This window comes from Taudactylus pleione, unplaced genomic scaffold, assembly GCF_031769625.1.
Source record: "Taudactylus pleione unplaced genomic scaffold, aTauple2 ptg000145l, whole genome shotgun sequence".
In the NCBI taxonomy this organism is placed as follows: Eukaryota; Metazoa; Chordata; class Amphibia; order Anura; family Myobatrachidae; genus Taudactylus; species Taudactylus pleione.
In genome coordinates, this window is record NW_028284547.1 from 3,540,162 (window position 1) to 3,822,217 (window position 282,056).

At 44.3% G+C, this 282,056-nt stretch overlaps 1 protein-coding gene and 1 pseudogene across 2 annotated transcripts; one reads left to right on the forward strand and one right to left on the reverse strand.

Moving 5' to 3' along the window:
• Window positions 1–19,259: 19,259 nt before the first annotated feature.
• Window positions 19,260–203,769, reverse strand: LOC148522632 (uncharacterized; annotated as a pseudogene). The gene is made up of 6 exons (XR_015878524.1): window positions 203,144–203,769; window positions 199,625–199,666; window positions 177,870–178,837; window positions 177,751–177,783; window positions 45,144–45,567; window positions 19,260–19,787 (listed from the first exon to the last, which is right to left on the reverse strand). The product of XR_015878524.1 is annotated as an uncharacterized LOC148522632 (transcript).
• LOC148522633 (uncharacterized) lies at window positions 62,152–242,555 on the forward strand. Its single transcript, XM_088473984.1, has 3 exons — window positions 62,152–62,381; window positions 91,808–92,743; window positions 242,141–242,555. Exons 2-3 carry the CDS (start codon window positions 91,980–91,982, stop codon window positions 242,553–242,555), a joined length of 1,179 nt encoding a protein of 392 aa, XP_088330110.1. The 5' UTR covers window positions 62,152–62,381; window positions 91,808–91,979.
• The last annotated feature ends 39,501 nt before the right edge of the window (window positions 242,556–282,056 follow it).

Below are 282,056 nucleotides of genomic sequence, written 5' to 3' on the forward strand. Positions count from 1 at the left end.
TCCATACTGAAATGTATATTCAGATAGTTCAATGTTATCGATGGAGATTGAAGTTAAAAATGAGTAATTAGAAATATTGTGGCTAGTTATAGGAATATGAATGATTGTGACATACTAACATGATTATTAGGGTCAATTTAGGATGAATCAGCAATTGGTTCAGGTCTTGTTTTTACCGATCAATCACTGTTCTTAAATGTGCTGGGTTTGGGTGGATTCCAGGGTTAAGGTTATGGAACTGACTCAGATGGATTCTCACGTTGGTTCTCATGATAAGCACATTAGAGTAGTTCATTCCCTCATTCAGGAAATTCCAGGTGATACTAAGACAATAAGTTTTGCTTCTCAGTAACTCTTCATTGATGTTACCTCCTCTTAGGCCTAATCTCATACTGGGTGTGATTCTTAGTTGGACACAGTGATGATTTTTCTTGTGCGCCTGAGTTACACGGTGCATGCGGAGGCGGAGTAGCAATTGAGGTGCACGGTCTCAGAAATGTTTTGGGTGACGTCTTAGAAGACACACGGAAATGGTCCATCTGTAGGCGTTGTGACACAGTTAGGTTAGGGGGTCCCTCTCCTGGGTAGAGGACTCCTTCCTTACACACACACACAGCAGCAGGGAAGCAGCACACCAGTCTGGATGCAAGTACAAGCTGGTCGGCGCCAGTCTTTATTGTACAATGTCAGAAATATAAAGAAAACATAAATATAAATCCTAGCCCTGTCGGGGCACTAACTTCACAGGTAGTTCCCTCACTACCAGAACCTGGCAGGGCCTAATGCCCTCGCCAGCAACAAAAGCACAGCACAGTACTCACAGATAGGTTTCCAAGTGTCTCTGAGCAAACTCCCTGCCTGCTCTCCCAGGTGAGACACTCAGCCCTAAACACTTATGGCTTATATTGGCCACTCTCAGGTGGAAACCCTAACAAACCTGTTACCAGGCTGCGAGAACCAAAACCTGGAGTGGCCGTGGGTGGAGCCCTCAGTCTCCTCTCACCCACAACCCCCAGGTCCCAAACCGGCTTTTCAAAAAGCCGAGACTCAAGGCTGCTACACTGCAGACTTTCTCCTGGGGGTTTAGAACACATAAGACAGGAATCTGGGACAAATGTACCTGCCACAGACCACTTTACCAGTGATCCTATCACAGCGTGTTATGGGAGTAACGTTGAAAGCGGTTGCATAGAGACACATAGCCGCTCTCACAGGACTCCGTATTCACATGGAGATACGGAACCTGCCACGGGGCAGGTGCAAGTTTTGATGGTGCATCTTTAGGTGCATTACAGCGTATATGGATGCGGACAGTGGGCATCTCAGTTCTTGCACAGTTGGATGCACGACTTTACACCAGAGACGAGCTTCGTAGTGGAAATTGAATAAAGACACAAATGCGTGAACGGCGAAAGACACATACACGGGCGCGGCTCCATGGTATTAAAAACAAAAAAAAAAGTCTTACCACCGGTCGCTTGGTCATGCCTACATACAGACTTGGACAGATTAGAGAATAAATGGCTCCAATTGTGACGCAGTTGATATAATCTGATTTCCCGTTTTTTGGGCGTATCGGTCTTTGTAATATTTTTCTATCATAACAATACAAGCTCACCCATGCCCACAAGCGTGAGATCCCTTTATCCTGTTTCCATGTGGTCTCTTCATAAGGGAATGGCTATGGATCAGGTGATCTATTTGAACGTTTTGTTCTCCCCCCAACTCCTGTTGATGGTTTGGCCCTGTCTGGATGCTATATCTGTTCCTGGGGAGCCTGCCTGGTTCCATGCCATTGTCTGCAGACAGCTGCATTAAATCTAATAGCGTCCTTCTGCGTTGAGGGTTTTTGGGTTTAGGAATGATGGGCGAGACCCTGCTTCTCAATATGGTGGTGCTACGGGCATCCTGAATGCACTTATTATATCCCCTTGATTTGAGTTGTTGTTGTTTCAATTCTTTGGTTCTTTTATCAAGTGTCTTTAGTGGAGCAGTTCCTATTGATCCTAAGGAATCAGGGAAGACGCAACCACAGTCCGTTTGGCAGGAAAAAAAAAAAATCATCCTTATAGACAGTGGCGTAGCTAGAACTTTGTGGATCCCATAACAAGAATTTGAAGGCCCTCCTCCCTAACTAGGTACAATTAGCACCCCCCTTCCCTTATTGGAGCACACCTAGCCCCTTTCTTCACCCTTGCCAGGCAGACTTAACACATATTCCCTACTGGGCAGATATTCTGGTGTCTGATATTCCCAAAATACTGGTGTTGGTAGATGTGGATGAGATTACTTATGAATGTGCATGTTGGAATTCTTCACAAAGGCATCTAATTCTAGGGGGGGGTGTGTGGCCTTAAATAAAGTGCAGGTATTTAGAAGTGAAGATGTTGCCCATAGCATCCAGAGTCTAGCTATTATCTTCTAGGTGCTAGATAAATGTTAAATAGAATCTGATTGGTTGCTATGGGCAACATCTCCACTTCTAAAACCCTGCACTTTAGTAAATCTACCCCTAGGGCTAGCATAGTTACAATGTCATGCTCTTCTTCTGGATTGGAGTTCTGGTAAAGTGAAAGCCTGGGGAAGGCCACCTTCTACTGTGTCTCGCTCTTCCACACACATTCAGGAGCATCCAATTCAACAAAAAAAAAAAATTATATATATATATATATATATATATATATATATGTATATATATATTCTGATGTTTTTGACCAGGGACAAGCAGAGAAACTTCATTCCCATCATGATTGGGAATGTGCCAACAACCTCAAAATTGCTCCTAGGGGGCATATGTACCCCCCGACACTACAGAGATGGAAATCATGGATAAATACATGAAAGAAAACCTAGAGCCAGTTTCTTCTTTGTTGAGAAAAATAAAAGGATGTGGGTTTCCACCCTTGTATCAATTAAAGGGGATTAGACACCATCAAAGTTAAGAACAAATCTCCCATAGCTTTGATCTCTAAACTTTTCGATGGGATTTCGGGTGCCACAATATTCATTAATCTGTATCTACATGGCAGCTATCATTTCATCTGCATTAAACATGTAGATGAGTGGAAGGTGTTTAACACTAGAGATGGGCATTTTGAACATCAGTGATGCAATACCCCAGCAGTTTCCAGTCCATTATGAATGCAATTTTCTGTAATGTCTCGTACAACGAAGATACCTAGGTAGACTTGTTAGCTTGGGTGGCGTCTGCACATAGTTTACTACTCATGGAAGTACAACTAAGGGGTCTATTTACTAAGCAATGTTAGGAGACAGAGTGAAAAGTGATAAGGTGCCAGCCAATCAGCTCCCAACTGTCATTTTTCAAACACAGCCTGTGAGATGACAGGTAGGAGCTGATTGGCTGGTACCTGATCTCATTTCACTCTGTCTCCTAACACTGCTTAGTAAATAGACCCCTAAGTCTCAAGTCTTTATCCTCTATGCGTACCATCCACTGGTTGTGTCTTCTGTCTCAGTTTCGGAGCCTCCTGAAGCGAATTCTGTTTTATACAAGCTTTCCGAAATTCAGGTTATAAAATAGTTGCAAAAAAACTTGTAGACCAGGGGTGTCAAACATGCGGCCGTACAGCAGGTGTGGATCTACATTTCCCAGCATACCCAGCAACGGTTTTAGCATGCCCTAATGGCAAAACTGTGGCAGTACATGCTGGTATGTATAGTTCCACTACAGCTGGAGGGCCGCAAGTTTGACACCTCTGTTGTAGACTATGGTCTTCATTCAGAGCCGCTCGTAAGCGGCCGCTCGTTCGTTCTGACCGATGTTCGCACATCTGCGCATGTGTACGGATTGTAATACGCATGCGCGAACCAGTCAGTGCGGCCGAAAATCGTTTGTTCGCTATATAGCGAATGTCTGCTACTTTGAGTGACAGAACGAGGCGTATGTGGGTGGTAACAGGGGAAGGTGCTTGAAAACGGGGAGTGGAGAACAGAACGCAGGCGTGCTTAAAGGTCAAAACGGGCGTTTTAAGGGAGTGCATAATTAATCCAGCAGCGTCATTGACCACGTCACTTGGTTATTTTATAGGCAGAACTGCTCGCAAAATAGCGGTTGAAAAAACCAACCACAAGAATAGCGAGCAGTTCATACGCTGTACGATGTACTCGATTAATCTAATAAATAGCGGACATGACGTATGGTGCGAGCGGCCAGGGGGCGTATTTTTCAATATTACAACCGCAAGTTTTGCTCGCTCGTTCAGACTTAGAGGCGTGAACAGACCGCAAAGTGCGAACGGTTCATTTGAATAGCCACCCCTTTTTATAAACCGCAAATAGCGAGCGGCTCTGAATCAGGCCCTATGTAAAGTATCTACGGTCATGATTATCTCCTGGTGATACGATGACAGATAGAAAACCATATCCTAAGAGTTCCATCCATGGAATTTGGCCCTAGGCCCATAGGACTGTTCCTAAATGCTCCATCAAATCCAGCAGTGTCAAAGTTGGACTTATCTATGTCTTGGATACACAACTCCTTTCATGCTAACATTGCTGAGACCCTTAATTATTACACAGATATTGTGGCATCTCGTCATCCTCCTTCTCCGGTAGTGGTCCAACAACAGGAGTATGAAGCAGATACTTAATTCTTGTATCTTTAGGGGAGTTTTGCAGTTTTAATAGACTGGAAAGGATTGTGGTCCTGAAGATCTTTTTGGATGAAAGTTTTGGACATATATGCACCAAGGGCCCTAAAATGTTCCATAAAAAGTAACCAGTAAAACCTTTTATCAGCTGTTCAGAGCCCACACATTAGTTGAGAAGGGGTTGGAGGTCTTCAAGGTAGAATCTCATCTGAACGTTCTAGAAATAAACCTGTCACCCCTCACCAGAGCATCAGTTATACCCCTTTCACACAGAAAGCACTTTTACCTGGTAATTTGCTGATTATTGCTGACGCGGTGAAGGGGTCAACCCGGGATGTAATTCCCGGGTTTCCGACCATGGTTTTTTGCATGGTCGGAGACCCGGGAATTACGTCCCAGATTTGACCATTTCACACAGAAAAAACCCCTGTGTTGTTCAGCAAATTACCGGGTAAAAGTGCTTCAAATGCTGGATAAAAGCCGTGTTTTTTGCTAGTTTCAGTGTGAAAGGTGTATTACTGTCCTCAGGGTGTGCTGCTCTGTGCTCCGGTTTGTGGTCCTTGCATCCTGCAAGATTTCTGACTATTGCTCCAGTTTGTTCCCTGTTTTCATGCATTTGGAACCTGTCTTGCGCTGACTGACCCCTGGCTGCTTGTGACGATTCATCTGTTTGATTCTGTAATGACACCGCTGAATACTGCTGACCTTGGCTTGTCTGACCATTCTACCTGCTGACATTACTCTGTAAGCGTTCCACCCCACCATACTTAGGGCCAGATCGGTAAGCTGCGATCTGGTTGCTACATGCGGAATTATCCAGCCTTCCTTGTGGGGGGCTCCGGTGAATACCTGTAGTAAGACTGCATACCACTGTTCTCTAGCACTGGCAAACCAGGCCTGATACTATTCAACACTGGCTTGCCTCCTATGCCAACAATAGAGCTAATTACCGCCAGGTCATAAACAGCCAAACGTAAGGCCCGTACACACTGAACGATATCGATGAATGATAACAATATTGTTCAACGATATATATTGTCCATATCGTCCAGTGTGTATGCCCTCACTGACGAATGATGCTCCTGTGGGTCGGTAACGATATCCCCAGTCGGCTGTACATGCAGCAGCCAAATCTGGGGATATGGTTAACGATGCCGTGCTGCCGAATGCAGTGGGTCAGCTCCTGCCGATATCGGCTCATGCACACATCGTCTAGTGTGTATGAGCCTTAACAAAGATTATTTGTTACTTTTTTTTATGTGACTGCGGCTGTTGATGATCTGGTGGAGATTAGATAAACATTGTTACGTGTGTGCGCTGGGGGGAGAATTTGGCACTGTGCAGCTGCAGGGAGAAAGCTGTAGGTGTACATTGGGGATAGACAGCAGAGCTCCATAGACCCGGCTGTGACTGGTGCACATAGGATGGGGCAGATACATTTAAGGGGTTCTCTTTCCCTACATGATGGCGGAAGGGTAGGACAGATGTGGGTAAAAAAAAGAAAAAAAAAAAGCTGATTGGCAGCATTACAAGACCCCCTAAATATCTACTCTGGTTCTAACATGTAAAATGTAGAAGAATGTACAAAATTACTTTATATTAATACAATATACCAGTTCTGCAGTTTTAAACAGAATCTCCACATTTATCCAGATCAGTTGTTAATTACCGTCCAGCGTTACAGGAAACAGCTGCCAGTAATGTAAATGGTAATTACAGGAATTGTTTGCACATGGTCATTCAGTCTATACACACAGGGCAATCCTGTCTGACATGGATCACTATGTGCTATATCATTGTTAGTGATGGGTATACTATAACTGTCCTACTAATGTAAAACAATTTATTATAAAACATCTTTATTAGTAACCTGGTAAACAATATGCCCTCCTTGGGACTTATTTCATGATGTGATACCCCGAAAAGTTAGGGGACCCCACTATGGGGAAACCAAGAAGTGTGCCAGTATGTGAAGTATTGCATAGTCTGTAGTGTAAGGAAAATAGGTTAGAGACACTAGTGACTGAAATATGCCTGCCTGAACTACCCCTAAATGGGGGAAGAACTTGGTACTGTCCAGTTGGAATACCCTGAGAACTATGGGGGGGCACGAGGATAGGAAGCTACCAAGGGGCATTGAGCAGGGAGGAAGATGCTCCGTTTGTACTGTGAGGAGTGCAGGGGCAGCGCGTGTACTTGGGAAGGCCCGTTGAGAGGAGCACGAGGGGGGCTCGCACGCATGAGCAGTTGCGCAGTTGGAGAGAGGCAACGGTGGTTAGAAGAGACTAAAAAAACCGCAGCTGTTACCTGAGGTGGCTGAGGTCTGTTCGGGGACCAGCTAGGAGCATGACATTACAGTCGGGAGACATCGCGGTGAGCAGAGCTGGCTGGCTGCAGGAAGCAGATGCTCCGTCTGAAGAAAAGAGGCGCGGCCAAGGCGGAGCTTCGTAGCTAATAGTGGAGGCGGAGACCAGTTCAATCCGTCCGGCTGCAAAGAGTGACAGGCTCTGTAGAGTCAAGAGAGAAAGCAAGGGAAGAGGTCCGGGGGGTAAGCGATTGCTCCCCATCTCCACTGCACCTATTCACAGATAGTCATTAACAGTAATTGGTCCCTACAGCATCGATTAAAGACCTGTCTCATCGCAGTCTATCTGAACAATCGGATACATAGTTGCCTTTACTCACATAAGCCTTGATACAAAAGAGAGTGACAGCAGCCCACCCGTTGCGCATCATCCCTGTTTGCCACATTACACAGCCTATTTAAATAAAGGAAGGCTTCCTTACTTAGAACAGACTTGGCTTAGAGACCTTGTAGTACAGAAGAAATACAGTACCAAAACTGTCAGCTGTGCTAGGACTAGATCTGATCTAGAATAATTACAACCCATAATCCTAGGAAAAGGAATTAAAGTAATAGACTGTGATTCGTCCTAGGGAAAGTCTTAAGGATTGCTGCAGTTGTAACCTAAAGCATATAGACAAGTTGTTACATCTGACCAGAACAGAAAGTGATACAGTGGCCATATAAAAAAAACTACGTTACTGGAAACTAAGAGAATAGCTGAGATTGGCAGCCGGGACTTAGTGAGAGGAAGTTGCTGTGAGACAAAAGCCTATCTCATACAGGAACCTCAGTGGAGGCATATAAGCAAGGACAGCTATAGTCAGTAGTGACTAGCATTCACCCGGGCAACGTTGTGCACACTATAGGGACGTGGTATTACCGGTATTTGGGGTCTACTAGTTTTCTGGCCAGAAAAGTTTAGGAATTGTTAATATATTGATAGAGTGTTGATAGGCTGTAATTCATTGTCATTGATAATTAGTATAGTATTTAAGATAAGCTGTGTTTATACCGTATTGCATGTCATAATCTTTGCATCAACAGGAGCAGCGTTATACTGACCGTTGGCAAGATGGCTGTGTTCCTGAAATAATAAAACTTGTTTCATTGTGCGATTCTTGTGAATTGTAACTGTAGTTGAAATTGTATTTGAACTTGTAATTCTCATCTTGTAAATGCAAAGTGAAATGTTGTGACTTCTTTTACTGTAATAAATTACATGATACATTTCCCTAAATCTATTGCATACTTACCTCTTTACCGCTCTGTAAATAAGAAGAGAACTTAGAAATCCCATTCTTGCGTATGAATTGAAAAGGGGTGTTACATCATTTGGCGTCACGAACAGGATATAGTTTTAGCTGATTCCGATGGATCACTATAGTGCGATTCCCATCTTCTTTCTGTACTTTATATACATCTTTCTCTCTATATGCCGATTCCAGTATAAGGTAAGGTGTTGGTTCCCACCATGGGTCAAGTTTACTGTGCCTTTGGTTATTCTTTTTTAAAACTCGATCTCCTACTTTCAGTGGTTCAGCACAAGTGGATAGATCATAATTCTCTTTTTGTCTTTCGCGAGCAACGTCCATGTGTCGTTTTACAATTTCTTGAGTTGCTTTAAGTCCTTGTTGATGTTCTGTTACCCAATCAGAGGTTGGAGCAGATTTTGGCCATTGAGCGAATGGTAATTGAAGACGAATATCTTCGGATAGCTGTCCTAATCTTCCCGAACAACAGATAATATGGCGTGTACCCTGTTGAGTCATGAGCGGTGTTATTGTATATATATATTAGTTCAGCCACCCACATAGGCCATTCCTGTCTTTCTTGCATGGACAATGCTCTGAGCATATGGATTAGAGTTTGGTTGGTCCGTTCACACAACCCATTCCCTTGAGGATGGTAGGCGGTTGTCTGCAGCTTTTGACACCCATATAAGGTGCACATCTCTTTGAACAGCTTCGCAGTAAACGCCGGTCCTTGATCCGTTAATATTTTCATTGGGTACCCGTAAGGGCGTACGAAAGCTCTCCAGAAGAGTTCAGCAGTGGTTTTCGCTGCTAAGTCTTTTACCGGTAGTACCACTGCAAACTTGGTATAATGGTCAACAATAGTGAGTGCATATTCGAATCCGGTACGGCTTCTTTCCAATTTTACATGGTCTAACGTGACCATTTCCAATGGACTTGTACTGTTGATGGGATGGAGTGGGGCCTTTTGAGTACCCAGCGATGGTTTCCTCAAGCTACAATTAACACAGTTCTGGCACCACTCTTCTACATCCGAGCGTAGACCGACCCAATAGAACTGCTGTCTTCCGTTTTTTTGTAACCGAAATGTTCTGACCGGTCATGGTATGCTTGCAACAACTCTGCAGACTTCTCCCTAGGAATTAGAATTTGACTATGGGTCCGGTGCGTCTTTGGATTTACACTTTGTCTTAGGATGATGCCCTCCTGCACAGTCAATCGATCCCTTTGCCGCCAGAGTTTTGTTAACTCTTCTGGTAACTGTTGCTTCTTTTGTCTCTTCCCTTGTTATAACATGGTTTTCAGTTGTTTAATCATAAGGGACTCCTGCTGCCACTTTTGCCACTCCCCTGAAGACCCCATGTCGATGGCTTCATAATTAATAAAACTACATGCGGAGACCACTTTCTTTTTCTCCGGTATGAAGTTCTTGATGAAAGCGGGGATGTCTATGGTCTCCCTTTGGTCTACTTGTTCTGGTTCTTCCTGACTTGGTAAGTGGGATAGCACATCTGCATTGCTGTTACTTCTACCAGTCCGATAGGCGATAGTAAATCTGAAATTGGCTAGACGGGAATACCAGCGTTGCTCTAAAGCTCCTAATTGCACTGTCTGTAAGTGGGCTAGCGGGTTACAATCAGTGTAAGCCGTGAAAGCTGCCATAGTTAAATAGTCTTTGAATTTTTCAGTAACAGCCCACACTAATGCCAAGAATTCTAATTTGAAGGCACTATAGTTAGAGTCATTCTGTTCCGTCTTCCTTAATCCCCTACTAGTGTAGGCTATAACTCTCTCGTCCCCATCTTGTTTCTGCACCAGCACTGCTCCTAACCCTTGTTTGCTCGCATCTGTATACAGGGAGAAAGGACGACTGTAATCGGGGTAGGCCAGGATGGGAGCCTGCATTAGTTCTTGTCTCAGTCGCTCTAATGCCTCTTGCTGACGAGCAGTCCATTCTACTTCATTGGACACTTTCCTTCCTGGTTTGGATACTCCCCTAAGCAGTTCATGCAACGGGCAGGCAACTTTGGCAAAGTTTTTGATAAATTGTCGATAATAACCGACAAACCCCAAGAAACGCCTCACATCCTTAACGGTCTGGGGCACGGGCCATTCCTGAATTACTTGGACTTTGTCTGTATCGGGCCTCACCCCTTTTGAACTTACTATGTGTCCCAGATATTTCACCTCAGGTTTTAGCAGATGACACTTTGCAGGGTTAAGTTTGAGTCCATATTTGGTCAGGCGTTGAAACACCTCCTGCAGATGTTTTAGATGCTCTTCGTAAGTTCGGGAGAATATAATGATGTCATCTAAATATAAGAGTACTAACTCATAGTTCAGATGTCCCAAGCAATGCTCCATGACTCTTTGAAATGTTGTGGGGGCATTGCACAATCCGAAGGGCATCCTCAAGAATTCATGTAAGCCCATTGGGGTTGTAAAAGCGGTCTTCTCCTGATCTTCCGGTGCCATCTGGATTTGCCAGTACCCACTGGTCAGGTCCAATGTAGAGAAATACTGGGCAGATTTTAAGGCCGTCAGGGACACCTCTATCCGGGGCAATGGATAGGCATCTCGATGCGTAACGTGGTTGAGTTTCCTATAAACGCAGAGTCACAGTTGACCATTTTTCTTTTTCACCAGCACTATGGGCGCCGCCCAAGGGCTATGGCTCTCTTTGATCACTCCTGCAGCCTTCATTTCTTCCAACATTCGACGCACGGGTTGATATAAGGTTGGTGATAAAGTACGATGTCTTTCCTTTATTCGTGGCACTCCTCCAGTCACAATGTGGTGCAGAATGTGAGTTACTGTCCCAAAATCATCCGGATGCTTACTAAAAGCTTCACCATTTTTTCTCGCCACACTTAGAGCTCCTTCCTTCTGAGCTGGTGTCGTTTCTTCGCCGCCGATGTGTAACTCTTCCCACCAATGCAGCTCTTCTGATGCGATCTCTTCCGCATTTTCAACCATTCTTTTAGTTTCCATTCCCAGACTATAGACATCCTGGAACGACGTCCAAACAAGTTTGGCCACTGGTTGATGTCGATACAATTTCACCATCTTGTTATGGGGGTTCATTACCCTAATAAGTACCTGCCCTTGGTCCACGGTGACAACGGCATGGGCCACTGCCACTTCCCCCTGGTTCAACATCATGCATGGTTCCACCATGGCTTCGTACTTTTCCCCATTGGGTCCGCTGGGTCCTTTTCCCCATAGGAGAACTTCCGAGTTGGACGGGATTTTGACGGGTTTGCTATCGCTGATCCGAACCCATCCTACTTCTCCTTTTGCATTTACAAGGTGCTGATGTCCCTGAAGCACCTTAATAGTCTTCTTCAGAATCTGTTGTTCCGCCACCAGGGCTTGCGTCAATTCTTTTCTTAAAGCTGCAATCCATACATCGGTGCATTTTTGGAGAATATTCATGCCAAGGATGATGGGTATCGACTTGGGATCTTCCGAATGAGTGCTCAGACATCCTTGTTTAGATAGTGAACTGTTGCCAATTTTAATATCTGCCTCCCAATATCCAAGACAATTAATGCCTAACCCATTGCTGGCTATTAATTGCAACCAGGATGGTGGAGGTAAAATGACTTGGTCCTCGGCCCAATGTTGTTGAAATAGAGTAAATTGAATTGTGGTAATCTGTGACCCAGTGTCAATCATAGCAGGAGTTTTAATTCCATTAATATCAATGGTGAGCATGGGACACTTTCCCACATAACGAGGCCACCATTCCCCCATACTAGGGTCTGTTACTATTGTTCCCCCCCGAGGTTCGTTCTCTCTCCCCGGGGCCTGGGAGTTTAAACTCTCCGCGTGAGGACAATTCCTTTCGATATGACCTAGTCTCTGGCATTGCCGACAAATGGGACGTCCCTGGGCATCGAATTGATCGGTAGCCCGTCGACCCATTCTCCTAGGAGGGGCCCACCAATCTTCTGTGTTCTGCTCTCTATCATTCCTCCACCTTGACATATGAGAATTCATAGGTTTGTTTTTCTTCGAAGTCCGCATTTCGTGACGAATTTCAGCCATCCTCAGCGTTAATTCCTTCAATTGCTTCTGTACAGTTTCAAAAAGATCAGTAGATGGTAACTGAGTACTTTGTTTCACAAGATCCTTTTTGGGCAAGGGATTTCCTTCTCCCATATGTCTTGTCTTGGTCCCACTATGACCCTCCTGAAAGTCTGGCATTTCTGGAAAGCATAACTCGGGTCCACTTTGGGAACCCACTATTTTTATAGCCATTTCTTTGAAATCCAGAAAAGAATGTTCTGGCCTCTGCATTCTTAACAATTTCAGTTGAGACTTGATGCCTTCTCCATTAGAGCCCTCAATGAATTGGGCTATGAGTACTTCATCAGTATCTCCCACTTCTTAATTTCCAATAGTCCGGATATCCCGAAGCGCCTCTTGTAGACTTAAAGCATAATCTCTTAGCGTCTCCACCGGGAACTGTTTACGACCATAGAACAACGTCTTAAGTTCTGATACTGTCCTGGTTTCAAAAGTAGCGGCCAGTTGCTGGAAGATCTGGTCTACGTCACGTCTTTCCTCTGCTGGCCATGATGTCACCTCCCATAGGGCCACCCCTTTCAACTGGCCAATAAGTATTTCCACTTGTTGACGTTCGTTTAACGAGTATAGTCTAAACATCGATCTTATTTTATTTCAAAATTCCGTTAGGTTACTTCCCTCACCTCCATATCTATCTCCACTAAAAGTAGGCAGCCAGGGAGCACCGAAGTAATAAGCAAGGTGTTAATATTAAAAAGAACCTCTATATACCCCTGCCTGTACCTTCTAAAATCCTTCCTATAAACCTCTAAGGATGACGTTAATTTGCGTACGCAGTCATACAATAAATAGAGACTCCAGACTCAGAACATGTGGTTCTGAAGCACAAAGTATTATTCAAGTAAAAGTACAGTCAGTTACACGCTATGATCTGTGTACAATAAGCGCAAATAAATACAATGAGAGAGACAGAGAGAGACAGAGAGAGACACACAGAGAGAGAGAGAGGCACAGAGAGAGAGAGAGAGAGAGAGGCACACACAGAGAGAGAGAGGCACACACACAGAGAGAGAGGCACACACAGAGAGAGAGAGAGGCACACACAGAGAGAGAGAGGCACACAGAGAGAGAGAGAGGCACACACACAGAGAGAGAGGCACACAGAGAGAGAGGCACACACACAGAGAGGCACACACAGAGAGAGGCACACACAGAGAGAGAGAGGCACACACACACAGAGAGAGAGGCACACAGAGAGAGACAGAGAGAGACACACAATTTAGGCGCAAAAGGAAATTATACAGACCCCAAGTACAGTATACATACGCAGGCGCTTCCGGACCCGGAGATAGGCATCAGCGAGAGACCCTTAGTCATACAGCGTTCAGCATGAAGACCAGCATTCATGCACTCATATTTATACCCCCCCAGAATAAACAGGACAATGGGGAAGTTTCTTGCTGATGTCATTGGTTCCCAGAGGAGAAGCATATGTTACAGCACATTTAACAGGCTGGTTCAAATAGACTCTCCCTGCCTTTAACAGCTGGAGATCTTTCTAATCACGCCCTCTGTGACATCCTAAAAATTGTTCATGAAATAAAACATTTTGTTGCTTGTAGGTTCTGTGATCCATAACTTGCGAATGCATGATGCGATCTCCACACCGATAGTACCAGAATTGTTGAAAGAGTACACATCATTACGGACCCAAACACTGCTTTCTTATCATGTACAGAACCTAAGTTATCAAATATCTTTATTTCACAGAATTTAAACTAACTGAACCAACTTAAATCATATACTTTAAAGCTTATTGAACCTTATGTGTGAATATGTAGTGTGTGGGTATTCGGGGTTTGGTATGAGGACGCTAGTTATTAATGGGTGAGATTTAAGTGCATAATATCTCATACACTAAGTGAACATCCAGCAGTGTGGATTGCTGAGGGTTGTAGTTCCACCTGCCCTCTGTCAGCAGGCCCCCACCTGTTGTGTGTTCAAAGGAAAACAAACCTCTTTTGTTCTCACAGATTCTTGTGTGAAATGCAAATGTATTACCACCTCAAGCTGTGGAGTTTGGGGCCATCCTGTCTAGGATTCAGACAAATCCAATTGTGTAGATCAATGCCTGGATTACATTACAATTGCCACAACTATACTTTATCTGCATCCAGGGATTCCCAATTTGTATGTAAAAATACCCATTGTCTATTCTTATTTACTTTTACTCTGAAAGCTTGTTTTTCCAGTTGCCCTTGGTAGATTAACAAAAACATTGCCATCTGTTCTTAGCACCTGGATTGTAACTTGAAATGGCGTCTTGCAGATTCTTGTTTCTAAAATGGAGTCTAGCTGCCATTTGCAAGATGGCGTCGCGTACGCTTCAATTTTAAACTGATCTTGTCTCAGCCAATAATCCAGTTTTGACAAAGGGTTATGGGGTTGATTTGCGGAATACCATTTCCACTCGCTCCAGCCAAATCCCCCATTGCTCTTTGCTCCTGTGACATTGTAGACTTTTCTAATGACCTTTCACTTATGCTCTTCACTTTGGACTCTGTATCCTGTGCTTAGTGACGCCAAATGATGTAACACCCCTTTTCAGTTCATACACAAGAATGGGATTTCTAAGTTCTCTTCTTATTTACAGAGCGGTAAAGAGGTAAGTATGCAATAGATTTAGGGAAAGGTATCATGTAATTTATTACAGTAAAAGAAGTCACAACATTTCACTTTGCATTTACAAGATGAGAATTACAAGTTCAAATACAATTTCAACTACAGTTACAATTCAAAGGAAGGGGAACAATGTGAGACTATTAAGGTGCACACTAAGACACAAGGAAATAGTTACTTAGCAAAATAATAAAACTTAACTTTTATTTCATATATAAAACATATATATATTTATTGACATTTTGTTTCTTTAAAATAGAAGTAGAGAAAGAAGTGTTGATAGTTTGAAAAGGTGTTTTAAAATCAGTCAGGTCGTTCCATTGAGTCACAGTGGGATAATATTATTGGCTCTTATATTTATAATAGCTATTCAGTGCATGTCACAAAATAGTTCTGTATGGTTACCAAATATGGTGAAAATATGTTTATTTCTATTAGTTAAACAGTGGTATGTAATGGTAACATATGAAGTGTCTTAAAGGCACAAAATAATCTGTTTGTAGTTAGAAAGAGCAACTGCAACAGTGTAAGCTAGTTATTGCTTCACTGTTGCTTGGGTCCACAGTTTATGTTTGTTACAAAATATTGTTAGAATAAATTTCAATCATCTAGAATTCCTATTTTAGGAGCTCATATTAGTGTTGGTAAAGGGTACGTTCCAAAACTTTTATAATTTATTTAAATATTTTACACAGAAGTACTTGGTCTATTGTACGCTATTACAGCGTGAAAATGTATAGGAATTCTTATGTAGATATTTATTCTTAGTATAAGCACACTGACAGCATCGGCGCCGTAGTGGTCAGACGCGCTGATACTATATACTGGGTTCTGACCACGGAGTCACAGTTTGGGTGGTCCACAGTGTTAGCGCGCCTGTAAATCCTGGCGTCTATGCCAACGAGTGATCAGAGTATCTTATGTGAATAACATGAAATAACGAGGCTGTGGCTCACCCCACTCCCAGTCTCCAGTATATAGTATCAGCGCGTCTGACCACTACGGCGCCGATGCTGTCAGTGTGCTTATACTAAGAATAAATATCTACATAAGAATTCCTATACATTTTCACGCTGTAATAGCGTACAATAGACCAAGTACTTCTGTGTAAAATATTTAAATAAATTATAAAAGTTTTGGAACGTACCCTTTACCAACACTAATATGAGTTCCTAAAATAGGAATTCTAGATGATTGTTAATAGGAATATGGAGATGCTGTAGAAATTTATTCTAACAATATTTTGTAACAAACATAAACTGTGGACCCAAGCAACAGTGAAGCAATAACTAGCTTACACTGTTGCAGTTGCTCTTTCTAACTACAAACAGATTATTTTGTGCCTTTAAGACACTTCATATGTTACCATTACATACCACTGTTTAACTGATAGAAATAAACATATTTTCACCATATTTGGTAACCATACAGAACTATTTTGTGACATGCACTGAATAGCTATTATAAATATAAGAGCCAATAATATTATCCCACTGTGACTCAATGGAACGACCTGACTGATTTTAAAACACCTTTTCAAACTATCAACACTTCTTTCTCTACTTCTATTTTAAAGAAACAAAATGTCAATAAATATATATATGTTTTATATATGAAATAAAAGTTAAGTTTTATTATTTTGCTAAGTAACTATTTCCTTGTGTCTTAGTGTGCACCTTAATAGTCTCACATTGTTCCCCTTCTTTTGATTATATATCATACCTATTTAGTGAGCAAGGTGGCACCACTTCCCCCACACCTTAATATGTGATAAACAATACATAGATCGTATCATTGAGGTAATATCAACGAAAATATATCAATAGGGGGTTTAAGACTAATATTTAAGTTCTGTGCGGGAATTCATATAAACTTTCCTTTGAAACAGTTACAATTCACAAGAATCGCTCAATGAAACAAGTTTTATTATGTCAGGAACACAGCCGTCTTGCCAACGGTCAGTATAACGCTGCTCCTGTTGATGCAAAGATTATGACATGCAATACGGTATAAACACAGCTTATCTTAAATACTATACTAATTATCAATGACAATGAATTACAGCCTATCAACACTCTATCAATATATTAACAATTCCTAAACTTTTCTGGCCAGAAAACTAGTAGTCCCCAAATACCGGTAATACCAAGTCCCGGCTGCCAATCTCAGCTATTCTGTTAGTTTCCAGTAACGTAGTTTTTTTTTATATGGCCACTGTATCACTTTCTGTTCTGGTCAGATGTAACAACTTGTCTATATGCTTTAGGTTACAACTGCAGCAATCCTTAAGACTTTCCCTAGGACGAATCACAGTCTATTACTTTAGTTCCTTTTCCTAGGATTATGGGTTGTAATTATTCTAGATCAGATCTAGTCCTAGCACAGCTGACAGTTTTGGTACTGTATTTCTCCTGTACTACAAGGTCTCTAAGCCAAGTCTGTTCTAAGTAAGGAAGCCTTCCTTTATTTAAATAGGCTGTGTAATGTGGCAAACAGGGATGATGCGCAACAGACGGGCTGCTGTCACTCTCTTTTGTATTAAGGCTTATGTGAGTAAAGGCAACTATGTATCCGATTGTTCAGATAGACTGCGATGAGACAGGTCTTTAATCGATGCTGTAGGGACCTATTACTGTCAATGACTATCGGTGAATAGGTGCAGTGGAGATGCGGAGCAATCGCTTACCCCCCGGACCTCTTCCCTTGCTTTCTCTCTTGACTCTGCAGAGCCTGTCACTCTTTGCAGCCGGACGGATTGAACTGGTCTCCGCCTCCACTATTAGCTACGAAGCTCCGCCTTGGCCGCGCCTCCTTCCTTCAGATGGAGCATCCGCTTCCTGCAGCCAGCCAGCTCTGCTCACCACGATGTCTCCCGACTGTAATGTCGTGCTCCTGGCTGGTCCCCGAACAGACCCCAGCTACCTCAGGTAACAGCAGCGTTTTTTTAATCTCTTCTAACCACCGTTGCCTCTCTCCAACTGCGCAACTGCTCACACGTGCGGGCCCTTGTTAAAGCCGATCAGCTCGCGCTCCTCTCAACGGGCCTTCCAAGTGCACGCGCTGCCCCTGCACTCCTCACAGTACAAACGGGGCATCTACCTCCCTGCTCAATGCCCCTTGGTTGCTTCCTATCCTCGTGCCCCCCCATAGTTCTCAGGGTATTCCAACTGGACAGTACCAAGTTCTTCCCCCATTTAGGAGTAGTTCAGGCAGGCATATTTCAGTAACTAGTGTCTCTAACCTATTTTCCTTACACTACAGACTATGCAATACTTCACATACTGGCACACTTCTTGGTTTCCCCATAGTGGGGTCCCCTAACTTTTCGGGGTATCACAATAATATGGGGTGAAAATCAAGTATGTGCTGTAACCCATAGCAACCATATATCAGCCATTAGCGGTCTAGTGCCACCACACTAACAAGTGTTATTAGATTGGTTTCTATGGGACACAGACAACCAGTGTTTTACTTGTATCATTTTACTAAATAATACACAGTAGCCATAACAGAATATAAAAAGGTATAAGGGGAAGAATAACGAGGTATAAAAGAGACCAGTGAAGAGACTTGTAGGGGTATGTTTAGTATTTACTAAAGATTTGTATTTCAAAGCCACCAAATGTCAATGTCTTTGAGCGCTGATTTAAATGGCAAGAGTACTACATACAAAACAAGCCTGACACTGTGTAACTACTGCCCTTTAATATTGAGCACTCAAATACATGGAGAATCGGCGTCTTCGAAAAACTGATGTTTAGTAAATATAACCCACAGGGTGATAAAGGGCAGTGTGCAGGGTTCCTGTAGACATATCCAGTACTTATAGCTCTGCCTGTCATAGAAGGAATCCCAGTACTGAGAGGAGCTGCTGGGACTCTCTGCTGGATAGAAAGCTCTTTCTTCTACTAATGCCAGCACCTGCATGAGCAGAGCACAGCTGTATATTAAGGCCCCCATAAATCAGCAATTGATTGCAGCAATTGTGCAATCGATTGAAAAATGGAAATAATTTTTATACACAATCGATTGTGGCAATTCTGCAATCGATTGTGTATAAAAATCATTCCCTTTTACAATCGACTGCAGAATTGCCACAATCGATTGTGTATAAAAATTCTTTCCCTTTTTCAATCGATTGCACAATTGCTGCTGTATGGGGGCCTTAACACAGCTCAGTAATGGCAGCACCATCACCATTGTCTGTTCTTATCTTGCAGCTCTAGTTACTAACAGAGAGACCGTCCCAGGGGGAAAGTGCTCCAAAAAACCTCTTGTCAGACCTCTCTAGTATTTGCCAATGGGTTGAGTTCATATAAAACACTTGCAACAGTAAGAAATAAATATTGCAGCATGGTTTGACCAGGTGTAAAGTTACCGGCTTTCTCATGCTATTCTCCCAACTCAGAACCAGGACTATTATCATGACACAAGTTAACTTGATTATGAAACACGGGCTACATTCAGAACCTCAGAGTGACTCCTCATGTGAGTAATAAGTCTTCTCCTTTCAATAAAACACTTGTAGCCTTCAGAAAATGTAAATGGTTTCTCTCCTGTGTGACTCATCTGATGTCTAACAAGAACTGACTTAGAGGAAAAGCAACTGCTACATTCCGAACACTTAAATGGTCTCTCTCCTGTGTGAATCCTCTGATGACAGACAAATTATTGCTTCCTGATAAAACACTTGCTGCATTCAGAACATGGAAATGGCTTCTCCCCTGTGTGGTTCTTCTGATGATGTATAAGCTCCTGCTTCTCGATGAAACACTTGCTGCATTCAGAACAAGGAAATGGCTTCTCTCCCATGTGAATCCTCTGATGTTTAATTAGAACTGACTTCCGGGAAAAAAAAAATGGCTGCATTCACAGCACTTAAATGGTCCCTCTCCTGTGTGACTCCTCTGATGTCTAACAAGAGATGCCTTCTGGGAAAAATGATTGCTGCACTCAGGGCACGTATATGGTTTCACTCCTGTCTGACTCCTCTGATGTAGAAGAAGCTCCGATTTCCATGTAAAGCTTTTGTCACACTCTCCTCTGTGACTCATTTCTTCAATAAGTAGGACTAACGACTTAAAGGTTTCTTCTACCTTGCAAAGTAATTGCTTTGGTGAACCCACCAGAGGCGTAAAAAGAAATGATGTCTTTAGTTGGATTGATCAGGGAACAAGTTCCCTCTCCACAGCTTTCGTTTTCCATTCTTAGTGGGACTCCAGCTCATTAATTCACCTGCAAAAAACATATAGGTTGTTATATTTAAAATCCTGAAAATTACCAGGGGAAATCCACTTTTACAGCAGTAGTGGTATATTGTATTAAGAACAGGATATTTATTTATATTCCATAGCAAATTTTAACAGTCACTGACCATTGTTTTTATATTTATGTATGTTTCCAAATTGCCAGGGCCCCCCATTTCCAGCCAGATGTGCAGCACGGAGATCTTTACCCTCCTGCAACAGATACAATCTACAGTATATAATAAAATCGACTGATGATAAAAAAATGTCATCACGTTGGAATGTAATGACAGTTGGTATAAACTCTGACTCCTCCCACCAGTGTTAGATGCACAGGAGAAGAGTGAGGGGGTGGTGACAGAGAGAGACACAGTCTCCATTATAAGGGGATAGAACGGGCTGTGATTTGACCCCTAATGGAGGATAGCCGAAGTCTCTCACCCAAGCCAACCTCTAAAAAAGAAAGTAGATGCAGATCACTGATCTGGGGTTCAGAGACTCCCCTGTGTTCACACCACATAATGTATGTCTTCCACACCAAGCGATAGATCCTAGTAGTTGTAGGCTTTTGAGCACTAAGCATAGTCTGACTGACCTAAAAAGACCCCTTAAGGATATTGGCCCTCATTCAGAGCCACTCGCTAGCGGCAGTACGCTCGTTCCGAGCGATGTTCGCACATCTGCGCATGCGTACGGATCGTTATACGCATGCGCGAACCAGTCAGTGCGGCCGAAATTCATGTGCTCGCAATATAGCGAATGCCTGCTATTTTGAGTGACAGAATGAGGCGTATGTGGGTGGTAACAGGGGAAGGTGCTTGAAAACGGGGAGTGGAGATCAGAACGCAGGCGTGCTTAAAGGTCAAAACGGGCGTTTTATGGGTGTGCATAATTAATACAGCAGCGTCATTGACCACGTCACTGGGTTATTTTATAGCCAGAACTGCTCGCAAGATTGTGGTAGCAAAAACCAACCACAAGAATAGCGAGCAGTTCATACGCTGGTCGATGTACTCGATTAATCTAATAAATAGCGGACATGACGTATGGTGCGAGCGGCCAGGGGGCGTTTTTAACAAATAAACGAGCGTATGTTTTGCTCGCTCGTTCAGACTTAGAGGTGTGAACAGACTGCAATTTGCGAACGGATCATTTGAATAGCCACCCCTTGTTTTTGAACGAACGACCGCAAATAGCGAACGGCTCTGAATCAGGCCCATTGTCTTCAAGTGTCATACTATCAAAACCAAATGACTCAAACCATGTTAAAGAATTGGTCCTAGAAGGTGTATTCTATGTCAACGATTTTCCCTGAACTCCCCGAAACTAACTATATAGTGCATACACACTGTGCAATTTTACTAACGACCAAACGATATATCGTTCGTCATTAAAGTTATAAATTAAAGATCTCTGCTTAAATTTAAATAATGGGCTGTATAATGACACAGATGCATGCACAGATCAGCGAGATCCATGCATGCATCCCCCCCCCAAAAGCACAACCAGCCCCGACTTTTCATTGCCAGTCCTGGTTGTGAAAGTAGAGGGGGCAAAAGATGTAGGGGTCCCCTGTATTTAGCACAACCAACACTGGCTCAGTGAGCCGGTCCAGGTTTTTGAATTACAGGGGACAAAATGAGCAGGGGTCCCCTGTATTTTCCATAACCAGTATCGGACTCTTTCTAGCAGGGGTGTAATGCCACAGCCAGGGGAACCCTTTCACCTGACCACTAGTCAGCCCATGCCGGGGATCCCTGAGAAGGTGGGGACCCCCCAAATAAAGGGGTCCCCATCTCCAGGGCACACCAGGCCTGGGCTGATAGCCCAGAGCTATCCCCGGCAGCCCTGGCCAGTGGGTGCCAGGTTGATTGTGTAAAGTGTGTGTAAATACTAGATTAACTAATATTGTCTTTTGCTGGAGAACTACAGATCTGAGCACGCGGGGCATTAAGGGCCAGCTGATAACTATGGTCCATCTGCAAAAGAAATATTAAAATAAACACAAGACACACACATCGTGACGGTACAACATTTTTACACTCCCACATGGTTGCCTACAATCCCTGGACACGTCCTCCTCTCCATGTAGGCATCCCTCGTCTTCTTAAAATAAAAAGTCCTGACTCAGTACCTTCCTCTAAAGACGGTACTTCCGAGATGACAGCTCACCTGCAGCATTTCTCTATTGAAATGCCTGGTCTGAGCGTTCATTGGCTGATCAATGGTGAGAACCGCTGGGTTACTAAAGTTTATCTAGCGGTTCTCACCATTGAAGTCAATGGCGGGAATGGTTCATTGGCTGAGAGGGATGGAGGCTTAGCTCTCTCAGCCAATGAATGCTCAGCCCAGGCATTTCTAAGGGCAATACTATGTTCGTGCGTCAGGACTATTCATTTTATTTTTGTTTTAAGAAGACGGTGGATGTCTACATGGACCGAAGAGGGCGTGAACTACGCAAGCAATAGGTGAGTATGGATATATATATTTTTTTAAAGGTGTAGTGGATTTCTACTGGACAAAGGGACGTGAAAGTCTACAGAGATGTGTGAATGTGAGTGTGCACGTATGCTTTAATAAAATGTTACCCTCCCGATGTGTTATTCTTTATATTAATATTTATTTTGCAGGTGAACTACAGGTACCAGTGGGCCCTTAATGCCCCACATTCTTGTACTTGTGGTTCTTCAAATACCAGCATCTGGGGGAGGCAAGCTGGCTCAGTCACTGTGGGGCAGATATATGAAGCTCTGGGTAGTGATACAGTGGAGAGTTCTAAACGACCAAACAATCAGCTCCCAACTGTCATTTTTCAAACACAGCCTGTAACATGACAGTTGGGAGCTGAGTGGCTGGTCGCTTTCCAGAGATTCATACATCTGCCCCCCCTATGTCCTCTATGCTGTGCTCTGTATCCTCCTCGGCCACCCAGTGACGTTATCCTCAATGCCTCTGTCATCTTATACTGCGCTCAAGGCTGAAGTTGGCTTCTTAGTCGCTGCTTATTCATTCTCCAGCTTCTAATTCAGAAATTGTTCTATTAAAACAATTACATCAAGTTCGATTACTGAGTTAACATTGTATAAACATAATATTTTGTCTCTTACACAAATTTCAATTGTATTCTACCTGGCACAACAAGGTTTTGGGCATAAAAAGGACGGTAAAGCGGGCACAGGCATCACATTTTGTCATTTTGAGTGAGTAGTTGTGTAAGGGTTAAATAGCCTTGGTAAAAAAAAAATTGACACTTGGGGGGTCTATTCATGATGTTAATTAACACTCTAACTCAAAGCAAGCGCCGGAGCGATTCATCATTGCTCCGGTGAGACAGCTGATCTGAATATTAGCTGTCTCCCTGAAGTGTTTCCCTGCTGCTTTTGGAGGTCAGGCATGAGCACAAGAGTCCCGATGACCGGCAGAAGGATCCAAATGGATCCCTCTTTGCGACCCGGGACTCTGGTGCCGGAGCACTCGCTCCCGCAATAAAGCTCCAAATATATTATTATATTTTTGGAGCTTGAGGAATTCTGGACCTCATTCAGAGTCGGTCGTTGCGGCCGCACGATCGTACGCCACCGATGTTCGCTAAACTGCGCATGCGTAAAATTTGCAATGCGCGTGCGCAAACTAGCTATTACGATCAGAAATTGCTCTCTCCTTCAACTTGGCCAGGTCGTTAGTTTGAGTGACAGGATGAGGAGTTTGTGGGTAGTAATAGGGTAAGGTGCTTGTGAACGGGGGAGTGGAGATCCGAACGCAGGCGTGCCCGACTATGCAAACGGCGTTTTATGGGAGTGCATAATTAACTAAGTAGTGTCATGGCACATGTGACATGGGAGGTTTTTACACTGACTTGATCGTAGTGCTTAAGAGAGTGTATGGTCAACCTTAAGGTCTACGACCAGCTCCGATGGTTCCCGATGGTCTCGATTAATCCTTATATGCCCGGAGATGACGTGTAATGGGAACGAGAAGGGGGTGTATTTTTAGTCTTACGGCCGCATCCTCCCCTCGCTCGTCCAGCTAATGATCCCATCTTAACGACGCAACTTGCGAGCGCTTCATTTGCATATCCAGCCCCTTTTACCTTACAACCGTGCGGCCGCAACAACCGACTCTGAATGAGGTCCTCTGTTCACATACTAGTGTATGGGGACAGCGGGCCATTCCGCAAGAGGAAGGTAAGTAGGAGATATCTGTGATACTAGTGTATGGGGACAGCGGGCCATTCCGCAAGAGGAAGGTAAGTAGGAGATATCTGTGATACTAGTGTATGGGGACAGCGGGCCATTCCACCAGAGGAAGGTAAGCAGGAGAGATCTGTCATACTAGTGTATGGGAACAGCGGGCCATTCCACCGGAGGAAGGTAAGCAGAAGAGATCTGTCATACTAGTGTATGGGGACAGCGGGCCATTCCGCCAGAGTAAGGTAAGTAGGAGATATCTGTGATACTAGTGTATGGGGACAGCGGGCCATTCTGCCAGAGAAAGGTAAGTAGGAGATATCTGTGATACTAGTGTATGGGGACAGCGGGCCATTCCGCAAGAGGAAGGTAAGTAGGAGATATCTGTGATACTAGTTTATGGGGACAGTGGGCCATTCCGCCAGAGGAAGGTAAGTAGGAGATATCTGTGATACTAGTGTATGGGGTGTATATCTGTGATATCTCATGAATGCTTTACCTTGATGAATGGCCGATAACCTTTTTACCTGCAATTGTAGAAATTAAGTTACTTACATATGACCAACTTGCTATGTACCATGGTCAACAAAGATTTGGGCATGAAATATTGTGGTAAAGCTGGCGACAGCACCAGCTTTTGTCATTTTGACTAAATAGCTGTGCAAGGGTTAAATGTGATACACTTGCAAATTGCAAGAGGGTCGCATGTAATTGACCACCCTCAATGTGTTCCAAGGGTCACATTTGTTGATCAAGGCTATTTAACCTCTTGCACAACTAATTATTCATCATGAGAAAATCTGGTGCTTGTGCCCACTTTACCCACCCTGTTTCATGTTCAAAACCTTGTTGTACCAGGTAAAATACAATTGAAAATTTGTGTAATACCGCTTTTAAATCTAAATTCTAGGTCTGACCCGGAGGTTGGAACAGGTGCCCTGATTGAGAGCCGGACGCTCTGACAGAGCGCTCGCTCTGAATCAGGGCCGGCCTTCTGAATTTAAGAGCGGCCTCCTGGGTAACCACCCACAGCTATAGCGAGCGGCCAAAATGATGGTCGCAATGGTCAAGACCATCGGGCATGCGACGAGACCCTTGCGGTAGGGTCTCGTTGCCGCAAGCCCTGGAGTGCTTTTGGCTCTATCAGAGCCAAAAGCACTCCCACTGACATTACTTGTGATGTCAGTGGGGCCGGCCCCAGACAGTAGGCGTTCCCATAGGAACGCCTCCGTAAGGGCAGCCACGCCCGCGGCACGCCCACCAAAGGGGCATGCTGTCACTCACCATCGACAGCACGCCCCCTTTGGTGCGAGACCCATAACGACGGCTTGGCCGTCGTTATTCGGGTCTCGTGCATGTGCACGACGGAGCCGCCTCCGTCGTGTGCATACGCACTTGGCCAACATCGACCCGCTTGCAAGCGCTCAGCGCTCGCGAGCAGGTCTGAATTAGGCCCTGGGTTCCATTCCCGATCAGACCCGGAATTTAGCCGGCGCCGACCCAGGATATTCCCGAGTCGGCGCCGTTCACACCGGAGCTGTGTCTGCTGAGACCCGACTCTTCTGGCATGGAAGTGGATGCTTGGAGATTACGTCCTCTCCAAGCGCCACTGAAGCCGACCAATCGGCTGGCATGCGGCACGGTCCAGGTCACCGTGATCCGGATTGCGCCGGTTACACTGTGGGGTTTCACGGGTCATTCCCGTGTTAGACCCTGCAAGTTACTGTATATATATATATATATATATATATATATACAGGGCTGGTGCTGCCATTGGGTATCTGCCTAGGGGCGCCGGCCACTGGAGGACGCCACACACCGCCGATGCATGGGCTGCCGGCGACAGGCCAAAGTCTGGTAACTAGCAGCCAAAGACCCACTCACTGAAATCACAATGTTAAACTTCCACTTGCCCACCCACCGACGGTTCAAGTACCGCCGGGCAATATACTTGTGGAGCACAGTTATAAGGCTCCTTCTGCGTGCCATGTGACGTCACTGGAGCACCACTACTCCTACCATGATGCCCAATGCCAGCAACTATCACAGCTCCATGAAGGTGGTGAACGGCTGCTGGTGTCCGTGATTGTGACCGAGTTGTGCAGCAGCTACTGCTGCTATTTGGGGACAGGCTGCTGCTGTTTAGGAATCTGGTGTCTGTGTCCTGGAGCCTGAGTGCAATACCTCTAAAAGGTATGCTCCGTCTGCGAGTTCTCTGATACTTACCAAAGATTTTAAAAGTTGTATTGGGATATATAGATGCATATTTTGCAGCTACAGCAGCTATACTTGTCAACGTTTCAGTTATCTACTGTTTAGGATATATCAGGTTATATAAATAACTGGAACGTTGACTATTATAGCTGTTATAGCTGTGTAAGTTATTTCCTAGACCATTGAAATATGGCCCTCATTCAGACCCACTCGCGAGCGGCAGTATGCTCGCAAGTGGGTCGATGGTCTGCACTGCGCATGCGCACGACGGAGGGAGCTCTGTCGTGCGCATGCGCGAGACCCGGCGAGCCAAGGACTTTCCATCGCTCCGGGTCTCGCACCAAAGGGGGCGTGCTGTCGATGTTGATTGACAGCACGCCCCCTTTGGTGGGCATGCCGGGGGCGTGCCTGCCAGATGGAGGCGTTCCCATGGGAACGCCTACCATTTGAAGCCAGCCCCACTGACATCACTAGTGATGTCAGTGGGAGTGATTTTGGCTCTGATAGAGCCAAAATCACTCCTGGCCTTGTGGTCGAGAAACCCGACCACAGGGTTTCTCTCGCAATTCCGATGGTCACGATGGTCAAGACCATCGCGACCATCTTTTTGCACGCTCGTATATGCTGTGGGTGGTGACCCACAGCTATACGAGCGTCCTGGAGGACGCTCCATATTAATGGAGGAGGGCCCTGATTCAGAGCGAGCGCTCTGGTCAGAGCCAATATGGAGGGCCAATATATACATACATACACCATTGTCAGCGGCACTCAGGTAATAAAACCACTCTAGACACAGAAGTATTCCAAAGTATCGATATTTACTACCTGTGTCAAGTGCTGTTTTATTACCCGAGTGCCGCAGGCAGTGGTGTATATGGTGGATTCCGCATGACGGGGTTCTCTCGGAAGGCATCGGGCTATTGAAATCCATGTTGTGCAGTAAGTGCCGCCCGACAGCAGTTTGTGTGTGTATATATATATATATATATATAATATATATTGTTATATTTATGTGTGTGTATATTCCCCTACATCACTAGCCATCCCACCTCCTCCGCTGCTGTGCTGGTCACATCCCCTGTGACGTCACACAAAAGGCCTCGCATCAATTTCAGCTCCAGGCCCATGTGGACCTTAATCTGGCACTAGTGCAGGGCGTCAACAAAGGCAGTGTGTGACTGCAGCCATTGTGTCGAACAAAAACATCTAAATATCATGTTTCTATTGTCGCCAGCTTGAGAGTTGATGTACCTCTCCCACACACTGACATTTTTTTTTAACACGGGCCTCCTTCCGAAGAGAAGCCTCTGTCCAGTCCTTTTTAAAAATGAAAAACAGCTTCTCCTCAAATAATTTAAGGGAAGATGAGTGTGAAGAAATCCATTGTTGCAGGATACTCTTACGAGCTACATTCGAAATTATGGTGAGGAATTTCCTGTTATCTAGAGGTGGGTGATGATCCGAATTTAAAAAGCCCAACACAGCCCATTAAGGAGTCAGTATAAACGATTGGGTAACATGGAGATTTATATAGTTGATGATTTGTGACCAAAATAACTGGATTGGGGCACAGGGCCTAATTCAGACCCGCTCGCGAGCGCTGAGCGCTCACAAGCGGGTCGATGTTGGCCCACTGCGCATGCGCATGTCGGACCCGGCTCCGTCGTGTGCATGCGCGAGACCCGGATAGCCACGGGCAAGCCGTCGCTATGGGTCTCGCTACAAAGGGGGCGTGCTGTCGATGGTGAGTTACAGCATGCCCCGTTTGGTGGGCGTGGCTGCCCAGATGGAGGCATTCCCATGGGAACGCCTACTGTCTGGGGCCGGCCCCAATGACATCACAAGTGATGTCAGTGGGAGTGCTCTCGGCTCAGATAGAGCCGAAAACACTCCAGGGCTTGCGGCAGCGAGACCCTACCACAAGGGTCTCGTCGCAAGCCCAATGGTCGCGATGGTCTTGACCGTCGCTACCATCTTCCTAGCCGCTCGCTATAGTTGTGGGTGGTCACCACAGCTATACGAGCGGCCAGGAGGCCGCTCTAAAAATGAAGAAGGACGCCCCTGATTCAGAGCGAGCGCTCTGTCAGAGCGTCCGGCTCTGAATCAGGGCTACAGTTCCAGAGACAGTGAAAAAGTGTAGCGGGAGATTGTCCACATTTGGGACAGGAGGATCAATCCGACAGACCCGCTACCCTCGCTCGAGAGATAACCTCTGTAAAATATTTTGTATATCATTTCCTTATATGTGGTTGCCGGCAAAGTATTCAATGAATAGGAGAGAGGGGCTATAATATCTGTTGTTTGAAGGTGTGGAAATTGTTCCTGCGATGTCGATATGCCTGTGCGGTTTAGAGGAGCAAGGCCAACGAGCCAGTGAATAGAAATGAGATATCATTTTGGATGGCTGTTCTATTCTATGAAATGACGGGTCAAATTTGTTAGTCCAGTCATCACTTGATAGGTTATGTAAATTCGTATTTGCATAATGCAATTGAAAATATGCAAAAGTGTGATTTTTAAGGAAACCAAATTTTCTATTACTTTTTGAAAGGAGAGGAAAGCCCTGATCTAGGCCAGGCACAGAAGGGATAATTGGAACTACCGTTTTGAAAAGCTGGGTTCCCACATATTGGCAAGAACAGGGATTGAAAGGGATTCAGATTCCAAGATTTCCTTAACTTAAACCACACTGTTCTAGTGGAGATTAGCAATGGATTTTCTGTCACTGTAAGTGGGATGTCTTTTTTTTTTTTTCATATGTAGAAAGGCTACAAGATTAAAGTCTGGAATGAGCTGTTGTTCCAATTCACATCTCCACTTATAAAAACCTGCACTTTAGTAAATATGCCCCTATGTGGTGCTTTCTCTGCAAGCACCACATAACCACGGGATAAATATGGGGTGCGAAAAACAAAATATAAAAACATGGGGCACCCAAGTGAGAAAACTTCTTTGAAGAGACTCCATAAAATAAAAAAATTCTAAAATATATTTAGCAATATCATAGTTCCTAAAGCCTCTAGGGGCCTGAGCGGCCCTCAGCCATTTAGTTTCAACTTTCCTATACAAAACGTGTATCTGTGTGAGCATGTGGTAAAGTTTTACCTTGCTCTCGTGTTTCCCTTATTAGTTTCCAATGTGTGTGTGTGTATCAAAACCAATATTAGTACATAGACAGAGGGCCTGATTTAGACCCGGTCGCTAAGCTGCGGATGCTCGCTGTGGCCAATAGTCGCCCGCCTGCGCATGCGTATAAGTAGCAATGCGCGTGTGCAAGCCAGTCATTGCGATCGGGAATCGTGCGCTCGTAGTACACAGACTGGACGCCACTTTGAGTGACAGAATGAGCAGTTTGTGGGTGGTAACATGGGAAGGTGCTTGTGAATGGGGGGAGTGGTGCTGCGAACGCAGGTGTGTCTGGGCGTCGTAACAGTGTTTTGTGGGTGTGCATAATTAGCATGGAGGCGTCATTGTACACGTCACTTGGCTGTATTTTACACTGAAGTGCTCGCAGTGCTTGTGGCGAGGTAGGGTCAACCACAAGTGCTGCGTTCGCTTCCGATGGTCCTCGATGTACGGATGGGTGCAGACACTTCCTGGAGATGACGTGCGCTAGTGGGCGTCTTAAGACACGCTGATGGGCGTCTACATACACAAAGTGATCGCACGCCAAGACATAGTGGGCATGCTTATGCCTTACAATCGCATCTAGCGACTGGGTCTGAATCAGGCCCAGAATTTTAAAGAACAAATTTTAAGCGGTGACATTTTTTTTTATTTCCTTGGGCACCATCAAAACTAGTTGTGCCTATGGGCCTGTCGAAGCTGGTTTAGTGGCTGAGACAGAATCAGTGTAAAATTAGCTTGGAGCGACGCCATCTTGCGAATGGCAACCAGACTCCATCTTAAAAAATATGAGATATGGTAAGAACTTACCCTTGTTATCTCTATTTCTACGAAGTCCATAGGGTTCCACAGGATACCTTGGGGTATAGGTGTGACGTCAGTCGCAGGGCACCAAAGAGTTAAGCTTTCAGCCTCCCAGGATGCACTAGGTCCCCCTCCTATACCCCGCCCCCGGGCCAAGGCACCTCAGTTAGTTACCAAGCCATAGGCCGGAGGAGGAGAAGGAAGAGAGAGAACAAAGATCTGGACACATACAAGAATCCCATTCTCACCAGAGGGAGACGGAAAACCGGTGACCAGAGCAAAGCCCATCTGCAGCACAGGTGCGACAGGGCGGGAGTCCTGTGGAACCCTATGGACTTCGTAGAAATAGAGATAACAAGGGTAAGTTCTTACCATATCTCATATTTTCTACTTCAGGGTCCATAGGGTATCCACAGGATACCTTGGGGATGTCCCAAAGCAGTATCCTTTAAGGGTGGGGACGCTCCTGTGCAGAAAGGAGAATCCGCCGCCCGAAGGAAGCATCCTGAGAGGCGAAGGTGTCAAACCTGTAATACCTCAGGTATGGACAGAAGACCACGTAGCAGCCTTGCAGATCTGAACTGCCGAGGCACCACGTCGAGCTGCCCACGAAGGACCCACAGACCTAGTGGAATGAGCCTTCAGAGAAGGAGGGACCGGTAGGCCTTCATGAAGATAAGCTTCAGAAATAGCCATACGGATCCAGGCTGCCAAAGTTTGCTTTGAAGCAGGCCAACCCTTTTTACAGAAGCCATAGAGGACAACAAAGCGTCCGACTTCCTAAACAAAGAAGTGCGGTCAACATAAGTCCTTAAGGCCCGCACAACATCCAAAGAGGCCTCACCCACGGAAAGACCCGGTGAGTTAAAGGCCGGAACAACTATTTCCTCGTTAACATGAAACTGGGAAACAACTTTGGGAAGAAACTCGGGCCGAGTGCGGAGCACTGCCCTGTTCCCATGAAAAAACCAAGAAAGGGGGTCTACAAGAAAGAGCCCCTAACTCAGAAACACGTCTGGCTGAAGCAACGGCCAGAAGGAAAACAGTCTTAGCTGTTAGCCATTTAATATCCACTGAGCCCAGTGGTTCAAACGGCGGTCCTTGGAGAGCCCTCAGGACCACAGCCAAATCCCAAGGCGCCACAGGTGGAACAAAGGGCGGCTGAATACGGAGAACACCTTGCATAAAGGTGCGCACATCCGGGATTGTAGCAATCCTACGGTGAAACCAGACAGATAGGGCCGAAACCTGTACCTTCAAAGAAGCAAGGCGAAGCCCATGATCTAGTCCCGCTTGCAGGAAGGTGAGAATCCGAGACAGACGAAACTCCCGCGGTGCATAACCTCTCGGTCGACACCACTGGAAGAACGTATGCCACACGCGATGGTATATCCTCGCGGAAGACGGTTTCCGAGCTCGTAACATGGTACGCACCACAGAGCTGGAAAACCCCCAGGACCTCAGCATGGCCGTCTCAACAGCCACTCCGCCAAAGACAGCCGAGTCAGGTCCGGGTGAAGACAAGGACCCTGAGACAGAAGGTCCGGTCGTAGCGGCAACCGCAGAGGACTGTCCACGGACAGACCCTGAAGGTCTGAGAACCAGTGCCGTCTGGGCCACGCGGGAGCTATCAACAGGAGCGTCCCTCCTTCCTGTTTGAATTTCCGGATTACCCGTGGAAGAAGGGAGACCGGAGGGAACAGGTATGCGAACCTGAACGTCCACCGGACGGACAGAGCATCCACCAGAGACGCCCCTTCGTCTCTTGTGCGAGACCCGTACACCGGCAACTTGTTGTTGTGCCGGGACGCCATGAGGTCGATTTCTGGAAGACCCCACCTGTCCACCAGTAGTTGAAAAACGTCCGGGTGCAGGGACCATTCCCCTGGATGAACGTCCTGGCGACTTAGAAAGTCCGCCTCCCAATTTAGCACTCCCGGGATGAAGACCGCTGATATGGCCGGAAGATTGCGCTCCGCCCAAACCAGGATCCGAGAGACCTCTACGAGAGCCGCCCGACTTCGAGTTCCTCCTTGCCTGTTTATGTAGGCCACGGTGGTAGCATTGTCCGACTGGACCTGCACCGGGTGACCCTGGAGAAACCGCTGTGCCTGCAGGAGAGCATTGAAGACCGCACGGAGTTCCAAGATATTTATTGGAAGCTCCGCTTCTGTCGGTGTCCACCTGCCCTGGAACAAGTGTGGACCCGAAACTGCTCCCCAGCCCCGAAGACTGGCGTCCGTTGTCAACAGGACCCAATTTGGAACCCAGAACGGACGTCCCTTGTTGAGGTGGGTCGTCTTTAACCACCACGCAAGGGACAGGCGAACCTCCGGGGTGAGCACAATCGTCTGGAACTTCAGAGACTGAGGCAGCCCGTTCCACTTGGACAGGATCAGGTGCTGCAGAGGTCTGGAGTGAAACTGGGCGTATTCCACCATGTCGAACACCGACACCATGGAGCCCAGTAACCTCATCGCCGAGTGTAAGGACACCCGGCGGCTGTGCAGACAACTGCGCACCCTTGACTGTAAAGCAGAGATCTTGTCCTCCGTCACGAAGATCCTTTGCTGTCCCGAGTCCAATAAGGCTCCAAGATGCAGAATCCTCCGAGACGGGATTAGAGTGGACTTCTGCCAGTTGATTAGCCAGCCGTGCCGTTGCAGCAGTGCAATGGTCAGGTCCAAGTGGTGTAACAGGAGCTCTGGAGATCCTGCCACCAATAACAGGTCGTCCAAGTACGGCAACATGCGGACTCCTTGCAGCCGCAGAGAAGCCGCCATGACCGCCATAGCGTCCTGTATGTCCAATGACACCATGTAGTCCCCAGGTTCCAGCGCCAGAATGATGGACCGTAGGGTCTCCATCCGAAACTTCGGGACCCGCAAAGACTTGTTGAGTGCTTTGAGGTTGAGAATCAGACGATATGACCCATTGGGTTTCTGTACCAAAAATAGATTTGAATAGAAACCCTGGCCCCTCTGGGAGAATGGAACAGGCACTATAACTCCAGCCTGGAGCATAGTGTGCAATACCTTCCGCAGCTCCGTAGCCTTGTTCCGGTCTGATGGTAGACCCGTGGTGAAGAATCGAGCCGGGGGTCTGTGCCGGAAGGAGAGGGCGTACCCGTGAGAGACCACCTCCAGAACCCAAGTGTCTGTCGTAGTGAACGACCAACACCGGGAGAACTGCAGCAGGCGGCCTCCCACCCTGGGATCCCCCAAGGGGAGACCCGGACCGTCAGGCCGCAGGCTTGTCATCTGGCTTGGGGGCCGGACGTCTGGTACTCCATGCCTGTTTCCGGGGCTTGACCGATTTCTTAGGGCCAGCCTGTCGAGGAAACGACTGTGGTTTGGGCCTGCCCTGGGCCCTAGATGACCGAAAGGACGATGGTCCAGAACCAGAAGGAGCAGCGGCCGACGGGAGACAAGCAGATTTGGCTGCCGCCAGCGTGGCCACAATCTTATCCAGATCCGGACCGAAGAGAACTTCTCCGGTAAACGGCAACGCTTCCAGACCTTTCTTGGATCTGCGTCCGCCTTCCAGGATCGCAGCCACAAGGTGCGACGAGCAGCTACCGCTGCTGAAGAAATTCTAGACACCAGAGTACTAATGTCTAGAGCCGCCTCGTTGATGTAGGTGGCCGAATCACGGAGATTGCCAATCAACTCCGCCTGTTCGGCCGGACAGTCGGATTCAAAAGAAGCCTCTAATGAATCCGCCCAGCGCTCCATCGCTCTGGCAACCCAGCAAATGGCCATAGCCGGCCGTGCTGCCCCCCCTGCAAGGGAATAAGCGGACTTCAGGCAGATTTCTACCTTGCGGTCCGTAGCATCCTTAAGGGAGGACATGGATGGCATCGGCAATGTGGCACTACGGACAAGACGGGTCACGTGAGAATCCACCTGTGGAGGGGATTCACACTTAGCAAAATAATTATCCGCGAACGGATAAGCCACCGCCAGGCGTCTCTGCGGCTGGTATCTTTTGCCAGGTTGTTTCCACGCCTCCTCTAAATGGTCCACCAACTGACCCGAAAGAGGAAAGACTGTGGCATCGCCCTTCACATCTTTGAAAAAGGCATACTTAGATTTAGCCGCTGGGGGAACTTCGTCCTCAATCACCAAGGCTGTGCGGACCGCCCGAATAAGTCCAGGAATATATACTTTGGACTTAGCATCAGCGTCCTTAGTATGGAAAGGTTCCTGATCGTAAGGATCCAGAATCTCCCCATCATCAGACGTCCCTTTGTCATCCTCATAAGGAGCGGACAGAGACGCCACCGGCCTTTTATGAGGCTGCATCACAGACTCCCCTTGCAACACATCCGACAAGTGCTGTACAGAACTCGTCAGGGAGTTAACCCACGCTGGCTCCTGAGAACCCGGGAGCGGGGAAATAGGGAGACTGTGGGGTACCACCAATTGTCGTGGGAACCCCTGCATGGGTGACGACACCACAGACTGCTGGGACAAACCCATCGGAGTAAACGCGGGCTGCGGAGCTAACTGGCCCACTAAAGCTGTTAACGCCTGAGCGAAACAAGCCCAGGGCGGCTCCTGTACCGGTGCTGTAACCGTAATAGGCCGCGCCATGGACAAACACTGCCGGCAAAGGCCCTCCGCGCTACCCTCCCCCTCCGCTAACGGTACTTTGCACGTGGTACACTGTAGCCGGAGGGGAAAATCACTTTCAGACATGATGGCACCACGTATGTGACCTCTCTCACCAATTAAGTATTAAATAGGCGAGAGACCACCCTGCAGCACCGCACCGCAAGGGCTTTAGCAGAAAGAACAGGGACAGTAATAAAGCTGACAGTTTAGAGAAGAAAAGTTACAGGCAGCGCTAGCACAGTCACATACAATGCAGAGAAATAACAATTCCTGCACTAACAGCGCTGATCACTCAACTACACAGACACAGGGCCTGGTAGGACACAGCGCTTCATACACAGACCTGAGCCACAGCGGAGGAGAGGTATGCGGGGGGACCCAGACCACGATGCTTCCTTCCAGACTTCCAGCAGCGTTCACCATGCGTTGCAGAGAAGATGGCCGCCGAGGAGCAGAGAGAAGCTGGCCTGGGGGAGGAGCGCTGACACAGGACCAGTCAGCACAGTGCAGAGAGGGCTGTGTGCAGCGGGGGAGGCGCCGGCTGTGAGACAGGGAAGGCGCGCTCCCCTGGCATGCATTTAACCCCTGGGACGCTGCAGCGCTACCGCTCTGCTGCGGTCCGCTGTCCCAGGGGGTAGTGGAAGCGCAGGTTGGTCGCCTGGCTCCGCGCTGCAGCCAGTCCCCAGGGAGCCCCCTGCCTGGGGACTTAGGACCATGTGATCAGCGGGGACCCACCGCGGGACCCCGCTGCTTACCTCTGTCCCCCTTGAATCCGGCCATGGTCCGGAGCATCTGGGGTCACCGCTAGCTGTGACCCCAGACGCCCACCAGCATCCCCGGATCAGTACCGGCGTTCTGGTACCGGCGGGGTGTAGGGAAGACAGCATGGACGTCAGGACTGACTGTCCATGCTGTTCATCCAGATGTGCAGCCACAGCTGCATGAAGAAAAAGCTTCAGGGGCTCTTCTAGCCCCCACTCCAACAGGTGCACCCGACTCCGGCCGGGCACCAAACTAAACTGAGGTGCCTTGGCCCGGGGGCGGGGTATAGGAGGGGGACCTAGTGCATCCTGGGAGGCTGAAAGCTTAACTCTTTGGTGCCCTGCGACTGACGTCACACCTATACCCCAAGGTATCCTGTGGAACCCTATGGACCCTGAAGTAGAAATAAGTATCTGCACGACGCCATCTTGCGAATGGTGACAAGACTCCATCTTAGAAATAGGTCACACAGCGCCATTTTGTCCAAACTACATAGTACACAAAACACAACGCTAAATTGCTAATAAGTAGCACGGCCAGCTTTTTAACAATCTTCCCCAAACACATACCGACGGTGTTTAACATACATAAAAATGACTTTCCAACACATTAAAATCACCATGAACTTAAATAATGAACAGTGCAAAATAGTAGCAAATTAGTGCTGTTTTCCCTGCATTCACATTAACACATACACGCGATGTTAAACAGTGCACAATGCAAAATAGCTAATTATTAGCACGTTCAGCTTTTTAACGATCCCTACACAACCAATACCGATTTAGTCCCATACACCCAGAGATACCTTTCCAGCTTAGTGCTGCTCGCTAAGTACCCCACAGACACCCAGACGCACAATGCTATTTAGTGTCGTTCTCCCTTGCATACATACACTTAAAGCAATAGTTCCGTAGCGCAAAAGGGTTATTATTACATGATTCATTCACAATGCCAGCGTGTAAAGAAATGACTGTTTACTGCATCTAAGGTTTAATACGTGATAAGTAAGCCGTGCTTGGTGTTATACTGATCTGCACTTTCTCAACAGCTTTCCGAGATCATCGGTGTGAAGATCGCAACATGCATTCTCAACTTATGGACTGTAGAGACTTAAAGCACCAAAATGTACTTTGTAAAACCAACAGCCTAGATTTGCATGAGGCGGGAAAACGGAGGCAACAAGCTGTTAGAGGCTGTTCTGTGTCCATTTGAATCAACCTGTTAAATGTCCTGTAACAAACGCACCGTGATGGAGAACCAATGGGATTGCAACAAACCTCTCTATTGTGTTGTCTGTTTCTGTAAGGGTATAAATGTGTGTGTTGTGACCCCAGTCTGGAGTCTTCTTGCTGATTGCTGAGTGACGGAGGTTTCTTGCTGATGCCGGTATCTGGTCCAGAGCGCGTGCGTATGTATAACTGTATCTTGGGTCTGTATAATTTCTTTGCGCTAAATTGTAGTTAGATCACAGCGTGTAACTGACTGTGCTTTACTTGAATAATACTTTGTGCTTTGGAAACACATGTTCCAGGTCTAAAGTCTTTATTTTATTGTATGACTGTGTACGCAAACAGCGTCAATATCAGAAGGTACAGGCAGGCTTTTAGAAGGTATAGACAGGAGCGCATAGAGGTTTTAATTCAGTATCCTTAGGCCGGATTCACTACGGATCGCTACTACGATCGTAGCTGCGATTACGCACGCAGTCTCACTGCGAATTTATGCTAATCACTGCGATCGCAATGCAATCTTAGCAAAACATAAGGATGCCCACTTCCCCTTACTCACATCCGTAATACTTAGCAAGGCTGCGAACGCATTGGTAACATCGGATCCCCACGCACAATTGCACAAGGTCAGACCTTACTTACAAATTGCTAAGCCCGTCGCACGCTATGGGCCTGATTCAGCAAACATGGCAACTGCGATTCCGTATGCAATCGGCCGATTGTTGCGTTCTATACATGCGTATGCATCACAGTGCGCATAGTTCTCACTGCGACCGCAGTCACCATGCAGACTCATCACAGTGTGATTGACTGGAAGATAGTTTGGGGAGTGGTAACGTGGGGGTTTTGGTTGGCGAAACGCAGGCATACCTGTGTTTTAATGCTGTTACGGGGGTGTGCATCAATTATCCACTGTGATGCCATTTGCAGCTTGGGCTTTCACTTTGGACAACGAGCGTAGCAATTTCTGAGTAAGGAATTATGGGATTGTGACAGGTGATACAAACAAAATGGCTGTTGCACTCTTTTGTTGATAAACTGTTTAGAGTACAGGTTGAGTCTCCCATATCCAAAATGCTTGGGACCAGGGGTATTTTGGATATTGGAATATTCCATATTTTGGAATATTTGCATAATATAATTAAATATCTTGGGAAAGGGACCCAAATCTAAGCACAGTATGCTTTTGTGTTCTATATAAACCTTATACACACAGCCTGCAGGTCATTTTATACAATATTTTCAATAATTTTGTGGCTCAAACAAAGTTTGTGTACATACATGCAATTCATTTATGTTTTATATACACCTTATACACAAAGCCTGAAGTTAATTGTATACAAAATATTTAATAATGTGTGCTTTAATGGAGGTTATTGTACTTTGAACCATCAAAAAGCAAAGGTTTCACTATCTCAGTCATGCAAAAAAAATTCCGTATTTCGGAATATTCTGTATTTTGGAATATTTGGATATGGAAGACTCAACCTGTACTTTTAGTCTATATACTGTATATGTGATTGTTTTAATGTATATTGAATGTTTTTCTACTAATATAGCTATGCGGTTTGATACTCATTCAACTATGTTAATTACTATTTTATTAGAAGGTGTCCTTTGATATGATTCTGAAAGGAATTTCTTGTAGTTATAGGTTATAGCAATAAATGGGGAAAAGGGGAAAAGGGAGACCCTAAGCACTGGTACCAATATTACTTCAATATGTTATATTGAAAGCAGAAAAAACTCCATAATCAGATAATCAAAATTGGGTAATGATGCCCAATACCAATCGAAAGTTGGAGGTGCACCCAAAAGAGTAAGTTAAATAGCAAAAAAGAAAAGAGGAAAGTACTCTCTATTATAGGGGCACAAATCTCTGCTTGTGGTAGAATAAAACTTAACATTTATTAGAAAATATCAATAAAATATGCCTCAGGACAGACAAAATGGACAGACATCATGTAAACAAATATGCAGGATACTAAATAGGGATAAACTAGATAAATCGGAAAGTAATATTACCATCCGATGGTAACCTGCAAGCAAAGCATAAACGTATAAGTATGTACAAAGGATCTCATTCATCAAGAGACGAGACCATCCAATGAAGTAAGTATGGATCTCATACAAGAGTATTCAAACAATAGAGATCATAGGAAATTAAAATTAATCACAGTTAATAACTGATAATACTCTTGGTACGCAGTAGATCTCTATAGCGTCCTGGTGGTCTCTAATAATAACATCACATCATAAATTAATACATACTCATTAATAATAGCCTAGGTGAAAAAATCTAAGCCTGGATGAGACAAATCTCATATAGGTACAGTTATGTGAATATCAGAATGATATATATCAAATTAAGATGCTGAAACAAAACGCTGCTACAGCTATACACTGAGGTAGAATGTATCTACCAGCCAGATTCCCTCTGTGTGCCAAAATGTTCAGAAACATTTGTTGCCCAAAGCAATTGTAACATACTATATCCTAACACATCATAAAGTATCAGAGTAAATGATCTGTGCACACAATAATTTGTCAGAAAACCACATAACATAAAATATCAGAGTATTATAAATATGAAAAACACTCTAGTGGTTTGAGACAGAAAAGAAAAATATGGGGTATCAGGTATTAAATTAAAGAAGATAAAATAATGAAAAAAAAAATAAACCGCTCACTTAACAGTAAGGGGTAGGTGGCTGCTGTGTTCCATGTACAGGATGTAGTGATTGGAACATGAGCGGACCTACCACATATACCATGAGGGTGAAATATAGTTTAGTAGGTATCCAGAAACTCCCTTGTCTAATCCAGAAATAGCCTGGTATGTAAAATGCAGGCTACTAAGTGGGACAGTGAGGGAGTGTGAAAACCTGAGCAGAGATCTAGTAACCAATGGTAATGGCAGAGTAATGTGGTACTCCTGGTGTCAGAATCATGAGAGGAATCTCCCCGTTATAAGCTCACCAGTACCAAAAACTCCTGCATATACCAAAGAAATAGAAGAAAAAGGAGGAAAAACAGCACCGGGTCTGCAAATGACATGACTCACCCCTCTGATGTGAAATCACAGTGCAGGGGGAACATTGTATGAGGCGGTGCAGCCCGGGTATCCCTCGAAATCATAGATACCTGATACAGTGAATAGCGGTATGGCAGCAGTAATGTCCAGACAGCGGGAGTCTCCACGTGCACTCCGGAGACTACCCGGTAGCAAGACGCGCGTTTCACCTGACTCGGCTTCGTCATTAGGCTCCGTGACGTCACGGAGGCTGGCCATCTATATAGGTAATGACGGCCAATCAGATGCACATCAGTGTGTGCAGTAAACCAATCCTAACCTATAGTAGGCGGGTTCAAGATTGCCTAGGTGATCGGTCTCTAGTATAGTAAAGAGGAACTGTAATGTCACCAAACCTAGTAAGAAGAATAGTGGAATAGGAATTACTAATAGTATATTTTAACATAAATAGGAAAAGCGGTATTAACGCAAATAAATTAAATAAAGTAGACATTATATTTGGATGAAACATCATAATTAATATAATTAAAATAAATATGAAATAGAGTTGGAGAAAAGTTTATTAAAAAAATATAGTGTTTGATAATATATTAAATGTATAGTGCTAGTGAGTAAGTGAAAGTGCAAATTGATAAGGTGAAAGAAGAATATAAATGATTAAAGTTATTTATTATATTATTGTGAACAAAGGGTCTTGAATATACAAAATTGTTAGATGTAATTTGATAAGACTCAAGTGTGATAAAGTATAATGATATACAAAGTACATTGACAATATAGGTGTCATGAAATATAGAAATGTAGATATGAAAAATTACAGAAATAAAATAATGTGAGATCTAGAAATAAACAAAAAATAAGAAGAGGAATAAAAATAGGAATAAACACAATAATGTCAAATGAATAGAAGGCAAATATAAATATAAGATAGTAAAGAAACAAAATGTGTTCCTGATGAAAATATAATATAAGAAAATGAAACATGAAAACATTTACATCCTAATGGAAGTGCCAAAAAGGATCTTAGATGCAGAAATAAGGTTGGTTATCCAAGGAAAGCTGTATAGTTGATGTATTCATTAAGACCAAAAGGGTTCACAGTTTGAAGTCTAAAAGTCCACTGACTCTCCTTCTGTAGGAGAACCCTGGTCAGGTCTCCTCCTCTAATCCCCAATCTCCCATGTTCTAGGCCGAAGGCATTGAGATTCATAGGGGAACCCCCATGTTTCTCCAAAAAGTGCCTGGCCACTGATGTGAGTTTCTTCATTTTTTGAATCCCCTGAAGAGTTTCTGATGTTGCCCACATGTTCATGTTTGAATTGTCATCATACAATGTTCCCCCTGCACTGTGATTTCACATCAGAGGGGTGAGTCATGTCATTTGCAGAGCCGGTGCTGTTTTTCCTCCTTTTTCTTTGGTATATGCAGGAGTTTTTGGTACTGGTCAGCTTATAACGGGGAGATTCCTCTCATGATTCTGACACCAGGAGTACCACATTACTCTGCCATTACCATTGGTTACTAGATCTCTGCTCAGGTTTTCAAACTCCCTCACTGTCCCACTTAGTAGCCTGCATTTTACATACCAGGCTATTTCTGGATTAGACAAGGGAGTTTCTGGATACCTACTAAACTATATTTCTTACCCTCATGGTATATGTGGTAGGTCCGCTCATGTTCCAATCACTACATCCTGTACATGGAACACAGCAGCCACCTACCCCTTACTGTTAAGTGAGTGGTTACTTTATTTTCATTATTTTATCTACTTTAATACCTGATTTACCATGTTTCTTTTCTGTCTCAAACCACTACAGAGTTTTTCATATTCATATTTATAATACTCTGATATTTTATGTTATGTGGTTTTCTGACAAACTATTGTGTGCACAGATCATTTACTCTGATACTTTATGATGTTAGGATATAGTATGTTACAATTGCTTTGGGCAACAAATGTTTCTGAACATTTTGGCACACAGAGGGAATCTGGCTGGTAGATACATTCTACCTCAGTGTATAGCTGTAGCAGCATTTTGTTTCAGCATCTTTATTTGATATATATCATTCTGATTTTCACATAACTGTACCTATATGAGATTTCTCTCATCCAGGCTTAGATTTTTTCACCTAGGCTATTATTAATATGAGTATGTATTAATTTATGATGTGATATTATTAGAGACCACCAGGACGCTATAGAGATCTACTGCGTACCAAGAGTATTATCAGTTATTAACTGTGATTAATTTTGATTTCCTATGATCTCTACCGTTTGAATACTCTTGTATGAGATCCATACTTACTTCATTGGATGGTCTCGTCTCTTGATGAATGAGATCCTTTGTACATACTTATACGTTTATGCTTTGCTTGCAGGTTACCATCGGATAGTAATATTACTTTCCGATTTATCTAGTTTATCCCTATTTAGTATCCTGCATATTTGTTTACATGGTGTCTGTCCATTTTGTATGTCCTGAGGCATATTTTATTGATATTTTCTAATAAATGTTAAGTTTTATTCTTCCACAAGCAGAGATTTGTGTCCCTATAATAGAGGGTACTTTCCTCTTTTCTTTTTAGTTATAGGTTATGTCTAGTGGAATTGCTTATGGTAATTGGCCTTGAACATATAAATGTCAGTCATTTGTTATAATATTGCGCTATTAATTATATTTGAAGCAATACTGCCCCCTTTTGTTAATATTTGCTTTAATATTATGACTATATAAGGTATATAGCACCGGTCTTTGTTAGGAGCCCTATAATTAGATGTGAAATACGGAAGTCTGGAGCCTTAAATCCCATCTCCCAGACTGACTGCAGAAAGTGCTGGGCTCGGTGTCCCATCTGTGATAGGGCGAGGCTCCCGGGTATGAATTGTGCTGTATTAGACCATTATCTGAATTAATTAGAAAACAAAGCTAAGTATTAATAAATCATCTTAATTAACAAACTGTGTGTGTGTGTTGTTATTTATATCACTCTTTTACTGTCTTTTGAGCCCTCCTTTTCCACAGGAAACAGGGATCCAGCAATGTCTCCTTCCTCTGGCTTTCAAGAAGGATTAAAAAAAATATATCAAGAAGAGGACCACACTGATTGTACACACCCCAGGGCAGGGAATTCAGCTAATGCACTGGCAGATGAAAAATCAAAAGTGGAAATCCCATAGGCATTGTTTCATGTGGGGTAGGGGAGAATTGGGCACTGTGAGGAGCACTGCACTGGGCTGTGTTACGGCCATACTAGACAGCCTTCTCCCCTGCAGCTGCACATGTGCAGTGGTAGCAGAATCCAGCCAGCAGATGGCGTGATGAGAAATATACGTAATATGGGAGCGATACATACAAAAGCATCTCTCTCCCTACATGATGGTGGAAGGATATGACCGTGGTGGGTAAAATAAGCTGGAGGAATATTTTATTACTGGATGCTATATATTGAGTAGGAAAAGGACTCATTTATATAAGCAGTTTCTCAAGCTGATAATGCAACATGATACAGGGAAATGAGATAGCAAAGAAATTGATCTCTATACTGCACTGCCCTCTGCTGACCACAAGGGCGGCAGTGATACACTCATGTGTCAGTGAGACATCTGATTAGGAACAATGACATAAGCTGGCTAAGCTGTTTGGGGCAGGGGGATAGTTTAGTCTGAGTTATTCCTCTGTAGGACAGGAGATTTGGAAAGGCAGCAGCCAGCAGGGAACACTAAGTCTTTCCTTATACCAAGCAATCCCTGATTGGCAGGAGGACCCTGTGTTTACATTTCACCACCAAATATAAAAAGACAAATAATCCATTTACTGAATGTCACTAATGATACATAATTATATGGGGGTTATATATTATTTGCCAGTATGTCACCATTACATGATCACTTAAGTATATTTCCTGGTTCTATCAATATATAGACGAATGTACAAAATTATGAATGAAATAATTTAGTTCTACAATCATAAACAATCACATTTATTCATGAAGTGTTATGGGAACAGCTGCTAGTAACAAATGTTTATTACAGACATGACGTGTACACGTCCTTCAGTCTACATGCAGGAAAGATCTGTCTGGGTTACATCACTATGGGGTATATTTACTAAGCAGTGTTAGGAGACAAAGTGAAAGGAGATAAGGTACCAGCCAATCAGCTCCCAACTGTCAATTTTCAAACACAGCCTGTGACATTGCAGCTGGGAGCTGATTGGCTGATACCTTATCTCATTCCACTTTGCTTAGTAAATAGACCCCTATGTCTTAATTACTATCTGTATACTTTTACTGCGATACTAGATAATAAAGGATCTCTAGAATTAGCCTGATATACAATGGGCTCTCCTTGGGACTTATTTAATAACATGGTGTGAAAAGCAAAGATGTGCTGTAACTCATAGGAACCAGATATCAGCTGTCTTATGTCAGCAATCTAACAGGTGACCAGTGTCCTAGTTGCACCACTTTACAATATAATACATAGACTCCAAAATAGGATTAAGTTAGCAATAGAAAAGGTATGAGGGAAAGAATAAGGAGGTATAAAAGAGACCAATGAGGAGACCTGTAGGGTGATACAAGACAGCGTGCAAGGTCCCTGTAGTAATATCTAGTACTCATAGCTCTGCCTGTCATAGAAGGAATCCCAGTACTGAGGAGCTGCTGGTACTCTCTACTGGATAGAAAGCTCTTTCTTGTACTAATCCCAGCACCTGCATGAGCAGAGCATCTATATATTACACAGCTCAGTAATGGCAGCACCATCACCATTGTCTGTTATCCTGCAGCTCTAGTTCCTAACAGAGAGACCGTCCCAGGGGAAAAGTGCCCCCAAATTCACTTATCAGAACCTCTCGTGTCTTTATCAAGACTGATTTATATAAAACACATCACATTCATCAAATAAAATTTGGCTCCCTTGAATACATATTGTTGTGATACAAGTTAACGTACTTATGAAACTCATGATACATTCAGGCCCTCAGAGTGACTCCTCACGCAACAATTGCTGCATTCACAGTATTAAAAAGGTTTCTCTCCTGTGTGTCTCCTCTGATGTATAACAAGAGCTGACTTATGGGAAAAAGATTTGTTACATTCAGAACATGTAAATGGTTTCTCTCCTGTGTGAATTCTCTGATGACTAACAAGATATGACTTCTGGGAAAAACACTTGCTGCATTCAGAACATGTAAATGGTTTCTCTCCTGTGTGAATCCTCTGATGTATAACAAGATTTGCCTTACGGGAAAAACACTTGCTACATTCAGAGCATGTAAATGGTTTCTCTCCTGTGTGAACCCTCTGATGAAGAACTAGCATTGACTTTCGAGAAAAACATTTGCTGCATTCAGGACATGTAAATGGTTTCTCTCCTGTGTGAATCCTCTGATGTGAGATAAGATGTGATTTATATATAAAGCTTTTGTCACACTCAGAGCACAGATGCGGTTTCTCTCCTGTGAGACTCATCATGTATTGCATAAGAAACAAATCAGTTGTTTAATGTTTCTTCTATCCTGAAAATGAGAAGTGTTTGTGAATCCTCCAGAGGTGTAAGAAGAAATTACATCTGTAGTTGGTTTGATCACTGAACAATGTCCTTTTCCACAACGTCTTCTAATATTCTTAAATCTTAATCCTGCTCAATTTTCCTGAAAGAAAGTTATGTAAAAGCATAAAGGTTACCGGGGTAATTCTACTTTTGTGGTAGAGAAGTTATATTGTATAAGGAACATGATGTATATTTATATACAATAGCAATTATCACTACATCACTGACCATTGTTTTTATATGTGTGTATGTGCTATATCCCCATTTCCAGTCCAATGTGCAGCACAGGGACCTCTACCCTCCTGTAGCTGATACCAATTACTATAAAGTATATAGTACACACGAAAGAAGTAAAAAAGTTGAATTCAGGTGCAATACACTATACGCGCTATAGCGCAATTTTATGCGCTATAGACAGTCGGGGACCCAATTTTAAAAACTAAGCGGGTCCTCTAGGATGCGCTGTGTGGCTTTGAAAGCGCCACAGCAGCCAATCGCCGGTGCCGGCATCTAATCAACCAATAGCCAGTCAGTGTCGACGTCTGCTTAACTTGTCCCCACAGCACGACGTCTCCTCACCCAATCAGCAGGCAGCTTCCTTTCTTCCAGACACCGGCCAGCCCACCATGCTCCGTCCCGGGACCACAAGCCCCTACCCACTGCCCGGAAGCAGTATCTCCCCCCCGCCGGACCCCCTGCAACATCTGCATGCGACTACTCACCGTTGGAACAGGAGAAAGCCGGGAGTGAAGTGCAGCACCCGGGAGCAGAAGCAGCAGCACCTCAAAAGGCCCCGGCGGTAGAACGTCCCCAGCGGCAGGATGGCCCCGGCATCAGGATAGGACCTGGCGACAGGATGGCTCCAGCAGCAGGAGGTTCCCTACACACGGACGACGGCAGGTTGGCTCCGGCAGCAGGACATCACCGGCACCTCGACAGGGGGGGTGGCAGAGGATAACTACCTGCGGCTGCTGCAGTGCTGATGTGGCGGGTTGGGTGTAAAGCCAGGGCAGGTGGCACCAAATTAATTAATGAGTTCATGCCACCTGGTGTACAACAGTTTTAGCATTTTGGGGTCTTCAACCTTTGGCCCTCCAGCTGCTGTGGAACTACAGATCCCAGGATGCCCTGCCACAGTTTTAACATGCTGTTATTTCAAAACGGTGCCACGGCATGCTGGAATGTGTATTTGCACAGCAGCTGGAGGGCCAAAGATTGAAGACCCCATCTCATATATAATAGCGGTGATCGCAAATAAGGGTGGGGGAGGGCAGCTGCTACTTCCACTACTTTAAGCTTCTCTATTATCTACCCTTACCTCATTCCCAGCGCTGCGTCCCCAAAATTCTCCTTGACCCTCAAGTACTGTCCCAGCTGTTGTTTACCAATGCCCCCTCCCTACACCCAGTACTGCCTGAACTAAACCCACTCCTTGCCCCCCAGTACTACCCCAGCTGTCCACTCCCCTTGCTCTCTCCCTACCCCCAGCACTGCCTGCCCCTAAACTCTCCATGCCCCCAGTACTGCCCCAGTTGATATTCACCCTTGCCCCCTCTACCCCAGCTTCTCCCTGCCTTTACCCCAATTGCTGCCTTTCCCCACCCCCCCATAAAATGTAATGGGACCCAGAAACAGTGGTGTAGGACCCCAATTTTTTTAAGTGAGGGGTCCCCAGGACTCACAATTTCTTCATTCTGCGCTATCACATAGCCCAATCCCACTCCTTAATTCCTGCCCAATCAGGTATAAAGACAAATGCATACAATAGTGTAAGAAGATGATCAAAGGCGACACACACACAAATCAATTAAATGGAGATATATATGTGAACACACACACACAGTAGCAAAGCCCCGGCACTCCCAGTCCAATAAATGGTAACCTACTCTGGTGCCCTCCTAGAGGGACGGCGCCCTCGCAGTATAGCAACGTGTGGAGAGAGGCGGCACTCAGAGACTTTCTAATCAAACAGTGATCCCCATGCCAGGGTACTTTATTTGGTCAACGTTATGGGGACAGGAATCCCCTTCCTCAGGACAACATCAATAACAGAACAGATAAAAAAAACGGTGTTAAATACACAAATTAAACGTCACTTACCCCTATCTCCCAATGAAAAACACTGCAGTCAGCTCCCGTCGGCTGTCATCTGTCCTCTGGCAGCGGCGTCTGCGTCACGCCAGAAGTGATGTCATCGGACACAGCCCCAGGACCATAGTGACTGCAGTGTTCGCAAATACATGCTATAGCGCGTATTTTACCCGATATTTAGCACTGGGGACTCACTTTTATAAAGTAGTTGGGTCCCCAGGGATGCGCTATGCTGTGGCCAATTCCTGACAGCTGGCTGCAGCACAGGGCGTCCCCCTGGGAAAGGGCAACGCTGTATGTTATAGCAGCCGATGAGCGTCAGATAGACTCTCAATGGCTGCTGCTGTGGAAAGCCGTGCTGGGATCAAGTGTCTGATCCCAGCATCGGCCCAGCATCCGTGCCCGACGCTGGGACAGTGCCGGGTAAGCCACCGCAGCAGGTACCTGGTGAAGGGACCGCCTGGTCCCTTCCACCAGTGGTGGCGGGAGAAGGGTTGGGTCCGGGTGCAAGCTAAGCGGAGCTCGCTGCCCGGAAGCGGCGGTTGTTTGGCACTGGCCACGAGCAGTTTGGCTCACGATCCAAAAGCCAAATGGAGGCATACGCGATGAGCCAATCATGGCTCATTGCGTCATAGCCCCGCCCACTCATGGCGTCTTGATTTAGACGCCGCTGAGTGGGAAACTTCAGCCCGGCGGCGGAGGGGAGGACTGAAGACCTCCTGAAGACAAGAGAAGAGCGGCGCGGCAACAGTTCCGGCGGCCGCGTAAAAGGGCAAGTAGACGGTGTGATCAAGGAGAAAGAAAGGAAGAGGCGGCGCCGCTGGCCAGCGGCAGAAGAATGAAGCTGAGGACCGAAGAGGACTGCGGGGGTGGAAAGAAAAAGAGCTACCAAAGCTCCCCCAGCAGCCTCTTCCACCGTACAGGTAGGCGTCCTTGGGCCACCATTATTTAACACCTCCCTAGACCACCAGGGTTGTCGGGCACTAGGCCCGTGGGATAAATTTCAGGCAATAGGTCTGTGGGTATATAGGTGGGCACAAGGCCTGGGCTACATAGGGGGCATTAGGCCCAATTGAAGGTGTGAGTGACCTGGGCATTAGGCCCAGGTCACTAAAGGGAAAAAAGGTGGGGCAATGCATAGGGGGTAAACTACAGATGGCAATGCATAGGGGGACTACTACTGGGGGCAATGCATAGGGGGACTACTGCTGGGGGCAATGCATAGGGGGACTTCTGCTGGGGCAATGCATAGGGGGACTAAAGGGCATTAATGTGCGACTACAAAATATAACTCAAGCTCAACGCTTAATTAAGAACTTTAGGTCTTACTGTATCTAACCAGAAGAGGCACAACGATGCCAATATCGCCCGATATTTATTAATACTCACTACAGAAAATGAAGATGGATGTGTTTGCATTTCCACAAATACACCCCTCACTACCCTGGTATTAATCATGACCATTATTATGACTATTATTTTTACTATTTCTTTATTTATAATTATATTTATTTTTATTTCATATTTTATTTTTTTAATTTAATTTAATTTTTATTTCTATTTATACTATTATTATTTTTATTTTTTGACATATTTTTCTTTATGAAGATTTTCATTCTTTGCTTGCTGTATGAATCTGTATTTCATCAACCTCTACGGTCCGCAATTTATGTTAAACCAAGTACCAAGGTCCATATCCCAAAGTCCTTATTCCAGACTTTTCCATTAAAATCACTGAGACCCTCCCACTGGGCTATGACCTATTACAAGAGGACCTTCCTCTATTTAAACACAGGATCAATGACACCATTTACTCCTTGAAAAAGGCCTGAATAGGCAGAAACGTGTTGGAGACATTGTGATTCTGTCAATTTTATTGGAGATCTGTTACACAAGACTGCTCACATTGAGACTCACTAAGCCGCGGCTTGATCATCATCACGTGACCACAACAACCCGGAAGTAAGGAGACGGAGGAGAAGATTGTATACGCGCGCACCCCAGCCATCGCTGCCACGCGAGAAGGACGCGAAACTGCAAGCAAGCACCGGCCGGAGGAAGGAGCGGACAACGGCGAGAGACAGGAAGGTAAGTCTCCAAGTGCGGAGGGGATATATGGTCACCGGCTCCAAAAGCTCGAGCCATAATATCCCTCCCCACTAACACAGTGGTCACTCCGTTAGCGGTGCTGGCGAACGCCTGGGACCAGACGTTCCGCTGACAGTCGCCATAGGAGTGCCTACTGGTCGAGATACACCCCTTACTTACCGGATAGTCCGTACTCCCTCCTCAAAGAAGTCTATCCCGGGCATCTCTGTACATAACACCAGGACTTAACATCAAGTATCAGCGGGACGCCGCTGGTACCATCACCGTTTAACATACCGGATTTTTCCCCTACATTCTCCTTTCAATCACCCACCAGGACAATTCTCTTTGTGATCTATTCCAGAAATTGACATATACAGCTATTGACCTACCGGGGGTCTTTTCCATTCATGATCAGCAGATCCTGTAACTGATCTCCCCTACATAATTGATCTTTATTCACACCAATCAGAGGATTGGGAACTTTTACTATTTAATTCCTATGTACTATTTATACTGTGTGTTTCATATGTTGATATATCCAATTATGTTTGAGTTTACTTCTGTTCCATTTTTCATTAAATTATTTATCCATGTACCAGCATACTCAGTGATTTTTAGTAGCCCAACAAGTCAGTATCAGTTTATATGGTAGGTTTTTCCTACAATTTCTGGTCACTGAACTATTCCATTAATACAGAGATCATTAAAATGTATAGTGTCATTTTGTCTAGATACTGACCCATAGTATCTATATCTATATATAAACACCCTCCACGTTCTATAACCACGTCTAGTTGAGCGCAGTTTATTCTTCATTTGTAACCAGAAGATCCACCTACATTCTAACTGGAGAAGTTTACGTGACCTATCCCCTCTACGTAACATAGGTGGTACATGGTTGATAGTTTGATTACGCAGTATGGCCATATTCTATCTGACCTCTGCGAAATGCCTGGCCACTGCCTGTTAGCTGGTGCCGGACAGAAGCACTGCAAGGCCGACCTACGCTGCGCCATCCTCTCTTTAAACTGACAATCCTTCTTGCCCACATAGTGTAACCCACATGGGCAAGACAGAGGGTAAATTACATATTTGGATGTGTAGGTCATCGGATATTTGATGGAAATCAGTTTGCCAGTGGGAAAACCTGTATCCCAAAACTAAATAAAGAACAAGTGGCACAGCCAGTGCATCTATAACTATTATTTTTCTTAACCACTCCCTTCATCTCTTTAACACCTAACTGGCGGCGTCGCATCGGATGCGACCAGTCAGCAGGGCTTCAGCTTGCAAGGTCGTATTACGGGGTAAACTCACTAAGGTGTCGAGTTCTATTCTGTGTCATCCAAGATCAATTTCGGATGACATCGTCTGGATTCATGTGTTTCAATTTTCGAACAGGTTACTGAATTTACTAAGTTGCTGAGTTCCTGTCACTTGTATTGTTCGATGGTGTAATCATTCGTTGTCATTCGTAAAATTATTCATTTCTTTTTTTTTTTACGTAATCTGTTTTTATTGAAAACTAAAACAGCACAGTACATATATGGCCTACAACGGCCTACATAAACACCAAATAAGTACAAACAACAATACAAATTCAATGGACAGATATAATCACGAAACATGAAGTAAAAGAGCAAAAAAGAAGAAGTGCTAGGTCGCTTAGTATTGATTGTGCTTTCAAACATTGCTAGTTAAAATAAAATATAAGAGCAAAAACCAACATAACTAATAAAATGATACACAAAAATTAAGAAAGAAAAGAATATATAAAAAGAGAACAACAATGGGCAAAAATAAGAAAGGATGTCGCTATACCCTAAGAGGCATTTGAGTATTTATTTTATACTCAGCAGTCTCTTTAAAATTCAGCCAGCAATGCCAAATGTCTGTAAAATCTGAGGAAAATGATTTAGACAATGAGAGGTCTTCCATACACATATACTGATCTATTCTCTGGAACCATCGAGAGATGGGAGGACAAGTTGAAGACCTCCAATAACATGGTACAGTAGGCCTCGCAGCATTCACCAGATGACGCAACAAAGATTTTTTATATATGGATATCGGAAGGTCAGATAAATTTAGCAACCAAAATTCAGGTTTATCAGATAAAGGAAGACCAGTGATCAATTCCAATAATTGTCGAAGCTTCCCCCAAAAGTCAGCTATTATTGGGCATTGCCACCAAATATGGAAAGGAGTGCCCACCGCCTGTTGACAACGCCAGCATAGATCAGATAAATTTGGGAACTTCCGGTGAATGTGAACAGGGCACCTATACCACCTAGCCAGGATCTTATATTGGGTTTCCAGAACTTGGAGTGAAGAGGAACTAGCAAAAGTAAAATCAAATATTTGTGACCACTGATCTTCAGTTAGTTCCCTTCCTAGTTCACTATGCCAAGCAAAGACAAAAGAAGGTAAAGATGGGTTAGAGCACTCAAGACATAGTCGATATATGGAAGAAATAAGGTGCCTTGGTGGGTCTTCTGCCATACATAAAACTTCAAACTTAGTTGGGGTCCAACGAGGATCACTAGCCATAAGAGAATTAACGTAGTGTCTTAATTGGAGATATACCCAAAATGCACGGGATGGGAGATTATATAATTGCTGGAGATCTGTAAAGGATCGTATTCCACTAGATGTAACTAGATGGGATATACGTGTAATACCCTTTGTGGACCAACCAGATAAATTAGACGCCATAAGACCTGGGGGAAAATCCGGATTATCTACCAGCGGAGTAGGCAATGAAGTGCATGGGCTAAACGAGGGGGAGTTCCTAAATTTGTTCCAACAACAGAGAGTGGGACCTAGTGTCGGGTGAGATAAAGACGGACATTTAACAATCCAAGGGAGAACATGGGGTGGTTTGCCGACTGTGTAACCCACTACACGTGTCCATTGTTTAACTGCAGATAGCCTAGACATTTCAACAATCCTAGACAAGTGGACTGCATAGTAATAAGTAAGGAAGTGGGGTAGCTGTAGACCACCTTTTAAATGACTTTGGGTTAATACAGCTTGTGACAGTCTGGATCTACCTGAGCCCCAAACAAAATGACCCACCAAACTTTGTAATTCCCTAAAAAAGGAAACTGGTATGGTAATAGGCAACACTTGCATCAAATATAAGACCTTAGGTAAAATAGAAATCTTAACCGTATTCATTTTACCTAACCAGGATAACTTCAATAGAGACCATCTTTGAAAGTCTTTCTTAAATTTTTGAATAAGAGGGGGAAAATTTAGTTAGTACAAATTACTATTTGAAGGGGATAGAAGAACACCCAAATATTTAAGACTAGAAGTGAAAACAAAGGGAAATGCACCTTTAAGACCTGTCACAGTGCTGTCAGGGGCTGATATATTCATGGCAACAGATTTGGAATAACTGATTTTAAAATTAGAGATCCCACTGAATCTATCAAGCTCATGCATGAGGGCAGGGAGAGAGGTCACCGGTAAAGAGATGGTAGCAAGGAGATCGGCAAATAGTGCCAATATGTACTCATGGTCTCCAATCTGCACACCTTTAATATCCCCATTGCACCGGATAGCCCTCGCCAATGCCTCCATGCAAAGTACAAATATAAGAGGAGACAGTGGGCATCCTTGACGTGTGCCGTTATTGATCGGGAAAGGCTCTGAAAGGGCCCCATTGACCCGCACTGGCCGTGGGAAATTTATAAAGGGCTAAAATACGATGAAGACAGTGAGAGCCTAACCCCATATATCGAAGAAGGCCTTCCATGAACTGCCAATCAATCCTGTCAAAGGCCTTCTCTGCATCTGTTGAGAGAAGGATAACAGGGGACCCAGTACCTTTAACAAAATGGATTATATCAATAATCTTAGAGGTATTGTGATTAGCCTCCCTACCTCGAACAAATCCCACTTGGTCTTCGTGTATCAAGCCAGGGAGAAGAGAACTCAACCTATTTGCCAGCATTTTAGCATATAATTTAATGTCATTATTTAATAAAGAGATAGGCCTATAGCTTGCACATTGGGCAGGGTCCTTTCCTTCTTTGGGGATTATTGAAATATGGGCTTCAAGTGTCTGAGGGGAAAAACCTACCTTATCTGACACTTCATTACAAGCCTTCAAAAAAAGTGGCAACAGCATAGATCGAAACGTCTTATAGTAACTCACAGGAAAACCATCGGGGACAGGGCTTTTCCCAAGTGGGGTATTTGACAGAGCAACATCTAGTGCCTCGTGAGTAAACGGATGATTGAGAGAAGTCAGATCACTCTCGTCAATTTGTGGGAAGTTAACCGAGGAGAAATAATTTCTAATCGCTTCCTGGTGTGTTAAGGAGTGAGTAGGTGATTGTTCCTTTCGTAAATTATAAAGTTTCATATAATAATTTTGAAAGGCGGCTGCAATCTGGGGAAAGGTGTGGACAATGTTCCCCCCGGAGTCCCGAACATTAGAGACATAAGATTTTAGCCTCTGAGTTTTTAGGGCTCTAGCAAGCATTTTGCCAGGCTTGTTTCCCCATTGATAAAAAAACCTAATTTAGTTTTATCTTGAAGAAGCTTATTAAGAGCCTGTCTTGCTGCAGCAAGTTCTCACAATGTAGATTTATGGGATGTTTCCAGGGACTTAATACGGGCTAGAAGTTGTTGCCGTTGAGCCATCTTCTCCTTTTTTAGTCTGGAACCTAACTGAATACAATGTCCTCTAATCACACGTTTGTGTGCCTCCCACACCATTATTTTAGATACATCTGGAACATCATTAATATCGACATATTCAGTGATGGCTTTGAGAAGGTCATTTTTAGTACGAGGGTCACTAATTAAGAGCTCATTAAAGCGTCATGTCCATGGTCTGGGAGTGGAGTTAGGAAAACATATATTTGCGAAGATTGGGGCATGGTCAGACCATGTGATATGACCTATTTGACTATGGGAAAAATATTGAAGGTTTCTATGATCTACAAGAAAGTAATCAATACGCGAGTACAGAATGTGGGTTAGAGTAAAACGTTGGGTGTTGAGTCCGCCATAAATCTATCAATTGATATTCAGAAAAGAGTTGGCGTACTCTACGATGGTCTTGCAAGGAGACTCGGGGCGATCCCAAAGAACAATCTAATACAGGGTCTAAGGACCAATTAAAGTCCCCACCTAGTATTACACACCCCTCCCTCAATGGCTCCAAAAGTTTTAAGACCTTGTTAAAAAATTGTCTCTGTTTCTTATTAGGAGAACAAACATTCACAATAGTATATACTTGATTATATATCTTACATTTCAATATCTGACATCTGCCTTCCACTAGAATATGATGAGATATCTGTAACGGCAAGCCTATGAGAAAGAAGTATAGCCACTCCCAGGGACTTACTCTGGGAATTATTACTGCAAAACACATGAGGATAATAATAATTCCCAAGCTTAGGAGCAACTAATTGCTTAAAGTGTGTTTCTTGCACAAAAGCCACATCTACCCTCTCTAGATGAAGTTCTCTTAGTAAGGTGGAACGTTTCTCAGGAATATTAAGACCTTTAACATTAAAGGAGCATCATTTTATATTTTCTGGCTTAAGGGGGGCCATGAGAGTGGCTATGGGAAAAGTTAATCATATATAGAGAGTAAGGCATTATATGACTCTTATAAAGATGTACAGGGGCAATAGAGACAAAGCAACTAGAAAGGGAAAAAATAAAAACAAAAAAATTAAAATAAAAACAATAAAAACAAGAAATAAATTAGTAAAAAAAAAAAAAGTCTTGTTAGAATAAACAGAAAAATATATCCATGATAAAAGATTACTGCTGTTGGAGCAGGCAGAAGACAATATTCGGCCCATGCTCCAAGGTCAAAATGCGGAACAACCCAACTGGGGTAAGGCAGCTATAACCACCCCCCCGGGAATAAAGAAATAACATATATCCTGCAAATGGCAATATCAAAAAATCATCCAGATAATAAGAATAATAATACCATCTACATTGTTATCATAAATGTATGAGGCATATCTATAGAGCAATTCTAGAAAAATTTCGTAAATAAAAAAAACCTTACAAAAACATACACAACCTTACAAAATCTGCTGTGTGTTTAGAACAATAAACATAAATAATTTTTTTCCTTTTATGTAAATGACAAATATAAAGCATTAAACTGTTAGGCAAGAACAAAGACAATTATAAGAATCTATAATCATCAAATGATCAGTGAGCGAGCTGACCCCTAACAATATGAAAAGGATACATTTCTGGACAAGTATCCTGTCTGAGCTCAAAATAGAAGCAAAAAGTCACATTTAAATATCGCAGGTGATCAGGTGCCAGAGGCTATCCGTTCAACTCGTGGAGAAGTCGAATTATGTCTCTGCCCCCTCACTGTTATCCAAGCAGCTTTTGCAGCCGGTGGAACGGGTGGATCTAGACGTGAGAACAAGTGGATCCAATCTTGGAGAGGAGGTATAGAAATAGAGAGGGCGTCACAAAACTTATCCAAGTCCTCCGGTGTCTGTAAGACGAGTTGGCGACCATCATGCATGACTTGGATACTCAGAGGAAATCCCCAACGAAAACGGACACCTTTCTGTTTGAGAATGTCAGTAAGAGGCTTAAGAAGGCGTCTTTAATGGAGTGTATTCCAGGAGAGATCAGGGAAAATTTGAACTTTATTGCCATTAAATTCAATACCATCCAGTTTGCGTGCTTCGCTAAGGATCTATTCCTTAAGATGATGGTAGTGGAGTCGACATATAATGTCTCTGGGAACCTCAGATTGGAGACCCTTTGGACATAGGGCCCGGTGAGCACGGTCAAAAAGAATTGTATTATCTGGTTCTGCATCAGTAAGTTCATTGAACATTTTGGTAAGTGCATCAATGATACCAGGACCTTGGACGTCTTCCGGGATTCCACGGATATGTAAATTGTTGCGGCGACCTCTATTATCGAGATCGTCTAATCTCCGCTGCATCATTCTCATCTCTTGTGCATGCGTAGAGACAATGTCCCGAACTTTTTGTTGAAAAGAACTAACTTCCTCCATGTGTGTCTCCATGTCAGACACCCGGTGTGCAACATGAGAAGTATCTTTTTGAAGAGTAGCAATTTCCGCTTTGACTTGGCCCCAATTTTCTTATCAAGGTCTAGAAAGTCTTGTTTTGTGGGGAGAGAGCGTAAGTGCGCTAGGACCTCAGCCATAGTGGTGTCTGACATATCTCTGGAACCAGTATGAATTGGGGACGCCATAAGTCCAGTATTATCAGACGACGTAGATGGGTTAGAATCAGAACGTGCGTTATCTTCAAAAGCACCACCGTCAGGGGTAAGGTAGCGGAATAAATTGGGTTGCAACGATGTATCCGCAGTCTTCTTAGCACTAGGTGTCCGCACTGTCCTCTTAGTTTTTCCCATCAGAGAGATAGAGACAGGAGAGACAAAAAGAAAACACACACATAGAGAAAGGAAAAAGAGCAAGCACAGCAGATGTGTAGGTCAAAAATATTAATACATGTATAGCCTCAGGAGGTACATTCCTGGGATGCGGTCACCACGTACCTCTCCCCATAGTATACGGGTGAATCAGGGGGTCATGGCCATCTCGCAGCGTACGTGTCAGCCCATAGAAATCAACATCTATCTCCACAGCAATATATAGGAGATATAATAGTAATATTAAGCAATACAAGATATTATAGACACCTGCTGTGAGATCAAGTAAAGTGACTTTTAGAAATAGGGAAGTGTGAAGTTACAAGCGTGGCCACACGGGGGAGCTCCAAGCCCAAATATGTTATAATATCAATATATACTCATAGGAATGAAGGGAAACATACTGGAAGAAAAGAAAAACACATATGAGTTGGTCAGCAGGAGGAATATATCTGTTATCAGGTCGATTGGCACAATACTTTTCGGGTGTTGTCCACTGGCTATCTTCCCTTGTGGTGGTCAATCGCAGTCCCTGTAATGTAGCAGCGGAGGTGCCGATATCCCCTCACGGTGGGGTAATGCAGTCAGCAGTCTCAGTGACCAAACGTAGGATTGGTAGACTCCTGCAAGGGCCTCAGTGGTCAGAATAAAGGAGCATATGTGAAGAGGGGGTGCCACATAGAGCTTCCTCATATATGGAAGCAGAACAGGGTCTCCACAGGCAAAGCAGCACCTCCCATAGAAATAGCTTCACCGTCCGGCAAGAGGCCGGGGGAGAGAGAAAAGGGAGCCAGAGCACCAGTAGCGGGGATGTATACAGGTGACCTCCACCCGATCACCGCCGAGTCTCGCGGTATAATAACAGGGGGTCCGGAGCACCTGCGGCAGGTGCGCAACTAGGAGCTGCCGGAAGGCCGCCTGTCTCCAACCAGCGTGCGGTGTGAATCGGCAGGCACTTAGGGACTTCCAGGAGCTACTAGACAGGAGGGAGGCTGTACCTTGAAGTGTATAACGTAGGCTCCGTCGGGCGGCTCATTAACTCCAGGTCTCGGCTTCTTGGCGCGGACTAGGCCTCAAACCACCGGGGGCCAGCAGACTGCCTCCGGGGGCAGCAACTACCCCACGGGCAGCACAGCAGGGTCCTGAGAGCAGGAACAGGCGCCAGATATATAAGAGCCCGATAATACCTCCGGTGAGGGCTTTTAGGGCTGATTTTACAGGAGCTCCCTGGAGATGCGACTGCTCAGCTCCCAAAATTATTCATTTCTATTTACCGTTCGGTTTTCACTAACTCGAATGAACAGATGCATGCGTGGATCAAGGAGATCCGTGATACATGCACCTGTGTGTAAATAAACAGAGAAGCACGGACGGGATCAGCGAGATGCGTCTGTGCTTCTATGTTAAAAAAAAAAGAAAACCAGTTTGAAATCAGAAAAAAACAAAAAAAAAACCCCAGCGTGGCCCTTTGCGGTTCTCACCATTGAAGTAAATGATGGGAGCCGTTCATTAGCTGAGAGGCGGAAGGCTTGCCTCTGTCAGCCAATGAAAGCTCAGCAACGGGATTTCTATACTGATATCCCGCGGCGGTGCGCTCATTTGGGTAGTTCTGTCCTTAGAGGAAAGTACTAAGTTCGTGGGTCTGTGATTTTTAGTGTTTTTGTTTTGCCAAACCTGTGGATGCCTACATGGACAGTGGAGGACATGAACCACGCATAGGAGGAGGTGAGTACGGCTTTTTTATTACAGGTACCCTATGGATTATCTACTTGGAAAAGTGGACGTAATGGCTTCAGGGATACATAGGAGAGTATGTGAGATATGGAGTGTGAGTGTACACGTGTGCGCATGTATTAAACTTGTACAGTCAGGGTGTGTGTTCTGTGGTTTTTTTTTATATTTATTTTGCTATGGAACTACAGGTACCAGCAGGCCCGTAATGCCCCACATGCTGGTACTTGTGATTCTCCAAGTACCAGCATGCTGGGACCTGTAGTTCCACAGCAAAATACTATTATCTCATCTATTTATTTTATACACCACACTGCACTATCAACCCGGCACCACCGGCCAGGAGTGCCGAGGATAGCCCCGGGCTATAAGCCTAGGCCTTTATGGGGGGTCCCCAGCTCCCCAGGACCTGGGCTGACTAGCGGTCAGGGGTAACACTTTGGCTGTTTTATGGCCAAAGTGCGCAACTTGCGAAAAATTTTTGTGGTAATTTATCATTGGGAGGGGGTGTCCAAACGGTTCTGAAAGAAAGCCCCACATTTTTTGCCAAAAATAGGGATTTTGCATTTTTTTTTCTCCTGGTCTGGGATGAAGAAAGTTTTTCTCCAGTTTCTTTTTCCCTCCAATTGCGTTTTCGTCCGTTTTTTTTGCGAAAATATCAGTTTATTTGTTGAAAAAAAGCCCGTTTTCACTGCTAATTGAATACTTCCCTAATTTTTTTTGTTATTAAATAATAAAGCCATATGACCATTTCTGAGAGATTTTCTGAAAAAAAAACAAAAAACGTCAGTGGTTAAAAATGTGCACACTGTATGTGTGATTTTATAATTTGTTTTTGTGAATTAAAACTGTTTGGAAGGTATATTCACCATTGTGCGCCCCTTTTTACACAACTTTACAGATTAAAAGCCCAGGATATAGATATATACACACACACATACATACACAGAGGGGCGTATCTATAATGGGTGCAGGATTCGTGGGGCACACGGGTCCCTGGGTCCAGGGGGGCCCCGCACCACACACCCTGCACCCATAGTATTACTTACCTCTCCGGAGTCCCATGTCGGCGCGGGGGTCCGGCGCTGCGCAAACAGCTGGAAAATGGCCGCCGCCCATTTTAGCGTTGTTTGCGCATTTGCAGGACAGGTAAAATGGCCACCATGGTCATTTTCCCGGTGACCTGTGCATACTCTATAGACTCTGGGCACACTCTAGTGCCCAGAGTCTATAACTCCGGCGCTGGCAGCACACAGCTCAGTGCGCTGCCGGCCGCCTGACAGAGGAGGGGGCTTGTGTCGGAGACTGCACACGGGCCCCCTCCTCTCTAGAAACGCCCCTGCACACACAGATGTTGACCGTCACGCCTTCCTGGAATAGCCTGCATGGCCCGGGGCCCATCCTGATAACAGCCGTAGCTGAAATGTAACATGTGAAGTAATGGGGATGGTGCTCTCAGCACTTATTATATATACACAGAAACTCCAGGTATGATTCCAACGTTACTGGACTTTTTTAAACATTTATCCTCAGTGATACAAATTACACATGAAAATGACCTTTATACGCCCAAGTGAGGCAAAGCGGCGTCTTCCCCGCGTGCCGGCAAATGACCAGGCGCGGCCCATAGACGTCAGCTAAGTGCGGCCGCCACCAATGGCGCAGGACAAGGAAGTGAGGATAAGCAGTGGCAAACGCAGGATTTCCAGAGGGGGGTTTCCAAATGCTTCATTTTAGAGTGAGTGTGGCCAGTCCATGAAGAGGGCAGAATTAGTACTTAACCTGCTTTAATAAGCGTCATACAAAGTGTATTTATTATGTGCAATAATTCCAGCATATACAGGACCAGCGATCACAGTAAGCCATTGGATGCGTCAGTAGGCCATCTTGCCTGAGCTGAATGTATTTATTCTGGATGTGGGCACCATTCCAGGTTATTGGAGCAAGTCTGGGAGCCTGGAGGAGCAGCAGAAGAACCTAGCACTGCCCTGGACACATATGTACATATTGGGCTCTATAGCAGTGCATCTCTAACAGTGCATGTTTTCCAGATCTTCTAGTTGGTGCACAGGTTATTTATTACTGGCTGATACATGTTAAAAGATCCACAGGTGGTGCTAATTATTTCATTTGTGATACTGAGAAGAACATGCAGCACTAGTAACAATCTATTATATTACTATTTCTATTGTGGACATGGTGTGGGCTGGGGAGGGGGCTTTCCAGGCATACGGAACCCCCACCTGCATTTGCCTATGAGGATAAGGGATCTCAGCTCATAGCAATTAACCAATCAGGGGGCCTATTCATAAAGAAAACTGAATTGTTACTTAACACTATATATCGCGTTGGTTCGATGCCATATATAGTTTTGTTAAGTAGCAATTAATGTATACGTACCATTCCAGCAATGTGATACCATATCCAGGGGTCCGACGGTCCCGTCTTCAGCTGCGGCCCATATACAGGTTGTGTGCGGGGCGGCTGTTACTTCTATAGGTGCGTCCTACACTCTGCCCTGTGCTATATACAGGATATAAACGATTTACAATTGTAAAGCGCAACGGAATATGCTGCGCTATATAAGAAACTGTTAATAAATAAATAAACTCTCTCTCTATATATACAGATACACCACCATGCTATAGAATATGGACAATGCTATTATTACCCAGCAGCAGACCCGAACATCCCCCTCCACTCACCCACCCCCCCATCCATGTGCGGGATACATGTGCGTCTCTCCCGCCTCCACAGTATGTGCCTGAGCTCTGGTCGGGACAGTTAGCAGGGGGGAGGAGACTGAGAGGGGGACACATGAAAAAGGGGAGGGGACTGGGCGGGAACACGGAGGAGACTGGGCGGGGGCACAGTGAGGAGGAAGAGGAGATGGGGGCGGGCATTCAGGGGGAAAACTCGGCAGAGCGTCCCGGGGACGAGACTGGGCGGGGACATAGAGGAGGGGGAGGAGACTGGGTGGGCACATGGCAGGAGAGGCGCAGAGAATCTCACCGCTTTTTTAAAACTCATGACTCGCGCTCAGGAATCTGCCAATAGGAACAAGAGAAGCGGTCACGTGGTGCAACGCGGAAACTAAAGAGCCACACTGATAGACAGACTTGTTATGGGCGTGGCGATCGGGTTGCATGACGCAAGTTGTCGGGAAATATAGCACGGACGCCTCGAGGCCACCGCCTCTCCGACTCCCACCTTTGCTGTTGGCCCCGCCCTCAGCTCCGCCCAGCGCCAGACGTCGAAAAGACACTTCTGCGTCCACGGTCACCGTCTACTTACTTCCCGGTACCCAACACGAGGTTGACAGACACCTGATCTGCCGGCTCTCTATACAGGTGAGTTACCCTGTATACTCCTCAGGCACCCTATACTGTCCTCTGTCTGTCTTCTGCTCAGTCACCCTATACTGTTCTCTGTGTACCCCTCAGTCACCCTATGTCCCCCTCGACTACCCTGTGCCGCGCCCTGTGCCCCCCTCGGCCCCCCTATGCCGCGCCCTGTGTGCCCCTCGGCCCCCCTGTGCCGCGCCCTGTGTGCCCCTCGGCCCCCCTGTGCCGCGCCCTGTGTGCCCCTCGGCCCCCCTGTGCCGCGCCCTGTGCCCCCCTCGGCCACCCTGTGCCGCGCCCTGTGCCCCCCTCGGCCACCCTGTGCCGCGCCCTGTGCCCCCCTCGGCCACCCTGTGCCGCGCCCTGTGCCCCCCTCGGCCACCCTGTGCCCCCCTCGGCCACCCTGTGCCGCGCCCTGTGCCCCCCTCGGCCACCCTGTGCCGCGCCCTGTGTCCTCCTCCCCCCCCCCCCCTCAGGCCGCGCCCTGTGTCCCTCCCCCCCCTCAGGCCGCGCCCTGTGTCTCCCCTCGGCCGCGCCCTGTGTCTCCCCTCGGCCGCGCCCTGTGTCTCCCCTCGGCCGCGCCCTGTGTCTCCCCTCGGCCGCGCCCTGTGTCTCCCCTCGGCCGCGCCCTGTGTCTCCCCTCGGCCGCGCCCTGTGTCCCCCTCGGCCGCCCTGTGCCGCGCCCTGTGTCCCCCTCGGCCGCGCCCTGTGTCCCCCTCGGCCACCCTGTGCCGCGCCCTGTGTCCCCCTCGGCCACCCTATATGCCTCTCAGTCATCCTATACTGCAGTTGGCCTCTTAGTCGCTGCTTATTCATGCTGAAGCTTCTAATTCAGAAATTGTTGCATTGAAACAATTACATCAAATTCGATTACTAAGTTAACATTGTATAAACATAAACTTGTGTCTTACACAAATTTCAATTGTATTCTACCTGACACATCAAGGTTTTGGGTATAAATAGGATGGTAAAGCGGGCACAGGCATCACATTTTGAATAAGTTGTTGTGTAAGAGTTAAATAGCCTTGGTCAAAAAAATTGATACTTGGGGGGTCTATTCATGATAATTATTGGACCCCGATAATTAACAGTCTAACTGGATGTGAGCGCTGGAGCAATTCATCATTGCTCTGGTGCGGAGACAGCTGACCTGAAAATGTCTGTTTCCCTGCTCCTTTCAGAGCAGTGAATCTTTTCACTGCTCTGACACTAGTGCATATGTGTGACCTACAGGTCACACATACGCAGAAGCCCACCGACGTCCGGCGAAAGGAACCGGACATTTGCGCTTTCGGATCCCTCTTCGCGACCCGGGACTCCGCAGCGGGTAGTGGGAGCTTGATGAATTCTGTCCCCATACTAGTGCAGTGTTCTCCCTAGAATTTTTTTACAGCCGAGTGGCATCCAAAAGTAGCCGGGTAGGGGCCTTCGCAATTATGCACGCACAGGGAAAAGGGGTATCTCCCTTACCAATCCAGCCCGACAGGTCTCAGGCTGCTCCCCCACTGGCTCTCAGTCAAAAGTGCCCATTATGCATTGCCCCCTGTATTTGTACCCTTTATACATTGCCCCCTGTAGTTTGCCCCTTTATGCATTGCCCCCTGTAGTTTAGCTTTGCCCTTATGCAGTGCCCCCTGTCTGAAGTAGTGCCCCCAGACTGGTCCCTTATGTAGTGCCCCCAGGCTTAATAGTGTCTCTTATGCAGTGCCCACAGGCTGGCCCCTTATGCACTGCCCCCAGCCTGGTCCCTAATGCAGTGCCCCCAGACTTAAATAGTGCCCCTTAGGCAGTGCCCCCAGACTGGTTCTGGCCACAGCCCCAGCCCAGCACTTACCTTTACTTGCTCGCCGCTCGCTCTCCCACTCCCGTTGCCTCGCACTGACTGGATCTAACTAGATCCAGCAGGCGTGCGGGGCATGCTCCTCACGACACGGGTGAGGTCATGACATCACCCGCGCAGTGCATCACTGGGAACGCTTGCCTCTGAAGTGTTCGGAGGCTTCTTTAGCCTCCGGTCACTTCAGAGGCCAGCGTTCCACAGCAGGGGTCGGCGGGGGAAAGTGCCGGGCGGTAGGCTGTTTCTACCGGGCGATGCGCCCGCAGAAAACAGCCTGGGGAGAACACTGTAGTGTATGGGGACAGCGGGTCATTCCGCGAGAGAAAGGTAAGCAGGACATATGTGATATCTCCTGCTTTACCTTCTTGATGAATGGCCTGTTAACCTCCTTTGTAAAAATTAAGTGATGATGAATAGACCCCTTGGAGCCGATAGAGGGGGGGGGTCACTTACATATGACCCACTTTCTATTTTCCATGACTAACAAGGATTTGGGCATGAAAAAGGGTGGTATAGTGGACGACTGCACCATGTTTTGTCATTTAGAATAAGTAGTTGTGAAAGGGTTAAATGTGATACACTTGCAAATTGCAAGAGGGTCGCATGTAACTGACCACCCTCGATGTGTTCCAAGGGTCACATTTGTTGATCAAGGCTATTTAAACCCTTGTACAACTAATTATTCAACATGAGAAAATCTGGTGCCTGTGCCCGCATCACCCACCCTGTGTCATGTTCAAAACTTTGTTGTACCAGGTAAAATACAATTGAAATTTGTGTAAGAGATGCAATATTATGTTTATACAATGATAACTTAATGATCTAAATTGATTTTATTATTTTAATATAACATGTTCTGAATAGGAAGTTGTATTTAGGAGTGAATAAGAAGCTAACTTTGGCCTTGTATGCTGTGCCCTGTGTCGCCCCCTCGGTCACCCTATGCTGTGCCCTGTGTCGCCCCCTCGGTCACCCTATGCTGTGCCCTGTGTCGCCCCCTCGGTCACCCTTTGCTGTGCCCTGTGTCGCCCCCTCGGTCACCCTTTGCTGTGCCCTGTGTCGCCCCCTCGGTCACCCTTTGCTGTGCCCTGTGTCGCCCCCTCGGTCACCCTATGCTGTGCCCTGTGTCACCCCCTCGGTCACCCTATGCTGTGCCCTGTGTTGCTCCCTCGGTCACCCCTCCCCCTCTGCGCACTCTAAACCTAACCTCCCCCTCTGCGCACTCTAAACCTAACCTCCCCCTCTGCGCACTCTAAACCTAACCTCCCCCTCTGCGCACTCTAAACCTAACCCTCTCTTCTTAATGCCTAACCCTAAACTCCCCCAACTCCCGCTACTTACCGTCTGATTCCGGAGCCGGGATCCCGACGCTGGTATATTGACCGTCGGCATCCCGCACACCGGAATGCTGACTACATCCCATATGAAGATTATTAGTTCTTAATTATCTGCTTTTATAATAGAGAATCACTGGAGGGTTCTGCTTACAACACACAATACTTATTGACCCTAAACACACATATTAAAACTTCTAATAAAACACCTAAACATACATTTTCACTACCAATATGGGAATATATTCAATTCAATTGATCTCTTGCTGCATCAGCCTTTAAATATGCTTAAGCTCATATCACTAAGTTCATCTAATGGAAATATTATAGTTCATTCACTGTCCTTTCCTTAGTTACTGCCGGTGGGTATGACCTGCAGATAATTTACCACCAAGTGCAGGATCCGTAATTAGTAGGAGACTCCTATGTTTAGGAACGGTGTCACCCCCCCCCAATATGTTAGCGGGTCCCTGTAATCACCCAGCTGTGTCCCTGTCCATCGGCTTTGTTACTGCAGAAGTCATGGCCAGTGGGCGGCTTCCCAAGTGCATTTTAGACCTTCCGGTTCACACAGACATGTCTTGAAAAAGTTCTGCGAATGACCGAAACGTGTTAAAAAGGAAGCGTTCATCTGCTATAGAGCAATTTCATAAACTTTTGGAAACACTGTCCCCAGTCGGACATGGGCTCTACGTACCCTGCTTTGTCCCACTGTAGATGTATAGACTGCAAACTACCTTGCCGCCAAGTGAGCTTTCCATCTAATCCCTGTTTGGATCTAGTGGGAGCTGCCAAGTACACAGACCAGAAAGGCTGTGTGTATTGTGACCTGTGTGCGCAGCGGAGGTCTAACCTGCACTTGGGAAGCCGCCCGCACGCCTCAACTCCTGTAGTGATATAACGCTGATGGACAGTGAGACAGCTGGGTGATAACATATTTTGGGTGATCCTCCTCCTGGGCAATTCCATGCAAATTTGGACATGGAGCCTAAAACATAAGTCAGCACAGGTACAAGATATTGGCATTTATTTATCAGCTGACGTGCTTTATTGTGCTTATAGAGAAAAATACATTTGATTTGTGATCTAGTACTTCATATTAGGGCTCTTTAAACTCTCCGTTATAATTATAATAATTGTGCCATGGTAATCTTGACATTGTTATTTTCCTCATTGCTTTTTCAAGTTGTTATTGTTAGTGTTCACTCTAGGTCTGGTGGGAGGCAGAGCGCCAGACCTACAGCGCGGGCACGGTGAATGGATGCCGGGTGCATGCGGTGACCGCTGCGCTGCCGTTTTCAACACCCGTGGGACACTGCGACACGCGGGTGCAGACAGAACCCGCAGGCTGTCTCAACGGGGCGCCGCGCAGAAGGGCAGGGGTGCTTTCTGTCCTTCAGAAATAAGGCAGGGCGCGGCGCCCCGCTGAAACAGCCTAGCAAGAACAATAATTGTTTTATCCTTCTCTGCTTTGTTCCAATCATGAGTCTATAGCCCAAAGCTGTGTCACTACATTATATCAGAAGATATTGAGCATGGGTGCCAGTAATGCTGCCCATATTTGTATCTATATATTCATTATTTCTCTTTCATCCACTAGGGGACACTGGAGATTGCTTACGCTGGGGTATAGAGGCGTGGATAGTCGGAGCTGGCACTTTAAATAATTTGGAAGTGTGAAGCTCCTCCCCCTCTATGCCTCATCAGCCCTCAGTTTTAGAAAATGTGCCATCGGAGCTGGTCACAATCTGCTGTGATCCAGCAACACATATGTTTTTTTATTTTCTTTCATTTAGGATTTATTTTATTTCCTACATCTTTTACATATATTTAGGTACCCTTCGCCAGCTCTCTAAAGGTGGGGTCCGGGTACCTGGCACCCTGTTCTTAGAAGAACAGGAAGGAGTGTGCAGCGCTTATCAAGAAAAGCACTGCAGCTGAGAGAGAGAGCCGCCGGGGAGCGCAGTGAGTATGGCTGAGCGCACCCCCTCCGGCGCCTGCCCGCCCTGTGTGTAAGCAGCGCTACAGAGCTGCTTCACTTCTTCAGTCGCGGCGAGCAGCGGCTGAATAGAAGGAGACTATGAGCGCTGGGCTCCGCCGTTAGAGGGGGGCATCCATGTTAGCGCGGCAAGCCAGCATGAAGACGGGGGCGGAGCTTACAGCGCGGGATCTCTCCCTCTGTCTACTCACACACAGTACGCGGCAGGGAGCTGTCCCTAACAGCGTGTTGCCGGTGTTTGACTGCATATCTCCCTCCTCAGAGGCACAGAACTGCGGCATATTGAGAAGGCTCCTGACAACATCCCTGGGAACTAGGGTGTTAGTACAGGAACATAATCTGTGGGTGGGGAGTGGGGTGTACTCCTGCTCTGTGTGCCACTCCAGCCTTCTGTTTATTTTTCATATACTTCTGTCAAACTCTGCTATGTGTGTGGTGATTGTATGTATCCATGTCAAAACTAAGGCTTCTCAAAAGTTGTTTGTCTGTTCACAGTGTAACTGCAAACAAACAAAGCCACATGCCACTGGGTCCCCGTTATGTGATTCTTGTATAGCAAGGGATCCATCTATGGATATTACTAATTCATCGGCTCCGCCATGGGCCGCTGACATGGTAGGTGCTATGACGGACTTAACGTCAGAGGTAGCTGAGGCTCGTAAGTCTCAACCTCCATGGGTGACGGGGTTAACAAAGTCTCTAGACACCCTAGTACAGGTTATGGGTACAGCGGTGTCTGCACTCTCTACTTCCTATTTAAAAACAAAAAGAATTTTCACCAAGCTCATGTCCGTTATGATTGCCCTACTTCGGTCTCTGGGAGTGATCATAATTCCTTATTTGGATGACCTGTTACTCAAGGCTTCTTCTGTATCCCTTTTATCGCATCATGTCTTGCTGACCTATCACACCCTAATCCAACACGGTTGGATACTCAACTTCAAGAAATCAAATCCCAATCCATCTCAAAGACTCCTGGTTTTTGGGCATGATCTTGGATACAGCATCACAGAAGGTTTTTCTTCAAATGGACAAGGCCCGGGACATCAGATTGTTAGTTCAGATGGTCCTCAGACCAAACAATGTGTCCCTACTTCTTTGTCTGCATCTCTTAGGGAAGATGGTAGCTGCTTTCGAGGCACTACAGTTTGAAGTTTTTAAACTGGACCTGCTGTCACAGGGGTCGGGTTCGCATCTGCTTCTACATCGACAGATCCGTCTGAGTCCAGTTACCAGAGTGACCCTCCTCTGGTGGACACAATCCAGCAATCTTCTAGCGGGCAGAAGATTCGGACTGTGGGACTGGATCATTGTAACGACAGATGCCAGCCTTCGAGGATGGGGAGCAGTATTCCTCGATTATCACTTTCAGGTTCGATGGTCCCCTCTGGAACGAAAGTGGTCCATAAATGTGTTGGAACTCAGAGCGATTTACAATGCTCTGACAGAAGCAACAGAGTTTCTGACAGCTTGTCCGGTAAGAGTTCAGTCCGACAACGCGACGGCCGTCGCCTACATCAACCCGACAAGGTGGGACTCTAAGTCGAATGGACATGCGAGAAGTAACTCTGATTATTCGGTGGGCCGAGAACCAGTCAGTAATCCTGTCTGCAGGATTCATCCCGGGGTGGACAACTGGGAAGCAGATTACTTAAATCGTTAGAACATCCATCACGTGGAATGGAAGCTTCATCCAGACGTGTTCTGCGCACTGGTACATCGATGGGGTTGTCCTCAGGTGGACCTCATGGCATTGAGATTGTATCATCAGCTCCCTGTATACGTGTCAAGAATTTGAGATCCGCAGGCGGAGGCAGTAGACGCTTTAACAGCTCCGTGGATCTACGACTTTGTCTACCTGTTTCCTCCAATTCCACTTCTTCCTCGTCTGCAACAGGGTCCTTTCATCCACCCCAACTTAACACAGCTGCGTTTAACGGGGTGGCTCTTGAAACCGAGATCTTGAGACGTAGTGGTATCCCAGACTCAGTTTTTCCCACTATGCTACGTACCAGGATGCCTGTTCGGCTGCGCATTATCATCGCATCTGGCGCTCATATCTCGTGGGGTTCCGATTTGGGTCTTCCGTCTATGACTTTTCGGTTGTCCCGGTTTCTGTTTTTTCTCCAGACGGGGTTGGATTCTGGCCTTCGCCTTGGAACTTTAAAGGTACAGGTTCTGCACTTTCCAATTTCTTTCAACGGCAATTGGCACTCATTCCTGAGGTGCAGACATTTCTTCAGGGGGTTTTGCGTGTGCAGACTCCTATTGTACCTCCGATAGCTCTCTGGGATTTGAACTTAGTGATTCTGTTTCTTCAGTCGCCCATGTTTGAACCTTTGGATGAGGTGGACATTAAGTTTTTGTCTTGGAAGACGGTCCTCCTCCTGGCTTTAGCATCGACTCGTAGAGTTTTGGAATTGGGTGCTTTGTCCTACAAACCACCTTACGTTGTGTTTCATTCTTATAGGGCAGAACTCCGGATGGTAGCCTCCTTCCTTCCCAAGATTGTGTCGGCTTTCCATATAAATCAGCCTTTTGTGGTACCATCTTTGGTGGAGGACTCTGGTGGTTCTTCTACCCTGGATGTAGTTAGATCTCTCTGTATCTATGTTGCCAGGACCGCGTCACTCCATAAGTCGGAGTCACTTTTTTGTCCTCTATGATGCTGTTCAGAGGGGTTTGCCAGCGTCTAAGCAAACGTTGGCATGATGGTTAAGGCTGATTATTAATCAGGCTTATGTTGGTGTCGAAAGTCGAACTCCTTCGTCCATTTCGGCTCATTCCACCTGTTCGGTGGGTGAGTCCTGGGCGGCCGGTAGGGGGCGCTTCAACGTCAGATTGTGCTGTGCGGCCACTTGGTCTTCTGTTCATACATTTGTGAAATTTTACAGATTTCATACGATTACTACTCCGGCATCACATTTTGGCCATCTTGTTCTGCAAGTTCCGCAGAGCGCTCCCGTCCGTGGAGGAAAACTTTGGGACGTCCCCAGCGTAAGCAATCTCCAGTGTCCCCTAGTGGATGAAAGAGAAAATGGGATTTTGGTACCTACCGGTAAATCCTTTTCACTGATTTCACAGGGGACACTGGACGCCCACCTCTGCGCTCTTAGCCTGCCTGTTCAGTTTGTTCACTAAGTTGTATGCTTTGGTTATTGTGTGTTCTTCTCTTCCGTTTTACTCCGTTTGTTCTCCATCTCCTCTCGGTCTTCATTTTCTAAAACTGAGGGCTGATGGGGCACACATGGGGAGGAGCTTCACACTTCTAAATTATTTAAAGTGCCAGCTCCGACTATCCACTCCTCTATACCCCAGCGTAAGCAATTTCCAGTGTCCCCTGTGGAATCAGATAAAAGGATTTACCGGTAGGTACCAAAATCCCATTATCATTGGGTAAGACAGGATACAATTACTGGTATATTGGAAAACTTGTTTCATCCCTATTTTTATTTTCCTAAAATTATAAATTATTATTTTTTTTTAGACAGTGAAAGTTTTTAGTCATTTGTACAATGCGATCACTTAAGTGTCTGCTGTTGTCCCAGGGGAGTTTGACCCCCTTCAGTTTGCCTATAGGCCCAATCGTTCGACGGATGATGCTAGCGTTCCCGCTAGGCTGTGGTGGTGCCCCCACCACCAGCACTGTCATCAGTGTTAACTGATCCAGAAAAAACAGCTCTGGGACAAGCAATTAATTTTATTATGGCTCTAGCTGTATAAGGAATTAATATTCATTTATATACATATTGATTGATTATATATGGTGATTTTAATACATACACTGTTACAGTATATATAAAGAGTTATCTAGGTGGCAGCTCCATCATAGTGTCTTACATATTACTATGTGCATCAGGTTAGTATATACAAAGGTCTAACTAAGTCTTGGAGGATGTTTTGGTACCATTTTTTTTCTACTTCATAGAGGATACCTTGGGGTATAGGTGATTGCAGACATTGGGCACCTCAGAGTTAAATTTTCAGCCTCCCAGGATGCACTGGGGTCCCTCTCCTATACCCCGAGCCAAGGCATCTCAGTTTCGTAGGTGCCCAGCTCTGAGTCGGATCACCTTTTTCAGAGGGGGGCTGTTAGACAGCCCCTGAAGTTTTTTTTTTTTTTCTCAAAGCAGCTTTGCTGCGCTGATATGAGCAGGCAGCAAGGACAAGCTAATTAGAGCTCCATCACCCCGCCGGGCCAGGACGCCAGTACTGATCCGGGGATCCTGGTGGGTACCAGGGGTCTCAGCTAGCGGGGACCCCAGTATATCCTAACTGTGGCCGGATTCAAGGGGATTCAGACTCAGATCTTCGGAGTCTCTCCATCGACACTCCGATGCTGTTGCCGTCCGGACCTGTTGTCTCAAAGTCCTTGCCATTATCCGGTCCTGGGTCGTCTGTCTTTGACGGCGTGGCTCTTGAGATAGCCCCTCTTTAGTCTAGGGTTTTTTCCAGCTCAGAGCTCGGAAGCCGGCTTCTGCAAGAATTTGCCACAGAGTGTGGCATACTTTCTTTGAATGGTGTCGCCCTAGAGGCTATGATCCCAAGGTGTTTAGGATGTCCAGGGTTTTGGCTTTCCTACTGGTGGGCTTAGAGCACAGTCTTCGCCTTGCTTCCTAGAAGTTGCAAGTTTCCGCTCTGTCAGTGTGGTTTCAGCGTGGGATTGCTACTCTTCCTAATGTCCGCACCTTTATGCAAGGTGTACTTCACATTCCGCCTCCCTTTGTCCCACCAGTGGCTCCTTGGGATTTGGCTGTGGTCCTGAGGGCTCTCCAAGGACCGCCATTTGAATCCCTGTGCTCAGTGGATTAAAATGGCTTATAGCTAAAACTTTGTTTCTTCTGGCTATTGCTTCGGCCAGAAGGGTGTCAGATTTGGGGGCTCTCTCGTTGCCCCCCCTTTCTGATTTTTAATAGGGACAGGGCAGTGCTTCGGACTCGGCCTGGTTTCCTATCTAAGGTGGTATCTAGTTTCCACATTAATGAGGAAATTGTAGTGCCGGCCTTTAATTCCCCAGACCTCTCAGCTGGTGAGGCCTCATTGGATGTGGTATCTTCTCTCAGGATTTATGTTGACCGTACCAATTAATTTCGGAAGTCGGACTCCTTGTTTGCCCTCTATGGTTTCTGTAAGAAGGGATGGCCTGCCACTAAGCACACTTCTGGCAGGATGGATTCTCATGGCGATTTCTGAGGCTTACACTCATGAGAGCTTTCCTGCACCGCCCTCTGTTAAGGCTCATTCTACTCGGTCTGTGGGTCCTTTGTGGGCAGCTCACCGTGGCCTCTGCTGTTCAGCTTTAAAAGGCGACCATGTGGTCTTCTGTCCATACCTTGTGAGGTATTATGCATTTGATATAATATACGTGTGGTGGTTCAGCGCGCTCTTAACACAAAGCTTTAAAAATTGTAAAATGGTGACCATGTAGTTACAATGAATATCCTAATGCTGCCTCAAAATAACAGTGGCTACCCTATGCCACTCAAGACTAAATTGATAAATGATAAGCGTATAGGGCGCAAATCGGAACAAGTGTTTTATTATTGTAGAATAAAATATGAAAATATAAAATAAAGTAGTTATATCATTTACTCAGCAATGCATTAATAAACCCGTCTGGCGTGGCCACGCCCTCTCACGGACCTCTACCAGGAAGAAGGGATCCGGCGGTGACACCGGTGTGCACGCTCACCGCCGGCTACCCCTCACTCCCCACAGCCGAGGAGAGTGACGATCCGATCGATACCTAGGGGATACCAACTGGACCCACGCCAGACGGGTCCCCCACATTGCCATCATAGACCCGGGAAGCAACGTGACGGAGGCAGCAGCATACATAGCAGACGGCAACACTGAAGACGGAGGTAGGAGGTGCGCGCACCAACTTACTCTTTGCACAGACTATATATTTTTCTATCTATTTTTTTCTGCACGTTTCATTGCATTCAAGCAGAAGAAAAATTGGTTAAAGACTCAAGCCACCAAGCTTTTCTTCATCAACCACGCAATATATTAACTCTTAATTATTCAAGACTTATTAACTGATAATTACTGAAGGATTTCAGCAACCACTTCACTGTTATTTTTAAAACATCCAAGTGCATTTTTTTGCTCAGTCTGGCTTTTGTGAACAATTTTTATCATTTTAATGCTACTATGTTATTTATGGTATGCAAGGAGGTGTATTAATGCATTGCTGAGTAAATGATATAACTACTTTATTTTATTTTCTATTTTCATATTTTATTCTACAATAATAAAACACTTGTTCTTATTTGCGCCCTATACGCTTATCATTTATCAATTCTGCATTTGATACCTTCGCCTCTCGGGATGTTTCCTTCGGGCGGCGGATTCTCCTTTCTGCACAGGAGCGTCCCCACCCTTGAAGGATACTGCTTTGGGACATCCCCAAGGTATCCTGTGGTTACTCTATGGACCCTGAAGTAGAAAATATGAGATAGGGTAAGAACTTACCCTTGCTATCTCTAGTTCTACGAAGTCCATAGGGAACCACAGGACTCCTGCCCTGTCGCACCTGTACTGCAGATAGGTTTTTCCGTCTCTTCCTGGTGAGAATGTGATTCTTGTGTGTTCCAGACTTTCTTCTCTCTCTTCTCCTCCATACGATACAAAGGAACATAAACATCTGCACACTTATCATAATGCTAGAAATATTAACCCCGTATTCCTTATTCCTTAATTCATATACATGTAGATCGGGGGTGCTGCCAACAGACAAAAAGGAATTGAGATATCACAAAGGGAAAAAAAGGGCAAAGATTTGTCCTCCTATGTGGCGCACTTGTAGATAATTAAATAAAATATAACGTCTTTATTAGATATGCATTAAAACATTCCAAACGGAATAAAATTACAGCGAAATAAGATAAAAAAAGAAAATGTGAAACTATTGGTAAAAAAAATGTGAGATTAAAATAAAGAAAAGAATCCTGCCGTGTGAGTTTTATTTCATATTTATATTGTCATTAATTTCCATGCTGTATAAACATAAATGATTTATTTGCAGAGCTTCTATGTTAATTAATGTAAAAAGCGTTTTATTACATTTATGAGAGCGTTACTAGAAACATCTTCACATCCAATCAATATTTATGTGAATAAGGGGTAACAGTATATCTTCACCTCCAATCAATATTCATGCGGATAAGATGTAACAGTATATACCAACGTCATAAATAGTTCCAATATAGCTCTATCTGAACGCTATTATATGTTTATAATTTATTAAAATGTGTATCTTATTCAAGACATATTATTTTAATACAGCTTTATATTGCTGCAACCTTAATTCATCATTTAAGATATTGATTGCCAATATCAGTTAGTTCCAGATATTTATAATGATAGTTCTCAATTGTAGGGAGCCAGAAATTTAGCTATATTTATATACAAATTTCTCACTGTGTTGTTGCTGTTTAAATTAAAATAACCATGTTACTAAATGCTATTAGAATTCACATATATAAAGAGTACACATTGTCCTATAACTGGACATTTACCACATATACATAGATGTCCTGTAAATGGACATATAACACAGAAATATTGTAGCGCCCAGTTAACTGAGTAGATAGTATATTCTTACTTATGTTTCATTATAATGGTGAGTTGTTTCTAACATATGAGAGCGCCGTACAGCCGCTCAAGTATATTTGCAACAGTGTTGCCAATCACCATCAGCTCAAATGACATGAGATACACAAAATTTTACTATTAAGTTGTCCTGTAACTGGACAAGGCTACAATGCTGCAGTATTATTGCACGGAATACACACGGCGGGCATACCGCCGACGCGCGTTTCGCTGATTAGCTTTGTCAAGGCAAGACGATTGCATCTAACGCCCCAAACTATATTCACATAGGGGGACCAATGAGATCGTCCCCCTTGATCACGTGGTCTATTTGACCAATCCAACATCTGCTTATGAAGTCACTCCAAGTTCCGAGTCTCAGCCAGTAGGGAACATTATTTCATATATCTCATAGCAGAGGTGTGTCCCCGACCTCCAATCAGGTTGTAGGTATCTCCGGTCTTGATTATAGATCCACCGTATTTATATTTACATAGCGGAGTTATGGGGGTGTGTTCATCTCCTCCAATCAGAGGTCCTGTATGGTGTCTCTGATATTAGCTGTAAATTCATCATGTTTATGTTTACATGACGGAATAACGGAGGTATATTTTTCTCCTCCAATTAGAAATCCCTTAGTATTGGAGATATAATTACCTGTATATCATTTATCAATGATTGGACATTGTTTTCTCATTATACTAATTAAATTTTGTCAAACTACATTGACACAATGTTCCAAGACATTAATAGGGATACTCATCAAACATGATGAGATCATCCTGGAACAGTTGAATCAAGAAATAATAAAATTGGGGGAGAAATTGAGACCTTATGAATCATTGTATAAATTCCAGCAGAGGTATGAGAAGTATAAGAAGGAAGTTGAAAAATTTGAGGATGACATAGTAGAGAGGAAAAGAAGGAAATTTCAACGGGATCGAGAAGACTATCTCCAAAATAGAGTATACAAGTGGAATATACCGAAACAGCATAGAAGAAATGTCAATTCCCCCAATTATAGCACATCAGAGATGGACTCCTCAGAAGGTGAAAGCACCAATAGTATGTCCCTTGCCAACAACTACAGAAGGGATTTTTTAGGTCCAGTCCCCAAAGTAGTGCGAACCAAAATGGATATAGATGGTGGAAGACAAGGAGGAGTAAGAGGAGAAAGGAGAAAAAGAGAAATCCTAGATTGGAGAGAGGAACCCAGAGAACAGCGGCGACATCGGAAATAGAGGCAATTACTACTCCCAATGATCTATTAAGGGTCATAAATTTAACAGAGATAGTTCTAGACAATGACCAGATCTCTATATTAAGTAAAGGGCTCTCATTTTCCCCTATTCAAAGATTTGACAGGTTTGACATTGAAAAAGATTTACATATCTTTACCAGAAAAATACTCCAGTCAACAAAAAGATCAATACACAGTATCCAACTATAGGAATGATATATTACAAATAGAAGATCAACCTATAATGGAGATTCTGGAAGATTTGGAGGAGGGTAATGATCCCTTATGTTATAATCCTCAAATACCATTCGATGGTTCAAAATGAAAGAAGAAATCAACATTTTTTCCTGACAGTAAAATCTGTCCAGCAGCTCAGGTATTTCAAGAACTAGTCTCCAAAGATTTAGACCAACTATTTATCCGGAATAAACCATATAGGGATAACATCACTAAGGGAGAAAGAAAAGCACTGGCCCAAATCTCTAAATGGCAAAATGTTTTGATAAAGCCTTCAGACAAGGGGGGTAACATTGTTTTGTGGCCTAAGCAGATGTATGTTGAGGAATTAAATAAGCAACTAAATGACAGAAGTTGTTACCAACAACTTATTTTTAACCCAACTTCAAATTTCCTCAGACAATACACAAGCTTAATTACCACAGCCTTTAACAATGGGATTATTAAGAGATGTGATTTTGAATTTTTAAAAAGTGACAAACCAAAAACTTCTACACTATATCTTCTCCCTAAAGTCCATAAAAATGAAAAAATTCCCCCCGGGAGACCTATAGTATCAGGAGTAGGCAATCTTACTGAGAAGGCGAGCATTTTTGTAGACCAACATGTACGCAAGCATGTATTAACATTACCATCTTATGTGAGAGACACGATGGATGTCCTTAATAAATTGCAAGATTTAAGTGTCAACTCTGGAATATGGTTAGATTCCTGCGACGTAGAAAGCTTGTACACAAGCATAGAGCATGACAATGGCATTCTAGCAGTTAAATATTTCCTGAACATGGGAGTATTAAATGATTTCAATGAATTCATAATCACACTACTCCCATTTTGTACTGACCAGGAACTATTTCGTCTGTAACGAATGCCACTACCTCCAGGTTAGAGGGACAGCAATGGGGACAGCGTGTGCCCCCACATATGCCAACCTCTACCTGGGGTGGTGGGAGAAGGAGATAGTTTTTCATGAACAAAATGATAACTACACTGAAAACATTCTATTATATCTTCGTTACATTGATGATATTTTGATTCTATGGGAAGGTGATCAGACAAAACTAGAAGAATTCATTAGGATTTTGAATAATAACAACCTCAACTTGAGGTTAACCTATACCATGAGCCAAAAAGAAATTTAGTTTCCTAGACCTCAAAATAAAGATCAATGAAGTAGGTCTTATTACTACAGATATGTTCAGGAAGGATACTGCTACCAACAGTATTTTACACTCAACCAGTTCCCATCTGCCAGCAACTATCCGTGCAATTCAGAAAGGAGAAATGCTGCGGACAAAAAGATACTGCTCTACCCCAGATGTGTTTAATTTCCGGAAAAAACAGCTAAGTGATAGATTAAAAAATCGGGGATACAGTAATAGATTAATTAAAAGAACTTATCAAAGAGACCGAGAAAATACCAAGAGAAACATTACTGAAACCAAAAGCTAAACAATATAGAGAAGAACCAATTCGATTCGTAGGTACCTTCAATGCCCAGTGGAAGGAAATTAACATCCTCCAAAAACATTGGCCAATACTTCAGACGGATAATGATCTAGCATCAATCTTACCTTCAACGATTCAAATGAGTTGGAGGAGATCACATAACATAAAAGATAAATTGGTACATAGCCATCTGACTTCTAGTAAAAAAACATTCTTTAATAAACAGGGTTCATACAAATGTGGACAATGCAAAGCCTGCAAAACTATGGTTCCTAGGAAGTGTTTTTTTGATAGATATAATTTTGGATTGTCCATTTTCTATTATATCACATGCACCACAGTAGGGACGATATATCATCTAGAATGTCCCTGTGGAAAGGCATATGTAGGCAAAACATCAAGGCCCCTCAAAGTGAGGATATTAGAACATATTGGAACAATTCGAAATGCTAATCAAGATTTAGCAAAATTTAAACCTCTCACAACAGTGGCTAGACACTTCCACAAATACCACAATAGTAATCCCAATGATTTAAAGGCATTTGGAATGAAACATGTCAAATTTTGAATTCGAGGAGGTAACCTTGATGAAGAACTTTTGAAAGAAGAGACTAAACTCATCTTTTTAATGAACAGTATTCACCCACATGGTCTGAATGAAAATAACAGCTATACACCATTTCTTTAAAGAACTATAGATCATCCAAAATATCAAAATGTCCATTTCAATTATTTAAATGGAGGAGTCTATCAAACAATTTGTGGAGACCATAGAAGAAATTCATAATGGAATTTAGGGACACTATACATATACATTAAGGCATTATTGTTAATAATCATATATTGACATGTATATACCCTTTATTAACATGTTGGTCTTGAAGGCAATACATTTATATCAATAAAGAATTGGATAATGAAGATATGAATCAATACTCTCTTCAATGAGATCATGAAAGTAAGGGAATTAGGATAAATAAAATCTAACAGGGGTGTAGATACTATATCACACACACCCCCTTCTTTTAGTATGGAATTGGATATTGTTTTCATTCTGTACACTATTGGCTAATTTTTTCTCGTTAATTTTACTAATATACAAATTTATTTATTAAATATCAATTCTCCTTTTCATATTAATCACAATCTAATTCTATATACACATTCTCTAAACACTAGATTTCACAAACATAATTACCGGATTGATGTGATGTATGTATATTCATATGTATATAATTGTATGTATGTGTGTACATACATTTATCTTCCGGTAACCTATTACACTATTTGCTTGACATGCACTTTTTATATATATTTGTTTTATTACAACTTTTTTTTAAACAATTTTTCTATATTTTTATTGCTCACTATTTTTAATGATTTATCACTCCTTTTTTCTTACATTTTCTTTTTTCCTTCTTTAAATCTATTGTTATTGACATATAGATTATATTAAGATTTATAGGACTCCTTACAATATCTGTATCTATATTATTATTTCTATTTACATCAATATATTATTAACTGGATATGAATTAATAAACTAATAATTGGAATTGTGGTTTACTAACATTTAGTATGTTGATGAAATAATTATTTTTATTAATTTTATAGGCTTTTTTGTGTAATTCTATTTATATTAATATATTATTAATCATGGATATGAGTCAGTATACTGATACATAGAATTGTAGTTCACTAATATTGACTATGTTGATGAAATAATTAAAAGAATATTACTTTTCACTAATTTTGTAGGTCTTTGTGTGTAATAATAAATTTCACTAAATGCAGTAATCTTTTTATTTATTTTTCCTTTATTCATCACTGTTAATTCATTAATTCCCCACCTATATAGGAAACCACCAATTTATAGGAATGAAGGGTTAAATTTTCCAAGTCCGGACAGATTTATAGTTTTTCTATATCTGTAATTTTGACTCTAATATATTTTTTATAAAATTTAATTAGTATAATGAGAAAACAATGTCCAAACATTGATAAATGATATACAGGTAATTATATCTCCAATACTAAGGGATTTCTAATTGGAGGAGAAAAATATACCTCCGTTATTCCGTCATGTAAACATAAACATGATGAATTTACAGCTAATATCAGAGATACCATACAGGACCTCTGATTGGAGGAGATGAACACACCCCCGTAACTCCGCTATGTAAATATAAATACGGTGGATCTATAATCAAGACCGGAGATGCCTACAACCTGATTGGAGGTCGGGGACACCCCTCCGCTATGAGATATATGAAATAATGTTCCCTACTGGCTGAGACTCGGAACTTGGAGTGACTTCATAAGCGGATGTTGGATTGTATAATGAGAAAACAATGTCCAATCATTGATAAATGATATACAGGTAATTATATCTTCAATACTAAGGGATTTCTAATTGGAGGAGAAAAATATACCTCCGTTATTCCGTCATGTAAACATAAACATGATGAATTTACAGCTAATATCAGAGACACCATACAGGACCTCTGATTGGAGGAGATGAACACACCCCCATAACTCCGCTATGTAAATATAAATACGGTGGATCTATAATCAAGACCGGAGATACCTACAACCTGATTGGAGGTCGGGGACACACCTCCGCTATGAGATATATGAAATAATGTTCCCTACTGGCTGAGACTCGGAACTTGGAGTGACTTCATAAGCAGATGTTGGATTGGTCAAATAGACCACGTGATCAAGGAGGACGATCTCATTGGTCTCCCTATGTGAATATAGTTTGGGGCGGTAGATGCAATCGTCTTGCCTTGACAAAGCTAATCAGCGAAACGCGCGTCGGCGGTATGCCCGCCGTGTGTATTCCGTGCAATAATACTGCAGCATTGTAGCATTGTAGCCTTGTCCAGTTACAGGACAACTTAATAGTAAAATTTTGTGTATCTCATGTCATTTGAGCTGATGGTGATTGGCAACACTGTTGCAAATATACTTGAGCGGCTCTACGGCGCTCTCATATGTTAGAAACAACTCACCATTATAATGAAACATAAGTAAGAATATACTATCTACTCAGTTAACTGGGCGCTACAATATTTCTGTGTTATATGTCCATTTACAGGACATCTATGTATATGTGGTAAATGTCCAGTTATAGGACAATGTGTACTCTTTATATATGTGAATTCTAATAGCATTTAGTAACATGGTTATTTTAATTTAAACAGCAACAATACAGTGAGAAATTTGTATATAAATATAGCTAAATTTCTGGCTCCCTACAATTGAGAACTATCATTATAAATATCTGGAACTAACTGATATTGGCAATCAATATCTTAAATGATGAATTAAGGTTGCAGCAATATAAAGCTGTATTAAAATAACATGTCTTGAATAAGATACACATTTTAATAAATTATAAACATATAATAGCGTTCAGATAGAGCTATATTGGAACTATTTATGACGTTGGTATATACAGTTACATCTTATCTGCATGAATATTGATTGGAGGTGAAGATATACTGTTACCCCTTATTCACATAAATATTGATTGGAGGTGAAGATGTTTCTAGTAACGCTCTCATAAATGTAATAAAACGCTTTTTACATTAATTAACACAGAAGCTCTGCAAATAAATCATTTATGTTTATACAGCATGGAAATTAATGACAATATAAATATGAAATAAAACTCACACGGCAGGATTCTTTTCTTTATTTTAATATCACATTTTTCTTACCAATAGTTTCACATTTTCTTTTTTTATCTTATTTCGCTGTAATTTTATTCCGTTTGGAATGTTTTAATGCATATCTAATAAAGACGTTATATTTTATTTAATTATCTACAAGTGCGCCACATAGGAGGACAAATCTTTGCCCTTTTTTTCCCCCTTTTTTTCTCTTTGTGATATCTCTCTTCTCCTCCTCCAGCCTATGGCTTATTACATAACTGAGATGCCTTGGCTCAGGGGCGGGGAATAGAAGAGGTACCCCAGTGCATCCTGGGAGGCTGAAAATTTAACTCTGAGGTGCCCGATGTCTGCCGCAATCACCTATACCCCAAGGTATCCGGTGGAACCCTATGGAGTTTCATAGAAATAGAGATAACAAGGGTAAGTTCTTACCATATCTCATATTATTCTCTTAACCATCCAAGAACAATGCCTTTTCCTGCATGATGGAGCACCTTGCCATAAGGCAAGAGTGAAAACTAAGTAGTTCGGGGAACAAAACATCAAAATTTTGGTTACATGGCCAGGAAATTCCCCAGACCTTAATCCCATTGAGAACTTGTGGTCAATCCTCAAGAGGCGGGTGGACAAACAAAAACCCACAAATTCTGACAAATCCAAGCATTGATTAGGCAAGAATGGGTAGCCATCAGTCAGTATGTGGCCCAGAAGTTGAGTGACAGCATGCCAGGGCGAATTGCAGGGGTCTTGAAAAAGAAGGGTCAAGACTGCAAATATTGACTCTGCATAAACTTAATGTAATTGTCAATAAAAGCCTTTGAACTTCTGAAATGCTTGTAATTTTACTTCAGTATACCATAGTAACATTTGACACAAAGGTCTAAAAACACTGAAGCAGCAAACCTTGTGAAAACCAATAATTTTGTCATTCTCAAAACTTTTGACCATGGCTGTACAGTCAGACTGAGAGGAACACACCAGCACTGTCACACTCCCAATATAAATGATTTTGTAATTTTTCTTTAAATTTTTCTCATCTACCCTTTTCCCTAGCACCGAACCTACTCCTGTCTATTACATAGAAATGTCTAATTTATAATTTATTTATTTTTTAAATAAATTTAATATCTCCTACGACAATGATCACTGATTCCTCTGCAAACATCACACTGAGCAGAGTGACTGTGAGATCTTCACATTATCCCCATTCCCATGGTGTGTGCAGAGATAATGATGGCATCCTGGTGCATCAGCTGACAGTAGGTGTGACAGGATCGGTGCGTGTGTTACCCATCTATGGTCAGTGCTGGGGGTGAGTAATGTATAATCTGCAAATTCTGAGGTCACAGTATGAGGGTTATACAATTAGCATAGAAATATTAAGACCGTGTGTACTATATAAGTATTGGTATCTGTTGCAGTAGGGTAGAGGTCTCTCTGCTGCACATTTGCCTGGAAATGGACATATAGCAATTTGGTAACATACTGATAACGCGATGTGTTCTAGATTACTTACAAACCTTACTTGTTATAAAAAGAAAAAAATGAAATAATCCACACAAATACAGATTCTAAAATAAATGACCAATGCTTTTACTTAAAGACAGCTTAATTATACATTGTGTGCAGACTCACAACAAAAACATAATAGTAGCAGTAGGGAATACTTGTAAAATAAATTTGTGACACCCAGTGCAGCATACCAGTCACCCAATTTCATACATACGTACAGCAACAGCACCCCAAGACCCTCGTTGTGTGCCCTCTCCTTTGTCCTCCGACTGCTCCCCCTCCCTCTCTCTGCCAAATTTTATACTATCATTTGTCCATACCCCCAATACATCCAAAATGGCGAATATTAATTTATTTAATATTCATACGTGCTAGACCTTAATTGGTTATATGTCCTAACCATAATATTGACAATCTAATATGTTATCTTTTTCTATTCCTGTGTAGCCTTCAGCTCCTGCTTCTTGCAGACCAAGGCTATCTTGATGTAACTCTATTTATAAAATCTGAGACTTGCTGTCTACTTATCTGCACACGTTGAAACTGACACACATTTTAAACATACAATTCTTATTGCTAAAACATTAAACAAGTTGGCTGCTGCATCAGACACAGGATTTGCTTACTTTAGAGAAAAGGGAGGGCCTTATCCTCTCTAGGCCTGAGGCCATGCAACAAATGCGGTCTTTTGCAACTCACCCAACTAATTTATATATTCTCAATTATTTCTATATACTCTAAATTGCAATAAAAGTAATACTGAAATACATAAACATGCATATATTCGTGAATTGCTGACGGAACGTGTACAGACCACATATTCCTGTGTTATCAGCTCCATCCTCTGATCTTCGTCAAAACTCTGAAGAAAGTTCATATCTCTCATAAATTGCATCGTCTGATTTCTTCTCAATGCACTGGGACATCTTCTTGAAGCACTTCACTAATCTATAGAAAATCAACAACATTATCATGACAAAAAATATTAACCTTCCCAATGTGTGCATAATGTTGCTTAACTAATTTTCAACCCATGCGAACCAGGTACTGGGGTTCAACCAGGTGAACCAGCTGTCGGGAATCACACCATCACGTTTATTTGTTATGTATGTACAACACTTTAACCCATATACTGTTTGTAATATGACACAAAGGGCCTGATTCAGACCCACTCGCGAGCGGCTGTCCGCTCGCAAGTGGGTCGATGTTATGCACTGAGCATGCGCACGACGGAGGGAGCTCCGTCGTGCGCATGCGCCAGACGCGACGAGCGAAGGAAAGTCCTTCGCTCGTTGTGTCCGATCAAAGGGGGTGTGCTGTCAATGTTGATTGACAGCACGCCCCCTTTGGTGGGCGTGCCTCCCTGACGGGGGCGTTCCCACGGGAACGCCTCCCGTCAGAAGCCGGCCCACTGACATCACTAGTGATGTCAGTGGGAGTGATTTTGGCTCTGATAGAGCCAAAATCACTCCGGAGCTTGCGGTTGAAAACCTCAACCGCAGGCTCCGGCTCGCAATTTCCATGGTCGCGATGGTCTCGACCATCGCGGCCATCAAAAAGCACGCTCGTATAGCCTGTGGGTGGTGACCCACAGCTATACGAGCGTCCAGGAGGACGCTCCATGAAAATGGAGCCCGGCCCTCATTCAGAACGTGCGCTCTGCTCAGAGCGTACGGCTCTGAATGAGGGCCAATATCCTGAAGTTGCAGCTGTAAGGTAGTGTGTGCTGCACCAATTCAGTGCTTTATTGCTTGAAGCTCTCTTACCACAATGTCCATGACATTGTTTATTAATTCTCCAAATTCCGATTTGTAGTTATTCCCTATGTACCAAATGTTATGTTACCAAATCCCAAACCAACTTTATAACCTTGGGACAGTGTAAAGAGGTGCTTGTACTTTTCATATACCATTTATATCTTTATTTTTTATGTTACTTTTAGATTTTACTATTGTTACCTTTGCATTAGGTAGCAATGTTCTTATAAGACCCATTCCGAAAGAATTCACCGGTAACCATTTATAAGCCCTATGCCCGCACACATGATGTAATATAACCCCTGTGGTAGTGTCATGGTTTATTACACAGTGTTTAGAAAAAATCATCATAAGGAACATTACAACGGGCACCCTTTTCATCCACGCTTTCTTTTTTGCTTGTCACATTCTTCATTACGATGACTGTATGTTTTATTGTACCCCTATATTCCTTCTGTTATTACACCATTTATTTAATAATTTCTAGAAGATCCCCAAACAAGTTTAATTCTGAAAGGTCCTCTTGTGTTACAAATACTGGTTCCCAAATAAGTATCTTCAACTCCTGTACCATTTTGTTAATACACGACATCCCGATCATACCTTGTTAATTTTAAACGTAGGGGACATGTGACATTATAAGGTTTAAGTGTGTGAGTTCCAAATAGTGAATGGAGTGTTGTTTGATTTCAGTGCAATGAGATAAACATTAGCACATACTGAATAACATGGTGACTACATACCCAACAATCAACCTTATTGTTCTTCCTATGAGCTCATTATAAGTGTCCAGGGAAGAAGTGTCAGTTTGTATAGAGGTGCTGTCTTTGCACCATTGTATACCCCTTTTCTCTGATTTAAACCACAATATTCCCATATACACCTTGGAATTGTGAGGCAAAGCTTCACACCTTTGCCTCACTGTAATGTCTCTTCTGATATTTCACCAGATGTCTTATACCTAGCACCAATATGAGTCCTTATTCACCTGTATTTTGTTACGTTTATATTTCTTTCTTTTTTTAACTTTCATATATGAAAAGAGAGAAAATGTGTGTGTGTGTGTATGTATATATGTATGTGTATGTATATATGTGTGTGTGTGTGTATATATATATATATATAATAATAATAATAAAACTGCGCTAGTAAAAATAAGCCACAATATGTGAGATGGTAGAAGAATCACAGCAACCACTAGCTGTATAAAAACTGTTCAGGACTCGATCATTAGATATAATACATATTTTAATCATACACATAAAAAGTCTTCATACTTAATAAAATATCACAAGATACATATAATGGATTCTAGCTTAAAATAACCTAAATGTCAATTAGGAATAACTAAAGTACTATAAACCACAGCACCTGGTGTTTGTAATGAGATTAAATGTCTCTCGGTTTACTTGGTGATAATCACTTCAATTGGAGTATCCTGGTATAGTCCATATATACTCAAAAAGTAACAATAATTGGAAAAACCAATTACCAGTATAGTGATTCCTTCGTGGGGCACTCTTTTGTACATAAATGATTTGTTAGTATAATTAAAAATTAGCTTTTAATATATTTCCAATAAAATAATAGGGATTTGTTGTGCTCATTTATAAAATATCTAATCAAGCTCCCTTAGCAATTAATCTCATGAATTTATAAAAATATATCTATTATAAGAAATAGCATAAAGTATGTGGTGACTATGCTTGTTTGAATTCATATGCTCATATAGCTCCTGATGGGTACATAATATATTATAATAGGGTCAGGTACAGTTCGATTGACTTAAAATTGTAAATATTAATTGGAAATAACTCAAATTAGAACTGTATGTAATGATAACTACTCGGTCATTTGAGATAAATCTATACATTGAGTGTGATAATAGCGTGTCTGCTGAGTATCATCCCAAGTTCATATACCATGTGTAGCCAAACACAAATGCAAATGGTCCCCGGCTTGCAACAAATTATTTTCTGTTAGCAGAACCTGGAACCGGCCTTGCCATCGATCTATGAGACAACCAAAACATAAGATATTTCTCACGATTACATAGTCTCTAGGCTGGACTCCATGACAAGATCCCTCTGGGAGTCTCTTCATAAGCTTTCCTTGCTTTTCTTGTAACGTCTTCAGATGCTGTGAGAATTGTATAACATAGTCCGTAGTTAAATCATATGACAGTGACAAGTCTGCTGCTGGACTTACAATGATGTTAGGCAGTTTTCCAAAAAGTAGCTCATAAGGCACAGGTTAAGTGGCTGCTTTGGAGTGGTGTGAATGCTATACAAAACCAGAGGTAAAGCTCCCAGCCAACGCATGGCAGTCCCCACACCCACCTTAGCTAACTTTGTACTTAATGTTAGCTAGTGTTTACACATTTAATTTTGCTTTTTATATATACCCATATATTGACACATTGCGTGGAATACCTTCCCTGTAAAATATGTACCTCTGTCACCTTTAACACATGGGATACTATATCCGGATACAAATTCCTGCACTGCGAATGATGTTGCACATGATGCAGGATTTCTGTAACATTCGGGTGCTCACAAACAAATGGTTAGATGAATGCAAGGTATCCAGGGCACATTGAGCCTGCTAATAGTGAGATTAGTTGCAGGAAGGACACGGATATCAGTGAGGTTCATAAATTGAATCCGCTAAATCAGATCTAACAGTTCACTTCTGGGGAATGCTCATAAACAAATTATTGATTAAAATAAACAAACATAACTATAACAGTAAGCTTAGACATTAAATCAGTGTCTTCAGAGACAGCAGTCTCTGAGGTTCAAATCTTGAATAAAACAGAATAAAGAAAACGGGGAGATGAAAGGTAAGGGGGTTTGGGGAAGGAGGGTAGGGGGAGGAAGGAGGAGAGCTTATGAGGGCAGGGGGTGCTGTTGGCTGACTGCAATCCCACACTGTAGGTGTCATTGTCTAGCTTCTTAATGCTACACTGTGAGAAATTACAAATGTTTGATGAAATTTGGCCAATTTGGATAAAATTAATTGTTGCTTTAAAAGTTTCTTAAACAGATTAAATGTGCTAAACACTGGTTCTCGTGACCATTCTGGATATATTCATATCATTCATAAAAAAAATTCACACTCTCATCATCATACAAGCCCTTCATAATTGCATATGCATTCATCATACAAGCCCTTCATTCCTAATCACATATGCATTTTTTTATTATTATCCCTAGATCCCGCATTACGCTAACTTCATTCCCCATCCTCTGTTTCTGAGCTCTAAATATTTTTTTCTTAAATGACTACTCTTAACTCTTGGCAACTCACTCGATACAATATTAAAATTTTTTTTTTTTTTTTCCCCTGCTGCAAAATAAAAATAAAACTCCTTTCAAACAGTAATCTCTTGACCTTGAAATGGGAACACGCTCTCTCTAGTCTCAAATAAGCCTTACACATGCAATGAGAAACATAATATTATTTTTTTAAGCGTGTTAGTGGGATACAATACAATTTGAGGTAAACTACCCTGGTTTCATTAACTGTTTTACCAAACCAATTCTTTCTCGCCTTCATTCAAACAACCATTACCATCCAGGTGCTTCACACGCCCTACCCCTGTAGTGCAGGCTACAATCAACCTCTGCACATTCAAATCACTTGCTCATACACTCTATCACTTACATGAACTCCCTTCAATCCCATACAAATACTTAGATAGTGTTGCCCCTTAAAAAACAAATGAGATTAATCTTTCACTTTAAAATTGTGACACGTCTGTCAAAAAAACTACCCTATCTGCCTTTTGTTAGCCGAATAACACACCTTTTTATGTCTTCGTTATCAGATTTAGTACCTCAGTTACACCACCTGTAACTACATGTTTACTTTGTGCCCTTCTGTCTTCATTATCAGATTTTAGCACCTTCACATCAATATTATCTCGTTATCAGATATCTGCAGATCGATTTTACACTATCTAGCCATGTGGACTTCTCTTCTTTGTTTATAATATTACCCCTGCAACTCCCACATAAACAGATTCACATCTCGATTCACACCTTTCAGAAAAGACAATAACAAAATCCAAAAATAACCACCTATGTCACCAATGCCAATCACCTCAACCCCTAAATAATTACTTAATAACAACCAATAACCTAAATGTGTATCTGACAAAAAACAAATCTTAAACAATATTTCAAAGTCTGGAATAAACACCAAGTTTCCATTATATCATAACAATCCAGCAGAAACTGATCTATGTTAATCAAAATGTCTGCTAAATCTAACACTGCAAAATACAAACAATTGAAACGCATCTACCTTAACCATCCAATCAAGGTTTTTTTCCTATCTCAGAGTGAGCAGAAAAAGAAATAGAAGATATCAATGCAATTCCTTGATACTTACAAGTTCAAGACATTCTATTCTCAAGAAATAACATAAAAGTCTGACAGATAACACAATCCCTTAAAACAACAATCCAGTAATAATTTCAGAATCAATATATCACCAAAAATAAAATAATGCAAAGAAAATTACTCCATTTACAAATTTAAAGACTATCAATATTTTACATTTAACATTGCAGTGGAAAGTGCTCCGTTGAACTGCATAATTTTTTCTTATCTATTGGTACACTGCCCTGACTGTGAAGGGGGAGAACTAAGGCTGCAAAACTACATTTATTATAATCACATTATTAAACTAACAGGAAAAAAAAGCTTCTAACAAGAATAAACAAATTCAGAACTTTCAGTGAATACAGCACAGTTTAACTTACCACTAAATCAGAGACCGAGGGAGGAAGAGGAGGGAAAAAACAATACCTCACTTAAAAAAAATGAATTAATGAGCAAAACAACTTACTGCCCATGTCCTCTCTCCTTCCCTCAATCACCAACCCATAGCGGGCATTAACTGGTGTATCTTGCTGCTGGGGCTCCAAAATTGATAATGCGATGTGTTCTAGATTATTTACAAACCTTACTTGTTATAAAAAGAAAAAAATGAAATAATCCACACAAATACAGATTCTAAAATAAATGACCAATGCTTTTACTTAAAGACAGCTTAATTATACATGTATTTTGCCAGTGCAGACTCACAACAAAAACATAACAGTAGCAGTAGGGAATACTTGTAAAATAAATTTGTGACACCCAGTGCAGCATACCAGTCAAAAATTTCATACATACGTACGGCAACAGCACCCTCAGACTCTCGTTGTGTGCCCTCTCTCCTTTGTCCTCCGACTGCTCCCCCTCCCTCTCTGCCAAGTTTTATACTATCATTTGTCCATACCCCCAATACATCCAAAATGGCGACTATTAATTTATTTAATATTCATACGTGCTAGACCTTAATTGGTTATATGTCCTAACCATAATATTTACAATATAATATGTTATTATCTTTTTCTATTCCTGTGTAGCCTTCAGCTCCTGCTTCTTGCAGACCAAGGCTATCTTGATTTAACTCTATTTATAAAATCTGAGACTTGCTGTCTACTAATCTGCACATGCTGAAACTGACACACATTTTAAACCTATAATTCTTATTGCTATAACATCAAGATGGCTGCTGTATCAGACACAGGATTTGCTTACGGGCCTTATCCTCTCTAGGGCTGAGGCCATGCAACAAATTCGGTCTTCTGCAACTCACAACATTTATATATTCTCAATTTATTTCTATATACTCTAATAGGGGTATTCAATATGGGTGCGATAACATCGTTTTTTGCATTAATATCGCACTTTTTAACTTTTTTGCGTTAATATCACTGGTTTTAGTTTTACATCGTATTCAATTTCAAAGACTTATCGCAGTTTTGAAAAGTCTTTGATAAAAAACGGTGATAACTTTTCACCATTGAATAGGTGTCAAAAAAAAGTGCAGAATGGGGTTTAGGGGTGCAGGCTTAAAAAAAAATAGCCTGCACCCCTGAGATTGACATTTAAAAAAGAACTGTGTCAAAAAAAGTAAAAAAAAAAAATAGGGACACCCCAAAAAAATAATTTAAAAATTGGGGTGCAAAAAAAAAAAAAGGGAAAAAATTGTTTAAAACTAGGGAAATAGGTTCAGGGCTATTCTGCAAGTATGCGGCAGGTGTTTTGTAGAATAGAATTATAGCGGCAGGTGCACAATTGAATTTTTAAAAACTTACTTTAGGGACATCAAAATATGCTAGTACCCATTTTCATGTACCCCAAATTTGATAGGTTATTTTTTTCATTTTTTTAAGTGGACCCAAGTGCTCTTCTGCAACACTTCTTCAATGTCGGGAAAAAAGCACCTGCCGCAGCTGTTTAAATCCCCGACTTTCATTTGCAGGCTAAAACAGGGGTACCCATAGTGATCCCCCATGTTTTTACAGCTTTAGGGGGGTCCTACAATTTTTTCCAGGAAAAATTCATTTTTTTACGCAAATCCCACTTCGCCAGGTTTGGAGGTTTTATATTGAATACGGGGATAAAGCGGGCGCGCGCCCGATACTTTATCCCTGAAAATTCTCCGATGTGGAGCGAAAAGTCCAGCATGGACTTTTCGCTCCCATATTGAATACCCCTATTTATTGCAATAAAAGTAATAGTGAAATACATAAGCATGTATATATTCGTGAATTTCTGACGGAACTTGTACAGTCCACATATTCCTGTGTTATAAAAAAACTATGGTCAATGACTTAGTGATAATTGTTATTGTATCTAAATATACATCATGTTCCTTATACAATATAACTTCTCTACCATAAAAGTAGAATTACCCTGGTAACCTTTTTCTTTTTACATAACTTTTTCTTTCAGAATAGTTGAGCAGGTTTCCCAATTAGAAGACACTGTGGAAAGGAACATTGTCCTCTGATCAAACCAAATACAGACATCATCTCTTCTTACACCTCTGGAGGATTCGCAAAAACTATTCTCATTTTCAGAATACAAGAAACATTCAACAACTAATTTGTTTCTCATCTAATACATGATGAGTCTCACAGGAGAGAAACCGCATCTGTGCTCTGAGTGTGACAAAAGCTTTACATGTAAATCACTGCTTCTCATACATCAGATGAGTCACACAGGAGAGAAACCATTTACATGTTCTGAATGTAACAAGTGTTTCACCAATAAGCAATATCTTGTCAGACATCAGAGGAGTCACACAGGAGAGAAACCATTTACATGCTCAGAATGCAGCAAATGTTTTGCCTCCAAAATACAGCTTGTTAGACATCAGAGGCGTCACACAGGAGAGAAGCCATATAAATGCACTGAATGTAGCAAGTGTTTTTCTCATAGGCAACATTTGGTTAATCATGAGAGGACTCACACAGGAGAGAAGCCATATAAATGCTCTGAATGCAGCAAATGTTTTGCTGTGAATGTAGAACTTTTTAGACATCAGAGGAGTCACACAGGAGTGAAGCCATTTAAATGCTCTGAATGCAGTATGTGTTTTTCCCATAAGTCTACTTTCATTAGCCATCAAATGCGTCACACAGGAGAGAAACCATATAAGTGCTCTGAATGCAGCAAGTGTTTTTCTATGAATTCCGATCTAATTCTACATCAGAGGAATCACACAGGAGAGAAGGCACATAAATGTTCTGAATGCAGCAAATGTTTTTCCGAGAGGTCATATCTTGTTAGACACCAGAGGATTCACACGGGAGAGAAACCATTTAAATGTTCTGAATGCAGCAAATGTTTTTCCAGTGAGTCAAATTGTATTACACATCGGAGGAGTCACAGAGAAACTATATAAATGCTGTGAAGTGGTTTACTAGAAAGAAAATACTTAATCACATGAGGATTCACCCTGAGGTCCTGAATAAAATGTATTTCTTAAGTTAGCTTGTATCCTCCTACTCAAGGGAGGCAATTGGTATTTTCTAAATGTGATGTGTTTTATATAAATCAGTCTTGATAAAGACATGAGAGGTTCTGATAAGTGAATTTGGGAGCACTTTTCCACTGGGACGGTCTCTCTGTTAGGAACTAGAGCTGCAGTAGAACAGACAATGGTGATGGTGCAGCCATTACTGAGCTGTGTAATATATAGATGCTCTGCTCATGCAGGTGCTGGGACTAGTAGAAGAAAGATTTCTATCCAGCAGAGAGTCCCAGCAGCTCCTCTCAGTACTGGGATTCCTTCTATGACAGGCAGAGCTATGAGTACTGGATATTACTACAGGAACCCTGCACACTGCCCTGTATCACCCTACAGGTCTCCTCTCTGGTCTCTCTTATACCTCCTTATTCTAATCCCTCATACCTTTCTATTGCTGCCTTATCTCCCTCTATTATGAATACTATGGGTTTTATTTATGGAACTGTAGGGTAATTTTAAAGAGGCACTTACAGAGTATAACTCACCCATATTTACACTGACTGCGAGTGCTGATTTATATCTTCCCCCTCCTACCCGCCAGGAATCAGCTGCTTACAAAAGCTGCAGCTTTATAAATAATGCCCTATGTGTAATGTTTTAACATGGTGCAATTAAGACACTGGTCACATGTATCCCATAGTAACCAATCATTACAACGTGTTAGCTTGCTGACACTTGATATCTGGTTGCTATGGGTTAGAGCACATTCTTGCTCTTTACACCATTTTATTAAATAAGACCCAAGGAGAGCACATTGTGTAGCAGGCTAATAATAAAGAGCATAATAACTAGTATCAGAGTAATGGTATAGATCATAGTAGCTATGACATACATAGTGATGGAACTCAGACAGACCTGTCCTGCATGTAGACTGAAGGATATGTACAAATAATATCTGTGATAACCATTTATGTTACTAGCGGCTGTCCCTGTAAAGTTGTAATTTTGTTTGTGTTTCCTGCCTGATTTTAATCTCAGATCGAAGCAAATATTCTGTTTTTAACTAATGACTAATTGTACACCATTAATAGCTTACTTGCAAGATTTTACCCAGGAAATATACCTTTAACTCAGGTTCATTTTTATTCAAGAAAGAGTACACACCTATATGAAATAAAATACAATTATATTATTATTAATAATTAACTTCACAAATATACAAAACAGTATTTTCACATTGTCAAATTACAATCCAATATTATAATCTGATTATATATGTGTGTGTGTAAGCTATACAGACTGGAGTGGGGGAGCTCTGGGAATGTGAGGGGGATGGGAGGACTGAATCCTTTGTTCAGGACATATTACCGCATGTTGGCAGCCATTTTGTTTCACAGATTGACAAACTACATCATTTAATTTTATCACTTAATCATTTCTCATAATGAATGACTAATTATATACCATTAATAGCTTACTCGCAAGGCTTTACATAGGAAATATACCTTTAAATCATTAGGTTAATTCTTATTCAAGAAAAAGGGGTATAAAGCACATGGAGGTGGCCATCCTTGATTCTTATAAATCCACACGGTAGTAAGATTGTATAAACTACAATACCTAATTGGATTCCACTATACACCACACACACCCAATTATCTGCATCAAATACAGCTAAAGCAACAATATATATATAGCTGATACTATTACTACAGCCAGCCAGATATAAACAAATATGGTACTACATCACATAATAATCATTACTCTTAAAGCTAACCAAAGCATTACAGCATTATAACCTTGTGATATATGAACAAAGACTCCACTAAATCACTATACTGTATGCTGCCCATATCACAAAAAAACACAGAACTACAATATGCAGTTAATATTCAGACTACTACATAATGTCTACAGACGGTCTACCACATAAGTACAATATTTTTAACCATTATCCATGTAAGCCATCTATCTCACATATTTAACTATGTACTATGCCAGTAATCCATGTTCCCTTTTCTAGCCATGTGTCGGTTATGCAGCAGTAGTAAAAGACATATTTGATATTTATCCATGCAGGGTTGTTTGCTAGGTTTCTCAGCGCCCAGAGCCGCCCTGTATTGAGAGATGTGTGAGATTGCGTATGCTTGTTCTAATGCTAATAGACCAACCAAACTGTCTATGTGACAACTATAACAAATAAGGAAAGCTATACTAAAATGTAATTACTGTAACATATCCTGTAACAGTCCCCATAACGCTTGTTGAATAAAATCTAGTCTGAATGATTGTGATTCTGTTTTTGATTGTAAAATTATTTCAATAGTAATTTATTTGGTACGTTCTACATTTTAGAAAATAGAAGCAGGAGAGACACTTGGGTGATCATGTAATGGTGACAATCTGACAAACTAATAAAAACCTCAAAGAAACATTTATCATTAGTAACTACTTGGCCTAAACCAATCCTCCTGCCCCTAACAGCTTAGCCAGTTTATGTCATTGTTCCTAATCCTATGTCTCACTGACGGGTAAGTATTACTGCAGCACAGGGCGGTGCCGTATAGAGATCAATGGATTTATTTGCTAACCCATTTCCCTGTATCACTTTGCATTAACAGCTTGAAAAGCTGCTTATATAGAGGAGTCCTTACATTACAATACAGCTGTATCCTCTCAAACCCTGGGAGAGATCATACCTGAGACCTGTGAGGCCATCACTGAAGTTCTGCTGGAGCAATAAATAAGGGTAATTACAAATTAATAAAACTAGTTACAATAATTTTTTCATTAAATTAACAAATAACCCAATTCTTTTAGGTACACTTGCACAAATTCAGAGATTTTTGTCAGATTATAGTCAGGTGTATGATTAACCAATCATACCAAACAGGTGATAATGATCATCATTTTCATATGTAGGTTGAAACAGTCATTAACTGAAACAGAAACAGCTGTGTAGGAGGCTTAAAACTGGGTGAGGAACAGCCAAACTCTGTTACAAAGGTGAGGTTGGGGAAGACAGTTTCCTATTGCAGGTCATACACCATGGCAAGACTGAGCACAGCAACAAGACACAAGATACTTATACTACATCAGAAAGGTCTCTTCCCAGGCAAAGATTTCAAAGCAGACTGGCGTTTCAAGATATGCTGTTCAAGATCTTTGGAAGAAGCACAAAGAAACGGGCAAAAGTGAGGGCTGTAGACACAGTGATCGGCCAAAGAAACTTAGTGCTTCAGATGAAAAACATCATGCTTCCCCTTGAAATTGGAAGATGTCCAGCAGTGCCATCAGCACTGGCAGAAACCAGTGGGACCCAGGTACACCCATCTATTTTGAGAAGTCTGGCCAGAAGTGTTCTTCATGGAAGAATTGTGGCAAAAAAAGCCATACCTTTGATGTGGAAACAAGGCCAAGAGACTAACTATGCATGAAAACATAGAAACTGGGGTGCAGAAAAATGGCAGCAGGTGCTCTGGACTGATGAGTCAAAATTTGAAATATCTGGCTGTAACAAAAGGCAGTTTGTTAGCTGAAGGGCTGCAGAGCCGTACAATAATTAGTGTTTGCCGGCAACAGTGAAGCATGGTGGAGGTTCCTTGCAAGTTTGGGGCTGCATTTCAGCAATGGAGTTGGGGATTTGGTCAGAATTAATAGTGTCCTCAATGCTGAGAAATACAGGCAGATACTTATCCATCATGCAATACCATCAGGGAGGTGTCTTATTGGCTCCAAATCTATTCAGGACTACAACCCCAAACATACAGCCAATGTCATTAAGAACTATCTTAAGTGTAAAGAAGAACAAGGTCCTGGAAGTGATGATATGGAGAGCCCTGATCTCAACATCATCAAGTCTGTCTGGGATTACATGAAGAGTCTTTGAAGGCTGAGAGTACAGATAGTCTTTCCCCTCTGTGTCTTTTGTTAAGGCTAGAAACCGTCCCTCAACATGAAGAATCCAACAAAGGCTGAGCCCAAGAATGAAAAGAGGCATCAGGAACCTGATTTTTAATCTGTCTAGTCCATAGGTTCTCAAACTCGGTCCTCAAGACCTCAAACAGTGCATGTTTGCCAGGTCTCGCAGAATCACAAGTGAATAATTAGCTCCACCTGTGGATGTATTAAAACATGTCAGTGAGTAATGAATATACCTGTACACCTACTGGGTGACCTTAAAAGCGCAAACTGTGTGGGGTCCTGAGGACCGAGTTTGGTCTAATCATATCTTAACAGAAGCTTAGGAATGTCTACTCTCTAAGGGTATGAGTTTTGTCCCTGTTAGTTTGACTAGTTTAAGTGGTTGATTGAGCAATATTAAATGGGGAGAAAACTCCAATTAGAAGATTTTTGTTTTGTGAACAAATGGAGCAAAAAGTGAAGTTTAAAAGCTCAAGCAAGTTTGACACACATTCTTATAAGGAAAGCATTAAGACCTTTCTGATGATAGTTGACTCAGAGGTATGCCTGGGTGCCCTAAACAACATAAGGCGATTTGATAACCTGACAGTTGTTGAAAGCTTTAAATAATTTATATAGAGATGACTTGATTGTTATAAGAATAGCTGACAAGGGTGGGGCTATTGTTTTGCTGGATGTGGCGTGCAATGATTATGTGAGCCTCAAACAATTGTCAGATACAACCACATAGGTTCCTTTCAACCCTTTACTGAGAGTCAAACATGAGGTTGACCAGATAATTGCCCTAGCATTCAGCAGTTAATGGATCAATAAGACATTGAGTGAATTCTTGAAGATGAAACACCCAATTTGCACTGTGATCTATATGCTACCAAAGATACACAAGTCACTCAGTGACCCCCCCAGGACGTCCTATCATCTCAGCCCGGGGATCTATGTTACGACTTTTGGCACTGGTATTGGATTTCTATATACAGCCATGTGTGTGCAAGGTAAGCAGTTATATTAGAGACATAGGTGACTTCTTTACTGGTATTGATAATTTGCTTGATCTCCCTGAGAAATGTTTTCTAGCAAGTATGGATGTCTCATCCCTTTATACATACCCCATGATGATGGCATTAAGGCCGCCTGTTTGGCTCTCCTTAAAGGGTCATACTCAGGCCCACTGACTGAATTTACCCTTTTGAATCTTAGGAAGGTTCTTGAATTATATAATTTTTTATATCAGGATGATTATTAAGTGTCAGGGACAGCCATGGGTTCCAACCTGGTGCTGGCCTATGCCAATATTTTCATAGACAAATATGAATCAACATTTATTTTTCCAAGATTTGCGCAGGACATTATCTACTACAAACTATATTGATGATGTCTTCATTGTGTGGAGAAAAGAAGCGGCTGTTTTCCACAATATGATACGCTAATTGCCTTTGACAGTCCAGTTCGCTTTACAGCTGACATCCAGAGGGGAATAACATCTGTGATACATGTAGTGCTGAAATTTAAACTAAAACACTGGCACTGGAGGAGCGCGACCTGACAGCCCTGTGCAGTGCCTTGTGTGCTTGGCGCAGCATTTGACATCATGATGCCGATTACATCATCGCATTAGTGCTGTGACACACAGCAGGCACACGCAAATTACTTCATACTCGTGGCACCCAGCGGCCAGATGGAGGTTGCACCTATCACCTAACACATGCTGGTATAGAAGTATGTATGTTTACCATTGTACTTGTGTTCTTGATAAAAGTCATACAGACTGAAATGTTGAACAAGGCAGACACAGTTGTCAGAGTGATTCTTGATCTATAAGACCCGTGCTGCCTTTTTTCCTTTGTTGTGCATTTGGTTCATATTTGAATTTCTAGGAGGGCATCAGGGCATTTACTAATGGTTAAATGTGGAGTGCCGACTCATTTGTATTTGTGTGTGTGTGTATGTATGTGTATATATATATATATATATATACACACACACAGGCGTCACTAGGGTTGGTGTTACCCATGCACACACAAACCGCCACCACAAAAAAAAAATCAAATACGGGCAGGACCTGTCCAAGCCTCATTTCTTTTGTAAGCAAAGGCAGATTTTGGCATCCATTGAAGGCGTGGTTTTGTGGGAAAAAACCATACCCATGAGCCACGCCCCCATTTTTGTCACACTGGGTGCATGCCTAGCGCTCTGGGAGCTGCTAACCATGCCCCCAGTTCCTCTATATTATACATACACACACAGGTAAATGTTTATCATTGGAATTTCTTGAACCCTTATCACCGGGCCAGCTCGGTGGTAGTGCTACGCTGGGCCAGCTCAGTGGTAGTGCTACACCGGGCCAGCTCGGTGGTAGTGCTACACCAGGCCAGATTCTGCAGCTGTGCAGTATCAATTACATTTATGAAATTAAAAAAGTATTAAAATAAATAGAAACCTTAGACATTAAAATAATGCATTTTTCATCTATTATTGCCAAACTTCACATAGTGGTACTACCAGTGGCTTCAGTATAACTGCTATATTTAGCTGAGACTACATATTAAGAACATATATAAAAGCATATTTACAAAATATGCATTTGTGGGCTATTTAGTAAGTTCTAATGGTAGCAAACTGACAAGGACAGAGTACCCCTGCTGACAGATGTAAGAGCCAGAAATAGATTACTAATGAAGCCATCTGTGCCAGGATGGTTATCACGGGGAGCTGCTTACCCACCCACAGTGACCATGGTCACCCGGAGTCTTTAGATTACCAGGAGTGAAAATGGTGTTCCATACACAAGGATAGAAAACAACATTGCTCTCAGGGTCTCATTCAGACCCACTCGCAAGCGCCTATGCGCTCTCAAGTTGGTCGTTGTTCAGCCCCTGTACAAGCCCTGGAGCGAGAGAGAAATTCTCTTGCTCCGCTGCTCACTACAAAAGGGGCGGCTGTTGATGGTGATCGACAGCTCGCACCGTTTTGTAGGTGGGGTGGCTGGCCAAATGAAAGCTTTCCCGATGGAACACCTGCCATTTGGGGGTGGCCCCACTGACATCACGAGTGATGTCAGTGGTGAGCTTCTGGCTCTAATAGAGCCAAAAGCTCACTGGGGCTTGTGTTAGACGAGACTCTACCACAAGGGTCTCGTCGCAAGCCCCGATGGTCGTGATGGTCTTGACCATCGCGACCATCAACCTGGCCACTTGCTAAAGCTGTGGGTGGTCACCCACAGCGTAGGCAGTGGCCAGGAGGCCGGCTCTGAACATAGAAGCGGCCGCCCTCATTCAGAGCGAGCGCTCGCATTTTGCGAGCGGCTCTGAATGAGGTCCTCGGGGCCTGATTCAGACCCGCTCGCAAGTGCTATGCACTCGCGAGCAGGTCGATGTTTGGCCACTGCGCACGCCATAGCCGGCTCCGACATGCGCATGTGCTAGTCTCGTCTAGTGACGGGCGCTCCATCGCTCTGGGTCTCGCACCAAAAGGGGACAGCTCTCGATTTTGATCAACAGCTTGTACCGTTTTGGAGGCGGGCAGAGGGGGTGGCTGGCCAAATGGATTCGTTCCCGACGGAACGCCTGCCATTTGGGGATGGCCCCACTGACATCACGAGTGATGTCAGTGGTGAGCTTCCGGCTCTATTAAAAGCCAGAAGCTCACTGGGGCTTGCGGGAACAAGACCCTACCGCAAGGGTCTCGTCGCAAGCCCCGATGGTCGTGATGATCGAGACCATCGCGACCATCACCTGGCCGCTAGCAGGTCACCCACAGCTATGTGAGCGGCCCAGAGGCCGCACCAAAAAAAAACAAAAACACCCTGATTCAGAGCGGCTCTGAATCAGGCCCTCAGTGTGCTGTATATGCCTTGCATGCATTCCTCAAATATGTCAGTTGATTATTTTGTATTATGACAGAGGGTCTACATCAGGGGCGTTAGACAGCAGAGATGGTGTAGTTAGCATTACGGCCTCACAGCACTGAGGTCCCACTTTGACCCTAACTTGTGGAGTTTTTATATTCCCCCTGTGCTTCCTCCCACGCCACAAAAATATACTGGTAGGTTAATTGGCTCTGTGACCGGATGGCCTCTTGCCGACTCCTGATCACAGGTTGGGAGTTTCAATACCCACTGGACTTTGGGTATCAGGGATTCCCGCTTACCGTCAGTGACTGCCTGTCACTGACTCCACCCACTGTGCATTGGGCGTAACAATGCTGCCACCACCAAACTCTACCATTGGCGTTTGGAACCGCTTCTTAGTTACACTCAGGCTTCTACCGCCGGCACCTGGAACCGCTCTGCTGCGTATGCATCGACTGGCTGTGGCCACATCTCCTGTTTGGTGTCGGCTGTTCCTGCCTGATCCCTAGCAATGGACCAAGCTCCTGCTGGGTAGCTGGCAGGGAACTTGAGCTTCGGAGATGCTTGGTTCAACCCAGAACAGTAGGAGAACTGAATATCGTTTGGCGCAATTCTGTTGGTCGCAGGGTACAGATGCAGTCGAATAGGCAAAGGTGTTTATTGCTCAAAGTCTTAAAAAAGACCCTCCCTTCGGATTGAAGGGGAATATCAGCATATAAAAGATGTTACAGCAATTCTTCTCCACACAGGATTTACAAGGATGTACAATTTTTACCAGGCACGAAGCCTTCTTTTATGCTACTCCAATACACATTACCATAGGGGGTAAGTCCGCCCCGGGTTCCTCTTAGCCAATCAGGCTATCTCACAAAACATAAATAAATACATCTTACATTTCACAGAAATTAAATCAATATCCTTGATACCACCCAAAAACATTTGGTTTCCTAAGCACAAACTGAGTTAGCATATACTGTTTCTGAAAAGGTGAATATAATGCAAATTTCTATTGCATTCATCTTTGCACATGTCTATGACTAAACCAGTTTGGGCTTTCTGAGTCTTATCACCTTCTAAGTTCTTACACAAAATAGAAGTTTCGTAAACACAAACAACCATGAGCATACTAGTTGTTACATAATAAAATGCATACATAACATAAAACTAATTATGTAGTTCCAATTAACTTTCACCAGAGGTCAAGACTGATATTGGACTTGCATACATTAACATCCTTCAATGGGACTGCATAAAGGGTGTAGATAGTGGCACAGGCTATATGAAACCACATTCAGATGGCACTTACCTGTATCCAGCAGGATCACTTGCCACTAGTTGGTAACTAGGCTTACACGCCAGGGGGAACAGAAGTACTCCAGTCACTAGGAGTTTCACAAAGAACCTCAGTAAATAATTGTATGTTCTGTATTATTACCCTATACATGCCACTACTGTAAGTTTCTAAGAATGCTTCTCAGTACATAGCCTTTCTTATGCCTGTCCAATGACCAGCACTCATTTTATATGTATATATATATATATATATATACACATACATACATACGTACACACACACACATATACACAGTAGCCTCTTAAGCTATCCATGTTGGGTCTTGCACACAGAATTGCATCACATCCCCTGGCAGAAAAGCAAAGTATAGATACTCCAACAAGTCCAACATAGTATGCCCATGACACAAGGCCGGGTTTGGTCCAAGTTCATCTCTCACTCACAGTACCTCTTAATAATCATCCCCCTAATCTCACTCACCGGAGCACGAAGGAGACACGCATGAAACATGGACGGCACTGATCACATTGTAAGAGCTGTGCCAAGTAGGCAGAAGCACATCCATGTCACCCACCCTGCACAGACAATGAGCAGTCACGCACTCAAGTAACAGACTTACCATGCCAGCTAGCCCAAGAGGCACTAACTTGATTACTGTTAAAGAAACAGGAAGCCCAGGCAGGCGGTTCTACCGCCTCAGCCAATAGCAGGAATATGGCCACCGATCCGTCTCAAATGCGGACCGCAGCTCCCAGTCCTGTTTGCGTTTTGCCACTTGACATCAAGACGTCAGAACGCTCCTTCCAAGCAAAGGGGCCGCCCCTTGTAAGTGCAGTGCAGCTTTGTCACAGTGATACAGTCTGCCAGTGGCCCACCCAGAGCTCAGCTTCCTGTCTGTGTATTGAAATAATAAATTAGCATGGTCACGGCCAGGGCACCCTCCACTATATGGCGCTCTACTCAGCTCCGCACCATGCATAATTATAGAACCGGCCCAGGACAAACGTAGGATTTTTATGAAGGGGGGTTTACACACACACACACACACACACACATACATGTCACACATACCTTACACACACACACACATACTGTATGTCACACATATATTACAAACTTACCTTGCATCTGCTGGGGACAGGACCTGGCAGGCTGGCATCACCATGTAGTTAGGCCGCTCCCCTCAAGGCCTTGGATGGCTAGATGGGAATGACCGTGAAGCGGTGGCCAGCTTAACAAATTATTGCAATATTTTGGAACCAACATTCCCTATGTTCAAAGGAGTTGCAGTTTGAAAAGCATGTGAGTGCCGAGTTTGTATGATATTTTTTATGTAGATGGTGTGGTCACATACCAAGGGCACCCCAGATGGTCGAGTGCCGTGGATTGAGCCTGTCGTTTATTTAAATTTTGTGGTCACACTTGCTAGGGCACCCTGTTTTTCAATTGTAAGACAAACTTTTTTCTTTTTCCAGGTGCTTATTAACTGATAGCCCTGGGTGTGGTCCTGTCTCTTTAAGGCAGGACCCAGTTTTCTGTTTAAAATGTATGCAAGCTTGAGGCCAAGATGGCAGATCAAGTTCATTTATCTGAGAATCAGTGTAGGGACTGGCTAGATGGGAATGACCGTGAAGCGGTGGCCAGCTTAACAAATTATTGCAATATTTTGGAACCAACATTCCCTATGTTCAAAGGAGTTGCAGTTTGAAAAGCATGTGAGTGCCGAGTTTGTATGATATTTTTTATGTAGATATATATATACACACACAATCGTAAATATATAGGTGGTGGCACTCTCCGAATTTTGTGTTGGAGAAAAACACCAGGAAGTTGGTATCTGTCAACGTTTCAATTTATCATAATAAATGTATCAGGACATTGTCTCAGAACTTGAACAATCTATAACATACTGCAGACACGCAGATCTAGATAATCCAACATGTCAATTCTTTATGAATTGCTGACAAAAATTCAGAGTGCTGCCGCTGTTTGGAGGATATATATATACTGTATAAACATTTACATGGGGAGGAGGGGTGGAGCTAAATTGGGTACCCATTGTCTTTTGGGGTGAGGGTGGGGGCTCTCCACACAGGAACATATTACCACTAGAGGGGGTTAATATTGCTGGGGACTTTTTTACACTGGCCAAGCTTTTTTTGAAGGGGGGTGGGATATAAAATTTCTTTAGGGGCCTATGTGTGTTGGGGGGGTTGCATAATGTTTCCTTGGTATATATTTTTAAATAAAAAATTTAAATATATTTTTAAAATACTATTTCAACTTAACTAAAAAACCTTTGATGGCAAATGAGCGCATGCATCGCGCCATACTTGCCGTGCACGCGTGCGCAACAGTATGCCAGGCTGCTGCAGTGTTCACACCATGCAGTCCTATGAGTCACAGGTGCGAATGCACTGTGTGTACCCAGTTGCGAGTGTGCGACTCCCACTACACGCAGCGCGATTTGCCGCATCAGCAAGGAGACACACATATATATATATATATATATTGTAATACAACTATAAAAGGAATTTAAGCTAGAGTAGGTATTAGTATGCTGTGCTGTGTATATGTAAGCAGCTTAGTACTATTAGATTGAGTCAGGGTATTTAGAGACAACTAAGCGCTGAGTGTATATGCTAATTGGTTCCTGCTGAATAGCAGGGTACCTGTTCAATGTAAAAAATAATGAAATAAATAAAAAGTATGAATAAAACAATAAAAACAACAAAAAAAATAAAACAATAAAAACAAATAAAACCCATAAGGAGAATTAGAGGGAAAAAGATAAAGAACGGGGGAGGGAGGGGTGAAATGAGACTTCAAATGTTTATGCTCTTTTAAAAACAATGTATTGGAGCAGGAGGTGGACAGAATGCAATGTCCGGATGGGTTAGGAGAGCTTGTGATGTTATGGCTGCTGTCCCTATCTGCTCCTACCTGTGGGTTGTTGTGGGAATCTTACAGCATGTTTTCTTCTCTTCCTTGCCCCTGTTGTTTAGGGGTGGTTTGACTGGAGCGTGCTGCAGTGGCTGGAGATGCCACTTGCCGTTGGCTTGCTTCTTACACGGTCCCGATTGTTCTTCCACCCTTCTCTCAACTTCTGTTTCGTGAAAAAGGTTGACACTTTATTTTTTAACCCTTATCCTCACCTTAACCCTCCTCTTGGTGCCTAACCCTAACCATCGGAATTGGTGTCTAACCCTAACCCTCCCTCCTGGTGCCTAACCCTAACCATCGGGGTAAGTGCCTAACCCTTCGGTAAATGCCTAACCCTAAAAAACACATGTCGACCTTTTGAACCTGTTGACCATTTGTCAAACTTTAATGTGTCTGCCTTTTGTCCCTGCCGACCTATTGACTGTCTAACATCTGGTATCTATCTATCTAGATATTGTCTACCTTTTTACTGTAGATCTTTAGACCGGATCTTGCTGTGTATATCCCCCCGTTGTGTTGTGTGCCTGTACTATATAAAAGGCTATAAGAACCTAGCTGGGTATAATCCTCTGCTGTATTGTGCGCCTGTACTGTATAAAAGGCTGTAAGAACCTAGCTGGGTATAACCCTCTGCTGTATTGTGCGCCTGTACTGTATAAAAGGCTGTAAGAACCTAGCTGGGTATAACCCTCTGCTGTATTGTGCGCCTGTACTGTATAAAAGGCTATAAGAACCTAGCTGGGTATAACCCTCTGCTGTATTGTGCGCCTGTACTGTATAAAAGACTCAGACCTTAGCTATGTATAACCCCCTGCTATATTATGTGTCTGTACTGTATAAACCTAGCTGTGTATAACCCCTACTGTATTGTGGGCCTGTACTGTATAAATTTGGTACTTACCGATAAATCCCTTTCTCCGATTCCACAGGGGACACTGAAGTCTCAGTACAATGGGGTATAGAAGTGGGTTAACTGGGAGCTGGCACCTTTAAAAAATTTGAATGGTAGCTAGCTCCTCCCCCTCTATACTTCTTCCCCCACAGGTCAGTCTAAATAAACTGTGCCCGAGGGGAGCTGGAAAGTAAGGAGAAAGGAGACAGAAAAGCTATAGCATTCATGTACAAAGAAATTCATGTACAGTTGTATAAAAGAAAAACAACATTCCAATCAGACTATAGAAACACAAACAACCGTCTGAACCTGGAAAACAATAACTAATACAGGTAGAGCAGCGCAGGGTGGGCGTCCAGTGTCCCCTGTGGAATCGGAGAAAGGGATTTATTGGTAAGTACCAAAATCCTAATTTCTCCTTCATCCACTAGGGGACACTGGAGTCTGAGTACAATGGGGACATCCCAGAGCTCACATCCCAGGTGGGAGAGCACTGAGAACCCTGCAAAACTGCACAGCCAAACTCTGAAGCAGAGGCCACAAAAGTATCAAAGTATGCTTGCCTGACCAAGTGGCTGCTCGACAAAGCTGGTTTAAAGAAACTCCACGAGCAGCCGCCCATGAAGGGCCTACCGAGAGCATTGAATGCGCCGTAATGGAAACCGGTGGTTGTCTTGAAGCCACCACAAGCCTGTCTGATAGTCAGACGAATCCATCTTGAAATGGTTTGTTGGAAGCCGGCCAACCTGGACGCGCCAAATCAAACCGAACAAACAAAGCATCGGACTTTCGGAGAGAAGCAGTTCTGTCGACATAAATCCAGAGTGCTCTGACGACATCTAAGGACCTAGAGGCTGGAAACTAATCCTTAAACACAAGGACCACAATTGGTTGGTTTATATGAAAGGCAGATACTACTTTTGGAAGGAAGGACTTTTGTGTGCGCAACTCCACCCTATCTTCGTGGAAAATGAGATAAGGAGGGCGACATGATAAAGCACCTAGTTCAGACACATGCCTCGCTGAGGCAAGCGCCAAAAGGAGAACCACCTTCCAAGTTAAGTATTTTATCTCCACCCTCTGTAACGGCTCAAAGGTGTCAGACTGGAGAAAAGACAATACCAACTCTAAGTCCCATGGTGCCGTTGGAGGCACAAAAGGAGGCTGAATTCTGACCACACCCTGGAGAAAGGTTTGTATATCTGGCAATAAGGCTAATTTCCTCTGAAAGAAAATATACAGCGCTGATACCTGTACCTTTAAGGAACCAAGACGAAGGCCTGCTGTTAAACCAGCCTGAAGGAAAAGAAGGAAACGTGATACCTTAAATACTGACGGAGAATTGCGTCTTTCACACAAAGCTGCATACGTCTTCCATATATACGATAGTAATGTTGAGACGTGACTTCTTTAAAAAGCCCGATTCATGGTGGGAATCACACTTGACGGGATACCTTTTTTCCTGAGGACGACCCCTTCAATAGCCACACCGTCAAACGAAGCCGCCTTAAGTCTTGATAAATAAACAGCCTCTGAAGAAGGAGGTCATCTTGTAGAGGGAGCGGCCACGGCTCGTCTATCAACAGATTCCGTATCTGTGAGTACCACGCTCGTCTGGGTCAATCTGGAGCTACTAGTAGCACCCTGACATTTTCGTGCTTGATTCTTTGAAGCAATCGGGGGATGAGCGGGAAAGGAGGGAATAGGTATATGTAGTGAAACGTCCATGGTGTTGCCAGTGCATCCACTGCTGCTGCCTGTGGGTCCCTTGTCCGGGAACAGTAAATTGGTAATTGGTGGTTCATCCTCGATGCCATGAGGTCGTCCTGTGTTCGGCCCCACCGTAGGGTCAGTTGGTGAAATACCTGAGGATTGAGCGACCATTCCCCCGGGTGAATGTCCTGCTGACTGAGGTAGTTGGCCTCCCAATTTTCCACTCCTGGGTTGAAGATTGCAGAAATCGCCACTGCAAATTCCTCTGCCCAAAGCAGAATTCTGTTTACTTCTCTCATGGCGGCCCTGCTTTTAGTGCTGCCCTGTCTGTTTATATATGCCACCGCTGTGGCATTGTCCGACTGTACTCTGATTGCCCGACCCTGCAACAGAGGATGCGCCAGCTGGAGCGCGTAAAACACTGCTCTTAATTCTAGAATATTTATGGGCAGTCCTGCCTCCCGCTGAGTCCAGTGTCCCTGTAAATGTTTCCCCAGAGTCACTGCTCCCCACCCTCTCAGATTTGCATCTGTGGTGAGGCGAATCCAATCCCACACTGCAAACTATCTTCCTGCCAGCAGGTAAGAGGGACTAAACCACCAAATGAGAGATGCTCAGGTTTGGGGAGACAATAGGACTTGCTGATGGAGAAAGAGGTCCAACTGAAATGGCCGGGCATGAAATCTCACATATTGAATCACCTCGAATGTCGCCATCATCTTCCCAGGCAGATGCAGAGATGTACAGACACTCTGCGTTGCCGCAGAATCAGACGCACCATGTGCTGAATGGAGGAGACCTTGTCCTGAGGTAGAAATACCTTTTTGTTCCACCGTGTCCAATATCATGCCCAGGAATAGCAGGCGTTGTGTTGGAATCAGAGAGGATTTTTGGAAATTTAGAATCCACCCATGTTGTAAGAGAAGACTCTGGGTTAATTGAGTGTCCAGTAACAAGTGAGGTACTGACGGGGCCTTGATCAGGAGATCGTCCAAGTATGGAACAATGACGACCCCCTGAAGATGCAGCAGAGCCATCATAACGGCCATGACCTTCGTGAACACTCTTGGTAATGATGAAAGACCGAAAGGTAGGGACTGAAATTGCAAATGTAAGTCTAGGACCACAAATCGAAGAAATGCCTGATGAGGAGGCCAGATGGGGATGTGGAGATAGGCATCTTTTATGTCTAGGGACACAAGAAACTCGTCCTTCTCTAGTCCTGCTATAACGACTGGAGAGACTCCATCTTCAATTTGAAGGCTCGAAGATAAGGGTTTAGATCCTTGAGGTTGAGAATGGGTCTCATTGAGCCGTCCGGCTTGGGCACCACAAACAAGCTGGAATAAAAACCCTGACCACTTTGATGGGTTGGAACATTTACTACCACCTGCGACAATAACAGCTTCTGTATTGCTTCCTGAATTACCACTCGCTTTTCTGATGCCAGAGGTAAACCGGTAGTGAAAAAATTAGAAGGCGGTTGGATTTTGAAGTAAAACTTGAGGCCGTAACTAATAATGTCCCGGACCCAGGCGTCCTGACAAGACTTGATCCACACTTCTTTGAAGTGCAGAAGACGAGCTCCCACCCTGGAATCCCCCAAATGAGAAGGGAGAGCGTCATGTGGAAGGCTTTGTTGCAGCCTTGTCCTGCCGGGACCCGGATGCAGAGGCTGTCGAATCTCTACCACAGCCTCTAGCACTGCAGGAGAAGGCCGGAGCTCCTCTGGAACATCCTCTAAACCTTCCAGGGGCACAAAAGGAAGGTCCTGCTGTAGGTCATCTAGGGGGAGGAGCAGCAGATGGTAGGTAAGTGGATTTATCACCTGTAACTTGTGAAATCCACTTATCCAACTCCGTACCGAAAAGGACGTCCCCCGTAAAGGGAAGAGCCTCTACTGCTGTCTTAGACTCCGCATCTGCTTTCCATTGATGCAGCCAAAGAGCTCTCCTAGCGGATTTAGCTAAAGCTGAAGATCTAGCAGAAAGACCACATATGTCCTTAGAAGCTTCCCCAAGGAAACCAGCAGATTCTGCAATCTGTTCAGCCAGTTGAATGAGATCTTCAGTTTGCATTCCGGTCTTAAGACCTTCTGTAAGCTGCATAGCCCAGGCTTCTACCGCCTTATTTACCCAACAGCTAACCAGCGCTGGATGCAGTGATACCCCTGCCACTGTATATATAGATTTTAACGTGTTTTCCATCTTCCTGTCAGAGAATTCTTTTAAGGAAACAGCCCCAGGCACAGGGAGTACTGTCTTTTTGGAAAGACGGGACACTGAGGGATCCACTGCTGGAGGAGTTTTGCATAATTTCCTACTTTCAGGCAGAAATGGGTAATAAGACAAAAGCTTCTTTGAAATTTTAAACTTCTTATTTGGGTGTTTCCATGCTGAGGTTAGGATATCATCCAACTCCTCTGATGCTGGAAAAGTGACAGTCTGTCTGAATCTTTTACCAAAGATAGACGTTTTAGTAGTCACCTCTAAATCTTCTATATGTAAAACCTGGCGTACTGCAGTGATTAATGCATCTACGCCCTGAGATGTAGGTTCGGACACTTCAGGAATCTGAACCTCCTCTTCCTGAACCTCACCCTCTTCTGGCTCCTGCACCTCTTCCTCATCTGAATCATCCCAGCGTAAGGGATTTTGAATCAGTCTCTTATTAGGGACATTATTAGATGAGGCTGCAGGAGGAAACTAGGTCTAATGAAGTTCCTATGCATGAAGAGGTTACTGAAGTGACTGAGGATGGGTTAGTAACCTGGGCACTGCTGAGAGCGACCAGGAAGTCATAAGCGAATGTTGGTAGCACAGGCTTGGTGCAGCTGATTAGCCGTGAGGTGAATGATGGTAGCCCAGGCTACTTGGTGCGGCTGATTAGCCGTGAGGTGAATGGAGGTAGCGTGGGAGCTACTTATCACAGCTTGGGAGCCATAGGTTATTGGTGGTAGCGTGGAAGCTACTTATCGTGGCTAGAGAGCCGTAGGTGGTTGGTGTTAGCGTGGAAGCTACTTGTCATGGCTAGGGAGCCTTAGATGGTTGGTGGTAGTGTGGAAGCTACTTGTCACGGCTGTCAGCAGAGAAGTCAGCAAACACTTCAGAGTGCAGTGTGGAGGCTCACTTAGACAAGGGGACTTGTTCCACTGGCAACTAGTGAGAGCAGTGAAGATCCTTTTAAAGGGAGTGCTGGGTGTTGACTGGCTGGAAGAGAGGGAGAGGCAAGTCTATTGGAGGAGATCACATCACATGGGCAATCCAAGATGGCTGCGCCCATGGACCAGAGACCCATCGGTGGACCCACATGTGAGATGCCAGATCAGAGGCTGAGGACAGGATACAGAAGCCGCCGGGGAGCAGAGGGAGAGATTGCCTGCAGGAACAGACCAGTGGGGAAGCAGAGAGCTGTGCCGCAGCATCCTGAGAGGTAAGTGCCTGGGTCTGAATCTGGGGTCTCTGTGGTGAGTTGTGACAGTACCCCCCTCTTGACGAGTGGCCTCTGGACACTTTTTGGGTTTATGAGGGAACTTCTCATGGAAGATCTTGACCAGGCGAGGCGCATGCACATCAGAAGAATTAACCCAGATTTTCTCCTCTGGACCATAACCCTTTCAGTCGATGAGATATTGAAGACGATTGTATTGAAAATGAGTCTAGGATACTGTCAACCTCAAATTCCTGTCCTTGTCTAGTTTGAACAAGGACAGGTTCCTTCTGGAATCTGTTGAGGACCAATGGTTTCAGGAGAGAGATATGGAAGGAATTAGGGATGTGGAGGTATGGAGGTAGTCTTAGCTTGTAAGCTACTGGATTCAGGACCTTGGCAATTGGAAATGGACTAATATAACTTGGTGCAAATTTCATTGAGGGAACCCGGAGTCTGATTTTTCGAGTGGAGAGCCAGACCATATCTCCAGATTGAAGGCTAGGCACCGCTAGTCTCTTGCGATCAGCAAATCTTTTATATTGAGCACGGAGCGAACCTTCTACCAAATATCAGAAAACTGCTGGAGAGAAATCTTGGCAGCTGGCACATCCAGTGTCGGAAGAAGTGGAAAATCTGGAACTCGAGGTTGATGACCGAACACTGTAAGAAAAGGAGTGGAATTGGTGGATGTGTGGTAATGATTGTTGTGAGCGAATTCGGCCCATGGGAGGAGCTCCACCTTGGAATCTTGGAAAGGGGAGATGAAGGTGCGAAGAAACTGCTCCAGGTCTTGGTTGACCCTTTCAGTTTGTCCATTGGTCTGGGGATGATAAGCGGTAGAGAAGTTAAGTTTCACCCGAAGTGCTGAACAGAGTAACCTCCAAAACTTAGCTACAAACTGTACTCCTCTGTCAGAGACGATTTCTTGTGGAAGACCATGAAATCTGAAGATCTCCTTAACGAAATTTTGAGCGAATAATGGAGCCGATGGAAGTCCAGTAAGAGACACGAAATGGGCCATTTTGGAGAATCTGTCCACGATAACCCAGACTGTGTTGTGGCCTTGAGATGGAGGGAGGTCAGTGATGAAATCCATAGATAAGTGTGTCCATGGCTGTGAAGGAATGGCTAATGGCTGAAGTTGCCCGGATGAAGCTTGCTGAGGTACTTTGTGCTGAGCAAACTTAACACATGAGGAGACGTAGGAGACAACATCTGTTTTCATTGAAGGCCACCAATAAGATCATCGGATAAATTCAATCGTTTTCTCAATGCCATAGTGTCCTTAGAAATGAGATGCATGAGCCCATTGTAACAACTTCTTATGGAGGTGGGGTTCCACAAATGTCTTTCCAATGGGAGGTGTCATAGCGATGTTGGCAGTGGCAAACAAAGTTGGATCCAAGATGGGATGAACTTGTTCAGTGAGCTGTTTAGGGCCACTCTCCATGGAACGGGAAAGAGTGTTGGCTTTACAATTTTGTGAACCAGGGTGATAGGAGAGCTTGTAGTTGAAACGAGAAGAGAACATCGCCCATCTAGCTTGCCGCGGGTTCAAACAATTAGCAGATTTCAAATAAAGTAAGTTTTTGTGGTCTGTGTAGATGGTAATGGGATACTGAGCCCCCTCTAGAAGATATCACCATTCTTCGAGAGCCAATTTTATGGCGAGTAACTCCTGGTCTCCAATGGAGTAATTCCTCTCAGCTGGCAAAAACGTCCGGGAATAGAATCCACAGGGATGAAGTTTCTCGTCCTCAAAGCGTTGAGAGAGAACTGCTCCAATTCCCTCAGACGAGGCATCGACTTCCAGAGTGAAGGGTCGTGTTAAATCTGATTGTTTCAACATGGGCAGAGATGAATTCCTGTTTTAGGAGTTGAAAAGCAGAAGTAGCCTCCACGGACCAAGTGGTTGGATCCGCCCCCTTGCAGGTGAGGGCTGTCACAGGAGCTACCAGGGTGGAGAAACCTTTAATAAATTTGCGGTAGTAGTTAGCAAAACCTAAAAACCGTTGAATGGACTTCAGGGATGTAGGGATAGTCCAATCAAGGACAGATTGAAGTTTTGCAGGATCCATTTGAAGATTAGACCCGGAGATGATGTACCCCAGAAATGGTACACTAGATACTTCGAAAACACATTTTTCCAACTTGCAGTAAAGTTGATTGGAGCGCAACCTTTGAAGAACCTCCTTCACCTGATTCTGATGGCTTGCCACATCTTGAGAGAAGATCAAAATATGATCTAAGTAGATGACCATACTTTTATACAGAAGATCCCAGAAGATTTAGTTGACAAAGAATTGGAATACAGCTGGGGCATTACAGAGACCGAAGGGCATGATGAGATACTTGTTATGCCCATCTCTGGTGTTGAAAGCTGTTTTCCATTCATCACCGGGACGGATACAAATTAAGTTGTAGGCTCCTCCTTAAATCAAGCTTTGTGAAGATTGTGGCTCCTTTGACTGTTGAACAACTCAGTTATGAGAGGTAGAGGATACAGATTTTTTTATACTTACATCATTGAGTCCGCGATAGTCAATACAAAGACGTAACCCTCCATCTTTCTTTTTGACAAAGAAAAATCCAGCCCCTGCTGGAGAAGAAGAAGGCTGAATGAAACTTTTTTTTAGGTTTTCCGCAATGTATTCGGACACAGCTTGAGTTTCAGGGAGTGAGAGCGGATAAGTGCGTCCCCTAGGAGGGTTCTTCCCAGGAATTAGATCTATGGGACAGTCCCAATGGGGAGGTTGCAGATCCGCCTTTTGCTTACTGAACACATCTGAGAAATCTGAATAGGATTCTGGCAGGCCCGTAGGAAGTTGTAGATCAGAGAAATGAACTGGAACCACCCGATGTAGACAATCCTTGAAGCAATTGGTACTCCAAGAGATAATTTGCATGGTTGACCAGTCAATTTGTGGAGAATAGTCCTCGGCCTACCCTGGCTACAGAGACAGAGAATGAGAGGCTTTGGGAATCACTAGGAAGGATAGTTCCTCAGAGTGGAAAACCCCGATGGTAAGTTTAAGTGGTTTGGTGCATTGAATAATGGTTCCATTATTAATTTGACTACCATCGATGGCGGTTAAAGTCACCACTCGAGTTAGGGCTTCAACAGGAATCCGATATTTTTGAACAAAGTCCGTAGTCATAAAATTTTCTGCAGCTCCAGAATCTAGAAGGGCTAGAATGGCAGTAGGACCCTGCGGAAGTGTCAATTGAGCTTGAATGGTGGAATCTGACTTCCTAGGTGATTCAATGGCTACTCCTAACTTAACCTCTCTGCAATAAGTTAGGAGGAGGCGTTCCCGGACGGATGAGATAAACCTTAATTAAATGTTGAGGTGATCCGCAATACATGCAAAGATTCTGTCTCTGCCTTTTCTGTCGCTCTTCCGTAGATAAGCAGGAACGATTGACCTGCATGGGTTCCTCTCCCACAGGTGGTGAATGGAATCAGAGAGCAGGTTGAGGTTTACCCCGGTCGATTTTGCCTCTCTCCAAAGCGCATTCTCTATGCCAGAGGTCCACTTTATTACAAAGGGAAATTCATCCAATTTGGGAGGAAGATCCCGAGAAGCTAAGTCGCCTTTAAGCCTTTCAGAAAGCCCGCTCCAGAAGGTTGCAATGAGAGCATCCTCATTCCAATTAAGTTCAGAAGACAAGGTTCAGAATTGGATAACATACTGTCCGACCCTTTTACTGCCTTGTCGAAGACGAAGAATATCTGTCGAGGCAGAAGACTCTTCCAGGTTCGTCGAAGATTCTACGAAACATGGCAATAAATTCAGAGTAGTTAGAGAGTAGCAGATCAGATTTTTCCCAGAGTGGAGAAACCCAGTTGAGGGCTGGTCCGGAAAGTAATGAGACTATATAAGTTACTCAAGTTCTGGCAGTTGGGAAGTTAGCTGGTTGTAGTTCAAAATTAATTTCGCACTGATATAGAAAACCCCTGCATAGCTTGGGGTTGCCGTCAAACTTGCTGGGTAATGCAAGTTGGAGACAAGGAATAGGTGGTACTGAAGGTGAAGGCACCATGGAGGAGGGACTTAAGGCTTGGACACTGACTGGCACAGGATCCGATAACAGAGACTGAATGCTGTCCAAGCGTGAAGACATATCCTGAATGAATTGGATGAGTTGGACTTAAGAAGTCTCCTGTCTTTCCACATGAGTAAGGACATTTTGAGAAGAATCTGTACTAGATCCCTGACCACTTGCCGAGTACATCTGGCCAGTGCAAACTGTCACTGATGTGGTTTCTTTTAGTTGTGTTCCCAGGCTCGGGTTAGAAAGGCTCTATTCAACTCAGTTGCCCTCTTGAGGAAACTAGGTCTAATGAAGTTCCTATGCATGAAGAGGTTACTGGAGTGACTGAGGATGGGTTAGTAACCTGGGTGCTGCTGAGAGCGACCAGGAAGTCATAAGTGAATAGTGGTAGCACAGGCTGCTTGGTGCAGCTGATTAGCTGTGAGGTGAATGGTGATAGCACAGGCTACTTGGTGCGGCTGATTAGCCATGAGGTGAATGATGGTAGCGCAGGCTACTTGGTGCGGCTGATTAGCCATGAGGTGAATGGAGGTAGCGTGGGAGCTACTTGTCACGGCTTGGTAGCCGTAGGTGATTGGTGGTAGCATGGAAGCTACTTGCCATGGCTTGGGAGCCGTAGATGGTTGGTAGCGTGGAAGCTACTTGTCGTGGCTGTCAGCAGAGAAGTCAGCAGACACTTCAGAGCGCAGTGTGGAGGCTCACTTAGACAGGCTAAGGGGACTTGTTCCACTGGCAACTAGTGAGAGCAGTGAAGATCCTTTAAAAGGGAGAGCTGGATGCTGACTGGCTGGAAGAGAGGGAGAAGCAAGTCTATTGGAGGAGATCGCATCACATGGGCAATCCAATATAGCCGCACCCATGGACCGGAGACCCGCGGTGGACCCACGTGTGAGACGCCGGACCAGATGCTGAGGACAGGATGCAGAAGCCGGCGGGGAGCAGAGGGAGAGATCGCCTGCAGGAACAGACCAGTGGGGAAGTCATACATACACACATCTCTCACACAAAATAGAAAAACTGGTTTGCACAATTTTTTTTTATCTCAGAATGAGCAGAAAAAGAAACAGGAGATCTCAATGCAATTATTTGATACTTATAAGATCAAAACACTCTACTCTCAAGAAATTATTATAGCATAAAAGTCTGTCCAATATCTGACAGATAACGCAATCCCTCAACCACAACATAACCATCCACTAATAATTTAAAAAATCAACGTATCAACAAAAGAATAATGCAAAGACAATCACTCCATTAGCAAATTTAAAGAATACCAAGATTTTTACACTTAACATATTTTCAGTGGAAGGAGGAGAAAAAACCCACAGGACAGAATAACTTTTCTTATCTACTGGCACACTGCCCACACTGAGAAGGGGAGGGAGGGACAAAAAAAAACAGAGCTCACAGCACAGATCTTCTGACAAACTGCAAAATGACACTTATTATTCATACTATTAAAATAAAGAGGAAAAACTTCTAACAAGAATGAACAAATCCAGAACACTCAATTAATACAAGTGAAGTTTGACTTACCGCTCCATCAGAGACCGAGGGAGAAGAGGGGAGGAAAAAAAAACAATACTTCACTTAAGAAAAAAATAAATTATGAGTAAAACAGCTGACCGCCCATGCAGACTCTCTCTTCCCTACTTCCTCAATCACCGACATAGAGCAGGCATCTACTGGTTGTACCTCGCTGGGGCTTCCATGATTGATAACGCGATAGTTCTTCTGGATTACTTACAAACCTTACTTTTTATGAAAGTACTGAAATAATTCATACAAATACAGACCCTGGTATCTTCTTTCTACATCTTTAACGTATTGGTGGAACCGTTCACCCTGTTCTTCACTGTAGTCTCTGAGATTATTTGAGAAATGCTCAATATGGGAATTCAAAAAAATTACCTTTAAAGTGATAATGCGATAGTTCTTCTGGATTACTTACAAACCTTACTTGTTCTAAAAGTACTGAAATAATTCACACAAATACATTCTAAAATAAATGACAATGCTTTTACTTAAAGACAGCTTAGTTATACATACTGTATATTTTGCCAGTGCAGACTAACAACATAAAAAAAATTGGTTATACCAGCAGCAACGGATATACTTTGCAATGACTAGCACAGAATAAATTTGTGACACCCAGTACAGAACAGCAGGATAGCAGTCAGCCAATACTTCATACATATATAACGGCACCGGCACCCCCGAACCCCGTCCTGTGCTCTCTCCTCTGTTCTCCGACTGTTACCCCCTCCCCTCTGTCGAAGTCAAATAATTGGTTATGATCGTTTGCAATCATTATCTGATGATCTAGTCGTCTGTTGTCTGTTAAAGAGTGAATCAGACGCTACTTTGCGTTGGTGCAATCCAGTGTGCAGAACTGCGAACCCACCACACACACACTGATTCACATAACAAACACACATAGACTTATATGCTTACACCCAGACGCTTGTATGTGTATCCACATGCGTACACATAGACACCCACGTGCAACTGCACATATATACATACGAACATTTCCTACATCAATGCACAGACGCACATAAGCGAACGCATATGTATATAATGGTTCCTATTTACAATAAAGAGAGTTATTAAAGGTATTTTGAACAAGTAATAATGATGTAATATGTACTGAAAAGACAACTAAGGTTTAAAACGTAGTAGACATGTCATGTTTGGTATGATATTAAATCCCTGTTTATTTGCAGATCTCCGGTTCTATTGACAAGGAGATTGCATCATGTGTCCGCAAGTTATGCATTATAGGGAATTAGTGGTTAGAATGTATATCTGTATGTAGTGTCTTTTGACTAGTTTAGACCAGTTCTTCGGCGGGAAAACCACACAAAGCAACATCTGAGGAATTGGGACAGACCCCTAGTGACACTTTATGAACTAACCAATGAACGGAGTGACCTGAAGCAAGAACCAATGAGCATCTGTTATTCTGTGCTTTTGTTGTCTCTGTAATCTGTACTGAATATAGGCTTGTGAGGTGGGGTAGTAGTCAGTAATTTCTCCATATCCTTGGGTGACTGTGACCGCAGATTCAGGATTGAAATACTGCATACTGGACCAGTGCGCACGCATATGTATCGGGCTGTACCTTTGTATTTACTTGCTTCTCTGCGCTAATTGTCTAGATCAAAGCGCGTTATACTTTTTCTTTGAATAATATAACTTTTTTGTGCTTTGGAACCACACGATTGGACTGGAAAGCAATTATTTCTTAAGCGATTAGCAGCGCTAAATTGCAATAATTGGGTATAGCGATTAAAAGGTATCAATACCGCTTTCTCTGGCGAGTTTTATACTACAATTTGTCTATACCTCCTATGAATCCAATTAGTACAATTAATTTAATTATTATTAGTACATACTAGGCCCTCATTGGTCATCTGTGCTTTAGCCATAATATTGACACTATTCTGTGTTATCTTTTTGTTCCCATGTAGAATTCTAACATAATTGCTCATTTAACCTTCATTTCTGGTTATTGCAATTAAATGCTATCTTCAGTTAGGTCATTTGTTTATATAATTACTGAGACTTGCTGTCAGCTGTTCTGGACATGTTAAAATTATACACTTTAAACCTATAATTCTTAATGCTAGAACAATGTATATAGCAGTTTAACCTACATATCTCTGCAGTTAATCACACCTGCAGAGAAATAAAACACTAATCTCTACATACTTTTTAATATATCATTTAACATACTTTTAGCTAAAATATAAAACAAAATGGCTGCCACAACAGACACACACTTGCTTACTATAGAGAGGAAAGGGAAGGCCTTTTCCTCTCTAGGCCTGGGGCCATTCGACAAGTGTGGCCTTCCGCAACTCACACAACAAATATATATATTCTCAATCATTTCTATATGCTCTAAATTGCAGTGCAAGAAAATAGGGTAACATAAGCATGCAGGGGCAGATTGGGAACTAAAAGTGTCCCTGAAAAAAATTCTCGAAGTGGCCTCACGTGGGTGGCACCAAATCAACTGTAGGTGGAACCAACATCAAATTAGGAGGGATTAGTGCATCACTATACCTGGAGACATCGGTGATAGCTAAGGCTAAATCTGACCATACACCAAATCAATTTTCTTCCAACTGTCCAACTAAAACGATGCTACACACACACACACACACACAACCAACTTTTTCATCTGACCAGCCAACTTGTGAAGTCACAGAAGTTAGGCGGAGAATGTCATAGTTATGCCGCGTATCCACTAGACAATATCATTCAATCATTCATTATATCGTCCAGTGGATATGCCGTCAATGACCAGCGATGCGTGCTCCCGCTGGTCATTGAGGACGTCGCTCATCACCCGCACCTGCTGTCCAACCTGACGATATCGTCAGGTTGTGCAGGTTTGGGGATGAGGGAGGGTGCCGGCACTGAACGATATATCATTCAGTGTGTGTGCTTAATGACATTAAGGACATTGAGCACACCACTGCCGGAGACACACTGCACGATATCGCTCATGGAGCCAATCGTGTAGTGGATATGCGCCTTTAGATAATATGACAGGTGATAGATAGATAGATAGATAGATAGATACAGAAAAATATGTTTAATACTTGTATATTTTACAATTTACAGCATTTTTATTTGGCTGCAGAAAATGGTGTTATGGTGCAGGTTAAAGGGGGAGACTGTACCAGAAGCCCAGACTAAAATAATTCCCCTACACTTCCCTAGACTTCTGCCACAGATGTAAAAATTCTCACTCCCCTGGGCTTATCAACATCTCCAATTACTTAAGTTTTTTTTGTGATTTATTTGTCAAATATTCAGGAGATCTTGAGTGATGCTGACATTATCTGGACATGGACATTAGACAGTATCTGACTTTAGCAATGTTATAGACACACTACAGAAGCCAGTGACCTGTACAAATATTTCTGGCATTACAACTGTGTTGATGGCTCAGTCTACCCAAGAGGACATTAAGCAAATGGAAAAAAAATAAAGATATCAACAGCTAATGCTTCTGAGCTGTATAATTAAAGAAATCATCTCCCCACATATAGATCATTTTGGATGTGGCTTGAAACTTATTTCATCTGTCTAATTAGGAGATCAAAACACCCCAAGGTAATTGTACATACATGATTGTGTGTATGAGATCCCCAGGCCATGGCTCTAACTAGCTGTGCTCCCCTCCACTATTTCCCTAAGGCCGGCCATACACGGTGCGATGAGACGACCAGGGATCTGACGTCCGACATATCGGGGCGGTCCACACCCACGGTGCGATTGGGCTCCCCCCTCCCTCACCCGCATAGTAATACATGGGATCGGACATCGCATCCCCTGATTGCATGGCTAACGAGCGGGTCTGAACCAGGCCCAGAATTCCCTGGATTTTTGCACTGCTGCTCAAAGATAAAAGAGAGAGTTCATCTGGCAGCCCTAAATCAGTTATCTACCTATAACACAATCTCCCCCCTGCAGCACTGGGTGCAACTGCCTGCAATCAGTACTAATTATCTCTCAGACTCTGAGGAGCAGGACATTTAAAATGGAGTTAAGCAATGCAGGGTAAAAAAAATGGGAGATGCATGCCTACCTGGGAAATACATTGCAGCAAGCTGGGCTCTCATTTCAATCCGGACCCCATAACAATGGCATCTTTTAAAGTTATGCATTGCCCCTGCCACTTCAAGAGTTCCGGCTCCTCTCTGCTCCACCTGCCACCATACTCGCCAGTCAGCCCAACCTCTCATCCCCGCCGGCTGAACGATACAGTCCGGCCCCTTCAGCTCAACCTACTGCCATTCTAGCCAGTCAGCCTGACCTTCCACACCAGCAGGCTGACTGACACAGTCTGGCTCCGGCTCCCCGACAAAGTCAAGCAGGTTCCCCTTAGCTCTGCACGCAGTATGGCCTTTTCAGCTCCGCCCACCGCCAGCCTCATTAGTCAGCCGGCTCCAGCTCCACTCAGCTCTGCTGACTGACAGACACTATCTGGCCCATTCAGCTCCGCCCACCGCCAGCCTCATTAGTCAGCCGGCTCCAGCTCCACTCAGCTCTGCCGACTGACAGACACTATCTGGCCCATTCAGCTCCGCCCACCGCCAGCCTCATTAGTCAGCCTGCTGCGCTGTCCCTCAGTCCTGCCGGCTGATTAACCTAGTTAATTCATGCCTTCACAAAATCAAAAGTAACCCGGACGGCAGGCGGCCTCACAGACAGGTTGGCCCATCGATGAATTTTATGACCAATCCGCCCGTTAGCGTGCATATATTTGTGAATTACTGAAGGACTATTTACGTCCACATATTCCTGTTTTATCAAAACTCATATTGCAGCCAAGTTTTCTGTAACTATTAAGCATTTCCCTGACAATTTCTTTGTAGTTTGGATCCTTGACATTGCCTAAAAATGTTGAAATTGGGGGTGTTACACTTGAACAAAGTGTAACACCCCAAATTTGATGGGATGTCAGTGAGTGGACTGTACCTGCTGTTCTTCTGGAACCTGCTTGGGCGTGGATCAGTGCAGTTCCTCTTTTAGGCTCCTCCTATCACAGCAGAGAGACTGGAGATCCCCCAGAACCCAGCACAGTACTTACACACTTTGAAAGTGACATTAATTTTATTATGCTAAGACACTTAGTCACGCTTGCACTGTTCGGAGTAAAGGTAAAGTATGCAAGGATACGACAATACCAAAAATATATACAGTTACTTGAATTAACTTATGATCACTTTCCAAAGCTCACTAGAACTTGATCAATATGACATTTATAATACCTGTTTCACATTTGCTATTACTAACTGGCAATGAATAATTCTAGTTTAACTTATTAGTAACACTAAGCGCATTACAATACAATGTCTCTGAGTATAATTATACCCAACTGTTCTGGTGTAAGGTCTTACTGCAAATTGCCAATAAGGAGCACAATGTCCCTCTCTGTGTGTCCTTGAGGTATTGTTACTTAATCCTCGCTGTAAAGGCTCTCGTCGGTGCACATAAATACAAAGCAGGTGATCGCTGTATACTGAGATGCAGGGGTGCTGTCCCTGTAACTGTGGTCACTCATAACAAATACTATGGTACACTGGTGTTAGCAGTATGATTATGTCTCCCTCACTGCAATGGGTACAATATAGCTTGCTGCTGTACCTGGATAGCTGTCACTGATGCAGCAGGTACACTGACACACTGGAATAGTTCTGTCCTGCACTTGTGTGCACTGGGATTGTCCTTGTTGCAGAAACAATCAGTTCTGGAGCTCTCTTCTCTATGTGGTCACTCAGTATCAGTTCTTGCATTGGATACTCACTGTGTCCCTCTGCAGCAATAGCCGGCTCTCTGGTGCTGACAGTTACAAATGTCAGACTCTGCAGGAGGCTCTTTCCTCTGTCAGCTCTCAGCATGGGCCGGTCTGTCTCTGGGGATCCTCACAGGCAGTGCAGCTCCTATCACTACTGCAGCTCTCGGCATGGCCCGGTTTGTCTCTGGGGATCCTCACAGGCAGTGCAACTCCTATCACTACTGCAGCTCTCGGCATGGGCCGGTCTGTCTCTGGGGATCCACAAAAGCAGGGCAGCTCATATCACTACTGCAGCTCTCGGCATGGGCCGGTCTGTCTCTGGGGATCCTCACAGGCAGTGCAGCTCCTATCACTACTGCAGCTCTCGACATGGGCCGGTCTGTCTCTGGGGATCCTCACAGGCAGTGCAACTCCTATCACTACTGCAGAAGTGGGTTAACTGGGAGCTGGCACCTTTAAAAAATTTGAATGGTAGCTAGCTCCTCCCCCTCTATACTTCTTCCCCCACAGGTCAGTCTAAATAAACTGTGCCCGAGGGGAGCTGGAAAGTAAGGAGAAAGGAGACAGAAAAGCTATAGCATTCATGTACAAAGAAATTCATGTACAGTTGTATAAAAGAAAAACAACATTCCAATCAGACTATAGAAACACAAACAACCGTCTGAACCTGGAAAACAATAACTAATACAGGTAGAGCAGCGCAGGGTGGGCGTCCAGTGTCCCCTGTGGAATCGGAGAAAGGGATTTATTGGTAAGTACCAAAATCCTAATTTCTCCTTCATCCACTAGGGGACACTGGAGTCTGAGTACAATGGGGACATCCCAGAGCTCACATCCCGGGTGGGAGAGCACTGAGAACCCTGCAAAACTGCACAGCCAAACTCTGAAGCAGAGGCCACAAAAGTATCAAAGTATGCTTGCCTGACCAAGTGGCTGCTCGACAAAGCTGGTTTAAAGAAACTCCACGAGCAGCCGCCCATGAAGGGCCTACCGAGAGCGTTGAATGCGCCGTAATGGAAACCGGTGGTTGTCTTGAAGCCACCACAAGCCTGTCTGATAGTCAGACGAATCCATCTTGAAATGGTTTGTTGGAAGCCGGCCAACCTGGACGCGCCAAATCAAACCGAACAAACAAAGCATAGGACTTTCGGAGAGAAGCAGTTCTGTCGACATAAATCCAGAGTGCTCTGACGACATCTAAGGACCTAGAGGCTGGAAACTAATCCTTAAACACAAGGACCACAATTTGTTGGTTTATATGAAAGGCAGATACTACTTTTGGAAGGAAGGACTTTTGTGTGCGCAACTCCACCCTATCTTCGTGGAAAATGAGATAAGGAGGGCGACATGATAAAGCACCTAGTTCAGACACATGCCTCGCTGAGGCAAGCACCAAAAGGAGAACCACCTTCCAAGTTAAGTATTTTATCTCCACCCTCTGTAACGGCTCAAAGGTGTCAGACTGGAGAAAAGACAATACCAACTCTAAGTCCCATGGTGCTGTTGGAGGCACAAAAGGAGGCTGAATTCTGACCACACCCTGGAGAAAGGTTTGTATATCTGGCAATAAGGCTAATTTCCTCTGAAAGAAAATATACAGCGCTGATACCTGTACCTTTAAGGAACCAAGACGAAGGCCTGCTGTTAAACCAGCCTGAAGGAAAAGAAGGAAACGTGATACCTTAAATACTGACGGAGAATTGCGTCTTTCACACAAAGCTGCATACGTCTTCCATATATACGATAGTAATGTTGAGACGTGACTTCTTTAAAAAGCCCGATTCATGGTGGGAATCACACTTGACGGGATACCTTTTTTCCTGAGGACGACCCCTTCAATAGCCACACCGTCAAACGAAGCCACCTTAAGTCTTGATAAATAAACAGCCTCTGAAGAAGGAGGTCATCTTGTAGAGGGAGCGGCCACGGCTCGTCTATCAACAGATTCCGTATCTGTGAGTACCACGCTCGTCTGGGTCAATCTGGAGCTACTAGTAGCACCCTGACATTTTCGTGCTTGATTCTTTGAAGCAATCGGGGGATGAGCGGGAAAGGAGGGAATAGGTATATGTAGTGAAACGTCCATGGTGTTGCCAGTGCATCCACTGCTGCTGCCTGTGGGTCCCTTGTCCGGGAACAGTAAATTGGTAATTGGTGGTTCATCCTCGATGCCATGAGGTCGTCCTGTGTTCGGCCCCACCGTAGGGTCAGTTGGTGAAATACCTGAGGATTGAGCGACCATTCCCCCGGGTGAATGTCCTGCTGACTGAGGTAGTTGGCCTCCCAATTTTCCACTCCTGGGTTGAAGATTGCAGAAATCGACACTGCAAATTCCTCTGCCCAAAGCAGAATTCTGTTTACTTCTCTCATGGCGGCCCTGCTTTTAGTGCTGCCCTGTCTGTTTATATATGCCACCGCTGTGGCATTGTCCGACTGTACTCTGATTGCCCGACCCTGCAACAGAGGATGCGCCAGCTGGAGCGCGTAAAACACTGCTCTTAATTCTAGAATATTTATGGGCAGTCCTGCCTCCCGCTGAGTCCAGTGTCCCTGTAAATGTTTCCCCAGAGTCACTGCTCCCCACCCTCTCAGATTTGCATCTGTGGTGAGGCGAATCCAATCCCACACTGCAAACTATCTTCCTGCCAGCAGGTAAGAGGGACTAAACCACCAAATGAGAGATGCTCAGGTTTGGGGAGACAATAGGACTTGCTGATGGAGAAAGAGGTCCAACTGAAATGGCCGGGCATGAAATCTCACATATTGAATCACCTCGAATGTCGCCACCAGCTTCCCAGGCAGATACAGAGATGTACAGACACTCTGCGATGCCGCAGAATCAGACGCACCATGTGCTGAATGGAGGAGACCTTGTCCTGAGGTAGAAATACTTTTTTGTTCCACCGTGTCCAATATCATGCCCAGGAATAGCAGGCGTTGTGTTGGAATCAGAGAGGATTTTTGGAAATTTAGAATCCACCCATGTTGTAAGAGAAGACTCTGGGTTAATTGAGTGTCCAGTAACAAGTGAGGTACTGACGGGGCCTTGATCAGGAGATCGTCCAAGTATGGAACAATGACGACCCCCTGAAGATGCAGCAGAGCCATCATAACGGCCATGACCTTCGTGAACACTCTTGGTAATGACGAAAGACCGAAAGGTAGGGCCTGAAATTGCAAATGTAAGTCTAGGACCACAAATCGAAGAAATGCCTGATGAGGAGGCCAGATGGGGATGTGGAGATAGGCATCTTTTATGTCTAGGGACACAAGAAACTCGTCCTTCTCTAGTCCTGCTATAACGACTGGAGAGACTCCATCTTCAATTTGAAGGCTCGAAGATAAGGGATTAGATCCTTGAGGTTGAGAATGGGTCTCATTGAGCCGTCCGGCTTGGGCACCACAAACAAGCTGGAATAAAAACCCTGACCACTTTGATGGGTTGGAACATTTACTACCACCTGCGACAATAACAGCTTCTGTATTGCTTCCTGAATTACCACTCGCTTTTCTGATGCCAGAGGTAAACCGGTAGTGAAAAAATTAGAAGGCGGTTGGATTTTGAAGTAAAACTTGAGGCCGTAACTAATAATGTCCCGGACCCAGGCGTCCTGACAAGACTTGATCCACACTTCTTTGAAGTGCAGAAGACGAGCTCCCACCCTGGAATCCCCCAAATGAAAAGGGAGAGCGTCATGTGGAAGGCTTTGTTGCAGCCTTGTCCTGCCGGGACCCGGATGCAGAGGCTGTCGAATCTCTACCACAGCCTCTAGCACTGCAGGAGAAGGCCGGAGCTCCTCTGGAACATCCTCTAAACCTTCCAGGGGCACAAAAGGAAGGTCCTGCTGTAGGTCATCTAGGGGGAGGAGCAGCAGATGGTAGGTAAGTGGATTTATCACCTGTAACTTGTGAAATCCACTTATCCAACTCCGTACCGAAAAGGACGTCCCCCGTAAAGGGAAGAGCCTCTACTGCTGTCTTAGACTCCGCATCTGCTTTCCATTGATGCAGCCAAAGAGCTCTCCTAGCGGATTTAGCTAAAGCTGAAGATCTAGCAGAAAGACCACATATGTCCTTAGAAGCTTCCCCAAGGAAACCAGCAGATTCTGCAATCTGTTCAGCCAGTTGAATGAGATCTTCAGTTTGCATTCCGGTCTTAAGACCTTCTGTAAGCTGCATAGCCCAGGCTTCTACCGCCTTATTTACCCAATAGCTAACCAGCGCTGGACGCAGTGATACCCCTGCCACTGTATATATAGATTTTAACGTGTTTTCCATCTTCCTGTCAGAGAATTCTTTTAAGGAAACAGCCCCAGGCACAGGGAGTACTGTCTTTTTGGAAAGACGGGACACTGAGGGATCCACTGCTGGAGGAGTTTTGCATAATTTCCTACTTTCAGGCAGAAATGGGTAATAAGACAAAAGCTTCTTTGAAATTTTAAACTTCTTATTTGGGTGTTTCCATGCTGAGGTTAGGATATCATCCAACTCCTCTGATGCTGGAAAAGTGACAGTCTGTCTGAATCTTTTACCAAAGATAGACGTTTTAGTAGTCACCTCTAAATCTTCTATATGTAAAACCTGGCGTACTGCAGTGATTAATGCATCTACGCCCTGAGATGTAGGTTTGGACACTTCAGGAATCTGAACCTCCTCTTCCTGAACCTCGCCCTCTTCTGGCTCCTGCACCTCTTCCTCATCTGAATCATCCCAGCGTAAGGGATTTTGAATCAGTCTCTTATTAGGGACATTATTAGATGAGGCTGCAGGAGGAAACTAGGTCTAATGAAGTTCCTATGCATGAAGAGGTTACTGAAGTGACTGAGGATGGGTTAGTAACCTGGGCACTGCTGAGAGCGACCAGGAAGTCATAAGCGAATGTTGGTAGCACAGGCTTGGTGCAGCTGATTAGCCGTGAGGTGAATGATGGTAGTCCAGGCTACTTGGTGCGGCTGATTAGCCGTGAGGTGAATGGAGGTAGCGTGGGAGCTACTTATCACAGCTTGGGAGCCATAGGTTATTGGTGGTAGCGTGGAAGCTACTTATCGTGGCTAGAGAGCCGTAGGTGGTTGGTGGTAGCGTGGAAGCTACTTGTCATGGCTAGGGAGCCTTAGATGGTTGGTGGTAGTGTGGAAGCTACTTGTCACGGCTGTCAGCAGAGAAGTCAGCAAACACTTCAGAGTGCAGTGTGGAGGCTCACTTAGACAAGGGGACTTGTTCCACTGGCAACTAGTGAGAGCAGTGAAGATCCTTTTATAGGGAGTTCTGGGTGTTGACTGGCTGGAAGAGAGGGAGAGGCAAGTCTATTGGAGGAGATCACATCACATGGGCAATCCAAGATGGCTGCGCCCATGGACCAGAGACCCATCGGTGGACCCACATGTGAGATGCCAGATCAGAGGCTGAGGACAGGATACAGAAGCCGCCGGGGAGCAGAGGGAGAGATTGCCTGCAGGAACAGACCAGTGGGGAAGCAGAGAGCTGTGCCGCAGCATCCTGAGAGGTAAGTGCCTGGGTCTGAATCTGGGGTCTCTGTGGTGAGTTGTGACAGTACCCCCCTCTTGACGAGTGGCCTCTGGACACTTTTTGGGTTTATGAGGGAACTTCTCATGGAAGATCTTGACCAGGCGAGGCGCATGCACATCAGAAGAATTAACCCAGATTTTCTCCTCTGGACCATAACCCTTTCAGTCGATGAGATATTGAAGACGATTGTATTGAAAATGAGTCTAGGATACTGTCAACCTCAAATTCCTGTCCTTGTCTAGTTTGAACAAGGACAGGTTCCTTCTGGAATCTGTTGAGGACCAATGGTTTCAGGAGAGAGATATGGAAGGAATTAGGGATGTGGAGGTATGGAGGTAGTCTTAGCTTGTAAGCTACTGGATTCAGGACCTTGGCAATTGGAAATGGACTAATATAACTTGGTGCAAATTTCATTGAGGGAACCCGGAGTCTGATGTTTCGAGTGGAGAGCCAGACCATATCTCCAGATTGAAGGCTAGGCACCGCTAGTCTCTTGCGATCAGCAAATCTTTTATATTGAGCACGGAGCGAACCTTCTACCAAATATCAGAAAACTGCTGGAGAGAAATCTTGGCAGCTGGCACATCCAGTGTCGGAAGAAGTGGAAAATCTGGAACTCGAGGTTGATGACCGAACACTGTAAGAAAAGGAGTGGAATTGGTGGATGTGTGGTAATGATTGTTGTGAGCGAATTCGGCCCATGGGAGGAGCTCCACCTTGGAATCTTGGAAAGGGGAGATGAAGGTGCGAAGAAACTGCTCCAGGTCTTGGTTGACCCTTTCAGTTTGTCCATTGGTCTGGGGATGATAAGCGGTAGAGAAGTTAAGTTTCACCCGAAGTGCTGAACAGAGTAACCTCCAAAACTTAGCTACAAACTGTACTCCTCTGTCAGAGACGATTTCTTGTGGAAGACCATGAAATCTGAAGATCTCCTTAACGAAATTTTGAGCGAATAATGGAGCCGATGGAAGTCCAGTAAGAGACACGAAATGGGCCATTTTGGAGAATCTGTCCACGATAACCCAGACTGTGTTGTGGCCTTGAGATGGAGGGAGGTCAGTGATGAAATCCATAGATAAGTGTGTCCATGGCTGTGAAGGAATGGCTAATGGCTGAAGTTGCCCGGATGAAGCTTGCTGAGGTACTTTGTGCTGAGCAAACTTAACACATGAGGAGACGTAGGAGACAACATCTGTTTTCATTGAAGGCCACCAATAAGATCATCGGATAAATTCAATCGTTTTCTCAATGCCATAGTGTCCTTAGAAATGAGATGCATGAGCCCATTGTAACAACTTCTTATGGAGGTGGGGTTCCACAAATGTCTTTCCAATGGGAGGTGTCATAGCGATGTTGGCAGTGGCAAACAAAGTTGGATCCAAGATGGGATGAACTTGTTCAGTGAGCTGTTTAGGGCCACTCTCCATGGAACGGGAAAGAGTGTTGGCTTTACAATTTTGTGAACCAGGGTGATAGGAGAGCTTGTAGTTGAAACGAGAAGAGAACATCGCCCATCTAGCTTGCCGCGGGTTCAAACAATTAGCAGATTTCAAATAAAGTAAGTTTTTGTGGTCTGTGTAGATGGTAATGGGATACTGAGCCCCCTCTAGAAGATATCACCATTCTTCGAGAGCCAATTTTATGGCGAGTAACTCCTGGTCTCCAATGGAGTAATTCCTCTCAGCTGGCAAAAACGTCCGGGAATAGAATCCACAGGGATGAAGTTTCTCGTCCTCAAAGCGTTGAGAGAGAACTGCTCCAATTCCCTCAGACGAGGCATCGACTTCCAGAGTGAAGGGTCGTGTTAAATCTGATTGTTTCAACATGGGCAGAGATGAATTCCTGTTTTAGGAGTTGAAAAGCAGAAGTAGCCTCCACGGACCAAGTGGTTGGATCCGCCCCCTTGCAGGTGAGGGCTGTCACAGGAGCTACCAGGGTGGAGAAACCTTTAATAAATTTGCGGTAGTAGTTAGCAAAACCTAAAAACCGTTGAATGGACTTCAGGGATGTAGGGATAGTCCAATCAAGGACAGATTGAAGTTTTGCAGGATCCATTTGAAGATTAGACCCGGAGATGATGTACCCCAGAAATGGTACACTAGATACTTCGAAAACACATTTTTCCAACTTGCAGTAAAGTTGATTGGAGCGCAACCTTTGAAGAACCTCCTTCACCTGATTCTGATGGCTTGCCACATCTTGAGAGAAGATCAAAATATGATCTAAGTAGATGACCATACTTTTATACAGAAGATCCCAGAAGATTTAGTTGACAAAGAATTGGAATACAGCTGGGGCATTACAGAGACCGAAGGGCATGATGAGATACTTGTTATGCCCATCTCTGGTGTTGAAAGCTGTTTTCCATTCATCACCGGGACGGATACAAATTAAGTTGTAGGCTCCTCCTTAAATCAAGCTTTGTGAAGATTGTGGCTCCTTTGACTGTTGAACAACTCAGTTATGAGAGGTAGAGGATACAGATTTTTTTATACTTACATCATTGAGTCCGCGATAGTCAATACAAAGACGTAACCCTCCATCTTTCTTTTTGACAAAGAAAAATCCAGCCCCTGCTGGAGAAGAAGAAGGCTGAATGAAACTTTTTTTTAGGTTTTCCGCAATGTATTCGGACACAGCTTGAGTTTCAGGGAGTGAGAGCGGATAAGTGCGTCCCCTAGGAGGGTTCTTCCCAGGAATTAGATCTATGGGACAGTCCCAATGGGGAGGTTGCAGATCCGCCTTTTGCTTACTGAACACATCTGAGAAATCTGAATAGGATTCTGGCAGGCCCGTAGGAAGTTGTAGATCAGAGAAATGAACTGGAACCACCCGATGTAGACAATCCTTGAAGCAATTGGTACTCCAAGAGATAATTTGCATGGTTGACCAGTCAATTTGTGGAGAATAGTCCTCGGCCTACCCTGGCTACAGAGACAGAGAATGAGAGGCTTTGGGAATCACTAGGAAGGATAGTTCCTCAGAGTGGAAAACCCCGATGGTAAGTTTAAGTGGTTTGGTGCATTGAATAATGGTTCCATTATTAATTTGACTACCATCGATGGCGGTTAAAGTCACCACTCGAGTTAGGGCTTCAACAGGAATCCGATATTTTTGAACAAAGTCCGTAGTCATAAAATTTTCTGCAGCTCCAGAATCTAGAAGGGCTAGAATGGCAGTAGGACCCTGCGGAAGTGTCAATTGAGCTTGAATGGTGGAATCTGACTTCCTAGGTGATTCAATGGCTACTCCTAACTTAACCTCTCTGCAATAAGTTAGGAGGAGGCGTTCCCGGACGGATGAGATAAACCTTAATTAAATGTTGAGGTGATCCGCAATACATGCAAAGATTCTGTCTCTGCCTTTTCTGTCGCTCTTCCGTAGATAAGCAGGAACGATTGACCTGCATGGGTTCCTCTCCCACAGGTGGTGAATGGAATCAGAGAGCAGGTTGAGGTTTACCCCGGTCGATTTTGCCTCTCTCCAAAGCGCATTCTCTATGCCAGAGGTCCACTTTATTACAAAGGGAAATTCATCCAATTTGGGAGGAAGATCCCGAGAAGCTAAGTCGCCTTTAAGCCTTTCAGAAAGCCCGCTCCAGAAGGTTGCAATGAGAGCATCCTCATTCCAATTAAGTTCAGAAGACAAGGTTCAGAATTGGATAACATACTGTCCGACCCTTTTACTGCCTTGTCGAAGACGAAGAATATCTGTCGAGGCAGAAGACTCTTCCAGGTTCGTCGAAGATTCTACGAAACATGGCAATAAATTCAGAGTAGTTAGAGAGTAGCAGATCAGATTTTTCCCAGAGTGGAGAAACCCAGTTGAGGGCTGGTCCGGAAAGTAATGAGACTATATAAGTTACTCAAGTTCTGGCAGTTGGGAAGTTAGCTGGTTGTAGTTCAAAATTAATTTCGCACTGATATAGAAAACCCCTGCATAGCTTGGGGTTGCCGTCAAACTTGCTGGGTAATGCAAGTTGGAGACAAGGAATAGGTGGTACTGAAGGTGAAGGCACCATGGAGGAGGGACTTAAGGCTTGGACACTGACTGGCACAGGATCCGATAACAGAGACTGAATGCTGTCCAAGCGTGAAGACATATCCTGAATGAATTGGATGAGTTGGACTTAAGAAGTCTCCTGTCTTTCCACATGAGTAAGGACATTTTGAGAAGAATCTGTACTAGATCCCTGACCACTTGCCGAGTACATCTGGCCAGTGCAAACTGTCACTGATGTGGTTTCTTTTAGTTGTGTTCCCAGGCTCGGGTTAGAAAGGCTCTATTCAACTCAGTTGCCCTCTTGAGGAAACTAGGTCTAATGAAGTTCCTATGCATGAAGAGGTTACTGGAGTGACTGAGGATGGGTTAGTAACCTGGGTGCTGCTGAGAGCGACCAGGAAGTCATAAGTGAATAGTGGTAGCACAGGCTGCTTGGTGCAGCTGATTAGCTGTGAGGTGAATGGTGATAGCACAGGCTACTTGGTGCGGCTGATTAGCCATGAGGTGAATGATGGTAGCGCAGGCTACTTGGTGCGGCTGATTAGCCATGAGGTGAATGGAGGTAGCGTGGGAGCTACTTGTCACGGCTTGGTAGCCGTAGGTGATTGGTGGTAGCATGGAAGCTACTTGCCATGGCTTGGGAGCCGTAGATGGTTGGTAGCGTGGAAGCTACTTGTCGTGGCTGTCAGCAGAGAAGTCAGCAGACACTTCAGAGCGCAGTGTGGAGGCTCACTTAGACAGGCTAAGGGGACTTGTTCCACTGGCAACTAGTGAGAGCAGTGAAGATCCTTTAAAAGGGAGAGCTGGATGCTGACTGGCTGGAAGAGAGGGAGAAGCAAGTCTATTGGAGGAGATCGCATCACATGGGCAATCCAATATAGCCGCACCCATGGACCGGAGACCCGCGGTGGACCCACGTGTGAGACGCCGGACCAGATGCTGAGGACAGGATGCAGAAGCCGGCGGGGAGCAGAGGGAGAGATCGCCTGCAGGAACAGACCAGTGGGGAAGTCATACATACACACATCTCTCACACAAAATAGAAAAACTGGTTTGCACAATTTTTTTTTATCTCAGAATGAGCAGAAAAAGAAACAGGAGATCTCAATGCAATTATTTGATACTTATAAGATCAAAACACTCTACTCTCAAGAAATTATTATAGCATAAAAGTCTGTCCAATATCTGACAGATAACGCAATCCCTCAACCACAACATAACCATCCACTAATAATTTAAAAAATCAACGTATCAACAAAAGAATAATGCAAAGACAATCACTCCATTAGCAAATTTAAAGAATACCAAGATTTTTACACTTAACATATTTTCAGTGGAAGGAGGAGAAAAAACCCACAGGACAGAATAACTTTTCTTATCTACTGGCACACTGCCCACACTGAGAAGGGGAGGGAGGGACAAAAAAAAACAGAGCTCACAGCACAGATCTTCTGACAAACTGCAAAATGACACTTATTATTCATACTATTAAAATAAAGAGGAAAAACTTCTAACAAGAATGAACAAATCCAGAACACTCAATTAATACAAGTGAAGTTTGACTTACCGCTCCATCAGAGACCGAGGGAGAAGAGGGGAGGAAAAAAAAACAATACTTCACTTAAGAAAAAAATAAATTATGAGTAAAACAGCTGACCGCCCATGCAGACTCTCTCTTCCCTACTTCCTCAATCACCGACATAGAGCAGGCATCTACTGGTTGTACCTCGCTGGGGCTTCCATGATTGATAACGCGATAGTTCTTCTGGATTACTTACAAACCTTACTTTTTATGAAAGTACTGAAATAATTCATACAAATACAGACCCTGGTATCTTCTTTCTACATCTTTAACGTATTGGTGGAACCGTTCACCCTGTTCTTCACTGTAGTCTCTGAGATTATTTGAGAAATGCTCAATATGGGAATTCAAAAAAATTACCTTTAAAGTGATAATGCGATAGTTCTTCTGGATTACTTACAAACCTTACTTGTTCTAAAAGTACTGAAATAATTCACACAAATACATTCTAAAATAAATGACAATGCTTTTACTTAAAGACAGCTTAGTTATACATACTGTATATTTTGCCAGTGCAGACTAACAACATAAAAAAAATTGGTTATACCAGCAGCAACGGATATACTTTGCAATGACTAGCACAGAATAAATTTGTGACACCCAGTACAGAACAGCAGGATAGCAGTCAGCCAATACTTCATACATATATAACGGCACCGGCACCCCCGAACCCCGTCCTGTGCTCTCTCCTCTGTTCTCCGACTGTTACCCCCTCCCCTCTGTCGAAGTCAAATAATTGGTTATGATCGTTTGCAATCATTATCTGATGATCTAGTCGTCTGTTGTCTGTTAAAGAGTGAATCAGACGCTACTTTGCGTTGGTGCAATCCAGTGTGCAGAACTGCGAACCCACCACACACACACTGATTCACATAACAAACACACATAGACTTATATGCTTACACCCAGACGCTTGTATGTGTATCCACATGCGTACACATAGACACCCACGTGCAACTGCACATATATACATACGAACATTTCCTACATCAATGCACAGACGCACATAAGCGAACGCATATGTATATAATGGTTCCTATTTACAATAAAGAGAGTTATTAAAGGTATTTTGAACAAGTAATAATGATGTAATATGTACTGAAAAGACAACTAAGGTTTAAAACGTAGTAGACATGTCATGTTTGGTATGATATTAAATCCCTGTTTATTTGCAGATCTCCGGTTCTATTGACAAGGAGATTGCATCATGTGTCCGCAAGTTATGCATTATAGGGAATTAGTGGTTAGAATGTATATCTGTATGTAGTGTCTTTTGACTAGTTTAGACCAGTTCTTCGGCGGGAAAACCACACAAAGCAACATCTGAGGAATTGGGACAGACCCCTAGTGACACTTTATGAACTAACCAATGAACGGAGTGACCTGAAGCAAGAACCAATGAGCATCTGTTATTCTGTGCTTTTGTTGTCTCTGTAATCTGTACTGAATATAGGCTTGTGAGGTGGGGTAGTAGTCAGTAATTTCTCCATATCCTTGGGTGACTGTGACCGCAGATTCAGGATTGAAATACTGCATACTGGACCAGTGCGCACGCATATGTATCGGGCTGTACCTTTGTATTTACTTGCTTCTCTGCGCTAATTGTCTAGATCAAAGCGCGTTATGCTTTTTCTTTGAATAATATAACTTTTTTGTGCTTTGGAACCACACGATTGGACTGGAAAGCAATTATTTCTTAAGCGATTAGCAGCGCTAAATTGCAATAATTGGGTATAGCGATTAAAAGGTATCAATACCGCTTTCTCTGGCGAGTTTTATACTACAATTTGTCTATACCTCCTATGAATCCAATTAGTACAATTAATTTAATTATTATTAGTACATACTAGGCCCTCATTGGTCATCTGTGCTTTAGCCATAATATTGACACTATTCTGTGTTATCTTTTTGTTCCCATGTAGAATTCTAACATAATTGCTCATTTAACCTTCATTTCTGGTTATTGCAATTAAATGCTATCTTCAGTTAGGTCATTTGTTTATATAATTACTGAGACTTGCTGTCAGCTGTTCTGGACATGTTAAAATTATACACTTTAAACCTATAATTCTTAATGCTAGAACAATGTATATAGCAGTTTAACCTACATATCTCTGCAGTTAATCACACCTGCAGAGAAATAAAACACTAATCTCTACATACTTTTTAATATATCATTTAACATACTTTTAGCTAAAATATAAAACAAAATGGCTGCCACAACAGACACACACTTGCTTACTATAGAGAGGAAAGGGAAGGCCTTTTCCTCTCTAGGCCTGGGGCCATTCGACAAGTGTGGCCTTCCGCAACTCACACAACAAATATATATATTCTCAATCATTTCTATATGCTCTAAATTGCAGTGCAAGAAAATAGGGTAACATAAGCATGCAGGGGCAGATTGGGAACTAAAAGTGTCCCTGAAAAAAATTCTCGAAGTGGCCTCACGTGGGTGGCACCAAATCAACTGTAGGTGGAACCAACATCAAATTAGGAGGGATTAGTGCATCACTATACCTGGAGACATCGGTGATAGCTAAGGCTAAATCTGACCATACACCAAATCAATTTTCTTCCAACTGTCCAACTAAAACGATGTTACACACACACACACACACACACACAACCAACTTTTTCATCTGACCAGCCAACTTGTGAAGTCACAGAAGTTAGGCGGAGAATGTCATAGTTATGTCGCGTATCCACTAGACAATATCATTCAATCATTCATTATATCGTCCAGTGGATATGCCGTCAATGACCAGCGATGCGTGCTCCCGCTGGTCATTGAGGACGTCGCTCATCACCCGCACCTGCTGTCCAACCTGACGATATCGTCAGGTTGTGCAGGTTTGGGGATGAGGGAGGGTGCCGGCACTGAACGATATATCATTCAGTGTGTGTGCTTAATGACATTAAGGACATTGAGCACACCACTGCCGGAGACACACTGCACGATATCGCTCATGGAGCCAATCGTGTAGTGGATATGCGCCTTTAGATAATATGACAGGTGATAGATAGATAGATAGATAGATACAGAAAAATATGTTTAATACTTGTATATTTTACAATTTACAGCATTTTTATTTGGCTGCAGAAAATGGTGTTATGGTGCAGGTTAAAGGGGGAGACTGTACCAGAAGCCCAGACTAAAATAATTCCCCTACACTTCCCTAGACTTCTGCCACAGATGTAAAAATTCTCACTCCCCTGGGCTTATCAACATCTCCAATTACTTAAGTTTTTTTTGTGATTTATTTGTCAAATATTCAGGAGATCTTGAGTGATGCTGACATTATCTGGACATGGACATTAGACAGTATCTGACTTTAGCAATGTTATAGACACACTACAGAAGCCAGTGACCTGTACAAATATTTCTGGCATTACAACTGTGTTGATGGCTCAGTCTACCCAAGAGGACATTAAGCAAATGGAAAAAAAATAAAGATATCAACAGCTAATGCTTCTGAGCTGTATAATTAAAGAAATCATCTCCCCACATATAGATCATTTTGGATGTGGCTTGAAACTTATTTCATCTGTCTAATTAGGAGATCAAAACACCCCAAGGTAATTGTACATACATGATTGTGTGTATGAGATCCCCAGGCCATGGCTCTAACTAGCTGTGCTCCCCTCCACTATTTCCCTAAGGCCGGCCATACACGGTGCGATGAGACGACCAGGGATCTGACGTCCGACATATCGGGGCGGTCCACACCCACGGTGCGATTGGGCTCCCCCCTCCCTCACCCGCATAGTAATACATGGGATCGGACATCGCATCCCCTGATTGCATGGCTAACGAGCGGGTCTGAACCAGGCCCAGAATTCCCTGGATTTTTGCACTGCTGCTCAAAGATAAAAGAGAGAGTTCATCTGGCAGCCCTAAATCAGTTATCTACCTATAACACAATCTCCCCCCTGCAGCACTGGGTGCAACTGCCTGCAATCAGTACTAATTATCTCTCAGACTCTGAGGAGCAGGACATTTAAAATGGAGTTAAGCAATGCAGGGTAAAAAAAATGGGAGATGCATGCCTACCTGGGAAATACATTGCAGCAAGCTGGGCTCTCATTTCAATCCGGACCCCATAACAATGGCATCTTTTAAAGTTATGCATTGCCCCTGCCACTTCAAGAGTTCCGGCTCCTCTCTGCTCCACCTGCCACCATACTCGCCAGTCAGCCCAACCTCTCATCCCCGCCGGCTGAACGATACAGTCCGGCCCCTTCAGCTCAACCTACTGCCATTCTAGCCAGTCAGCCTGACCTTCCACACCAGCAGGCTGACTGACACAGTCTGGCTCCGGCTCCCCGACAAAGTCAAGCAGGTTCCCCTTAGCTCTGCACGCAGTATGGCCTTTTCAGCTCCGCCCACCGCCAGCCTCATTAGTCAGCCGGCTCCAGCTCCACTCAGCTCTGCTGACTGACAGACACTATCTGGCCCATTCAGCTCCGCCCACCGCCAGCCTCATTAGTCAGCCGGCTCCAGCTCCACTCAGCTCTGCCGACTGACAGACACTATCTGGCCCATTCAGCTCCGCCCACCGCCAGCCTCATTAGTCAGCCTGCTGCGCTGTCCCTCAGTCCTGCCGGCTGATTAACCTAGTTAATTCATGCCTTCACAAAATCAAAAGTAACCCGGACGGCAGGCGGCCTCACAGACAGGTTGGCCCATCGATGAATTTTATGACCAATCCGCCCGTTAGCGTGCATATATTTGTGAATTACTGAAGGACTATTTACGTCCACATATTCCTGTTTTATCAAAACTCATATTGCAGCCAAGTTTTCTGTAACTATTAAGCATTTCCCTGACAATTTCTTTGTAGTTTGGATCCTTGACATTGCCTAAAAATGTTGAAATTGGGGGTGTTACACTTGAACAAAGTGTAACACCCCAAATTTGATGGGATGTCAGTGAGTGGACTGTACCTGCTGTTCTTCTGGAACCTGCTTGGGCGTGGATCAGTGCAGTTCCTCTTTTAGGCTCCTCCTATCACAGCAGAGAGACTGGAGATCCCCCAGAACCCAGCACAGTACTTACACACTTTGAAAGTGACATTAATTTTATTATGCTAAGACACTTAGTCACGCTTGCACTGTTCGGAGTAAAGGTAAAGTATGCAAGGATACGACAATACCAAAAATATATACAGTTACTTGAATTAACTTATGATCACTTTCCAAAGCTCACTAGAACTTGATCAATATGACATTTATAATACCTGTTTCACATTTGCTATTACTAACTGGCAATGAATAATTCTAGTTTAACTTATTAGTAACACTAAGCGCATTACAATACAATGTCTCTGAGTATAATTATACCCAACTGTTCTGGTGTAAGGTCTTACTGCAAATTGCCAATAAGGAGCACAATGTCCCTCTCTGTGTGTCCTTGAGGTATTGTTACTTAATCCTCGCTGTAAAGGCTCTCATCGGTGCACATAAATACAAAGCAGGTGATCGCTGTATACTGAGATGCAGGGGTGCTGTCCCTGTAACTGTGGTCACTCATAACAAATACTATGGTACACTGGTGTTAGCAGTATGATTATGTCTCCCTCACTGCAATGGGTACAATATAGCTTGCTGCTGTACCTGGATAGCTGTCACTGATGCAGCAGGTACACTGACACACTGGAATAGTTCTGTCCTGCACTTGTGTGCACTGGGATTGTCCTTGTTGCAGAAACAATCAGTTCTGGAGCTCTCTTCTCTATGTGGTCACTCAGTATCAGTTCTTGCATTGGATACTCACTGTGTCCCTCTGCAGCAATAGCCGGCTCTCTGGTGCTGACAGTTACAAATGTCAGACTCTGCAGGAGGCTCTTTCCTCTGTCAGCTCTCAGCATGGGCCGGTCTGTCTCTGGGGATCCTCACAGGCAGTGCAGCTCCTATCACTACTGCAGCTCTCGGCATGGCCCGGTTTGTCTCTGGGGATCCTCACAGGCAGTGCAACTCCTATCACTACTGCAGCTCTCGGCATGGGCCGGTCTGTCTCTGGGGATCCACAAAAGCAGGGCAGCTCATATCACTACTGCAGCTCTCGGCATGGGCCGGTCTGTCTCTGGGGATCCTCACAGGCAGTGCAGCTCCTATCACTACTGCAGCTCTCGACATGGGCCGGTCTGTCTCTGGGGATCCTCACAGGCAGTGCAACTCCTATCACTACTGCAGAAGTGGGTTAACTGGGAGCTGGCACCTTTAAAAAATTTGAATGGTAGCTAGCTCCTCCCCCTCTATACTTCTTCCCCCACAGGTCAGTCTAAATAAACTGTGCCCGAGGGGAGCTGGAAAGTAAGGAGAAAGGAGACAGAAAAGCTATAGCATTCATGTACAAAGAAATTCATGTACAGTTGTATAAAAGAAAAACAACATTCCAATCAGACTATAGAAACACAAACAACCGTCTGAACCTGGAAAACAATAACTAATACAGGTAGAGCAGCGCAGGGTGGGCGTCCAGTGTCCCCTGTGGAATCGGAGAAAGGGATTTATTGGTAAGTACCAAAATCCTAATTTCTCCTTCATCCACTAGGGGACACTGGAGTCTGAGTACAATGGGGACATCCCAGAGCTCACATCCCGGGTGGGAGAGCACTGAGAACCCTGCAAAACTGCACAGCCAAACTCTGAAGCAGAGGCCACAAAAGTATCAAAGTATGCTTGCCTGACCAAGTGGCTGCTCGACAAAGCTGGTTTAAAGAAACTCCACGAGCAGCCGCCCATGAAGGGCCTACCGAGAGCGTTGAATGTGCCGTAATGGAAACCGGTGGTTGTCTTGAAGCCACCACAAGCCTGTCTGATAGTCAGACGAATCCATCTTGAAATGGTTTGTTGGAAGCCGGCCAACCTGGACGCGCCAAATCAAACCGAACAAACAAAGCATAGGACTTTCGGAGAGAAGCAGTTCTGTCGACATAAATCCAGAGTGCTCTGACGACATCTAAGGACCTAGAGGCTGGAAACTAATCCTTAAACACAAGGACCACAATTGGTTGGTTTATATGAAAGGCAGATACTACTTTTGGAAGGAAGGACTTTTGTGTGCGCAACTCCACCCTATCTTCGTGGAAAATGAGATAAGGAGGGCGACATGATAAAGCACCTAGTTCAGACACATGCCTCGCTGAGGCAAGCGCCAAAAGGAGAACCACCTTCCAAGTTAAGTATTTTATCTCCACCCTCTGTAACGGCTCAAAGGTGTCAGACTGGAGAAAAGACAATACCAACTCTAAGTCCCATGGTGCTGTTGGAGGCACAAAAGGAGGCTGAATTCTGACCACACCCTGGAGAAAGGTTTGTATATCTGGCAATAAGGCTAATTTCCTCTGAAAGAAAATATACAGCGCTGATACCTGTACCTTTAAGGAACCAAGACGAAGGCCTGCTGTTAAACCAGCCTGAAGGAAAAGAAGGAAACGTGATACCTTAAATACTGACGGAGAATTGCGTCTTTCACACAAAGCTGCATACATCTTCCATATATACGATAGTAATGTTGAGACGTGACTTCTTTAAAAAGCCCGATTCATGGTGGGAATCACACTTGACGGGATACCTTTTTTCCTGAGGACGACCCCTTCAATAGCCACACCGTCAAACGAAGCCACCTTAAGTCTTGATAAATAAACAGCCTCTGAAGAAGGAGGTCATCTTGTAGAGGGAGCGGCCACGGCTCGTCTATCAACAGATTCCGTATCTGTGAGTACCACGCTCGTCTGGGTCAATCTGGAGCTACTAGTAGCACCCTGACATTTTCGTGCTTGATTCTTTGAAGCAATCGGGGGATGAGCGGGAAAGGAGGGAATAGGTATATGTAGTGAAACGTCCATGGTGTTGCCAGTGCATCCACTGCTGCTGCCTGTGGGTCCCTTGTCCGGGAACAGTAAATTGGTAATTGGTGGTTCATCCTCGATGCCATGAGGTCGTCCTGTGTTCGGCCCCACCGTAGGGTCAGTTGGTGAAATACCTGAGGATTGAGCGACCATTCCCCCTGGTGAATGTCCTGCTGACTGAGGTAGTTGGCCTCCCAATTTTCCACTCCTGGGTTGAAGATTGCAGAAATCGCCACTGCAAATTCCTCTGCCCAAAGCAGAATTCTGTTTACTTCTCTCATGGCGGCCCTGCTTTTAGTGCTGCCCTGTCTGTTTATATATGCCACCGCTGTGGCATTGTCCGACTGTACTCTGATTGCCCGACCCTGCAACAGAGGATGCGCCAGCTGGAGCGCGTAAAACACTGCTCTTAATTCTAGAATATTTATGGGCAGTCCTGCCTCCCGCTGAGTCCAGTGTCCCTGTAAATGTTTCCCCAGAGTCACTGCTCCCCACCCTCTCAGATTTGCATCTGTGGTGAGGCGAATCCAATCCCACACTGCAAACTATCTTCCTGCCAGCAGGTAAGAGGGACTAAACCACCAAATGAGAGATGCTCAGGTTTGGGGAGACAATAGGACTTGCTGATGGAGAAAGAGGTCCAACTGAAATGGCCGGGCATGAAATCTCACATATTGAATCACCTCGAATGTCGCCACCATCTTCCCAGGCAGATACAGAGATGTACAGACACTCTGCGATGCCGCAGAATCAGACGCACCATGTGCTGAATGGAGGAGACCTTGTCCTGAGGTAGAAATACCTTTTTGTTCCACCGTGTCCAATATCATGCCCAGGAATAGCAGGCGTTGTGTTGGAATCAGAGAGGATTTTTGGAAATTTAGAATCCACCCATGTTGTAAGAGAAGACTCTGGGTTAATTGAGTGTCCAGTAACAAGTGAGGTACTGACGGGGCCTTGATCAGGAGATCATCCAAGTATGGAACAATGACGACCCCCTGAAGATGCAGCAGAGCCATCATAACGGCCATGACCTTCGTGAACACTCTTGGTAATGACGAAAGACCGAAAGGTAGGGCCTGAAATTGCAAATGTAAGTCTAGGACCACAAATCGAAGAAATGCCTGATGAGGAGGCCAGATGGGGATGTGGAGATAGGCATCTTTTATGTCTAGGGACACAAGAAACTTGTCCTTCTCTAGTCCTGCTATAACGACTGGAGAGACTCCATCTTCAATTTGAAGGCTCGAAGATAAGGGATTAGATCCTTGAGGTTGAGAATGGGTCTCATTGAGCCGTCCGGCTTGGGCACCACAAACAAGCTGGAATAAAAACCCTGACCACTTTGATGGGTTGGAACATTTACTACCACCTGCGACAATAACAGCTTCTGTATTGCTTCCTGAATTACCACTCGCTTTTCTGATGCCAGAGGTAAACCGGTAGTGAAAAAATTAGAAGGCGGTTGGATTTTGAAGTAAAACTTGAGGCCGTAACTAATAATGTCCCGGACCCAGGCGTCCTGACAAGACTTGATCCACACTTCTTTGAAGTGCAGAAGACGAGCTCCCACCCTGGAATCCCCCAAATGAGAAGGGAGAGCGTCATGTGGAAGGCTTTGTTGCAGCCTTGTCCTGCCGGGACCCGGATGCAGAGGCTGTCGAATCTCTACCACAGCCTCTAGCACTGCAGGAGAAGGCCGGAGCTCCTCTGGAACATCCTCTAAACCTTCCAGGGGCACAAAAGGAAGGTCCTGCTGTAGGTCATCTAGGGGGAGGAGCAGCAGATGGTAGGTAAGTGGATTTATCACCTGTAACTTGTGAAATCCACTTATCCAACTCCGTACCGAAAAGGACGTCCCCCGTAAAGGGAAGAGCCTCTACTGCTGTCTTAGACTCCGCATCTGCTTTCCATTGATGCAGCCAAAGAGCTCTCCTAGCGGATTTAGCTAAAGCTGAAGATCTAGCAGAAAGACCACATATGTCCTTAGAAGCTTCCCCAAGGAAACCAGCAGATTCTGCAATCTGTTCAGCCAGTTGAATGAGATCTTCAGTTTGCATTCCGGTCTTAAGACCTTCTGTAAGCTGCATAGCCCAGGCTTCTACCGCCTTATTTACCCAACAGCTAACCAGCGCTGGACGCAGTGATACCCCTGCCACTGTATATATAGATTTTAACGTGTTTTCCATCTTCCTGTCAGAGAATTCTTTTAAGGAAACAGCCCCAGGCACAGGGAGTACTGTCTTTTTGGAAAGACGGGACACTGAGGGATCCACTGCTGGAGGAGTTTTGCATAATTTCCTACTTTCAGGCAGAAATGGGTAATAAGACAAAAGCTTCTTTGAAATTTTAAACTTCTTATTTGGGTGTTTCCATGCTGAGGTTAGGATATCATCCAACTCCTCTGATGCTGGAAAAGTGACAGTCTGTCTGAATCTTTTACCAAAGATAGACGTTTTAGTAGTCACCTCTAAATCTTCTATATGTAAAACCTGGCGTACTGCAGTGATTAATGCATCTACGCCCTGAGATGTAGGTTCGGACACTTCAGGAATCTGAACCTCCTCTTCCTGAACCTCGCCCTCTTCTGGCTCCTGCACCTCTTCCTCATCTGAATCATCCCAGCGTAAGGGATTTTGAATCAGTCTCTTATTAGGGACATTATTAGATGAGGCTGCAGGAGGAAACTAGGTCTAATGAAGTTCCTATGCATGAAGAGGTTACTGAAGTGACTGAGGATGGGTTAGTAACCTGGGCACTGCTGAGAGCGACCAGGAAGTCATAAGCGAATGTTGGTAGCACAGGCTTGGTGCAGCTGATTAGCCGTGAGGTGAATGATGGTAGCCCAGGCTACTTGGTGCGGCTGATTAGCCGTGAGGTGAATGGAGGTAGCGTGGGAGCTACTTATCACAGCTTGGGAGCCATAGGTTATTGGTGGTAGCGTGGAAGCTACTTATCGTGGCTAGAGAGCCGTAGGTGGTTGGTGGTAGCGTGGAAGCTACTTGTCATGGCTAGGGAGCCTTAGATGGTTGGTGGTAGTGTGGAAGATAATTGTCACGGCTGTCAGCAGAGAAGTCAGCAAACACTTCAGAGTGCAGTGTGGAGGCTCACTTAGACAAGGGGACTTGTTCCACTGGCAACTAGTGAGAGCAGTGAAGATCCTTTTAAAGGGAGTGCTGGGTGTTGACTGGCTGGAAGAGAGGGAGAGGCAAGTCTATTGGAGGAGATCACATGGGCAATCCAAGATGGCTGCGCCCATGGACCAGAGACCCGCGGTGGACCCACATGTGAGATGCCAGATCAGAGGCTGAGGACAGGATACAGAAGCCGCCGGGGAGCAGAGGGAGAGATTGCCTGCAGGAACAGACCAGTGGGGAAGCAGAGAGCTGTGCCGCAGCATCCTGAGAGGTAAGTGCCTGGGTCTGAATCTGGGGTCTCTGTGGTGAGTTGTGACAGTACCCCCCTCTTGATGAGTGGCCTCTGGACACTTTTTGGGTTTATGAGGGAACTTCTCATGGAAGATCTTGACCAGGCGAGGCGCATGCACATCAGAAGAATTAACCCAGATTTTCTCCTCTGGACCATAACCCTTTCAGTCGATGAGATATTGAAGACGATTGTATTGAAAATGAGTCTAGGATACTGTCAACCTCAAATTCCTGTCCTTGTCTAGTTTGAACAAGGACAGGTTCCTTCTGGAATCTGTTGAGGACCAATGGTTTCAGGAGAGAGATATGGAAGGAATTAGGGATGTGGAGGTATGGAGGTAGTCTTAGCTTGTAAGCTACTGGATTCAGGACCTTGGCAATTGGAAATGGACTAATATAACTTGGTGCAAATTTCATTGAGGGAACCCGGAGTCTGATGTTTCGAGTGGAGAGCCAGACCATATCTCCAGATTGAAGGCTAGGCACCGCTAGTCTCTTGCGATCAGCAAATCTTTTATATTGAGCACGGAGCGAACCTTCTACCAAATATCAGAAAACTGCTGGAGAGAAATCTTGGCAGCTGGCACATCCAGTGTCGGAAGAAGTGGAAAATCTGGAACTCGAGGTTGATGACCGAACACTGTAAGAAAAGGAGTGGAATTGGTGGATGTGTGGTAATGATTGTTGTGAGCGAATTCGGCCCATGGGAGGAGCTCCACCTTGGAATCTTGGAAAGGGGAGATGAAGGTGCGAAGAAACTGCTCCAGGTCTTGGTTGACCCTTTCAGTTTGTCCATTGGTCTGGGGATGATAAGCGGTAGAGAAGTTAAGTTTCACCCGAAGTGCTGAACAGAGTAACCTCCAAAACTTAGCTACAAACTGTACTCCTCTGTCAGAGACGATTTCTTGTGGAAGACCATGAAATCTGAAGATCTCCTTAACGAAATTTTGACCGAATAATGGAGCCGATGGAAGTCCAGTAAGAGACACGAAATGGGCCATTTTGGAGAATCTGTCCACGATAACCCAGACTGTGTTGTGGCCTTGAGATGGAGGGAGGTCAGTGATGAAATCCATAGATAAGTGTGTCCATGGCTGTGAAGGAATGGCTAATGGCTGAAGTTGCCCGGATGAAGCTTGCTGAGGTACTTTGTGCTGAGCAAACTTAACACATGAGGAGACGTAGGAGACAACATCTGTTTTCATTGAAGGCCACCAATAAGATCATCGGATAAATTCAATCGTTTTCTCAATGCCATAGTGTCCTTAGAAATGAGATGCATGAGCCCATTGTAACAACTTCTTATGGAGGTGGGGTTCCACAAATGTCTTTCCAATGGGAGGTGTCATAGCGATGTTGGCAGTGGCAAACAAAGTTGGATCCAAGATGGGATGAACTTGTTCAGTGAGCTGTTTAGGGCCACTCTCCATGGAACGGGAAAGAGTGTTGGCTTTACAATTTTGTGAACCAGGGTGATAGGAGAGCTTGTAGTTGAAATGAGAAGAGAACATCGCCCATCTAGCTTGCCGCGGGTTCAAACAATTAGCAGATTTCAAATAAAGTAAGTTTTTGTGGTCTGTGTAGATGGTAATGGGATACTGAGCCCCCTCTAGAAGATATCACCATTCTTCGAGAGCCAATTTTATGGCGAGTAACTCCTGGTCTCCAATGGAGTAATTCCTCTCAGCTGGCAAAAACGTCCGGGAATAGAATCCACAGGGATGAAGTTTCTCGTCCTCAAAGCGTTGAGAGAGAACTGCTCCAATTCCCTCAGACGAGGCATCGACTTCCAGAGTGAAGGGTCGTGTTAAATCTGATTGTTTCAACATGGGCAGAGATGAATTCCTGTTTTAGGAGTTGAAAAGCAGAAGTAGCCTCCACGGACCAAGTGGTTGGATCCGCCCCCTTGCAGGTGAGGGCTGTCACAGGAGCTACCAGGGTGGAGAAACCTTTAATAAATTTGCGGTAGTAGTTAGCAAAACCTAAAAACCGTTGAATGGACTTCAGGGATGTAGGGATAGTCCAATCAAGGACAGATTGAAGTTTTGCAGGATCCATTTGAAGATTAGACCCGGAGATGATGTACCCCAGAAATGGTACACTAGATACTTCGAAAACACATTTTTCCAACTTGCAGTAAAGTTGATTGGAGCGCAACCTTTGAAGAACCTCCTTCACCTGATTCTGATGGCTTGCCACATCTTGAGAGAAGATCAAAATATGATCTAAGTAGATGACCATACTTTTATACAGAAGATCCCGGAAGATTTAGTTGACAAAGAATTGGAATACAGCTGGGGCATTACAGAGACCGAAGGGCATGATGAGATACTTGTTATGCCCATCTCTGGTGTTGAAAGCTGTTTTCCATTCATCACCGGGACGGATACAAATTAAGTTGTAGGCTCCTCCTTAAATCAAGCTTTGTGAAGATTGTGGCTCCTTTGACTGTTGAACAACTCAGTTATGAGAGGTAGAGGATACAGATTTTTTTATACTTACGTCATTGAGTCCGCGATAGTCAATACAAAGACGTAACCCTCCATCTTTCTTTTCGACAAAGAAAAATCCAGCCCCTGCTGGAGAAGAAGGCTGAATGAAACTTTTTTTTAGGTTTTCCGCAATGTATTCGGACACAGCTTGAGTTTCAGGGAGTGAGAGCGGATAAGTGCGTCCCCTAGGAGGGTTCTTCCCAGGAATTAGATCTATGGGACAGTCCCAATGGGGAGGTTGCAGATCCGCCTTTTGCTTACTGAACACATCTGAGAAATCTGAATAGGATTCTGGCAGGCCCGTAGGAAGTTGTAGATCAGAGAAATGAACTGGAACCACCCGATGTAGACAATCCTTGAAGCAATTGGTACTCCAAGAGATAATTTGCATGGTTGACCAGTCAATTTGTGGAGAATAGTCCTCGGCCTACCCTGGCTACAGAGACAGAGAATGAGAGGCTTTGGGAATCACTAGGAAGGATAGTTCCTCAGAGTGGAAAACCCCGATGGTAAGTTTAAGTGGTTTGGTGCATTGAATAATGGTTCCACTATTAATTTGACTACCATCGATGGCGGTTAAAGTCACCACTCGAGTTAGGGCTTCAACAGGAATCCGATATTTTTGAACAAAGTCCGTAGTCATAAAATTTTCTGCAGCTCCAGAATCTAGAAGGGCTAGAATGGCAGTAGGACCCTGCGGAAGTATCAATTGAGCTTGAATGGTGGAATCTGACTTCCTAGGTGATTCAATGGCTACTCCTAACTTAACCTCTCTGCAATAAGTTAGGAGGAGGCGTTCCCGGACGGATGAGATAAACCTTAATTAAATGTTGAGGTGATCCGCAATACATGCAAAGATTCTGTCTCTGCCTTTTCTGTCGCTCTTCCGTAGATAAGCAGGAACGATTGACCTGCATGGGTTCCTCTCCCACAGGTGGTGAATGGAATCAGAGAGCAGGTTGAGGTTTACCCCGGTCGATTTTGCCTCTCTCCAAAGCGCATTCTCTATGCCAGAGGTCCACTTTATTACAAAGGGAAATTCATCCAATTTGGGAGGAAGATCCCGAGAAGCTAAGTCGCCTTTAAGCCTTTCAGAAAGCCCGCTCCAGAAGGTTGCAATGAGAGCATCCTCATTCCAATTAAGTTCAGAAGACAAGGTTCAGAATTGGATAACATACTGTCCGACCCTTTTACTGCCTTGTCGAAGACGAAGAATATCTGTCGAGGCAGAAGACTCTTCCAGGTTCGTCGAAGATTCTACGAAACATGGCAATAAATTCAGAGTAGTTAGAGAGTAGCAGATCAGATTTTTCCCAGAGTGGAGAAACCCAGTTGAGGGCTGGTCCGGAAAGTAATGAGACTATATAAGTTACTCAAGTTCTGGCAGTTGGGAAGTTAGCTGGTTGTAGTTCAAAATTAATTCGCACTGATATAGAAAACCCCTGCATAGCTTGGGGTTGCCGTCAAACTTGCTGGGTAATGCAAGTTGGAGACAAGGAATAGGTGGTACTGAAGGTGAAGGCACCATGGAGGAGGGACTTAAGGCTTGGACACTGACTGGCACAGGATCCGATAACAGAGACTGAATGCTGTCCAAGCGTGAAGACATATCCTGAATGAATTGGATGAGTTGGACTTAAGAAGTCTCCTGTCTTTCCACATGAGTAAGGACATTTTGAGAAGAATCTGTACTAGATCCCTGACCACTTGCCGAGTACATCTGGCCAGTGCAAACTGTCACTGATGTGGTTTCTTTTAGTTGTGTTCCCAGGCTCGGGTTAGAAAGGCTCTATTCAACTCAGTTGCCCTCTTGAGGAAACTAGGTCTAATGAAGTTCCTATGCATGAAGAGGTTACTGGAGTGACTGAGGATGGGTTAGTAACCTGGGTGCTGCTGAGAGCAACCAGGAAGTCATAAGTGAATAGTGGTAGCACAGGCTGCTTGGTGCAGCTGATTAGCTGTGAGGTGAATGGTGATAGCACAGGCTACTTGGTGCGGCTGATTAGCCATGAGGTGAATGATGGTAGCGCAGGCTACTTGGTGCGGCTGATTAGCCATGAGGTGAATGGAGGTAGCGTGGGAGCTACTTGTCACGGCTTGGTAGCCGTAGGTGATTGGTGGTAGCATGGAAGCTACTTGCCATGGCTTGGGAGCCGTAGATGGTTGGTAGCGTGGAAGCTACTTGTCGTGGCTGTCAGCAGAGAAGTCAGCAGACACTTCAGAGCGCAGTGTGGAGGCTCACTTAGACAGGCTAAGGGGACTTGTTCCACTGGCAACTAGTGAGAGCAGTGAAGATCCTTTAAAAGGGAGAGCTGGATGCTGACTGGCTGGAAGAGAGGGAGAAGCAAGTCTATTGGAGGAGATCGCATCACATGGGCAATCCAATATAGCCGCACCCATGGACCGGAGACCCGCGGTGGACCCACGTGTGAGACGCCGGACCAGATGCTGAGGACAGGATGCAGAAGCCGGCGGGGAGCAGAGGGAGAGATCGCCTGCAGGAACAGACCAGTGGGGAAGTCATACATACACACATCTCTCACACAAAATAGAAAAACTGGTTTGCACAATTTTTTTTTATCTCAGAATGAGCAGAAAAAGAAACAGGAGATCTCAATGCAATTATTTGATACTTATAAGATCAAAACACTCTACTCTCAAGAAATTATTATAGCATAAAAGTCTGTCCAATATCTGACAGATAACGCAATCCCTCAACCACAACATAACCATCCACTAATAATTTAAAAAATCAACGTATCAACAAAAGAATAATGCAAAGACAATCACTCCATTAGCAAATTTAAAGAATACCAAGATTTTTACACTTAACATATTTTCAGTGGAAGGAGGAGAAAAAACCCACAGGACAGAATAACTTTTCTTATCTACTGGCACACTGCCCACACTGAGAAGGGGAGGGAGGGACAAAAAAAAACAGAGCTCACAGCACAGATCTTCTGACAAACTGCAAAATGACACTTATTATTCATACTATTAAAATAAAGAGGAAAAACTTCTAACAAGAATGAACAAATCCAGAACACTCAATTAATACAAGTGAAGTTTGACTTACCGCTCCATCAGAGACCGAGGGAGAAGAGGGGAGGAAAAAAAACAATACTTCACTTAAGAAAAAAATAAATTATGAGTAAAACAGCTGACCGCCCATGCAGACTCTCTCTTCCCTACTTCCTCAATCACCGACATAGAGCAGGCATCTACTGGTTGTACCTCGCTGGGGCTTCCATGATTGATAACGCGATAGTTCTTCTGGATTACTTACAAACCTTACTTTTTATGAAAGTACTGAAATAATTCATACAAATACAGACCCTGGTATCTTCTTTCTACATCTTTAACGTATTGGTGGAACCGTTCACCCTGTTCTTCACTGTAGTCTCTGAGATTATTTGAGAAATGCTCAATATGGGAATTCAAAACAATTACCTTTAAAGTGATAATGCGATAGTTCTTCTGGATTACTTACAAACCTTACTTGTTCTAAAAGTACTGAAATAATTCACACAAATACATTCTAAAATAAATGACAATGCTTTTACTTAAAGACAGCTTAGTTATACATACTGTATATTTTGCCAGTGCAGACTAACAACATAAAAAAAATTGGTTATACCAGCAGCAACGGATATACTTTGCAATGACTAGCACAGAATAAATTTGTGACACCCAGTACAGAACAGCAGGATAGCAGTCAGCCAATACTTCATACATATATAACGGCACCGGCACCCCCGAACCCCGTCCTGTGCTCTCTCCTCTGTTCTCCGACTGTTACCCCCTCCCCTCTGTCGAAGTCAAATAATTGGTTATGATCGTTTGCAATCATTATCTGATGATCTAGTCATCTGTTGTCTGTTAAAGAGTGAATCAGACGCTACTTTGCGTTGGTGCAATCCAGTGTGCAGAACTGCGAACCCACCACACACACACTGATTCACATAACAAACACACATAGACTTATATGCTTACACCCAGACGCTTGTATGTGTATCCACATGCGTACACATAGACACCCACGTGCAACTGCACATATATACATACGAACATTTCCTACATCAATGCACAGACGCACATAAGCGAACGCATATGTATATAATGGTTCCTATTTACAATAAAGAGAGTTATTAAAGGTATTTTGAACAAGTAATAATGATGTAATATGTACTGAAAAGACAACTAAGGTTTAAAACGTAGTAGACATGTCATGTTTGGTATGATATTAAATCCCTGTTTATTTGCAGATCTCCGGTTCTATTGACAAGGAGATCGCATCATGTGTCCGCAAGTTATGCATTATAGGGAATTAGTGGTTAGAATGTATATCTGTATGTAGTGTCTTTTGACTAGTTTAGACCAGTTCTTCGGCGGGAAAACCACACAAAGCAACATCTGAGGAATTGGGACAGACCCCTAGTGACACTTTATGAACTAACCAATGAACGGAGTGACCTGAAGCAAGAACTGAATATAGGCTTGTGAGGTGGGGTAGTAGTCAGTAATTTCTCCATATCCTTGGGTGACTGTGACCGCAGATTCAGGATTGAAATACTGCATACTGGACCAGTGCGCACGCATATGTATCGGGCTGTACCTTTGTATTTACTTGCTTCTCTGCGCTAATTGTCTAGATCAAAGCGCGTTATACTTTTTCTTTGAATAATATAACTTTTTTGTGCTTTGGAACCACACGATTGGACTGGAAAGCAATTATTTCTTAAGCGATTAGCAGCGCTAAATTGCAATAATTGGGTATAGCGATTAAAAGGTATCAATACCGCTTTCTCTCGCGAGTTTTATACTACAATTTGTCTATACCTCCTATGAATCCAATTAGTACAATTAATTTAATTATTATTAGTACATACTAGGCCCTCATTGGTCATCTGTGCTTTAGCCATAATATTGACACTATTCTGTGTTATCTTTTTGTTCCCATGTAGAATTCTAACATAATTGCTCATTTAACCTTCATTTCTGGTTATTGCAATTAAATGCTATCTTCAGTTAGGTCATTTGTTTATATAATTACTGAGACTTGCTGTCAGCTGTTCTGGACATGTTAAAATTATACACTTTAAACCTATAATTCTTAATGCTAGAACAATGTATATAGCAGTTTAACCTACATATCTCTGCAGTTAATCACACCTGCAGAGAAATAAAACACTAATCTCTACATACTTTTTAATATATCATTTAACATACTTTTAGCTAAAATATAAAACAAAATGGCTGCCACAACAGACACACACTTGCTTACTATAGAGAGGAAAGGGAAGGCCTTTTCCTCTCTAGGCCTGGGGCCATTCGACAAGTGTGGCCTTCCGCAACTCACACAACAAATATATATATTCTCAATCATTTCTATATGCTCTAAATTGCAGTGCAAGAAAATAGGGTAACATAAGCATGCAGGGGCAGATTGGGAACTAAAAGTGTCCCTGAAAAAAATTCTCGAAGTGGCCTCACGTGGGTGGCACCAAATCAACTGTAGGTGGAACCAACATCAAATTAGGAGGGATTAGTGCATCACTATACCTGGAGACATCGGTGATAGCTAAGGCTAAATCTGACCATACACCAAATCAATTTTCTTCCAACTGTCCAACTAAAACGATGCTACACACACACACACACACACAACCAACTTTTTCATCTGACCAGCCAACTTGTGAAGTCACAGAAGTTAGGCGGAGAATGTCATAGTTATGCCGCGTATCCACTAGACAATATCATTCAATCATTCATTATATCGTCCAGTGGATATGCCGTCAATGACCAGCGATGCGTGCTCCCGCTGGTCATTGAGGACGTCGCTCATCACCCGCACCTGCTGTCCAACCTGACGATATCGTCAGGTTGTGCAGGTTTGGGGATGAGGGAGGGTGCCGGCACTGAACGATATATCATTCAGTGTGTGTGCTTAATGACATTAAGGACATTGAGCACACCACTGCCGGAGACACACTGCACGATATCGCTCATGGAGCCAATCGTGTAGTGGATATGCGCCTTTAGATAATATGACAGGTGATAGATAGATAGATAGATAGATACAGAAAAATATGTTTAATACTTGTATATTTTACAATTTACAGCATTTTTATTTGGCTGCAGAAAATGGTGTTATGGTGCAGGTTAAAGGGGGAGACTGTACCAGAAGCCCAGACTAAAATAATTCCCCTACACTTCCCTAGACTTCTGCCACAGATGTAAAAATTCTCACTCCCCTGGGCTTATCAACATCTCCAATTAAGTTTTTTTTGTGATTTATTTGTCAAATATTCAGGAGATCTTGAGTGATGCTGACATTATCTGGACATGGACATTAGACAGTATCTGACTTTAGCAATGTTATAGACACACTACAGAAGCCAGTGACCTGTACAAATATTTCTGGCATTTCAACTGTGTTGATGGCTCATTCTACCCAAGAGGACATTAAGCAAATGGAAAAAAAATAAAGATATCAACAGCTAATGCTTCTGAGCTGTATAATTAAAGAAATCATCTCCCCACATATAGATCATTTTGGATGTGGCTTGAAACTTATTTCATCTGTCTAATTAGGAGATCAAAACACCCCAAGGTAATTGTACATACATGATTGTGTGTGTGAGATCCCCAGGCCATGGCTCTAACTAGCTGTGCTCCCCTCCACTATTTCCCTAAGGCCGGCCATACACGGTGCGATGAGACGACCAGGGATCTGACGTCCGACATATCGGGGCGGTCCACACCCACGGTGCAATTGGGCTCCCCCCTCCCTCACCCGCATAGTAATACATGGGATCGGACATCGCATCCCCTGATTGCATGGCTCACGAGCGGGTCTGAACCAGGCCCAGAATTCCCTGGATTTTTGCACTGCTGCTCAGAGATAGAGAGAGAGTTCATCTGGCAGCCCTAAATCAGTTATCTACCTATAACACAATCTCCCCCCTGCAGCACTGGGTGCAACTGCCTGCAATCAGTACTAATTATCTCTCAGACTCTGAGGAGCAGGACATTTAAAATGGAGTTAAGCAATGCAGGGTAAAAAAAATGGGAGATGCATGCCTACCTGGGAAAGACATTGCAGCAAGCTGGGCTCTCATTTCAATCCGGACCCCATAACAATGGCATCTTTTAAAGTTATGCGTTGCCCCTGCCACTTCAAGAGTTCCGGCTCCTCTCTGCTCCACCTGCCACCATACTCGCCAGTCAGCCCAACCTCTCATCCCCGCCGGCTGAACGATACAGTCTGGCCCCTTCAGCTCAACCTACTGCCATTCTAGCCAGTCAGCCTGACCTTCCACACCAGCAGGCTGACTGACACAGTCTGGCTCCGGCTCCCCGACAAAGTCAAGCAGGCTCCCCTTAGCTCTGCACGCAGTCTGGCCTTTTCAGCTCCGCCCACCGCCAGCCTCATTAGTCAGCCGGCTCCAGCTCCACTCAGCTCTGCTGACTGACAGACACTATCTGGCCCATTCAGCTCCGCCCACCGCCAGCCTCATTAGTCAGCCGGCTCCAGCTCCACTCAGCTCTGCCGACTGACAGACACTATCTGGCCCATTCAGCTCCGCCCACCGCCAGCCTCATTAGTCAGCCTGCTGCGCTGTCCCTCAGTCCTGCCGGCTGATTAACCTAGTTAATTCATGCCTTCACAAAATCAAAAGTAACCCGGACGGCAGGCGGCCTCACAGACAGGTTGGCCCATCGATGAATTTTATGACCAATCCGCCCGTTAGCGTGCATATATTTGTGAATTACTGAAGGACTATTTACGTCCACATATTCCTGTTTTATCAAAACTCATATTGCAGCCAAGTTTTCTGTAACTATTAAGCATTTCCCTGACAATTTCTTTGTAGTTTGGATCCTTGACATTGCCTAAAAATGTTGAAATTGGGGGTGTTACACTTGAACAAAGTGTAACACCCCAAATTTGATGGGATGTCAGTGAGTGGACTGTACCTGCTGTTCTTCTGGAACCTGCTTGGGCGTGGATCAGTGCAGTTCCTCTTTTAGGCTCCTCCTATCACAGCAGAGAGACAGGAGATCCCCCAGAACCCAGCACAGTACTTACACACTTTGAAAGTGACATTAATTTTATTATGCTAAGACACTTAGTCACGCTTGCACTGTTCGGAGTAAAGGTAAAGTATGCAAGGATACGACAATACCAAAAATATATACAGTTACTTGAATTAACTTATGATCACTTTCCAAAGCTCACTAGAACTTGATCAATATGACATTTATAATACCTGTTTCACATTTGCTATTACTAACTGGCAATGAATAATTCTAGTTTAACTTATTAGTAGCACTAAGCGCATTACAATACAATGTCTCTGAGTATAATTATACCCAACTGTTCTGGTATAAGGTCTTACTGCAAATTGCCAATAAGGAGCACAATGTCCCTCTCTGTGTGTCCTTGAGGTATTGTTACTTAATCCTCGCTGTAAAGGCTCTCGTCGGTGCACATAAATACAAAGCAGGTGATCGCTGTATACTGAGATGCAGGGGTGCTGTCCCTGTAACTGTGGTCACTCATAACAAATACTATGGTACACTGGTGTTAGCAGTATGATTATGTCTCCCTCACTGCAATGGGTACAATATAGCTTGCTGCTGTACCTGGATAGCTGTCACTGATGCAGCAGGTACACTGACACACTGGAATAGTTCTGTCCTGCACTTGTGTGCACTGGGATTGTCCTTGTTGCAGAAACAATCAGTTCTGGAGCTCTCTTCTCTATGTGGTCACTCAGTATCAGTTCTTGCATTGGATACTCACTGTGTCCCTCTGCAGCAATAGCCGGCTCTCTGGTGCTGACAGTTACAAATGTCAGACTCTGCAGGAGGCTCTTTCCTCTGTCAGCTCTCAGCATGGGCCGGTCTGTCTCTGGGGATCCTCACAGGCAGTGCAGCTCCTATCACTACTGCAGCTCTCGGCATGGCCCGGTCTGTCTCTGGGGAACCTCACAGGCAGTGCAGCTCCTATCACTACTGCAGCTCTCGGCATGGGCCGGTCTGTCTCTGGGGATCCTCACAGGCAGTGCAGCTCCTATCACTACTGCAGCTCTCGGCATGGGCCGGTCTGTCTCTGGGGATCCTCACAGGCAGTGCAGCTCCTATCACTACTGCAGCTCTCGGCATGGGCCGGTCTGTCTCTGGGGATCCTCACAGGCAGTGCAGCTCCTATCACTACTGCGGCTCTCGGCATGGGCCGGTCTGTCTCTGGGGATCCTCACAGGCAGTGCAGCTCCTATCACTACTGCGGCTCTCGGCATGGGCCGGTCTGTCTCTGGGGATCCTCACAGGCAGTGCAGCTCCTATCACTACTGCGGCTCTCGGCATGGGCCGGTCTGTCTCTGGGGATCCTCACAGGCAGTGCAGCTCCTATCACTACTGCGGCTCTCGGCATGGGCCGGTCTGTCTCTGGGGATCCTCACAGGCAGTGCAGCTCCTATCACTACTGCGGCTCTCGGCATGGGCCGGTCTGTCTCTGGGGATCCTCACAGGCAGTGCAGCTCCTATCACTACTGCGGCTCTCGGCATGGGCCGGTCTGTCTCTGGGGATCCTCACAGGCAGTGCAGCTCCTATCACTACTGCGGCTCTCGGCATGGGCCGGTCTGTCTCTGGGGATCCTCACAGGCAGGGCAGCTCCTATCACTACTGCGGCTCTCGGCATGGGCCGGTCTGTCTCTGGGGATACTCACAGGCAGGGCAGCTCCTATCACTACTGCGGCTCTCGGCATGGGCCAGTCTGTCTCTGGGGATCCTCACAGGCAGGGCAGCTCCTATCACTACTCCGGCTCTCGGCATGGGCCGGTCTGTCTCTGGGGATCCTCACAGGCAGGGCAGCTCCTATCACTACTCCGGCTCTCGGCATGGGCCGGTCTGTCTCTGGGGATCCACACAGGCAGGGCAGCTCCTATCACTACTGCGGCTCTCGGCATGGGCCGGTCTGTCTCTGGGGATCCTCACAGGCAGTGCAGCTCCTATCACTACCGCAGCTCTCGGCATGGGCCGGTCTGTCTCTGGGGATCCTCACAGGCAGTGCAGCTCCTATCACTACCGCAGCTCTCGGCATGGGCCGGTCTGTCTCTGGGGATCCTCACAGGCAGTGCAGCTCCTATCACTACCGCAGCTCTCGGCATGGGCCGGTCTGTCTCTGGGGATCCTCACAGGCAGTGCAGCTCCTATCACTACCGCAGCTCTCGGCATGGGCCGGTCTGTCTCTGGGGATCCTCACAGGCAGTGCAGCTCCTATCACTACCGCAGCTCTCGGCATGGGCCGGTCTGTCTCTGGGGATCCTCACAGGCAGTGCAGCTCCTATCACTACCGCAGCTCTCGGCATGGGCCGGTCTGTCTCTGGGGATCCTCACAGGCAGTGCAGCTCCTATCACTACCGCAGCTCTCGGCATGGGCCGGTCTGTCTCTGGGGATCCTCACAGGCAGTGCAGCTCCTATCACTACCGCAGCTCTCGGCATGGGCCGGTCTGTCTCTGGCGATCCTCACAGGCAGTGCAGCTCCTATCACTACCGCAGCTCTCGGCATGGGCCGGTCTGTCTCTGGGGATCCTCACAGGCAGTGCAGCTCCTATCACTACCGCAGCTCTCGGCATGGGCCGGTCTGTCTCTGGGGATCCTCACAGGCAGTGCAGCTCCTATCACTACCGCAGCTCTCGGCATGGGCCGGTCTGTCTCTGGGGATCCTCACAGGCAGGGCAGCTCCTATCACTACCGCAGCTCTCGGCATGGGCCGGTCTGTCTCTGGGGATCCTCACAGGCAGGGCAGCTCCTATCACTACCGCAGCTCTCGGCATGGGCCGGTCTGTCTCTGGGGATCCTCACAGGCAGTGCAGCTCCTATCACTACCGCAGCTCTCGGCATGGGCCGGTCTGTCTCTGGGGATCCTCACAGGCAGTGCAGCTCCTATCACTACCGCAGCTCTCGGCATGGGCCGGTCTGTCTCTGGGGATCCTCACAGGCAGTGCAGCTCCTATCACTACCGCAGCTCTCGGCATGGGCCGGTCTGTCTCTGGGGATCCTCACAGGCAGTGCAGCTCCTATCACTACCGCAGCTCTCGGCATGGGCCGGTCTGTCTCTGGGGATCCTCACAGGCAGTGCAGCTCCTATCACTACCGCAGCTCTCGGCATGGGCCGGTCTGTCTCTGGGGATCCTCACAGGCAGTGCAGCTCCTATCACTACCGCAGCTCTCGGCATGGGCCGGTCTGTCTCTGGGGATCCTCACAGGCAGTGCAGCTCCTATCACTACCGCAGCTCTCGGCATGGGCCGGTCTGTCTCTGGGGATCCTCACAGGCAGTGCAGCTCCTATCACTACCGCAGCTCTCGGCATGGGCCGGTCTGTCTCTGGGGATCCTCACAGGCAGTGCAGCTCCTATCACTACCGCAGCTCTCGGCATGGGCCGGTCTGTCTCTGGGGATCCTCACAGGCAGTGCAGCTCCTATCACTACCGCAGCTCTCGGCATGGGCCGGTCTGTCTCTGGGGATCCTCACAGGCAGTGCAGCTCCTATCACTACCGCAGCTCTCGGCATGGGCCGGTCTGTCTCTGGGGATCCTCACAGGCAGTGCAGCTCCTATCACTACCGCAGCTCTCGGCATGGGCCGGTCTGTCTCTGGGGATCCTCACAGGCAGTGCAGCTCCTATCACTACCGCAGCTCTCGGCATGGGCCGGTCTGTCTCTGGGGATCCTCACAGGCAGTGCAGCTCCTATCACTACCGCAGCTCTCGGCATGGGCCGGTCTGTCTCTGGGGATCCTCACAGGCAGTGCAGCTCCTATCACTACCGCAGCTCTCGGCATGGGCCGGTCTGTCTCTGGGGATCCTCACAGGCAGTGCAGCTCCTATCACTACCGCAGCTCTCGGCATGGGCCGGTCTGTCTCTGGGGATCCTCACAGGCAGTGCAGCTCCTATCACTACCGCAGCTCTCGGCATGGGCCGGTCTGTCTCTGGGGATCCTCACAGGCAGTGCAGCTCCTATCACTACCGCAGCTCTCGGCATGGGCCGGTCCGTCTCTGGGGATCCTCACAGGCAGTGCAGCTCCTATCACTACCGCAGCTCTCGGCATGGGCCGGTCCGTCTCTGGGGATCCTCACAGGCAGTGCAGCTCCTATCACTACCGCAGCTCTCGGCATGGGCCGGTCCGTCTCTGGGGATCCTCACAGGCAGTGCAGCTCCTATCACTACCGCAGCTCTCGGCATGGGCCGGTCCGTCTCTGGGGATCCTCACAGGCAGTGCAGCTCCTATCACTACCGCAGCTCTCGGCATGGGCCGGTCCGTCTCTGGGGATCCTCACAGGCAGTGCAGCTCCTATCACTACCGCAGCTCTCGGCATGGGCCGGTCCGTCTCTGGGGATCCTCACAGGCAGTGCAGCTCCTATCACTACCGCAGCTCTCGGCATGGGCCGGTCTGTCTCTGGGGATCCTCACAGGCAGTGCAGCTCCTATCACTACCGCAGCTCTCGGCATGGGCCGGTCTGTCTCTGGGGATCCTCACAGGCAGTGCAGCTCCTATCACTACCGCAGCTCTCGGCATGGGCCGGTCTGTCTCTGGGGATCCTCACAGGCAGTGCAGCTCCTATCACTACCGCAGCTCTCGGCATGGGCCGGTCTGTCTCTGGGGATCCTCACAGGCAGTGCAGCTCCTATCACTACCGCAGCTCTCGGCATGGGCCGGTCTGTCTCTGGGGATCCCCACAGGCAGTGCAGCTCCTATCACTACCGCAGCTCTCGGCATGGGCCGGTCTGTCTCTGGGGATCCTCACAGGCAGTGCAGCTCCTATCACTACCGCAGCTCTCGGCATGGGCCGGTCTGTCTCTGGGGATCCCCACAGGCAGTGCAGCTCCTATCACTACCGCAGCTCTCGGCATGGGCCGGTCTGTCTCTGGGGATCCTCACAGGCAGTGCAGCTCCTATCACTACCGCAGCTCTCGGCATGGGCCGGTCTGTCTCTGGGGATCCTCACAGGCAGTGCAGCTCCTATCACTACCGCAGCTCTCGGCATGGGCCGGTCTTTCTCTGGGGATCCTCACAGGCAGGGCAGCTCCTATCACTACCGCAGCTCTCGGCTTGGGCCGGTCTGTCTCTGGGGATCCTCACAGGCAGGGCAGCTCCTATCACTACCGCAGCTCTCGGCATGGGCCGGTCTGTCTCTGGGGATCCTCACAGGCAGTGCAGCTCCTATCACTACCGCAGCTCTCGGCATGGGCCGGTCTGTCTCTGGGGATCCTCACAGGCAGTGCAGCTCCTATCACTACCGCAGCTCTCGGCATGGGCCGGTCTGTCTCTGGGGATCCTCACAGGCAGTGCAGCTCCTATCACTACCGCAGCTCTCGGCATGGGCCGGTCTGTCTCTGGGGATCCTCACAGGCAGTGCAGCTCCTATCACTACCGCAGCTCTCGGCTTGGGCCGGTCTGTCTCTGGGGATCCTCACAGGCAGTGCAGCTCCTATCACTACCGCAGCTCTCGGCATGGGCCGGTCTGTCTCTGGGGATCCTCACAGGCAGTGCAGCTCCTATCACTACCGCAGCTCTCGGCATGGGCCGGTCTGTCTCTGGGGATCCTCACAGGCAGTGCAGCTCCTATCACTACCGCAGCTCTCGGCATGGGCCGGTCTGTCTCTGGGGATCCTCACAGGCAGTGCAGCTCCTATCACTACCGCAGCTCTCGGCATGGGCCGGTCTGTCTCTGGGGATCCTCACAGGCAGTGCAGCTCCTATCACTACCGCAGCTCTCGGCATGGGCCGGTCTGTCTCTGGGGATCCTCACAGGCAGTGCAGCTCCTATCACTACCGCAGCTCTCGGCATGGGCCGGTCTGTCTCTGGGGATCCCCACAGGCAGTGCAGCTCCTATCACTACCGCAGCTCTCGGCATGGGCCGGTCTGTCTCTGGGGATCCCCACAGGCAGTGCAGCTCCTATCACTACCGCAGCTCTCGGCATGGGCCGGTCTGTCTCTGGGGATCCTCACAGGCAGTGCAGCTCCTATCACTACCGCAGCTCTCGGCATGGGCCGGTCTGTCTCTGGGGATCCTCACAGGCAGTGCAGCTCCTATCACTACCGCAGCTCTCGGCATGGGCCGGTCTGTCTCTGGGGATCCTCACAGGCAGTGCAGCTCCTATCACTACCGCAGCTCTCGGCATGGGCCGGTCTTTCTCTGGGGATCCTCACAGGCAGGGCAGCTCCTATCACTACCGCAGCTCTCGGCTTGGGCCGGTCTGTCTCTGGGGATCCTCACAGGCAGGGCAGCTCCTATCACTACCGCAGCTCTCGGCATGGGCCGGTCTGTCTCTGGGGATCCTCACAGGCAGTGCAGCTCCTATCACTACCGCAGCTCTCGGCATGGGCCGGTCTGTCTCTGGGGATCCTCACAGGCAGTGCAGCTCCTATCACTACCGCAGCTCTCGGCATGGGCCGGTCTGTCTCTGGGGATCCTCACAGGCAGTGCAGCTCCTATCACTACCGCAGCTCTCGGCATGGGCCGGTCTGTCTCTGGGGATCCTCACAGGCAGTGCAGCTCCTATCACTACCGCAGCTCTCGGCATGGGCCGGTCTGTCTCTGGGGATCCTCACAGGCAGTGCAGCTCCTATCACTACCGCAGCTCTCGGCATGGGCCGGTCTGTCTCTGGGGATCCTCACAGGCAGTGCAGCTCCTATCACTACCGCAGCTCTCGGCATGGGCCGGTCTGTCTCTGGGGATCCTCACAGGCAGTGCAGCTCCTATCACTACCGCAGCTCTCGGCATGGGCCGGTCTGTCTCTGGGGATCCTCACAGGCAGTGCAGCTCCTATCACTACCGCAGCTCTCGGCATGGGCCGGTCTGTCTCTGGGGATCCTCACAGGCAGTGCAGCTCCTATCACTACCGCAGCTCTCGGCATGGGCCGGTCTGTCTCTGGGGATCCTCACAGGCAGTGCAGCTCCTATCACTACCGCAGCTCTCGGCATGGGCCGGTCTGTCTCTGGGGATCCTCACAGGCAGTGCAGCTCCTATCACTACCGCAGCTCTCGGCATGGGCCGGTCTGTCTCTGGGGATCCTCACAGGCAGTGCAGCTCCTATCACTACCGCAGCTCTCGGCATGGGCCGGTCTGTCTCTGGGGATCCTCACAGGCAGTGCAGCTCCTATCACTACCGCAGCTCTCGGCATGGGCCGGTCTGTCTCTGGGGATCCTCACAGGCAGTGCAGCTCCTATCACTACCGCAGCTCTCGGCATGGGCCGGTCTGTCTCTGGGGATCCTCACAGGCAGTGCAGCTCCTATCACTACCGCAGCTCTCGGCATGGGCCGGTCTGTCTCTGGGGATCCTCACAGGCAGTGCAGCTCCTATCACTACCGCAGCTCTCGGCATGGGCCGGTCTGTCTCTGGGGATCCTCACAGGCAGTGCAGCTCCTATCACTACCGCAGCTCTCGGCATGGGCCGGTCTTTCTCTGGGGATCCTCACAGGCAGGGCAGCTCCTATCACTACCGCAGCTCTCGGCTTGGGCCGGTCTGTCTCTGGGGATCCTCACAGGCAGTGCAGCTCCTATCACTACCGCAGCTCTCGGCATGGGCCGGTCTGTCTCTGGGGATCCTCACAGGCAGTGCAGCTCCTATCACTACCGCAGCTCTCGGCATGGGCCGGTCTGTCTCTGGGGATCCTCACAGGCAGTGCAGCTCCTATCACTACCGCAGCTCTCGGCATGGGCCGGTCTGTCTCTGGGGATCCTCACAGGCAGTGCAGCTCCTATCACTACCGCAGCTCTCGGCATGGGCCGGTCTGTCTCTGGGGATCCTCACAGGCAGTGCAGCTCCTATCACTACCGCAGCTCTCGGCATGGGCCGGTCTGTCTCTGGGGATCCTCACAGGCAGTGCAGCTCCTATCACTACCGCAGCTCTCGGCATGGGCCGGTCTGTCTCTGGGGATCCTCACAGGCAGTGCAGCTCCTATCACTACCGCAGCTCTCGGCATGGGCCGGTCCGTCTCTGGGGATCCTCACAGGCAGTGCAGCTCCTATCACTACCGCAGCTCTCGGCATGGGCCGGTCCGTCTCTGGGGATCCTCACAGGCAGTGCAGCTCCTATCACTACCGCAGCTCTCGGCATGGGCCGGTCCGTCTCTGGGGATCCTCACAGGCAGTGCAGCTCCTATCACTACCGCAGCTCTCGGCATGGGCCGGTCCGTCTCTGGGGATCCTCACAGGCAGTGCAGCTCCTATCACTACCGCAGCTCTCGGCATGGGCCGGTCCGTCTCTGGGGATCCTCACAGGCAGTGCAGCTCCTATCACTACCGCAGCTCTCGGCATGGGCCGGTCTGTCTCTGGGGATCCTCACAGGCAGTGCAGCTCCTATCACTACCGCAGCTCTCGGCATGGGCCGGTCTGTCTCTGGGGATCCTCACAGGCAGTGCAGCTCCTATCACTACTGCAGCTCTCCTCAGGCACCACGTGTGCCCAGAAACTCAGCCTCTGCTCACAGTATGCTGCTCCTCTCCCAGTCTTGAGCAGGACTCACTGGGCTTCTCTAGCTCCACTCCCAACAGCCTCTCTCTAGTTTCCCTCCTCAAGGCTGGCAGAACCATCTCCAGGGGATCAGCAGGGTCCTAACTCCTGGCCATTAACCCCTTCCATGCTGGTGAAAACACTGCTAGTTTGGGGGTATCACAAAAGTCCACGCCAAAAATTCTACAATATTCATTACACACCCGAAATGTTCATCTTTTATTAACTCTCTAATGTCAGGGCCTGTAAAAATGTCTTCCTTCATCGCATCGCATAGGTTAAGGAATTTGGTGCAAAGATATTTGAAAGTTTCTCCATCTTTAGGCAGTGCTTTTACAAATAGTTTAATCAGTCCTAATTTTATATGTAGAGGTGGAAGTACAACTTTACTTGGATCTACTAAACTGGATTTGATAACTTTTTTTTTAGGCAGGGGTTAAAATGAGCCGGCACAGGGCAAAACTGTTGCATCTGTTGTATTTGGTTCCACCTTCTCCAGCTCAGTTTGTAGTTGTAGTTGTAGTTGTTGTGTGTGTGCAATGTTCATTTAGACCAGGGGTCTTCAAACTTGGCCCTCCAGCTGCTGTGGAACTACACATCCCAGCATGCACTGCCACCTTTTTGATATAACAGCATGCTAAAACTATGTGCAGTGCATGCTGGGATGTGTAGTTCCACAGCATCTGGAGGGCCAAGTTTGAAGACCCCTGATTTAGACAATATGGGGTTTAGGCCCTTTGTAAATTTCAGCTCCAGGACCATGTGGACCTTAATCTGGCACTGGGCGGGGGGGAAGTTTTATGACAAGAACTGAATTGCAGCGTTCTATACTACCGACTGAATTCATTTAAGACAATGTTTTATAATAAACGTAGGCAAAATACATTTATTACTTTAAAGAACATGAAAAAAATGACTTACTCATAAATACATGTTTTGCAGAAAAGCGTGATGTGATATGCTAAATCGGGAGTCATCTTCGTGTTCAGAATCCAAAAATCTATAAGTATCACATAAACTGTTAAAAAAGCTTTTTCATCGCAGACCTGTGTTATTAATTAGTATTAAATTATTTGGTACATTCTACATTTTAGAAGATAGAAGCAGGAGAGGCACTCGTGTGATCATATAATGGTGACAATCTGGCAAACAATAATAAAAACCTCAAAGAATAATTTATCATTGTAACATTCAGCAAATTGATTATTTATGTCCTTTTATAGCTGGTGCTGAAATGTAAACACAGGGTCTTCCGCCCAATCAGGGATTGTTTAGTAGCAGGACAGATACATAGAGGGGTATTCAATATGGGAGCGAAAAGTCCGTGCTGGACTTTTCGCTCCACTTCGGAGATTTTTCTGGGATAAAGTATCGGGCGCGCGCCCGCTTTATCCCCGTATTCAATATAAAACCTCAGAAAACAGGACCTGGCGAAGTGGGATTTGCGTTAAAAAATTAAATTAACCTTGAAAAAATTGTAGGACCCCTCTAAAGTTGTAAAAGCATGGGGGATCACTATGGGTACCCCCGTTTTAGCCTGCAAATGAAAGTCGGGGATTTAAATAGCTGTGGCAGGTGCTTTTTTCCCGACATTGAAGAAGTGATGCAGAAGAGCACTTAGGTTATTTTTTTTATTTTTTTAAGTGGTCCCATCAAATTTGGGGTACATGAAAATGGGTACTAGCATATTTTTATGTCCCTAAAGTAAGTTTTTAAAAATTCTGTAATTGTGCACCTGCCGCTATAAATCTATTCTAGAATACACCTGCCGCATCCTTGCAGAATAGCCCTGAACCTATTTCCCTAGTTTTGAACAATTTTTTCCCATTTTTTTTTTCACCTCAATTTTTAAATTAATTTTTTGGGGTGTCCCTATTATTTTTTTTTTGAACTTTTTTTGACACAGTTATTTTTAAAATGACATTCCCAGGGGTGCAGGCTATTTTTTTTTAAGCCTGCACCCCTAAACCCCAATTCTGCACTTTTCAATGGTGAAAAGTTATCCCCGTTTTTTATCAAAGACTTTTCGAACCTGCGAAAAGTCTTTGAAATTGAATACGGTGTAAAACTAAAACCTGTGATAATGACGTCATAGGTGCGAAATTAACGCAAAAACTGAGTTTCGCTCCCATATTGATTTCCCCTAATAGTGTTCCCTGATGGCTGCTGTCTTCCCTTGTCTCCTGTCCTCCAGAGGAACAACTTAGCCTAAACCAAACCCCCTGCCCCAAACTTGGCCAGCTTATGTCATTGTTCCTAATAGTATGTCTCACTGACAGACAACGTATTACTGCAGCACAGGAGGTGTGGTATAGAGATCAATGGATTCCTTTGCTACCCCAATTTGCATTAACAGTTTCAGAAACTGCTTATATAAATGAGTCGTTGCTTTCCCTACACAATATATAGCGCCCAGTAATAAATATTTCTCCAGCTTATACCCACCATGATTATACCCTTCCCCCATCATGTAGGTAAAGAACCTCTCATATGTATCTGTCTCATATTATGTATATTTCTAATCACCATCCGCTGCTCGGAGCTCTATATTCTGCTACCACTGCACACATACAGCCTTCTCCCCTGCAGCTGCGTAGTATGGCCAGGACACAGCACCGTGCAGTGCTCCTCACAGTGCCCAATTCTTCATCCACACAGGAAACAATGTCTACAGCATTTACAGCAGACAGGGCAGCCCTCATCTATTGTGCTGCCTGTTACACAGTGGGGCGGGCTCTCTGTGGGACTCCTCTGAGTAGAGTCCTTCTATAGCGCCAATCACTGTGCATTTCCTCCCCATTCTAGCCCTCTTTACTCACTTCATATAAATGTAAATGCAGAAGATGTATAAGGGTACTGATATGTGTGACCTATGATGCCCATGTACACAGGGGCATTTTAAGAGAGGAGGGGGGCCATGTGCAGCCTCCGTTTGGGCCCCCTCCTCTCTCTTTCATGCCAGAATCTACAGCACATGTGCTGGTTTCACGGAAAATGGCGCCTGTGCCTACTTTCCCGGGGACATCTTTTCTGCGCATGCACAGATTACTGGGAAAATGGCCACCACCATTTTCCCAGTGTTTGTTTGCTGCTCTGCAGTGCCACTTCAGGAATCGGCGGAGAGGTAAGTATGACTACCTGTGGGTGCAGGGTGTGCGGTGTGGGCCCCCTGGACCCAAAGTCATGTGTGCATGGCACATCTTGCTGGGTATAAAGTGGTTTATGTTGTATGATGTGTGATATTCTGATGTGTGTTGGTAAATGGCAGCTGTGTCACTTATGGAGATGATGTCTCCAACCATAATGCAGAAAGAGAACAGACACCCATATTGTGCAAGACCTAACAATAATCACCACTTTACATGGAAGATCTGGGAAATGTCATTATATATTGAATTCAGAAAAAAATAGCAACCAGATGCACCATTCAACCATTAATAATGCATAATATGCGAGGGTGTGCAGTCCAGGCCCTTTCCACAAATATTCAATATATTATGTGTATCTAAATATACACACATGAAGGCCGAGACTCCTTCTTCTGGACTAGCACCCGCCCACCTGCCTCTGATGCTATTAATTAGGGACCCATCATGTACTGACTGCAAAGCTACAGGTAAGACCTACATTTATTTAGTACTATGTTGCTAGTCAGTTATGGGGTGAATTTTGGGGCGTGGAGCAGGGGCTGGCTGGAAACTTTTAGCCTGGGGGGCAAATACATGCAGGCAGCCCTGGCAGAGTAGCGTGTAGCCCAGGTGCCCGAAGAACGTGCGTGCTAAGGCGCCCCCCCACCCCCTCAAGTGTTCCAGGGAGGAGGCGGGTCCATATGGGATTAATGTAAAGTAATAATAAAGCTTAGGGGCAGCCCCGTCATGGTGCCCATATGCAGTGCCCCCCTGTGCCCCAGGAGAGGACCCCCTTATGCAGGCCTCCAGTAGTGATCCCCCCTATGCAGTGCCCCTTATACAGTGCCCCCAGTAGTGGTCCCCCTGTGCAATGCCCCTTATATAGTGCCCCCAGTAGTGGTACCCCCTATGCAGTGCCCCTCATATAGTGCCCCCAGTAGCAGTCTACCCCCCATGTAGTGCCCCCAATTGTGGTAATCCTTATGCAGTGCCCCTTAAATAGTGGCCCCAGTTGTAGTCTCGCCCCTATGCAGTACGCCCAGTATTGCCCTTTTTATAGAGCCCCCAGTAGTGGTCCTTCGATGCAGTGCCCCCAGTGGTAGTCCCCCCCCTATGTAGTGCCCCTTGTAGCAGTCCCCTCCCCCCTATGCAGTGCCCCTAGTAGTTGTCCCCTCCCCTTGTAGTGCCCCTAGTAGTAGTCCCCCCTTGTAGTGCCCCTAGTAGTCCCCCCTTGTAGTGCCCCCAGTAGTAGTTCCCCCTTGTAGTAGTAGACCCCCCTCCTTGTAGTGCCCCCAGTTGTAGTCCTCCCCTTGAAGTGCCCCCAGTAATAATCACCAGTAGTGGTATCTACCTTGCAGTGCCCCCAGTAGTGATCTCCCCCTTGTAGTGCCCCCAGTAGTGGTCTCCCTCTTGTAGTGCCCCAGTAACAGTCCCTCCCTCTTGTAGTGCCCCCAGTAGTGGTTCCCCCTTTGTAGTGCCCTCAGTAGTAGTCCCCCCCCTTGTATTGCCCCCAGTAGTTGTAGTCCCCCCCTTGCAGTGCCTCCAGTAGTGGTTCCCCCCTTGTAGTGCCCCCAGTAGTAGTAGTCCCCCCCTTGTAGTGCCCCCAGTAGTAGTCCACCCCTTGTAGTGCCCCCAGTAGTAGTAGTCCCCCCTTGTATTGCCCCCAGTAGTAGTAGTCCCCCCCTTGTAGTGCCTCCAGTAGTGGTCTCTCCCTTGTAGTGCCTGCCCCTCCCCCAGTAGACACACGTAATAAAAAAAAAAAAAACTTACCTGAATACTCGCTCCCGCCGTCACCATCCGCTCCTCCATCTGTCCTTCCTGGGACGGGCTGCTCTGCATTATGGGAGAGACTTTATGATGCTTCTCCCATTACCCACTGTGGGAGCTGGAAGATGGAGCGGCTCCCGCAGTGGGCGCAGCAGCAGCTAATGAGAGTCTGACATGCTCTCATTGGCTGCTGATCAAAACAAACACACAGCTGCCAGAGCCGGCGGCTGTGTGTTTGTCACTTGTGTAGCGCTGACCGAACTCCGTCCGGTCAGCGCTACACACGCGGTGCAGTCTGTCACAGTGACACAGACTGCCCGCGGCCCACATGACCGGGGGGCACATGGCGCCCTGCCCCCCGGCCCAGCCCACCACTGGCGTGGAGCCCCTTGAACTGTTCTGGCTGGACCTCTTTGGGGCATCATCACTTAACACCTATTTTTAACACTTTATATCACTGTTTGTTTTTTGTTACATTTTCAACACCGATTTGTCACCTAACACTAACAATTCACTGCTATTTTTATTTTATTTTGTGTGGTACCCTGGGGTGGTTTGGGTGTGCCTCACGACCCGGACATGAACCCCCATAGTGTTAGGGACTTACCCGATGAGGTTTACCTTGACGACGGTGGGTAAGCTCATATATTTGGACAAATTTATGCCAAAAAAAACTAGCATATTATGCATTATTAATTATGTATGGTATATCTGGTTGCTCTTTTTTCTATGTTGTAATAAGTCTCAGCTAGGTAGTACATCCCATTAGAAAGAGCTAGGGTGTGCAGTCCAGGCCCCCTTTCCACAAATATTCTATATATTGAATTTGTAAATACCTACTTCAGCACTTTCTTGCGTATGGGTGACCCTACCTTCCAGGAGCTTCTCCAGCTTGTCACCCCCACTCATTAGAAAAGGAGGATCCCTATTTTAGGAGGCCTGCTGAGCAGAGACTGGGGGCTATCTGGCTACTGGAAGGACACTGGCTCATCTCTGGCATAGTACAGCTATATCCTCTCAAGCCCTGGGAGAGATCATACCTGAGACCTGTGAGGCCATCACTGAAGTAATTACTAATTATCAAAACTGTAGTTGAAATAAATTTTTTATTAAATTAACAAGTAACCCATAATATATATCTCTCTTGAAAAATAAGAGTGCACTCACTTGGGACTTTTCAGTATGAAATGTATTGATCACAATTCAGTGATAGTCGACGTTTAGGCTACAGCTGGCCTTTGTCAAAACAGGACCACCACCTAGAGAACAGATGAATTGAATACACCCCAGTGCACATTACAAAGCTTTATACCTGGACCTGGTCACCTGGTGTCCCAGCATGCATCAGATGCAGGAAATATAATTAATGTGTTTCTAGTCAGCAAATTGCTGAAGTAATAAGAATAGATAGTAAAGCTATTAAGGCAGGATAATACCTGCCACAGTTTGAATAACTCACTGAGGACTGTTAAACTGCTAGGGTTCATATGTCCGCGGCACTTCTGGTGTTCGGCAACCTGAAACGGAGTGATGTCAGACACTACACGGGACTAATGAAAACAAAGGGAAAATATAACTTAGGGGCTGCTACAGGTTGTGATAGGTTTTCCTATTGGTAGGGACCATTAGAAAGGAACCAGCATAATCCTCAGTTCCGATTGGCGCCACCGATCAGTGTATAGCCAAAATCAGAAGTGGTGTGAGTATCATACTTTCGGTTTGCGGTCCAGCTGGAAATGCAAACCCAGAAGAGTAACAAATAAGGAAGGCAGCATAAAGAGCAGAAAAAGCTCTAGCTTGTATATCGTATATACACTGCTCAAAAAATAAAGGGAACACTAAAATAACACATCCTAGATCTGAATGAATGAAATATTCTTATTAAATACTTTGTTTTTTACATAGTTGAATCTGCTGACACCAAAATCACACAAAAATTATAATTGGATATCAAATTTATTAACCCATGGAGGTCTGGTTTTGGAGCCACACTCAAAATGAAAGTGGAAAAACACACTACAGGCTGCTCCAACTTTGATGTAATGTCCTTAAAACAAGTCAAACTGAGGCTCACTAGTGTGTGTGGCCTCCACGTGCCTGTATGACTTCCCTACAACGCCTGGGTATGCTCCTGATGAGGTGGCGGATGGACTCCTAAGGGATCTCCTCCCAGACCCAGACTAAAGCATCTGCCAACTCCTGGACAGTCTGTGGTGCAACGTGGCGTTGGTGGATGGAGCGAGACATGACGTCCCAGATGTGCTCAATTGGATTCAGGTTTGGGGAACGGGCGGGCCAGTCCATAGCATCAATGCCTTCATCTTGCAGGAACTGCTCACAACCTCGAGCCACATGAGGTCTAGCATTGTCTTGCATTAGGAGGAACCCAGGGCCAGCCGCACCAGCATATGGTCTCACAAGGGGTCTGAGGATCTCATCTCGGTACCTACTGGCAGTCAGGCTACCTCTAGCAAGCACATGGAGGGCTGTGCGGCCCCCCAAAGAAATGCCACCCCACACCATTACTGACCCACTGCCAAACCGGTCATGCTGGAGGATGTTGCAGGCAGCAGAACGTTCTCCTTGACGTCTCCAGACTCTGTCACATGTGCTCAGTGTGAACCTGCTTTCATCTGTGAAGAGCACAGGGTGCCAGTGACGAATTTGCCAATCTTGGTGTCTCTGGCAAATGCCAAACGTCCTGCACGGTGTTGGGCTGTAAGCACAGCCCCCACCTGTTGACGTCGGGCCCTCATACCACCCTCATGGAGTCTGTTTCTGACTGTTTGAGCAGACACATGCACATTTGTGGCCTGCTGGAGGTCATTTTGCAGGGCTCTGGCAGTGCTCCTCCTTGCACAAAGGCGGAGGTAGCAGTCCTGCTGCTGGGTTGATGCCCTCCTACGGCCTCCTCCACGTCTCCTGATGTACTGGCCTGTCTCTTGGTAGCGCCTCCATGCTCTGGACACTACGCTGACAGACACAGCAAACCTTCTTGCCACAGCTCCCATTGATGTGCCATCCTGGATGAGTTGCACTACCTGAGCCACTTGTGTGGGATGTAGACTCGGTCCCATGCTACCACTAGAGTGAAAGCACCGCCAGCATTCAAAAGTGACCAAAACATCAGCCAAAAAGCATAGGAACTGAGAAGTGGTCTGTGGTCACCACCTGCAGAACCACTCCTTTATTGGGGGTGTCTTGCTAATTGCCTATAATTTCCACCTCTTATCTATTCCATTTGCACAACAGCATGAGAAATTGATAGTCAATCAATGTTGCTTCGTAAGTGGACAATTTGATTTCACAGAAGTGTGAATGACTTGGAGTTACATTGTGTTGTTTAAGTGTTCCCTTTATTTTTTTGAGCAGTGTATTTCAGACTAACCCTTCAAAATGTATCACCTAAATAATGAGGGTAAAAAAAATGTTCAAACAAAAAATATACTATCAAAAATATTTACGGACCAGTTTGGTGCACTGAACTGTGTACTACAGCTGTAACCGGAAATAATGTGTGTTTCAAAATTCCGGTTGCACACCAACCGGAGTGCAAACCTGGGAGCGTCACACAAATTGTACACCATGTAAGACAGGAAGATAACCTATAAAAAACTCAGACATTCTCCTCACAGTCTTCTTTGGAGGCTGAGAGTACAGATAGTCTTCCCCTCTCTGTCTTTTTTAAGGCTAGAAACCGACACTCAACATGAAGAAACCAACAAAGGCTAAAACCAAGAAAGAAAAGAGGGGCATAAAGAACTTGATTTTTAATCTGTCTAGTCCATAGGTTCTCAAACTTTGTCCTCAAGACCCCAAACAGTGCATGTTTTCCAGGTCTCACAGAATCACAAGTGAATAATTAGTTCCACCTGTGGATCTATTAAAACATCTCAGTGAGTAATGAATACACCTGTACACCTGCTGGGTGACCTTAAAAAGGTGACCTGTGTGGGGTCCTGAAGACCGAGTTTGAGAACCCATGGAGTAGTCATAACTTAACAGAAGCTGAAGAATGCCTACTATCTAAGGCAGCGTTTTTCAACTAGTGTGCCGCGAGCGGATTTCAAGTGTGCCGCAGTGGTCAGCTCAGGGCACTTACACTGTAGTGTTTTGTTCCTATGGACGCCAAAGTAGTGTGTTTTATTCCTGTGGACGCCGTTGTGTGTAGTGTGCCTTGAGTTGAAAAGGTTGAAATCCACTGATCTAAGGGTTTGAGTTTTGTCCCTACCTGTCGGTTTAACTATAATATAATAAGAAGATCAAAGGCGATACACACAGGTCAATCTAATGGGGGGCATCCACTAGACGATTTTAGCAGGCGATTGAACGATAACGATATTGTTATCGTTCAATCATTTAAAAATTGTTTGCAAATCATTCAGTAATTGTTTCTAACGATGAACGATGCGCGCTCCTGCTGCTCGTTTGATCGTCTCCTCCATTGACTGAACATGCATGTCAATTTCACTTGATCGCTTTCATATTGCTTGGAGATCGCTTAAAAATCGTTTACACATCGTTCATGCTGAATGATCAAACGATGAACCACTATAGTTGAAATCTGTCAATCACAGATTGAAACGACATTGTTTATCGTTAGTTCGTTTGCAAATCGTTCAGAGTGGAAGATCAAATTTCAAGGGAAAATCGTTTAGAGGTTGGACAGGGATAAATCGTCTAGTGGATGCCCCCATAACAGGTGGATGATAACAAACCAGACAAATAGTCCCAAAACAAAGGGAATGTTTCCAAAATCAGTCAAAGCAACTCCTTCCTCTCCCTCCAATGTGACTCCATGTTGTGGAATAGACTATATGCAAAAATAACAAGAATATGCATATTTAACAGTGCTATACATAAAAAATTTGAAATACTATGAAGTGCAAAAATATTCATCCAACCGTCAAGATGGAATGCAGGTGAAATGCAGAACTTTCGCTTCATGTCCCCTTGATTACCGGAACTTAAATCACATTGATTGGTTGCACAGGGAACCCAATCCTCTACACATCCCAGCAAGATGGAACACAAGTGGAACGCAGAACTTCCGGTTTACTTCCCCTTGGCGGTCACAATGATTGTTCAGGTCCTGTTTTTAGTGCCCAACCATAGGTCCCTTGGTGGATGTTTATTAGGCACACTGGACTTAATATTGTCATACACATAAGTTGTTTATTTTTTTTAGGATTAAGAGATATGTTGTATATCTATCCAGAATACATTGTGGAACTATTTAATTAAATCATTTCCGGTCACAAGGTATAAATATCTTTAGAAGCCCACTATTAATCACACCTTGATAAAGATCCAGTCAGGATCGAAATGACATTGGTGCTGTGATCAGTGGGCATCCATAAGGACGATTACAGAGACCTGGACTTGTTTGGAGGTATGCAGTAGTTCCCATTCGGCTTGAAGTCCGAACCTTTCTTCTTGTAATGTGTGACTAGTGCATATTTTCCATTTCCTCCACATCTGATCCTGGACTCTATTTGAATTATAACATTCAAATTTTTTTCCAAAGACTATCTTAATATATATTTTCTATACTCTTTACTTGGTAATAAAATATTGTTGTTTTTGATGAATAACCGTGTGTGACATGCGACAAAGTGTTTAAAAGTATAAAGAAACCTTTAAGTGTGGATCCCAACCATCTGAGATGTGAGTTGAGGGTACGCTTCATATCATTTACTTTGTGTGACTTTATGTGGTGAATCCTTTCCAAAGAAACCATTATGTGTTTTTTTTACGTACCACTCATGTTTTTGGGACGCCAAAATTTGGAAGATATTGGTGGCGAGGACCTTTCTGTTTGGTGTATACCTTGGACTACAGAGGCACTACTCCCACTATCACTTCCTTTTTTTCAAAGACAAGGGGACATATTTATTTGTTTTAATAGTACTTTGTGTTTTTTTTCTCATATTTTGCACATATTCTATTCCACAACATGGAGTTACCTTGACGGGAGAGGAAGGAGCTGCTTTGACTGATTTTGGAAACGTTCCCTTGGTTTTCAACTTTTTGTCTGGTTTGTTATCATCCACCTGTTAGATTGACCTGTGTGTATCGCCTTTGATCTTCTCCTTATTATAATATAGTATATTATCGTTTCACCTGATTGGGCAGTACTTTAGGAGTGGGATTGGGCTGAAGCTGTGTGTGCGCCAGAGTTCAACTTATCCATTCCATTTAGTGAACCTGTCGGTTTGACTAGTTTAAGTGGTCGATTGAGAAATATAAAATGGGGAGAAAACTCAAATTATGAGAATTTGCTTCACAGCAATACAAAAGAGACGTTTAAAAGACCAAGCCAGTTTGACCCATAGTCTAATAAGGCAAGCATTAAGACCTTCCTGAGGATGGATGACTCAGAGATACACCTGGGTGCCCCCCAAAAATGGCAATTTGATAACCTGACAGTTGTTGAGAGAAAAGCTTTAAATAATTGACATAGAAATGACTTGATTGTAAGAATAGCTGACAAGGGTGGGACTGTTGTTTTGCTGGATGTGGCACACTATGATCACGAGATCCGCAAACAATTGTCAGATACAACCACATATTTCAGGGTTCCTTTCAACCCTCTACTGAGAATCAAATGTGAGGTTGACCAGATAATTGCCCTAGCATTCAGCAATCAATGAATCGATGAGACTTTGAGTGAATTCTTGAAGAAACATCCAATTTGCCCTGTGATCTATATGCTACCAAAGATACACAAGTCACTCAGTGACCCTCCAAAACATCCTATCATCTCAGCCCTTAGTCTTTGTTACAACCTTTGACACTGGTATTGGAGTTCTATATACAGCCATATATGTGTAAGATAAGATATATTAGAGACAAAGGTGACTTCTTAACTGATATTGATAAACTGTTATATCTCTCTGAGAAATGTTTTCTAGCAAGTATGGATGTTTCTCCCTCTATACAATCATACACCATGATGACTGCATTGAGGCGGTCCGTTAGGCCTTCCTTAAAGGGCCATACTCAGACCCACCGAATAATTTACCCTTTTGAATCAGAAGGTTCTTGAATTAAATAATTTTTTATATCAGGATGATTATTATATTCATGTTTCAGGGACAGCCATGGGTCCCAACCTGGAGCCAGCCTTTGCCAATATTTTCATGGACAACTATAAATTGACAATTATATTTCCAAGATTTGCAGATGACCTGGTCTCTATAAACTATATTGATGATGTCTTCATCGTGTTGAGAAATTAGAAGGCTTCTTTCCACAATAAGATACGCTAAACACCCTTGACAGTCCAGTTTGCTTTACAGCTGAGATCAGTAATACAAGCATCCAATTTTCTCTTTGTTACAATCTTTTGAGAAGGGACAAGATTGGCCCATACACTCTACAGGAATCCCACGGATCGCAGCACATTGCTCTACTCTACCAGTCATCACCCAGATATTTTAAAAAGCAGTCTCCTGGTCTCGCAATTCCAGCGAGTCTTACAGAACTCTGAGATCCACCTTGCAGAGACACAAATTGATGAGGTGAAGTTATGTTTCCTGGAATGAGGGCAGAGTGTAGACAATCAATAGATGCCTCACACCTGGGCAAGCAAACCACATGCATGTCCACACAAGAGATAAGACTCAGCAGGATAGTTATTTTGGATATCAAATGTGACACCAATTTAAGGTTCACTCAGATCTATCAGGAAACACTGACCTCTCCTCCAGACTGATCAACTCTTGAAACATTTGGGCCACCACCCACCATTGATAAGTTTTAGGAGAGCTCAAAGATTTATTGTACAGGAATGGCAGAAGGAGAACTAGCTACAAATTGGCTCTCCACACAGAAAGGTGGCCACAAGTGCTTGGGATGCACAATCTGTAGAGCAATTATTCCTGGTAAATTCTTTGCTCACCCACAGTGGAAAAAATAATTTTATTAGACATCATCTTACGTGCCAAATGGACTATGGGCCTGATTCAGTACCGATCGCAAGTGCAACTACGGTTCCACAGCAAGTGATTTTTTGTAATGGCGCATGCATTTAAATCACATTGGGTGTGCGTAGCGAGTGCACTGTGTCTACGGATGCACAGAAGAGTCCATCTCAAATTGAGTGACAGGCTGTCAGCATTTAGGGTGGTGATGGTTTTTTTTCAGAAGAATGCAGGTGCATCTGTCCATTTGATTGCCATTTCGTAGGCATGCATAAATTAGCCACTGCGATCTTGTACATAGCATGAGAGCCCTCTGCGTGCAAGGGAATTTGCAGTGTCAGTGGCTGGTCAAACCTGTTGTACATGTACACGTCCTTCAGTCTACATGCAGGACAGATCTATCTGAGTTACATCACTATATCATAACTACTATCTGTATACTTTTACTGTGATACTATATTATTTATTATAAAGGATCTCTATAATCAGCCTGGTACACAATATGCACTCCATGGGACTTATTTAACATGGTGTGAAAAGCAAGTATGTGCTGTAACCCATAGCAACCAGATATCAGCAGTCTAACAGGTTACTATGGGATACAGGTGACCAGTGTCTTAGTTGCACCACTTTACATTATAATACATAGTATTCAAAATAAGAGGTAAGTAAGCAATAGATCGGTATGAGGGATAGAATAAGGAGTATAAGAGAGACCAGAGAGGAGACCTGTAGGGTGATACAGGGCAGTGTGCAGGGTTCCTGTAGTAATATCCAGTACTCATAGCTCTGCCTGTCATAGAAGGAATCCCAGTACTGAGAGTAGCTGCTGGGATTCTCTGCTGGATAGAAAGCTCTTTCTTCTACTAGTCCCAGCACCTGCATGAGCAGAGCATCTATATATTACACAGCTCAGTAATGGCAGCACCATCACCATTGTCTGTTCTACTGCAGCTCTAGTTCCTAACAGAGAGACCGTCCCAGTGGAAAAGTGCCCACAAATCCATGTCAGACCTCTCCTGTCTTTATCAAGACTGATTTATATAAAACACTTGTCACATTCATCAAATAAAAATTGGCTCTCTTGAATACATACTGTTGTGATACAAGTTAACGTACTCGTGAAACACATGCTACATTCAAGATCTCAGAAAGCATCCTCATGCGATTTACTACAAAGATATCTATTAAACAACTGCTACAGTCAGAGAATTCAAATGGTTTCGCTCCTGTGAAGACACCGATGACGAAGAAGCATTGACTTTTGAGAAAAACATTTGCTGCATTCAGAACATCTTAAAAGGTTTCTCTCCTGTGTGACAACTCCTCTGATGTCTGACAAGTTGTTGCTGGAAACTAAAACACTTGCTGCATTCAAAACATGTAAAAAGGTTTTTCCCCTGTGTGACTCCTCTGATGACTAACCAGATGTGACTTATGGGAAAAACACTTGCTGCATTCAGAACATGTAAATGGTTTCTCTCCTGTGTGACTCCTCTGATGTACAACAAGATGTGACTTATGGGAAAAACACTTGCTGCATTCAGAACATGTAAAAGGTTTTTCCCCTGTGTGAATCTTCTGATGACTAACAAGAGATGACTTATTGGAAAAACACTTGCTGCATTCAGAACATGTAAATGGTTTCTCTCCTGTGTGACTCCTCTGATGTACAACAAGATGTGACTGGTAGGAAAAACACTTGCTGCATTCAGAACATGTAAATGGTTTCTCTCCTGTGTGACTCCTCTGATGACTAACAAGATTTGACTGGTGGGAAAAACACTTGCTGCATTCTGAACATGTAAATGGTTTCTCTCCTGTGTGACTCCTATGATGTGTAACAAGATCTGACTGGTGGGAAAAACACTTGCTGCATTCAGAACATGCAAATGGTTTCTCTCCTGTGTGACTCCTCTGATGACTAACAAGACGTGACTGGTAGGAAAAACACTTGCTGCATTCAGAACATGTAAATGGTTTCTCTCCTGTGTGACTCCTATGATGTCTAACAAGATGTGACTGGTGGGAAAAACACTTGCTGCATTCAGAGCAAGTAAATGGTTTCTCTCCTGTGTGACTCCTCTGATGTGAGATAAGATGTGATTTATATGTAAAGCTTTTGTCACACTCAGAGCACAGATGCGGTTTATCTCCTGTGAGACGCATCATGTATTAGATGAGAAACAAATTAGTTGAATGTTTCTTGTATCAAGAAAATGAGAAGAGTGTTTGTGAATCCTCCAGAGGTGTAAGAAGAAATGACGTCTGTAATTGTCTTGATCAGAGAATAATGTCCCTTTCCACAGTGTCTTCTAATATTCTTAGTGGGAATCCTGCTCAATTTACCTGAAAGAAAGTTATGTAAAAAAATAAAGGTTACTGGGGTAATTCTACTTTTATGGTAGAGATGTTATATCGCATAAGGAACATGATCAATATTTATATACAATAAAAATTATCACTACATCACTGGACCATTGTTTTTAGATTTGTGTAGGTTACCCACTTGCTATATGTCCATTTCCAGTCAGATGTGCAGCACAGAGACCTCTACCCTCCTGCAGCAGATACCGATACTTATATCGGTACAGCCATGGCCAAAAGTTTTGAAAATGACACAATTATTGGTTTTCACATTTTTCCTGCTTTAGTGTTTTTAGACCTTTTTGTCAGATGTTACTATGGTATAATGAAGTAAAATGTGATGCTTATAAAAAGCTTCTAAGGTTTTTATTGACAATTACATTAAGTTTATGCAAAGATTCAATATTTGCAGTGTTGACCCTTCTTTTTCCAAGACCTCTGCAAATCACCCTGGCATGCTGTCAATCAACTTCGGGGCCACAAACTGACTGATGGCTGCCCATTCTTGCCTAATCAATGCTTGGAGTTTATCAGAATTTGTGGGTTTTTGCTTGTCCATCTGCCTCTTGTGGATTGACCACAAGTTCTCAATGGGATTAAGGTTTGGGGTGTTTCCTGGTCATGGACTCAAAATTTCGATGTTTTGTTCCCCGAGCCACTTAGTTATCACTTTTGCCAGACCTTAATTACTTTTGGCCAGGAAACTCCCCAGACCTTAATTCCATTGAGAACTTGTAATCAATCCTCAAGAGGCGGGTGGACAAAAAAAAACTCCACAAATTCTGACAAACTATGAGCATTGATTAGGCAAGAATAGGCGGCCATCAGTCAGTATGTGGCCCAGAAGTTGATTGACAGAATTGCAGAGGTCTTGAAAAAGAAGAGTCAACTCTGCAAATATTGACTCTTCGCATAAACTTAATGTAATTTTCAATAAAAAGCTTTGATGCTTATAAAATGCTTGTAATTTTACTTCATTATACCAAAGTAACATGGTTTCTATGCAAATTATATATTAAAGTTTCTATGCAAATTCTATAATACTCATTCTCTGACAATATGCAGATTATATATTGCTCACTCCCTGCACTGACCATAGATGGGTAACACATGCTACCGATCCTGTCACTCCTACTGTCAGTTGATGCACCAGGATGCCGCCATTATCTCTGCACACACCATGGGAATAATGGATCATCTCACAGTCACTCTGCTCAGCGTTATGTGTGCATAGGTATAAGGGTTGATTGTCATACGAGACACCAGGATTTGAAAGGCTAAATAGGAATTTAATATGAAAAAGACGTTGACAGGTTTGAAAGAAAGTTATATTTAAAAATAAAAAAAATAAAAGAAATCAGTTATATATATATATATATAAATTTTTTTTTTACATATACATATATATAATTAATTGGTCTGTTCGCTTCAAACAGACACTCTTGCACAGATTGGGATGAAACCAATGTGAGGTGGTCAGTTGGATCCTGGGCAGGTTTTAAGGGGGGGGGGGTTAAGGTCCCAGCTGGCTCTCCTGTAGGTATACGTTGGGCAGCACTTTGACCTGGGAGTCTGTTCTAAGTCTTTCACGGAATGGATTTGTATGAAAATTTCAGAGTGGCAACATTGAATCCCAGAAGACATACTAGGGGATTGAGGTCTGGGTCAGACCTCCCGTTTGTGGATATGCTCTACAGAACTTTGACCCGGAGACTCTGGATAGAACTGTGATCCGGGGAGCCTATTCTGGGCCTTTCACTGAATGGATTTTGATGAAATCTTCACAGAGATGTGGCAATTGGACTGGGACACCTAATGGAGTGGTTGGAGTCCCCGCCAGACCTTACAACGAAGTGCGCCGGGCAGTACGTTGACCTAAGAGACCTATTCTAGAACTTCCACTGGATGGATTTGGACGACATCACATAATGGGGAGATGTATGAATCCTAGAAGCGGCATCAGCGCACGTTATGTGCGCTGATACCACTTCTCCCCGATGTACGATCGGGGATTTGGCCGGTAAATGACAGGGGCACTATGCGCCCCTGTCATTATCGGCGCTGCTATCTACAAGACAGCAGCGCCAAGCGGCAGGGCCATGTACGAATGGTCATACCGCATGACCGGCTGTAGCTATCGTTATCGACAGCTACAGCCTGGTGCTAGCCTATACCCACAGCAGGGACAACACTGTCGTTGCTAGGGTTGCTGCCGGCTCCAGGGCTGCACGCAGGGATCTCGCAATACTTGCGAGATCCCGCACATGCTCAGTGGAGCTGGCCGGGACAGAGACACAGAGTATCAGCAGTAGGCTGATGCGCTGTGCTCTCTAGCGGGTAGCGCAAGAGGGGGGAGTTATCGCTCCCCCTCTCCGGGCGATGAGATGTTCTTACATCTCACCGGTAATGCTTCCTGCTTCGCCTCGGTAAAGAGGCAAAGCAGTATAGTGGCACGTTAAGTGCCGCTATCATACATCTAACCCAATAAAAAACTTCATCGTTTATACCCATACAATGCCGGGTACTTCAGCCAGTATGAAATAAATATGCAGAAGTTTGAGTGTATCAGGACTGTATATAAAAATGGAAAAAAAAATTAAACTGATGCAGAGTAATATTTCAGATAGTATGAAGGAGCTCCACCTAGATATCCCTTTATATACACTAACCTGATGCACAGGGTAATATATAAGATACTATGATGGAGCTGCCACCTACTGTAGATACCCCTTTACATACACTAACCTGATGTACAAAGTAATTTGTAAAATACTATGGATGGATATAAAACGTAGACAGCCCTTTATATACATTTATATAAAAAAATTAAAAAAAAAGTTTAATTTCAAATGCAGTATGTTTTTTTTTAACCATAATTTTTATTAAAAAAAATTAGAATACAAAAAATATAGACAACAAGCTACTAGAAATCCAGAGAACAATAAAATTTAAGTCATATCCAGAATAATATATACTTATAAATTATTCACCCTATTTTTCATAATAGTATTAAATTAAGGCAATAAAAAGATGAAAGGAAAAAAAAAAAGGGGGGGGGGGGGGGGAAAGCCGCAAACATGAGTAGACATGCAATCAACCTTTAAAAAAAAAAAAAAGAATATAAACACCTTAATGTCTTGGCAAATGGATGAATGGAAGGCCTGGCACCAATCATTAACATATTCAGTAATCGCGCTGAGCCCAAAAAAATATGGGTCCCTGGGACTGCATCGGGAGGCGGCATGCAGCTACATGACGTCATGTCGCCACATCAACGTTTCTGGGTCACGACAGGATCGGGCTGCATCTGAATCACATGGAAAAGTCCAGCGCTGCCAGGCTATAAGGACGCAGCACTTGTGGGTACAGGCAGGCTTACATCAGAATAGGTGATGCCAGAATAAATTAAAACAAGTAGGGCTCCCCAATGCGAGGAACACAGATAGGAGGAAGCGGGCAGATGCTCACAAAAGCTGGATGGACAGAGGAAAGTGTATAGATCCCCTTCAGTTTTGGTACCCCGACATCAGCTACTGTCCAACATCATTCCCTACCATCCACGTGGGCACAGAGGGGGAATATAACCTTGTGGCAAGCGCAGTGAGCCACCGAGCCAGAAGCGTGACGAGCCCGTGAGGGGCCAAGTTTCTTTTTTTGGTGGACTGTATGGGCAGGGAATCGCTCTTCCACCATCCACATCACTTCCAGGTACAGAAACTGAAGGGGAAATATACCTTTCCATTGGCAGAGGCAAATATATATATTTTTAATATATATATATATATATATAATACACACACACAACTGACCGACTGGCGGCACTCGCAGTTTTATGACAAAAGCCCAATCAATATTTCAATGTTTCGGTATATTGCAACCTTCGTCAAGGCGAAGGTCCCTTGAAAATGGAGTAGTAAATTACTCCGAAACATTGGAGCATATTAACCTGCCTGTGACTACATTCTTTTGCACCAGAGTGCCGCCGTTTGCGATATTTATTATTGGGACCTCAGCTGCGGTCCTTATAAGGATGGTAACGGGGAACTGTGACTTCGATTCTTGGAGTGCCGCCCTGTGGGACATATATATATATATATTTTATACTGAGTGTGTTGGGGGCAGCTCGCCATACTCCCCAGTAGCAGTGACATCAGATTAGCTGCCTGTCATTACAGTGCGCTGGCTGCGGGGAGCTCAGTTGGCTCTGCAAAACTTTGTATATCAGTGTGGTGAACAATCTCTGGATCTTCCCTGCTCACCACACTACACTGAGCTCCGCATAGCCGCCGCACTGAAGTGACAGGCAGCCAATCCGATTATCTGCTAGGCTGCCTGTCACAGAAGACAATCCATGCTGCCGAGCCGGTGAGTATGGACAGCTGCCCAGCAGTAGTCGAGCACCACCCCCGCCCCTGGTAAAGATAAAGACAAGCACCTCTAAACAATCCTGGGGGCAGATCCCGGAGGCCACCATGCAGCACGCACTATAGTCACAACAGTCACAATTAAACCCCCACCCGCTTATCCGAAGATGTCTTCACTCGGTGCATGAGCTGCCGTCCGAGACAAGGTATCAAGACCAAGGAATAGAAGTAACAAAATAATTAAACCATGGGTCCCAAATCTTATAAAAAATGTATCCGATTGGTCCCAAAGAGCGAAGGTGAGTTTTTCCCATACTAGGAATGAACCAAATGTTGGAATGTACTAAATTTAACGCGGGGGCAGAAGGTTGTTTCCAAAATTTGGCCAGAGTACACCTTGCAGCCTGTAGAATTTGAAGGACAAGTTTATTTGAGGAGGAGTTCATCCCAGATACAGGAAGCCCTAGCAGGGCAGTCCATGGACTCAGGGGAACAAAGGTTTGAAATACATCATCCAATAGAGATTTTACTGCATTCCAATAGAGAATAATTTTGGGACTAGACCACCAAATATGAGTAAAGTCACCCTGCTGACCACAATTCCACCAGCATTGTGGGGAAGAGAAGGGGAAAAGTTTATGTAATCTAGTGGGAACTAAATACCATCTCATATAACTTTTATAGGAATTTTCTTTTATCAAAGTAGAAATGGAGGATTTTTCCACATTGCCTCTACTAATAATACCCCAGGACTCCTCACTAGGTGGAGGACCCAAATCAGCCTCCCAAGTCACTTCATGGGAAAGTGTATTTGCAAAAACTGAGGAATGGAGTAAATTATATAAAATAGAGATAATACCTTGTCTCAGTGTGTAGTAGCAAAGTCTCTCCAAAGGAGTGAATGGCCTAAAAATAGAATCTTTAGGGAAATAGTGAAGAAATTACCTAAGTTGTAGGTATTCATAGAGAATTGGATGGGAGATTTGGTACTTTTGTGCCAGATCCTCTAATGAATACTAGGAAGCGCCCTGTATAAAATCACAGACAAACCTAAGGCAGGACGGTAACTTAAGGCGAGTACACACCAAGCAGATATATCTAGATGATGGTTGTTCATACACACTGAACAACCATCATCTTCCTTCTGTCCCGCTGCAACGCCCACGCCGTGGCTGCAAGTGCAGGTGGTCGGCTGATCGCCCGTACATACACCACAGTACATATACCTGCAGATATAGCTGCCATCGGGTGTGCAGCACAGCTGAGGCGATATGCCTGAACGATTTTGTTCATGCATATCGCTGGTACACACTGGTCGACGGGCATATGATATGTTGGCCGATTACCCAGCATTAAACAATGAATGAGAACGATAAATAAATAATCCAGGGAGAAATCTGGGTTATCCCAGAGAGGAGTCAGGGGGGATGGATAGGATGAGATCAAATCGCCTGGTGCAGAAAAGCCAAATAGAACGAGTTTGTTTAGTGGCCTGACCAAGCCTCATAGTACTATGTTTAGGTATAGAGGGAATAAGAATGGAAGACAAAGAGTACAATGAGGATTCAGCTGTTTCAATTTGGACCCATGGTAAATTGAGTGTAGGTGCAAACCAGGTGACTGCCTGACCTAAATGAGTAGCGTAGTAATACTTCCTCACATCAGGAGGACCCCGTCCACCCTCCAGTGAACGCCTTATGAGAGTGGAAAATTTCACTCTAGGCTTGTCCAGCCAGATAAAAATTAATAATTGCCTCCTGCACCTGGCGTAACACCACAATAGGAATTCTTACAGATAAAGTTGGCATAAAATAAAGAATTCTGGGCAACACATTCACTTTAACTGCAGTCATCCTGCCAAACCAAGACATTATCTGCCCCCTCCATGCCCTAAGATCAGACTATACTGTAGCAAAGAGAGAAGGAAAATTCTCCTTATATAGGAAACTATAAGAACCAGTGATATAAATGCCAAGATATTTTATCTTTTTGGAATGCAGAGTAAATTTTGAGCACACAAAAAAAGTATGGTGGTCGCTCACATCAGCTTAATGACATAATACAGGTGCTTGTAAAGGGTGGGGTTTACACTGAACTACAGAAAAAAAAGATTTTCCCTCCAACACACTGCAGCAATGTCAACAAAAGTACTTGAATCCTACATATTAATAGAAATTCAGAGGTATTAGTTACATACATTTGCAAATATATGAATAAGTGCCAGGCCAGCGTCAAGGCTCCTCTATACTGGCATCCCTAACATTAAGGGGTTCACGTCCAATACATTAGAGCAGGGCTTGACAAATTTTTCTACACTCTAGGAGCCAGGATGAAAGTGTAGGAGCCAGACCATCCTTCAAAAGAAAAAAAAAAAAAAAGTTTATAATTTACTACATTAGCCCTGCCGTGCTGGGACACTGGGAGCCGAGCTCCCAGTCCCCAGCATAGGGCATTCAGCTCTGCAGCCTGGGACCATGCCCTAGCTGTAGCAGCTGTACCTTTACTCCCAGCAGCGCTCAGCTGCTGTTCCCCTTCTTAGTGCTGGGGTACAGGGAGCTGGCTTTCCCTGTCCACCCAGCATGCAGTCACCTAGCCCCTGCCTCACCACACAGGGAGCAGGCTTGTCTGGTCTTCCCTGTGTGCGGCGCTCAGTCCTGCTGTGCTGGGACACTTGTGCCAGCAGCAGCTGTTTCTTGCCGCAAACATAAAAAGGCCATAAGATCCTGTCTAACGCCTTTTCAGCATCCAAGATAGTAGCAGAGGTGGTGTCTATCTTATTTATGAGATGGGTAAGATCAATTGTTCTCCTTGTCTTATCTCTTGCTTGGCGGCCTGAGATGAAACCCACCTGATCAGGGCGAACAAGCTGTGAAAGTTCCCCACCACTAAACTGCGTCGCTAAAATTTTACAGGAGCAGCTTATTATTGAGGAGAGATATGGGGCTGTAACTAGCGCAAACATTAGGATCCTTCACTGATTTATGTATTACAATATGGCCTCTAGAATACGAAGAGACAAAGTATCGCCTTTAAGGATTCCATTAAAAAGTCTGCACAAGTGAGGTAATAGCATATTATAAGAAGTTTAAATCTGTTCTAAGGAGAAACCATGGGGCGCAGGGGCTTTACCGGATTTTTGGAATTTTAACGTATCCTCCAACTCCTCTAAAGAGATTTCGGAGCCAAGCTGAACAACCTTGGATCAGCTTAATTTCAGGAGATGGCACAGAGTTAAAAAGGAATCAATATCCTTCTCTAAAGGGGCAGATGGAACAGAGTTGTACGTCGCATTATAAAGAGTTTGATAAAAAGTCTTGAATTCCTTCACAATCCTCTCAGGATCATGTGTCAGATTCCCCAAGCTGGTTTTAATCGACAAAATATTCTTGGATGAAACTTTGGCTCGCAATTTCCGAGCCAATAATGTATCCATATATAATCTTGCTAATATTGAAGAAAAAGCATATGTGTATAATTACGTATACATGCATTCTACTTAAAATTGGTAGCTGATGTAGGTATTAAATTAATTCCGTATTTAAAATTAATTTAAGGAGAGGTTATATATTGATGCGTTATTTATTTATGAGGTAAAATGTGTATATTTGGGCGATGTATGTTGTTATATGTATTTAATGTGAGGTTTACATTTATACTATGAGGTAGAAGCCACAGTAGGGTAAATAGCACCCAAGATAGAGGTTAGGGTTTGTTATAGACAGGACAGATAGTGGCTCATGAGCACTCAGAACATGCTAGAAGTAGCACGAGTCACCTCAGTTAGGCTCGTGCTTCAGGCGGTAAGGAGGGAGCTTGTGGCTAGTCTAGGAGGGGTATATAAGGAGGAAGCGCCGGCACTAGCTCCAGTCTGCAGTTCCCCTCACCAGTGTTCCCTTCCTAGGACTTATTGGCGCTGTCATTTAGTAGAGTGTGAGCGGCGGCCGGGCGTCTCTGGAGTCGGAGCCCGTGAGAGATAGTCCAGGACCTGAGCAGTGGTCAAAGCAGCCAGTCTGTGGCAGCCTGCGGGGAGACGGAGGCACAGCACAGCACCTGGGTGGACGGAAGCTGTGAGCAGCAAGGACGCCAGCAGCGCCGGCAGAGTCTGGACTGTCAGTTTGAGCACCTGACGTCCGTATACAATCAGCTGTTCTAGTAAATGAAGGGCAGGGAGTGACTGAGCGTCTCTAGCTCCAACAGCCGGAATGAAGGCAGCGGCAGCTGATTTACAGTGAAGGGTCGTCCAGCAGAGCTGTGAGTACACCAAATCATCACACTCCCATTAGTGCTGCCTCAGCTCCTCAGCTAGTAGATCCTAGGACACATCACGCGTTTTGCTGTTAAAGCAGCATGCACGAGGAAATAGATATATAGGAGGACTTAACATTTTCAGTGAGAGAATTCACTTTAGATAAGAGGACGCATGGTTAGAAGTTGGGGGAGTGCAATACTAGAGGAATTCTTTAGAAAGAAAGACATCAGGCAGCGCTAGCAGGCTGACTGATAGTAGTGTAACACCTTGCTGATAAGGAAGGCAGCTGTGGTCTATAAACCTCTTTAAAAAAAAAGGGATCTGCAGTGCAGCAACTGTTTGGGGGAGAGGAAACTATATTACTGTTCCAGGTGGAGAAGATACTTTGCGATAAAACAGGAGACACAAAGTATTGAAAGTATCCAATGTAGCAACTTTTGAGGATTTAGGGGAGTTTTTAGCAAATCTACTAGAACACACAAACCCCTACTACTCTGCCTTCTGCTTTGTAATCTTCCTTATTATACTAATAAGTACAACTCATAGTGAATATTAAAAGTAAAGACTGTATGAGCTTAAACTTTAATAGAAAAGCAGTGGCCTAGAGGATATCCACGGCATCCGAATACTTAATAGAGGAATACAGTCATAGTAAACAAGGATAATCTCTAAACTAATACCTAAGGAGCTACAAGAGTAAAACTATTACAAAGGGACTATAGAAAAGAACAAGCAGATCAACTTCCTTTTATTCGCAATATAGCAAAAAGGCATATTCACATAACTTATGGAAAGGACACTAAGTTACAGAGGACTGTTTTAAAGACAAACTGCGCTATATTTGCAGATTCTACAAATAGAATAGATGGGAAGTAATATTAACTACTATGTTCCTTAAATATTGTATGTATATGCATGTAAAGAAGTGGTTAATGTGAACCTAGAATGTATATGCAATGTTATGTAAACTAATGCATGCCATCTAATATAAAACTAAAGAAAAGGGAGGGACCTGTCGTACTTATGGCGAAGAACTGTATTAAAATCCTCCACCAAAATAACCTCCCTCTTACGGGAAAAGTCGGAATCCGTGGAAAAGTATTGCGGACGACGTCATTTCGCCAGGCGGAAACTTATCTCCGTATTCAATCCCAAAGACTTTTCGCGTATGCGGAAAGTCAATGCAATGTAATAGGCAGAAAAGATTCGCCTATGAAAGCAGGCGAAAAAGTGCAGAATTGGGGTTTTGGGGTGCAAATGTCAGGAAACCAATCAGAACCCTTGGGACAGCCCCCAAAGGATAACTGCGTCAAAAAATTCCCCCCCCCCCCCAAAAAAGGTGAGGGGCACCCCAAAAAATTACTCAGAAAGGGAACAAAAAAGTTCAAACTTGGGGTGCAATTATAAATAGTAGTGAAATTTACTTTTTGGGGGTCTCCAGGTATGGGATGTGTTTTTAGAATTGCAGGACCTTGCAGCATGTGCGGTTTTCACGTTTCTTAAAACTTCACTTTAGGGACTTCAAAATATGCTTGCACCCATTTTCAAGTACTCCAAATTTGACAGGACTACTTATTTTCACCAAAAATAACTGCTTAATGCTATTCTTCACCACTAGTGCAAATACGCTATTTAGAAGCAATTGACAGCACTCAAGTACCCCAAATAGCTTCAGTAAGGCTATTCGGGGACTTCTATATTGATCCCCTATGTTAGTGCATCCTTTGGGGGGTGTCAGGCTGATTTCCCCATTTTTTACAGCACTTTCCGCCTGTTACAGTATTGCCAGGACACGTTTTTGTGCCCATTGGAATTGAATATGGCGACTAGCGGGGGTGCGCCCGAAAACTTTTTGCGTGTGAAACACAGGATGTAGGCAGAAAGTCGGACAGGCGAAACCTTTCAGACTTTTCGCGGCTAATTGAATACGGCCCTATACTGTGAAACCTACCCCTCTTATTTCTATTCACCGTTTCCAGTTCCAACTGTAAATGACTAGCAACTGAACTGTGACCGATCACAGGCATGGAGGACAACAGGATACCTTGATGAACTAAGTTCAGGGTGAGAAGAACCACAAAAGTGCGTTTCCTGAAGAAAGACCATGTCACCCGACACCCAATAAAGAAATAACTTGGTCTGCTTTTGTGGACTATTCAAACCCCTAACATTATAAGTTACAATACGGTTTACCATTTATATAGTAGTAATAGTAACCCAACAAAAGAAAAAAAATTAACCCCAAATTCCATGCTGGCTCCCCCAAAAGTAGAACAAAAGCAGAGCCCGAGAAGAGAAAGAAAAAAAATATATAATAATCATAATAATGTAGACTCAGAGAGGGAAGAGTCTGACATAGTAAGTACCCAGAAGGGAAAAGGCAGGGGAAAAAAATCCACTTGTAGCACAGGAAAGGTCATATTGACCCGGGGGAGGGGATAAGGCACTGGCCTCACACCGACTGGCGGCAACCAAGAGGGAACCTCACTCAATACAGATTGTAAACACACAATTATAATATACAACCAATAACATAGAAATGAATCATAGAAAGTAAGAACTGAGGCCACACTGCTAACTTGACCAATGAAACTTGCATACAATGCATTACAAAAAAAAACATGAGGATACTTATGAAAAAAAGAAAAGCAAAAAACCCAAACCTGCAAAAAAGCAGACATAACATGAATACGATAACCTAATAAAGGAGATAGCAAAATAAAGCAAACCGATAAGGAGAGATAGCAGCTACAACTTAGCATGGGTTAGCAAATAATTGAAATAAATCCAACAAGCATAATAGAGGAGCCAGTCTCAAGGTGGGTCGCGTGGAGATGAAGATTTAGAAGACAACGTTGACCATACATGTTTTGGAGCTCTTGGAAGCAGTGGAGAGCTAGAGGACTGCCTGCAGGCTGGACTTATTTGAGAAGCCTGAGCTGCCACTGTACCAGGAGGAGACAGGTTAAGCTTTGACAACAATCGAAGGACATACTCTCTGGATTTGGCTGACAGTTGTCTTCTGTCTGTTGAAACAATCTGAGACTGGAAAACCCCATCTATACTTAATGTGATTGCCCCGGAGAACCCGAGTACAATCCTGAAGATCAAAGCACCTTTTAAGTGTTGCAGGAGAAAGATCCTGAAACACCGATAGGTGATGCAAATCGAAGACACAATTGCCCTGTTCCCGTGTCGTGGCCAATAGCCTCTCCTTTGTCTTGAAATAAGGGCATCGTAGCACATCGCGTAGGGGAGCAGAAGATACTGATTTCGCAATGCGATGAACCCTGTATAGGAGCAATTGATCCACTGGAATGTCAGGTAGAAGGTGTTGAAAGAAGAGAGTTAGAAAGTGCTCCAATTGGGCTGGTTCAATGGATTCAGCAATATTCTTCCTCCGAGCCCTGTTCTCGATATCCTCCTGTTGATCACGAAGTGAATATCTACAGCAGTCAGAGTGTTTCACCTCCTGCTGGAATTGGATAACAATGTCCATTTTATGTTCCATCTCATCAGTGCGAGCACCAAGCTCTGACACCTTGAGACCGGAGACTGCTTTTTGAATCTCAGAATGGAATGCACTTTTAAGGGATTTCATCTCAGAAAGAATGGAGGCAATGCTATCCCTCATAGACACAGCAGGGGGGGGGGGGGGGTCTGTCTCCTCTTCTGATTCTCAAATATGAGCAGAGAGTGAGGGAGCCACTGGTTTATGAGAGGGAGTCTGCATTTTATTAATAAAGGAGGTCAGCAGGGAGGAGCAGATTTGTGACGTTTAGGCATAATGAAAAATCTGCAAGTCCGGAATTAGGTCATGAAGCAGTGTGAGGCAGTCACTGATATGACATCTCTATGCAGGATATCTGTACAATCAAAGCCTGAGCAGAATCCCTATGAACAGTGATGCTACATCTGCTGCTGCATTAAATTGGTTATAAGGTAGTAGCAGTTAAAACTTGGGTGAAGGTGCAGCCCAGATAGAGAAGACCAGAAGCCCCTAGAGGTGTGTAATGGCCCCTAGGAATCCACTGAATAGCTCCAGGCACTCACAATGTATGTAGAGAAAGTACTCTCACTGCTCGCTGGAAATGCCACGATGGGAAGGTTGCAGATCCACTGGTGGACACAGACAGGTATATATCTGTTCTTATATAGGTAAGGACCCTGCCTCCATTCTCCACGGCAGGCTTGAGACAGGTGTGACCGGCATCACTCGCAATGTCCACGGTGGCTCAGCGGGAACCACGCAGGGCCCGGCTCAAAGCATACACCAGGATGACAGAAGGGCTCCAGAGCTCGGTTCAAGATGTATCTGATTGGAGACAGGTAAGGACCCTGCCTCTGCCCTCCGAGGAAAGCCGGAGACAGGCGCGGCCAGCGTCACTCCAAACAGGCCGCAGCGTCTGGTGGCTCGGCGGAAGTACACGGCACCTGGCTCAAAGTGAGCACCGAGGTTACAGGAGGGCTCCGGTGTCCGGACCGAACCGTAAATCCAGCCCCTGATGCGATGGTGGAAGGAGAATTGCGCCCATAACTGGAGCTTAAGGAAGGCTCAACCAGCTAGTATGACCACCAGACCACGGCCCTATGTTGTTATGTTTTTTAATTATATTAACAAAAATAAGGTTGGAATACTTTTAATCATTTAATTAATGTTATTTAATGTTCATTCTAGGTCCGGAGTCGGACCTAGGGAAAGGGCAGTCTGGCACACATGAAGTGGGCATGTCTTTTAAGATGCGACACCTTTTCATCACTCTTGGGGGCATGTCTGGCACTTATGGACATGTCGGGCTACCCCTTTTGAATAGCTCGGCATCCATTTACCAGCGGTGACCACTGCATCGCTCTTTTTCCCACACGCGGGACACTGCAGCCTGCGGATGGGGACAGCACCCGACAGGCTGTTTTAGCGTGGCACTGCCAAAAAGGGACAGGGCGCATTCTGCACTTTTGAAATTGGGCAGGGCGCGGCGCCCCACTAAAACAGTCTAGCAGGAACGCTAGTTACTAGTATATTAGCAATTTCAAGTCTACAGACTAATGACTCAGAGTGAGTCTTAATGCTTGAAGAGCCAAATGAATGTCCTACGGGACCACCAGAGGAAATCAAGGAGGTTGTTCATGAAAAATCCATGCGAGAAGGTTTGAAGTTGGGATTAAAGTCAGTCTTCCCAGAAGGAAAACGGACAAAACTGATCTCTCCAAGCCACAAAAGTATCAATACCTCCCTGTGAAAACAAGAGTAACCTTGCTAGCCTAAAGTTAGTACTTGAAAAATTTTCACGATCACATAAGATTTCCAAGCCTGATTATACTCTTTGCCCAATACTGGCTTCCTCAGGTTAATCAAACTCAGAACTTCCATGTCTGAAAACCCCTTGACTTTTAAAATCACAGTTCCAGTAGCTATGCCGTAAAAGCCAGCCGAGACCTCACTGATTGACTGAAAAGGCCCTGCCTTAACAGCTCTGGATGCTGAGGAAGATGCCACGGAGAAGCATCAAAACCCCCAGCAGATCTGAGTACCAGGTAATCCTTAGCCAATCTAGAGTCACTAGAATGACCTGTGCTACCTCTCTTATATAGAACTTGATAGCATGGCTACTGTTGATAAAAAGCAAATGAGATGGAAATCCGAAGGAATGACCATTGCAACAACTAAACTTGCTTGTGTATCCCTTGTGCTGGCACAGTATTCCCTTACCTTGAAGTTCAGCCTGGATGCCAATAATGTCTACATCCAGCGGACCCCATCTTTCCATGAACTGTGGGAACACATTTAGATTGAGTAACCTTCCAGATGTGTCTTAAGTTTGCTAAGGCTGTCCACGCCTGGAATAAACACTGCAGTGAATGCATGAACATTATTTTCTGCCCATCATGGCCAGGGCACTCCCGCTACCCATTGATGATTTAAATATGCTACTTTGGTAGCATTTTCTAGCCAGACCTTTGTTTGACCATCCAGGCAAACCTGGGCTGCTTTCAGTATATTGTGCACTCCTCCTGAGTCTAATCTGCTCATCCGTACTGGAGGACCACGCTCCAGAAACCAAGACTGATGTCCTTTGTATTAGGATCCGCTCCCAGACAGCAGACTACCACTGTCTAGTTTGCTGGTCAGCAACCACCAGAGGAGCAACTAACAAACACCAGTCAATAAAGTGATGAACTGGGAGGACAAATGAAGAAGGGACTTGTTCCACTTCCTTAAAATCCTCTATCTGAAAAACCAGAGTGTGTATGAAGTGGCCAAACTGGATCGCTTTGAAAGTAGAAACCATTTTCAACAGCATGCTCATGCAAAAATGCACTGACCCCTTCATTTTCAGCAGTATGTTTACCAGTTTCTGTAATGGTCGTGTAGGAGAAACACCCTCAGTAATCTGGTGTGAAACAGCAAGCCAAGCAAGTCTCCTGAATGAGGACCAGATTAGATTTGGAGTTATTTAAAAATCCAACCATGAGATTCTAGCAGTTTCTTACATGTTCTAACAGAACTTTAGGAGAGATTGCTTTTATTGAAAGGTTGTCTAAATAAAAGGTATAACTTACTCCTTTTGGCCAGAGAAGAGCGGTCATCATTTTGGTAAATACTCTTGGGAGTGGTAGAGATACCAAAAGGAAAAGCCATAAATTAGTAGCGCAAACCCGAGAAGTGACTGATGTCCCTCCCATGATTGGAACATGTAGGTAGGAATCCTTGATGTCCATGAAGTTAACATAATAAATTCCCCCATTTCATACATGGGACTATAGATCCGAGTGATTCCACTTTAAAATGGTCCAAATGAAGATGAACATTGAGAGACTTTAAATTTAGAATGGGCCTGAAATATCTTTCCAGCTTCTGAAACAAGAATAGATTGGCGCGTAAAACTCCAAATCTCTGTAGCTGACTGGTAACGGGACAACAACCCCTGTCGAAAGCAACTTTTTAATTGCTTTCTGTAAAGCCAGATGCTTTCTTGGATCTACTGGTAATTGTGTTGAAAAAAAAAAATTGTTACAAGTGAGACACGCTAGGACCATTATGTAACCCCTGATAACAATTCTCCTCACCAAAGCATCCAAAGTGGATTTTAACCATCTATCCTAGCAAGTATTCTTGAGACCTTAAAAATCTTAGGGTCATATTTTCTGTGAGAACATCAAAGAAAAAAGGGAATGCCAAATTCTGTGATAGATGCGGGTGGAAGCAGGCTTCCCTTGCCCTCAGCATCGTCTGAATCACAGAGGCTGAAAAACCTTTGGCCTTCAAGACGGAAGACTCAATAGTCATGCCGTCAAAGCCAGCAGAGGTAAATCCTGATATAGGCAGGGACCCTGCACTAGCAGATACGGCCATAGAGGCAGTGGAAGTGGACTGTCTATGGATAGACATGGGCAATTCGTATTATCCTGCCGCCTTCCTGCTTGAACTGACGACTCTTGGGAGGAGGGATATTGGAGGAACAGGTATGCCAACCTGAAGTCCCACCTAACCACCAGAGCGTCCACGAAGGCAACTGAGGGGTCCCTTGTTCTGGACTGTACCTGGGGACTTTGTTGTTGTGACACGACTCCATGAGGTCCACGTTTGGTAATCCCCATTTGTCCACCAGAAGTTGAAAGAAATCCGGATGAAGAGCCCATTCTCCGGTGTGTATGTCCTGGCGACCTAGGAAGTCTGCTTCCCAGTTGAGAACACATGGGATGAATATTGCCGGAAGATGGCTTTCTGCCCATAGCAGAATTTCCGTCACTTCCTTCATGGCTGCCAGACTTCGTGTGCCTCCCTGATGGTTGATGTAGGCCACTGCTGTCGCACGGTCAACATGGACAGGCCTGCCTTGTAGGAGGTCCTGCGCCAGTATGAGCGCTCTGTGCACAGCATAAAGCTCCAAGATATTTACTGGTAGGAGACTTTCCTGAACTGTCCATCTTACCTGAAAGGTGTGATGGCCTGTCACTACTCCCCATCCTCGCAGGCTTGCATCTGTGGTGAGGAGTACCCAATCCAGGACCCATAACGGACGACCCATGTGTCATCTCCAGCCACCAAGCGAAGGAGAGCCAAACCTCTGGCGAGATGTGGATCATCTGAGACTTTATCTGATGATACGGACCATCTCAATGAGCCAGAATCCAATTCTGCAGGGACCTGGAGTGGAACCGGGCATAAGCCATCATGTCAAATGTGGATACAATGGAGCCCAGCACCTGCATTGCCAAGTGTACTGACACTCTCCAGAGAAGTCATTAAGTCATTCAGCTCTGGTCCAAATAGTTCCTTCCCCACAAAAGGCAAAGATTCAAGAGCCTTCTTGGACCCTGCATCCGCCTTCCAGGTTTTTAGCCAAAGGGATCTTCGAACAGCAACCGAAGTTGCTGAGACCCTAGAAGCTAACATACCTGCGTCAATGACTGCTTCCCCCATACACACAGCTGCTTCTCACATCTGACAGAGAAAAGACTGCTGTTCTCTGGTAGCATCAGGCATAGTACCTTCCAGAGATGTTGTCCATTCTTCCATAGCTTTAGCTACCCAGGATACAGCCATAGCTGGTCTGGTAATCGCTTCAGAGAATGAAAACATTGATATCAAATGATTGTCAAGTTTTCTATCTGTAACCTCTTTTAATGATGATGCTGCAGGAATGGGTAACGTAGCACCCCTAATCAACCTGGTCACATGAGCATCTATTCGTTGGGGGAACTTCCCATTTGTTACACTCACCAAGTGCAAATGGATACTCATTGCCTCAAACATGAGATCCATCAGTTGCTCAGACTGAGGGAAATAATCCTTAGCCACCTTTTGATGCCTAAAGACAGGAGCCTCCTCTACCTCTATACTGAGAACAGATCTAAACGCTCTCACCAGAGAGGGGACATCCACAAGGGACTGATTGTCTTCTTCTACCGAGTAAGACCCAGAACTCTTAGAGTATCAGAGTCTGATGAGAAGGCCGAGCCCTCGTGAGGCAACAACTGATGGGAGCCTCTTATACCCCTACTTTGCCACCACCTATCTGCCTGCTGAGGAGCTATAGATGGCAGCTTACTCTGTCTAGAGTGAGCAGTAGAATTAACCCAACAGGAATCCATGAGGGCATACATATAGAAGGATGCAAAAGATGTGAACACCCCATAGCATGAAGCAATACTGCAGCAGGAGCCCGCGCTTCTGAGACTTTGTCCACTAAGTGTGAAAAAACCACCAAGGTGGCTCTAGCGCTGGTGTAGATGTACCGGATAGAACAGGTAGCTGTTTACAACAGTTACTACACCCTGGTTAACATCCTGCTCAGACAGGCCTGCTCTTACTGGCGGTTCATCCTTCTGACCCTTACCTTTAGACATGACAAGTGTATAAATGGTATAAGGTGTACAGTACGAGGTAAGTCTATAAGATAACGAGACTGTGATTCCACCTAGTAAACAAAGCAGTCAGAACCGGTTCTAACTGCATACGTAGTAACCTTGAACTTGTCTGAACCTGCATGACAAGCAGCAACACTATGACGTTCAGTTGATTGTGAGTCGCCATTTAATTTGGTTGCGTTTTCTGTTAGAGTGCTGAAAAAATGCTAAGTTTAAAAGTTGAACAACGTGTCAATTTTAAATTTTTTGTAAAATTGCACAATTTGACGCAGATCCAAACCTGTTTCATAAAGTAATCACTTGTGATGAGACCTGGATCTTCCAGTACAATGCACTGGAAAACACAGTCATCACCAAGAATGAAAAAAATCTTGTCAAAGCAAGTCATAATTCAAAGCAACGCTCACTGTTTTTTTTCGGTATCAAGGGTGTAATTTTGCAATAATGGGATCCAGAAGGCACAACCATTAACCAGCATTATTATAAGGAAGTTTTGACAAAGCGTGTCCAAAGGGTTCAGCACAGTGTCCCCACATTTTAACCTTAAAATAGAGAGAGATTTTCCTTTCCATCTCTCACCCTCAGAGAGGTGCGAGTGGAAAGTAGCCAATTCAGTCTGACTGATCAGTGTGAGTCGCTAATTGGATTGCAAAATTAATTCGCTATGTGAATTCGAAGTGAAAATCGCAACTTGCATCTCGCACCTATAAGGATTGACCCCTTAGTGAGGACACGTCACACGAGACCTTCACCCGCAGCTACATCTGATGCGTCTCCTACACCGGGTGACAGGACTGCCATGAACATTTCCCCGTGAGGAATCGCTTACCTGTCATCTCCGTGCCTGACTGCAGTACGGACCTCAGCCGAAGCCGCCAGCTAAGCCACGCTGAGGCCCACCGAAAAACTCAGGGCATGTAGCTACACTGGTGTTTCGGGGTCGGCGGAGGTAGGAGTCACAGTACCTGCGTCATTCACGGCGCCTGGTACTGCTAAGTTCAAAAACTAAGGTAAATCATAAAAGACAAAAGCCTGGGACTGCCTAGGCAGTTCCGCTGTATAACAGGTGTGTGTCTTGTCACGCACCAAACAAAAAAACTGAATGCCTGAGTGCGGGGTATATAGGGAAGAGGACCAGTGCATGCTGGTAGCTTCAAAGCTGTAAGCTGTTTGGTGCAATGGATCATTCCAACTACATACCCAAGGTAGATCCTGTGGACCCTGAAGAAAACATACTTACGTGAAGCCCCGCTCCTGTGCCCGTCACCCTCCGACAGCTCCTCGCTCTGCACTGAAAGACACGTCATGACGTCTCTCTCAACACCCACTGAGGGAACTTGGCGTTCCCGCTAAGCTGTTTTAGCGGGGCCCTGCCCTCCTTCTGGAGAGCAAAAAGCGCCCTGCCCTCACCGCGCAGCACCCCGCTAAGACTTCACCCGCAGGTCGCGGGGCGTCCCGCGGGTGGGGAAATATGGGGGGGAATGTGGGGTGACCGATGAAAGACGCTGGGCGCATGCGCCTGGCATCTATTCTACCTGTCAGCAGCGCTTGGGGGTTGCCCGGCTTGTCTGTACGTTCCGGGCACGCCCCCAAGAGTGACGAAAAGGTGACTCGTCTTATAGACATGCCCACTTTTCAATAACCATTGCCCCTTTTCTGGTGCACGCACGGGCAGTGCCCTCTCTAGCTCGGCGCCCTGCCTGCTGCCGGAGCTAGAGTGAACACTAGGAACTGAAGCTCTGGAGTGAGCTCCGTCCTCGGCTGCAGGGATGGAGCCGCCGGGCGCCCCGTGGTAACACAATCTCAGCGGGTGCTCGGCTTATACCGGGACACTTCGAGCAATATATATTTGGATACCAGTGGCAACCTTGTTTGAGCACAGCAGCTCCAAATACAAATAGTCCAAATTACGGTGCACTCACCAGACTTGTAAAGCAGAATTGGGGACCTTTATTCACAATGTAGCCAGTACCATAGTGGAGTCACCAGTCACTGCAGCAGCACTGCAAGAGTCTGTCACCGCAGTGATGCTATAGAGCAGTGTTGGCTAACCTTGACACTCCAGCTGTTATGGAAATACATAACCCAGCATGCACTGCTACAGTTTTGCTATTAGGGCATGTTAAAACTGTGGCAGGGCATGCTGGGATATATAGTTCCACAACAGCTGGAGTGTCAAGGTTAGCCAACACTGCTATAGAGACTAGATGGGGGAGGGCTCTACCAAGCCAGCATCTGGTACAAGTCGGTGTGTCCACATTTGCTGGCACAGTTTTGTTAAAAAACAGTGGTACTGTACTGGCCAAAATCGTGGGGCCCTCAGCAGCTGCCCAGTGTGCCTATACATGGCCCTGAGTGTATGCTTCTTCCCTGCATATGAGCTGGGGAAGATGGGAGTGGGATGGGCTATGTGTGCACCTGATTGAGGGAGAGGATTGTGGGTTGTGGCTGTTCTGTGAGATTTTAGTAGATTGTTTTGGTGACTGTTCTCTGGGAGTGTGCGTTGTGCCTGTAGTGTGCTTTACATTTAGAAAATTGAGATAAGGAGTGTGCAGAGGAGTGTGCAGAGCCGGCTCTGTGTGCGAGAGGGTTCTGTGGCAGAGGAGTGTGTGGGCGCCGCGCCTGCTCTGTGGCAGAGGGGTGTGTGGGCGCCGCGCCTGCTCTGTATCAGAGGGGTGTGTGGGCGCCGCGCCTGCTCAGTCATATGTAGTGGGTAGTAGTATTGGCACTTACTGCGATACTGATTAGTTTATCTACAATGTAAAAAGACTTTGTTATAGTTACCTTATGGTCACGTCTCACAGATTGCAGTTCTCATATAAAAACCTGGGGGGATTGGAGAATCCTGTTATATTATCATCCAGTATGTCACATACAATAAGGTATTCCGCACTTGAATATTATAAGCAAATGATTATTCAGCACCACCACTATATGATCTATATTATTACACCTTTGTGTGCACAGCAGGGCGGGTAGAAGAACTGGTATAGTGGGGGTTGGGTAATGGGGCTGCTAAAGTCAGGGCAGGCAGAAGGGCTGGGATAGTGGGTGGGTGGGTAAAGGGGCTGCTATAGTGGGGGAAGGGTAGAGGGGCTTGTAGAGGGACTGGGATATTGGGGGCAGGTAATGGAGCTGGGATGGGGGGGCTGGGATTGTGGACGGGGGCTGGGATTTTGGTGGGCAGGTAGTGGGGTGGGATTTTGGGGGCGGGCAGGTAGTGGAGCTGGGAATGTGGGGGTGGGCAGGTAGTGGAGCTGGGATTGTGGGGGGGCAGGTAGTGTTGCTAGGGTTGTGGGTTGGGCAGGTAGTGGAGCTGGGAATGTGGGGGTGGGCAGGTAGTGTTGCTAGGGTTGTGGGGTGGGCAGGTAGTGGGGCCGGGATTGTGGGGGGGCAGGTAGTGTTGCTAGGGTTGTGGGGTGGGCAGGTAGTGGGGCCGGGATTGTGGGGGGGCAGGTAGTGTTGTTAGGGTTGTGGGGTGGGGCAGGTAGTGAGTTTCTGGGAGGTTGTGTCACAGGCTGCTCATGGTTACTAGAAGGCGGTGGGGGCCACACTAGGGGCGGGACACCGTAAAGGGAAAATGCAATTAAAAACGCCATTTTCAGGGATTTACCGCATTTTCCATATGCGCTATTGGGTGGTTGCAGTGGCTCGGATGCAGAGGTTACCCTATAAAAGCCTATGGGCTTTTACCGCTTCGCCCTGGTATGAGGGATCCACTGGGTTCCCTCCCAGCATGCCCCTCGGCCGTCGCGTCACACTGCACAGATGGACTCCCGGGTCGTAAAGCCGGAAGTCCAGGCCGCAGTGCTGATCGCGAAGGATAGCTCTTATCGGATGAGCTGTCCTTTGTGATACTGATCCATATGTTAGTGCATATGCGATCAGTACGGATACGATATCTTGCAGTATGTACAGCATTATGTTAGTGCATCCCGTCCAAGGTGAGGGGTCACAGACTAAAGGTGCGTACAGACGCAATTTTATGGACGACTGAACGATACTGTTCAGTCATCCAAAAACATCATCCAGTTTCAGGTCCAAAACGATTAACGATAACTACCAATGCGCGCTCCCGTTTGTAGTTGTCGTTCATCGCCCAAACCTCCCGTCCTATCTGACTATATTGTTAGGTTGAACATGTTCGGGGATGAGGGAGGGAGCCCGGTACTGAACGAAATCGCTCATGATTTTGCTCAGTGTTTGTGCTCAGTGTCGTTAACGACACTGAGCACACCATTGCTGGGGACACATGGAACGATGTCGCTCATGGAGCGAATCGTCCCATATGTATGCACCTTAAAATGTGCGTACACACTGGGCGATTAGGAAAGACTGCACGATTATGACATCGGAATTGTTCAGTCGTTCCAGATCCCCAGTAGTGCCTACACTGAATGATAAGTCGTTCAGTGTAGGCACCCTGCTTCATTCCTGAACATTATTATCATCTTTATTTATATGGCGCCACGAGGGTTCTGCAGCGCCTTACACAGTACAGAAACAAATGAGCACACAAGACAACAGTTATTAACAGTACAGACAATGCAGGACAAGTACATGATTTATAAACAATGCTGCATAACACCCAAATAAGCAGCAGGGTGTCAGTAACCAAGTTTTAGGTGCCATTGTAAATGAAAGTAAAAGTAAGGCAAGAAGAAGCACGAGAGGGAAGAGGGCCCTGCTCGCAAGAGCTTACATTCTAAGGGGAGGGTCAGACAAACAGGGGTGACACAGATGGGCTAGATAGTGAGGAAGGAGCATAGAGTAGTGGGTTAGGATGAGCGCTGGAAAGCATTGAGGAAGAAATGGGTCTTGAGAGCCCATTTGAAGATTAAGAGCCAGGAAGCCAAGTGATGGAGGAATTTAGAACGAAGACCAGGGAGACAAAAAGAGGCAGCTACTCAAAGAAGTTGGAAGAGGCAAATGTCATGAGTGTAGAATGAAAAGAATGAGATGGAGGGTTCAGATGAACATGTCCAATCTGTCGTTATGGACAGACTGGCCTGCATGTTCAGGCGATAGACAAAGTCGGGATCGTCCTGCGGGAGCGCGCATCGCTGGTCGTTTCCGGCATTATAGTGAACGATTACTGAGCGTTTCCATGATTACGAAGTTGTAATCGTGCAACCTCTCAATAAAATCGCCCAGTGTGTACGCACCATAAGGAATAATTGGGGATAGTGATGCGGTTATGTTAGTTTATCACAGAGAGATTCCCGCACAGATAATGGGATGATGCTGTGGTGAGAGCTATATACATATATGTATTATAATGGGATGATGCGGTGGTGAGAGCTATATACATATATGGAGTATAATGGGATGATGCTGTGGTGAGAGCTATATACACATATGGAGTATAATGGGATGATGCTGTGGTGAGAGCTATATACATCTATGTACTATAATGGGATGATGCTGTGGTGAGAGCTATATACACATATGGAGTATAATGGGATGATGCTGTGGTGAGAGCTATATACACATATGGAGTATAATGGGATGATGCTGTGGTGAGAGCTATATACATCTATGGAGTATAATGGGATGATGCTGTGGTGAGAGCTATATACATATATGGAGTATAATGGGATGATGCGGTGGTGAGAGCTATATACATATATGTAGTATAATGGGATGATGCTGTGGTGAGAGCTATATACATATATGTAGTATAATGGGATGATGCTGTGGTGAGAGCTATATACATATATGTAGTATAATGGGATGATGCGGTGGTGAGAGCTATATACATCTATGTAGTATAATGGGATGATGCTGTGGTGAGAGCTATATACACATATGGAGTATAATGGGATGATGCTGTGGTGAGAGCTATATACATCTATGTACTATAATGGGATGATGCTGTGGTGAGAGCTATATACATATATGGAGTATAATGGGATGATGCGGTGGTGAGAGCTATATACATATATGTAGTATAATGGGATGATGCAGTGGTGAGAGCTATATACATATATGTAGTATAATGGGATGATGCTGTGGTGAGAGCTATATACATATATGTAGTATAATGGGATGATGCGGTGGTGAGAGCTATATACATATATGTACTATAATGGGATGATGCGGTGGTGAGAGCTATATACATCTATGTAGTATAATGGGATGATGCAGTGGTGAGAGCTATATACATATAGGTAGTGTATATATACACACATGCTGAGGCAGAGAGTGATTACACAGCTGCCGCCCTCCTCTCAGTCACCCCCCCCATGTGTTCTGCCGTCTTTGCCCGCATACCCCGTATTGCCCCCAGCATCAGGCACTCACCTCACTCCCTGCCGCTGCCGGACACTCACTCACCGTGGCTTCTCCTTCCTTCTCCCGCCGGGACAGTCAGGGGGAGCACGCGGGGGAGGAGGAGACTGGGCGGGTACACGGGGAGGAGACTGGGCGGGTACACGGGGGGAGGAAACTGGGCGGGTAAACGGGGGGAGGCGGGGAGGAGACTGGGCGGGTACACGGGGAAGGCGGGGAGGAGACTGGGCGGGTACACGGAGGAGGCGGGGAGGAGCTGCAGATGAGAAGTGAAGAGACTGGGAGGGGACACAGGGGAGCGGGCGGGAAACACGAAGACTATGGAGGAGACTGGGCGTGGTCATAAAGGATGGGGAGGAGACTGGCAGTGCACACGTGGATGCTCTGTTGTCTGGTGTCCTGGAGCTCAGAGCTGGGCTCTCGCGGCCCTGGGGCTTCGCCTGACGTCACCCAGGTCATGTGACTGTATAGTAGCGGCCCCTCTTACCCCTGCACGCACACATGCGTCTCCCTCACAGCTCCCTGCACCCCTCTCTAGAGCCCCCACCACGTGTCCGCGTCTTCCAGTCCTGCCCTCTTCTACCATTCCCGGACTTTTCCTCGCTACTCCGCCGCCATCACTGTTGTATAGTCATATGACCTAGTGACGTCAGGGGAAGCCCCGGGGCCGCAAAAGCGATGAAAACGGAGGGTCCACGCCTTCTCTCCGCAGTGTCCACGCCTTCTCTCCGCCCCCTCCGCAGTGTCCACGCCTTCTCACCGCCCTCTCTGCAGGGTCCACGCCTTCTCTCCTCCCCCTCTGCTGTATTCCCGCCCAGTCTCCTCCCCCATCACTATGCATCCGCCTCACCCAGTCTTCTTCCCATTACTCATGATTACGTCGAGTATGCTCCGCGTACCTTACCCGCCCAGTCTCCTCCCCCTCCGCTGTGTCCCCGCCCAGTCTCCTCCCCCCTGTTGCTCCCCCGGACTGTCCCTATGGCGAGGGCTCGGATGAGTGTGTGGTGAGCGCTGTGTGGCCCTATCCTGTGTGTGCGGGGCCCCTGATGCTCAGCAGAGGGAAGAACACATGCGGGGTGGGTGACTGTGCGGATTGGGCCAGGCAGTCTGATCCCCCTCCCGGGCTGAGTTACTACTGCTCCGATCGGGCAGCGTTCAGAGCTGCTCATTGCAGGGCCAGGGGGAATAATAACCGGCAGTACAGCTGGGCAGTGCTGAAAGCTAAGCTGCGCTGTCTGTACACAACCATGAGAGATGACCCTGCCGGCAGCCAGAGCCTTGCTCCTCTCATCCTCTGTGGCTGGCCCCTGCTACCAGGCTCAGAGTGGGCTGTGTGTATCAGCTCAGCCCTCCTCTGCCTTCTGCTGCTCATAAGTGTGTGGCTCTGCCTCACTGTTGCCAACTCTGAAATGAGAAACAAGCAACTCTTGAGTGAAAAACAAGCCCAACCCAATCTGATAAAGCCCAAAACATAAGCCCAACGTAATATGGTGGTACACAGGTGTGGGGGTAATTTAATGAAAACCAGAAAGTTATTGTTCATTTTATTAAAATACGTATAAATATTTGCAAAATACGGCTTTTCCCTGCTCTACGAATAAACTCCACTGTGCGAAGTAAAGCGCAGGGCACTCGGGGCCTGATTCGGCATAGAATGGAATTGTAAGCCGCACACAAGCAGCTTTGTCATTCTGTCCTTCCTAAAATGCAAATGCAGCAGAAGGTGCCTGAAATCTCCTTGCCTCATCTGTGATCTCAGGCTTCCAGCAAGGTTGCAGCGTGGGATCACCATTGCAACCATCGATCGCGATGGTTGCACCTTTGGTCAGGACGCGGTAGCTGAAGCTGGCCGTGTTCTGTCATCCTGCAAGGCCAGGAAGTCTGCGTACATGGATGCATATCTTAGCCTTGCCACTCCCGGAAAAAGGGGGCAACATGCCCCCGTTTCCAGGAACGCAGGCCGTCTCCGCCCCGCAAACTCCTCTACCTGTCAATCAGGAAAATGCATACAGGTGCATGTGTGATATAGCAGGACCCGTTCTGCACATGCACAGAATGGGTCCTGCGCAGATTCCCAATAACTAGTGTGCACTGGTGAATCAGTCCCTCTGTGCGCGGTAATGTACAGGACAAAAGAGTCATTTACACAAACACGTCACAACAAAATAACTGACATATGGGAAAATGTAACTTCTACTCATCGTTTAAACGAGTCATTCTAGTTAACCAAATCTATATAACTATATATACAGAGAGATATACATACATAGTCCACACATACAGACAGCTAAACATAAATGGATTGGTGAAAGATCTATATAACATTTGCTCACCTTAGTAGTGGGACCTGGCTATCAAGCCCAAAAACAAGCAACAAGCAGCCATCCAAAAAAATAAGCAACTGGGGAAAAAAACAAGCCCAATTCTGCTTGTTATAAGCGGACTTGGCAACTATGCTCTGCCTGTGCTGCGTCTGCCAGCTCCCTGCTCTTCACAGGAAGAAACAAGAAATCCAGGTGCTGTGTACTGTGGGTAATATGGGGGAGGAGGGCCTGTGTAGTGTGTACTATAATGCAATGTAATATGGGGGTGCTGTGTACTGTGGGTAATATGGGGGAGGAGGGCCTGTGTAGTGTGTACTATAATGCAATGTAATATGGGGGTACTGTGGGTAATATGGGGGAGGAGGGCCTGTGTACTATAATGCAATGTAATATGGGGGTGCTATGTACTGTGGGTAATATGGGGGAGGAGGGCCTGTGTACTATAATGCAATGTAATATGGGAGTGCTGTGTACTGTGGTTAATATGGGGGAGGGGGGCCTGTGTGTAATGCAGTGTAATATGGGGGTGCTATGTATTGTGGGTAATATGGGGGAGGGGGGCCTGTGTGTAATGCAATGTAATATGGGGGTGCTGTGTACTGTGGGTAATATGGGGGAGGGGGGCCTGTGTGTAATGCAGTGTAATATGGGGGTGTTGTGTGTACTGGGGGTAATATGGGGGAAGGGGCCTGTGTCTAATGCAATCTAATCTGGGAGTGCTGTGTGTACTGGGGGTAATATGGGGGAGGGGGGCCTGTGTATTATACAGTATAATATGGTGGTGTTGTGTGTACTGGTGGTAATATGAGGGAGGGGGGCTTGTATATAATGCAATCTAATATGGGGGTGTTGTGTGTACTGGTGGTAATATGAGGAAGGGGGGCTTGCATGCAATGTGATATTTGTGCCGTGTGTACTTGGGGTAACATGGAGGAAGGGGGCCTGTGTATAATGCAATGCGTACTAAGGGGCGCCCAGGAGTTTAGTGGGCATAAAATGAACACAACTGCTAGGAAATAAAGGTCTAATTCATATGCGGACACGTTACCAGGGACTGCACATGCGCCAACAGCGTTAGTGGGAGGTAACAGGGGTGGCGAGTAAAACGCAGGCATGTCATGAGTATTTTGGGGACGTGTCTCAGACTGTGAATTCGTGCGCAGTTGTAAAGACCCCGGAATCTAGTGCTGACAGCCTTTCTGAGTGACTATGGGGCCGCTCAGATGTTCAATGTGCGTCCATTGCTGTGTTTCTGTACGCAAGTGGCTGATTAGAGACCCTGTCGGTAGGCAAATCTATAAATAATTATATTTATATCAAAGACAAGAGGAAATATGAGGCGCAGATAGTGTAGTACGTTAGAAGCACACGTGAGGCGCAGATAGTTTAGTATGTTAGGAGCACACGTGAGGCGCAGATAGTGTAGTATGTTAGAAGCACACGTGAGGCGCAGATAGTGTAGTATGTTAGAAGCACACGTGAGGCGCAGATAGTGTAGTATGTTAGAAGCACACGTGAGGCGCAGATAGTGTAGTATGTTAGAAGCACACGTGAGGCGCAGATAGTGTAGTATGTTAGAAGCACACGTGAGGCACAGATAGTGTAGTATGTTAGAAGCACACGTACATCAGAAAAGTTCAAAACTGGCATATCAGGGGCAAACAAGCCTGTTGAAAGAAAGTTCCGTAGCTTCGTTTTTAAACCACGAACCAGCTTCCGATATCCTCTGGACGCACTTTCTACTAACAGGCTTCCTTGCCCCTGATATGCCAGCTTTTAACTTTTCTAGGATATGGCTTGTGCAATTTTCAATGGTGAAACCAATGGTGGAGTATAAAGAGGCACCAAGGATGGCTGCAGCGTCTGTAGATACTGACAGTGGGCGTCTCATTCCTTGTATATTAGGAGGCACGGATGTGTACCAGGGAAGGGCTGTGTAGTGGCATTAGCATAAAGTCTCAGACGCAACTGTAGCAAATGACGCAAGGAAGCTCGCGGCTGCCTCCCACTCAGAATCAGGTACTATGCGTTATGAGTATACCGCCTCCTGTACAGACCCCACCCCCTCCACAGACCCCGCCCCCTTTAGGGCTGCTTCTAGAAATTTCCGGGGCTGGTTTTCCATCCCAATCCGCCCCTGGGTGACTGTGTGGAGGGCGGATTGCAAGAGAAGGCTTTGTGCAAATGTAGATGCGGGGCCGGACATAGCAGAGACTCATGGGACTTGTAGTCGATTGATGTATAGAGACCAGCTGTGTCCGGACCACTCTGATAGGTTGAACCGTGTATTTGTGGGCTAGGATCTTTAATGGAACTATTCTGATTGTGGACCTTGAAAAAGACCCCGGGTAAGGGGTTGAAACGCGTTGGTATTATTTTGGGACCCCCAAGTATACGTTACTCCAGGGAACGTGTGACGGACGCCAGCAAGTATCCAGTTTATGCTACGGACAGACGCTGGACCGCGGCACCCTCACATGCTTTCATAGACCTGACCGTTGTCAGTTCTTTCTTTACAGCTGGTAATTGTTGCCATCTTGGCTACTTGGGGATTCCTGTTTTCACAAACTACTTGTCATTATGTACATTGCTTGTCACATGCTCACATGTCAGTAACATCAGCTGGTTTTCACTTGAAAGATATGGATTCATTTGCATATTTTATATTTGTTTTGTTGCCTTTCCTGTATTAAAACTGTACTTCACTATATGTTCACCCTCCTTTCTTTTTTTATGGGGACATATATGATAATTATCTCCACGGACTACGCTTTGCCTCAGAGTCGTTTGACCATCTATTGAGAATGAAATTTGGAGGCTTTTGAATATATCTACATTTGGTTAGAAGTATTCTTATTTGAATTAGCGTCGGTATTTCGACGCCTATTTTAAGTCCCTTGTTGGGATTCCAGCGCCGGTATTGAGAGGCCGCTGGTCTCATATCTACATACCATAATAAGTCTGCTCATTGCCCCAGCATGTGCTGCCCTCAGTGCCAGTCTGTTATTCTGGGTACACAGTAAATGACGTGTACACAGCGTGATGTCGTTTGCGGCAGGACCCAGCAGGTCATACACACACACACTTTCCGATGCTGGCAGCGATGGTGGGAGCACGCATCGTCAGCGACATAGCGGGTACACAATGGCCGATGTGCTCCAAGTTTTGTACAATCCGGCGGATTGGACGACATATTGTCTACTTACTAGTGCGTACCCGGCATATATATCTGGGGACATGAAGCAGTAAGGGCCACACACGGACCATTACTGCCATTACCAGCAGCTGCACGCATGTATTTAAGTCACCCCATTATTATTTATATTCATTTATTCCATTACAGCCAGTTGCTGCGGTGATTGCAGTGGTGGCTCCAGGCACGGGCGAGCCTGTCTGTTGCCCGGAGCGCCATGGTATCCAGCGGGCACATGAAAAGCCCTCCCTCGCACCCGGCACTATTTGATGATATACGCTCAGGGGGAGGGAGCGGAGCAGGTTAAGGGGCGGCAACACAGGACGGATTGTTATGTATGGCTGGTCCTATTGCTGCAGTAATGGGTTCATTGGGTTAATTATAATGGGCTACACGTCAGAAGTAATTGGACGTACCGATCTGAAATATGGCATGTCCAGGTAGAACCGGCGCTCGGTACGTACATGCCAAATTTCAGGGGAAAAAAAAATATAAAAATGTGAAATTTAGAAAAATGTAAAGAGGAAAATGTCGCTGTTTTTCCTCCACTTCCTGTTTGACAAAAGTGTCAGTTTTGAGGTATTTTTGGGAAGGCGTACCCCGGGGCAGAGGGCGATTTAAGACTGTGGTTTGTTTTATTTGATTTTGTTTCAATTTATGGCCTTTTGGGGTTATGGCCTTTGAGAAAGTTGTTTTTCTTTTTTTAGTTGGTGTAAATGTGACCCATGTTAAAGATAGGGACTTTACGTTGTGAATGTCAATTTGAGGTCTCTAATGGCTCCTGAAAATGACTTCCCTTGAGTGAAACTATATGGCTGATTTCTCCTAGCTAGTATAGGTTATTCTGTGTGCTGGAGGGTAGCGGTGTTTGTTATACTGAGGAAGGGGCAGTATTTTGGAGTTAGGGGGCAGATTGTGTGATTATTTGTCGGTGCCAGAGGCGGCTCGGAGAGAATGGGTGATGTCACTGCACCTGGGCATCAGTGTGTGCCAGTGTAGTGACATGTCAGTCAGATAGGCAGCCTGCTGTGTATATCATTCATTTATTGCGGCAGCCTTCTCTCTCTGTGTGAGCGCACTGTTATGTCGTGATGCCAAATATATTGCTGTGAATAATTATTGATCTGCCCGGATAGCTGCACTGTTGCTGCCCTTCCCAATATGTCACATGTGTTATGTTAGTATTAGGTGATTATTAGTCCGCTGACATAGTGGGTAACTAAGTGTATGTGTGGAGGAACAGCAATACGGTTTGGGTAACGCCATCTTGTTGCTGTCACTGTGTATGTGTGTTTTTGTTGTTCCTTTCCATTTACTTACTGTTATTTTTAGGATTTGTCATCATAGCTCTGCACCCCCCCACACTATCATGTCGTCATAGCCCTGCACCCCCCCACACCATAATTATGATTATTATTATTATCATTTATTTATATGGCGCCACAAGTGTTCCTCAGTGCCTTACAAGGTAAATAACCAAAAAAGTGACTTACAGTAAAATACAATACAATGAAGGACAAGGACATGGATAATATTCATTGATACATTGGTGGCCATAACACCCAATTAAGCAACAAAGCATAGGCACCAAGTGTTAGGTGTCCTAGTGGTGAGTAAGAAGTAGATGAACATGAAGTAAGGAGACGCACAAGAGGGATGAGAGCCCTGCTCGCAAGAGCTTACATTCTCAAGGGGAGGGGCAGACAGACGGGTATGATACAGATGGGGAAGACAGGGAGGAGGGAGCATGTAGTAGTAAGGATGAGAGCTGGAAAGCATTGATGAATGTAGTGGGGTCTTGAGAGCCCGTTTTAAGGATTGTAGAGAGGTGGAGAGTCTGATGGGGAAGAGGGAGAGAGTTCCAAAGGTGGGGAGCAGTGCGGGCAAAGTCTTGGAGGCAGGAGTGGGAGGAAGTAATCAGTTGGCATGAGAGGCGGTGTGCATTTGTTGAACGAAGAGTGCGGACAGGAGAGTGAGGGGAGATGAGGTCAGAGATGTAAATGGGAGAGGAGTGTGTGAGGGCTTTGTAAGCGAGTGTGAGAACCTTGAATTGGGTTCTGAAGGGGAAGGGGAGCCAGTGGAGAGCTTGTAAGAGAGGGGAGGCAGATGTAGAGCGTTTGGAGAGAAAGATGAGTCGAGCGGCAGCATTGAGGACAGACTGGAGAGGAGAGAGATGGGAGTTGGGGAGGCCAGATAGGAGGAGGTTACAGTAATCCAATCTGGAGATGCCCAGTGAGTGTATTAAGGTCTTAGTAGCATCCTGGGTGAGACAGGGGCTTGATCCTGGAAATATTTTTAAGATGGAAATAGCAGGACTGTGAGAGGTTCTGGATATGTGGTTTGAAGGAGAGGGAGGAGTCCAGGATAACTCCAAGACAGCGCACTTTGGGGCTAGAGGAGATAGTTGTGCCATCAATTGATAAAGAAATAGTGGGAAGTGAGGTTATGTGGGAAGGTGGAAATATGATCATCTCAGTCTTAGACATATTAAGTTTAAGAAATCGCTGGGACATCCAGGAAGATATAACAAAAAGACAGTTGGAGATACGAGTGAGGAGAGAGGGAGAGATGTCAGGGGAGGAAAGGTAGATCTGAGTATCATCAGCATAGAGATGATAATGGAGGTCAAAAGAGCTGATGAGTTCACCTAGAGAGGATGTATAGAGGGAGAAAAGGAGTGGTCCAAGAACAGAACCTTGGGGAACACCTACTGTGAGAGGATGTGGGGGGGAAGATAAGCCATGAGAGGAAACAAAGAAGGATCGATCAGAGAGGTAGGAGGATAGCCAGGAGAGGGCAGAGTCACGTAGACCAATGGAGTGAAGGATTTGCAGCAGGAGAGGGGGGTCCACAGTGTCAAAAGCTGCAGAAAGGTCAAGGAGAATGAGTAGAGAGTAGTGGCCTTTGGATTTGGTAGCAAGGAGGTCATTGCTGACTTTAGTGAGGGCAGTTTCTGTGGAGTGGAGAGAACGGAAGCCAGACTGAAAAGGGTCAAGGAGGTAGTGGGAGGAAAGAAAGGCGGTTGTAAACAATACGCTCAAGGAGTTTGGAGGCAAAAGGGAGGAGAGAGATGGGTCGGTAGTTATCGAGAGTGTTAGGATCAAGAGTAGGTTTTTTAAGAATGGGGGAGACAAGGGCATGTTTGAATGCAGAAGGGACAGTGCCAGATGAGAGGGAGAGATTGAGGAGGTGGGCAAGATTGGAACAGGCACAGGAAGAGAAGTAGCGGAGGAGACGTGAAGGGATAGGGTCAAGGGGGGAGGTGGGAGGACTGGATCCTCTCCAGATACAGGGGAGAAGGATGTCAGTGTAGGTAAAATGGAAGGGAGGGATGACCCTGGAAAGGAGGAGGTGTAGTGCTGGGGGACTGGTGGGATATGAGATCCTGACGTATGGAGTAAATTTTAGATGTGAAGTAGGAAGCAAAGTCAAGGGCAGAGAGCAAGGAGGGAAGGCAGGCAGAGGAGGGAGTTCAAAGTGGTGAAGAGACGCTGCGGATTTGAGGACTGGGAGGAGATGAGGTGCTTGAAATATGACTGTTTAGAGAGGGAAAGGGCAGCACTGTAGGATGAGAGCATACATTTGAAATGGAGAAAATCTGCCTTAGAGCCTGACTTTCTCCACTGTCGCTCGGTGGTTCGTGAACACTTTTGCAGGTATCTGGTGCATTTGGAATGCCAGGGTTGAAGTGTGGATCTTCGAGGGTGAGTAGTGATAGCCGGGGCAACAGAGTCAAGAGCAGAAGTAAGTGAGGCATTGTATAGGGAAGCAGTTTGTTCAGGGCAGGAGAGAAAGAGCAAAGGAGAGAGAAGTGAGTCAAGTAGGGAAGAAAAAGAAAGCAGTGTCGATAGCCTCAATGTTACGCTTAGTGATGGTGGCCTTAGGAGGTAGGGGAGGGAAAGGAGAGAGGGATAAGTTAAAAGAGAGAAGGTGATGGTCAGAGAGGGGGAATTGGAATAATCAGAAATATCACAACGGTGAGTAAAGACCACATCAAGCGAATGCCCACTCACATGGGAGGGTGAGGAGGTCCATTGGGAGAGACCAAATGAGGATGTGAGGGTAAGGAGTTTGGAAGCAGAAAGTACAGTGGGGATATCAATTGGAATATTGAAGTCACCTAAGATAATGGAGGGAAGGTCTGAGGAGAGAAAGTGAGGGAGCCAGGAAGCAAAGTTGTCAAGGAATTTGGAGGGCGAGCCAGGGGGACGGTAAATAACAGCTACTCGCAGGTGTACTGGTTGGAAAAGACATATAGCATGAACCTCAAATGTAGAGAATGTAAGGGATGGTTCAGGGGGTATAAGTTGATAGGTGTAACCAGGGGATAGAAGGACGCCAACACCAACACCATAATGTCATCACTGCACTGCACCACCCCACCATCATGTTGTCATTGCTCTTCACCCCCCACCATCATGTTGTCATAGCTCTTCACCCCCCACCATCATGTTGTCATAGCTCTTCACCCCCCACCATCATGTTGTCATAGCTCTTCACCCCCCACCATCATGTCATCACTGCACTGCTCCTCCCCCACACCATAATGTTATAGCGCTGCACCCCCCACACCATAATGTTATAGCGCTGCACCCCCCACAACATAATGTCATCCTAGCTCTGCACCCCCCACATCATTATAACATTGCTGCCTTGCACCCCCACATCATTATAACCAGAACCGCCCACATAACCTTCATAGCTTCCATGTCTTATTACATCCCCTTTCACAGTCCACACATAACCTCACACATTGTCTTTCTCTCACATCCTCCTGACATTTGGCCGACATTCCTGTGTGACTGGATCATGCAGCCCACCAAGACACTCTGCTTTCTGGCTGGACCAAATTGCAATATATAGCACCTATCCTTGTGTATCAATGCCTATTTCCCTATAGATTGTAAGCGAGCAGGGCCTTCCTACCTATATATCTCTCTGTTATTACCCAGTTTTGTTCTATTAATGTTTCCAATTATAAAGTGCAACGGAATATGCTGCGCTATATAAGAAACTGCTAATAAATAAACATTGCTGCCTTGCACACCCCACTTCATCATGTCGTCATAACTTTGTACCCCCCCCACACCATTATAACAGTGCTGCCCCACACTCCCCACACCATCATGTCGCCATAGCTGTGCACCCCCACCTCATCATGTCCTCATAGCTCTGCACCGGATTCGGTATGAAATACCAGTGGCAAACGCAGGATTTCTAGAGGGGGGTTTCCAAATGCCTGATTTTAGAGTGAGTGTGGCCAGTCCATGAAGAGGGCAGAATTAGTACTTATCCAGCTTTATTATGCGTCATACAAAAGTGTATTGTGTGTTATAATCCCAGCATATACAGGACCAGCAATCACAGTAACCCATTATATGCCTCATACATAGTGTATTGTGTGTCATAATTCCAGCATATACAGGACCAGTGATCACAGTAAGTCCTTAGCTGTGGCAGTAGGCCATCCTGCCTGAGATCAATGTTTTTATTTTAGATGTGGGCACCATTCCAGGGCATGGGAGCAAGTCCGGGAGTTTGGGGGAGCAGCAGAATAACCTAGCACTGCCCTGGACATATATGTAAATATTGGGCTCTATAGCAGTGCATCCCTAAAGGCCCTCATACATCAGAGATTGATTGCAGCAATCGTGCAATTTGTAATCATTTGTGTATAAAAATCTTTCCCTTTTTCAATCGATTGTGGCAATTCAGCAATCTGCAATCGATTGAAAAAGGGAAAGATATTTATACACAATCGATTGCAAATTGCACGATTGCTGCAATCAATCTCTGAGGTATGGGGGCCTTAACAGTACATGTTTTCCAAATCCCCTAATTGGTGCACATGTGTATTTATTACTGGCTGATACATGTTAAAAGATCCACAGGTGGTGCTATTTATTTAATTTCTGATACTGATAAGAACATGGAGCGCTAGTAAAATTCCATTATATTAATATTTCTATTGTGGTCATGGTGTGGGCTGGGGAGGGGGGTTTCCAGGCAGACGGAAACCCCCCCTGCGTTTGCCTATGAAATACTGCCGTCCGCATGGCCGGCGGTTCGAATCCCAGCAGCCCGACAGAGGAGGAAATCCTGATCGTCCTAAAGGTAAGTATTCTCTAACCTAATTTTACCCCCTAACCTTAACCATCCATTAGGGTGCCTAACCCTAGCCTTTCCCCCCTGTGCCTAACCCTAATCCCCTCTCTAAGTGCCTAAACCTAACCCCCCCCCTTCCCTGCCGCATAAACCTAAGTCCCCTGGGGGGATGCCTAACCATAACCCCCTCCCCTTCCCCTAGCCTAACCCTAACCTCCCGGGGGGGTGCCTAACCCTAAGTCCCCCCGGGAGCCCTAAACCTAACCCCCCCCCCCTCGGCTGTCCGCTCGTGGCGCCCGGCATCCCTTCGATCGGGATGCCGTGCGCTGGTCTCCCGGCGTCGGTAAAATGCCAGGCGTCTAGATTTAGATGCCTGTCATTTAACCCTCGCAGGGATTAAGTAGTCGGGAAGCCGGCGGTCAGCATTGCGTCCGCCGGCTCCCTGAACGTATACAGTCTGCACCCCCACACCATTATAACATTGCTGCCCCGTACCCCTCACACTTGAAGTAATTTCTTAGATATGTCCCCTCTTCTTAATTTGAAGGGAACCTGCTCAATCATCCTATACCTGAGCATGGCCATATTGTGCTTGGCATGGGCAGAGTGCCTGGCCACCGCTTGGTCACTGTTGCCAGATAATAATGCTGCCCTGTGCTGCTGAATTTTATTTTAGACCCAGTTAGTCCCTGAGGCTTAAATAAATCATTGAGCCTTAGCTGCTACTTGTGAGAATTCTTTACTCATTATTGACTTTCTTCACTTTGTTTTTTAAGGATTGGATTAGTTTAACTATTTTTTATATTATATATTTTGAGCTTGGAGTATTGGGAGTTGTTGGAGCAATTGCATATTTATTTTAAGTATATGTTGGTATATATAAAATAAGCTCAAGTTTTTCACAATGCCAGACAACTCTTATAGTACATTTTAGAGGTTGGGTAATATTATATATTTTGTTAAAATAATGCGGTTATAGATCACAAGCAGAATGATTTGCAGTTATCTTTTTTACTCATATAGTTATATGCACTTTATCTTCACATTGGGCCTGATTCAGAGCCAGTTGCGAGCGCTGTTGGCCACTGCGCATGTGCCGCGTCCGGCATGCGCGAGCTCCGCCAAGTGACTGAACTTCAGTCACTACGGGGCTCACTACAAGACGGGGCGGCTGTCGATGGTGAGTGACAGCTCGCCCCGTTTTGTAGGGGGGTGGCTGGACAAACGTAGGCGTTCCCTTAGGAATACCTGGCGTTTGTGGGAGGACCTACTGACATCACTACTGAGGTCAGTAGTGGACTTCCTGCTCTATTAGAGCAGGAAGTCCACTCGGCCTTGCAGCAGCCTAGACCCTACCACAGGGTCTTGTCGCAAGGCCAATGGTCGCGATAATCGTGACGGTCTCCAGGTCGCTCGCACAAGCTGTGGGAGGTCTCCCAAAGCTTTGCGAGCGGCAGGAGAAAAAAAAAACGCCCACAGACCCTGCAAGCTGCCTGCAGCAGCGAGCAGGTCTGAATCCAGGGCCATTGTTTGTTGGTTTCCATGGTAACGATCTCTTCATTCACCAGACCCAGCTCGATGCCTGTCCCGCTACGTCATTTCCTGCGACGAGGCACAGTGCAGCCAGAAGCGGAACATTGGAGCCAGGGGCAGCCGTCGGCCCGGTGGTGGGGAGGAAGTCTGTATGGATGTGTGAGTATATAAGTTTGTTTTGACACTTTGTACACCTTTGTCCTGATGACGGGGTAATGACCCCCTGAAACGTTGAAATAAATGACACACTGATTTCAAGCCTCAGAGTGCCGTCTGTTCTTTGTGTGTATATATATATATATATATATATATATACAGGTTGAGTCTCCCATATCCAAAATGCTTGGGACCAGGGGTATTTTGGATAACGGAATATTCCGTATTTTGGAATAATTGCATATCATAATGAAATATCTTGGGAATGGGACCCCAATATACACACAGAATGCATAGATGTGTTATATGCACCTTATACACATAGCCTGCAGCTCATTTTATACAATATTTTCAAAAATTTTGTGGCTCAAGCAAAGTTTGTGTACATACATGAAATAATTTTATGTTTCATTTACACCCTATACACACAGCCTGAAGGTAATTTTTTTTTTTATAAATTCTTTATTTTCAGAACAAAAACACATTTTTGTAAACGAAAAATCAATACATAACACGGACTGTATATATAAGAAACATTACACACATATACAGACATATCCTTACATACAGACATCTGTTTTTGTAAAGAGAAAAGAAAAAGAAAAAGAAAAATACATACAATAAAATAAAACAGAGAGAGAGTAAGACAATGGGGGAAAAGGGGGAAGGTATGCAGATAGACCCTGAATGCACCGAAATCCGAAATAAGACAATTTATTTCCTTTTTTCCCATAATTAAGAATGTGGAATGAGGGCTGCATATGAGGCAGATGATTTAAAGTCAATCCATTTGGACCAAATAGCAGTAAACTCAGAGTGTTTCTCAGGGGCTGAGTAAAGAACATCATCCATTGTCATATAGAAGTCAAGACGTTGACACCATTCCCAGACTGTAGGAGGGGTCCGGGAGCGCCAATGCACTGGGAGTACCGCCCTTGCCGCATTATTAATATGACTAAGGAGGGACTTTTTGTATAGAGAGATCGGGTCAGATGTATGTGAGAGCAACCAAAAATCCGAGCCAGATGGAACAGTGAAGCCTAAGATCTCCGAAGCCAGGGCTATTATTTTACCCCAGAAGGGGATAATTAGTGGACAATCCCACCAGATGTGCATCATCGTACCCGTTTCCCCAAGACATCTCCAACAGAGAGGAGACACCGTGGGATAGCATTTGTGGAGAATGACCGGGCAACGGTACCATCGTGTCATGACCTTATATTGTGTTTCCAAAACCTCTAAACTGTTGGAGCACGCATTAATAACTAGAAACACTCTGTCCCAATTGATATGTATATCTTTTTTAATAAAATCTCTATCCCAGGCCTTTACAAAAAGAGGGTCTCCAGAAAACATGTTATGTAATAAAATCTTATATATACCCGAGATTATATGTGTAGGAGGTTGCCGATGCGTACACATAGATTCAAAGAATGTCATATCTCTAGCAAATACTGAAGGACCCCCCAGAGAAGAGACAAAATGTCGGATCTGAGTGTAGGCCCAGAGAGATTGGGTTGTAAGAGAGGTATTGGCACATAGATCTGAAAAGGGTATGAGTTTACCTTTGGCCACAAGGTGACCAGCTCTAATAATCCCTGCAGCAGACCATATGGAAGAAAACCGCCCAGAATTCCCAGGAGGGAAAAGGGGATTGTATAAGATAGGGGTAAGAGGAGATATCACTGAAGATATTCCGGGTTTTACTCGCAATTTTCTCCACATTTCTAAAGTAGGGCCCACTGTTGGGTGTGCGGAACGAACAATTTTGGAACACCACGGCAAAGTACTCAGATGAAGATTAGACGATTCTGACTCCAGCTCCACCCACTGCTTACCCACTGTACCCCGAGTCCAATCTAGAACTCTACCGAGTATAATGGCCTGATAGTAAGTGGATATCATTGGTAATTGTTGGCCTCCCTGACTTTTCTGCCTAAAAAGCACTTCATGTTTAAATCTGGGCTTCCTACCTCCCCAGACAAATTTTCGGATGAGGGTATGTGCTTCTGACAAGAAGCTTGAGGGAAGAGCAATCGGTGTGGCCTGCAACAAATATAAGAGGCGCGGAAGAATATTCATCTTGATAATATTTAGGCGGCCTAGCCACGAAAACATTTGCAAACTCCACTTATCCAATTCTTTACGAATAGAAGTGATCAAAGGCGTATGATTAAGGGCAAACAGGTCACATAAACATCTAGGAACAAATATGCCTAAGTATTTAAGAGAAGAAGTCTGCCATTTAAAGGGGAAGGAGGTACCAAGTGCAGACACTGTCTCGACCGAAGCGGTAACATTTAAGGCAACAGACTTACTATAATTAATCTTAAAATTAGAGAGGTCACCAAAACGCTGGAATTCTTTCATTAAATTAGGGAGAGAGGTAACCGGATTAGTTACTATTGCTAGCAGATCATCCGCAAAGAGGGCAAGGCGATAATCCCATGAACCCACCTTAAGACCCGTGATACTAGGATTCGCTCTAATTGCTCTTGCCAAGGCCTCCATGCAAAGTACAAAAACCAAGGGAGAGAGAGGGCAGCCCTGACGAGTACCATTTGATATGTTGACTGGGGCCGACAAGATCCCATTCACTCGTATCTGGGCCGAAGGGGCTCTATATAGGGCCAAAATTTTAGAAAGGAAGCTTGCACCCAACCCTAAGCGATTCAACACCCCTGTCATGAAACCCCAATCCACCCGGTCAAAAGCCTTTTCAGCATCGGTGGAGAGGAGCACCATGGGAATATCAGAGGAGACTGCATGGTGTATTAAATCAAGGACTTTGGTGGTATTGTCCTTCGCCTCCCTACCCGGGACAAAGCCCACCTGGTCAGAATGGATGATAGATGGGAGATGAGGCTTAAGCCGATTAGCTATAAGCTTTGCATAAAGCTTGACATCTACATTTAAGAGAGATATCGGGCGATAACTCGCTGGTAGTGATGGATCCTTGCCCTCCTTAGGGATAACCGTAATGTGTGCTGCAAGCGATTGATCTGAGAAAGGGGTATACTCTGAGACTGCATTACAGGCCCGTAACAAAAGAGGCAAGAGAGTATCTTGGTACGCCTTATAGTATGACAGCGTGAAGCCGTCAGGACCAGGGCTCTTTCCGGATGGGGAAGATTTGATGGCAACAGATAATTCGTCTTCTGTGAAAGGGGAGTCAAGAGCCTGTGTCACCACTTCGGGGAGAATAGGGAAGTCTATTTCTTCCAAATACTTCTGAATCTGCAATACTCGAGCTGCGTGATCTAAATTCGCATTATCCGGACCTAGATTATAGAGGGCAGAGTAAAAAGTCTGAAAGACTGCTGCAATGTCCTTGTCGGTATGACAGAGATTACCTGTATGATCCTTGATACGTTGAAGATAAGTCAGGGATCTCTGAGCTCTAAGAGCCCTTGCCAGCATTTTGCCTGGTTTGTTCCCCCAACGATAATATTTATGGCGGCATCTTCGAAACCCTCTCCTAGCCCCTTCATAAAGTAAATCATTAAGAGCGTCTCTAGCCTTTTGAAGTTCTACAAATACATCAGAGGACATAGTAGATTTATGGGTAAGTTCGAGCATCTGGATTTTAGATAACAAAGCATCCCTACACTCAGTTTTCTTTTTTTTGAGATAGGACCCCAACTGAATACATTTCCCCCGGACAACACATTTGTGAGCCTCCCAGATTGAGACTGATGAGACATCGTTGGTGACATTATGAGAGATGTACTCTCTTAGGGTTTCCCCAATTTGATCTTTACAGTAAGAGTCTCGAAGGAATTGCTCGTTAAACTTCCAGTTCCACTGGCGAGAAGGGGGATCACGCAGATACAAGGTTAAAAAAACAGGGGCGTGGTCAGAACCAGTAATCTGCCCAATAGCGGCATCTGCCAGGAGATCTAGATGGGAATGATCTACACAAAAATAATCAATGCGTGAATAAGAATTATGAGGGGAAGAATAAAAAGTGTAATCCCTCTCTGATGGATGTAAAAGTCTCCAAGTATCTACCAACTGAAAATCGTGCAGGGTCAGCCTGAAATTCCTAACCTCTCTAAAAGAGGTGCGTGAAGAGCCAGAAGTGGTGTCAAGAGAGGGCTCCAGAGCCCAGTTAAAATCTCCACCAACCACTCGGATGCCCTCCAACTGATCTTCTATCATTTCTAATGACTTGCGTAGAAAGCCAGACTGACCTTTATTGGGTACATATAAATTTACCAGAGAATATTTTTGATTAGCTATGGTAACCTTGACCAATAATCCCCTACCGTCCCCAATATGGACCACTGAGGTATCAGAGAGCACCAAATGTTTAGAAAACAATATGGCCACCCCTCTAGCCTTGGCTTCGGAGAAATCATTGAAGTACCCCACTGGGAAATAACGAGATCGTAAAGATGGCGCCACACCTTTCTTAAAATGCGTCTCCTGGAGAAAAGCTATATCCACCTTATCTATATGTAACGTATGCAGAAGACGGGATCTTTTCTCCGGTATATTAAGACCCTTTACATTGTGAGAAAAAATAGTTAACTTAGCCATATTTAAAGTGTGTAGGAGAGTGTCTCATTTGTCGGATACAAGGAACAGTTACCTGCATGCAGAGAGCGTCTACCAGCAAAAAGATATTTGGAGAAGAGGGGACACATAAGAGCCAAAAGGGAAGGAAGACAGGAAGAAAACAAAGGAAATACAAGGAAAACATGGAACAAATCCTAAAAAACAAAGGACATTGTAACATCAGATTAAATCTCAATTCAAAACTGAATATATTAGTGTAGTAAGAACAGAACTCCGTAATAAAGGCCATGGAAGACTGAAATAGTAGGCAGACCCAGAGAAGAGCAAAACTGGGGCAATTCAGCAGGTTCTCGAAGAATATGGAGCTTCCCCTCATACATTACTTGCACACTTAGCGGAAAGCCCCATCGGAATTTAATGTCCCGCTTATGTAGTTCCTCTGTGAGAGGACGGAGAAGGCGCCTCTGTTGGAGCGTTGACCACGAAAGGTCCTGGAAAATCTGTACTGGACATCCATTGAAGTCGATCTCCTTTGTTTGTCTGGCATGTCGTAGAATTTGCTCCTTAACCTTATAATAATGCAATCGGCATATAATGTCTCTGGGTCTTTCAGAGGGCATACCTTGAGGGCGCAATGCCCTATGGGCTCGATCAAAATGAATCCGTGCATCAGGATCAGCATGTAAAAGTTCATTAAATATTTTGGTGAGAGCATCTTCAATTCCCGACTGAGGAATATCTTCAGGAACCCCCCGAATCCGCAGATTATTTCGTCTACCCCTATTATCAATATCGTCCAATCTACGCTGCATCGCCAACAATATACTGGAGTGGCGGGAGAGCAAGGTGTTACATTCGCCAAGCTGGGTATCCACAGATTCCACATGTTCTTCCAAGGCAACCACTCTCTCTGCCACGTGGGTGAGGTCTGAGCGGATGGAGGAGATATGAGTCTGGACTGTTTCCTGAATCCATTTTTCTAGGGATTGCAGATCTTGTTGAATGTCCTGCCGAGTCGGTAAGGACCGTAAATGTTGCAGAATCTCCCCTATATCGGACGATTGAGAAGAGGCGGGTGGGGTTAAATGAGGTGAATGAGACTCATGGTTAGAGCCTCCATCTGAGCCCCCCGATGCCATGTGTGGAGAGGCTGAACCTGTTGAAGTACCAGTCGGAGGGGCAGAAACAGCAAATAGAGTATGGAATGCAGAGTTAGATGATTTCCTAACTGGAGTGGCGGCCGGGCGTTTAGCTGTATTCTTCTTCCCCATGAGGATACATATCAGAGCGGATTGGCACAATAAGGAAAAGGCGGAATACCAGGCTTAGCAGAGAGTGGGTGTCATATTTCAGGTTCCCCTCAGTGACATGTTGTTATATCATGGTTGAAGCTGTCAGGGCATGCATTGTAGGGCTTAATATCCACAGAGTGCAAGGAGGCCACCAATCCAGCACACAAGCTCCTTTCATGCAGGTTATCAGTTTAAGGCTGATTTGGGCAAGACAGAGTCTCCAAGGGCCAGTACAGGGCTAAGCTACAGGGCTAAGCAGATTGGGCAACCTGGTCAGGGCTCATATACACCTGCCTGTGCCACAGGCCTTATTCCGAGGAGCTTCTGATTAGCAGTGTAATGTCATATATAGGAGGCCTCAAAATGGCCGCCACCCGCGATTCGCGGCAATCGCGGCAGCTTCCTAGAGGTCTCAGAGGCTCAGGAGGGGTAAGTATAGTCTACCCTGGGGTCCCGGCAAGGCTGTAGAGGGTAGACAAGCGGCGGGCAGAGCGGCAATTCTCCGCGACGGCACTGGTCCAGGACGTGCCGGCGGGGGGGGGCGAAATTTAGCCTGCGGCTTCTGGAGGCGACCTAGGCCGCAGGTGAATCGGCGCCGCGAGTCCGCCCACGGAGCCCAAACAAGAGGGGAGCGGCTCCTCTAGTGAGGAGGAAGAGGCCCAGGCCCCTCAGGGTAACAAGGTGAGACAGGGGGACCTGTATTTAGAGGGACTCTCCAGGGAGCTTAGAGGAGACACATCCACACTGCCCGACAGCTAGGCCACGCCCCCCTGAAGGTAATTTTATACCATATTTTTAATAATTTGTGCCTTAGACAAAGTTTGTGTACATTGAACCATCAAAAATCAAAGGTTTTATTATCTCAGTCATGCCAAAATTATTCCGTAATTCGGAATATTCCGTATTTCGGAATATTTGGATATGGGAGACTCAACCTGTATATCTATTTCTTCTTCGGGGTTCACAGGGATACCGTGGGGATGTTATGGTTGGAGAGACCAGGCACCAAACAGTTAAAGCTTCAGCTCCCAGGATGCCTCAGGTCCTCCTCCACATTTAGCCTGCCCCTAGCCATAGGACTTCAGTTGTTCGTTTGGTGCGGCAGGATCAAGATGCACCTTTGTAACGGGACTGCTTAGGCAGTCCTAAGTTTTTATTTTCTGTTTTATTTTTATGTGTTTGGGTTGACAGTACTAAGCCATCTACCTCCGCCAGGCCGCAACACCAGTAACTGGGCTGGTGATTCCGGCGGGTTGTGGCTGACCTTGCTAGCAGCGATGCTGCAATGTGGACTGCAACCGGAAGCATGAAGATGTCAGGTAAGGCGATTCCTCGCTTATGAGGAATCCCGTGCGGCAGTCCTTGCTTCTTGATGTGCCCGGTATCCATTCACAGGCGGTGACCGCTGCACTGCCGTTTTCCCCACCCGCGGGACACTGCAGCCCGCGAGAGGGCACAGAACCGCGCTGGAGGGCAGGGGGCTTTCTGCCCTTCAAAAATAGGGCAGGGCGAGGCGCCCCGTTGAAACAGCCTAGCGGGAACGCTATGTTACTCGTCCTGCTATCGCTGGAGCTTGGATAGCCAAAGCGGTTGAAGATTGGGTTGGGAGCATTGTAAAATTCTTTACCACATGCTACCAGAGAACAGATGATGTATATCTCCCATATACGGGAAGTGGCTTCTTATCTGGGAGGAGCTGCTGTAGATGCTGGAATTTTAGCTTCTAAAGCATCAGCTGCTTCAATAGTGCACGCAGGGCCTTTTGGTTAAGTTCCTGGAAAGCTGATACAGGATCAAAGAAGGCGCTGGAAGTTTGACCTTTCTATGGAAAAGTACTTTATGGAGGAGAGTTGGATAAAATAATGGCTACTCTGGCGGCTTCAAAATCGGCAGGTCTGCCATCTATGGCGACTATAAAGTCTAGGCAGGTATCTTTTAGGTCCTTCGGTTCTTATGGACGAGCAAGGGAACAGCCTTCCTCTAAGATGTCTAGTTTTTGCAAATTATCAATGCGACAAACTAAGAGGTCTGGGCCGGCAAGATGTTCAGCTTCTAAGCCAGACAACAAACCCTCTGCCTGATGGGACGGGCCTCCTCCTGGGGAATCCCGGGGTGGGAGGCCGACATCTTCAGTTTGCGGACTGTTGGCGTCAAATAACAGATGCCCAGGTCTGAGAAGTGGTCTCTCAGGGGTATGTCCTCAGGAGGCATCGTCCCCAGAGTTTTTTTTGTGCAGATCCCCCATCAGATGCGGTTAATGCCTTGGCCTTTCAGGAAGCCATTCACTCCCTGCTATAGGCAGGGATAATAGTCCCAATTCCTGTGTTGCAACAGGGAAGGGGTTATTATTCCAATCTATTTTTGCTTCAGAAACCGAATGGGGCTTATCGTCCTATACTAAATCTTAAAATCCTTCAACAGGTTTATCCATGTCCCCAAGTTTCGTATGGAAACTCACTCTCTGGTCAGTTGTTATTTTGGCAATGGTGCCGGGGGATTACATGATTTCCCTGGACATTCAGGATGCATATTTGCATGTTCCTATTATACCATCCCACCAGCAAATTTCACAGCTTGCTGTCCTTCTGCAACATTACTAATTTCAGGCTCTACCCTTTGGCCTATCTAATGCTCCCCGGGTATTTACCAAAATAATGGCAGTCCTGATGGCCTATCTCAGACATCAAAAGAGTCAGAATTCTTCCATATCTGGACGACCTTCTGATAATGGCACAGACTCTTACAAAAGCACGGCTGGATCATCAATTTCAAGAAATCGTCGCTTTCTCCAACACAGCAGATGCTAAATCTGTGAGCTCTCCTGGATTCCCGGACACAGACAGTGTTTCTGGCAGAGAACAAGATTGTAGCACAATCATTGCGAATATTCAAGCGGCTTCGAAAGCGAAGGGTATCCATTCTGCTAGCAATGCAGGTCCTGGGATCAATGGTATCCACCTTCGACATGGTGGGGTATGCTCTGTTCCATTCCAGGCTTCTACACAGATTGATTCTCTCCAAGTGGAACATACATTATCATCAAATGAAGTCCCAGAGGATCCTTCTTACTCCAGAGGTTTATCACTCCCTCCTGTGGTGGCTGAGAAAGGATCATCTGAACATAGGGCGCCCATTCTGGATTCCAAATTGGGTGCTGCTCACCACAGATACCAGTCTTCGCAGATGGGGATCAGTGACAGGTCATTACACCTTTCAGGAAAAATGGGTAAATCAGGAAAGTAATTTGCCAATAAACATTCTGGAACTGCGAGCAGTATACAAAGCACTTGTTATGGCACAGGACCTGCTCCACGGCAAGCCGGTCCAATCCAGTCCGACCAACGAGACAACAGTGGTCTATCTCAATCATTAGTGAGGCACAAGATGTTACGCAACCATGAAAGAAGTGAAAAAGGTTCTGATTTCGGTAGACTTCCTAAGTTGCCAGGACATACACACCGGAGAGTGTTCTCTCTATCTGGGAGTGTTTCAACTCCTGGTAAACAAATGGGGTCTGCCAGAGAGAGATCTCATGGCGTCACATCACAACCACAATGTCCCCAGGTATGGGTCCAGGTCCAGAGACCCATTGACAAACTTCGTGGACGCACTGGCAGATGAGACTTCAAGCAGGCATATCTCTTTCCTCCGATCTCCCTATGTCCAAGAGTTCTCAGTAAATTCAAGCACAAAGGCGGAACAGTAATACTGGTGGCTCTGGCTTGACCCAGACGTCATTGGTTCACCGACATTCAGAAACTGTCAAGACAGTCCTTATCCTCTTCCTCTATGGCAGGATCTGCTAACACAGGGCCCCTGCTGGCATCCGGACTTGCCTCGTCTGGTTCTTGAATCTAAGAACAAAAGGATTTTCCAATTCTGTAATTCAGATGATGCCGAGGAGTGTAGAAACTCTGTTAGAAAATCATACGCTCTTTTTGTGAAATATGTTTTTCACAAATGAGGATGGACAGCTAATAAGCAGACTCTGGTGAGATGGTTATGCATGACCATCTCTCAGGTGTACACACAGGCTGATCTCCCTGTCCAAAACACGGCGACAGCACATTCTACCCAGTCGGCCATCGTTGGCGTTTTTACTCGTGGTGCTTCTGCTGAACAATTGTGCAAGGCAGCCACGTGGTCTTCTGTCCACTCTTTTCTTAACTTTTCTTAGGTTTTACGCCTTTGATACTTTTGCCTCTCAGGATGCTTCCTTTGGGCGACGAGTTCTCCTTTCTTGGTTTGGGTAATTAGGACGGCTGGTAGAATAATTGGTGTTGTGTTACCATGCTCTCATGCGATCTACGATAAGAGAGTCCTGAAGAAAATGAAATCTATCTTGGAAGATCTCAGCCATCCAAACCATGCGATCTTTGAAAGATTACCATGAAATAGATGTTTAAGAGCTGTTCGTTCACGCACAAACCGGTTTTGTTTGAATTTTATTGAGACCTCTTGTTTTTCTTTTTTTATTCAAACGTCACTGCTGTCTGCTCTATTACGTGGTGATGTTTAACATGTTTTTTTTTTTCGTTGACATCACTTGCTGTTAATGACAATAAAGGTATTCATATATCCTCATTATTTATTGTTCCCCATTATATCTTTTATCATTATGGGCAGATATATTGTATTATACTATGTGAAATTCCTGTTTAAATCTCCCTACGGCTGTTGATGCCATGTGGACGCACCTTGCGTATGGCGATACGCAAATGTGAATGCACAGTGTACGCAACATGTGATGCATACGCAATACCTTCCCTTATTGTAACACCAACAGTATGCATAATAGTTGCTATCATCATATCAAAATACAATGTGAATTACAGTGCAATATATATCTTAGTATAATAACCTTATTGTGAAAGCAAGTGAACACATGTCACGGCTGCCGACACTTGAGACTCCTGGAAGGAGGCAGGCCTACTAGGCACAATAAACTGGGGTGGTTTGAGGAATGACATGAAATCATGAAATCTCAGTAGCACAGGATAAAAATAAATAGGATTTATTCACAAGAGAAATAATAACAATGTCTCACATAAGGTCTCAATAACACAGAGGTTCATATATGCAATGGGTATATAAGCAAAATATAGTCTTTAACACCGAAGAACTGATGGGGTAGGGGATCCCGAGTCCAATAACCCTGTAGTACTGGTAATAGGGCCAAGCCCTGTGATGCTATAAAAGTTGATGCAGGGTTGAGCCCTGTGATACGGAGAAAGATGAAGCAGGGTTGAGCCCTGTGACGTGAAGAAAGACTGAGCAGGGTTGAGCCCTGAAATGCAGAGAACGATGGAGCAGGTTTGAGCCCTGTGATGTGAAGGAAGACGGGGCAGGGTTGTGCCCTTTAATGCAGAGAACAATGGAGCATTGAATGCTGGGCTCTGTAGTGCGGCTGGTAAATAGTGCAGTAAAGAGTGAAACCACAGCAGTGAAGCAAAAGGCAATACTTAGTCAATGGCAATGCTGGGCTCTGTAGTGCGGCTGGTAAATAGTGCAGTAAAGAGTGAAACCACAGCAGTGAAGCAAAAGGCAATACTTAGTCTATGGCAATGCTGGGCTCTGTAGTGCGGCTGGTCACTGATGTCAGAGGTTGAACTGGAACACGGGCAAAGATATAACAAAGTCCACAGCAACCCACAGGCACAGCGGGGATCTGGCAGGAGTTCAAGAAAGACCTGAAAGTAATGTTGCACAGACACTGAGACACAGTTAGTGACAGGCTTTATACTAGAGGTCTGTGATCCATAGGAAGTTCAGGACATGTGACCCAAATGGAATCAGGTTAGAGTTAATAAGCAATCTAGGAATCCCACAACCTGACAACACCTTGGAAACACAATCACTTTAACCCTCTATCTCCTGTATGTGAAGAACGCCAGCAAGCAGGAAAGCTCTTCCAACAACCACAAAGGAACTTTGGCAAAAGTAGTCTGTCTTTATGTACTGAAATAGTTGCAGTCCTGACAACACACACACCAGTTTCTGTGATCCAACGCACAAAAGTCAATATTGTATTTAAAGTATATATAACATGATCACAGTGGTACAGTATAGTTCAAGTAAAAGGTCAGAGTTACAAACCAGTATACATACGTTCGCCTGCGCGTCCCTGGATCCAGAGTGCAGTCGTCACCAGATGACTGGTAGAATACAGCTACTGCTCTCTGGATCAGGGGAGCCTAATTTATACAGTTAAATTATAGGTGTGTATAATAGCAAGTTGTGTCTCCTTCCATTGGTCCAGGGGCGGGACGTTTCCAGTTCACTGGGGGTCATTGGTTGGTTCAAACAGTGTGGCGATGCCTAGGCTCAGGATGCTGTTACAGATGTTCACCTCTGGGTTCCCTCCAATAAGCTAGTTGAAATCATCCAGTGTTATATGCGTTATTAATCATAAATCCGGCAATACTAATATCTACTTGCCGCAATGTGCGACAATCTATTCGCAAACACCGGATTACTGCTAACACAATTCTGTACATTATGACCCCAAACACGATGTTAATATGTGGTTCCATCCCTGGACTATATGTATAGCTGGTTTTCTTCTCTTCAATATATATTTGTATTTTTGGTGTTATCTTAGAGGAAATATGCAACCATTACAGTGGTACAATGATTATACAGGTTGAGTCTCCCATATCCAAATATTCCGAAATACGGAATATTCCGAAATACGGAATTTTTTTTGGCATGACTGAGATAATGAAACCTTTGATTTTTGATGGTTCATTGTACACAAACTTTGTCTAAGGCACAAATTATTAAATATAATGTATAAAATGACAGAGGCTGTGTGTATAAGGTGTATATGAAACATATATGAAATTTATTTATGTGCACAAACTTTGGTTGAGACACAAAATTATTGAAATTATTGTATAAAATGACCTGCAGGCTGTGTGGATAAGGTGTATATAAAACTTAAATGCATTCTGTGTTTATATTTGGGCCCTATTCCCAAGATATCTCATTATGGTATGCATAATGTGTGTATGTGTATGTGTATGTGTGTGTGTGTGTGTGTGTGTGTGTGTGTGTGTGTGTGTGTGTGTAAAATATATATATATATATATATATATATGTATATATAGTAATTATTATTATTTTTTTTTAAAGTGAGAAAATAGATTAAATAGGTTTGACTGAATAAGTAGCATGCCTGTAGATGTATTTGTTTTACACTGAGACTATGGGTCATTGTATAAGAGACAGGTTTTTACTGCTTAGATCACTTAAAATGCACACAGATAGTGGTATGCATAGGTGTATGCCTACAGTTCTAATCAGGTTCAAAGTATTGTACTCTTGGCAATCATAAACTGACATGTCCATTGTCCAGTATCTGTTGAAAGATAAGAGGTCGTATACATTGGTATTAAGACCCCAGGCATGACAAACTTATTTACACCTCAAACACAACCAACCAAAGGAGGATTTTTCAATGAATAGAAATTCCACATTTTATGACACCATTGTTACTTGAGCAGAAATATCCAACCTGGGCCAGCAAACATGATTTACAACTCCTTGTGGTCTAGCTGGCTAACCTATAATATGCCAGTTATTGTCAAAGTCTGGGATATTATTGTATTTAATATTTTTGACTGCGACAACTAGTAACAAATAATCAAAGTGTAATCCTAATTTAAGGGTTAATTATATCGTTGGCTTGACTTTATGGTTATTCTATGTGTTATGCAAAATCTGTATTTAATCCATTTACGTACTCAGGATAAACTGGTGAATGTGGGGAGTAAGGTATATAGAAATGTGTGTATATTAATAATTAATTTATGTACACATAAAGGGTATTAATATTATAGGGAAGCTTCTGGATGCCTGCACACTAAGAAGGTCCCAGGAGCACTGCGCGCAGGGCAGTGTCTCGTTGATGGCGGGAAGGAGAGAGCCCACGGAGCAACGGTGTCTCTTTCCCTGCCTCCCTCCTACCAGGGCGTGCCTCAGAGCTGGGGGGAGAGGAGCTGGAACATAGGTGCTGGTGCTCCACAGGCAGCATGAGGTCCCTCCAGAGATTGAAGAAAAGGGGCGGAGAGGACTGACCGAAGGGGCCGGCTACACAGAGGAGACCTCCCACTGCTGCCTAACCTCATTCTGAGGGGAGGATAGGGGGGAGCGGCAGGAGAGCACCAATCAGAGCTGCAGTCAGTGTGAAGCTGCCTGATTAGGGCTACATTACACACCACCTCAGGCAAGACACTCTGATTAAAGGCTAGGAGCTTTAATCCTTTAACTCAGCCAGTGCTGCCAAGGGGAATGTCTCCCTCTTAAACTTCTGTGCTGAATCCTTTCTAACACTAGGTACACACTGGAGCGATGTTGGTACGATATGTCATTTCCTGCCGAATCGGAATAACATACTGGCCGCATTGCTCAGTGTGTACAGCCAGTATGCGCGCTCCCATGGCTGCTTGCGACATCGTCTGGTTGGCCGTACTGCATATCCAGCTGGATGCGGCCCCGTGGCAGTTAATGAAGGACGGAACGAGGTATTGTTCTCTTGTTCATTACATCCTTCTGATGTGTACCCATGATCTGATATGTTGGGCTGATATATCGGCTGGGTGCACGTCGCTCAGTGTGCACCGAGATTAGGTCAGGGTGACCTTACAGCAGGTGGCAGAAATTAACCACTTAACTGGCAATTTTTTTTTTTCATCAAAACTGCTCAAATTTAGTTTTTCTTAAATAGGTTTAAAAAGTATTTTTAATATATTTGATTTTAAAAAAAAACCTATGGAGTGTTTTGCACCCCCCTAACCACCATGTACATAGGCCCCCATTGAAGTAATATTTCCCACCCCCATCAGAAGTAGTCCCCCCAGTGGCAGAAGATCCCCAGCATTATCAACTCCCACCCCCTAGTGGTAATAGATCCCCGCGGTAGAGCTCCCACTCTCACTTCTAGTGTCATGGGTCCCCAGTCTAGTCCCTTCTCCCTCCCCATGTGTCACTATTTTTAATATATCCCCCCCAAGTGCCAAATGATGACACCTTTCCGGCCCCTTGCCTTATTGCTGAGTGCAGCGGAGTGTGGGGCAGGGGGAGCTGATCATTAGCCCCCCTGCTGCATCTGATCCCCACACACATAGATCAGCATATATGTTCCCCTCCTTGCATGTTTATATTAGGGGCATGCACCCCAGAGTACTGTTCGCATGGCATTCTGGGGAGCAATTCTGGCAGTGATGTCAGTGGACACAGACGCCACATCACTGCAGGGTGATCCGGGTAGTCAGAGGAAAACCGCACTGCTCTTGTGCAGATCGTATCTCCTCTGCAAAAGCCGGGGGACACTGGGGCAGCATGGTGATGCGACTTTGTCAGATAAAACACCTCTGACTCCGGTCACATAACATGCATGATGGCGAGTTAGTGGTTAACTTTTCTCCTCATTACTCAGATTAATCCACCCCAGGAGGGGGAGGACTTTCTCACAGCCGCATAGTAACTCCAGACTTCAGTTCAGCTACTGACTAAATAGCCTGTCTGGGATGCAGTCAATTGACCAACGGCCAGGATGCCGACTGCCGATCCTGATCAGATGGAGATGCCGACACTGGAATACCGACAGCTGGCATCCTAAACGTAAGTACAGCGGGGCTGAGTAGATGATAGCCGCGGGGAGGGGGGAGAGGGTTAGGTATAGGTGCTCCGGGGGAGATAGGCTTAGGCTGCGGGAGGGGGGAGGCTAGGATTAGGCTACAGAAAGGAAGTTTAGAATTAGGCTACCTCCCTGGGTAGGTTAGGGTTAGGCACCCAAAGGGAGGGTTAGGGTACTTGCCAGCTGAAGTCTGGATTCTGAACAGTGGGCTTCCGTCGTCGGGATTTGCTTTTCAGCCGCTAGCATATAATACCCAACCCGTTTTAAACCTACTGAACATAAACTAAGCGGCATAGATAATGCTGCCAAAGCTCTCCAGCTTAATTACAGACCATATTATCATTTTGGGATCCTACAAGCTGGATGTGAACATTAATCCTGCATTTTAGGCTAAAAATATGGGATGCAGTTATAATACTGACAGTCGGGGTAAGTACTGGTGAGCGGGTTAGGCAGTAAGGGGGGAGCGTTAGGTTAAGGCAGCAGGGGGAGGTTAGGGGTAGGGAGAGTGGGGGAGGGTTAGGATACTAACTGACAAGTGTTGGTATACTAACCTTGTTTGGATGCCGGCATCAGGAGTCTGACCGCCAGGATCCCGAGCGCCGGCATCCGGTACCCAACCCTATATATATGAAGCCTTTTAGAATTACACCGATCACACAAGATTGATATAGTACAGTAAGTAATATCTATAGAAATGGACACTGAATCCAACAAGGAGTATCACTTTCCAGGAACTGTTACACCGAATCCACTTTATTGTGTGTGTATATATATATATATATATATATATATATATATAAAATGAACAAAGGGGGTGCACTCACCAGTCTTCTAAAATGAGTTTTTATTTCATCTTTTTAAAAAATTTTTACAGCATCATAGTAAAGCTCCGACGTTTCGGTCCTAGCCATGGACCTGTGTGCCATGGTACCTTGACAAAGGTCCATGGCTAGGACCGAAACGTCGGAGCTTTACTATGATGCTGTAAAAATTTTTTAAAAAGATGAAATAAAAACTCATTTTAGAAGACTGGTGAGTGCACCCCCTTTGTTCATTTTTTGTATGCAGGGATACAGGTGATCCCATTTGGGTGGCTACCCCAGCAATTGGATTTTCAGACGTGAGTGTGGACTAATACTGGACTTGATTTCACTTGCAGTTGTATGATGAGACCTGGAAAACATGCACTGTTTGGGGTCCTGAGGACCGAGTTTGAAAACCTGTGATTTATATGATGCAGTGATTGCAAAATACGCGCTATATTGGTGGGGGACCAGTTTTTAAAAATGAGGGGGATCTTGTAGGACGCACTGTGACTAGCTGACCTTTTGGCAATCTTCAGCTTCTCCCTAGCCAATCGCTGCCAGCAGCATCTCCCCAGCCAATTGCTCCTGGCAGCCTCTGCCCTGAACGGCTCCCCATTGGCCAAAAAAAGTGTCTAACCACTTCCCCAGTGTTATCTGTGAAACGGCAGCAATCTCCATTCTGTCCGGTGTGTGGACCTCTGCTCTGAACCAGAGTTTTGCTGTTTCTGTTCCCAGTTCTCAAAGCCTCACCCCCAGCTGCATTACTGCCCAGCTGAGAGGCACCAGGCTGTCAGTGTGCACACAGCATCTCCAGTGATATTGTGGGATTCACCCACCCATGACCTCACCAGCATCAGTGTTTACACACAGGCTATCTGGACAGGTAAACAATTCTAATATACTGTGGCCGGGTCACCACTTAATCACAGCACACACACTGCTGCCAGCGTTTCTATTACCTTATCTACGGAGGCTGGAACAGTCTGCCCTGCATTGATTCTGGCCACTGAAGGGTGAAGCAGATGGGAGTACTACTAAGACAGCTGATCTGTGAGTCTGGAGAGGGTGAGAGCAAACTGCTCACGTAGTGTTCATTCTAGGACCCTGCACCTGTCACAGCCCGTGCAGTTCCTCCTTCCTGCCTGGGGTGTCGCTCTCTGCTGTGATGCTTCTAGTTTGTATCTCAGCAGTTTGTTGCATCAGCTGAGTGTGCTAGAAGCACCAGAACAGGGAGCGACACCCCAGGCAGGAAAGGGGAACTGCACGGGTTGTGACAGGTGCAGGGTGCTAGAATGAACACTACTCACATGTCACATGATATGTTATTTTATGAACACTCGTTTTTCCTTTTCACTGCATGCAGCTATCACTGACCAACAGCGGCTATTCATTAGCATTACAGTCATTTATCACCAGTCGTGGACATTGGTGCATTCACTTTTAAGACTAATCTATACTAATATCAGTGGACTTAACAATTGTGTGGACCCAATTTAATCCCTGTGAATGTGCTCATTTTGGAATGGTAATAGATCCTGATACAGAGATGGACACTAATGTGATCGCAGCTGCAATTTCACACGACCTCAGCTGGGAAAACCATTATAGAATAGGGATGCCCACCGCTACCTTCTCATCTGCGTCCAATGTTTGCCAGTGTAAATATCGGTAGCAGTGACCAGCTATGCAGCCCCTGTGGAAGGTCTGACCTCTCTCAGATACAGCGTCTCTCCAGCCACGCCGAGAGCCCTCATGCTGCGTATTAGATGGCGATGGCTAATTTATGTACACCCAACGTAATGACGTCTAAACGGTTACCTCTCCCTAAAGCTGACTACCTGTCACTAACTTTGCGAATGGGTTCTCTGTACGTTGCCGAATCGCAAGACCATCGCTGCACGGTGCGGCTGACATGCATGTGCAATAGCAAAAAAAAAATCGCTTGATCTGTGCAAAAAATCTGCGTTGCGTACATCTGACTCATAAGATCAGATTCATCATACGATTTCCCTACGACTCCCCGGAGCCCCCTGGCAGTCTCGGCAGCATGTTTGTTGTTTTTCTTAGCACAGGATCTGTCATAAGTTCGATCCTGTGTCTCACAGGCTCATCAGGGAAAAGTCACTGAAATTACTTGAATTTACACACAATGGACCTCATGAACAAAATAAATGGCACGATCTGCACACGATACGATGGACAAGATGTGCTGCACATCTGATCATAAGATCCGATTATAGTAGCTGCGGGAGCGCGCATCGGATCTTATCTTACTAAAATAATACACGATTTTCACAAGATCCATCTTATGACTCATCGAAAATCGTGCAATCGGCCCGAAATCGTGCAGTTGTATGGGCAGCTTATCCCATGTAAACCTCAGCACAGCAGGGCATCACGTAGCTGCTATAATTGTGTTTTATATTTATTGTGATTGCTACACTATTATTATTGGTCCATGTGATTTTATATTGCTGGTTGATATTTGTGTGTTATCTAATTTAGACAATTTTATGTGATTACTGCTCAAGCTGCCAACTACCCCCACCACCTGCACTGTACCAACTGCTCCCCTGCCCTTAGCTCCCTCTACCGCCACCACCAGCACTGTCCCAACTGCTCCCCTGCCCTTAGCCCCCTCTACCCCCACCACCAGCACTGTCCCAACTGCTCCCCTGCCCTTAGCCCCCTCTCTGCCCCCACCACCAGCGTTGTCCCAACAGCTCCCTGCCCTTAGCCCCCTCTCTGCCCCCACCACCAGCACTGTCCTAACTGCTGCCTGCCCGTAGCCCCCTCTCTGCCCCCACCACCAGCTCTGTCCCAACTACTCCCCTGCCCTTAGCCCCCTCTCTGCCCCCACCACCAGCACTGTTCCAACTGCTGCCTGCCCTTAGCCCCCTCTCTGCCCCCACCATCAGCACTGTCCCAACTGCTGCCTGCCCTTAGCCCCCTCTCTGCCCCCACCACCAGCACTGTCCCAACTGCTGCCTGCCCTTAGCCCCCTCTCTGCCCCCACCACCAGCACTGTCCCAACTGCTGCCTGTCCTTAGCCCCCTTTCTGCCCCCACCACCAGCACTGTCCCAACTGCTGCCTGCCCTTAGCCCCCTCTCTGCCCCCACCACCAGCACTGTCCCAACTGCTGCCTGCCCTTAGCCCCGTCTCTCTGTCCCCACCACCAGCACTGTCCCAACAGCTCCCTGCCCTTAGCCCCCTCTCTGCCCCCACCACCAGCACTGTCCTAACTGCTGCCTGCCCGTAGCCCCCTCTCTGCCCCCACCACCAGCTCTGTCCCAACTGCTCCCCTGCCCTTAGCCCCCTCTCTGCCCCCACCACCAGCACTGTCCCAACTGCTCCCCTGCCCTTAGCCCCCTCTCTGCCCCCACCACCAGCACTGTCCCAACTGATGCCTGCCCTTATCCCCCTCTCTGCCCCCACCACCAGCACTGTCCCAACTGCTGCCTGCCCTTAGCCCCGTCTCTCTGTCCCCACCACCAGCACTGTCCCAACTGCTGCCTGCCCTTATCCCCCTCTCTGCCCCCACCACCAGCACTGTCCCAACTGCTGCCTGCCCTTAGCCCCCTCTGCCCCCACCACCAGCACTGTCCCAACTGCTGCCTGCCCTTATCCCCCTCTCTGCCCCCACCACCAGCACTGTCCCAACTGCTACCTGCCCTTATCCCCCTCTCTGCCCCCACCACCAGCACTGTCCCAACTGCTGCCTGCCCTTAGCCCCCTCTGCCCCCACCACCAGCACTGTCCCAACTGCTGCCTGCCCTTAGCCCCCTCTCTGCCCCCACCATCAGCACTGTCCCAACTGCTGCCTGCCCTTAGCAGAATAGCAGGCACGTGCGCGACACTTTTCTGCCTGGAAAACAGACGAAGGAGGTGAAAAGTCCAGCAGGCGAAAAGTCTGCACATTTCACCTCAAATTGAATACGGGCCATAGTATCTTACATATTACCCTGTACATCAGGTTAGCATATATAAAGGGGTATCTAGGTTGCAGCTCCATCATAGTATCTTACATATTACCCTGTACATCAGGTTAGTATATATAAAGGGGTATCTAGGTTGCAGCTCCATCATAGTATCTTACATATTACTCTGTGCATCAGGTTAGTATATATATAAAGGGGTTTCTAGGTGGCAGCTCCTTCATAGTATCTTACATATTACCCTGTACATCAGGTTAGTATGTATAAAGGGGTATCTAGGTTGCAGCTCCATCATAGTATCTTACATATTACTCTGTGCATCAGGTTAGTATATATAAAGGGGTATCTAGGTGGCAGCTCCATCATAGTATCTTACATATTACCCTGTACATCAGGTTAGTATATATAAAGGGGTATCTAGGTTGCAGCTCCATCATAGTATCTTACATATTACTCTGTGCATCAGGTTAGTATATATAAAGTAGGGGTGAGCGGGTTCGGATTTCTGAAATCCGAACCCCCCCGAGCCCCCCCGATCCGAGTCTGATCCGAGTCAGGCTCGACTTTTCCCGCCTGACTCGGATCTGAAATCGAGGCAAAACGTCATCATCCCGCCTTCCGAGTCTCGCGGGTTTTGGATCCTATATAAGGTACCCGCGTCGGCGCCATTTTCTCACTCGGCTGTGGACAGTGAAGAGGGAGGGTGGGAGTTAGGGCTGTGTAGTGTAGTGTAGTGTAGTGCTGCTGTTGTCCACTACTTCAAAGTCCATAGGGGCTGGCTGTGTTGTGCTGTGCTGCTGTTGTTAATAGGGGCTGTGTCCACTACTTCAAAGTCCATAGGGGCTGGCTGGACTGTGTTGTGCAGTCAGTTCTCCATAGGGGCTGTGTCCACTCCAAAGTCCTGTGCAGTGTCCCAGTCCTAAAGGAGTGCTGTAGTGTTGTCCAGGGGGTGCTCTGTCCATCAGGGGTGCTCCCCCCAAGTGCTAAAAAAATAATATATTTTCTGTGTTTGTGAATTGTGTGCGCAGTAGCCGCACGTGCATCAACAAAGTAGTGCCAAGCGTGCACCTGTGTCATAAGTAAAGGGCTGGCTGGCTTGACCGTTAAGGGTGCTGTAACCCCCGAAAGTACACTCCAGTCCAAACCAAAAAAAAAAATATTTTCTGTGTTTGTGAATTGTGTGCGCAGTAGCCGCACGTGCATCAACAAAGTAGTGCCAAGCGTGCGCCTGTGTCATAAGTAAAGGGCCGGCTGGCTTGACCGTTAAGGGTGCTGTAACCCCCGAAAGTACACTCCAGTCCAAACCAAAAAAAAAATTATTTTCTGTGTTTGTGAATTGTGTGCGCAGTAGCCGCACGTGCATCAACAAAGTAGTGCCAAGCGTGCGCCTGTGTCATAAGTAAAGGGCCGGCTGGCTTGACCGTTAAGGGTGCTGTAACCCCCGAAAGTACACTCCAGTCCAAACCAAAAAAAAAATTATTTTCTGTGTTTGTGAATTGTGTGCGCAGTAGCCGCACGTGCATCAACAAAGTAGTGCCAAGCGTGCGCCTGTGTCATAAGTAAAGGGCCGGCTGGCTTGACCGTTAAGGGTGCTGTAACCCCCGAAAGTACACTCCAGTCCAAACCAAAAAAAAATTATTTTCTGTGTTTGTGAATTGTGTGCGCAGTAGCCACACGTGCATCAACAAAGTAGTGCCAAGCGTGCGCCTGTGTCATAAGTAAAGGGCCGGCTGGCTTGACCGTTAAGGGTGCTGTAACCCCCGAAAGTACACTCCAGTCCAAACCAAAAAAAAAATTATTTTCTGTGTTTGTGAATTGTGTGCGCAGTAGCCGCACGTGCATCAACAAAGTAGTGCCAAGCGTGCGCCTGTGTCATAAGTAAAGGGCCGGCTGGCTTGACCGTTAAAGGGTGCTGTAACCCCCAAAGTACACTCCAGTCCAAACCAAAAAAAAATTATTTTCTGTGTTTGTGAATTGTGTGCGCAGTAGCCGCACGTGCATCAACAAAGTAGTGCCAAGCGTGCGCCTGTGTCATAAGTAAAGGGCCGGCTGGCTTGACCGTTAAGGGTGCTGTAACCCCCGAAAGTACACTCCAGTCCAAACCAAAAAAAAAAATATTTTCTGTGTTTGTGAATTGTGTGCGCAGTAGCCGCACGTGCATCAACAAAGTAGTGCCAAGCGTACGCCTGTGTCATAAGTAAAGGGCCGGCTGGCTTGACCGTTAAAGGGTGCTGTAACCCCCAAAGTACACTCCAAACCAAAAAAATATATATTTTCTGTGTTTGTGACTTGTGTGCACTGTGGCTGCATGTGCATCAACAAAGGAGCAGCGCCAAGCGTGCGCCTGTGTCCCATAAGTAAAGAGCCGGCTGGCTCATTTCTTAAAGGGTGGTGTAACCCACAAAGTGCACTACTCTCCAGCAAAAATAAAAAAATATTTTCTGTGTTTGTGTGCGCTTTAGCCGCACGTATATATATCAATATAACATAAATGGAGGACCAAACTTTCTCCGATAAAAATAAAATAGGGAAAGATCAAGAACCACTTCCTCCTAGTGCTGTTGCTGCTGCTGGGAGTTGTTCATCATCCCAGAGAGGAAGTAGGAACATCACTACTTTTACTAAACAATTGACCCTCCAACAGTCCCTAGCGATGAGGATGAAGTACGACAGCAGTCATCCTGAAGCAAAACGTATAACTGAGGCCTTGACTGCTATGTTGGTGTTAGACGTGCGTCCGGTATCCGACATTAGTGCAGTGGGATTTAGACAATTGATGGAGGTAGTGTGTCCTCGGTTCCAAATCCCGTCTAGATTCCACCTGCATCCTCAAAGCAGCAGCGACAAGCGTGCGTCTGTCTGTTAAAGGGTGGTGACACCCTCAAAGTGTGCTACACAAACAATTAAAATATTGTTCTTTTTTCTGTCTTTGTGAATTGTGTGGGCTGTAACCGCACCTGCATCCTTAAAGCAGCAGCGACAAGCGTGCGTCTGTCTGTTAAAGGGTGGTGACACCCTCAAAGTGTGCTACACAAACATTTAAAATATTGTTCTTTTTTCTGTCTTTGTGAATTGTGTGGGCTGTAGCCGCACCTGCATCCTTAAAGCAGCAGCGACAAGCGTGCGTCTGTCTGTTAAAGGGTGGTGTAACTCTCAAAGTGCTCCAAAAAATAAAAAACTATTTTTTTAATGTGTTTGTGACTTGTGTGCGATGTAGCCGCACCTGCATCCTTAAAGCAGCAGCGACAAGCGTGCGTCTGTCTGTTAAAGGGTGGTGACACCCTCAAAGTGTGCTACACAAACAATAAAAATATTCTTCTTCTTTTTTCTGTCTATGTGAATTGTGTGGGCTGTAGCCGCACCTGCATCCTTAAAGCAGCAGCGACAAGCGTGCGTCTGTCTGTTAAAGGGTGGTGACACCCTCAAAGTGTTCTACACAAACAATTAAAATATCGTTCTTTTTTTTTCGGTCTTTGTGAAATGTGTGGGCTGTAGCCGCACCTGCATCCTTAAAGCAGCAGCGACAAGCGTGCGTCTGTCTGTTAAAGGGTGGTGACACCCTCAAAGTGTGCTACACAAACAATTAAAATATCGTTCTTTTTTTTTTGGTCTTTGTGAATTGTGTGGGCTGTAGCCGCACCTGCATCCTTAAAGCAGCAGCGACAAGCGTGCGTCTGTCTGTTAAAGGGTGGTGACACCCTCAAAGTGTGCTACACAAACAATTAAAATATTGTTCTTTTTTTTTCGGTCTTTGTGAAATGTGTGGGCTGTAGCCGCACCTGCATCCTTAAAGCAGCAGCGACAAGCGTGCGTCTGTCTGTTAAAGGGTGGTGACACCTCAAAGTGTTCTACACAAACAATTAAAATATTCTTCTTCTTTTTTCTGTCTTTGTGAATTGTGTGGGCTGTAGCCGCACTTGCATCCTCAAAGCAGCAGCGACAAGCGTGCGTCTGTCTGTTAAAGGGTGGTGTAACCCTCAAAGTGTGCTCCACAAACAATAAAAATATTATTTTTTTAGCTGTTTTTATGCTTTTTTTCAAAAAAATACAGATCCAAAACACAAAACCCAGAACCCAAAACACGCAAGGGTGGTTTTGGCAAAACCAATCCAGATCCAAAACACGAAGAAAGATCCAGATCCAAAACCAAAACACAAAACACGAAAAGTGGCCGGTGCACACCCCTAATATAAAGGGGTATCTAGGTGACAGCTCCATCATAGTATCTTACATATTACTCTGTGCATCAGGTTAGTATATATAAAGGGGTTTCTAGGTGGCAGCTCCATCATAGTATCTTACATATTACTCTGTGCATCAGGTTAGTATATATAAAGGGGTTTCTAGGTGGCAGCTCCTTCATAATATATTACATATTACTCTGTGCATCAGCGTAGTATATATAAAGGGGTATCTAGGTGGAAGCTCCATCATAGTATCTTACATATTACTCTGTGCATCAGGTTAGTATATATAAAGGGGTATCTAGGTGGAAGCTCCTTCATAATATATTACATATTACTCTGTGCATCAGCATAGTATATATAAAGGGGTATCTAGTTGGCAGCTCCTTCATAATATCTTACATATTACTCTGTGCATCAGGTTAGTATATATAAAGGGGTATCTAGGTGGAAGCTCCATCATAGTATCTTACATATTACCCTGTACATCAGGTTAGTATATATAAAGGGGTATCTAGGTGGCAGCTCCATCATAGTATCTTACATATTACTCTGTGCATCAGGTTAGTATATATAAAGGGGTTTCTAGGTGGCAGCTCCTTCATAGTATCTTACATATTACCCTGTACATCAGGTTAGTATATATAAAGGGGTATCTAGGTTGCAGCTCCATCATAGTATCTTACATATTACTCTGTGCATCAGGTTAGTATATATAAAGGGGTTTCTAGGTGGCAGCTCCATCATAGTATCTTACATATTACTCTGTGCATCAGGTTAGTATATATAAAGGGGTTTCTAGGTGGCAGCTCCATCATAGTATCTTACATATTACTCTGTGCATCAGGTTAGTATATATAAAGGGGTTTCTAGGTGGCAGCTCCTTCATAATATATTACATATTACTCTGTGCATCAGCGTAGTATATATAAAGGGGTATCTAGGTGGAAGCTCCATCATAGTATCTTACATATTACTCTGTGCATCAGGTTAGTATATATAAAGGGGTATCTAGGTGGAAGCTCCATCATAGTATCTTACATATTACTCTGTGCATCAGGTTAGTGTATATAAAGGGGTATGTAGGTGGAAGCTCCATCATACAACCTATAAACAGTACAGTTAGACTGAGAGAAACACACATGCTGATACACCCACAATACAAATGATTTTATTTTTCTTTAGTTTAATTTCTCTGATCTACCCTATTCCTTAGCACCGAACCTACTCCTGTCTGTTACATAGAAATGTCTTATTACATTTATTAAAAATTATAATATCTCATATAACAATGATCACTGATTCCCCTGCACACATCACACAGGAGAGAAGCCATATAAATGCAAGTGTTTTTCTCATAGGCATCATTGTGTTATACATCAGAGGAGTCACACAGGAGAGAACCCATTTAAATGTTCTGAATGTAGCAAGTGTTATATTTACAGGTCACATCTTGTCTATCACCAGAAGATCCACACAGGAGAAAAACCATTTAAGTGTTTTGAATGCGGCAAATGTTTTTCCCGTAAGTCACTATTTGTTACTCATCAAATGAGTCACACAAGAGAGTGCTCTGGATGCAGCAAGTGTTTTACTAGGAATTCTGCACTTGTTAGACATCAGAGGAGTCACACAGGAGAGAAACCATTTACATGTTCAGAATGCAGCAAATGTTTTTTTAGTCAGTCAAATTGTACTATACATCGGAGGAGTCACAGAGAAACTATATAAATGTTGAGGTGTTTTGCTAGAAAGAAAATGCTTAATCACATGAGGATTCACCCTGAAATCCTGAATAAAATGTATTTCTTAAGTTAGCTTGTATCCTCCTACTCAAGGGAGGCAATTGGTTTTCTAAATGTGATGTTTTATATAAATTAGTCTTGATAAAGACATGAGAGGTCTGACATGTGGACTTGGGGGCACTTTTCCCCTGGGATGATCTATGATATACCCGGCGCAGACCCAGGCTCTCCCCGAGTCGGAGGTGGGTGTGCAGTGACCCAGCTATTTCAGCGTAGAAGTGGATGCTTGGAGATAACGTCATCTCCAAGTGCCACTGAAGCCGGCCAATTGGCCTGCATGCGGAACGCTCCAAGTCATCGTCACCTGGATCGCACCGTTTACACATCAAGGTTTCATGGGTCATTCTCATGTTAAACCCTGCAAGTTACCTGGGTTGGATTGCCAGGCCACTCGACCCGTGCATCCAACCCTGTCCCCTTTTACAACAAGGAGCTACCCGGGATAACTCTGCAATAACCCGGGTTTTAGCTCTGGTGTAAAAGGGGTATTAGTGACTTATGCTGCAGTATAACAGCAGACAATGGTGGTGGTGCTGCCATTACTGAGCTGTGTAATGTACAGCTGTTCTGCCAATGCAGGTGCTGGGACTAGTAGAAGAGCTTTCAGACACTGTCCTGCATGTAGACTGGAGGATATGTATAAATAATATCTATGATAACCATTTATGTTACTAGCAGCTGTCCCTGTAAAGGTGTAATTATGTTTGTCGCTCTTCCCTTGTTTTAATTTCAAATTGAAGCAAATATTCTGTTTTTATCATTTAATAATTGCTCATAACTAATGACTAATTATACCCTATTAATAGCTTACCCAGGAAATATACCTTTTAACTCATTAAGTTCATTTTTATTCAAGAAAGAGTACACACACATATGAAATTGAGTAAAAGTATATAATTAATAATTGATTAACTATTCACATGTATACAAAACAGTATTTTCACATTGTCAAATTATAATCCAATATTCGAATGTTTTATATATATATATATATATATATATATATATATATAAATCAATATTATAAGTGGCGCACAAAGCTCAAAATAGACACAAAGGGTACCGTATAATATAAAATACAAAGATTAAAAAAGTGAATTATACACTCCCAGATTATAGGTGGCAGCCGATTACTTCCCCAGGATAGTTTGATCAGTAGACCATCAAAGTGTAATTGTAAAAAGGTTGTGGAAGACAGGCGCCTTCAGTGTACCAGTCAATTGACAATGTTCATAGAGGATTTTTTTGTCCACAGTGTCCGTTGGGTTAGTTCCTGAGGTATCCCCACATTACGAACCTCACGGTGTGTATCTCAGAATAAACAAAAAAGAAAACATAGTGTAACTGATAATAAATATATAGTGCTCAAACACACTAGAAATAGTGAAGAAATATTCAGTGAAAAAGCCAGATATCCTGCACCAATAGTATCAAAGTCTCGTACCAACTGTGTGTCTTTATAAATTAGCATAGATTAGGTTCTTTGTTTATCCTGGACTTCCTTCGCTTCCATAAGTATGTCACATCTGTATGGACCGATATATAGGAATAAAGAATGCCTCCAATAGTGTATTACATTTAAAACACATTACATTTAATAAATAAAATAAAGACTCGTACATCAATCAAAAATGAAAACAGCTTATCTGTCTGGTAGAAGAGGGTTAACAACAAAGTGTCCCGCTCAACACGTTTTGTCCCGCTTGGAATTCTGGGGACTTCTTCAGGAGTAGGAACAGCATTTGTATAGTCAGGCACCTCACATAGTGGTATATATCTATCTATTAGTTTAATTGAATAACAGCCAGGTGTTCATCAGCGTCATGTCTCCGCGTGCGCATGCACAAGACTGCACATGTCTCGCGTGTCTATGCCTGGGGCTCACCTTCCCATCACCTGCATCCATTCTCCCCATCTATGCGCACCAAGTCACCGCACACTGGCTCATATAAAGAATAGGGAGCAGGACCTTATCTCTAGTGGAAATTAGGATTAATACTAAATGTAGCAGCCATGTTTTTGTAGTCCATGGCGCTGCCATTTTAAATTAGACCGCGTTACATCAAGTTACCCATTGAATTCTAATTGTAAATTTAAATGTGCAATACACTCAACCTATAATGTATTTAGTTCGTGCCAGGTTATACCAAACGCTGGAGTGCAGGAGAGGTCATATAAAATAATTAAATAGATAAATAAATGTATAACTAAAAGTATTATAAAAACCCAGTATATCATAATCAATAAATATATATAAAATATATATATATACAAATATATTTAAAAAATACACAAATGATGAAGAATGATACATAAATTCAGGTAAATCATACATTAGAGAAAAAGTGTGCTCTCATAACCCTCATTTAAACCATTGGGGTTGAGGGTGTCCAATGCATAGATCCAATACATCTCACGCTTTGCTAATTTGTTATTGAGATCTCCACCTCTCTTATCCAATGTAACATGTTCAATACCCTTGAAACTAAAACAATCCAAACTACAATTGTGGAATTTACTAAATGCCTAGGTACCGAGTGTATTTCCTGTTTATTCGAATACTTCTTACATGTTCTTGTATTCTGACTCTAAGGGGCCTTTTCGTTTTTCCTACATATTTATGTCCACATTGGCACTCAATAAGGTAAATAACATACATGGTAGAGCATTTGATAATTTCTTTAATCCTGTATTCTTTCCTGGTCTTGTTGCAAAATATTTTTGTTTCTTGACTCGAAAATTTACATATACAACAGTGATTACACTTATAAAACCCTTTCAGTTTATCTAACCATCCTACAGCACTTGTACTGGGACCAGTACTTAACATTGTGGGGGCTAGTATCTCCTTCAGGTTTCTAGCTTTCCTAAAGACCACTACAGGTTTAGAAGGTAGTATAGTGCTAAGAATTGGGTCCATTTTAAGAATGTTCCAATGTCTATTTAATGAGGTTTTTATTTTTCTTTCTCCCTCATTAAATGAGGTAACAAAGCTCAAATTTTCTTGTTTACTTTGGACATTCTTATTCTTGTATATCAAAAGTTCAGACCTATTGGTGGACCTTGTTTTGAGTACTGCTTGATCTATGAGTTCTTGTGGATAACCCCCATTAATGAATTTAGACGCATAAATATTTAGTTATCTCTCACATGACATTGAGTCACTACAGTTCCTTTTTATCCTACAAAATTGTGAGTAGGGAATATTGGTTTTCCAGTTCTTCTGGTGACCACTTTTATAATGTAGGTAGCTATTTTTATCTACATGTTTGATAAAATTCCTAGTTTTTATCTGATTATTATTAATGGATAATACCAACTCCAGATAATCTATCTCTTGGTTCTCAAATTTATAAGTGAACGCAAGGTTAAATGTGTTGTTATGAATATGTTTAATAAAATTCTTAAAAACATCCTCATCACCTTTCCACACTAATATAATATCATCTATGTACCTTTGGTACAGCACAATATTTTCTAAATAGGGGTTATTTGCATATATGTTTTCCTTTTCCCAGCTACCCATGTGTAAATACCATCCCCATAGCTGTGCCACATATTTGGAGATAAAAACTTAATCTAAAAAATTTAAATAATTATGTGTCAAGATAAAATTAATCAACTGGCAAATAAAGGTCCTATGTTCCTCATCAATGTCAGGATCTGTTCTCAGAAATTCTAAGCATGACTATTCTTTTGGTGTGTACAATAGAAGTATACAATGATTTTACATCTATTGTCACCTATCTAAAATCCTCCTACCAAGTGAAGCCTTCTAACTTTTGGAGAATAGCTGTGGTATTTTTTACATATGAGTCTAACGTTTTAACATATTTATTCAGGAAAATCTCCACATAATCCGATATATGTGCTGTGGCAGAGTTAATACCAGCAACGATGGGTCTGCCAGGAGGTTTCTCTAGACTCTTGTGTATTTTAGGCAAAAAGTAGAAGATAGGAATATTTGGATTATTGATGATTAGATATTGAAACTCATCCTTATTTATAATTCCTTTTCTCAGTCCTTCTAGCAGGAGGTCCCTTAGCTCTGATACATAACCTGATGTAGGGTGTTTTTTGAGGACTCTATAAGAATTCTTATCATTCAGAAGTCTATATGCTTCTGATTCGTAGTCCACACGGTTCATAACCACTAGTCCACCCCAATGTCAGCAGATTTTATTACTAAATCTGGATCCTGTTTCAACTGATTAAGGGCTTGTTTCTCAGAATTCGTAAGATTATTTCTAATTTTAGGACAGAGGGTATCTTTACACAGATCTTTCTTTACCAATTCGTAAAAGAGGTTGTTTATGTTACCTTTAACTAGGTGTTGTTCCATAATAAGTAATATTCTCCAATCCAGTATACTTAAGAATTTGTCATTTTATTAATTAATTAAATAATTAGATCAAGCCCTTAACTGGGACATATTCTCCCAGGGTTAATGCAGCAGTCAACAACCATGGACATTGTCTCACAATATTTATACATTATTACAATATTCAAGTTATACGCCCATTATACACCCACTAACATCAGATAGACAAAGCTTGTTCTTGCTAACTCCTCCTTAGCAATCAGAATCGAAACTGAATTCCTTTGAGAGATACTCATGGCATGTTGCATCCCATATTTAATCTGAATAGTTTCCTCAGCACAAGGACACATATATGGGCATGATCTCGTTCACTTTGTTAGATAAACAGTTTCCCTTGGGAGCGGCCTTAAAGACAACACACTAATTTCCATCTAAATCTGAGTTTAAACAGAGAAACAAAATGGAAGTACCAATGCCCTATTATATCTCATGTACTGCTTCATTATACAGCATAAAGTATATGTAAATATGGAATTATGTAAATTAGTCTTCGGCAGCTCCACCCTTAGATAAGCACATTAATTACATGTGCTATATCTCATCTCCATCTCTTGTATGTTTTCATTTTTAAGGTAGCCATCTGAATACAGCATAGGCCAACTACAAACAAAATCAGGATTAAGATTTCAAGAATAAACTTTGTCTGTACATAAAATATGTTAAAAAACATTTCTAAACCTGAAAATGAAAAATTAGTATCTAATCATGATCATCATAAATCACTTTAGAGTCTTTATCATAATGTATTCATAGAAATTCTTCTTTTATAGTATAAGCCTCATTTATGCAATTGATAATAATGGTTTCTTCATCTGTAGTATTATTAGTCAAATAACTCCAACAGTGAATTTCAAGATTTGTATAAAAAGTTCGATAATATCCTCCAGTCTGTACAATTAAGCAATCAATTATGGCAATGTTGTAGTAATTGTTCATTCCGGAATATTTTTAATAAATGTCCAACAAATAAGAATGTCTTATCATATAAAGTCCAGTATCATTGTCAATAAATTTGTCCAGTTCAATAATTTCATGTTGATTATACAAATATCCCCAATTATCATACGTAAGGATGTTAGCAAAGTTGTTTCCAACATGATGTCTCACTGAAGTATCAATCAGGGAAATATATTTTTTATTCACTGGATCAATATCTCTTGTAAAACGTGTGGCATCCTGCAAAAGAACTTATCACAAATTATTATGAATTATAACATAAAACTGTAGTATCAGTTTGCCTAAAAAGGAAATATCTTCTGAATTGGCAATAATTTGTAAGCATACTTTCCTCATAGGTAATAAAGATCATCTGGTAACAAGAAAATAACATCAAACCCAAATATCATGGTAACATTCCTAATATGTCTGAACTATATGATCTGTATCACTATTTGGAACACTCAATATTGGAACTAATCCCTAGCAGTGTATAATTAAATGCCTCATTGTAAAAATACTTTTTACATAATCATCTAGTTCTTTAAAAATCTTCCTTACATTGTTCATTATTGCAAGGATTTTAACGTTTGTACACAGTAAGGATTTTATTACAATATTCTGATTCAACATTTTCTACTTGTATTGGACTAGTAAACATTCCTGTAGTTATTCTGATCTGAAGTGTAGTCTGCTTCATTTCATATACTTTCTTATACATATGAAAATAACACAATTACTAGTGGTTTTGTCAAGTTATAGTTATCAGTAACCCCTTTTCTTCTTTACAACTTTTAATTACACAATTCTCACATGTTTTATGTTAGTTATCTTAGTATTTTCAGTATATTTCAACTCAAGAATGGTAGCATTTATTACTTTACCCATCAATGAATATTTTTGTAGAATTGGATATTCTTTTGAATAATATCCATACACCATAGTATACACCGTTCTTCTGGTTTAGTACAGTAAATGCAAATGCACTTTTCAATAGATGATAAATCAGATTTCTGATACCGATCATTTTCCCTGCTTAGAAAAGAGGAAGGAAAGGACTTATTAGAATAACCCCATCATCCACACTACTGGATGTGTAGTCATACCAGACCATGAACCCTCGCTCGCCCTCCAAAATAAAAGTCTCAATGTTCCAATAAACACGATTGTTTCCATCATGCAGCTAAGAAAAATTATGCTTCTGTTGTCATCAGTCTATATCATAGTCTATTGTAAGCAATAATCTCCATCTTGATTGAAGAGTTCTCATAGTCTTATATCACAGTCTTTATATCAGCACTTGAGTCTGAGAATAAGTCCCCTTTACAGCTCGGATCTCTCTCTGACCTTTCAATGTGAGCCATGGATCCAGGTGTCCTTCTGAGCAACCTTTATAGCTGTATCTGTTGTCAGCATCACTTTGCCATGTCAAGGAACATTCCATTGATCTGTAAGGGAACCAGAATGTAATAAACTTCTCATCATACCATCATAGTCTCTAGACTGTATTTTATCTTCTGCATCAAATGCTGATGTTGGTTGAATATCCTGTTGAGCTTCCTCAAAAATCTTCTTGTTGTAGCTGCTTAAACTATTGTATAAAATATTGAACAGTCAAATTATGTTGTTATTTCAAATCAGTCTTTGGTTTAGTAACACATCTTGATTGTAGTTCAAAAAAATTAATAATAAGGAGAGATTGAGATAAGGTTCAGGTGTGATTCTATTACTATGAAGCACCAAATGTAGGCCTTCAAACAATGCCATTCCTGTCTCTTTTGTCAGTTTAACTCATTTGTTTTTTATAACACCATTATGTGTAACTTTCATTTTATTCCCATCATTTCACTTATTTGAAAAACCTTCCCCTGTAACTTTCAATAACACTTACAGTAAGCAAACTATACCTTACATACAAATTCCTCCAAAATCTCTTCTCTTAGCATTATGGAGCTATAAATTCAGTAAACTCCAAAAACATGCTAACACTATATTTTAAAACATCCCGAATCCTTAACAAGAATATACTTTAATCCTCTTTTTCGACATGCTTCAATACTTTTTTATTCAACATACTTCAAATCCTTCTTTTTTCTTCATTGGTAACTGAATGATATCAATTATCAATAGTACTTTGAAAATGTTTTAGTAGGTATCATTTTTTCTTCATTATTTATCATCTGAATTACATAAGCATTCACATTTTCACTATCTCTGGCTCGAGCATACCAGTAAGATTGTACAATGTGATTCATATTATCTGCTCTTAAATGTACTAACCCATGAACACCTCTATATGGCTTGTAATAATTTCAATTCTACTCAAATACCCATTATCATCTTATCTTGTAACAATGCTTTAATTTCCATACATTGACCTCATTGTGAGAATTTTCCTGATATTGTCTTAATTGGTCAAATGTGATATTCTTAAACAACATCAACTGAGATTCTATAACTGGCTCATCATATGTACTTAAAATTACCTTTCATAATACCCTGTCATTTGTTACCCATGGATATAATATCAGTTTAGTATGTACCTGACACTTAATTACTACAACTTATTTCTAGTAAACATATTACTTCTTTCTGTTCTTTAACTGTTTGTACATGTAAAATTGTAGTTCCCAGAAGCTATGTGGTAACCCCTATACTTCCAATTGCTATAATCAATACTGTACATTACATTCAGCTAACTACGTTGATTGTAGTAGTTACTGTAATGCATAACCTGTAACCAAAAAAAACATTATGCATCTGTCTGTAACAGTTATGATCAGTAAAGAGAACTATATCATAATTATCTAATGAAACTTTCCATTACTGACAATATTTTTATATTTCATTATTGCAAACATGTTCATTGTCTTCCTTTTTCCTCACCATTAACCATAATCAACCATATTCCCCCCTGTTGAGGATAAAGAAGATCAATGTAGCACAATTGAAATTATGACATATGTAAGATTGATATGAGTTGAACATATTATCCTCCATCGAAAAAATCTGGCTGTAGGAACATGTTTAAGTTGAGCATTATTAAATATATGAACAACAGTATGTAAAACCAATAGATGCAATCCAACTTAACAATTAATGCCACCCTTTAAGGATATAAATGTCTTCGAGCTGGTGGAAAACAATGTCCTGTATATTTAAAGTTATCATTATACAGTTGGATTTTGTCCCATTAAACTTTTAACTTGCTTCTGCAAAAGAAACATAATTGTTTGTTATTATCTCTTATTGAAGTTTAAAATAACTTTGAATATAACCATAGCGCAATGTTAGATACAGACTGAGTTATCTGTAAGAATAAAAAACAATTGCAGATTATTTAGCAAATTTTAAAACTGTTTGTAAACTTTTTCAGAATATATCCTTTTGCTTTATTAAAACATTATACTGCGTATCTACTAAAAAGTATATTTCATAACCTTCTTTTATTAGTACTATGACTGAGGTACAAAATAAACCTATGTTATAAGAATACAGACACAGTTTCATGCTCTGAGATAGTTAAAGCATTTCTTTGAAACAAAACTTTTTTTTTCTTCTCCTCGGTGCAGCTTCTCGATCTGGGCGGGGTATACACAGAGAGAGTGAAACTTACACTGACGCAAAAAGTACACAGACAGACAGTTTCTTACTCTGAAAATATCGAAAGAACAAGTTAAACAGTTTGTCCTTACAAAGGTTTGCAATCCTGCTGTGAACCTAGGAAGTATATAGGATGATATTTATTAGACCCCTCTAATATAGATGAAGTATCTACACTCTTCTCATCTCATTCCTAATACTCCACAGAAACAGCATTCTCTTCCGATACAAACACTATAATCCCTAGGTTTTCAAGACACATCCTTTCTTGATTGACATCCTACTTATATAATCATTCTTATACTGTGCACTTTTCTGATTCTACCTCCATTCTTAGCTAACTAATCTGCTCCTTTGGTTTTCAATATCATCTGTATGCAGAGGATACTTAAATTTTCCCTATTCTTCCCAGATTTGTCACTAACTGCACTCTTTTGTGCCATTGTATATCTCTCCACCATTACATCTTGGAATGTCATCTCGCCACCTAAAATATTATTATATCCACAGCAGAATTAATTATATATCTACCAGTCAATAATAGTTACCATCCTGATATTTCTATAATTATTGACAACTTGATAACTCGACAATCAACCCCACTTCACAAGCTCGCTGCCTTGGTGTCATCCTTGACTATAAACTGTCCTTTGTTCCTCACATTCAATCTGTCTCTAAATCTTGTTACATACATCTAAAAAACATAGCCAAAATTCGACCATATCTTACGCAAGACAATGCAACAAATCTAACACATGGAGTCATTATTTCCTCATTGACAATTGTAATAGTCTGCTTATTGGTTTTCCCCACTATATGGCATTTTGAATATAGCTGCGAGGTTGAAATTTCTCAAAAACAGTTTCTCCCTACTACAATACATTGTGAATCTAGCTGTGATGTTGATTGATCTCACCAAACATTCAGTGTCTGCTAATCCACTCTGTCAGGCTCTCCATTGGCTGCTGGTCTTCTACCGTATTCAATTTAAAATACTTACACTCACAAATGACGCTATTAACCAAACCAAACCAACATACATCTCTTCACTTATATCCAAATATCTTCCAACCCAACATCTCCGCTCTGCAGAAGATCTGTGTCTGTCATACCCATTTTTAAAATTAACAATTATGTTAAAGGATAGTTCTTCCCACTCTAGATATTAAAATGCTGCCCTATTACGTTATGCATCATTCAACCTAGCTTTAAAAAGTCCCTTAAGCATGTAATCATGTGGAATCCTTTATGATTATCAGCAACTCTTTCAAATGTTTTTTATTTAGTCTGGTATAATGTAGCATTAAACATTTTGCTATGGTTAGTAATAACATCAACACTATTTATGTCAAACATCACATTTCTAACAATTAGCTGTTTTCAAACTTTCTCTATTGGTTTATGTACTAATGATAATATAACACATTTCTATTCATCTACAGTATTTACAGCTTTTTCCTTTTGTAAACTGTCTTTTGTCTGCGACATTCTGAACTTATAAGAAATATTTCTTGGCAAACAATAACGTAAACTCTGCCTGTACTGTTTCAGATACTATGACAGCGTTTTGTTTCACAGATACTAAACATTATTTTAAAGATTTTAAGAATATTTTTAAACATTAATGACACAATTATAGAAATAACAATAGCAGCTGCAGCCTACCATTGTGTTCCCAACAACATACATTTGTTTAAGAAAGTGTAGAGTTTAAAGACATGAATTACGCAAGCGCGCAGGCTGATCTCTGCATTTAATTTAGAATTACTTATACCAATTATGTAAACATTACAAATTCACACTTTACGCTGTACTTTTTTTATTTCCATCCACTGGAATACACATTTTATCATCTCTTGTCATTCTTTTTTTTATTTTTTTTTTAAAACATATTTTTATTGTAAAACCGCAATAAACAATATAACATATTGATCAGAAAATGGCAAGACATCAACAGGACCACAACAGTGATGTGCAATACAATGTATCCATGAGGAACGTAACAATACAGGAATTAAAATGGTGGTTCACCTGAAGACAAGGTTTCTTCATTATACCAGGCTGTAAGTTGAACTGCAGCTCGAAGCGTGTCTTTAACCTGAGGTGTTAATGTGTGAACATATGGGAGCCAAATATTAAAGAACTTCTCTGCTTCCTTGTCTTTATTAAGGGATAGTTCTAACCAATCCATATTAAATAGGTGCGTAATTCTAGGTTGTAAAAGACTGAGTGTTAAAGTGTCAGTGGATATCCATTGAGATAATATTGTTTTTTTTGCAGCTGCTGCAATCTTTGCTAGTAATAGACGGGCACCTCCAGGGGCACAGGATGATCCAGATGATGGTACAATATCCCACATAGCCCACTCGGGTGTTAGTTCAAAGGCAATTCCCAACTTGGTGGAAATATAGGTGTGTACCAAGGACCAGAACCTCTGTACCTCCGCACAGTGCCACATACAATGCATTAGATCTGCATCAGGTTGACCACATTTAAAACAATTTGAGTCTGTGGAAGTACCTGTGATGAGTCTTAATTTGGGGGTGAAATAGGCACGATGCAATAATTTATATTGCATTTCCGCGTATGAAGCCGAAATTAATTGCTTATTGAGTCTAACAAAAGATTTCAAAATGGTGGATAGGGGTATGTTAGGGAATGTGGAATGCCACTTGGCAAATCCCACCGTCTCCACTTCCAAATTTATTTCCCGGCGTATATAGGTGTATAGCATAGAAGTGGAAAATGACATAGAGAGGCAGCGAGACAGCACATCATCCAAACCATTTTTCCCAGGTATAATGGGAATTTTAGGGAGTAAAGTATTGACATAACTACGTATTTGGAAATATATAAATAAAGGGATTTGGATACAGGGAAATTTTTCCTGTATTTGGTTATGAGAGTAAATAGTCATTGTGGAGAGATCCAATAATTGATATATGTAACGCAATCCCTGTGTGTTCCAGGTTTTGAAAGTTTGTGTTAGAAAACCAGCATCAAACCCTGGGTTATGGCCGATAGGAAGGAACAAGGAGACATTGGGAGGGACTCTCATTTGAGTTCTGGCTCGGCGCCAAGCCAAGCATGTAGTATGTAGTAGTAGATTTTGTACTACGTGAGGTGGAAAGGACAAGGGTCGTGTGTGTAGCAAACTAGCTAATGGCATTTCAACACTAAAAGATTGCTCTATTAGCGTGTCAGCAAATCCATTTGTTCCTCTAATCCAGTCAATTGCGTATCGGTAATTTGACGCAATAGCATAAGATTTTAAGCAAGGGAGATTAATTCCGCCTAAAGCAGGTGGTTGTCTGAGTTTGAATAATGAAATCCTGGGTTTTTTGTTCGCCCAAATGAACTTGCTGATCGCTTTGTTAATCAATTTTAAATCAGATTCTAAAGGAAGCAAGGGGAGCATCTGAAAAAGATATAAAATCCTAGGAAAAGATATCATTTTAATTAATTGACATCTACCGAGATACGAGAGTGGGAGATGTTTCCATTTTTTAAAATCTAAAAGTGTACGTTGTATTAAAGCAGGGAAATTGACTGAGTATAGGGCGGAGGGATGTGCCGGGATATTAAGGCCTAGGTATTTTAGAGTTGTTTTGGCCCATTTAAATGGGAAAGAATTTTTCCAGTTTTTTGTGACGTCCGAGTGTAGGGCCAAGGCCTCTGTTTTGTTATAATTTATCAAAAAACCAGAGATAATATGGAAGTTTTTCAGGATATGAAGGAGTTTAGGTATGGCAGAATGTGGGTTCTCAAAATACAGTAATAAGTCATCCGCATACGCGGAGACTTTCAAAGTATTATTTCCGATATTTATTCCCTGCCATTGTTGACATAGCAAAAAGGTGCGGATAAGAGGATCTATAGCTAGGTTAAATAATAAAGGAGATAGGGGACAACCCTGTCGGGTTCCCCTATGTAGTCTAAGGGATGGAGTATTCAGGCCGTTAACTGTTAGGAATGCTATAGGGGTGTGGTATATTGTTTTGAATAATGTAATAAATTCGGGACCAAAATTTTGTAGCTGGAAGATGCGCAGTAGGTGGTTCCACGACACCCTATCAAAGGCCTTGTCAGCGTCGCAGCTGACAAGGAGCGTTTGGTTATTTCTCATTTGGTGAGATTTAGTTAATCCTGCAATCAAATGTCGGACGTTGATCACTGAGTGTCGTCCTTTCATAAACCCAGTTTGTGCGGTGTGTATGAGATGTGGCAATACTAATTGTAAACGTTGAGCGATAATACCAGTGAGGATTTTGAAGTCCTGGTTGAGCAGAGATATTGGCCTATATGATTGGGTCAGCGTAGGGTCTTTCTCAGGTTTCAAGAGAAGGATAATTCGGGCCTGGTTAAAGTCTGGTGGTGTTGAGGTTCCCTTCAATATTGAATTAAATAAGGAAACTAAATGAGGGGTTACAAGTGGATTTAATATTTTGTAGTACTCGGCACTAAGGCCATCTGGGCCAGGTGTCTTTCCATTGGCCAGGGACTTGATAGTTAGAGCAACCTCCAACTCCGAAACAGGAGTTGTTAGGGAGTCGCGGGCCTCTTCAGAGAGGGAAGGTAGATTAGCCTCTTTCAAAAAGTTCATCCCCAGAACAGGGTTATCATCCTGTGCGGAGTATAAGTCTGTGTAATATTGTAAGAAAGAGGCCGCAATGTCCTCGTTGGTATGTAATGATCCTAGGGGACCTTTAAGAGAAAGAATGGGAGAGGATGTTTTCTGACTTCTCACTATATTAGCTAGCAGTTTGCCCGCTTTATTTCCCCAACGGAAATAGCGATGTTTCTGGAAATCTAGATAATATTGGGCTCTTTCAGTGCACAATGTGTCATATAAATTTTTGTTATTCAAATAATTCCGCCGTGTCTCTGTGTTGTTATTTTGCAGCATAATGGCATACGATTGTGATAGGGCGTTACTCAATTCCGTGAAACGTGTGTTAAGTTTACGGCGTTTATGGGAAACATATCCCATAATATGCCCTCTCACTACTGGTTTAGATGCGGCCCAGAACAATGATATGTCGTCAATATGAGAAGCATTATCATTATTATAATTAAGAAATTGTTGTTCTAAGTATTTTTTGAAGTCTGGAGAAGTGAATAAGTATGAGGGGAATCTCCAATTGAAGGAAGATGTTTTGGGGGTAGATAGTTGTAACGTGAACCATGTAGGCGCATGATCGGAGATGACTATGTTTTCTATATGAGATGTTTGAATCCTATTAATTAATGAGCTTGAGACCAGCCAGAAGTCCAATCTAGCTGAGGAGTGGTGGGGGTGGGAGTAAAACGTGTAATCACGTGCTAAGGGGTGGAGGTGTCTCCATGGGTCTACTAGGGCGAGGGATTCAATTAGTAGTTGTAGCGTTGGAGATGTGCTGCCCCGCCACTCACCGGATGCTCCCGTTCTGTCCAGACTAGGAGAAAGAGTAGTGTTGAAGTCTCCTCCTATGACGAGGGCGCCTTCTGCCCAATTCTGGAGTCGGGCGTAGAGATCGGAGAAGAATGCATTGTTGTGACCTGTGGGAGCATACAAAGTGACAAGCGTGATTAATTCACCTTCTAAATTCAGTTTAAGAAAAAGAAATCTGCCCTCGGTGTCCAGGATCGAGTCTACAACTGTGTATTTTAAAGATTTATGGAAAATCACCAGCACCCCTCTTTTTTTAGATGTGAAAGATGCAGCTGTATAATCTTTTATCCATGAGTCTCTAAGAGTATTAGGGTCACCCTGTCTCCAATGGGTCTCCTGTAGCACTGCTATGTCAGGTTTAAATTTTTTAAGTTGTTGTAGTATTTTACGCCGTTTAATCGGGGTGTTTAAACCCTCTACGTTCCAAGTTAAAAATCTTATGTTTTTTTGTGTTTTAGTGAGATCAGCCATAGAGTGAGACATTGTATTATCCTATACCTGTTCTGTAGATCAAAAAAATGAACCATCGTAAATAGACCATCACGCTCTCAGTCCCAGCATGCAGAGAGCGCCTGCAGTAAAACCTTGAAAGTGCCATTACAAAAATACACATAACACAAAAACAAAAACAAAAACAAAAAAATGACCTGCCATAATGTATGGAATATAACAAACATAATGCAGTCTTACAATTTTTGAAAATTTTAAGAACCAAAAAATAAGGCTCTACGGGCCTATTTAAACCCAGTGAGGTATAAAAGTATCGATAATTGAAAAAAAGAAATAAAAGAAAATAAAAAAGGGGATATAAAAGAGGAGGAATGGTAAATGTGTAAAAGGAAGGGGAGAAAACAACAAACCAGAGATTATCTTGACAATTCTGCCGTTGACGTTTAGCAGTTGTTAAAATAACCAGAAATCTTGAAAACAAGCATAAGATATATATTTCCAATAACAAACTCTCCATGTTTGCGATAGGAGACGGATTTGTACAATTAAATGTATCTTCTTAAGTCACGATATCATTTTGAGGAGTGATTTGGTCAGTTAGAGAGTCCAGGAAAGTCTTTGCAGACGATGGAGAATCGAAAAAGTGTTGTTTGCCGTTATGTAGGACTTTCAGCTTCGCAGGGTACATTAATGCAAATCTCAGTCCCAGATCAAATAATGCTTTACAAATAGTAGAGTATTCCCTTCTTTTCATTGCTACTTGATACGAGAAGTCCTGAAACAACAACAATTTGTGTCCCTGATAGGTGAGGCCTTCTGATTTGCGGTAGGCGTCCAGTATGCGAGTTTTGTCTAGGTAGTTCAACATTTTCATTATGACAGGCCTAGGTCTTCTCTGGTCAGAAGCACGGTCAGGGCCTATGCGGTGAACTCGTTCTATGATGAGGGTATTGGAAGAAGCCGAGCAATTGAGCTCAGAGGGTAACCATTTAGAGACGAAATCCATGAGATCTCTTTGCTTAACAGATTCCGGTAGGCCTATTAACCTTAAATTGTTGCGGCGATTCCTATTCTCTAAGTCTTCCAATTTTTCCTGCATAGCAGAGATCGCTGATTCCTGTGTACGTATTACGCTTTGTGCCTCTGTTAGCTCATCTTCAACATTGGAGATACGTTGTTCTGCTTCCGTAAAGCGTCGACCATGTTCCTTAAGTTGCGAAACTGCTGATTCTATAGCTTCTTTGAGGCCGGACAGTTTTTTGTCAAGCAAGGGAGAAAGAAGCTCAGATATTTCTTGGGCTTTAGCTATTGAGGCGGTACTAAATTGAGTCAATTTAGAGGTTCCGTCCAGAATATTGTCAGCTGGAGGTGAAGTAGGAGAGTCAGGAGATGATGATGGAGCTACATTTTTGTCTTTCCCTTTAGTAGTTTGACCTTTAGGTGCACGCTGTGGTCTGGCCACAAACTTCTCCATGGTATAGGGATGTGATGTGCGATTTAATCAGGAGCCACTAGGGGGAGCCCCAGGTGTTCACGATATATATGACACTGGGTCTGTAAATTAAAACTTATAGTATGGCTTGTGAGCACTATCTTTGGACCAGACAGGACAAGGTCACAGTATGAGGACCCAGCTACACCACCCTGCTCCCTGGTGTAAGCAGCAAACAGAGAGGATTGTGAAAGGAGGTAAGCGCTTGCTGCAGTAGCTTAGTCAGGTCTCAAGAAATGGCGGCCGCGGGTGATGTGTGGCCAGCGGGGAGCTTGTAACTGAGGGGCGTCCCTGAAACGGTGTCCAGGCGTCCCGCTTGTTCCTATGGGTCCAATGACAGCTCCGGTGGCTGTTGCTGAAAGTGTGGAGGGGAGAAATTATGCCCGGCCGCGATCCAAGATGGCGGCCGCGGGCAGTGCCGCTTTTCCAATGCGGCTGTACTCCGGCGTTGTGGGGCAGTGCGGGGGGCCAGGGCATGCGCCGCTCTTACCCGCGTTATCCTAGAGACCTCAGGGTGGCTTTAGGTGAGGCAGTGAGTCTCTCCGGCGGCGCTATGTCTCGGCTATATGGAGCCGGCTTGGGAGCCCATTAAAAGTGCGGCCAGGTCATTTGGTCCGCCCACCGGAAGTCATCTCTTGTCATTCTAACACTCACCATAGAAATGCACATAGTCAGAATAAGCTTTCTATGGTCACCTTTTTTCTCCAAGCAAATACGAGCACTGATTTGTATTACCTCTTGCGACACGTCTGTCTGTCGAAAAACAGGTACATCTCCACATTTCATACATTCATAATTCATACATTCTTCACTACACACATATTAAATACAACTTTGACTGTGAGTGATCAGTTCACAGCCTAAAACAACACACAATGTAAAATCATCTCTGAGTTCAACTTTAGCCACATCCCCCTCATCACGTCACCTATTTCCTCTCATTCTTACATACTACTTCGGAGCACAGAAACATACATATATATATATATATATATATATATATATATACACATAATGTATATATATAATTAATTCTGATACTCACGAAGATTTTGGAGATTGGATGTCCCAGCTGCTGGCAAGACAGCAGGTACAGCCACTCCTCTCCCATTGTGGAGGTAGTGAGGAAACCTGACAGGTGCACAGGTAGATGATGGATGTCGTAAAGTCTCAGCAGTGCCTCCAACTGTTTGTTACCTTTAACCAGGTGTTGTTCCATAATAAGTAATATTCTCCAATCCAGTATACTTAAGGATTTGTCATTTTATTAATTAATTAAATAATTAGATCAAGCCCTTAACTGGGACATATTCTCCCAGGGTTAATGCAGCAGTCAACAACCATGGACATTGTCTCACAATATATATACATTATTACAATATTCAAGTTATACGCCCCTTATACACCCACTAACATTATCAGATAGACAAAGCTTGTTCTTGCTAACTCCTCCTTAGCAATCAGAATCGAAACTGAATTCCTTTGAGAGATACTCATGGCGTGTTGCATCCCATATTTAGTCTGAATAGTTCCCTCAGCACAAGGACACATATATGGCATGATCTTGTTCACTTTGTTAGATAAACAGTTTCCCTTGGGGGCGGCCTTAAAGACAACACACTAATTTCCATTTAAATCTGAGTTTAAACAGAGAAACAAAATGGAAGTACCAATGCCCTATTATATCTCATGTACTGCTTCATTATAAAGCATAAAGTATATGTAAATATGGAATTATGTAAATTAGTCTTTGACAGCTCTATTTGACTACTTCTAGATTCTAGAGGATAGAATTTGGAGGGAGGTTTAAGGCCTGATTTATTAGATGTAGATGCATAATTCTTTATAATGCCTGTGTCTGTTTTTAGAAAATGTATCTTTAGAGTAAATTTTCTGACATACTTGTTAAGATCAATATATAATTGGAAATTATCAGGCCTTGCGGTGGGAGCAAATGACAAACCTTTACTTAAAAGATCAATATGTGGGTATGTCAGTGTTTTACTTGATAAATTAAAGACCCCGTTTTCTTTAGGGTTCTTTTCAGCTCCTACAATCTGTTTCTTTTTCTGTAATTTTGATTTTCCCCCTCTACTTCCTCTTCTTCCAGGCTCCTTTTTATAGAGGAAGCTCTGTGTGTTAACTTCCTTGATTGCCTGTTTTTTGTAGCGATCCCTCCAAATAGGTGTGCTTGGTGATAAAAAATCGCTCTCTGATTCTGAGCCCATCCTTGTCAGTGTGGAATATCTATTTCTTGTTATCATGCCATTTTCTCTTGGAGAGTCACGCCATTGCTGTCTCTTTGGTCTAAAAGGAACAGTGTGCCATTCTTCATAATGCTTGGGTTCAGAAAATCTCTTTTTATATCTTTTCGGATCCATTTTAATCCATTTCATAATTTTATTATTTACATAATCCTGTTTGTCTCTTAAAAACTTTTTTCTTTTCTGTTAATAACCTCTTTCTATTTTTTTCTACCTTTTTCACAAGGACAACTTCATTTTGTTTAAAAACCTCATCATTCTTGAATGGTTCAAGTTTCTGATCTTTGTTTTTGATCTCTACTTCAACCATATCAAGTTCCCTTTTCTTTTCTTGTATTATCAAGTGTATTAATTTAATTGAGCAATCATTCATTTGCTCCCAGTTTTGCGTTAGATAATGAGGGTTTTATGAAAAAGTAGGTTTTTTGATAAGTCTGAGATCCTGTGGGATTCTATTGACCTTTATATATTGTTCCAGGCCTGCGATATCCCACCACAATTTTGTTTCTTTGACCAAAATGTTTTCTAGGTCCCAAAAGTCCTCATCTAAATTATTCTCATTCATCATTTTGGGCATTTCTACAGACTCTTCATTAAAAATTTTTTGACATAGAGTAGCCTGTGTTTCCCCTCGTTGGCTTAACCTTAAGAAACTCATTATACACAGAAAGTATTAGTAAGAGTCTAAGGGCGCTGCCCCTTTGCTGAACAATGTTGGATAGATAAATCAATATTATAAGTGGCGCACAAAGCTCAAAATAGACACAAAGTGTACAGTATAATATAAAACACAAAGATTAAAAAAGAAAAATTATACACTCCCAGATTATAGGTGGCAGCCGATTACTTCCCTAGGATAGTTTTATCAGTAGACCATCAAAGTGTAATTGTAAAAAGGTTGTGGAAGACAGGCGCCTTCAGTGTACCAGTCAATTGACAATGTTCATAGAGGATTTTTTTGTCCACAGTGTCCTTTGGGTTAGTTCCTGAGGTATCCTCACATTATGAACCTCACGGTGTATATCTCAGAATAAACAAAAAAGAAAATAAAACATAGTGTAGCTGATAATAAATAAATATATAGTGCTCAAACACACTAGAAATAGTGAAGAAATATTCAGTGAAAAAGCCAGATATCCTGCACCAATAGTATGAAAGACTCGTACCAACTGTGTGTCTATAAATTAGCATAGATTAAGTTCTTTGCTTATCCTGGACTTCCTTCACTTCCATAAGTATGTCACATCCGTATGGACCGATATATAAGAATAAAAAAAGCCTCCAATAGTGTATTACATTTAAAACACACATTAAATTTAATAAATAAAATAAAGACTCATACATCAATTAAAAATTAAAACAGCTTATCTGTCTGGGAGAAGAGGGTTAACAACAGAGTGTCCCGCTCAACGCGTTTCTTCCCATTTGGAATTCTGGGGACTTCTTCAGGAGTAGGAACAGCATTGGTATAGTCAGGCACCTCACATAGATATATACCACTATCTATTAGTTTAATTGAATAACAGCCAGGTGTTCATCGGTGTCATGTCTCCCCGTTTGTGCATGCGCGAGACCGCACAAGTCTCATGTGTCTATGGCTGGGGCTCACCTTCCCATCACCTGCATCCATTCTCCCCGTCTATGCGCACCAAGTCACCGCACACTGGCTCATATAAAGAATAGGGAGCAGGTCCTTTTCTCTCTAGTGGCAATTAGGATTAATACTATATGTATCGGCCATGTTTTTGTAGTCCATGGCAGCTGCCATTTTCAATTAGACCGCGTTACATCAAGTGACCCATTGAATTCTAATTGTAAATTTAAATTTGCAATACACGCAACCTATAATGTATTTAGTTCATGCCAGATTATACCAAATGCTGGAGGGCAGGAGAGGTCATATAAAATAATTAAATAGATAAATAAATGTATAACTAAAAGTATTATAAAAACCCAAGACTCTCCAAGAGAAAACAGCCTGATAACAAGAAATAGATATTCCACACTGACCAGGATGGGCTCAGAATCAGAGAGCAATTTTTTTTATCACCAAGCACACCTATTTGGAGGGATCGCTACAAAAAACAGGCAATAAAGGAAGTTAACACACAGAGCTTCCCCTATAAAAAGGAGCCTGGGAGAAGAGGAAGTAGAGGGGGAAAATCTAAATTACAGAAAAAGAAACAGATTGTAGGAGCTGAAAAGAACCCTAAGAAAACGGGGTCTTTAATTTATCAAGTAAAACACTGACAGACCCACAGATTAATCTTTTAAGTAAAGGTTTGTCATTTGCTCCCACCGCAAGGCCTGATAATTTCCAATTATTTATTGATCTTAACAAGTATGTCAGAAAATTGACTCTAAAGAGACATTTTCTAAAAACAGACACAGGCATTATAAAGAATTATGCATCTACATCTAATAAATCAGGCCTTAAACCTCCCTCCAAATTCTATCCTCTAGAATCTAGAAGTAGACAAATAGACCTCTTTTATGAATTGGTAAAGAAAGATCTGTGTAAAGATACCCTCTGTCCTAAAATTAGAAATAATCTTACAAATTCCGAAAAACAAGCCCTTAATCAGTTGAAACAGGATCCAGATTTAGTAATAAAATCTGCTGACAAAGGGGGTGGACTAGTGGTTATGAACCGTGTGGACTACGAATCAGAAGCATATAGACTTCTGAATGATAAGAATTCTTATAGAGTCCTCAAAAAAGACCCTACGTCAGGTTATGTATCATAGCTAAGAGACCTCCTGCTAGAAGGACTGAGAAATGGAATTATAAATAAGGATGAGTTTCAATATCTAATCATCAATAATCCAAATATTCCTATCTTCTACTTTTTGCCTAAAATACACAAGAGTCTAGAGAAACCTCCTGGCAGACCCGTCGTTGCTGGTATTAACTCTGCCACAGCACATATATCGGAATATGTGGAGATTTTCCTGAATAAATATGTTAAAACGTTAGACTCATATGTAAAAAATACCACAGCTATTCTCCAAAAGTTAGAAGGCTTCACTTGGCAGGAGGATTTTAGATGGGTGACAATAGATGTACAATCATTGTATACTTCTATTGCACACACCAAAAGAATAGTCATGCTTAGAATTTCTGAGAACAGATCCTGACATTGATGAGGAACATAGGACCTTTATTTGCCAGTTGATTAATTTTATCTTGACACATAATTATTTTAATTTTTTAGATTGTTTTTATCTCCAAATATGTGGCACAGCTATGGGGATGGTATTTGCACCTAGCTTTGCAAATTTACACGTGGGTAGCTGGGAAAAGGAAAACATATATGCAAATAACCCCTATTTAGAAAATATTGTGCTGTACCATAGATGATATTTTATTAGTGTGGAAAGGTGATGAGGATGTTTTTAAGAATTTTATTAAACATATTAGTAACAACATATTTAACCTCGAGTTCACTTATAAATTTGAGAACCAAGAGATAGATTATCTGGACTTGGTATTATCCATTAATAATAATCAGGTAAAAACTAGGAATTTTATCAAACGGGTAGATAAAAATAGCTACCTACATTATAAAAGTGGTCACCAGAAGAACTGGAAAACCAATATTCCCTACTCACAATTTTATAGGATAAAAAGGAACTGTAGTGGCTCAGGACCTTATTCAGAGTCAGTCGCGAGCGCTGAGCGCTCGCAACCGACTCGATGTTGGTCCACAGGGCATGCGCACGACGGAGACTGCTCCCGTCGTTAGCGGGTTCGAAGCAGACGGAGCGAGCTGTCAATGTTGATTGACAGCTTGCTCCATTTGCTGGGTGGGCAGGGGGCGTGCCCGGCCAAACGGAGGCGTTCCTTTCGGAACACTTGCCATTTTGTGGGCGTCCCCACTGACATCATCAGTGATGTCAGTGGGGAGCTTCCTGCTCAGAGCAGGAAGCTCCCTTGGGCTTAAGATTGATGAGACCCTACCCTAGGGTAGGGTATCGTCGTAAGTCGCGATGGTCTTGACCATCGCGACCATCTCCCTTAGCCGTCATTAGAGCTGTTGGTGTTAACCCACAGCCTAATGACCGACATGGAGGCGGCCGTTCAGGATGCAAGGGGCCGCCCTGTGACCGCTTTCATCCTACATCTGCCTCTGAATGAGGCCCTCAATGTCATGTGAGGAACAACTAAATATTTATGCATCTAGATTCATTAATAGGGGTTTTCCACAAGAACTTATAGATCAAGCAGTACTCAAAACAAGGTCCACCAATAGGTCTGAACTTTTGATATACAAGAATAAGAATGTCCAAAGTAAACAAGAAAATTTGAGCTTTGTTACCTCATTTAATGAGGGAGAAAGAAAAATAAAAACCTCATTAAATAGACATTGCAACATTCTTAAAATGGACCCAATTCTTTGCACTATACTACCTTCTAAACCTGTAGTGGTCTTTAGGAAAGCTAGAAACCTGAAGGAGATACTAGCCCCCAGCATGTTAAGTACTGGTCCCAGTACAAGTGCTGTAGGATGGTTAGATAAACCGAAAGGGTTTTATAAGTGTAATCACTGTTGTATATGTAAATTTTCGAGTCAAGAAATAAAAATATTTCGCAACAAGACCGGGAAAGAAAACCGGATTAAAGAAATTATCAACTGCTCTACCACGTATGTTATTTACCTTATTGAGTGCCAATGTGGACATAAATATGTAGGAAAAACGAAAAGGCCCCTTAGAGTCAGAATACAAGAACATGTAAGAAGTATTCGAAATAAACAGGAAATACACTCGGTACCAAGGCATTTTAGTAAGTTCCACAATTGTAGTTTGGATTGTTTTAGTTTCAAGGGTATTGAACATGTTACACTGGATAAGAGAGGTGGAGATCTCGATAACAAATTAGCGAAGAGTGAGATGTATTGGATCTATGCATTGGACACCCTCAACCCCAATGGTTTAAATGAGGGTTATGAGATTGCACTTTTTCTCTAATTTATGATTTACCTGAATTTATGTATCATCATCATATGTGTATTTTTTTAATATATTAATTTGTATATATATATATATATATATTTTATATATATTTATTGATTATGATATACTTGGGTTTTTATAATACTTTTAGTTATACATTTATTTATCTATTTAATTATTTTATATGACCTCTCCTGCTCTCCAGCGTTTGGTATAATCTGGCACGAACTAAATGCATTATAGGTTGCGTGTATTGCACATTTAAATTTGCAATTAGACTTCAATGGGTCACTTGATATAACGCGGTCTAATTGAAAATGGCAGCTGCCATGGACTACAAAAACATGGCCGATACATATAGTATTAATCCTAATTGCCACTAGAGAGAAAAGGACCTGATCCCTATTCTTTATATGAGCCAGTGTGCGGTGACTTGGTACGCGTAGACTGGGAGAATGGATGCAGGTGATGGGAAGGTGAGCCCCAGTGATAGATACGCAAGACGTGTGCGGGCCCACGCATGCGCACACAGGGAGACATGACGCCGATGAACACCCAGCTGTTATTCAATTAAACTAATAGATAGTGGTATATATCTATGTGAGGTGCCTGACTATACCAATGCTGTTCCTACTCTTGAAGAAGTCCCCAGAATTCCAAGCGGGACAAAATGCATTCAGCGGGACACTCTATTGTTAACCCTCTTCTCCCAGACAGATAAGCTGTTTTAATTTTTGATTGATGTACGAGTCTTTATTTTATTTATTAAATTTAATGTGTGTTTTAAATGTAATACACTATTGGAGGCTTTCTTTATTCCTATATATCGGTCCATACGGATGTGACTTACTTATGGAAGAGAAGGAAGTCCAGGATAAGCAAAGAACTTAATCTATGCTAATTTATAAAGACACACAGATGGTACGAGTCTTTGATACTATTGGTGCAGGGTATCTGGCTTTTTCACTGAATATTTCTTCACTATTTCTAGTGTGTTTGAGCACTATATATTTATTTATTATCAGCTACACTATGTTTTCTTTTCTTTTTTGTTTATTCTGAGATACACACCGTGAGGTTCGTAATGTGAGGATACCTCAGAAACTAACCCAAAGGACTCTGGACAAAAAAATCCTCTATGAACATTGTCAATTGACTGGTACACTGAAGGCGCCTGTCTTCCACAACCTTTTTACTATATATATATATATATATATATATATATATATATGTGTGTGTGTGTGTGTGTGTGTGTGTGTGTGTGTGTGTGTGTGTGTGTGTGTAAGATATAGAGAGAGACTGGTGTGAGGGAGCTATGGGGATGTGAGGGGAGGACTGAATCCTTTGTTCAGGACACATTGCCGCATGTTGGCAGCCATTTTGTTTAACAGATCAACAAACTACAGACTTCATCTTGGTATGTGGGGGTCAACCTTATCCCATTCCCAGCTATTATTAATTCAACTCCCATTATTATTATTATCCTTTATTTATATGGCGCCACAAGTGTTCTGCAGCGCCTTACATAGTACATAGAACTAATAGGTGAACAAGAGACAAGTAACTTACAGTACATTGCAGTGCAGGACAAGGACACAACTTATATAAGCATTGCTGAAATAGTGATTAAAGCACTCACAATAAGCTGCCGGGAGTTGGCAGTCCTGTGTTAGGTGCCCTAATGGGGAGTAAAGAGTAGAAGAAAATGTAAAGAGAAGCACATGAGGGGAGAGGTCCCTGCTCATGAGAGCTTACATTCTAAGGGGAGGGGCAGACAGACAGGCGTGACATAGAAGGGGAAGATAGGTGGGTTAGGATGAGTGCTGAAAGGCCTTGATGAAGTAGTGGGTCTTGAGAGCCCGTTTGAAGATTTATGGAGAGTCTGATAGGGAGAGGGAGAGCATTCCAAAGGTAGGGAGCAGCACGGGCAAAATCTCGGATGCGGGAGTAGGAGGAAGTAATCAGTTGGCAAGAAAGGTGGCATGCATTAGTTGAGCGAAGTGGACGGATGGGAGTGTGAAGGGAGAGAAGGTCAGAAATGTATGCGGGAGAGGATTTGCTGAGGGCCTTGTAGGCGAATGTAAGAACCTTGAATTGGCATCTGAAGGGGAAGGGGAGCCAGTGTAGGGCTTGAAGGAGAGGGGAAGCAGATGTAGAATGCTTGGAGAGGAAGATAAGCCGAGCAGAGCATTGAGAACCGATTGTAGTGGAGAGAGGTGAGAGACTGGGAGGCCAGCTAGGAGAAGGTTACAGTAGTCCAATCTGGATATGACCAGTGAGTCGATGAGGGTTTTAGTGGCATCCTGGGTGTGGAAGGGTCTAATCCTGGAGATATTTTTTAGGTGAAAATGGCAGGACTGCGAGAGGGGCTGAATGTGCGGTTTAAAGGAGAGGGAGGAGTCTAGGATAACTCCAAGACAGCGCACTTTGGGGCTAGAGGAAATAGTTGTGCCATCAATAGATAATGAAATTGTGGGAAGTGATGTAGTGGAAGAGGGTGGGAAGATGATCAGCTCAGTCTTAGACATCATGATGACATGATGACAAACATATTTGTTCTATACCATCTATCCCTTTAACACTGATACCAGCCTATGATTACATCTATGATACTATACAAACTTATTCAGACTTCTTTGCAATACTTTTATAAATATAGATATCAACTGTCGATTGCTAAGGGAACATGGTAGTAGGTGAAAGACATCCTTAATGCGCATGGCAGTTACGATGTGCCTTAGTGAGACATGGGGCTCAGCTCACTTTAAGGATGGCGCCATTGTTCAGCAAAATCTAAAATGATTACCATCCGATATTAACCTGAAGCATACACACCCCAACTGTGTGATAGATTTCAGGCAAAGACTCCATTATACAGTATTCCAGAATGCATAAACTATAACATTGTATAATACATATGAGCTTATTCCTCTGTCCTCTATTATGTTCAACTATTCCATCTCCATCAAAGATATCTAGTAAGCAACAGGTGGAGAATTCTTTATACGCACAACTGGCTGCACGTGTGGTGATTTCTCACCGGTGGCCACTGTAACATAATAGAATGGGGCACTGTCTGAACTCTGCTGGAGCCCGGACGAGGTTCTAGATTCCACAATAACCAATACTGTTACTACAGTCAGACAGATATAAACACATATGGTACTACATCACATAATAATCATTACTCTTAAAGCTAATAGACTAACCAAATGCTAATAGACCAACCACACTGTCTATGTGACAACTATAACAAATAAAGAAAGATACACTCAAATGTAATTACTGTAACATATCCTGTAACAGTCCCCATAACACTTGATGAATAAAATCTGGTCTGGATAATTGTGATTTTCTTTTTGCCTATAAAATTATTTCATTAATATTAAATGATTTGGTACATTCTACATTTTAGAAGATAGAAGCAGGAGAGGCACTTGTGAGATCATATATTGGTGACAATCTGACAAACAATAATAAAACCTCAAAGAATCATTTATCATTAGTCCGGGGCTGGTTAGTCTTTAGGGGAGAACCTATGTCATTTTTTTTTTACTTTTAAACATTTTTTCTATTTACAAGCAGAAACATACATGGATCACAGTGATCTGTGTATGTTTCTGCCAAACTCGCAGATCACAGGCATGTGTATTTATTTCACAAGTTTTTATAGTTGAGTTTTTCCATCTCATGAGAGTTTAGAAACTCCAGAATCCTATCTTCACTAGTGAAAAGGTTTTCGAGTTGGTGATTTGAAGCGAGTTTGCTAACTCTCCAGTATTTTCACGTGGCAAAGGAAATCTCCCAAGTTTTATATTGGGCATTTTTCCCCACTCGCAATTTACTAAACTCTCCAGAGTTAGCAAACTCTCCCAGACTCGATTCTTAGTAAATTTGCCCCATAGTGTTCCCTACTGGCTGCTGTCTTCCCTTTTCTCCTGTCCTCCAGAGGAACAACTAAACTCTCCCCTTGCCCCAAACAGCTTGGCCATCTTATGTCATTGTTCCTAATCCGATGTCTCACTGAAGGTAAGTGTATTACTGCCGCACAGGCGGTGCAGTATAAAGTGTAATGGATTTCAGAAGCTAACCCATTTCCCTGTATCACTTATTTATATATGCATGCAACTCAAGCTGTTATTACTATTATTATCTTTTATTTGGTGCAACAAGTGTTCCGCAGCGCCTTACTAAGTACATAAACAAATAATTTGACAAGTGAATTACACAACAATACAATATAGGACAAGGACATGGATAATGTACATTGCTACATTAGTGACCATAACACCCACATAAGCAGCAGAGAATAAGCAACCAAGTGTTAGGTGCCCTGGAGAAAGTTGGTAAGAAGTAGATAAAAGTAAAGTAAGGAGAAGCAGAAGAGGGTAGAGGCTCTGTTTGTAAGAACTTACATTCTAAAGGGAGGGGCAGACAAACAGGTGTGACACAGATGGGGTAAACGGAGGAAGGAGCATGTTGCAGCAAGTTAGGATGGGAGCTGGAAGACTTTGATGAAGTAGTGGGTCTTGAGAGACCGTTTAAAGGATTGTAAAGAGGTGGAGAGTCTGATAGGGAGAGAGTTCCAAAAGTCGGGAGCAGCACGAGCAAAATCTTGTAGGCGGGAGTAGGAGGAATTTAAACAGTTGCCATTAGAGGTGGTGTGCATTAGTTGAGTGAAGGGGGCAGACAAGAGAATGGAGGGAGATGAGGTCAGAGATGTAAATGGGAGAGGAATGGGTGAGGGCTTTGTAAGCAAGAGTGAGAACCTTGAATTGGGTTCTAAAAGGGAAGGGGAGCCAGTGGAGGGCTTGTAGGAGAGGAGGCAGATAGAGCATTTGGAGAGTAAGATGAGTCGAGCAGCAGCATTGAGGACAGACTGGAGAGGAGAGAGATGGGAGTTGGGGAGGCTAGACAGGAGATTACAGTAGTCCAATCTGGATATGACCAGTGAGTGTATGAGGGTTTTGGTGTTATCCTGGGTGAGAAAGGGTCTAATCTTGGAAATATTTTTGAGATGGAAATGACAGGACTGTGAGAGGCTCTGGATTTGTGGTTTGTAGGAAAGGGAGGAGTCCAGGATAACTCCAAGACAGCGGACTTTGGGGCTATAAGAGACAGTTGTGCCCTCAATTGTTAAATAAATAGTGGGAAGTGAGGTTATGTTGGAGGGAGGGAAACTGATCAGCTCAGTCTTAGACATATTAAGTTTAAGAAATCGCTGGGACATCCAGGAAGATATAGCAGAAAGACAGTTGGAGATATGAGTGAGGAGAGAGGGAGAGATGTCAGGGGAGGAAAGGTAGATCTGAGTGTCATCAGCATAGAGATGATAATGGAGGTTAAAAGAGCTGATGAGTTCAACTAGAGGATGTATAGAGGGAGAATAGTAGAGGTCCAAGAACGGAACCTTGGGGAACACCTACTGTAAGAGGCTGTGGTGGGGAAGAGGAGTCATGAGAAGAGACAGAGAAGGACCGGTCTAAGAGGTAGGAGGACAGGCAGGAGAGAGCAGTGTCATGTAGATGAATGGAGTGAAGGATTTGCAGCACGAGAGAGTGGTCAACTGTCAAAGGCAGCAGAGAGGTCAAGGAGAATAAGCAGAGAGTAGTGGCCCTTGGATTTGGTGGCAAGGAGGTCATTGCTGACTTTTGTGAGGGCAGTTTCAGTGGAGTGGAGAGAACGGAAGCCAGACTGAAAAGGATCAAGGAGGGAGTGGGAGGAAAGAAAGTTGGTATGGTGGTTGTAGACAATATGCTCAAGGAGCTTGGAGGCAAAATGGAGGAGAGAGATGGGACGGTAGTTGGACAGAGTGTTAGGATCAAGGGTAGGTTTTTTAAGAATGGGGAAGTCAAGGTCATGTTTTAATGCAGATGGGACAGTGCCAGATAAGAGGGATAGATTGAGGAGGTGGGCAAGATGGGAACAGGCACAAGGAGAGAGGTAGTGGAGGAGACGTGAAGGGATATGGTAAAGGGGGAGGTGGAAGGGGAGGAGGACTGGATGAGAGCTATGACTTCCTCTCCAGATACAGGGGAGAAGGATGTCCAAGTCGGTGAAATGGATGTAGATGGGTGATCCGGGAAAGGAGGAGGTGTAGAGCAGGTGGACTGGTGGGATATGATGTCCTGATGTATGGAATCAATTTTAGATGTAAAGTAGGTAGCAAAGTTAAGGGCAGTGAGTGAGGAGGGGGTGGAAAGAGGAGGGAGTTGAAGGTGGTTAAGAGATGCTGGGGATTTGAGGACTGAGAGGAGATGAGGTTCTTGAAATAGGACTGTTTAGAGAGGGAAAGGGCAGCACTGTAGGATGAGAGCATAAATTTGAAGTGGAGAAAATCTGCCTTAGAGCGTGATCTTCTCCACTGTTGCTCGGCGGTTCTTGATCACTTGCAGATAGCTGGTGCATTTTGGAATGCCAGGGTTGTAGTGTGGATCTGCGAGGGTGAGTAGTGATTGCTGGAGCAACAGAGTCCAAAGCAGAAGTAATGGAGGGATTGTATAGGGAAGCGGCTTGTTCTGGGCAGGAGAGAGAGAGGATAGGGGAGAGAAGCGAGTCAAGCAGGGAAGATAAAGAAATGGCATTGATAGCCTCAATGTTATGCTTAGTGATGGTGGCCTTAGGAGGTAGAGGAGAGGAAGGAGAGAGAGATAGGTTAAAAGAGAGAAGGTGGTGGTCAGAGAGGGGGAATGGGGAGCTGGCATAATCAGAAATATTACAACAGTGAGTGAAGACTAGATCAAGTGAGTGCTCACTCACATGTGAGGGTGAGGAGGTCCATTGGGAGAGACCAAATGAAGACGTGAGGGTAAGGAGTTTGGAGGCAGAGGATTCTGTGGGGATATCAATTGGAATATTAAAGTCACCAAAGATAATGGAGGGGAGGTCAGAGGAGAGAAAGTGAGGGAGCCAGGAAGCAAAGTTGTCAAGGAACTTAGAGGGAGGGCCAGGGGGACGGTAAATGACAGCTACTCGCAGGTGTACTGGTTGGAAGAGGCATATAGCAAGAATCTCAAATGTAGAGAATGTAAGGGATGGTTCAGAGGGTAGGAGTTGGTAGGAGTAACTCTGTTAATGCAGAGTCCTTACATTTCCTACACAATATGTAATGCCCAGTAATAAAATATTCCACCGACTTATTTTACACATCACGTTCATATCCTACCACCATCATGTAAGGAGAGAGAATCTCCCATATGTATCTGTCCCATATTATGTATATTTCTTATCACCATCCACTGCCCAGATCACTGTATTCTGCTACCACTGCACATGTACAGCTTTCTCCCCTGCAGCTAGATAGTATGACCGGAACACAGCAACGTCCAGTGCAGTGCTCTTCACAGTGCCCAATTCTCCCCCACATAGGAAACAATGTCTACAGGATTTCCAACAGACAGTGCAGCCCTCATCTATTGTGCTGCCCGTTACACAGTGGGGTGGGCTTTCTGGGACTACTCTGATTGGAGTCTTGTATAAAGTGCCAATCACTGTTGCATTTCTACCCCATTCTAGCCCTCTTTAACCGCTACATATAAATGTAAATGCAGAAAATGTATTCAGGTAATGATATGTGATGTATGATGCCCATGTACAGGTATTGGCATGTCTTGCTGGGTACAGAGTATGGTTTATGTTGTATGATGTGTGATATTCTGATGTGTGTTGGTAAATGGCAGCTCTGTCAGTTCTGGAGATGAAAGAGACCAGACGACTATATCGGGCAAGACCCAAGAATAATTGCCACTTTTCAGGGAAGATCTGGGAAATGTGATTATATATTGAATTTTAAATACCTACTTCATTAATTTCTTGCATATGGGTGACCCTAACCTCTCCAGCTTGTCACCCCCACTCATTAGAAAAGGAGGATCCCTATTTTAGGATGCCCATTGCTGCTGAGCAGAGACTGGTGGCTACACTACGCTATCTGGCTACTGGAAGGACACTGGCTCCTCTGTGGCACAGTACATCTATATCCTCTCAAGCCCTGGGAGAGATCATACCTGAGACCTGTGAGGCCATTGCTGAAGTTCTGCTGGAACAATAAATAAAGGTAATTACTAATTATCAAAACTAGTTAAAATTATTTTTTTATTAATTTGACAAGTAACCCATAATATATATATCTCTTGAAAAACAAGAATGCACTCACTTGGGACTTTTCAGTATGAAATGTATTGATTATAATTCATGATAGTCGGCATTTAAGCCACAGGCTGGCCTTTGTCAAGACAGATCAACCACCTAGAAAACAGAGATTGAATACACCCCAGTGCACATAACCCAGCTTTATACCTGGACCTGGTCCCAGCATGCATCAGATGCAGGAAATATAGTTAATGTGTTTCTAGTCAGCAAATTGCTTGATATAATAAAAATAGTTAGTAAAGCTATTAAGACAGGATAATACCTGCCTAAGTTTGAATAACTCACTGAGGACTATGAAAACCCCAAGGTTCGTAAGTCTGCAACACTTCCGGTGCTTGGCAACCTGTAACCAGAAGTGATGTCAGACGCTACCTGGTACTAATGAAAACAGGAAAAATATAACTTAGGGGGTGCTACAGGTTATGATAGGTTTTCCTATCAATAGGGACCATTAGAAAGGAACCGGCATAATCCTAAATTCCGATTGGCTCCACCGGTCAGTGTTTAGCCAAAATCAGAAGTGGTGTGAGTATCATATTTTTGGTTCGCGTTCCAGCCGGGGATGCAAACCCAGAAGAGTAACAAATAAGGAAGGCATCATAAAGAGCAGAAAAAGCTCTAGATTGTATATCACATATATTTCAGACTAACCCTTTAAAATGTATAACCTAAATAATGAGGGTAAAAAAAATGTTCAAATAAAAAATATATACTACCAAAAATATTCACGGACCAGTTCGGCACAGTGAACTGTGTACTACAGCTGAAACCAAAAATAATGTGTGTTTCAAAATACCGGATTGCGTACCAGCTGGAGTGCAAACCTGGGAGCGTCACACAACAAAGTGTGCAGCATGTGAGACAAGAAGATAACCCATGGGAAACCTCAACAAGGAGAAACCAACAAAGGCCGGGTAGACCACACCCTAGGTAAGGTGGAAGTAAGAGGTCCCCCAAGAGGGAAAAGGGCATCAAGATCCTTATTTTTAATCTGTCTAGTAATATATTAATAGAAACTGAAAAATCCCTACTATCGAAGGGTTTGAGTTTTCTCCCTGCCTGTCAATTTGACTAGTTCAAGTGGACGATTGAGCAACATAAAATAAAAAAAATTTTTTGTGACCAAATGGAGCTTCACAGCAATACAAAAGTGAAGTTTTAAAGAACAAGCCAGTTTGACCCACATTCAAATAAGGCAAGCATTAAGACCTTCTTGAGGATGGTTGAATCAGAGGTATGCCTGGGTGCCCAAAATAACATAAGGCGATTTATTACCCTGACAGTTGTTAAGAGAAAAGCTTTAAAAAATGTACATAGAGGTGACTCTATTGTTATGAATAGCTGACAAGAGTGGGACTATTGTTTTGCTGGTGGTGGCATGCTATGATCATGAGATCCGCAAAGAATTGTCAGATACAACCACATATTTCAGAGTTCCTTTCAACCCTTTACTAAGATTCAAACGTGAGATTGACCAGATAATTGCCCTAGCATTCAGCAATCAATGGATCAATGAGACATTTGAGTGACCCAATTTGCACTGTAATCTATATGCTACCAAAGATACACAAGTCACAAAGTGACCCTCCCCCCTCGAGACATCCTATCATCTCAGCCCTGGGATCTTCATTACAACCTTTGGCACTATTATTGGATTTCTATTTACAGCCATGTGTGTTTAAGATAAGCAGTTATATTAGAGACACAGGTGACTTCTTAACTTGTATTGATAATTTGTTTGATCTCCCTGAGAAATGCTTTCTAGCAAGTATGGATGTCTCATCCCTTTATACATACCCCATGATGATGGCATTAAGGTGGTCTGTTAGGTCCTTCTTAAAGTGTCATACTCAGGTCAGCTGATTGAATTTACCCCTTTGAATTTTAGGAAGGTTCTTGAAGTAAATCATTTTTTATATCAGGATGATTATTATATTCAAGTTTCAGGGACAGCCATGGGGTCCAACCAGGTGCCGGCCTATGCCAATATTGTTATGAACAAATATGAATCAACATTTATATTTCCAAAATTTGCACTGGACATTGTCTACTATAAACTATATTGATGATGTCTTCATCATGTGGAGAAAATAGGTGGTTGTTTTTCACAATAAGATACACTAAACACCTTTGACAGTCCAGTTCGCTTTACAGCTGACATCAGTAGTACAAGCATCAACTTTCTCATTGTTACAATCTTTTGGGAAGGCACACAATACACTCTACAGGAATCCCACGGATCGCAGCATATTGCTCTACTCTACCAGTCATCACCCAGATACATTAAAAAGCAGTCTTCTGGTCTCGCAATTCCAGCAAGTGTTATAAAATAACTCTGAGATCCACCTTGAGGAGACACAAATTTATGATGTAAAGTTCTGTTTCCTGGAACGAGGATATAGAGTTGAGACAATCAATAGATGCCTCACCTGTGCAAGCAAACTACACGAATGTCCACACAAGAGAGATAAGACTTAACTCTATTCTGCTATTTTGGGTATCAAATGCGACACCAATTTAAGGCTCACTCAGATTTATCAGGAAACACTGACCTCTCCTCCAGACCAATCCTCTCTTGAAACATTTGGGCCACCGCCAACCATTGATGAGTTTTAGGAGAGGTCTGAATCTCAAAGATTTATTGTATAGGAATGGCAGGAGAACCAGCTACAAATTGGCTCTCCACACAGAAAGGTGGCCACAAGTGCTTGGGATGCACAAACTGTAGAGCAATTATTCCCGGTAAATTCTTCACTCATCCACACAGTGGAACAAAGAATCTTATTAGACAATGTCCTATGTGCCAAATGGACTATGGGTCTGATTCAGTACCGATCGCAAGTGCAACTAGGAATACACATCAAGCGATTGTTTGCAATGGCGCATGCATATAAGTTGCAATGCGTGGGTGCAGCGAGTGCACTGTGTCTACTGATGCACAGAAGAGACCATCTCAAAGTGAGTGACAGGCTGTCAGCATTTGGGGGTGGTGACGGGGGTCGTCAGAAGAATGCAGGTGCATCTGTCTGTTTGATAGCTGTTGCATAGGCATGCATAAATTAGCCACTGTAATCTTGTACGTAGCATGAGAGCCCTCTGCGTGTGAGGGAACTTGCAATGTCAGCGGCTGGTCAGACCTGTTGTTAATGCTGCACGACTGGCTGATGTGCTTCAATAGTACCAATGATTACACAGAATCACATTGGATGGATGTGAGAAAGCAGCAGTGGGCGACTTTATGCCGGCTGAGCTCTGGCACGCATTAGCATATTTTTGCAGCTGCGATCTGTACTGATGCAGGCCCTATGTCATTTACAATTTAAAATTCTTGTCCGGGAGCTTATGGCACAGCACTGGTCTGCCATCAGATTAGCTTATTCCAATAATGAATTGGATAAGCCAGTGGCAGCGTATTTTCTTACAGAAGGCCACCAGATCCTTGCTGGAATTGGTATGGAATACCGCCGAATGTAATGACATTGGACTAACTACTGACTTTAGAAGCCTGAACCGTCAGGATCCTAACTGGGGCTTGTAACTACTCGAACCCTCCCCTCCCCCACTAATCCTAACCTCCCCACAGTGGTGCCTAACTCTAACCTCCCCCCGGTTATGCCTAACCCTCCCTTCCCACATCCTAACCTAAATATCCCCAGGGGGTGCCTAACCATAACCTCCCCCCAGTGGTGCCTAACCCTAACCTCCCACCGGTTATGCCTAACTCTCCCTTCCTGCATCCTAACCTAAATCTCCCCAGGGGGTATCTAACCATAACCTCCCCCCTAGCAGTTTCCTAAACCTAACTCCCCCTTCCGCTAGCCTAACCCACCCCAGGGAGGTGCCTAACCCTAAGTCCCCCCTGGGGTGCCTAAAAATGACCCTCTCCCGCTTACCTTCATTCGGGATGCTGTGTGTCAGGATTTAGATGCCTATATTTAGTACAGATTTGGGCTTCCAGCATTGGGATTCCGACATCCAGCATTACGGACCCGGTAAACGAACTGCATTCCCCCTTCACTATATGATTATTGATTGGTGATCCCCTTCAAAGAGGTAAAGTGATTGTGGATTTAATCTATTGAAACTCGAGGCACGGTGGTTCCATCGGTTAGACACCATAGCCCCTAGGGGGTAAATGAGTGTAATCACCTCAACATTTTTCTATAATGACTGTTTATTTGCTTGGCTGGTGCAGGTGACCCATGGCTAATGCACTAAATTTTGGGCATCGATATTTGCTCTTTTTCAATGATATCTAAGATTTTTACTTGGATGATACATGTGTTGTTTGATGCCTGCGATAGTCATGGCATATTTAAAATATGTCTTTGGTGATTATTTTATATTTTTGTATACACCAATTTTTATTCTGGCTCTTTTCTGGATCTGGCTCCCTGTTGCCTTTTTGGTAGCACATTTATAGGCCATACTATTCAGTTGTCACACATTGGTGTGCTAATCTTCCAGATTTGCGTCCCAGTTGGAGCGCAAACCAGAAGTTTTAAATACACAGGCGCTTGTTTTTTTTATAGGTTATCTCCCTGTTTTACTTGCTGCACACTTTGTTGTGTGATGCTCCTGGGTTTGTGCTCCAGCAGGTGTGCAAACCGGTATTTTGATATTCGCATTATTTCCAGATTCGCCTGTAGTTCTGTGGCGCATAATTGGTCCGTGAATATTTTTGGCAGTATATATATATTTTTTTACATTTTTAGTCTGAGATATATACTATATACAATCTAGCACTTTTTCTGCTCTTTATGCTGCGTACATTGTTGTATTGGTGTTCCAGCTTGTTTATGGCTATATACTGATTGGTGGCGCTGATGGGTACTGAGGATTAAGCTGGTTCCTTTCTAATGGTCCCTAAGATAGTGGGTACTACAGGTTGTGATAGGTTTTGTTTTAATTAGTCCCGGATAGCGTCTGACATGACTTCTGGTTGCCGATCACTGGAAGTACCGTGGACATATGAACCCTAGTGTTTTTACAGTTACTTATTTAAACAAACTCTGGAAGGTATTATCCTGCCTTAACCTCTTGCCTGGCACTAATGCATGAGATGTGACCACAGCCAGGAGTGCGTTACCTGACCAGGTCATATCTAATACATTAGCGCTACATCTCCAGATCCCCTTGTGTAATGGAGGAAATCAATTTATTCCCCCTCCTCAGGCCCCCTGGGACTGATGCTGCGGTCAGTCACCACTAACATCACTCCCAATATTGCGCCCCAGAATGCTATGTGAATGGCACTCTGGGGTGCATGCACCTACAGTAAAAGTGTGAGGAGAGGAACATAGTTCCCCTACGAGCATCGGTAAGCTGATCTCTGTATGTGCAGAGATCAGCTACAACAGGGGTGAGTGATGATCAGTTCTCCCTGCACCGCACTTCGCAAGGTGAGGGGGTGGGGCTAGACACAGGTGTGGGGTCACAGGGGGTATTTATTGGCACTAGGGGGCGGGGGGACATAATGAATATTATTCTTTTGTCTGGGGTGTATGTGTATAATGTGCGTGTGTGTGTGTATATATATATATATATATATAACATTTACATGGGGGAGTGGGGCTGAATTGTCCTTGGGGGTGAGAGTGGGGGCCCACAGGGAAATATTACCGCTAGAAGGGTGGAGGTTAATATTGTTGGCGATCTTTTTTACACTGGCCGGGCTATTTTTGATGGGGGGGTGTGAAATAATAATGAATAACGTCCTCTTGGTATATATTTTTTCAAATAAAATATTTAAATATATGTTAAAAAATACTATTTAAATTGAATTAAATAAGAAACACTTTTACAGCAAACGTGCGCACGGATCACACTTTGTGACATGCTGTGCACATGTGCGCCATGGAATGCCAGGCTGTGGCAGCATTCACACCATGCATTCCTATGGGTCGTGGGTTTGAATACAGTGTGCGTACCAGGTCTTGGGCGTGTGACTCACGCCATACATGGCATGATTTGCTGTATCAGCAAGAGGACACACCTGTGTGTGTATATATATATATATATTATTCAAACTCAACACTCACTTACTTTTCAAACTGTTCCTTTGAATACAGGGATTGTTGGTTCCGAAATATTGCAATAATTTGTTAAGCTGGCCACCACTTCACGGTCATTCCCATCTGGCCAGTCCCTACATTGATTCTCAGATAAATGATCTTGGTCTGCCATCTTGGGCTCAAGCTTGCATACATTTTAAACATGAATATGGGTCCTGGCTTAAAGAGACCGGACCACACCCAGAGATATCAGTCAATAAGCACCTGGAGATAGACAAACTTTGTCTTACATTTGAAAAACAGGGTGCCATAGCAAGTGTGATCACAAAATTTTAATAAATGACAGGCTTAATCCATGGCCCTCAACCATCTGGGGTGCCCTTGGTATGTGACCACACCATCATTCTAAATAAAATATATCATACAAACTTGGCACTCACTTACTTTTCAAACTGTAATGCCTGTGCTGGTACAAATGTTTTGTATTTGTTTTCCAATTCTAGTTTACACAGTTCCTGCAAGGAAGTAAAGTTCTCCAAGATGGAGAATGCAACTTGTGCAATGGCCAACATTCTTGTCTATCAGCTGCGGGAAATGGACGCTGCTATGCAGGTTCAAGAAAATAACCATCTGCAACGCTTCTTCCTCCATGAAAGAGAGTTCAGAACTCATTCCTCAAGCAGCTCATGAGGATGCATGAGCGCATTAATTGTGCAAATCAAGAAAGCCAAGATGGTGTTTCTCAATGGGCTCATCTCTAGAGTGCAACAGCACTCACCACACCAACAGCAACCGCCTCTGTATCCTGAGGGAAATACCATACATATAGCAGAGGGACACCTTTTTTGCAGGAAACCCTCCACATAGCACTGCGCAAAATGAGGACTGCACTGGAGATGTTGCTCATAGCAACCAATCAGATTCTAGCTATTATCTTCTAGAAGGTGCTAGTTAAATGTTAAGTAGAATCTGATTGGTTGCTATAGGCAACATCTCCGCTTCTAAAAACTCACAGTTTAGTAAATATACCCCTTGTAGTTTTTTTTTTTTTAGTATGTTTAGCCACTGAAAATGTTGTGGTAAATTCTATGACAGTCTTCTGATTATTATTAGGCACGTCTATAATAATATAAGTGTTTTTGAATACTAAAATATTTGCATGTTGTTTATGATTATGTGAAAATTTCTTGTGCACAAAAGGCCTCGGGTTAATTGTTGTGGTTTAAAAACTAAACTCATTTGTAAATTTAAACCGCACTTTATTATTTATGTTGTAACAGATGAGGTAATATGAATCCCCCCAAAAATAACAATTGCAAGTTTGCAGTTCAATAAAACAAAATTTGTTTGAAAAATAACCGTTTGTATAGTCTACACAGTCATAACTGTTAAGTTGGCAGTGACGGTGGGTCGGATGAGTTCCGCACTACTTCTTGTATTCTCGCTCTAATAGGCCGCTGAATCTACCGGGGTATCAGACAGATCAGAGTCTATAAAAGTTCAGCTTCGGTAGAAATTGCTCTTTTTTGTAGTTCACAAATGTTGTGCAAAGTGCAGCAAGCAGATACTGTATCTGGCATCGGGTAATGGCAATGTCATTCCTCTTTAACAATCACCGCCATTGTCCTTTAAGACAACCAAAAGTGCTTTCCCCCACCATCCGGGCAAAACTGAGTGTATGGATGAAGCGGACTTGAGGCCTGATTTAGAGATGTAGGCTAACCTGATGGTTTAGGATCTGCACATGCAC

Excerpts from the sequence above, each read along its gene's own strand:
- LOC148522633 (XM_088473984.1), top strand. The coding sequence starts at position 91,980 with ATGATGAGTCTCACAGGAGAGAAACCGCATCTGTGCTCTGAGTGTGAC. Across the intron at positions 92,744-242,140 it reads TGTATTACACATCGGAGGAG|TCACACAGGAGAGAAGCCAT; the intron begins TCACAGAGAAAC and ends CCCCTGCACACA.